At 45.4% G+C, this 288358-nt stretch overlaps 6 protein-coding genes, 1 long non-coding RNA gene and 1 pseudogene across 14 annotated transcripts; 4 read left to right on the plus strand and 4 right to left on the minus strand.

Annotated features, from left to right (window-relative positions):
• Positions 1-25243: 25243 nt before the first annotated feature.
• Positions 25244-112023, minus strand: LOC123954034 (protein HIRA). Of its 4 annotated transcripts, XM_046024629.1 has the most exons (25): positions 111792-112023; positions 92971-93033; positions 90795-90905; positions 89468-89558; positions 88043-88137; positions 80918-81013; positions 79548-79708; positions 77613-77780; positions 75198-75311; positions 73160-73230; positions 72367-72472; positions 69889-70104; positions 68920-69005; positions 64079-64276; positions 62790-62951; positions 46521-46725; positions 46091-46195; positions 44710-44858; positions 43366-43527; positions 42706-42764; positions 42198-42303; positions 40225-40347; positions 39581-39744; positions 37469-37557; positions 25850-26108 (listed from the first exon to the last, which is right to left on the minus strand). In XM_046024629.1, the coding sequence occupies exons 1-25, from the start codon at positions 111826-111828 to the stop codon at positions 25992-25994; spliced, it is 3054 nt and encodes a 1017-aa protein (XP_045880585.1). In that variant the 5' UTR covers positions 111829-112023; the 3' UTR covers positions 25850-25991. The 4 variants fall into 4 exon arrangements, with proteins under 4 accessions (XP_045880583.1, XP_045880586.1, XP_045880584.1 ...); XM_046024627.1 differs by lacking the exon at positions 37469-37557 and having other exon boundaries at positions 25244-26108; XM_046024630.1 differs by lacking the exons at positions 37469-37557; positions 111792-112023 and adding an exon at positions 81713-81828 and having other exon boundaries at positions 25244-26108; positions 90586-90905; positions 92971-92993.
• Positions 112024-112245: 222 nt separating this feature from the next.
• On the plus strand, positions 112246-116356 carry MRPL40 (mitochondrial ribosomal protein L40). Of its 2 annotated transcripts, none has more exons than XM_046024631.1 (4): positions 112246-113016; positions 113332-113415; positions 114937-115095; positions 115920-116356. In XM_046024631.1, the coding sequence occupies exons 1-4, from the start codon at positions 112964-112966 to the stop codon at positions 116242-116244; spliced, it is 621 nt and encodes a 206-aa protein (XP_045880587.1). In that variant the 5' UTR covers positions 112246-112963; the 3' UTR covers positions 116245-116356. The 2 variants fall into 2 exon arrangements, with proteins under 2 accessions (XP_045880587.1, XP_045880588.1); XM_046024632.1 differs by having other exon boundaries at positions 112965-113016; positions 114888-115095.
• On the minus strand, positions 113698-124304 carry C12H22orf39 (chromosome 12 C22orf39 homolog). Of its 3 annotated transcripts, none has more exons than XR_006821030.1 (4): positions 124263-124304; positions 123947-124114; positions 120439-120853; positions 113698-113793 (listed from the first exon to the last, which is right to left on the minus strand). XR_006821030.1 is itself a non-coding variant. In XM_046024634.1 (3 exons), exons 1-3 carry the CDS (start codon positions 124284-124286, stop codon positions 120725-120727), a joined length of 321 nt encoding a protein of 106 aa, XP_045880590.1. In that variant the 5' UTR covers positions 124287-124304; the 3' UTR covers positions 118044-120724. The 3 variants fall into 3 exon arrangements, 1 of the variants encoding a protein (XP_045880590.1); XR_006821029.1 differs by lacking the exon at positions 113698-113793 and adding an exon at positions 118044-118964; XM_046024634.1 differs by lacking the exon at positions 113698-113793 and having other exon boundaries at positions 118044-120853.
• A 1907-nt stretch (positions 124305-126211) lies between these two features.
• On the minus strand, positions 126212-152890 carry UFD1 (ubiquitin recognition factor in ER associated degradation 1). 2 transcript variants are annotated; one of them, XM_046025581.1, is made up of 12 exons: positions 152772-152890; positions 149004-149136; positions 148593-148625; positions 145589-145710; positions 142297-142427; positions 139863-139935; positions 134435-134503; positions 133548-133613; positions 133260-133307; positions 132157-132245; positions 130941-131022; positions 126212-127063 (listed from the first exon to the last, which is right to left on the minus strand). In XM_046025581.1, exons 1-12 carry the CDS (start codon positions 152772-152774, stop codon positions 126989-126991), a joined length of 924 nt encoding a protein of 307 aa, XP_045881537.1. In that variant the 5' UTR covers positions 152775-152890; the 3' UTR covers positions 126212-126988. The 2 variants fall into 2 exon arrangements, with proteins under 2 accessions (XP_045881537.1, XP_045881538.1); XM_046025582.1 differs by having other exon boundaries at positions 149030-149136; positions 152772-152882.
• A 705-nt stretch (positions 152891-153595) lies between these two features.
• Positions 153596-186451, plus strand: CDC45 (cell division cycle 45). The gene is made up of 19 exons (XM_046025208.1): positions 153596-153710; positions 153834-153893; positions 154621-154713; positions 155836-155973; positions 156945-157091; positions 163364-163419; positions 164799-164847; positions 166181-166242; positions 168119-168169; positions 169542-169661; positions 171180-171311; positions 171563-171661; positions 172258-172419; positions 178148-178286; positions 178370-178453; positions 179807-179925; positions 182412-182488; positions 184688-184754; positions 186335-186451. Exons 1-18 carry the CDS (start codon positions 153660-153662, stop codon positions 184750-184752), a joined length of 1704 nt encoding a protein of 567 aa, XP_045881164.1. The 5' UTR covers positions 153596-153659; the 3' UTR covers positions 184753-184754; positions 186335-186451.
• A 2371-nt stretch (positions 186452-188822) lies between these two features.
• CLDN5 (claudin 5) lies at positions 188823-190392 on the minus strand. Its single transcript, XM_046024095.1, has one exon. The coding sequence runs from the start codon at positions 190134-190136 to the stop codon at positions 189480-189482; it is 657 nt and encodes a 218-aa protein (XP_045880051.1). The 5' UTR covers positions 190137-190392; the 3' UTR covers positions 188823-189479.
• A 61909-nt stretch (positions 190393-252301) lies between these two features.
• On the plus strand, positions 252302-252865 carry LOC123954537 (annotated as a pseudogene).
• A 1821-nt stretch (positions 252866-254686) lies between these two features.
• LOC123953953 lies at positions 254687-264571 on the plus strand. The gene is made up of 3 exons (XR_006820999.1): positions 254687-254724; positions 255104-255200; positions 264530-264571. It is a non-coding gene; the product is annotated as an uncharacterized LOC123953953 (long non-coding RNA).
• Positions 264572-288358: the final 23787 nt, after the last annotated feature.

Consider the following 288358-nt stretch of genomic DNA (forward strand, 5'->3'; position numbering starts at 1 on the left):
GGGCCTCACATCGTTTCTACCATTGTTCGTATGCAGTTATCATGCTCAATCAAAAATAGGCATCCAAGGAGAGAAGGTAAATGATTGCAAAACAAGAGAAATAACAGGGAAAAAAAAAAACAGATCTATAGAGGATTGAGGTAATGCCGTTTTCCCAAAGACTTTTCAAGGGCTATGCTTAATATGGTTAAGAGAATTAAAGACAAGATTGAGAATTTTATCAGACCTAGGAACTATAAAGAAAGAACCAAGTGGAAATCCTATAACTGAAAAACATAAGAAGTAAAAAATTCGATGGATAGTGTTTGTTAGCAAGTTATATGTAGCTGAAAAGAGGAAACCAATTAAGCTAGAGTTAGGTCCGAGGAATATTTCCAAATTAAAGCACAGACAGAATAGGGTAGAAAATACAGAATATAGACAAATATAGAGGATACAGTACCAAGGCTAACATACATGTAACTTGAAGTGGAGAGGATGAGGCAGAAGCAATGTCTGAAGAAATAATGGCTTAGAGTTTTTTGAAAATTGATGCAATAGATCAAGCCTCAAGTTCCAGAATGATTACAGACTTAAATCAGAATTTGTAAAAAGCAAACCACACTTAGGCATGTCAGAGTAAAAATGTCTGGAAACTTAAAAAACAAACAAAAAAAAAAAACCCTTAAAAACAGCCAGAGTGAATACTTTCTAAGGAGCAGTAATTAAGCTGAGAACTGACTTCTTAAACAGTAGAAACCAGAATACAGAAGAATCATACTTTCAAAGTGTGAAGAAAAAAAAAAAGCCTGCTAACCTAGTTTTATATTTGGGGGGAAAAAATCCCTTAGGAATGTAAGGGAAATTATATTTGCAGACAAATGAGATCTAGGGAAATTCATTACCAGTAGACCTGAAACACCCCCAACCAAAAACAGTACTAGATTGTCTTCAGGAAAAAAGAAATGATCTTTTTATATTTTAAATTTATTTATTTATTTTTTCAGCAAAAAAAGAGATGATCTTAAATGATGACTCAGAGATAGCAGAAGATTAAAATTCAAGAAAAAAGTGTTGGTAAATCTAAATGAAATTTGACTGTATAGCACAAAATAATAATGCCTTCTGGGATGAAAAAAATATCAGATTTAAAGATTATTTATTTATTTATTTATTTATTTGACACAGAGAGAGATCTCAAGCAGGCAGAGAGAGTTGGGTGAAGCAGGCTCCCCGCTGAGTAGAGAGCCCGATGCGGGGCTCCATCCCAGGACCCTGGGATCATGACCCGAGCCTAAGGCAGAGGCTTTAACCCACTGAGCCACCCAGGCAACCCCAAAAATACCACATTTAAAATGTATGAGAATCATAGTCTGTAACTCAGGAGTGGAGTGAATGGATTCAAGGTATTCTCAGACCAAGATCCAAGCATTATCTGAGAAAAGTATAGAGAGAAATTAGGTTTGTAGTAGATTGAATGGTTGGTCCCATGTCTTAATTCTTTGCGGTAGGATTCATCCACATCCTTGCTGTGGATTTGTCATGAAGTAAAGATGCCTCTTCACCCCTTGGTTTCAGACTTGGCTCTACTTTCTTTGGCTGATTGGCCAGCAGAGGTTTAAACATCCTCCTTTGTTTCGCCAGCAGTCTTACAGTTCTGCTGCAACTAGGAGTACAATATGTCCACAGGAGTCCCAGCCTTTTCAGCTTGAAGCTCAGAATGGAGCATGTAGACAAGAGCCAACCCCAATCTGAAGCCTAGATGCAAGTTTAGTCCAAATCATCCAAACCCCAGCCAACCCACAGACTTAGAGTGAGATATAATCTAAAAAAAAAAAAAAAAAAAAAAAAATGAAGTAGGGGCGCCTGGGTATCTCAGTCATTAAGTGTCTGCCTTCAACTCAGGTCATGATCCCAGGGTGCTGAGATCAAGTATCAGGCTCCCTGCACCATGGAGAGCCTGCTTCTCCCTCTCCTGCTCTCCCTGCTTGTGTTCCCTCTCTCACTGTCTCTCTCACTGTCAAATAAATAAAATCTTTTTAAAAATGAAGTAAATGTGATTATAAGCATAAGTCACAAGAGGTTGAGGTTTGTTACATTATTGTGGCAATGTGGTAATTACATTATTGTGGTAATATTGATGGATACAGAAATTGGTACCTAGAAATGATGTACTTACATAACAAAACCCAGAAATATATGGCATTGCTTTGGTACCAGGTGGTGGGGTAGTTACAAAAAGCTTAACAAAGCTGAAAAATTGGAGATCTGTATTATTAATTGACAGAATTGCCTCTAGTAAATGTTATGGGTTAAATTATGTTCCTCCAAAAGTCATGTTGAAGTCCTAAACTCCAGTGTCTCCGAAAGTGTCTGTATTTGGACACAGGGTCTTTAAAAGAGGTGATTAAGTTAGATGATGTTGTATGGGTAGGCCTAATCCAATCTGACTGGTCCCTATGAAAAGAGATTAGAAAAAGACACAGAAATGGCCATCTGAGGACACAGGGAAATGAAGGCCATTTACAAGCCAAGGAGGGTGACCCGAGGAGAAACAACCCTGCTGACAGTGTTTTTTGCCTTTTTTTTTTTTCTTAATGTCTGGCCTCCAGAACTTTGAAAGGATAAATTTCTGATGCCTAAGCTTCCCAGCCTTTGGTACTTTGTTATGACAACCCTAGTAAACTTATAAGTAATTTATAGGAAAGAAAGTGTACCAGTTGGGTAGAACAAATAAGGCAAATGTTGAAAACATAGGCTGGTTGCTTCTGTCTTCACTTGACAGGGTTCTACCACACACACAAAAATGCACTCAGAAAATGACCAATTTGTGGGGCACTTGGGTGTCTAGGTCAGTTAAGGGTCTACCTTGGGCTCAGGTCATGATGTCAGGATCGTGGGATTGAGCCCCACGTCAGGCTCCCTGCTTGGCCAGGAAGCCTCCTTCCCCCTATCCTTCTGCCCCTTCCCCCCACTGGTGCACACTTGTATACTCGCTCACTCTCTCAAATAAATAAATAAATCTTTTTTTTTTTTTTTAAAGAAAATGACCAGGGAGGCAAACCATAAGAGACTATGGACTCTGAAAAACAACCTGAGGGTTTTGAAGGGTCAGGGGTGGGAGGTTGGGGGAACAGGTGGTGGGTAACAGGGAGGGCACGTTTTGCATGGAGCACTGGGTGTTGTGCAAAAACAATGAATACTGTTATGCTGAAAAAAATAAATAAAATGGGGAAAAAAAAGAAAATGACCAATTTGCAAGTTGAATGTAGAAGCAATGGCAACAGTGCAAAAGTTGCAGCATTGGAAGATGAGACTGTTTCTAAATCAAATGTGAGGCCATTACCACACAACCTTAGGAAGAAGTCCATATCTAAAACTTGGCCAGTAAAGATTAACAAGGCAGGAAACAACAAATGTTGGCAAGGATGTGGACAAAGGGGAACTCTCTTACACTGTTGGTGGGAATGCAAGTTGGTGCAGCCACTTTGGAAAACAGTGTGGAGATTCCTCAGAAAATTAAAAATGGATCTACCATATGACCTGGCAATTACGCTACTCGGTATTTACCCCAGATACAGATGTAGTGAGAAGAAGGGCCATATGTACCCCAATGTTCATAGCAGCAGAGTCCACAATAACCAAACTGTGGAAAGAGCCAAGATGCCCTTCAGGAGATGAATGGATAAAGAAGATGTGGTGCATATATGCAATGGATTATTACTCAGCCATCAGAAAGGATGAATACCCAACTTTTTGCATCAACGTGGATGGGACTGAAGGAGATAATGCTGAGTGAAATAAGTCAAGCAGAGAAAGTCAATTTTCATATGGTTTCACTTACTTGTGGAACATAAGGAATAACAGAGGACATTAGGAGAAGGAAAGGAAAAGTGAATTGGGGGCAAATTGGAGGGGGAGACAACCATGAGAGACTGTGGACTCTGAGAAACCAACTGAGTGTTTTATTTTTTTTTAAGATTTTATTTATTTGACAGAAAGAGCACAAGCAGGGGGAGAGGCAGAGGGAGAGGGAGAAGCAGAGCAGGGGAAACCCCATATGGGGCTCAATCCCAGGACTCTGGGATCATGATCTGAGCCGAAGGCAGTGGCTTAACCAACTGAGCCACCCAGGCACCCCAAAACTGACGGGTTTAGAGGGGAGGGGGTGGGGGATGAGTGAGCCTCGTGGTGGGTATTAAGGAGGGCATGTATTGCATGGGACACTGGGTAGTTGTACATAAACAATGAGTCTTAGAACACTGCATGAAAAACTAATGGTATATTTTATGGTGACTAACATAACACAATTAAAAAAAAAAACTTGGCCTGTAGGACATGAACTCAGGGTAATTATCAATTGAAGATGTAGCTGTGACCCACTTTGTTAGGGTGGTACTAGGTAGACCCTTTCAGCTGGATAAGGGTGCTCCTATAAAGGTTAAGAGTATGTTTCTATAGAAGCCTAACGTGCTCAAAATAAATTCAGAGGCATGTCTTGAAAAGAACATTGGGTGTGGTTTTTGGCACATGGAGTCGACTCATGACTTTGGCCCATGGAATCAAATACTTGGAAAGCCCATTGCTGAGGGGTGAATGTTTGTATCTCCGCCCCCCCCAACCCCACAACCAAATTCATATGTTGAAAACTTAATCCCAAGACAATGGTATTCAGAGGTAGTTCTTTGGGGGTCATTAGGTCATGAGGGTGGAACATTCATGAATAGTAAGATCAGTGCTCTTATAAAAGAGGCCTGAGAAAACTCCCTTGCCCTTTCTACCTCGTGAGGATGCAGGAGAAGCTGGCAGTCTATAACCTGAAAGGGAGCCATCACCAGAACCCAACCATGTTGGATTTCCAGCCTCTAGAATGGTGGGAATAAATTTCTGTTGTTTGTAAGCCACCCGGTCTGTGGTATTCTGTTCTAGCAGTCTGAAGGACTAAGACATCCACAAAGATTTTGTGAGTGATATTGGTAAAGGCACCATCACAATAGACTAAAAGACAGTGACTCTGTTTGGGATAAAAGGACTTGGGCCCTGAACTTTCTGTAGGTTGAGCATGTTGAGAAACCTATCAACCACCATAAGGGTATTTTCTTTGATGTATTCTTCAGAAGTAGCCAAGGAGAATGATGGAAAAGCAACAACCACCCAGAGAGTGGAGCCAAGAACAGTGGACAATGGTGAACTGGGGAACGGTTCACAATTTCCTCCCCACAGGCTAGGGATGCCTGGCAACTTGTGCCCAGAACTTTATAATTACTAAGGGTTGGTGGTTTCAGTGTGCCTCTCATTCCCCCACTTTACCACTCCCATTCTTTGCTGCTGGGAGTATTTATTGTAATTTTCCTGTCCCTTTCCACCACTGTATGTTAGGTGGGGTTGGGACAGGGAGAGGGGGCAAGTAATTTGTGTGTTTAGTGTGTACATCTATATCCCAGCTGATACAGATCTTGAAATCCCGGACTTCAAGCCCGATGCTGTAATCAACAGAGGTTTTGAGGCCTCGGGATGGGATGAGAATATTTTTCATGCAGAATTATAATGAATATTCATGAACAAAATTGTGGGTTGAGATAGTTAGGATTATAATTCAAGTAATACTTTCTACTATTCTACTATTCCCACTATTGAGATGAAGCGTATTTTCCTATGGTATTTTTAGGCTTAACCATATGACTTGTTTGGGCCAGTGTATTGTAGATGGAAATGACATGGCATGCGTTCTATATCCCATCCTTTCAAGATGTCAGTTACTCTTCTGAGAGCTTCTTATTCCGGCATGAGCAAAACATGCCCCAGGTGATGAATGTGTCTCCTGTCTGAGCCCCCCCCCCCCCCCCCCCGAAGAAGTGCATGGACAAAAGACAAACACAGAGTCTGCTCAAGGAATCTAATAGGAGACCTTCCTCACATACAAGTGGGACCCCAGATGTTGCCCTCGGGTCAGGATGACTCAGCAGCAATCCAGCTCCACTTGGAGGGGACATCAAAGAAAGTTGCTTGGGTAGTTTAGCAGAGCAAGGTGGGGAGGCAGACCTCTCTCTAAGATGTAACCATAAGCCAGGCCTTGCACACACTGGCAGGCCAGATTTGTATCTTTTTGTTTGTCCATAAAACCCCAAGCCATGAATTTAGTCTGTGGTGCTCCTAGCCTGGTAGTGCCACCTAGGGGCCTAGATGAAGCAATTCTAGTGATCTTCAGAAAAAGGTACCTTCATCCTACGCCTCAAAATTGTCTGACCAATACTATTCCAAAGAAATTAGTAGTGCACAATCAACTATGATTATAGAAGGAAATAAGGTACGGTGGGGTAGAATAAGAAGAAATAAAGACAGCAGAAATAGACTCACAAATAATTCATGTATTGGGGTGATTGTTCAGATGGGGAAAAAAAAATTACAGTATCTCAAGTATTAAAAAAGAAAGACTACATGGTGATCTAGTAATTCTACTTCCGGGTGTATGCCCAGCAAAAATACATAAATATATTCATCAGAAGATATGTATTAAAACAGGAACATTCCCCCTCCCCTGTCTGCCTCTCTGCCTACTTGTGATCTCTGTCTGTCAAATAAATAAAACAAAATCTTTAAAAACAAAACAAAACAAAAAACAGAACATTTACTGCAGTACTATTTACAGCACCCCCAAAATTGAAACCACCCAAATGCCCACTAATAGCAGAATAGATATGAATAAACTGTAGTGTGATCACACAAAGGAATGTTATAAAGCAATGAGAATAGATGATCTAAGACTACACACAATTTTATGGCAGAAGCTCACAGACATAATGTTGAGTAAAAGAAATAAGACATAAAAGAGGGAATATTTATGATGTCATTCATTTAAGGAACAAAAATAGTTGAAACAAATTTATGTATAAAAAGTAACTTGGTACTGGGACGCCCAGGTGGTTCAGTCGGTTGAGCTGCTGCTTTCAGTTCAGGTCATGATCCCGGTGTCCTGGGATCAAGTCCTGCATCAGGCTCCTTGCTTGGCGGGGAGCCTGCTTCTCCCTCTGCCTCTGCCTGCCATTCTGCCTACTTGTGATCTCTCTCTCTCTCTCTTTCTCTGTCAAATAAATAAATAAATAAATCTTAACAAAAAAAAGTAACTTGGTACTTTTGGGGTTTTGTTGTTGTTGTTTGTAGTTCAGGTGGGTTTTGTGACTGGAGAGAGAAGGCAGGGTACATCAGGCATGATGTTACTGTTCTGCTTCTTATACGGAGCGTTGATTATATGAGTGTTTTCCTTTTGTGAAAATTCAGTGAGTATTCAATTGTATTTTGTATGGCTGCATAAAAAATTGCCCCAACTTTGCACTTTAAAACAACAAATATTTATTACCGCACACAATTTTTATAGCAAAATCTGTACAAAAATCTTGAATTTTTTTAAGAATCTGAGCAAGACTGCCTCAGGATCTCTCACGAGGTTGTAGTCAAGCTGTCAGCAAGAGCTGCAACTGATGTGGAAAACAAAGAAAAAAAATTAAACTTCCTTATATCTTACAGCCCATTGACAAGTATTTGGGACAGGCAGGAACTCAACTGCCTTTCTCCAGGAACTCAACTGCCTCAATGTTAATGCTTTGCTAAAGGCAAAAAACAACCTTAGCTTGACATTAGCCTGACCTCCAGGATCCTGTAAGTCTACTTTAACATATGAAAATTCCTTTGGAAACTTCCTTTATCTTTACCCACCTCCCCCTCTCCTGACCAGATACATGTTGGCAGTCATCCTCTAAGCATCTGGCTCACTGATATACATCTGAAGGGTCTCACGACTAAAGTTTTACTAGACCTTAAATGACCTCATCCTAACAAGAGCTAGCCCCTCAAGGTCTTGGAAACCTTGCTTCCAAATTCCTCAGAGACTTATCCCTAACCCCCACCCAATTTGGAAGTATATAATCAGCCACTAATCACAATCCCAGGGCAGCTCTTTCTGCCCATGTGTGGATCCTGTCCCTGTGCTTTAATTAAACCACACTTTTTGCACCAAAGATGCCTCAAGAATTCTTTCTTGACCGTTTGCTCCTGGACCCCAACATTTTCACATCACAATGATTGGAAGGGTCATTAGGAGCCAAAGGTTAATTCACGTGGGTGTTAGCAGGCTTCAGTTCCTCACTGGCTGTTGGCTGGAAGCCTCAGTTTCTCCACATGGGCCCCCCGCAAGGAGTGTCGGAGTGTCCCCATGACTTGGTAGCTCTTTTGCCCCAGAGTGAGTGATGAGAGGGAGACGGTGAAGGTGAAGGGGAGGAGGAGGGGGAAGGGAGGGAGGAGAAAAACCCTGAAGTTTTTTTTTTCTTAAATTCAATTAGCCAACTTACATACATCATTAGTTTAGATGTAGTGTTCAGCAGTTTATCACGTGCATATAACACCCAGTGCTCATCACATCATGTGCCCTCCTTAATGCCCATCACCCGATTACTCCATCCCCCTGCCTACCTCCCCTCCAGCAAACCTCAGTTTGTTTCCTATAGTTAAGAGTCTCTCATGGTTTTTCTCCCTCTCTGATGACTTCTCATTCTGTTCCCTCCCTTCCCCTATGGTCTTCTGCCCTGTTTCTTATATTCTACACATGAGTGAAACCGTATGATAAATTGTCTTAATTTAATTGACTTATTTTGCTCAGCATAATACTCTCTAGTTCCATCCATGTCAATATAAATGGTAAGTATTTATCCTTTCTGATAGTTGAGTAATACTCCATTATATATATATACCACATCTTCTGTATCCCTTCATCTGTTGATGGACTTCTTGGCTCTTTCCACTGTTTGGCTATTGTGGAAATCACTGCTATGAAGACTGGGGCTAACAGCCTGGGTGGCTTCGTCAGTTAAGCCTCTGACTCTTGGTTTCAGGTCAGGTAATGATCTCAGGGTTGAGAGATTGTGACCTACATTGTGCTCAATGAGGAGTCTGCTTGGGATTCTCTCTCTCTCTCTCCCCACCCCTGTGCTTATACACACTCTTCTCTTTCTCTCTCTTTCTCTCTCTCTCTAAAGTAACTAAATAAATCTTTAAAAATAATAATAAATTTAGCATAGTGTTTGGAGGATCATCCATGTTATAGCATATTTCAAAGTTTCATTCCTTTCATTGAATGATATTCTATTGTATCCAAATTAGAAAGAAAGAAAGAAAAGTATCTCTGTAGGTGACATGATCTTGTATGTAGAAAACCCTAAAGATTGGACAAAAATTATTATAACTAATAAATAAATTCATCAAAATAGCAGCATACAAAATCAGTAAACAAATTAATTACATTCCTACCTACTATCACTGAAAAATCTGAAAAAGAACTGAAGAAGACCATTTCAGGGATGCCTGGGTGGCTCAGTTGGTTAAGCATCTACCTTCTGTTCATGTCGTGATACCAGGGTCCTGGGAAGGAGTCCCACATTGGGCTCCTTCCTCGGTGGGGAGCCTGCTTCTCCCTCTGCCTGCCACTCTCTCAGTTTTTGCTGACTCTCTCTCTCTGTCTCTAACAAATACATAAATAAAACCTTTGAAAAAAAGAAAGAAAGAAAATAGTTCCAGAGGCAACTGCATGGCTCAGTTGGTCTGACTCTTGATTTTCGCTTGGGTCATGATCTCAGGATTGTGGGATCAGGCCCTACATCAGGCTCTGTGCTCAGTGGTGAGTCTGCTTGAGATTCTCTCCCTCCCTCTCCCTTTGTCCCTCCCCCCCATTCTCTCTCTTTCTCTCTCTCAAATTAATAAATCTTTAAAAAAAGAGAGAAAATAATTCCACTTACAATAATATCAACAAGAAAAAAACACTGAAGAATAATAAAGGAGGTAATAGACTGGTGCATTGAATACTAAAAGAACATTGCTAAAGGAAATTAGAGAACACATAAATAATTAGGAAAAAAAACCCATGTTCATAGATGAAAAATCTTAATATTATTATGATGTCAATGCTAGTTAAAGTGTTTTACAGATTCAGCACATTTTGTGTTTTTCAGCATACAAATTTTTCACCTCCTTAATTAGATTTATTCCTAAATATTAATTTGGGGGGATGCTATTAGAAATAGAATTTCTTATTTTCTTTTTGGATTGTTTAATCCTGATGTACTAGAAACACAACAGGTTTTTCAGAGTTGGTTTCATGCCCTGCAGCTTTACTAAATTTATTTGCTTTTGTAGCTTTCTTGTGGATTATTTGGTGTTTTCTATATATAGGATTATGTCATGTGCAAATATAGTGGTACCCTTTCCTTTCAGTTTGGATGTTTTCATTTATTTTTCTTGTTTAATAGCACTGGCTAGAACGTCCTTTACAATGTGGGTAACAGTGGTGGAAGCAGGCATCCTGAACTTGTTTCTGATTTAGGGGGAAAATCTTTCAGTTTCCATTGAGTATTACATTAATTATGGGTTTTTAATGAATACCCTATATCATATTGAGTAATTTTCCTTCTATTCTTAGTTTTCTAAGTTTTTTTTAAATCATGAAAGAGTATTGGATTTTGTCAAATACATTTTCGGCATCAGCTGGGGCTTTTCCCCTTTTTCTATTAAAGTATATATTATATTGATAGATTTTATCTTGAACCACTCTTGCATTCCTTGAATAAATTCCACTTGATCATGCTGTTGGACTTGATTTGGTAATATTTTGTTGAGGGTTCTTGCATCTATATGAGCAATGAATATTGGTCTATAATTTTCTTTTCTTGTGATATATTTATTTGGGTATGGTATCAAGGTAAGGCTAGCCTCAAAGAGTGAGTTAGGAAGTGCTACTCCTTCCATTTGGGGGGAAATTTTTTAATTAATTAATTAGTTTTTAAAAAGATTTTATTTATTTATTTGACAGAGAGAGAGCAAGAGCACACAGGTATGGGGAGTGTCAGGGAGAGGGAGAAGGAGAAACAGGTTTCTCACTGAGCAGGGAGCTGACAGCGGGCTTGATCTCAGGATCCTGAGACCACGATGCAAGCCAAAGGCAGACCCCCAACCGAATGAGCTACCTGGACACCCCAATTTTTTGGGAAAAATTTAAAGAAGATTTTTAAAAAAATATTTTATTTATTTGACACAGAGAGACACAGTGAGAGAAAGAACGCATGCAGGGGAGGGGATAGGGAGATGCAGGCTTCCTGCTGAGTAAGGAGCCCAATGTGGGGCTCAATCCCAGCACCCTAGGATCATGACCGGAGCTGAAGGCAGCTGCTTAACAACTGAGCCTCCCAGGTGCTCCTTAAGAAAGATTTTTGTTAATTCCTTGTTAAATGTTTGGTAGAATTCATTAGTAAGGCCATTTGGTCCAGTACTTTTCTTTGTTGGGAGGTTTCAAATTACCGTGATTTTTTTCTTTTTCAGTTTTTATTTGAATTAGTTAACATAAAATGTAAGTTATTTTCAGGTGTACAATTTAGTGATTCAACACTTATGTACAAAACCTGGTGCTCATCACGAGTGCACTCCTTAATTAATCCCTATCACCTATTTAATCCATCTGCCGCTCTGGTAACCATGAGCTCGTTCTTTAGAGTGAAGAGTGTGTTTCTCCGTTTGCCCTTCTCTTTTTTCCCCTATGATGTTGGAGAAGATGCAGAGAAAGGGAAATTCTCTTATACTGTTGGTGGGAATGCAAACTGGTGCAGCCATTCTGGAAAACAGTATAGAGGTTTCTCAAAAAATTAAAAATAGAACTATCTTACAATCCAGAAATTACACTATTAAGTATTTACCCAAAGGATACAAAAATACTGATTTGAAGGGATACATGTACCCCAATATTTATAGCAGGATTATCAACAATAGCAAATTATGGAAAGAGCCCAAATGTCCATCAACTAATGAATGGATAAAGATGTGGTATATATATATTTTTAAATTTTATTATAATATATATAAAAGATATATATTTTATGTATTTACTCAGCCATAAAAAAAGAATGAAATCTTGCCATTTGCAAAGATGTGGATGGAGCTAGAGAGTATAATGCTAAGCAAAATAAATCAGGTAGAGAAAGACAAATACCATATGATTTCACTCATATGTGAAATTTAAGAAACAAAACAAATGAACATGGGGAGGAAGAGGCAAACCATAAAACAGACCCTCTTTTAAAAGATTTTATTTATTTATTTGACAGAGAGAGAGGGAGAGGGAGGGAGATCACAGAGAGAGAAAGGCAGAGAGAGAGGGGGAAGCAGGCTTCCTGATGAGCAGAGAGCCCGATGCAGGGTTTGATCCTAGGACCCTGAGACCATGACCTGGGCTGAAGGCAGAGGCTCAACCACTGAGCTACCTAGGAGACCCCATAAAACAGACTCTTAATTATAGAGAACAAAGTGAGGGTTGCTGGAGGGGAGGTGGATGTGGGGATGGGTTAAATAGGTGATGGATATTAAGGAGAGCACTTTTCATGAGCATTGAGTATATAAGTGACGAGTCACTGAATTCTATACCTGAAACTAATTTTACACTATATGTTAACTAATAGAATAGAAATAGAATTTAAATAGAATTTAAATAAAAACTTGAAACTCAGGATGCCTGGGTGGCTCTGTCAGCTGAGCGTCTGCCTTCAGCTCAGGTCGTGATTCCAGGGTCCTGGGATTGAGTCCAGCATCCAGCTCCTTGCTCAGCAGGGAGCCTGCTTTTCCCTCTGCCTACTCTGTCTGCCTCTCCCACTGCTTGTGGTATCTCTCTCTTTCTCTCTGACAAATAAATACATAAAAATCTTTACAAAAACCCTTGAAATTAAAAAAACGAAGAAGAAGAAGAAAGAAAGAAAGAAAAAAGAAAATCTGGAAGCATTGCAATTCCAAACTTTAAGTTATATTACAAAGCTGTAGTGATCAAGTCAGTATGGTACCAGCACAAAAGTAGACACATAGATCAATGGAACAGAATAGAAAAAGCCAGCAATGAACCCAAAACTATATCAAGTGTCTTTGATAAAGAAGAAGAGAATGTCCAATGAAAAAAAGACAGTCTCTACAACAAATAGTGTTGGGAAAACTGGATAGCAACAAGCAAAAGAATGAAACTGGACCACTTTCTCACACCATACAGAAAATAAATTCAAAATGGATTAAACATTTAATTGTGAGACAGGAAACCATTAAAATCCTAGAGGAGAACACAGGCAGTGATCTCTTTGACATCAGCCATAGCAACTTCTTGCTAGATATGTCTCCTGAGGCAAGGGAAATAAAAGCAAACTAAAGTATTGGAACTTCACCAAATTATAAGCTTCTGCACGGTGAAGGAAACAATCAACAAAACTAAAAGGCAACCTACAGAATGGGAGAAGAAAGTTGTATGTGACATATCTGATAAGGACTAGTATCCAAAATATATAAAAAACTTTAAAAACTCAACAACTAAAAATCAAATAATTCAATTCAAAAATGGGCAGATGACATGAATAGACATTTTCCCAAAGAAGATGTACAGATGGCCAGCAGACACATGAAAAGATGCTCAACATTGTTCACCACCAGGGAAATACAAGTTAAAACTATAACGAGATATCACTTCACACCTGTCAGAATGGCTAAAATTAAGAAGAGGGGAAACAGGGTGCCTGGGTGGCTCCGTGGGTTAAGCTGCTGCCTTCAGCTCGGGTCATGATCTCAGGGTCCTGGGATCGAGTCCCACATCGGGCTCTCTGCTCAGCGGAGAGCCTGCTTCCCTTCCTCTCTCTCTGCCTGCCTCTCTTGTGATTTCTCTCTGTCAAATAAATAAATAAAATCTTTTTTAAAAAAAAAGAAGAGGGGAAACAACAAATGTTGGTGAGAATGCAGAGAAAGGGGAACTCTCTTGCACTGTTGGTGGGAATGCAAACTGGTGTAGTCACTCTGGAAAAACAGTATAGAGGTTCCTCAAGGAGTTACAAATAGATCTGCCATATGATTCCAGCAATTGTACTGCTAGGTATTTACCCAAAGAATATAAAAATACTAATTTGAAGGGATATATTCATATGTTGTATATAGCAGCATTAGCTACAATAGCCATATAATGGAAACAGACTAAGTGTCCATGAACTGATGAATGGATAAAGAAGGTACAGTATACATACACAATGGAATATTACCTGCCAAAAAAAAGAATAAAATCTTGTCATTTGCAATGACATGGATGGAGCTAGAGAGTATCACAGTAAGCAAAATTAATCAGAGAAACACAAAAACCATATGATTTCACTCATTGTGGAATTTGGGAGGTTTTAATATTACTTAAATCTCTATTTATTATAGGTCTGTTGAGATTTTCTATTTCTTCTTAAGTCAGGTTATCTAACAGATATATAATCAGATTATATAATCAGATATATAAACAGATTATATAATCTGTTGACATACAATTGTTTATAGCTATGTACTTATAATTTTTTAAGTCTCTGTAAGGTTGGTAGTAATGTCCCAGTTTAATGATTGGATCTTACTTTCACCCTAAAGTTTTGTCAGTTTTGTTGAACTTTTCAATAACCAACTTTTGGTTTCATTAGTTTTCTCTATTATTTTCCTATTCTCTATTTAAAATTCATTCTAATCTTTATTATTTCATTTCTTCTATTAGCTTTGGATTCATTTTGTGCTGCTTTTTCTAATACCTTAAGTTGAGAAATTAGGTTATCTATTTGAGATCTTTCTTCCTTTTTGGAGTAGATATTTACAACTATAAATTTCCTTTGAGGACTGCTTTCGTGGCATTCCATATGTTTTGGTATGTTGTGTTTTCTTTTTCAGTTGACCCTAAGTATTTTTTTCATTCCCTCATAATTTGTTGTTTAAGAATGTATTGTTTAATTTCCACATATATGTGAAAATTTTCTCCTTTTGTCATTGGTTTGTAACTGCATCCTCTTGTTTTAAGTGAAAATACTTTGTATGATATCTGTTTTAAGAGATCTATTGAGATGTGTTTTATGATGTAATTTATGGTCTATCCTAGAGAATTTCCCATGTGCTCTTGAGAAGAATGTCTGTTAGGTCTAGTTGGTTTCTTTTGTTGTTCAACTGTTTTATTTCCTTATTATAATCTGTCTGGTAGTTCTATGTATTATTGTAAGGTTAGCTATTGAAGTCCCCAACCATGACTGTAGAACTATGTCCCCCTTCAATACTGTCAATTTTGTTTTGTATACTTTGAGGGTTTGTGATTAGGTTTGTAAATGGTATATCTTCTTTCTATAAACCTTTTATTAACATATAATATTTTAGGGGCACCTGGGTGGCTCAGTGGGTTAAAGCCTCTGCTTTCGGCTCAGGTCATGATCCCAGGGTCCTGGGATCAAGCCCCGCGTCAGGCTCTCTGCTCCGCAGGGAGCCTGTTTCCCCCCCTCTTTCTCTGCCTGCCTCTCTGCCTGCTTGTGGTCTCTGTCTGTCAAATGAATAAATAAAATCTTTAAAAAAACATATAATATTTTATTATAATTTTTAAAATTTAAAATCTATTTGTCCAGTATTAATATAATCACTGTAGCTCTCTTTTATTTATTATTTGCATGGAATTTCCTTTTCTGTCTTTTCACTTTCAACCTATTTGAGTTTTTGGATTGAAAGTGAACACTTATAGGAAGCATATAGTTGGATCATGTGTTTTAATCCATTGTTAATGACTGTCATTTGACTAGTGGGTTTAATTTAGTTACATAAAGTAGTAACTATTAAGGAAGGAATTCTACTATTGTGCTATTGCTTTCTTATATTCCTTATAGGCTTTTTGTATACCTCATTCTCTCCATTACTGTCTTTTTGTGTTTAGTTAATAATTTCTGTAGTATAAAGTTTTTGGTTAGCCCAGTGATGAGTATTGAGGAGGGCACATATTGCATGGAGCACTGGGTGTTATATGCAAACTATGAATCTTGGAACACTACATCAAAAACTAATGGTGTACTGTATGGTGACTAACATAACATAATAATAAAAAAGTTTTTATTCCCTTATTTCCTTTTGTGTATGTTGTATACATTTTTTGGTGACTACCATGAGGATTAAATTTAATATCTTTTTTTTTTTTTTAGATTTTATTTATTTATTTGACAGAGAGAAAGATCACAAGTAGACAGAGAGGCAGGCAGAGAGAGAGGAGGAAGCAGGCTCCCTGCAGAGCAGAGAGCCTGATGCGGGTCTCGATCCCAGGACCCTGAGATCATGACCTGAGCCGAAGGCAGCGGCTTAATCCACTGAGCCACCCAGGCGCCCCTAAATTTAATATCTTAAAGTTAAAACAATCTAATTTGAATTTATACTAACTTAAACTCAGTGTCATACAAAAACTCTCTTCCTATACAGCTAATTCTCCCTTTTTTCAGTTTCTGATGTCATAAATAACATATTTATATTTTTGGTGCTCAATGTCATAGACTAGTAATTTTTATGCATTTGTCTTTTAAATAATGTGGAAAATGAAGAAATGGAATTATAAGGTAAAATTGAACTAACATATAGTTTTGATTTTCTGTATAGCATCCTTTCATTTCAATTTGAAGTATTCCCTTTAGCATTTCTTGTGGAATAGCTCTAGTGGTAAAACACTCTGTCTGTTTTTGTTTATCTGAGAATGTCTTAATTTCTCCGTTATTTTTGAAGGATAGTTTGGTTGGATAGAGAAATCATCATGGATTTTTTTTTCCTTTTAAACACTTTGAATATATCAGCCCAGTGCATTCTGGCCCCCAAGATTTCTCATGAGAAATCGGTTGATAATCTTATTGAGAATCCCCTCTTGTGAGGAGCTGCTTTTCTGTTGCTGCTTTCAAGATTGTCTTTGGCTTTTCATAGTTTGACTATAATGTGTCTTGGTGTGGGTTTCTTGTTGGTTTGTTTATCCTCGTTGGAATTTGTTGAGTTTCTTGGATTTGTAGATTCATGTATTACATCAAATTTGGGAAGTTCTCAGCCATTACTTCCTCACATGTTCTTTCTACTCACTATTTTCTACTTATGCAATTCCCACAAGACATATTCGTGTTGGACTGTTTAATAGTGTCCTACAGGTCATTTAGAGTCTGTTCACTTTTCTCCATTTCTTTTTCTTTTTGTTCCTCAGACTTTATAATGTCAATTGTCTTATCTTAAAATTTGCCAGTTCTTTCTTCTGCTTGCTCCAATATGCTTTTAAAGCATTCTAGTGAATTTTTATTTCACTTATTGTACTTTTCAGTTCAAGAATTTCCTTTTGGTTTCTTTTAAAAAATAAATTCTACCTCTTTATTGATATTCTCATTTTGTTCATACATCATTTTCCTGTCTTTTTCCATGCTTTCCTTTAGCTCTTTGAGAATCTTTAAGAAAGTTGTTTTTCAATGTTTTATCTAGTAAGTCTGATGTCTGGAGTTCCTCAAGGACAGTTCATTGCAATTTATTTTGTTCCTTTAAATGGGACAAATGTTTGTTTGCTTTTGTATGTTTGTGATTTTTTGTTGTTGTTCAAATCTGGACATTTGAATTTCATAATGTGGTAACTCTGGAATCAGATTGTTCCCCTTCCCCAGAATCTGCTCTTTTTTTTTCCAGTTGTTCAAGGGTGTCTTTGCTTGAGATCAGCTTGAAATTAAAACCTGAGATCTTCTCTTGTCTTTTCTGAGACTTTGTTTCCTTGGGCATTCATAGAAGTTTTCTAAATTCCCCTGTACACATATTAGATTTTGAATGTCATCATCCTTTAAATGTCTGACTCTCAAAGGGGGAAAAAGTTTTGTAAAAAGAAAAACAGAAAAAATACCCGAAGGGATGTCCCTTTAAATCCCCTGGAAGGAATTTCAACTGGTGCAAGTTAAAACAACAGTGGTCAGCCTCTGGACCTGCATCTCAGTGGTCAAAATCAGTCAAAAATCAGAGAAACAAACTGAGGGTTTTGGAAAGAAGGGTAGAAGGGGGATGGGTTAGTCTGGTGGTGAGTATTAAGGAAGGCACATATTGCATGGAGCACTGGGTGTGATGCATAAACAATGAATCTTGGAACACTGAAAAAATAAATAAAAAAAATCAGAATACCAAATACCAGTATTTGAGGACAAAGTCCTTATTGCTCACAGTGGCAATAACGATCACTAATATTTAGGGACAAGGTCCTTCTTGCCCATGGTGGTTCCAGAACGCCACACCAGGAACCAAGATTATGGCTGCTTGCTATAGGCTTGGTGGAAAGAAGATGGGTAGCCATTACTGTGCTGAAATGGAAATTAATAAAAATGAACTGCAATTTATCAGCCAAGCTTTCCCTCGGTAGTGGCAATCATTCAAATAAACTTGAATTCCAGTATACTTATCAGACAGTTTCTGTCAGTACAATTTTCATCTAGGTGGAAAGATTCTTATTCTTCTTACTCTTCATCTTCCTTTACTTCACTCCAATGTTTTAATGTTAAAATGTTATGTTTTATATTTCTTGTCATATTTCATGCTTTTGTGTTATTGTTAAGAACCCCCCATTACTAAGATTTCCTCATATGTTTTCTCTTAGAAAGTTTATAGTTTTAGCTCTTACATTTAGGTCTTTACTCCATTTTGAGACTAAAAAAAATTATGTTGTATGAACTGAAGTTCATTATTTAAACAAATGGATGTCAAATTGTTCTAGCAAAATTTGTTGAAAATATTGTTTTTCTTTACTGAGTTACTTTGACGACTTTGTTGAAAATAATTTTTTAAAGATTTTATTTATTTATTTATTTGAGTCGGGGGAGAGAGAGAGAGAGAGCAGTTGAGAGAGAGAGAGAGAGAGAGAACAAGCAGGCGGTGGGGCAGATGGACAGGAGAAGCAGACTCACTATTGAGCAGGGAGCCCAATGTGAGTCTTGATCCCAGGACCCTGGGATCATGACCTGAGCTGAAGGCAGATGCTTAATCAACAGAGCCACCCAGGTGTCCCGGGGGAACCCTCTTACACTGTTGGTGGGAATGCAACCTGGTGCAGCCACTCTGGAAAACAGTATGGAGCTTCCTCAAAAAAGTTCAAAATGGAGCTACCTTATGACCCAGCAATTGCACTACTAGGGATTTACTCCAAAGATACGAATGTAATTATTTGAAGGGCACCTGCACCACAATATTTCTAGCAGCAATGTCCACAGTAGAGAAACTATGGAAAGAGCCCAGATGTCCATTGACAGATGAATGGGTAAAGAATATGTGGTATAGATACACAATGGACTACTACTTAGGCATCAAGAAAAATGAAATCTGGTCATTTGCAATGATGTGGATGGAACTAAAGGGTATTGGGCTAAGTGAAATAAGTCAATCAGAGAAATAGAATGATCATATGTGGAATTTAAGAAACAAAACAGGATCATAGGGAAGGGAGGGAAAAATAAAACAAGATGAATTCAGAGAGGGAGACAAACCATATAAACTCTTAATCATAGGAAATAAAATGAAGGGTTGCTGGAGGGAGGTGGGTGAGGGAATGGGGTATCTGGGTGATGGGCATTGAGGAGGACACATGATGTGTCATGCACTGGGTAATATCACTGGCGAATCACTGAACTCTGTCTCTGAAACTAGTAATACACCACATGTTAATTAATTGAATTTAAATAAAAATGTCACAGAATGGATAATATAAAAAATGGATCAAAGTCTTAAATATTAGAGCCAAAGCTATAAAATTCTTAGTAGAAAACACAGGGATAAATTTACATAACCTCAGATTTATCAACAGTTTCTTAGGTATGAGACTAGAAGAATAAGCAACAAATGAAAAAATAAATTGGACTTCACCAAAACTGAGGACTTCTATGCTTCAAGACGCTATCAAGAAAGTAAATGTACAACCTGCAGAATGAGAGGAAATATTTGTAAATCATATATCCAAGAAGGAACTTGTATTAAAATGTATAAAATACTCTTACAACTCATTAATAAAGACATAATCCAATTTAAAAACTGGCAAAATAGGGGCACCTGGGTGGCTCAGTGGGTTAAAGCCTCCGCCTTCGGCTCAGGTCATGATCCCAGAGTCCTGGGATCGAGCCCCACATCGGGCTCTCTGCTCCACAGGGAGCCTGCTTCCTCCTCTCTCTCTGCCTGCCTCTCTGCCTAGTTGTGATTTCTCTCTGTCAAATAAATAAAATAAAAAAAAACTGGCAAAATAACTGAAAAGACATTCTCTAAATAAGATATTTAAACAACTGATAAGTACATTAGAAGATGCTCACCATATTTAGTCACTAGGGAAATGCAAGTGGAGATATTTTTCACACTCAGATGGCTATAATAAAAAAGTTAGATAACAAGGATCATTGGTGAGAATGAGGATAAATCAGAACCCTCATATATTGTTGATAACAAACGTAAAATGTGGGGCGCCTGGGTGGCTCAGTAGGTTAAAGCCTATGCCTTCACCTCAGGTCATGATCTCAGGGTCCTGGGATTGAGCCCTGCATCCAGCTCTCTGCTGAGCAGGGAGCATGTTTCCCCGTCCCTCTCTGCCTGCCTTTCTGCCTACTTGTGATCTCTGTCTGTCAAATAAATAAATAAAATCTTAAACAAAACAAAACAAAAAAACAAATGTAAAATGGTGTAGTCATTTGGAAGGTAGTCTAGAAGTTCCTCAAACAGTTAATTATAGAGTCACCATATGACCTAGCAGTTCTACTCCTATGTATATATTCACGAGAAATGAAAACATGTCCATACAAAAATGTGAACACAAATGTTGATGGCAGCATCACACATAATCATCAAAAAGCTGAAATCAATCCACATGTCCATTAACGGATGAATAGGTAAGCCAAATGTGGTATTCCAAACAATGGACTATTATCTGACCGTAAGAAGGAATGAAGTGCTAATACACGCTACAACATGGTTGAACCTTCAAAACATTATGCTAAGTGAAATAAAGCAGTCACAAAATACTACATATTCTATGATTCCATTTATATGAAATATCCGGAATAGGCAAATTATAGAGACAGAAAGTAGATTGATGATTGCTTAGGAATGACAGGAATGGGTCATAATAAAGGCTGTGGAGTTTCTTTTTGAGGTGATCAGAATGTTCTAATAGTGACTATGGTGATGGTTGCACATACATGTAACTCTGAAAAACCACTGAATTTTACACTTTAAATAGGTGAACTGCATGTTATGTGAATTATATTTCAATAATTTTTTCAAAGGGCAACATGAGGCATTCTTGTGTTGATGAAAATATTTTATACCTTTAAAAATAAAACAAAACCCAAAACCTAGGATTGGGTCCTATGGTGTGTATTTTTAACTTTATAAGGCACTGTCAAACTTGATCAAAGTGGCTATTTTGTCTTCCTGCTAGCAATGTATAAAAGTTCCAGTTGCTGCACATTCTTATCAATATTCAGTAGTATATATAATGGGTGTTATATACAATTAATGAAACACTGAACACTACATCAAAAAGTAATGGTGTACTATATGCTGGTTAATTGAATTTAAATTTAAAAAAAGAAAAAAATAGGATATGGACAAAGGGGAAAACTGTCTGTATATTAGACAGAGCAGAAGGTTAATAAAGAGAGCTACTTAAATGTGTGGTGAAGTTGATTTCAAAAAATAGAAAATCCAGGAAATAAATAGAAGGAGCTGATCTAAAAAAAAAAAATTAAGTCATTCAAATAGATATGTCTTGTTATATCATTGTGGTTTTATCATTTATCATTTGTATTTTCTGAATGACTAATGATGTTGAACATCTTTTCATGTACTTTTAAAAATTATTTATTTATTTATTTGACAGAGAGAGATCACAAGCAGACAGAGAGAGAGGAGGAAGCAGGCTCCCCAGCGAGCAGAAAGCCCGATGAGGGGCTCGATCCCAGGACCCTGAGATCATGACCTGAGCCGAAGGCAGAGGCTTAACTGTCATGTACTTATTTTAGTTGCCATCCATGTATCTTTGGTGACGTGTCCTAAGTTCAAAATAATTAGTACAAAATTAATTAAATTTTAATGAAATTTAAGATACAAAAGAACAATAATTAAATTTCACAAAAATTTTAAACTTAAAACCAAAACACCAATAACATTTAAAGGTGAAAAACCATCTGGAGAAAATATTTGCCATGTATGTGAAAGGACAGGGATAAGGGCTCTGATATGGGAAGAGGTGATGGGTTTTTGTTCTTTCTCTTGAGTGTACCTACTATGTGTATGTACCTCTCACTGCACCAACCTAATTTGTAAGGGGTTCTGACACCTTACATGTGATCTGAAGGCTAAAGCTGGGAGATGCCCAAGATGATCAGGTCAGAACTGAGAGGCAAGGAGTCCCAGCCCTGGAAGACAAAGGCTCCCAGTATTCTGCTAGCAAAAGAGGTCAGCAGGCAGAGGTAGTGGGAAGGTGTGGGCATCAGTGGACAGAGTAGGGAGGTCAGCAGGCATTAGGGTAGGGGTGAGGAGAAAAGGACAGTGGCAGAGGGGTCACCAGCAGAAGCACAAAGAATAAGAGAGGGGCAAGTTTTTGCCATTATTTCTCCAAATACTTTTTTCTGTCACCTCCTTTTCTCTTCTCCCCTGCCCTTTGAGGACTTCAATTGCTTGTATTTTGCATTACTTGGCAGTGTCCCACGGTGTATGACACTATTTTTTTTTCTTTCCTCTTATGAATTTTTTTCTGTTTTGGACCATTTTTATTGCTATGGCTTTATACTCACAGATCTTTTCTTCTGCAATGTTTCATCTTTTTCATCTTTAGAAGTTTGTGATTTTCTTATGGTCTTCTATGTTTGCACTCAATTTTTTTTAACACAATGCAGAGTGTTATAATAACCATTTTACTGTCCTCTGCTAATTTTAATATCTGTATAAATTCAGGTCCAGTTTTGATCGATCAGTCAAGATTGATTTTTCTCATTTTGGATCATGTCCCTGCTTCGTGTGCCTGGTAGTCTTTGTTTGGATGCCAGACATTGTAAACTTTACTTTGTTGGATGTTGCATCCTTTAGTATTGTTATAAAGCCTTTTTTTTTTTTTTTTTAAGATTTTTGTTTTTTTGACAGAGAGAGAGATCACAAGCAGACAGAGAGGCAGGCAGTAAGAGGGAGAAGCAGGCTCCCCGTTGAGCAGAATGCCCAAGTTGGGGCTTAATCCCAGGATCCTGAGATCATGACCTGAGCCAAAGGCAGAGGCTTAACCGACTGAGCCACCCAGGCGTCCCTGTTATAAAGCCTCTTGAAATTTGCTTTGCAATGTAATTAGTTGGAAACTGTTTGATCCTTTTGGGTCTTGCTTTTATTTTTGTTAGATGAATCTGGAGTAGTAATTATTCTTCAATATTTAGACAATACTTCCTGAGTATTCTAAGCCCGTGAGTTACAAGGTTTTCTAATCTGGTTGGTAGGAATAGGTACTGTTCTTAGGCCTAAGTGATACCTAGGCAATTTTCACTCTAATCCTTTGAGGTGGTTGGTTCTCTGTCTACCCTTGGTGGTCTCATTTCCACACCCTGATCAGTGCTCAGTTAAATATGCACTGATAGGGTAGGGCTCCCTCTACTGAGGGTAGGGTTCTCTATGGAGCTTTTCCTTTCTCGTATTCTGTCCTGTGAATTCTAGCTGCCTTGGTCTCCCTGGGTTCTCAGCTTTATTTCTTCAATTCAAGTAGTTGCAGGGCTCTACCTCAGATTCTCCTCCCTTTGCTGCAGCCTGGAAACCCTCTGGGTAAGCTGAGACAGTCCTAGCGGTCATCTTGTTTGCTTTTTCCCATCTCCCAGGATTATTGTCCTTTGTTTTCTGATATTCAGTGTCTTGAGATCATTGTTTCATCTATGTTGACTGGCTTTTTTGGTTGGTTCGGGTAGGAGGGTCAATTTGGTCCCTGTTATTCCATCTTGGCTGGAAGCAGAAGTCCCTGACATCTTTCTACTTATTTTCCTCTCCTCTCCAAATAATACTGTCAGGTCGCTCAGTTGTTAGTCATCTGACTCTTGATCTTGGCTCAGGTCCTGATCTAAGGGCTTTTTTTTTTTTTTTTAAGATTTTATTTATTTGATAGACAGAGATCACAAGTAGGCAGAGAGGCAGGCAGAGAGGAGGAAGCAGGCCCCCTGCTGAGCAGAGCCTGATGCGGGGCTCCATCCCAGGACCCTGGGACCATGACCTGAGCCGAAAGCAGAGGCTTTAACCCACGGATCCACCCAGGCACCCCTGATCTAAGGGTTTTAAGTTCAGGTCCTATGTTGGTTTCTGAGCTGGGCATGAAGCCAACTTAAAAAAAAAACAAAATCCCCACAAATAAAGTGAGAAACACCGATTGTTAGTTTTCTTCAAGGAGGCATTTGTTAAGCACCAGGACTTTGCCTGTGTCATCCTGGTTAGTCTTCACAACCATACAGGTTTTCTTAACCTCATCTCCATTTGACAGCTGAAAAGCAGGCCCAGATTTTTGCTGGCTTGGACCCTGGACAAGTCTGTCAGTCCCAAGGTCGTGTGATCCTGTGGCTCCACAAAGTTCTCCATGCCTTGCTACAGAATTGCCAGGGAAGCTGCTTGACCTGCATAGCATCCCTGGCTCCTCATTCCTTAAAGAAAAGCTCATACTTGCAGCCTGGCTTTTGAGGTGCTCATATCCACATGCACTGTGCTCTGGCTTTGTCAGGCATGCATGTATGCCTGTGTCTCATTCAGCTACTTGATATGAATGAGAAGGCAGTAAGAAGGTAGGAAAGCATCCGAAGACAGGATATCAGTGGCCAGAGTCACCCATGTCTCCTACTAATTCCAAATCCATGCCTCTTCCACGAGACTCAGGATCCCACACAGCCAGCAGGAAGGCAACAGTGAGATGCATAACACAGAGGTAAAGGTGCTCCATTCTCACCATGCTTGAAGATTCTGTGATTCTAGGTATTTCCTCTCCTGAAGGTCAGCTTCTGGACAACTTTTAGGAAAATCACAGCTTTCAGGTAATTCTTCAGAAAACTCAAGTCTGCATTTACTGATTTCCTTCCATGAAATTGGAAAGCCAGCTGTAACCCTTGGTGCCCAGCACAGCCAGAAGGACCTTGATGACTGGCTTGGAAGGAGACTTGTGTGAAGTGGCCTGCTAGCTGCAGAAGCCTCAGATGCTTCATAGTCAAGAAAGTGACTCTGTGCTGGGAAATGAATTTCTGCATGGAGAGGTTGGGGCCATGAGATGACATCAAAGATTCCTTCCGGTTCTGATGTTTCATAACTACCCATTTTGGGAGAGGGATCAATAGCGGGGGAGGAAGATGGAATTTAGAAGGAAAAGGCAGGGGAAGCTAGGATGATTTGGTATCCAATGCGTGTTCATTTATTTTACACTTACAAAAGAAATCGCCCACCCCTCTGCCCCATTCCCCAAAAAACAGTCTCTTTTTACAAACATTTAAAAATTAAAACCAAATGAAGATAGACAAGTTAATTTCAGTACAATTATTTTTCAATGTAGCTGTCATAATTAGAGTTTAAATTTCCTACAAGTGACCAATGTCCAAGTGACTTATAGGGAAATCCTGATTATTGGCCAAAAGGAAAATTCCATATTACAAGTTAGCAAATTCTAGTACAAAAATAGTCCGTGTTGGAATAGCCTTTCCTTTTACATAGGTCTCGGGTCAGTCTACTGACTGCATAATACACTAACATTTCAGGTTTCTCTCTTTCACAAATGGCTCATTCGTCATAGCTGAAGCAGCACGATGCCTGCAGTGGCAGGGACTAGTGTCCACCTTGGGACCGTGCTGGAAACGGCAGGCCTGGGAGTGCCTCACTGACCCCAGGGCAGCAGGGCAGGGCCCCAGCCCCAGCTCCGCACAGGGGTCCTGGAGGGAGGGATGAGTGGCGGGCAGAGCTGCCCCCTTCTGAGGGAGCAACAGGCCCAAGATATAGGGGAAGTCCGCCCAGGTAGCTGGGCCAGCGCTGGCACAGGACAGTCCACCTCCTGCCAGTGTCTCCTCGTCCTTCTGTAGTCTGACGAGGTGAGAGGGGGCCCTGTGCATTGTCAGCGGCGTGAGGGTGGCCTTGCCCTTGCTGCAGCCAGGGAAGGTCTGGGCAGGCTACTTGTCCCTCAGGATGTCGAGCTGCTCCTGACACTCGGTAAAGAGGCGCTGAAAGCGGAGATTCTGCCCGATGACTGGCAGCAGCTCCTTCAGCAGCTCCCTCTTCCGCAGACCCTGTGGACATGAAGAATGACAGTTGAGTGCAAGTGTCAGTGAGGAGACCTGGATGGTGCTGGGTTTCCCTGGCCTGGCAGAGACCTGTGTTTGCCCATCTGACCCCCAGACACCCCCTGGAGAAAACAGAGATGGATAAGAACAATTTCTCTACATGCTGGGAAGCTCCAGGCAAGCTAAAAGTTTGAGCTGGAGCATACGAGTGGCAGGGAGCAGGGGAGAGACACAGTGCAAGGTTATAGCAAAGAAAACCAGGGTAGGTTGTGCTCCTCTGTGTCCCCTAAGTCTGCTCGCACAGTCACTGCTGGCCTTCTACTGCACTGATTAGTGGCTATAGTAGCTTAGCCTTCCAGAGCAGGATGGGAGTAGGATATTAGGGTAAAGGGGCATGTGGATGGCCATCCAGGAGTTGTTCCCTAATGTGAATGCTCTCTGGGGGCCCGAAGTCAAGTCTAGGGATGAAGAGGCACCTGAGAGGCAGTGGCTGGCCTTGGTTTTACAATCCTGGGGCCTCTGCCCTTGGGCCTTGCCCAGGGCTCTTTCATGCCTGGGTGTACTGGTACCATGGTCGGCCTGGGCTCTTTTGCAATATGCACTGCAAGGAGGGGTCTCCAATGCACAGAACCCTGAGGAGCACAGCTACTGCAAAGAAAAAAAAAACACCGAATGATAACTCTGAGCACTGGAAGAGAAGGAAGGCCCAGGATGTTAAAATAAGAATGGCAGAAAAATAAGGAATTATAGAAAAGAACTGAGTATAGATATTAAGTTTGAGCAACACAATGGTTGGTGAAGGGATGGGATCTGCAGAAGAATGGATACTGCTGAAGACCCAGACAGAGTGGAGTCAGATGGAGGACCAGACCATGCTTGAGAAGGGAGGTACACAGAGAGGAAAACGGAAGAGGAGAAACCATACAGGAAAAGTTAAGGCAGATGGAGGATGACAGAAGGGCCCAATATCTACATAGTGGGTCCCACTGGAGAGAGAAAGAAGAAGGAAATAATACAGGTAGATTTCACGCAATTAAAGAAAGTCAAATGGCCTTAGGTTGAAAGCCTCCATGAGTGCTGATCATGTAACATATGGAAACAAAATAAAGGCCATATATGAAAGGCCCACAGCTAACATCATACTCAGTGAAAAACTGAGAGCTTTTCCTCTAAGATCAGGAATAAGACAAGGGTGCCCACTCTCACTGCTTTTTTTTTTCAACACAGTACTGGGAGTCCTAGCCACAGCAGTCAGATAAGAAAAAGAAATAGGAATCTAAATTGGTAAGGAGTAAGTAACGTTCACTATTTGCAGATGACATTATACTACTATACCATACTATATAGAAAACCCTAAAGGACTCCAAAAAACTACTAGATAAATGAATAAATGAATTCAACCAAATCACAGGATACAAAGTTAGTATACAGAAGTCTGTTGCATTTCTTCACACTAATAATGAAATAGCAGAAGAGAAATTAAGAAAACAAGCCCATTTACAATTGCACCAAGAGTAATAAAATACCTAGGAATAAACCTAACCAAGGAGGTGAAACTATACTCCAAAAACTATAAAACACTGATGAAAGAAATTAAAGATGACACAAATAAATGGGATGACATTCCATGGTCATGGGTTAGAACAGCCAATATTGTGAAAGTATCTGTATCACCCAAGCAATCTACAGACTTAATGCAATCTACTGAGAAGGAGATGTCAGAAAATAATATTTTAAAAATGAGCCTCATGACTGGCTGAGTAGTGAAGCCAGTCTGCCAAGACTGGGAAAGGTGGCCATTTTTTCAAATGCCCAATATTCAGCAAAAGACCATGGGGCATACAAAGAAACAGGGAAACATGGATATGGTATTGGCCCATTCAAAATCACAAAATAAACATTCAGAAAACTGACCCTAAAGAAACATAGGCCTAGAACTTATGTGACAAAGACTTTAAAAACAATTGTCTTAAATATTCTCAAAGAGAACATGAATAGATGGACATATCAGGAAAATGGTATGTGAACAGAATGAGAATATCAACAAAGAGGTAGAAATTTATAAAAAAGAACCAAACCAAAACTCTAGAACTTAAAAACATAGTAACACATAGTAACTAAATAGAAAAATTTACTCAAGTGGTTCAACAGTAGACATGAACAGACAAAGAATCAATGAACTTGAAAATGAAGAAAAATGAAAATAGGCTAAGGGACTATTTGATGATGGTGTCTTAAGGACACCATCAAGCAGACCAATATATGCATTATGCAAATCCCAAAAGAATAATAGAAAGAGAAAGGGGAAAAAGAGCTTATCTGGAGAAATAATGGCTGAAAAGTTCCCAAGGTTGAGGAAAAACATGGATTTACAAATCCAAGCTCAACAAATACTCCATGTAGGAAAACCCCAAAGGAACCCATACCATGACAGATTTTAATTGAACTATGAAACATCAAAGATAAAGAGACAATCTAGAAAGCAGAACTTGGCTCATTGTGTAAAAAGCATACTCAATAAGCATATTTCTCAGCAGGAACACTGAAGGCCAGAGGGCAGTGGGATGACATATTTAAGGTGCTAAAAGAAAAACTGGCATTTGAGAATACCATAGTCAGTGAAACTACTCTTGAAAAATAAGGGAAAAACAAACACATTTCCAGATAAATGAAAACTGATGGAATTCATTACCATTAGATCTACCCTACAAGAAATGCTAAACGCAGTCCAAGTTGAAATGAAAGGATGCTAGACAATAAAACAAAAAGTTCTCTGGTAAAGGTAAAAGTAAGGACAAATAAAATAACTCATATTTTCTAATTTTATTTGGTAATTCCATTTTTTTTATTCTATAAGATTTAAAAGACAAAAGCATAAGAAACTATAAGTCCATGTTAAAGGCTATAGAATATATAAAGATATAATTTGTGACTTCAAAAACATAAAGTGGGTGGAGTGGAACTGTAAGGGAGTGGACAATGTTTCTGTATACAATTGAAATTAAATTGTTATTAGTTTAAAATAGATTGTTGTAACTTCAGAATGTTTTTGTCATCCCTATAGTTACTAAAAAGAAAATATCTATAGAACATATATAAAAGGAAAAGAAGAGAATCAAAACATGTCATTAAAAAAATCAACTAAAATGCAAAGTAAAATAGTAAAGGAGGAAACGAGGAACAAAAACTATAAAACATACAAAAATAAATAAAATGGCAATATTAAGTATGTCAGTAGTTATTATTTTTGTCAGTAATTATTATTATTATTTATTATTATTGAGAGAGAGAGAGGAAAGGCAAAAGGAGGAGAGAAAGAGAATTTTAAGCAGCATACATGCTTGGTGTGGAGCCCGACATGGGACTCAATCTCCCAACTCTGAGATCATGACCTGAGCCAAAATCAAGAGTTGGATGCTTAACCGACTGAGCCACCAGGCACCCCTGGCAATAATTACTTCAAATGTAAATGTATTAAACTCCCCAATTAAAAAAAAAAAAACAGGTAAAAAACCAGAATCAAACTATATGCTACCTACAAGGAACTCACTTCAGAGCTCAGAACACATACAGGTTGAATATAAAGGAGAAAAAAGATAGTCCATGGAAACAGTAACCAAAACATAGAAGAGATGGCTATACTTGTATCATACAAAATAGATGTTATTTCAAAAACTGTTACAAGAGACAAAGAAGGACATTGTAAAATGATAAAAGGGTCAATTCACCAAAGATGATGTAATAATTATAAACATACGACCAAACGTCAGAGCTCCTTAAATATATGAAGAAAACATTGAGTTGAAAGGAAAAATAATTCTACAGTAATTGTAGTAGACTTCAATAACCCATTTTTGATAATGGATAGAACAACCAGAGAGAAGATCAATAAGGAACCAGAAGTCCTGAAAAACAATATAGACCAACTGTACCTTATGTACATATATAGGACATTCCACTCAACAATAGCAGAATCCACTTTTCTCAAGGGCACATTTAACATTCTCTGGGAGAGACCACATGTTAGGTCACAAAACAAATCTCAATAGGTTTAAAAAGACTGATATCATAAAACTATCTTTTCCAATCACAATGGGATGAAACCAGAAATCAAAAGCTAAAGGAAAACTGGACAATCTACACATATGTGGAAATGAAACAACACATTGTCTTTTTTTTTTTAAGTTTTTATTTATTTATTTGACAGAGAGAGAGAGATCACAAGTAGGCAGAAAGGAGGCAGGGGGTTGGGGGGAAGCAGGCCCCCTACTGAGCAGAAAGCCCCAATGCGGGGCTTGGTCCCAGGACCCTGAGACCATGACCTGAGCCGAAGGCAGAGGCTTAACCCACTGAGCCACCCAGGTACCCCAAAATAACACATTGTTAAGCAATGAGTCAAGAAGAAATCTCAAGGGAAATTAGAGAATATCCTGAGACAAATGAAAATGAAAACAACATACGAAGAAATATAGGATCCAGTAAAAGCACTTGTTAGAAATTTATAGCTGTAAGAATCTATAAAGACCTCAAATAAATACCAGAGCTTTCCATCCTCTGAAACTAGAAAAATAAAAGCAAGCTAAACCCAAATCAAACAGATGCAAGAAAATAATTATTTCAGTGAAAATAAAATGGAGACTAGAAAGATCGAGAAAAAATAAATGAAACCAAAATGTACTACTGTTTGAAAGGATCATCCAAACTGATATACTCTTAACTAGCTGGACTAATTAAAAAAGAGCGAAGACTGGAACGACAATCAGAAATGACACAGGGACATTATAACTGATGTCACAAAAGTAAAAATTATAAATATGGGGATACTGTAAGTAATTGTTCACCAACAAGTTAAACAACCTAGATAAAATGGACAAAATCCTAGAGACACATAGCCTACTAAGACTGAATCATGAAGAAATACAAAATCTGAATGGATCTATAACTAGGAAGGAGACTGCATCAGTAATCACCAACTTCCTAAAAAAAAAAAAAAAAGAGCCCATGACTTACCAAATGGCTTCACTGGTGTATTTCACCAAATATTTAAAAAAGAATAACAATCTTCAATTGATGCAAAAATTTTTTTGATCAAGTTCAACACTTTTCATTATAAAAAACACCCAGCAAATTAGTAATAAAGTCAACTACCTCAATATTAATACAGACCATATATGGAAACATCACACTCAATGCTAAAAAAACTGAAAGCTTTTGCTCTAAGGTCGGGAGAAAGGCGAGGATGCCAGCTTTCACACTTCTACTCACCTTAGTACTGGAAGTTCTAGCCAGAGCAATGAGGCAAGAAAAAAATAAAAGGCATCAAGATTGGAAAGGAAGAAGTAAATTTTTTTGTTTGTAGAGATCATTTTATATGTAGAAAAGCCTAAAGACTCCACAAGAAACTTGTTAGAACAAGTGAATTCAGCAAATTTGCAGAACAGGAAATCAGGACACCAAAATCAGCTCCATTTTTATATACCAACAACAAACATTCTGAAAAGAAAACTAAGAAAACAGTTCCATTTACAATAGTTCCTGAAGAATAAAGTACTTAGGAATAAAAAAACTTAACCAAGGAGGTGAAAGACTAGTACACTGAAAACTACAAAATGTTGCTGAAAGAAATTTAAGAAGACACAACTAAATGAAAAGACACGCCCTATTCATGGATTAGAAGACTTAATATTGCTAAGTTGTCAATATCATCAAAAACAATCTATAGATTTAATGTACTCCCTATCAAAATCCTAGTGGTGTTTTTCTACAGTAGAATAATTCATCCTAAAATTCATATGGAATCTCAAGGGATCCTGAAGAGCCACAAGAATCTTGAAAAAGAAGATGAAAGGTGGAGGCCTCAGTTTCTGACTTCAAAACTTATTTCTGCTCTTCCCATAAGTGGCCTGAGGTGACCTCTGAAAATGGTTCACTATTCACTTGACGCACAAAGCCCTACAAAATCATGCAATTCAAGAGGTTCAAAGCTTTGTGTTCACTTTATGAATGCACCAAAAGTTTGCATTATCTGAGAAGCCACCATGTATCTGAAGGAATGTCACTATATAGAAGCAATGTGTGCCATTCTGTTGCTATAATTGTGGAGTTGGTAGGTGTGCCCAGGTCAAACACTGGGGGTGGACACAGTGTTAGTGACCTGAAAAGAGTGCTGAATTTTTACTGCACATGCTTAAAAATGCATAACAGTGAACTTAAGGGTTTAGATGTAGATTCTCTGGTCATTGAGGATATCCACATGAACAACACCCCCCAAGATGTGGTGAGAACTTACAGAGTGCATGTTTGGATTAACCTGTACATGAGCTCTCCCTGCCACAGAGATGACCCTTACTGAAAAAGAGCAGATGGTTTCTAAACCGAAAGAGGCGGTTGCAAAGAAGAAAAAGATATCCCCAAGAAAATGAAGAGACAAAAACTTAACGGTCTGGGAATAAATTCTGCATAAAATAAATGTAAGTAGAAAAACACCCAAAACAAAAAACAACCAAAAACAACACCCCCAAACTTACTTCAAAACTATTATACCTTTTAGTTTTTGAACTATGTGACTATATTACCAACCAAAATTAAATTTATTAATTTAAAAATACTTTATTTATTTATTTGACAGAGAGAGACACAGTGAGAAACAGAACATAAGCAGGGGGAGTGGGAGAGGGAGAAGCAGAGAGGTGGGGCTTAATCACAGGACCCCAGGATCATGACCTGAGCTGAAGGCAGATGCTTAGTGACTGAGCCACCCAAGCGCCCACAAAATAAAATTTAAAATTAAAAAAACTGAAACATTTAATTAAAAAATCAAAGGGGATGAAGTAAACTGCTAGAAACAAAGCAGAATATTCTGTCTGCCTGTGGCAACAGAGGAAAGCTGCAAGAGGATCCTCCCTCTGACCTGAAGGTTGGTGTCAAAACCAACTGCCACAGAGTATCATCTCCCAAAGTGGGCTCTCAGTATGTCTCTCTACTGTTTAAGGCAGCAGCCAGAGACATTGCTCATCACCACATTTCTGGCCATTGTCACAGGTCCTACCGTGAAGATTGGCAGAGGGAGGCTTCCAAAACCAGGATCTGGCTGGGAAGACAATGGCCAGCAAAGAGCTCAGGCACCTGAAGGATAACTGCTTAGTGACCCAACCCTTGGCTTCCAGTCTCCTTCCTGTGTAGACTGAGCCATGATCTTTGAGGGAAAGAAGCCTGGACCTTTGGGGTCTCCTGAAGCAAACTGGTAGTTCATATCACAAAGAGTAATTTCCCAATATATGAAGAATTCCTATGAAGCAATAAGAAAAACATATAGCAATGAAGGATTTCAATAGATAGTTCAAAAAAAAAAAGGAAGTATAAGTGGCTCTTAAATATACTGAATGATGCTTCCTAATATGCCTCTTGGGAGGGCTGCTGAGTCAGCATTGCTGGTTGGTTGTTGTTGTTGTTTTTTAAAGCATTGCTAGTTTTTTGTTTGTTTGTTTATTTTTAAATTTATTTATTTGACAGACAGAGATCACAAGTAGGCAGAAAGGCAGGCAGAGAGAGAGAGAGAGGAGGAAGCAGGCTCCTCGCTGAGCAGAGAGCCTGACTTGGGGCTCGATCCCAGGACCCTGGGATCATGACCTGAGCTGAAGGCAGAGGCTTTAACTCACTGAGCCACCCAGGCGCCCCTAAAGCATTGCTGGTTTTAAGTCCATCTTCCATCTACTGCTCCTTTTCCCCAGCAACTCTGAGAATCAGTTACATTGGAATGACCAATTCTTACTGTTAAAGTGTTCATGAAGAAACTTAACAAGAGAGCAGAGTGCTCATACTCAAACTTGCCCTTAATATCTAGATAAAGAGATAGTAAAAAAGTTTTTGTAAAAAAGGAATAAATTCAGCATAGTGCTGAAGTCAGGAGGAAATGTGGCAGACATCAAGAGCTGGCTGTGTCCACACCTGCTTTAAGACCTCTCCTACATAGCTTTACTGCTCACTTCCCCAGACTCCCTTGCAATGAGGGTGTTCAGGTGACTTGCTGGTTGCCTGTGAGGCACATACTAGCTTTTGGGAGAGCTTTTTTTAAAAGATTTTATTTATTTGTTTATTTTAGATTTTATTTATTTGACAGAGATCACAAGTAGGCAGAGAGGCAGGGAGAGAGAGATGGGGGAGCCCTGCTCCCCACTGAGCAGAGAGCCCAATGCAGGGATCTATCCCAGGATCCTGAGACCATGACCTGAGCTGAAGGCAGAGGCTTAACCTACTGAGCCACCCAAGTGCCCCAGCTTTTCTTTTTCTGGTAAGAATGGTAGATGCTGTTGGTATTGGTTTCCCTCCTCCAGCTGACTTATTTGGAGGACAGAAAACAACAACAATATTTTAGTCACTATTGGGAGTACCACTTAACTGCAGCTGAGAGCATTTGTCATAGATACCAGGGACCATGAGTAGACTAGCTATGTTAGGCAGTTTACAGAAGGTGAAAAGCAGCTTGGGACCACACGGAAAGGGAGCCCCAGGCTCTTCTGGGCAAAGCTCCAATGAGGTGTCCTGCTCAGAGCTGGTAAGAGTAAGTGGCAGGAAGGAAAGGGAGAAAAGAGCACATGGCCTGTCTGTGCCTCCTTCCATCTGAACCTTATTGGCCTAGCACCCCTGCCTTGAGTCTGAGACAGCTGCTATGTAGAGTTCCAGCTCACGTCTTGGGCTAATGCTCCCAGAGTGGCAGTTGGATCACAGAATGAGGCTCTACCACCTGGCCGGGGAAGAGGTTGGTCAGGCACATGCTGACCTATCTCCCACCCAAGAAGAAATCCTGTCAGGGTACCCCGGAGGTGACATGTGCTAGGGAATTACTGGTAATTTGAAATCAACCTTCCTGTTAAGGACATGGACCTCAGGGAGCTAATGTGCTAATGACCTAGGGTTGAGCTGGGATGTGGGGAAGGTAGAAATTCAGAAAGGGATGCCTTTGCCTTGGGAACGTTTATTGATAAGAAAGGCTGAGCAAGCTTCTGTCAGACTTGAGGGCCTAGGGAGACAAAAGCAGGGGCCAAAATGAAAAGTGGGGATTCCTGGTAAGTCATCCCTCTTTGTGCTGACACCCCAAAGGGATGTAACCTAGAATAAAGGTAAACCAGAAGTAAACCCGCCCCTGCACAAATGAGTGTCTGGCTTTGAATCATAAGACAGCCCAGAAAACCTCAATCCCAGAACTGGGCTGAGGGGAGTCTGCAGTGCTGGTGGTGCCTCAAGAACTGGCAACAGCAAATAAAAGCACTCCGTAAAAGAAGGTAACATCACCTGAGGTCTCAAACCATTTCTACAAACAATTTTTCAAACATGTCTAGCAGATAGAAATAATCAGGCATGTAAGGAAACAAGATAATATAAATGAGACCTGGCAGAGACATTTATATGCAACTGAAACAGATCCAAGAGGGCTCCCAATAGTAGAACTATCAGACATACAACTTTAAAACAACGAAGGTTTCTATGCTCAAGCAGGTAAAAGACTAAATTGAAAATATGGGGGGACAACTACAACCATAAAAAATGATACAGCAGATTTTAAGAAGAGAGGACATTACATCTCTCTGAAGATGTGAAAATGGAAGGGAAGATATCACTGAGGAAGAGAACCAAGGCAGATCCACAGAATAAATGAAAGAAAGACTTTCAGCCTTGTGAAACTTCAAAACAACAAGAGAGGGAGACAAAAGAACTTACACAGCAATGGAAATCAGATTTGCAGCAGAGATTTTAGCAATAACAGTGGATGTTAAAAGTCTGTGGTGCCATACCTTCAAAGATGTAAGGAAAGGGAATTGGACTTTGAAGTTAGGATTCTAGTTACCAACCAAATTAAGATCTACTGCTACAAAATAAAAATCAAATAAAAACACACAGGCCAATCACACATCAAGGCCTGTAGAGCCTGTGCGGTCTGACCCTCCAGCCTTTCTGACTGCAACCTGTTTCACCCTCCCACCGCCATTCTGCTTGGCTATTCCTTCCACACGGCAGGCCCTTCTGCCTTGGGCCTTTAGACTTGCTGTTCCCGCTGCCTGGATGTTCTTCTCCCAAACATCTGTGGGGCTTTGCCCTTCACCTTTTCTGGTCTCTGCTCAGTTAGTTAAGACTTCCTTGATTACTCAATATAAAATAGCATCCTGCCAGTATGCCCCTGGCCACTTTGTTTGTTCTCAGCACCCACCCCCACCCAACACAATACATGTACTTGCTCAGCTGTTTAGAATCTACCTCTCTGCACAAGAATGGAGACCTAGGAAGGTGGGGGCCGTTAGCTTTGTTCACTGCTCACTGTCCCGTGCCGAGCCAGAGCAGGTGCTCCATCAGTATTTGGTCAGTGACTCCATGAAGCAGGGGAGCTAACTTATATCCACAAACCCCAATCCCTCACCAACCCGGTCCTTTCAAGGCACTAGCAGGCACACGTGCAAGCCAAAAAATTTGGAGGTGACTGTATGCATGTTCATTATTCTCTGTCTCTTAATCTATTCTACCCATCTACCCACCAAGTCTTGTTGGGTCTACCTCTAAAATACAACTTGAATCTGTCTCCTTTCCCCTCTCCATGGCCCTCACACTGATCCAAGTCACCTTCGTCTACTGTCAGGACTGCTACAAAAACAAGTTCTGACTGCTCTCTTACGTCAGTTCGCATTACCACCCCTGCTAACCGATCTCTTGCCACCAGCTCCTCCAAAAGCTCCAGCTCCTCACAAGACCTCAGTGATCTTCTTCCTGTTCCTCTGTCTTACCTCATCTCCTACCACCCTGTCCTTTGCCTACTATGCTGCAGCCACAGTGGCCTCCATGTTTGCATTCACTATCACCTTTACCAGGAGACTCCCAGGTCCTGGTAGAGCTGGTGCATTCTCATCCTTGGGTTTCATCCTAAAAGACCCCTCTCATGTCTTCCCTGGCCACGCATTCCCAGGCACCCTTGTCTGATTGCTCTGCTTATTTCTGGGCATAGTATAATCCATAGTCTAAAACTATTTTGTTGACTGAATTGCTTCCTTGCTTCTGTCTGCCTTCGTATCAGACTGGGAGCTCCACGAAGGCAGGGAAGGATCTTTTACCTTCTCTACTAAACAAACCCATAACCCCAGCAGGCAAATCTCCTCAGGTGCATGCGTGGCTGAGCACTCCCTAGGCCCCTGATGCCAAGGGCCCAGCTGCTGCCTGGCAGTGCAGTGCTGGTATCTCACCCTCCCACTGATCCTGGGGCCCGTGGCAGTGTGCTCAAGAAGTCTAATGGGGAAGAAGTCCAAAGCACTTTGGCTTATTTTTCATCTCCACTTTCACTTTTCAGACAGAATTCTTGTGGCAAGAATGAAAGCAGCACCTACCACTACCGTTGACTCCCACTGGCTTCCAGTGGAGTAGTGAACCGGACCCAGTAAGTCCTTGCATATTTCTCGGAGCCGGTATTCAAACCCTAATTATGGAAAACAAAACAAAACAAAACAAAACAACAAAACAGAAATAGGAACACATTACAAAAAGAAATAAAAAAACAAGAATATGCTAAGTTGTGTATAGCAAACCAGATTGAACAAATGTTTATTTTATTGCCTGCTTAGGGCAAAATGCCTCTTGCATGTCTCTCAGTTTGGGGCACTGAGATTCATAATGACAGACTCTCACTCAGGAACCCACTCCCTTGACAGCATAAAGAGCAGCCCCTCTGTGTGCTGGACCCATGGGAAAAATAAATGTGGCCCGCTCTGGGAAAAACTCCCCAAGGTGATGGGAAAATGCAGGAATCGTGGAAGGAGGGGAGTGGGCTAGTCAGATTTGTTTCAGAGAAGACATGCTGGTAGTGAGAGGAGATCAGCAGGGTCAGGAGGCAGCCTTCAGGAGGTAAGAGATGGCAAGGGTATGAATTTAGGCTGAGGAGGTGGTGACAGAGTGGAGAAGACAGGAGAAGCAGTCACGGGCCTGTCAACTCATGGGTTATGGCACAGGCATGTGGAGTGCCAGAAGTGCTGGTGGCAGAATCTGGGGGCCTGTCAGCACTGGCGGCAGTTGAAGCCAGAGGGACTGATGAAATCACCCAAAGATGAGGGTAGAGTAAGAGGGTGATGCTGGAATCTGAGGAATTTTAGAAGTGAGAGGGGTCTTCCTTTACAATTTGAGTCCTTTTATGGTTAAGGAAGCAAGAGATAGAGTGGAGGTGACTTGTGTATGGACAAAGGAACAGATGTGTGGAAGATGGGCAAAGAGAAGCAAGTGGTAGAAGTGATCCCACAACTGGTGCAGGCCCTCGAGGAGGCAGCGACCTCGGGCAGGGCATCAGGATGAGTCCTGATCAGTCCCCAGGATGAAGAAAATTAGAGAGGCCAGGGGAGCAGTCTCCCCAGTGGAATGGGGTATGAGGCCCAGATGTGACAGCAGCATCCCAGCAAAGGTATGGGTTTGGGAAGACTGAGTATTTAGAAGAGTCAGTGACCACACAGGCTGGGCAACCACACAAACTGGGCAGGAAGAGGAAAATTAAACTCATGTTTGGGGTCTGCTGGGGAGGGGCGAGGGACTTCGAGTTGGTCAGCCATGGCTGTTGTCATCAGAGGTGTATATATACATGTCATCAGAGGCAATGTAGCATGTCAGAGTTCTGGGAGTGACATTTGTCGGGGTTCAGCATGTTTTTCTCTTTTTCTGTACTCTAAATTTTAAACAAAATAGGGAGGGTGTCATCAAAAGCAAAGCAGGAAGGCCAGGAGAGGCTGTAGGGAAGGCTGCTCTGTGACCAGGCCTGGAGCTGTGCGGTAACACAGGGAGCTTTGGGAAGGCCGGCTCCCAAGCCACAACCCTGGAGGCCAAGCTCAGGGAAGAGGAAGCCTGGTAAGAAAAATACCACACATGCCTAGCAAACAGATGAAAGGCTATTTATTGGAGGTCGTCCTGAGAGCAGGATGGCCACATCTTTCAACAAACCTAGCTTTCTGTTGGCCAAAAGGGACAAAAGGAGGTGGTGGGTGAGATACTGGAGAGGGGAAGTACTGGCAGGGAAAGCTGGGCTGGAAGGCCATGGGAAGGTGCTGGCTGGGCTGACCCTTCCAGGCCAGGAGGGGCTTGGGGGAAGAGAAATACAGGCTCACTGGATGCTGCCAGAAGATGCCCTTCCCTGGTGTGACCGGCTGACCACTGAGGATGCAGGGTGTGAGGGAGGGCAGGAGTGTGGGCATCTCATCTGCTCCTTTGGAGAATGTCTATCCAAGTATCCTGTGCCCCCATCCCCTCCTACCGCCAAACCTTCTGGCCCTCAGGGCCTACCTGATTCAGAGCCTCAGAGCCTCTAATGGGCTGGATGCTTGCTGAGCTGCCTTGATTATAGGTCAGGCTAAGAGATGGGGCGAGGGCCGTCTTTGCCTTGATTCCTAGGCTTTCAGGAAGGTCATGTTGGGATAGAAATTGAGTCAGTCCCAGGAAGATGGAAGGGCCACAAGAAACCTCACCTTCATTCACAAGGTACCGAGCGTAGAGGAGGAGCCAATGGCGGTACTCATGGCTGGACTGCAGGGTGAGTGCCGCCGCAACCTGATTCTCCAGGTAGGCCAGGGTGGTCTCCTGCTGCACTACATGAGGCACGGAGAAGAGCCGGGCTGCCTGTCTTCCTGAACTGCAGAGACCGGCAGAGCAAGTGTCATGAGGCAGTGGGTACTACATGGGTTAGGAGGCTGCTACCTCGAGCCCATGGGCCCCAGTGAGGAGCTAGTAAAGGGGCAGGTGTCAGACACCATGCCGGCTAACCTGTCCCCATGTCCCTCGACAGGCCTCCTGACCCCAGGTGTATCCCACACTGTCCTTCCTATCTAGGCCCGAGGTGACAGGTCAGCAGCTCATCTCTCCCCACCCCAAATACTGCCCATCACGGTGTCCATGACTCATAGCACCTCAGACCGCCATCTATGCCTGAAGTGACAGGGCTTGTGACCTAGCACCCTGAGATATTACCCAACGTGGGCCCACAACCCTTGGCACCTTGAGCCTGCTTGTGCTAAGCAGCAGTTAGGCAGAGGGCTGGGCAGTCAGAGAGCAGGCCTGGGTGGGACTGTGCTTGCATGACCCAGCCACCTCCCCCAGCACTTGAGTCACCTACGTGGAGGCACGGCCCTGGACTATGGCTAAAGGTCCGGAGCATAGCATGGCGTCCTGGGGAGGCAGGCTGCTCCTGAAGTCCGCACACTGGGCCAGGGAGTCCTGCTTGTCAGAAACCAGGTTCCTGGGGAGGCAACAGCAGGAGCAGAGGTCAGAAAAACCAGGAGGTCCACCAGAAAGGCTGGGGGTGAGGCCGCCAAAGAGCAGGTACCACATGACTCTCTGCGAGAGTGTCAGCAGAGGCCAAGTAGCACTGCATTCTCCCCACAGGGCCCTCAGGGACAGGTTTCATGAGGCAAAATCAATGACAGTGAAGGTCATCAACAGGGTTCTCGCTGGGACCACTTGAGCAGCATAGTCTCAGAACTCAAGGACAGGAGCCTGTGTATGAAGTGTGCACAGGATGCCCACTTGCTAGGGGCCCACACAGTCTGGTCCTTGGAAGCCTCCAGGAATGCCAGGCGCTAGCCTTCCCGAGCCTCTCCAGCACCCCAAGCAGACAGTTTTCACGTTCTTGGGACCTTTCACATTTTTGTTGAAAACATTCCAGCCACACTTTAAAAATAGTTGGGTGAATTTGTAAAATACCGGGCCAACGTTTCCCTTCTTAAATAACCAGTCTGTTTCCACTATTACAGTAATCACATAAAATATACAAGTTTGCAACTTGGGAGAGCTGGGAATGGGGAGGTTTTTTTTTTGAAGATTAAATTTTATTTTTTTTAAATTTTAATTTTGTTTTTAAAGAATTTATTTAATTGACAGAGAACTCAAGCAGGCAGAATGGCAGGCAGAGAAGGAGAAGCAGGCTCTCCACTGAGCAGGGAGCCCAATGTGGGACTCGATTCCAGGACCCTGGGATGATGACCTGAGCCGAAGGCAGCCACTTAACCAACTAAGCCACCTGGGCACCCCGTAAGATCTTATTTTTAAGTAATCTCTACACCCAATGTAGGGCTCAAAAATAAAACTGTAAGATCAAGAGTTGCTTACTTTAATGACTGAACCAGCCAGGGGCAGCGGCTCCCCATCCCCCCACCCTTCTTTTTTAAACTCAAGAAAGAAATCTCAATGGGAGGATAAACTTGTGCCTGGCAACTCTTAACAGAAGAGGGCTGGATGGGGCGCCTGGGTGGCTCAGTGGATTAAGCCGCTGCCTTCGGCTCAGGTCATGATCTCAGGATCAGGTCATGATCCTGGGATCGAGCCCCGCATTGGGCTCTCTGCTCCGCAGGGAGCCTGCTTCCTCCTCTCTCTCTGCCTGCCTCTCTGCCTACTTGTGATCTCTCTCTCTCTGTCAAATAAATAAACAAAATCTTAAAAAAAAAAAAAAAAAAAGAAGAGGGCTGGAAGGCATCTGGTTTGGGTATGATGGACCAAAGGCGCAGCAGAAGAAAAGAATTTCTGATTGGCCGGTACACAATGTACACACTTCACACATCTGGATTAAAATCTTGGAGGAATAAAGATTTTGCAAATACAGAAAAGGCCTCTAAACTCCAAAATGGGCTGAGGAAAGATACAGACCATGACACATGGTGAGTGACTATGCAACCTCACTAATTCACAAAGTCAGCCAGAAGTACTACTTAGCTCCTGCTAAGCTACAAGAAGTGAGGAATGATGCTAAAGTTGTTATGAAGCTGACTCACCTATGCTGAAAATGGCTAAGGAGGCAAGGCTGGAAATGTTATTGATAACCATAAGAATTTCAAATGCCTGTTCCAAACAAAGTGACCTCAGGAAACAATGTAGAAGAAGGAAAGCATCCCTACCCACAGGGAGGATGGGGCCTGTACTGGCAGGTTTGAGCTCTCTCTCTTCTCAAGCAGACAGAGCCCAGCAGGGCTGCCACCATGGCACCCACTCCAGGGCTTGACTGTCAGGAGCCGAGCCAGGCAGGCCTGACTGCTTTTGTTCCAGCTCAGATGGACACCCTCCTAGAAGGGTAGGGCCAGGAGCTGGCTTACTTACCATGTAGAAAGTGATGGATTAAAGCAGTATGCCTTCCCATCAGACAGATTCATCACTGGGATTCCATGCTGTGTCAGCAAGATCTGTGACACTGTCATGTCACTTCCTGGGGAGACAGCACAAGAATGGGTTCTTGGGTATGTTCTGATCAGCAGGTGCCTGCATACACACCTAAGGAGAAATGCAAAGCACAGCTCCCACAGTCCTAGCAACAGGTGTCTTAACACTTACGCATAACTACGCAGTCACTGCTCTACTCTGCACATGCTGGTCTCGCTGCTATTCATAGGCTGTTCGTCATCTCTCAGGGACCCATTAAAATATGTCCCTGGAGAGAATGCACTGCCCTACAACGTACTGACATCCCCTATAACACGAAATGCCTCAGGCTGGGCCCAGAGCTTGGCTCTCCATCTAGGCTGAACAGGGTGCTTCCATGTCAGGAACCCAAGCCTCCAAGCCCTCCCCCAACTCCAGCGTACAAGGGGCGGTCCACTGCTGAGGTTACCTGCCAAGATGGAGTGTAGAGATTCTTCTTTCACCACAACCACCTGTCGGTGAACATCCCTAGGAGGGAGACAGGGAACAGCTTACTCTGCAGCAGGGGTAAAAGCATCACAATGTGCCCCAATGATCAGACCCCACTCCAAGGTCTCTGGTAAATACCCAGCCCTTGCTTCCAGGAGAGGGGCTCTGTGCTGGAAGTGGCTTCTACTCCCCATGTGTCACTATGCTACCTCTGCACAAGTCTATAGCAGAGGGCCTAGGAAACAGCTGTGGGGCCCGCCACCAACACTATGCCAACTCTGGGAGAAGCGTGGCCATGCTCTGGCAGCCGAGATCCCCTTTCTGGACCCTGGCACATGAAATTAGGCATTGAGATTTGTTGTGAGGTTTCAGGATGCTCTAACAATGGCAGCAGGGGCGGGCAGTTTGCGCCACTTCCATTGCACACTCTCCCTCCCCCCGTGCGGGGTGGTTATCACAGGCAATGTGTGACTGACTACTCAGGGCTCCTCAGGCATTAAGATGCCCAGGCCAGCAGAGCCCCAAGACATGTCTGCTGAGTAGTCGCCTTTGCTGCCTTTCCTACCCTGCAGTGAGAGGGACCGGCACAGCCCCATCCCATCCTGCTTAGAGCCCACCCCACCCTGGGCCTGCCTCTCACCAGACAGACAACGTGGCTGCAGCAGTGAGCGCCATGACATAGGAGCCCGTGCAGTGCAAAGTGGAGATTGGGGACGGCAGGAGGATGGGAGGGAGGAGGCGGCGACCACAGGCGGAGAACACGGACAGCATCCTCTTTTCACAGGCGACACATACCACGTCACTGAAAAGGCAGAGAGGGGACAGGTGTCATGATCATCGGGAGCTGTGGCAGAGGCAGCAGCCCTGAAATGTAGAGCCTTCCCTCTGTCTGTGCTTGCCCCATGCCTGCTGCAGCCTTCCTCTGAGCAGGTGCAGCAAAGGGAGAGGTGGGTGAGTCCTTGTCCAAAGACTGGGGCAGCAGGGCTGATGCAGCCTAGTCTCAATGAAACCTCTGATTAAATAGAACGTGTTCTCTTTCCTTCAGGGGCTTCGTGAGCTTTTCTGAGCTCACACTAATACTAATCCAGGGGGAGCCCACAGCAACGCCCAGGACACAGGCCCATTTGCCCTTTGTGAGTGCCTGGGATTGGGAAGCTCAGTTTGCTTATCTTGGCAGAGAATGAAAAGGAGGTACAGAATTATGGTTCCTTTTAAGTGCAACACCATGCATTCACTCAGGGTCCATGGGAACCTGACCTAAGATCAAAGGTCAAGTATTCACAGACATTTTGAAAGCACTGTACACACAGTCTTATGATAACTGACTAAGGGCCTAGTTAAAATTACTGTATCTAAGCCAATTATCTTTGTAAAATCCTTTTAAGAGTCAAAGACACGGTCCTGACTGGAGGCCCTACACCTCAACAGGCACCTGAGGAAAATGCTGGTCCTCTTTCCAGATCAAGCACATGTGAAACAGCGCTAGGGGATCATGGCCTGGAAGTCCATGAGAAGACATTAGGGGACTAACCACTGAGTTAAGGTTCCCCTCAAAGCGCAGAATATGAAGAGGGCTGGGCTGCGGACTCATGAGACAATCAGAAATCCATCGTGACTTCTCTAGATGAAAATCTGGGGTCCAGACAAAGAATCATCCCATGTTACAGAGAGCCAGGCAGAGCTCAGCCTGGAACCTGAGACTTTAGGAATATGGCCAGATAAGGGAATCAGAACATCTGGGTAGAAATCCTGCCTTGGTTGACCCTCAAAGACAGTTTCCCCACCTATAACATGGTGATAATGATACTGACTTTATTAGGTTTTGTGGGGGCTGAGAAGACATGTACACGCTTAGCCTAGGGCAAGGCATGGCACAGGCCTCTGTGGAAGCTAGCATGTAGGGCAATGCCTCCTGCCTCAGACAGTAACAGGGCCACACAGCGTAGCACATGGTGCTGGTTTGGGTAAAGACCCTTGGCCTTACCAGCTGCCGGCAGCAGTGAGAATCCGGCTGGTGAGTACTGTCTCCCACTCCTTCCCTTCCCGGTTACACTTCAAACGACTTAGCTTCACACCCCCCACAGCAGTCACTTCATTCTCCACTTCAATGTACATGGAAGGATCGGAGCTCACCTGGGTGGAGGAAAGCAAATACAATGTCTTTTCAGGTGATGGTGGGCCCACTGAGACTTGGGTCATGTGAGAGGTGAGATGATCAGAGGGCCCAATGCAGGAGAAAGACAGAGAGGCAGACAGAACTGGCTGGTAAACAGGAGGGTGGCAGTGTGTGCAGTAACAGGGTGGGACAAGAAGGCCAGATGTTTGGATGTGTGGCCCCCAGGGCAGGGAGAGGGCTGGGAGCTTGCTCGGTCTCACCTCTCATGCCTAAGGAGCTCATGGACTAGATACCCCTATATAGAAAACCCAGGCAGAACGGCCGAATAGTTTGTACTCATGTGGGCACAAAAGTGGGTGACTGGGAGAAAGGCCCGTTCATAGACCCCCAGAAACCAAGAATAGCCCCAGGCAGCACTCAGTGGTAAAGGCCCTGGATGGAGGTTGCGGGGTGGGGGGGTGGGGGGGGGTGGGCGGTGGCTAGGGTTTGGAAGGTGGTTTGTGTGCCCTATCTCCATGCACAACAGCAACAGGAACAAACCACGTGGGTCCCTATCCTTAGGCCCAGAAGACCTGTAGTGGGAAGGGCTGACATCACCTCTCAGGTGTCCCAGGAAGACCAGCATGTGTGGGCCAGTTGTGCCCAGTGAAAAGTGACCTCCATGTGGGGTCCTAGACGGTGTCCTGAGGACATGCACCTGAGCTGAGGAACAATAGGCATGAACCTATGGCATGTCCAAGGTCAGGTGCTAGACGAAATGAATGGAAGGCTTCTGGGCATAAAGGATTCTTTGTTTTAGAGGTATGTTTTGAACAAGCACATGGTCATAAGCTTCTACTCCAAGAACTCAAATAGCCCTGATGATGACAGGGACAGGGCCAGCAAGGGAGGGTGACGGGGAGGTAAGCCATTACCATGCAGTCCAACCGTACCAAGCCCGAGGCTGCCCAGGGTGGAGTGTGGAGCTCAAGGAGGCTTCCAGAAGAATACCTGAGACAAGTTTTGAAGGAGCTGGCCATCCAGAAGATGGCAGCAGGACTGTAAGAGCAAAGCATAGAGGAGAGAAATTCGAGGTGGGGCAACAAGGGAGCCCCTGGGGAAGAGGCTAGTGATCTGGCTCTGATTAACTACAACTTCCCCCAGAAAGTGATGGAGCGTCATTGAAAAGCAGCCCTAAGTCAGTGATAATTCAGGTTTTACACAGAGGGGGATGGTGGAGAGAGTGTGCAGAGGTAGGAAGCCTACTCACCTGGAGGGTGAATGCTCTCTGGGGGCCTGGCATGGGCAGTTTCAGTGCAGGTGCTGGTACAGACAAACATACGGTGTCCTTCTCTGCAGTCAGGGCAGCTGGGGACTGCAAGAGGAGAAATGTCTCTGAGCCCCACCCCAGCACCACAGGGCAAAATCAGGTAAAGGTGAGTCACCCAGTGGTGAGGCCAGGCCAGTTCCCCAGGCGTCTCCACCTACTCTGTGAGGGTGAAAGTATAGATGAATGCTATAAAGACCCCCACTTTCCAGATGAGTAGCTGACCCCAGGGAACTGGTCAAGGACTCTGAGTGGGCTGAGGGCAGATGTGGGGGCCTGCAAGACCTCTCTTATCCCACTTGGGCATGTGCAGATTCCAGCACTGAGCTCACAAGGTGGGCTGGGGGAGGCTGCGTGAGCCCGCTGGCTTCACCTGGACAGACAGAGACACAGGCATGAGCCGAGAGTCCTTCCGAGGCCGCCCTTTTTTCTTCTTTTCCACTGTTTCCACCTCAAGCTCCAGTTTTCGCTTGGACAGCGAGGAGGGCTTGGCCACAGGGACCTTTTCGTCGCTGTCACTGCTGCTCTCCAGGAGGTCGCGCGGCCTTAACTCCTTCACAAAGTTTTGCTCTTTCAACCTGCACAAACACAGACATCCATGGCCTACTCCATATGACTACTAAGTTTATAATAATTAATAAAACCCATACTCATCACCAAAAATTAATAAATAAAAATAGTAAAAAAGGACTTCTTGTTTCTGCCCCAACATACGAAGAGCTTGGAAGTCATTATTCTCATTCTTAATGAGGAAAGCTGAAAAAGTGAAAATCAACAACTTTTCTTGGATTCATCAGAGAAGTAAGGTCACAGGGCAAACTACCACCCTGGAAACTGGAGATACCAGGTGAAGACAGAGAGTCGGAGTGCACCTGGACTGAAGACCCTGGAGCCCTAACTGGAAGGAAGTCTTAAGGTAACTCGCATACTGCTGGAGGCTGAGTGTGGGCTGGCTTGTAAATCAAAACTCTTGGGGGTCTAGTGGCAGGAGGGTCCCCACACTTATTTTGGTTTTACCTCCAGGAGCTCTAACAGGCTTTCACGGGTGAAGATGAGGGATGGAAAAAATCCCCTCTGTGCTTTGGGCTAGTGGAGGGGGAAAAGAACCATTGAAACACAGTCAGAGTTCCCTTCTCCTTAACAAAAGCCTGCCTTCAAGTGAAACTACTTTACTAGACCCCATGTGACTTAGGGGCAGGGAAATTAGCCAACTATAGCCTAGCCCTCCCACCTTCATCCCCACCCTACACAGACTACAGAATTCTTCTGAAGGTCATAGCCCAGGGTCACCAGTCCAAAAACAACTAAAAAAGATTTATCACGTGACAACAGAATACTTCTCCTCCCCGAAACCTCACCACCAGTTCAACATGGCTCTGGTATAACAGGAGTAAAATAACTAGTTTGAAGCTAGCATAGGGTGGTTCATGAGTTTGAAGAAGCTGGTTTCATAACTAAAGGTGCAAGGAGAAGCTTCAAGTGCTAATGTAGAAGCTGCAGGAAGTTATCGAGAAGATCTAGCTAAGATAATTAGTGAAGGTGGCTACACTATACAGCAGACTTTCAATATACATGAAACAGCCTTGTTTTAAAAGTAGAAGTTATCGAGGATTTTCACAGTTGGAGAGAAGTCAATGCCTGGCTTCAAAGAACAGGCTAACTCTCTTGTTAGGGGCCAATGCAGATAGTGACTTTAAGTGGAAGCCAATGCTCATTTACCACCCCCCAAATCCTAGGGTCTTAAGCATTATGCTGAATCTACTCTGCCTTACCCTATATGAGTAGAACAACAAAGCCTAGATGAGAGCATATCTGCTTATAGCGTGGTTTACTAAATATTTTAAGTATTTCAAGCTCACTGTTGAGACCTACTGCTCTGAAAAAGATTCCTTTAAAAATATTACTATTCAGGGGCACCTGGGTGGCTCAGTTGGTTAAGCAGCTGCCTTCGGCTCAGGTCTTGTTCCCAGGGTCCTGCGATTGAGCCCCACATCGGGCTCCCTGCTCAGCGGAGAGCCTGTTTCTCCCTCTCCCTCTGCCTGCTGCTCTGCCTACTTGTGATCTCTATCTCTGTGTCAAATAAATAAAAACCTTTAAAAAAGATTACTGTTCATTGCCAATACCCCTGGTTACCCAAGAGCTCTGATACGGATGTATGAAATTAATGTTGCTTTCATGCCTGCTAACATAACATCTGTTCTGCAGGCCATGGATCAAGAGTAGTTTTGACTTTCAAGTCTTATTATTAAAGAAATACATTTTGTAAGGCTATCGCTGCCACACATAGTGATTCCTGTGACGGATCTGTACAAAGTAAATGGAAAATTTTCTGAAAAGGATTCATCATCTATATGTCACTAGGAACATTCAAGATTCACAGGGTCAAAATAGCAACATGAACAGGAGTTTGGAAGAAGTAGATTCCAACCCTCATAGATGACTTTCAGCGGTTCAAGACTTCAGTGGAGGAAGTAACTGCAGATGTGGAAACAGCAAGAGACCTAGAATTAGAAGTGAAGCCTGAAGATGTGCCTGAATTGCTGCAATCTCATGAGAAAACCTGAATGGATGAGAAGTTGCTTCTCATGGAGGAGCAGAGAAAGTGGTTTCTTGAAATGGAATCTACTCCCAGAGAAGATGCTGTAAAGGTTGTTGAAAGGACAATAAAGGATTTAGAAGACTACATAAACTTAGCTGATAAAACAATGGCATGTTTTGAGAGGACTGACTTCAATTTTGAAAGAAGTGTTGTGTATAAATGTTGGCAAATGGCATTGCTACAGAGAAATCGTTCATAAAAGGAAGAGTCAACCGATGTAGCAAACTTCATTGTCTTAAAGTTGCCACAGCCACCCCAACCTCCAGTAACCACCTCCCAGAACAGTTAGGAACTATTAGCATTGAGGCAAAACCCTCCATTTGCAAAAAAATTATGACTTGCTGAAAGCTCAGATGATGGTTAGCATTTTGTAACAAGTATTTTTTCCATTAGGGTATATACATTGTTTTTCTTAAATATAATGCTGTTATTGGACATTTAACAGGCTACAGTAGGTTGTCAACAACTTTTACATGTACTAGGAAATGAAAAAATTCATTTGACTTGCTTTATTGCAATATTAAATTTATTGTGGTGGTCTGGAACCAAACATGCAACTCTCTAGCATATGCCTACATGCCATGCTAACTCTAATTAATAGAAAATTGGAGTAGCTATATTAATTTCAGACAAAGTGGACACCATAATAAGGAAAAGTATTAAGAATAAAGAGGAACATTACATACTTTCCAAGAAGACATAGCAATCCTTAATGTACATGCCTAACAAAAAAGCATCAAAACACATGTGGCAAAACCTGATAGAACCACAAGGAGAACTAGACAACTCCACAACCATAAGTGGAGATTTCAATTTACCTCTATCAGTAACCGACAGATCCAGCTGACAGAAAATCAGTTAACAAATTACCCAAACGAACAGTACTACCATTCATTTGAATTTGGTTGACATTTATAAGATACTTCATATAACAATAGCAGAATACACATTCTTCTCAAGATCACACAGACTATTCACTAAGACCACATTCTGGGTCTTAAAACATACTCTAACAAATTTAAAAGATAAAAAACATACAAAGTATGCTTTAAGCCCACAACATTGAATCCTGAATGTTCAATAGACAACAATAACAGAAATATACCTGAAAAACTCCCAAATGAAGATAGAAGCACACACTTCTAAACAACATATGGTCAAAGAAAAAGTCACAAGAGAATTGTAAAAATATTTAATTAAATAAAAACAAAAATGTAATTTATAAAAATTTGTGGGATGCAGTGGAAACAGTGCTTAGAAGGACATTTATAGCAGAGAATATATTTTATTTTACTCCTACTATTTTTAAAAAGATTTATTTATTGGGGCGCCTGGGTGGCTCAGTGGGTTAAGCCGCTGCCTTCGGCTCAGGTCATGATCTCGGGGTCCTGGGATCAAGTCCCACATAGGGCTCTCTGCTCAGAAGGGAGCCTGCTTCCCTCTCTCTCTCTCTCTGCCTGCCTCTCTATCTACTTGTGATCTGTCTCTGTCAAATAAATGTTTAAAAAAAAAAAAAGATTTATTTATTGGTGCACCTGGGTGGCTCAGTTGGTTAAGTGCCTGCCTTCGGCTCAGGTCATGATCCTGGAGTCCTATGACTGAGTCCTGCATTGGGCTCCTGAGCAGAAAGTCTGCTTCTCCCTCTGATCTTCTCCTCTCTCATGCCTCTACCCCACTCAAATAAATAGACAAAATCTAAAAAGAGATTTATTTGTTTATTTCTTGGGGGGAGGGGCAGAGGGTGAGAGTCTTAAGCAGACTCTGCACTGAATGTGGAGTCCAACACAGGGCTCGATCTCAGGATCCTGAGATTCATTACCTGAGCCAAAACCAAGAATCAGACACTTAACTGGTTGCCACCCAGACACGCCCCCCTTTTAAAAAGATTTTATTTATTTATTTGAGAGATAGAGAGATAGAGAGAGGAAGAAGGAGAAGCAGGCTCCCCGCCCAGCAGGGATCCCAGTGCAGGGCTTGATCCCAGGGCCCTGGGATCATGACCCAAGCCGAAGGCAGGCGCCCAACCAACTGAGCCACCCAGGCGCCCCCTCCCTTTGCTTTTTCGTAAATATTTATTTATTTGAGAGAGAGAGAATAGGAGTGAGGGTGGGGGGAAAGGTAGAGGAATCTTCAAGCAGACTCCCTGGTAAGCATGGACCCTGATATGGGGCTCAATCTCCTGTCCCTGAGATCATGATCTGAGCCAAAATCAAGAGTCTGCAGCTTACCCAACTGAGCCATCCAGGTGCCCCCAGAGTGCATATTTTAGAAAAGAAGAAAGGCCTGAAATAAAAAACTTAAACTTTACCTTTAGGAACTAGAAAAAGATGAGCAAGCAGAAGCAAATAAATAATAAATAGCTATACAATAATATAATAATAAGGCAATAATAAGTAAAATAATACAAAGCAAGGAGAAGACAATAAATTTTAAATATTAGAGCAGAAATCCATGAATTTTTTTTTTTTTAAAGATTTAATTTATTTATTTGACAGAGAGAGATCACAAGTAGACAGAGAGGCAGGCAGAGAGAGAGAGAGGGAAGCAGGCTCGCTGCTGAGCAGAGAGCCCGATGCGGGACTCGATCCCAGGACCCTGAGATCATGACCTGAGCCGAAGGCAGCGGCTTAACCCACTGAGCCACCCAGGCGCCCCGAAATCCATGAAATTTAAAACAGGAAAACGACAGAGAAAAATCAATGAAATAAAAAGCTCGTTCTTTGAAAAGAGCAATAAAATTAATAAACTTGTAGCCAGGCTAATCAAGAAAAGAGAGGACACAAATCACTAATGTCAGAAATGCAAAAGGGGCCTTTACTACCGCTCCCATAGAAAATAATAAAAGGAACACAGAGGAATATTATGAATAATTCTAAACCCAAAGATTGGGTAACTTTGAGGAAATGGATCAGTTCCTTGAAAAAAAACAAAAAACAATCAACTAAAACTCACACAAGGAAAAATAACTAATCTGAATAGGTGTATTAAAGAAAATGAATCAATTAAAAACCTTCTAAGAAAAGAAAGTACCAGGCCCAGACAGTTTTATTGGTGAATTCTACCAAATATTTAAGGAAGAAATTATACGAATTCTCTACAATATATTCTACAGAAGAGAAGCAGAGGAAATAAATTCTAATACCCATGATGCAAGCATTACCCAAATATAAAAACCAGATACTGATATTACAAGGAAAAACAACTATAGGCCAGTATCTCTCATGAAGATAGATGTAAAAATCTTCAACAAAATACTGGCAAACTAGATCCAACAATGTATAAGAATTATATACAACAACCAAATGGTATTTACTCCAGATATACATACTGCTCAACATTCAAAATGATTAATGTAATCCATCACATCTAATAAAGCTAAAGAAAAATCTTATCATCTTATAAACAGATGCAGAAAGGGCATTTGACAAAACCCAACATCCATTCATGATTAAAAAACAAACAAACAACCCTCTTAGCAGTAAAAAAAACTCTTAGCAAACCAAGATTAGAGGAGAATTCCCTCAATTTGATAAAGGATATTCACAAAAACACCTATAGCTAACATCATTCTTAATTGTGAGACACTAAATGCTTTCCCATAAGACTGAGAAGGCAAGGATGTCCCCTCTCACTACTTCTATTTAATATAATATGGTACTAGAAATCCTAGCTGATGCAGTAAGGTAAGAGAAAGAAATAAAAGGCATTAAGATTGGGAAGGAGAAATAAAATTATCTTTATTTGCAGATGACATAATTCTCTTTGAGAAAATCTCAAAGAATCAAAGACAACAACAAAAAATGGAACTAATAAGTAATTATGGCAAGGCTACAGGATATAAAGTTAAGATACAAAAGTCAACTGCTTTTCTACATATCAGTAAGGAACAAGTGGTATTTGAAATTCTAAACACAATACTTTTTACATTAGCATAAAAAATGAAATAATTAGATATAAATCTAACAAAATATGTCTGAATTTCATATGAGGAAAACTACAAAACTCTGATGAAAGAAATCAAAGATCTACATAAATGGAGATATTCTACATTTATGGATAAGAAGACTCAATATATATTTTTTAAAGTTTATTTTTTTTCCAAGATCTTATTTATTTATTTGAGAGAGTGAGTGCGCACACAAGAAGGAGGAGAAGCAGAGGAAGAAGCAGGCTCTGCGCTGAACAGGGAGCCTGAGGCGAGGCTCAATCCCGGGACCCTGAGAATCACAACCTGAGTTGAAGGCAGACGCTTAACTGACTGAGCCCCTAGGTGCCCCAGAAGACTTGATATTGTTAAGAGGTCAATTTTTCATAACTTGATCTAGAGATTAAATGGAATCCCAATAAAAGTCCCGGGAAATTATACTGTATATACTGACAAACTGATTCTAAAGTTTATATGGAGAGATAAAAGACCTAGAAATAGATCCATACAAATATACTCAAGTGATCTGATTAAGACAAAGGCACAGAAAGGACACTCTTTTCAACAAATGATGCTAAAACAACTGGACAACCTCATGCAAAAATGGGATCTAGACTCATTCCTTACATCTTCCCAAAAATTAACTCAAAATGGATCATAGATCTAAATGTAAAATGTAAAACTATAAAAGGAGAACTTAGAAGAAAACATGGTAGGAAGTCTAGATGAGTCTGGGTTTGGCAAATTTATTTTTTACATTACAGTGCTTACCGTGGTAAGTGTAGTTACCATCTGTCAGCACACAAAGTTATTACAATATTATTGACTATGGCAATTGATTATTGGCATACAATATTATTGACTATGGCAATTGATTATTGGCAATGAGTGTTTCACACAATACTGAAAACATGATTCATCACAGAAAAAATCTGGTTCAGTAGGACTTCATTAACATTAGAAATTTCTGCTCCAAGACACTGTTAAAAGAATAAAAAGACAAGCCAAAGACCAGAAGACAGTATTTGCAAATGACATTATCTGAGTAAGGATTTGTAACCAAAATATACAAAGAATTTGTAGAACTTGACAGTAAAAAAACAAGCAATCTAATCTAAAAAATAAAAAGATCTAAATAGACACCCCACCAAAGAAGATCCAGATGGCCAATAAGCATATGAAAAGATGGTCAACATTAGAAGTGAAAATCAGGGAACTGAAAATAAAAACAATAATAAGAGATCACTCAACACATACTAGAATGGCTAAAATCTAAAAAAAAAAAATGTGTAACAAATGTGGACAAGGATGTGGATCAAAGGAACTCATTCATTGTTGGTGGAAATGCAGTCATTGTGAATGACAGGTAGTTTCTTACAAAGCTAAATCTAGTCTCACCACACAACCTAGCGACTGCACACCTAGGTATTTGCCCAACTGAGCTGAAAACATTTATTCACACAAAAACCTAGACGTGAATGTTCACAGTAGCCTTATATAATACTTATACATAACTGCCCAAAAATGGAAGCAATCAAGGTTTCCTTCAATGGGGAAATGGATAAACTGGTAGTACATAAAAACCTGTGGTACATTCATACAATGGAGTATTATTCAGTAATCAAAAGAAATGAGCTATCAAACCATGAAAATGCACGTAAGAACATTTTGTTGCTAAGTGAAACACACCCATCAGAAAGGGTATATACAGTATGATTTCAATTTTACAACATTCTAGAAAAGGTAAAACTATGGAGGCAGTAAAAAGTTCAGTGATTGTCAGGTGTTCAGGGAAGAAGGAGGGAAGGATTAATAGCTAAAGTACAAGGGATATTTAGGGAGGTGAAGTTACTGTGCATGATGCTATAATGCTGGATACAAGACATTATACATTTGTCAAAACAGATACAACTGTACAGCACAAAGAGAAAACTCTAAATGATGGACAGTACTTTATACATTAAAAAAAACATTTTAAAGTGTAGGACTAAATACCTACTGGAGTATGATAATGGAATGTGATTATGTAGGAGAACATCCTTGCTTAGGAAGTGACTCACAGCAGGAAGCACAGAAGTGTTTTGTTTCTGTCATGTGTGTTGTAGAGTGAAAGTAAAATCAAAACTGGCAAAAGTGATTAAAAACTGCTGAATCCAGGTGAAGGATACAAAGAAAGATGTTTGATGTTGCTGAAGGTATGGAAGTTTTCAAAGCAAAAGCCTATCAAAAACTCCACTAAGAAGTCCTAGGTACTGCTGACATAGAAACATGGTAACTCATGCATTTTCTTGCACTTCTCCACTGCAATCTGTGTATGTGTACATGTATGTGTGTGTATGTATGTGTATAATGTGTTTATTTTTGGTAACAGCTTTACTGAGATGTAACCTACATACAATTCATGAATTTAAAGTATACAATCCAATAGTTCTTGCTGTCTTCACAAAGTTGTGCAACAATAGCAATAGCAATTTCAGAATATTTGCATCATCTGAAAAAGAAACCCTATACCTCTAGGTTATAACCCCTCTCCTCCCCCAACAAATTCTCCCATTCACCACAGCTTGGGAAGCCACTAATCTACTTTCTATTCCCATAGATGTCTCCATTCTGGACATTTTCTCTAAATGGAATCACAGAATAGGAGATATCCAGAATTGGCTTCTTTTACTTATTAGCATGTTTTCAAGGTTCATTTGTGCTACAGACTGTATTGTACTTTACTCGTTTTTTTATGATTGAATAATATTTCATTGTATGCACAACCACACCTTGCTTACCCACACTTCAGGTAATAGACATTTGGTTGGTTTCAAGCTTATGGCTATTAAAAGAATGCTGATGTGAACATTCACGTAGAAGTTATTTGTGTAGACAGGTTTTCATTTTTCTTGGGTGTTTTTACCTAGGACTGAAACTCCGGTGTCTAATGTTCGGTCTACGTTTAATTTTTAAAGGAACTGCCAAACTATTTTCCAAAGCGTCTGTACCATTTTATATAATCACCAGCAGTGTATGAAAGTCTCAATTTCCTCACATTGGCCAACACTTATTATTTATCTTTTGATTTCCTAGCAGTACAAAGTAGAATCTTGGGGTTTTACTTGTATTTCCCCAATAACTAATAGGGTTGAATATCTTTTCATCTGCTTATAATTTGTATATCATATATATTAAGATTTTATTTATATGACAAAGAGACAGAGACAGCAAGAGGGGGAACAAAAGCAGGAGGACGGAAAGAAGGAGAAGGAGAACAGGCTTCTGGCTGAGCAGGGAGCCAATGCGGGGCTCGATCCCAGAACCCTGGGAACTGAAGGCAGATGCTTAATGGCTGAGCCACCCAGGTGCCCCTATATCATATTTTTAAAGAAGATTTTTATTTATTTTAGAGAAAGAGAGATTGTGAGCGGGGAGATGGACAGAAGGAAAGCAAGAATCCCAAGCAGGCTCCCCACTGAGCATGGAACCTGATGTGGGGTTTAATCCCAGAAACCTGAGATCATGACATGAGCTGAAATCAAGAGTCAATGATCAACTGACTGAGCCACCCAGGCGCCTCTCATATACCGTATTTTTAAAAATGCTGGGGCACCTGGGTGGCTCAGTGGGTTAAAGCCTCTGCCTTTGGCTCGGGTCATGATCCCAGGGTCCTGGGATTGAGCCCCACATCGGGCTCTCTGCTCAGCGGGGAGCCTGCTCCCCCCCCAACCCTTGCCTCTCAGCCTACTTGTGATCTCTGTCTGTCAAATAAATAAATGAACTTAAAAAAAATGCCTATTCAAATCCTTGGCCTACTTAAAAACTGCATCATTAGTCTACTACTGAGTTGTAAGAATACTTGTACTCTAGACACAAGTGCTTTATTAGATACAGGATTAGTAAATATTTTCTCCAGTTCTACAGCTTTTTTCCCCACCATCGTGATGGTCTCCTTTAAAGCACAAAAGTTTTAGGGGCGCCTGGGTGGCTCAATGGATTGATCCTCTCCCTTTCGCTCAGGTCATGATCTCGGCGGGGCTTGGGATTGAGCCCCATGCCAGGCTCTCTGCTCAGTGGGGAGCTTGCTTCCCCTTCTCTCTCTGCCTGCTGCTCTGCCTACTTGTGATCTCTCTGTCAAATAAATAAATAAAATCTTAAAAAAAAAAAAAAGGCACAAAAGTTTTAAATTTTAATGAAACCCACTTTATCTATTTCTTCTTTGATTATTTGTGATTTTGCTGTCATAGATTATCGAAAAATGCATTAACAAATCCAAAGTAACAGAGTTTTCTAGTTTGGCTCTTAAAATTAAGTTCTTTGATTAATTTTGAGTTAATTTTGTATGCAAAGTGAAGTAAGGATCCAACTTCATATTTTTGCATATGTGGATATCCTGCTGTCCCAGTAAAATCTGTTGTTAAGATTCTTCTTTCTTTATCCATTGAATGGTCTTGGCACCCTTGTTGAAAATCAACTGATCGCAGACTTGAGCTTATTTCTGGGATTTCAGTTCTACTCTTTTGATCTACATGTCTATCCTTGTGTTAGTACCACACTGTCTTATTATTGCTCTGTACTAAAGTTTGAACTCAGGAAGTGTGAGTTCTCCAAATTTGCTCTTTTTCTCCAAGACTATTTTGGCAGTTTGGGGGCCCTTGTGTTTCTACATGACCTTTGAGATCAGCTTGTCGATTTCTTTCTTTTTTTTTTTTTTTTAAAGATTTTATTTATTTATTTGACAGAGAGAGATCACAAGTAGGCAGAGAGGCAGGCAGAGAGAGAATGAGAGGGAAGCAGGCTCCCCGTGGAGCAGAGAGCCCGATGTGGGACTCGATCCCAGGACCCTGAGATCATGACCTGAGCCGAAGGCAGCGGCTTAAACCACTGAGCCACCCAGGTGCCCTCAGCTTGTCGATTTCTAAAAGGAAGACAGAATTTTGCAAAGGACTGCACTGAATCTGTAAATCAATTTGGGAGCTCCTACCATATTAACAATATTAAGATATCCAAAGGAATGTCTTTCCATTTATTCAGGTCTTTAGTTTCTTTCAACAATGTATTGTAGTTTCCAAAGTATAATTTTTACACTGTATTTCTTTTGTTAAATTTATTCCTAAACAATTTTATTCTTTTATGTGCCATTATAAATAGAACTATTAAGTTCTTTTTTGGATTGTTCTTTACAGGCATATAGAAATACAACTGATTTTTGTATACAGATCTTATATCTTGCAATCTTAAAGTCATTTAGTCTAGAAACTCTAGTACAGTATTGAACAGAAATGGCAAGAGCTGACATCCTTGTCTTGCTCCTGTTCATTTTCCTTTGGGGGAAAACATCCAGTCTTTTACCATTAAGTATGATTTTTTTTTTTTTTTTTTATTTGACAGAGAGAAATCACACTAGGCAGAGAGGCAGGCAGAGAGAGAGAGAGGAGGAAGCGGGCTCTCTGCTCCGCAGAGAGCCCGATGTGGGGCTCGATCCCAGGACCATGGGATCATGACCTGAGCTGAAGGCAGAGGCCTTAACCCACTGAGCCACCCAGGCGCCCCCCATTAAGTATGATCTTAATCATACTGGGTTTTTCAAAGATGTCCTTTGATCACGTTGAGGGAGTTTCATTCTCTTCCTAGTTTGTTATTTGTTTAGGTCATGAATGGGTGCTAGATTCAATCATGGGGTGTCTGTTTTTATTCTGCTGATACCGTATATTACATCAGCTGATTTTCGTATGTTGAACCAACCTTGTATTTCTGGGATAAATCCCACTTAGTTCTTGTGTATGATTTTTTAAAAAAAAATGTTGTATTTTTGAGGATGTCTTCTGCTGTTCTTCCTACCGGTAGCCCTAGGTTATAGAAAGGTAGACAGTCACACTAGGGTCTACAAATCCTGAACTCAAAAACAGAACTGGGAAAACCCAGAAATTCCTAGTTCTGCTCCATGAAACCAGAAAGCCTGCTCCCCATTCTTCTGATGCCCTACAGCAGAGCAAAACATCCACCTTTGGATGTAACTTGATGGTCTAGACACCCTAAATTAGTGCTTCCCAAAATCCTTTCAAAAATCCTTTCTGGAATTTGTAGACTTCTGTGTAATTATGGTTTTATAAAATACAGTAAGAACGTCATAGCAATGTCAAACTCATATAAGCTTCTAAATTATCTGATCACTAGGGGCGCCTGGGAGGCTCAGTGGTTTAAGCCGCTGCCTTTGGCTCGGGTCATGGTCTCAGGGTCCTGGAATTGAGTCCCACATCGGGCTCTCTGCTCGGCAGGGAGCCTGCTTCCCTCTCACTCTCTCTGCCTACTTGTGATCTCTCTCTGTCAAATAAATAAATAAAATCTTAAAAAAAAAAAAATTATCTGATCACTTTCTAAACTCAATACCAGTGCACGAACCTCATTTTGCTTAGCACTGCCCTAGCTCAGGCTGTATCACTCTCTATGGCTGAGACTTCTTTGAGAGCCCTCAGGAGTCTCTTCACCTTTTATCTCTACCTGACATCCCATTCAGGGCTCCTAAGGCTAGGGACCTACTGAAAACTGCACTTCCCAGCCTGTGTGGGCCTGTACCAGAGATCACCCAGTACCCCTAGGAGAACCAAGCTATGGATCTATAGCAGCTGTCTCCTAGATCCAGGTATCTGCTGAGGAAGAGCACAGCTGATCAGAGATGCCACACTTACAAACTGGCTCCATCCTAGGTTCTGCCTGCACAGGCCAACTTGGAACCCTACTCTGTGCCTTTCTTTGACACATAGCCCTAAGGCAGGGTGGAGTGGAGGACCCACGCACAGATTCAACTAGGATGGCCACCCTGCACCTGGGAGGCTAGCATTAGGCTCCCAGACTCATCTAACACTCTTGGCAAAGAAGTACCAGTCAGGATGCAGACACCAAACTGCCAAACTACCAGGAGGTATAATGAAGGAGTAACAGCAGGAGACCAGGATCAAGATACGGTTTTACAGGCACTGCCTTCCTCCTCAACCCTCAAGATATATCTCCTACGAGTTAGGTGTTCCTCAGAGAGTCGTTCTGCCTAGCGGGGAGAAAGACTGTGTGTCTTGCTGAAGACATAAAGTGGGGAATTAGGACTTAACCAGAGTGTATGGCTCTGAGTGCTGCTCCTAACTATGCATGACACTGTGATCCCAAAGGAAGACCTCTACTGATGGGTGATTTAAAGGATTACAAGAAACAGCCATATCAAGAAAGCTGATTTTGGGGCACTGTGTGGCTCATGACCTGATCTGAAGGTAGACGCTTACCTGACTGAATCATCCAGGCACCCCCTCATATCACTTCTTCTTCTTCTTTTTTTTTTTTTTTTCAAGATTTTATTTATTTATTTGACAGGGAGAGACACAGCCAGAGAGTGAACACAGGCAGAGGGAGTGGGAGAGGAAGGGAAGCAGGCTCTCCGCTGAGCAGGGAGCCCGATGCGGGACTCGATCCCAGGACCCTGAGATCATGACCTAAGCCAAAGGCAGGCACTTAATGACTGAGCCACCCAGGCGCCCCTTATTATGACTTTTTGAGTACAGCCATCCTAGTGGTATCTCATTGTGGTTTCCAGTTTGCATTTCCCTAATGACTATTGACAGTAACAGTCTTTTATGTATTTATTGGTCATTTGTATATTTTTGGAGAAATTTTGGATCCTAAATCTTTTAGTTGATTTTAGTTGTTTAGTTCTTTAGTTCCTTGTGCTTTAGGTATTATATCAAAGAAACAGTTTCTTAATCCAGGGTCATATAGATTTACATCTGTTTTCTTAAAATAGTTTTAAAGTTTTAGCTCTTACATTTAGTTTGACAGATTTTGAGTTAATTTTTTTTTTTATAAACATACAATGTATTTTTATCCCCAGGGGTACAGGTCTATGAATTGCCAGGTTTACACACTTCACAGCATTGAGTTAATTTTTTACATGAGATGGCAGATTAGACTTTCCTCACATTTTATCTTTCATGTCTTTGATTATTTAAGCAAATTTATTTAAAGTTTTTATCTGTCAATTCTCTATGATCAAATTTATAAAAAGGTCTAAACCCGTTCATTATGTCTCCTGACATTTGTGTGTAATGCACAGTCTCTGCATGTTTTTTGTTACTTTGGATTTTGAGTGTCCCTTTTTGGCAGTGCTTCTCAGTGGGAATGCTGGACTTCTTGGGGTCAGGGAAATGTCACTGGGATGGGGTTGGGGGGCAGTTTGCGTCAGTTTTGCCAAGTGCCTCTGGGTGTTAATTAGGCCTAAATCTCTCTTTTTTTTTTTTTTTTTTTTAAAGATTTTACCTATTTATTTGACAGACAGAGATCACAAGTAGGCAGAGAGGCAGGCAGACAGAGAGAGGAGGAAGCAGGCTCCCTGCCAAGCAGAGAGCCTGATGCGGGGCTCGAGCCCAGGACGCTGGGATCATGACCTGAGCCGAAGGCAGAGGCTTTAACCCACTGAGCCACCCAGGCGCCCCAGGCCTAAATCTCTTTTTGTGTTCATTTCTTTGCTTGGTTTCCAGATGACCTGGGTAGCATTAAACATCCCCAATCCACAGGAGGGCAGGTCTGTGGCTATATCGTCTGTTTTCCTAACCCAGAGGACTGACTGAGATATTTCAACTTTTTGGCCATGTTCTCATCCTGCCCTTCAGGTTTTTTCTATCCTTTCCCTCACTGGTAGTGTACTTTTTCAAGCAGCTTAACTTAATGGTAGTGTCTTAGTTCCAACCCCCTACAAGGCTCAGGCCCAAGGCCCTGTCTTGAATCTGTATGGCCATTAAAACACAAGGTTACGATGTCAGTAACCCCCAGCCCAACACCCACAGTATGGTCCTGCCCACTGCTCTGGTTGTCTTATCATCCTTAGATTTCGGCTCCTGGGGCCTTCCCTTACTTTCTCACAAACTGGTTACATGTTTTAGGCATATGTATTGCAGTTCATCCATCGTTTCAAAGTACTGAGCAGCAGGAAGGTTTTCAGATCATCCATACTGCTGGACAGAGGAACTGCTAGATAAAGAGATCCCACAGAATATCTATCTGTATACATAAATAGGCATGATCACAACAGAGAAGAATACAGTCCCACGCCAAAGTCATAGACGCAGCTGATGACTTGAAGGGAGACTCCTCCCGTGCTCGTTTCCAGAGGCTGTTCTCCAAGGAGAACAAATCCTGATCAGACAAGCAATTTTGAGATCATGAGTCCAGTCCTAAGGACAGTGTCCTACAGCTTTAGCTCTAAGACATTACCTACTGCCAAGGTCAGGTCTTATCACAAATGCTCCCTCATTAAGCACCTACCTGTTTTGTGGCTACTGTGAGTCTGTGACCAATGTCCCTGAATTTGGCTGATAGTGGCAAAGGGCTGCTGAGCCCCTATCACCTCAAGGTAGAGTGCAACCCCAAGAGGACATCACTTAAGCCCTTTGCCCCTCTTTAGGAAGCTAGCCCAGCCCACCTTTAACCCCCTCAGCCCCCACCTCACTGAGTTCTGCTCGTGGTAGGTTCATGGTCATGGGGGTGGGGATACGCTCCCTAGGAATCAGAAAAGTTCTGTGCCAACAAACACACCTGCTCTGGTCACCTCAAGAGGACTCCTACAATTCTAAGAAATAGACTACGTCCTAGATGGTTTGGTTGCTGTGTGCTAAGGGAGGTGCAGAGAATGGGCAAGTAGCATAGAGCCTGAAAAGGCGCAGAAACCTCATTTCATTAAAAACCTCTATCACTTTTATCTCAAGCTCCCAAATGCCTGGTCAGTGTCTGAGCAGGCCATTACTTCCATGGTACAACAGTATCAGAGCCAATCTCCTGCTCCACTTTAGGCAAACTCTGGGCTCTTATTCAAATGACAACCTTATCCTCAGCATAGTCTCTGCACCGACCAGCCCTGGTGTCATTGTCTTCATTGTTCTTTATGCCTGTTCTGTGCCCCATGGCTCCTTGCAACCATTTTCCCACTTAAAGAAGCTGCTCCTTTCTCTTTGGACCCAGAAGCTCCTGGGTACAGCGGGACCAGAGTCTGCTCCTGCATGGGAAGGCAGGCTGGTTGGTGCGAAAGCAGACACTGCACTACTGGCTGAAACTGTACCCTCCCTGGTCTCTTGAGGCCCCACACAGCCACCACCTACCTTTCCACGGCTGTTGGAGTCACACTGGTCAAGGAAGGAGCACCTGGCGTGGCTTTGGACCGCTCCGTGAATCGGGAGTCAAATGCTTTCATGGGTTCAATCTTGGACGGGGTTGTTAACATGGAGGGTGATGATGCAGCAGGAGTAGAGGTAGCATTCACACTGGGGGTCGGGGGGTAAAAAGGGGAACATGTCAAGCACAATCCATCAAACATCTGGGAGTCCTAGATTTGTGTTACTTGGAGCCAACCAACAGGGGCATGAATATCAAAGTTACATAGACCCAATTTCAAGATGTAATCTAATACTACTATTTCTTCAATAGTATCATGTGTTAAAATCTGGAAGTCTGTCTATCTGAGAAAGTCATGGGCAAATGTACTCACATTTCCCCACTGCATGTTGAGAGCTTCCGGGGGTAGCATGAGGTCTAGAAGGTGGCTCTTACAACCTTTTTTTTCTCACCATACAGCCTTATCCATACTGTATGAATACAGCACCTCCACCCCAAATCCAAATCCAAACCCACCAGCTTTTCCTGCTTCAACAAATGGTCTAATGAGAGAAGTCCCCACCAGCATCCTAAAGCCACTATCTATACCTGGCCTTCAACCTCAGCCAAAGACTGTGGCCTGGGTGGCCCCTCTCATCTTACCTTGGCAATTATGCATTCTTCATACACTCCTACAAGTGCACACCCCATAGCCCTTGTGTTCTCCACAGGAGGGGCCTAGGCTTGAGCCTGCAGGTTTTCCCCCATGGTCACACAGGCTGAGTCCCAAAGCCATTGGGCCTCCTATTGACCACATTCACCTGCCTGGACCCCGCACCAGACACCTGGCTGGTATCTGGGAGCCCCCTCCTCCTCGCCCAAGACCCGTAGGGCCAACTGTTAAAACGTCTCACAGATCTGGAGCCGCCCTTCCCCAGATACCCTTTCTGAGATGACTGGTGTGGCAACGCTCCTGACAGCAATGAAGGCCTCAGCCACTTCCAGTGTAGAACTGCCGAGAGGTGGGGCTGACTCCGCGGCAGGTGATGTGTCCCTAGCCAGGTCCCACCCTCAGGAACACATCTTGGGACTCCATCTTGTCCCAAGAGGTAAAGTCCTTATGGTCCTGTGCATTAGAGACTCACCTGAACAAAGGCTCCCTCCCAAGCAGGACCTTATAAAAGAAATCAAGCATCTCTTTCTTTTTTTATTGAAGGAGCCATGAAGTGTCAGTGAAACTGTGTCCAAATCTGAACTTTCCCCAGAGATAGGAGCAAGCCTTGGCATGCCCACTCACCTGTCCTTACTGACAGTATCACCAGCCGGCCTGGCGCCAGTTGTAGCCACAGGCTCTGTGGAGGGCTTCGAGGCGCCAAAGGAGTTGGGGGTACTGGAATCCAGTGGCAGTAGCTGTGGATTGCTATGAGAGGAGAGCATGGTGCCCGCCAGGGAGCCTGAGAGTGGGATGCTGTTAAAGAATGCCGTGGAGAAGTCCCTGTTGTCAAGAATAAAAATCAGCCTGGGAAATCAGACACCACATCAAGTACTTTCTGTGTTTGAAGTAATTTTTTTCTGGGTCCACAGATGAAGTATTTTTGTGGAAGAAAATGTGCAAAGTTACAGAAAAGTAAAAAGAAAACTAGACTTATGTCATACACTATGTGTAATTGAACCTAAGATGAACTGGTACTTTGTGTACCACTAAGAAAGAAAAAATTACTACCAAATGTAATTGTTAGATGCCACTGATTATAAAATGTACCCTGATTTCAGAGATACTAAAATGTGTAAACATGTGTCTCAGAACTTAGGAAATGCAGCATACAGAGCAAAACTCCCTTTCGTTATGGGCTGTATGGATATACCATAATTTACCTAACCAGCCTCTACTGAGGAATGCCAGGGCTTTCTCCCAGCTTTTCCTGTAACAGACACTGCTGTAACAGGAGGCAAGATACTGCAGTGCTAAGGCTAAGGGCCCTGGGCCAATCCAGCCAGATCTCACTCCTTTGCCATACACAAGCTCTGGGATCTTAGGCACTTCAACCACCCTGTGCTTCAGGTTCCTTTCTGCAAAACATAAAGTGACAGGCCCCTCCCCATGACGTCAGGACTGTGATCAGTGTAGCACATACTTAGAACACATAGTAGCTGCTCAAAGATGCTCCCTATCATAATCATCCTTGCGCTAGCTGTTTCACATATTACATAGGATAAATTCCTAGAAGTGGAATTGCAGCAGCAGATGGAATGTTCACTAATGAGTTCTGATTGATAGTTCTAAAGTGCCTTCCTTGGAGGTTTAAATTCCAGCTGTGCACAAGAGTGCTTATTTCCCCAAACCCTCACCAACAGTCTTCCCAAATTTTTTGATATTTGATAATCTGGTAAAAAACAGTAACTTACTATAATTTTAATTTGCAATTATTTTGATGTGAGATTGAAATTTTTTCATGTAGAAGCATCTGATTTCCTTTTTTGGTGAACTGTTTATATCCTTTGTATATTGTTCTATCTGGTACTGGTCTTTATTACTGATTATAAGACCTATTTATAGAACTAAAATATTACTTATATGAGGAATGAGTATTTTCCCTAGGATTTTTTTTCTTTTAAGATTTTATTTTATTTTTTTTAATTTTAATTTTTTTTTTTTTTAAATTTTAAGATTATTTATTTATTTATTTGACAGATAGAGATCACAAGTAGGGAGAGAGGCAGGCAGAGAGAGAGAGAGAGGAGGAAGCAGGCTCCCTGCCAAGCAGAGAGCCCGATGCGGGGCTTGATCCCAGGACCCTGGGATCATGACCTGAGCGAAAGGCAGAGGCTTTAACCCACTGAGCCACCCAGGTGCCCCAAGATTTTATTTTTAAATTATCTCTACAACCATTGTGGAGCTTGGCTCACAATCCCTAGATTAAGAGCTGCGCGATCTTCTGACTTAGCCAGCCAGGTGTCCCCAAGATGCTGTGTTTTGACTTTTTATGGTGCAATTTTCCTTGCCCCCAAAATGTTATTTTTGTGTGATATAAATTTTATGTCATTTTGAAAAATGGCTTTTTTTTTTTTAAATCTCTGAGATCCTAAAAATATTCTCTTAGGGAATCTTCTAAAATTTTAAACAACAAAAAAGCTAAATATTAAAAAAAAATCTACAAGCTGTTCAGAAAGTATCTAATTTTAAGTTGTGAGGTAGGGATCCAACTTTGTTTCTAGAGGGTAGATAGTCCTCTCATTTATTAGATTAGCCGATGCTTCATCACTGATGCAAAATGCTACCTTTAAAATTCCTGTAAATATTTGGGCTTACTTGTGGGTTTTCCATTGTATTTCACTGCTCTAGTCATGTGTTAGTATCTATTTTATTATAGTTCATAAGTTTTAATTTCTGGTGGAGCTAGTCTTCACCATATTTTTCCATTAATTTAGAATCAGCCTAATTCTGAAAACTCCTTTTAGTTATTTGTATGGGCTCATGTTGAGAGAGATCATCTTATGATGCTGAGTCATCCTACGGAATAAATGGTATGCATTTTCAGTTATTTCTTTGAATTTTTTTTAGTTCTCTCAGTATTGAATTTTTTTCTTCAGAAAGAGCTACATTTCTTGCTACATTCTAGGTACTGCATTTGTGAAAATGATTTCTCCCTTTATATCTTCTAAAGGTATAGATCTTCTTGATCGGTTGCATCCAGTCATTTTATTGTCCTATTTTACTATCCATGACAGTTTTCCCAGTTGCCTCTTTTGTAAATCATACCGTCTTTAAACAATGACACATTTTACCACCTTCTTTTCAATTTATTCTTTCTCCTGAAGACAGTATGAGCTAAGACCTCCAGAACAACGTTAAAGTATAGTCAACAAGAAAGGACACGTACTTGTTTAGGTTCTGAATTTACTTTAAAATAAGGTAGTTTTTAATCAAATTAAGGAAATATCCATCTATTCATACTTAACTAAATTTTAAATTAGAACATTAGTAAAAATGTCTCCTAGGCATTCGTGGAGATGATCACATATTTCCTTTGATCTTTTGACACATAGAATAAAATTAAGTTTCCCAAAATTTGAACTGCCTTGCCTTGCTTCCCTGAAATAAACCTTACTATGTCATAGTGTATTAGCAATGTAACACACTATAAGTTTCTGTTACTATTTTCTTTAGCATTTTTGAACTGACATTCAGAAATGAGATTGATCAGGCATTTATTATGTTCTATCTTTGTCATGTTTTTGATGTAAATATTATGTTCATTTCAAAAAAGGTTTAGGAAGTTTTCCTTTTTCTATGCACTGGAGTATTTTTAAGAGTATTACAATGATCTGTCCCTCTAATCATTAGAATGATTAGAATGAAAATGTTAGTAGAATTTCCCTGTGATACCTTCTTAGCCTGGTGGCTTTTGGTAGGTTAGCTCTGTGACAGCGTCCTTTATTTCTTCTATAATAATTTAGTTGTATAGATTTTCTTGTTTTTATAATTTTATTTCCTCAAAATCATCTATTCTCAAATTTATTTGCACAGAATTCAGTAAAGAAGTCTTTCAAACTTTTGATTCATTCTTTATCTGTGATTATTTCCATTTAAAATACTTGTCTTGCTTGATTAGCTAAGCTAATCATTACCTATTCTGTTGCTACTTCTTTAAACGTGGGAATAAAGAGGGCAACAAAGCCTTTAAGACCAAAAGAATCAAGTTCTGGTGTCAGAAATATACGCCCTGTAGCAGAAAGTTGGTTTCAGGCCAGATAGAAAGCCACCAACCACCTTTGTCTCCTCATCAAGTAAGGCCTGAAAGGATCCATAGAAGAAAAGTGCCACCATTACCACCACCTCCAGGACCCTCACTCCCACAAGCCCTTCAGTGTTCAAAGCACAGTCACATACCTGTCTGATTTTGTCCTAATAAAAAGTAAGCATATGGCATTACCCACTAGTAGGTTAACAATGGGGAAAAGGCGTGATCAAAGGAAAACCACTCTCTGGGAGGAGTCAGGAGACCTGGTACTGGCTCCATCTGGTCAGGTCTCTGCCCTCCAGGGCCTCAGAACCTGCACACCCTTAACATGAGGAAATCATATCATCATACCATATGACTGAAGGTCTTTTCAGACTTCAAGGAAGATCTAGGACAGCTTGCAGATGAACAACTGCAAAGTGCAGAGGACTAGTATATATGTGATGTCCTGATCAGACCGGTTGAATAGAAAACCAGAATGAATCACCTTAACAGTGGGGGTCTATTTCTTTCATGCAGGACCTTATTATCCTTTGAATCAATATACATTGTTTTGGGAAGAATGACCAATATAAAAGCAAGCCTGACTACAGATGTTGAGACAACAGTAAATGGTGACTGGGTCCACTTCCCCCTTTTTTGCCCCCTCCAGGGAAATGTGCCTTAGAGCCCTATTCTCTGTCCAGCAATTCCACTTCTGGGAAGTATCCTGAGGTGACAGTCATGGGTGTGCTCAAAGATTCATTTACAATCACAAAACACTGGACACAAACTGTAAGTCCATAGTTAAGGGGCTGGTCAAGTAAATCATGGTGCATTCACAGCCTGGGAACCTGGACAATCAGCAAACCAATGCTTCAGAGGACTATTTATTAAAAAGGATGCAAGGTCAAGATACAGGAACAAGTAGGGAAAAAGACCAGAGATACAGATGCCAAAATGTTAACAGTGATTATATCTCAGAAACTGGATTATGGGTAATGTTTATGTCCTTCTTTGGGTTTTTACTATTTCAACAGAGTGTATACAGAAGGCTATAAAAGGGAAAAATGAAACAGAAAAAAATCAGTCCGACTTCTCTCCCTGGTGTCTTCAACGCCCCACCAACAATGAGGCAGAGCTGCCCATATGGACACACTGGCCCTTCGAAGGCGCTTTCGCCCTCTGTCTTATCACAGGCTCCTCCCTGCCCACCTTCTGATGAGTCAAATGTGCCTAAGGGCTCTGGAGGAAGCATAGGGCTTTGAGGCTGGTGGGAAGCTGGGCTCAACTCCCCCATTTCCAGACTGGCCCAAGAGCCCATGAAGACCCTGATTATGAAAGTGTTAACTGCTGAAAGGAGAGAGGAAGACCTCCCCAGATAAGGCCACAGAAAGTTCGGTGAGTGAACAAGTACCCGGTGTCCAGCTGTGCTATGCAGAGAGGCGTGATTCTTCTGCGACCGTCTGCTGTCCGAGTCTCAACTTGTTTCTTCAAAAGATTCTGGCAAAGGAGAGTGACATATGAATAGAAAAGTTTCTGCTAAGTATCTCCACATATCAAAAAATAAGGCTTCCAAGGAAATGAATTTTAACTTCTCTTTCTATGGCCTTTCTGGTTCAACTAAACTAAGCTGCTGAATCAAAAACCAAGCATTTTTGTCAGGTGTGTGTTCAACTTCCTGCACAGTAAATCAGCAAGGACAGAAAGCTCCCAGTTGAACTGGCTGCAGAGCCAGCCCAGCAGCTATGGGGCTCACTGAAGGGATGAAGAAAACCTGCATCTGTAAGCCACTCTTGTCTCTAAGCTGTGATCTGCAGACCTTCTCTCATCAGAGTCATTTTTTCCCAAAGGTTCCCAGTCACACATTGTGTCTCAACTACCTAGGGAGGTTTGTTACCCTGCACAAGCTCATGGAGATGGTTTAAGCTCCCCAAGGGATCCTTACATTTCCTGCTCTGTTCCTGCCCCATGTTCACCCCCACTCCACAGTGAGACATGGGCTTCCAGAGAAAGAAGGGAGGAAACCACAGACATCTCCTCAGAACAGAACCTGAAACCTACCGTTCTCATGATCGAGAATTTCCTAGAAAGGCTAAAAGTGAGGTTTGGAAGTTCCCGCAAGAGATGACCTCCTCTAGAGCTCCTTGGGACAAAGACGCTTTTGACAAAGTGCCTTAGGCTCCATTACTACCTCATGTAGCTGATGGCAATAGGGCTACTAAGTAGTCCCAAGCTGGCTAACTCCTAGGTCCTGTTCTAGGCACAGCATGCACTTGCCTCCCCACCACCTGCATCTGTGCTCTGTTCAATGGACTGCATACGCCCCTTCCCCCGTCCCTGCATCTGTACCCACGTCATCAGTGCTATAGGGCCGAGACCTCACCTTCCTAATGTCTTCCAGACTTTCCCCATTGACGACACCAGCAACTGAGGCAGCTGAGCTCGTCTCTCTGGCCGAGGCACTCTTCTGGTCCAGCTGCTGTTGCTGCTGCCTGCGTTGGTATTTGAGCATCTCTGGGTTCTCAATGACGGCTGTGGAGAGCTGGGCCTCAGTCATGATGGCCAAGCTCTTGCCATACGTGGATTGGTGAATGCGGCTCTAGGGGAAGCAGAGAGAAGTGCAATGGACTAGTTTTGGGCAGCAAAGTGGTGGCTAGCGCCCACCAGTCGGTGAGCTGCATGTTAGGTCTCCTGATTCTGAGACTGGAAAGGGTCCTGGGCAGTGGTCCCAGGGCCCTGGGTGCCAGCTTGCCCTCACCACTCACCCTTTTCTGCCTAGAGCTGACTAGATGACTCTGCAGAAGTCTTAAACCCTCTCTAGATGTTTAGAGCCTCCTTGTATCTACAGCCAGGGATGAAAATGAATGAGTAACTAATCAAAAAACTGCCGTGTGGTCTGGTACAGAATGAATGGCAATGAACATTTGCTGAATTTAAAGTAAGACACTCAAATTGTTAATGTGAGGTTCTTAAATCACTCCAAGGACCCCAAACACTTTTTGGGAATCAAATGCTAAAATTCAGAGCCTCCTTCAGTGTTCTTGTCTGCAGTCTTCAGCTCCATGTGGTTGAAGTTGCCGTGGGGCTGCTAACAGTATCTTAGAGTAAGGGAAGGCCTGGCACAACAGACCTAGGGAAATCTTTCTCAGCCCCTGCTGTCAGCCAACATGGCCTGACCCTTCCCAGCAGGGGCCCTCCCTCCACCTTCCCAGGTCTCAATCCTATGTGACAACAAGCCAGATAGGACCCCATGTGGGCAGGGACAACCGGTGTGATAAGCAGCAGATTCATACAAGGATGTGTTTAATGATCAGTGGAGGCCAACAGGACATATGCTTCATAACAGAGGATACAGGGCAGGGGAAGGTGATGCCCTGGGACTCATTTCTGCAGGGCCTGGTATGCTGTATGTGGCCAAGAACCTCCCTCCCTTGCTACCTGTCCCTTCTCCCCTCAATCCCTCCCCTGAAACCTAGAGGCAGAATTCAGTTTGGCAGATGTTTACCTATGTTTCTTTTTCTTTTTTAAAAAAGATTTATTTATTTATTTGACAGAGAAAGAGAGAGAGAGAGATCACAAGCAGGCAGAGAGGTAGGCAGAGAGAGGGGGAGAAGCAGGCTCCCTGCTGAGCAGAGAGACATATGCGGGACTTGATCCTAGGACCCTGAGATCATGACCTGAGCCTAAGGCAGAGGCTTAACCCACTGAGCCACCCAGGCGCCCTACCTATGTTTCTTAAACATGGGGTCCCTGCCTGCCATCTGGGAAATGGTAAGCTAGACAGTATTATTTTGTAGGACTCCCCTCTACTAGCCAGGATTCAACAAAGAGGAGGGGAGTGTACAGTGATCCCAGGATACCTGACGACAGGGTAGAAAGAAGACCTGAGGCCACTGAGACACTCATCCCTTCACTGACCAGTGACTTCTGGGGAGCCAGGCCCATTTAGGTATGTCAACAAGGCAGACCTCTACCCCCAAGGGGTTTACATCATAGTGGGAGGTCTACACAGTAGCTTATGAGAGAGCCTCTACCAGTAATTGAACTTTGAAGGGGAGAGCCACCCACCTGCTTTGGGCTTTTATAAAGCTTCTTTCAGACAAATGAATATATTCAACTAAGTGTCATCAAAGACCCATCTACAGATATGTCTGTTTTCTAAATCGACGGTCCATTAAGCAGGGCCTGTCCCAAAGTCCCTGAAGAGCACATTGGCCTCCCTGTCCGGGCAAAGCACAGAGGGGAGGATGCCTATGGGCGTGAGTCACGGTTCTGTTCTCAAACCTGAGGGTCATGTATGGTTTCTGCAAAGAACCTATTTTCTAAGGCTTAGTTACCTCATTGATGAAATGAGCCCTTCCTTGAAGGTTTTTGTATAATTCATACAAAATAATACATGCAAAATGCATGGCCCAGAGTCTGGAATGCAGTAAGTGCTAAGAAATGACCAATATTACTGTTATAGTTGACACTCCTTGGCAACTATGTCTCTACAAGACAATGGGGAAAGTGACATGAGCACGCACCCTTGGGTGTCACTCCTGCTATCTCCCAGGGTGAAAACTTTTCAGTGTGGAGCTAATTATAAGCTCAAGAAAAGATGTCCCACTTATTCTTAGTTCTAGAACTGATTTCTGACATGAATAAGAGTCTCATCTTTAATCTATTCTGTAAAGAATTTCTGTAAAGAGGATAAGCATTATGAACTACAAAAGACCCAGTAAAACAATATTATAAGAAACAATGTGTCTGTATATCCTAAGAGGAGGGTCCAACTGAAAGGGCCTCTCAGAGGTATTTCTGTGGCCTGAGAGCAAGTGCAGCGCTCAGGCCACTAGCTGAAGGTATAATGTTCTCTTACCTTTTCCTCCTCACTCAAGGGGTCTCCGAGCTCATCCTGGGAGAAATCTAAGAATGCCACAGAGCCATCCATGGAGCACACCAAGATGCCCAGCCCATTCAGAGTCCTGAAAGAGATGGCCATTAGCAGCCTGGAGAGCAAGTGCCTCTGGGGCTTACCCACACCTCCAAGGGTGAACCGGGAGGATGACATGCAGGACTTTACGCAGATGCCAGAAACCCTTCATTACCTTCTGAGGCATTCCCTGGTAGGGTGAGGACAGGGGAGATAATCACGCCCTAGCAGGTTCTGGTATCTTTTAGTTCTAATTCTTATTTTTTGTGCAAAGTATACCTCATCTTCTTTTGTAAGAATTTCATTTTTATTTGTTTTTGAAACCACTTTTAAAAAAAACATTAAGTATACATCTAAATGAGGTCGTTGAAAAGCAAAAAATGTGTCTCCACACTTGTGCTAATCTGGTTCATGCAATGACAAAGTGAAGCGAAACCAGAATCATAGCACTCTCTGCTTCCCAAATACCAGTTTGCCAAAGAAGTATTTTCTACAGGCAAATGCCAACAAAGCAAGGAGCACAGCAGCAGACACTCTCCCAATGGCAGGGGCAGGTTGCCCTTTTCTGAATCATATGCAAACAGCACCCCAAGGGTCTGGTGCGGCTGCCACACCTTGGAGGGTTGAGGGGTGGGGAGAGTCCCTGGCTGCCTGACCCTAATCACATCCAGAAGCCTCGTGTTCCAACATGAGGCTTCTCTTTTCCTAGCCTGCGCATTTTAAAAAGAATCCATCTTACCAAGAAATATCCATGATGGATTTGTCAAATAGTTCATGGATGACAACCAAAGGCCGTTTCAGACATGTGAGCTAGGAAAAAAGGAGAGGTTAATGAAATGAATGAACACTGCTTTCTGTCTACTCAGCTCATCAACAGTCCTAGAAGCCTTAGTCCGAGTTTTTGTTGACATATAGGGCATACTGGACTCTATTCAAACAGCGACCAGCAAGATCCCAAGCCGTGGAAACCAAAACTTGCCAAAATAGACATTTCAGTATGGCTCCTGTCTGAAGGGCTCACTGTGGTCTGCCAGGGGAGATGGATTTATACATAGGCAACTAAGAATGGAGAAGGCGGTTCTAAAAAGGCCATGACCTGGGCAGAGGTCTACAAGCAGGGGTAGGATGTCAAGGCCTGGGCAGAAAATAAGGCAGCAAAAAGTAGCACCCAGGAGAGGAAAAGAGCCTCGGAGAGAAGCCAGGACATCTCGTCCCAAGGACTTCTGGTACATATTAATGCAAAGCTCACTGTAACTGGCTACATACATCACATGGGCTCATTCTAAAAAGTGTGTGTGGATAGTCCACCAACACCAAAACAGTTTAAGTTGCCTTGAATCCAGACCCACAGTTAACCACTATAACACTTGAGTTATTTTTTCTTGGTCTATCTTGTGCAAATATTTTATTCTTTGGCAGATGACTGTGCTTGCTTTTCATTTAATACACAATTAGTATGTCATCAAACACCGTAAAAACCTCTCTCTGATGACTGCACAACATTCACCACATGCATACTTGTATCTAGTCACTCAAAGGCTGGGCTGCGTGTCATCTCCACATACGTACAGCTAACATGCTAATGTCTGACCACCCTGCTGACAGGTCTAGGGGCCACAGAGTGGTGGGCTGGGACGGGACACCTTCTGCATGGCCCCATCAGGTGCTGCTTTTGTGGGGAAGAGCTGCTGCAGCTACCCTAGTCCTGAGGATAGGAAATCTGAGCTACCTGAAATCCACAAGAAGAATCTTGCCCCTCCCCTAATTCCACTTTCAGAAAAAAATAGCCCAATCTCTTCTCTCAAAAACGTGCCTACAGACCACTCAGAAATCTGGAACCCATGTGAACACCTGACCTCAGCATACTAAGAAAATGGGATCAGGAATGTTTTGGTCAAAGCAGGCCAGCAGGAGCCCAGGAAAAACATGCCTGGAAGTGCCTAGGATAGCACTAAGGTTCAGATTCTGAAATGTCATGTGAATAAGGGCCTAAAAAAAGAACCACAGTGTACACAGAAATCCATTTCTGTGTGATAAACAACTGTAATAAAGGCAGCCTGAGGACAACCTTCAGCTCCACAACTACAAGTCTATTCTGCTTATGGGGAAATTAGTTAGGAACAAACTATTGATTGCTAAATCCAACGAGAAACACGAATCTCAACAACATTGTATCAAGTGAAAGCAACACAACTGCACAACTTGTTGATGTGACAGATATCACTGGAGTGGTTGCCTTGGCCAAGGGGGGTTGGGAAGTGGGGTCTTGACTGGTGGCAAGTGGGGGCAGGGATGAGGGGTTATGGGTTCGTGGTTAGACTGTATATATGTATGTCATACATGTATGACAACGTACTGAGGTGTAACTTTAGGTGAATGCATTTGCTATAGGTTATTTTTTAAATTTTATTTATTTATTTATTTATTTGGCTGTAAGTTATATATATATAGATAGAAAGATTTTCCAAAAGGAAGCAAACACAACACACCAACTGAGGGTATTCCCAGAGTCTGGACACAGAGTTGCTCAGACTGGGGCTCAGGATGGCCTTTCCTACCTGGGCCCAAGCCTAGTCTTCAGTCCTCCCTTCTTTTTGGGGTAACCAGAGGGCCTGATCCCAGGTGTAGAGTGGAAGCACATACTGAGCACCACTAAACGTGGCTCTTCCAGGCCTCTGGGCTCCGCCTCCTTCATAGCCCCTTCTCATTCCCCCTGCAGGAGCCACAAAAGCTCTTGGGGGAGGATTGGGGGGTTGGGGGAGGGAGTCAGGGCTCACCCAGACAGAGAGAGAACGGTCCTTGCTGCCAACAGCACAGCAGCAATACGGGCAGCTGGGCTTTGCAGAACTCCCATTCTTCTGCTTCTTTTTGAAGATTTTTGGGTTGAATTTCTAAAGCCAAATAACAAATGTTAAAATAATTAATTAAGCATCAAGCATACACCCCATGCCAGGTTCAGAAATATACCACAATACCAGCCTGTCTGCGGGAAACCCACAATGACATTCTCCCAGCCCCAGGCACTCAGCATGCTTTACTTCATCTTCATCACTACCCAGGAGGCACTTTGCTGAGGTTGAAATGGAGTTTCAGGGAGGCCAGGAAATGTGGGCCAAGTTACCCAATAAGTAAGTGGTGGGACAAGGATTTGAAGCTGGCTCCACCAACTCTCCATTTGTGGGCCTGCAGCCAGGTTGATGGCATGGGAGCTACTGAAATCGGCTCTCTGAATTCCTCCTGGCCTGAGAAAGGCCAGTTCCAGGACCTGGCTTTTGGTACAAAGTCTTGACAGAGGTCAGTGGGACTGTCAGATATCTAGCCCATTAATCCTTTCCCCTTCACTGCAGGTGATGCTCAGAGTCAAAACTATCTAGCAGATACTGATTAGCCCTGAATAATTTTTACTTGGCCAGGGATGACAGCTAAGTCATGCTAAAGTCTGTACCGGGGGCTATCCTCAGTGTAACCTGGGTGCTGCTTTTTGCAAGCACACCAAGAGCTCCTGCCACATTCCTGGATTGAAAGGGATAGGAACTCTAGACTCAGAACTGGGGTCCCCAAGCAAGGACAACTGAGGAGAAGGGTGTCTCCCTGGAGCCTGGTCTCAGCTGGCCTGGCCCATAGGGGATCTAATTCCAGAGGGCAGGCATAAAGACCGAACAACATAGAACCTGGAGGTGTGTACCATGGTCTTGAGTCTCACCCTGAGTTGCCTGAGAGGCATCAGTACCACGATCTCACAGAGCCACTCTTACAGTGCCTATGAGGACCACCTGACAGTCATGCGGAAGCATTGTGCTATGCTGAAGCAGTGATTTTCAAACTTTTCATAACAAGGACCTGGGCTCAAACAAAGTCCTACATGGGTTCCAATACAAAAAAAATTAAGGCAGCAATATTTTATTTGTATAAAACATATATATTCTAAGTCACAACATATTTATTATTATTATTTTAAAGATTTATTTGAGAGAGAAAAAAAAGAGTGAGCCAATGTGTGGGGGGAAGGGGCAGGGGGAGAGGGAGAGAATCTCCAGCAGACTTCCCATTGATCGCAGAGCCTAATGAGGGGCTTGATCCCACGACCTATGAGATCATGACTTGAACTGAAATCACAAGTCAGATGCTTAACTGACTGAGCCACCCAGGCACCACTGTAATATTTATTATTAATTTAAACAATTGGAAAGATTAGCCCATTTTAAGTAACACGAAAAACTGAGATCAGGGTCCTGGCTGATTCTTCAGCTTTTCTTTTTCTTTTTCTTTTTTTTTTAAAAGATTTTATTTATTTATTTGACAGAGAGAGAGATCACAAGTAGGCAGAGAGGCAGGCAGAGAGAGAGGAAGAAGCAGGCTCCCTGCAGAGCAGAGAACCCAATGCGGGGCTCGATCCCAGGACCCTGAGATCATGACCCGAGCCGAAGGCAGCGGCTTAATCCACTGAGCCACCCAGGCGCCCCCCCCCTTTTTTTTAAAGATTTTATTTATTTGACGGAGAGACAAAGCGAGAGAGGGAACACAAGCAGGGGGAGTGGGAGAGGGAGAAGCAGGCTTCCTGCTGAGCAGGATCCCTGCTCGATCCCAGGACCCTGGGATCATGACCTGAGCCAAAGGCAGACACTTAACGATTGAGCCACCCAGGTGCCCCTGATCCTTCACTTTTGTCAACCCTAGCCCACCAACCTATTTACTTTGTTTTGGTTGCCCAGTGCTGAGAAAATCCTCATTAAAAGTAGCCTGTATCTTCTGATACCCTTCATCCTCCATATCAAGATGGGGCAGGGCAGCTCCAGACTCAGGTGATCCACAGCATGGCCTCACAGCTACACCTGGCCATGGCTGGGATACAGGCACATGTGCTTAGCAGGCACATGCTACTGGAGCACTTGTCAGGACCACCATGCTTGAGTACACAGGACCTGACCCAAATATGGAAAAAGGCTAGTGTGGAGCTACGATGTTCCCAATCAAAGACTGATTTTGGTGAAACTCATTAAAATATGTGAGTATGTATTCTGTTTTGTAAAATTTATGAAACATAAAATTATGTTTAAAAATTATGAAACATAAGTAATTAAAATGAAACAAGAATGTGGCATGTGCTGACTCTCAGAGCCCACCACCTAAGCCCCAGATGTGACCCAGCCTCGGGGTAAGACAGCACCCAGGTGGAGGGTAAGTACACTCACCACAACAGTCACAGCTTTCCGGTGCCCGACAAAGTCCATGTTGGTCTTCCAGCCCTCTCGTTCAATGATCTGGGCAGTGGGGCCAGAGTTGTTCATGGCGTGGGCAGACACCAGGTAGTGCCCATCAGGTGACCAGCTGAGCCGCAACACATGGGTTGTCCCTCCACACTGAAAGAAACATGTGCAATTGGAAGGAGCTCAAGACCAACTGTGTGACCAAAACTCTGTCCTTAAGAATAGAGTCGAATTCTGATTTATAAATGTATGATGGCAGAGCATGTACACCAGCTTTTGGCTATGCTAACAGCTCTAACGCTCCAGTCCCTCCAGGTGTCTGACAAAAAAGGCTCTGTTAGGTGAGACTGCAAGCTGCAGCACCCTATACTCCCCTATGGGAGCTGAGCACAACACAATGGCATCTAGACGATCAATAGCCATCTCTTCTGTCAGTTCTGTTTGGGCCAAATCTGTCTGGCCACTGAACTCTTTCTTCTGCCTAGCACGTTAACCTTACCACATGAGAGCAGAGCATCCACTTCAGTGGAGAAAGAGCTCTGTGGACCTTCAGGAATTTGACTCTGTGATGCACTCAGTGACCACGAGCCGCTACATGCTTTCTCCAGCCTGCCTCAGCTGAAGACTGGTGGTGCTACTAACGGGCAAATGAGAAGAGCTTCGTAAAGCCCATATAAACCATTAAATCCGTGGCATTAAGATATTGTTCCCCTGACCTGGACTAGGCCTGAAGCAAGGCATCCCTCCACATGATTATTCCTGCAAAGTGAGATGATATGGGCCAGAAAAACAGTCCTCTAAAGCTCAAGGTCAGTCCAGGGCAGCCTGAATGACTTAGGAATTAAGATCTTGGCCTCATAATCCTAGAAGGGTAGGATGATGCATGGCCTTGAGTGCAGTGACACAGCTGCCTCAAGCCCACTCAGGCCCACACGAGGCTAAGGAGTCCCACCAGCTCCCAACTGGGATTCCAAACACTCCTGCCTATCTCCACAGCTGCCCCAGGAACCCTGCTAGTGGGATCCTGCTGCCTGGTTGCCAGAGCCCTGAGGAGGAGCTCCAGAAGGCATTAGGGCCCATGTCCTCTGTACTTGGAGGGCACGTACTCCTAAGGAGGGCAGGACTAAGCAGGGTGAATACCAGTGCTCATGTGCTGCTGTTGGTTTGGGGAAAACTGCATACATGATTTCCACCTTCCTTCTGCAGCCAGCCTTGACCTATGGGCAAATGTCTAGACCTCCTGCAAAACTTTGCTCATAGCCCTTCCTCTGATGCAATCAGTACTCCTTGGCTGTTTCTGTGCATTCTGGACAACTCCATCACCATACTCACAATGGATGTGAAAGTCTCTCTTTCCCACCAGGTTCTAAGCTTCAAGGGAGAGACTCCATCTCAGTCCACTTTTATTTCCTTTATCCAGTACTACCCTTCTTAGAGCAGGCCCTTAAGAAATATCTAACAAATAAGGGAGACCCTGAACTCTGATTCCACATGAAACAAGAACTCAAATAAAAGGTAGTAAAATACTACCCAAGTCACTGCAGTCTGATACCCAGACATTCTGCATGCGGCACTGCTTTACTACCCAAGAGAGAAGTGGGCTGGCCTGCAGAGTACAAGTCAGTGAGTAAAGCCACAGCACAGTCAGGAAAAAATAAAAGAGAAGGACTCCTCTACCTGTGTGGCACAATGCTATGGAGGCATCACTAAAGTTCTCTTCAGCTTTTTCTCACTTCAAAGTTGGACATTTCATACTGCCTGAGAAATGAAAGATTTTCATCATCTGACTCTTTGGGCCACAGTGCCCACCCCAAAGAACCTTGTTGGTTCAACCACAATGTATGGACCTCAGCCAGCTTGTCGTCTGTGCATGGAGGCCAGGGGGGCCACTGGACCGAACTCCCTGAGCTGTCTTCCTACCTCATCAAAAGGCTTGGTGATGCTGGTCTCCAACTGCCAGTCCAGCGTTCTCCACACCTTTAGGCTGCGGTCATCAGCTTGAGAGGCAATGTATTTACCAACAGGGTCCCAAGTCAACCCCTTTACCAAGCCAGAATGGCCTCTCAGTGTAGCTAGAATTTCTGCAGAGGAAAAGAGGAGATTGGAAAAGCATTAGCTAAGGGAAAATGATGAGTCTATATAGAAACATGAGCTGCAATCTATGGGCTATGGAATGGCTAGCCAAGAGAAGGGATCTCAAGAGTCCATCTTGGCCAGCTCCCATCCCTGGGCACAAGCAAAGAGCCCCCTAATCTGATCCCTATCAAGCCAAAACCAACTTGAAAGAAGGACTATACCCAGGAGCAGGCATTGTGATTTCCCTTTAGCCACAGCTAATACTGAGCCTGCATAAGCCCCCTAAAGGGCAGGCAAGCAGGGATCCAGGTTTGGCCAGAGTCAAATTCTGCCCCTTTGACTTGTCTGTGGTTGGCAGCTCTGCCAGTAGTTTCGCCACCTGGAGGCCATGCCCACCTGTGCTGTAACACTGATATTTGTGATTTGAACCCTTCTGGCATCTAAAAGCAGGCCTAACAGCTCAGGGGATGGGGCACTGTGGTGAAAGTTCTTTGTAAGTCATCACAAAGGACAAAGGTGTATAAGATAGCATGTCCTAGAGATCTGTAATCTAAATGCCACTCTAACTCTCAATCTGGCCCTTTGTGACCACAATGAAAATGCCCCCCCAACCCCGCCCCACATCTTGGTGGCTTATAGAGAGAAAATGACTTGGGCCAAGTTCATGGAGGATGCTTTTTAGCCCATGAACAAAACATATTCTAGATACCAAAGAGGAATAAAAGCATCTTACTAGTTATCAACTACAGTGATATGCCAGGTTATGCCATCTGTTTTGACTTTATACACATTAGTAAGAAATACCAATCTTTTGCAAAACTGGATTTGTTAGCCTGTCTCTACTTAAGAGCTTCAGAGAAGAGATGGCAACTGAGCAGAGGCCAGAGCCCAGTGGGGTGGGGAGGGATGCCCTCAAGAGCATGTGTGTAGTGGAGAATGCCAAGTGCCAAGCACATGCAATGCCACCCTAACACCCTCGTGATCTGTGGCACATCCACGCTAGCCCTCAGTTATTATTTTTCTTTAACATAAACTTCTTTTAAAATCTTAAACAAATGTCACTGAGGAAGAGAAAAAGAACTGAGTTGCTGACAAGATGCACAAATCCCCATTCACTGCGACATACTTGTCACTGACAGCCTTAGGAGACAGAGAGCCCACCCTGCTCCAGATGATCAGCCCATTTATGCTGCCACCCAGTCAGAGGCCCAGACCTGGGAACTTCACAGCATTCCAGATGACGACAGTGTTATCCACGCTGCATGAGGCCAGCCACGCGTCATGGGGAGACCATGCTACATCCATCACATCTGGAAGACAGAGGGCTGGCCGTGAGCCTTTTATCTGGTGTGCAGACTCAGCGAGGGGGGCACTCGGCAACACCCATCTGCCAGGGTGGCCGGCAGCCCCTAGCCTCTCATGTTTGAGGAAACTTGACTTGCAATCATCATAACTAAACTCCTTCTTAAAAACCAGTCTGTAAAACTTCCCCACCAAGGTTTATGAACTGGTTATGACATTTGAGACATCTGAGTGACCTCCCTCACCCCTCAAAAAGGAGGTAACTGAGGACATGGCTGACAACTTGGGCCACATATAAGAACCACATATAAGAACCCTGGCTCTGACACCTGCTGGGTCTGTGGCCTCAGGCTCACTAAGCTTGCTTCTCTGATCCCAACTGGACCTTTCTGAGAGCCCTTTGAGCTCTACAGGCACTGCACCTGGCATAATGGCTAGCACAGAGCCAGAGTACAATAGCTGCCCAATAAGTGGGAAGCCATCTTCAGGCCCTTCTCCTCACAAACTGGATCTCATCTCTAAGACCCCACCAGAATATCCCTTCCCTAGAGAACCTCTAAACACAATCACTCATGTTAATTCTCTGTGACTGTTTCCTTATCTATAAAATGCAGATAAAAAAAAAAAAAAAAAAAACACCTATGCTCAGAGGGTTATTATGAGGATTAAATGTTGGAAATTGCTGTAGCACGGTGCCAGGCACACACCAAGGCATCGATAAAGGTCAGCTGTGACGGTGACGATGACCGGGCCCATCTCGCCGTGCAGGTGTGATTTTTCTAACCTCTGTGCCTGGTGCAGTGCTAGGTGTACAGAAGAATGGCTGGTGAGGTGAAGAAACAGAAACACAGCAGCAAGTTAATAGCTATCTAGTCCTCTCCTCATAGGATTTTTAAAAAGGTGTAAGCAAAATACTCAAAACTTTTTTTTTTCTATTTTTTACAGTCTTCAGGGACAGCTTGATGAATTTTTTGCACAAGGTACTGCAATTTGTATTTCACACTGTATATGCACTAGTGTGCTGCATTTAGTATCCTCACAGCCTATGTGATCCTAAAGGCTCGTCTTGTTTAGTTCTACATTCTATGTCTTTGAGAGTATTCACCACCATAAACAGACCTGATTCAACTATTGACTATCAACTAATGAACTATTAACTGAGTCCCAGGCTTCATGCTAATGAGCACATGGGTGTACGCCATTCTCCACACTCTGGTTTATTTCTTGTACCTGGCAGCCTAACGTGGACTCTGTGCAGAATGCCTGAAGACTTTCCTAAGTCTGGACTCTCTTAACCCTGTAGACAGCTTTCCAGAAACCTCTATGAGTTTACACTTTTATAAGCAGAAATGTCTATTTCAAAATTCTATTATCTTGAGGATTATGATTTTCCCTTCTAACTTATTAAGTACATTTTTTATATTTTAACTTTACTAATCAAAGTGAAGATTTTTTCTGTCTAGAGTTGTCTTCTTGGACTATTTTGCTCCCATCTTCTGTCTGTTGGGAGGCCCTTTGTGCAGCGGGTCTAACAAACACCAATGCAATGCCTACAAAAATGAAGAATAAAAACCTCCTCCAAGAGCTTAGAGGCAAAGAGGGGCAGACATGTAAACATCAGAATGTCACTGTGGTACCTAAGTCCTAGAGCCGAGAAGTGGTCAGCTGGGAGGGAATTCCAGAAGGGAGATGTGATTTTCCTAGCAATTTCCATGGACTACTGATAACACAGGCATTAGCTGCAAATTCTAACAGTTTATCTTCCTATACTGTAAGAGACTGATATAGTAAAATCTGTGATTCTCCTTTGTGATGTCTTTTATTGCCTGTTAAACTTAAAAAACATTCCCTCTGGTAGCGGTCTGATGAATATTCAGTTCTGTTTTCTTCTGCTTTAATTATTTAGATTGTTTCTCTCTTTAATATATGGAATTTATTTCAGTACATGCTGTACTTAGGGAGGCTCTACCTTACTCTTTCCTCATCTACAAACCACATAATGGTTATTCTATCACAAGTGGGGAACAATTCTTTCTTCCCATAACCGATAATTGGTGCCTCCTTCACAATAATACACCAAGGTCCTAGGTACATGTAGTTTACTTCAATGTTGTTAGTTTTGTCCCCAAACTCATGACATTTTAATCATTGCAGCTTTGAATGATTTCTTCTGTAACCTTCCTTACTCTTCCAAGTGCCCTTTGGAGTCACTGCTGAGTTACACAGTAAAGCCACTTATGGACAAATTTTCCACTAATTTTCTCCCTTAATCCCAGTTTTAGAGCTTCTGCCTTCAGACCATACCATTCCCGCTCTTTCTCTTTGCACATCTACATACATCTGAGACTGTCCTGCATTTGAAGTGTTTTCTGGTAACTGTCATTCAGATACTCTCATCATCATTCTTGGTGATTCTAGGAGGATGATCTGTTTAATACCCAAGGCTCCTGGATCCTTAAACTCTGCTTCCTCTTCCAGTAACCTTGGCTTCTGCTACCTCAGGCATTCATTCCCAGTCATGCCCAGAGATTCCCCCAAACAACACACTGTAATTCCTCCCTGGTTTGAATGCCAACCTTCCCATACTCCTACCATCAACTGGTGCTTCCGGCTCCCTCTCAACTCCAACAGAGCTTCCAGGTACTATGAGCCTTCTGCTGTCTCCCTATTTGGCTTAGAGTCTACCATATCCTCCACTCTTCTGTGTTTTCGCAGGTGCCCAAAACCCAGCCTGGTTCAGTCTAGCTCTGTCCTCCCTTGGGTCTTTCTTGAGGACCCTCTAATGAGGCTTCCACTGAATTGCACCAGCCTGAACAGCACTAGCCAAGGCCATGGGTGGCCTCCATGTCATCAAGTCCAGTGGTCAGTATCCTCAGTCCTCACCTGACCTCAAGACAACATTGGATGCACTGCTGGATTGCTTCTCCTTCAAACGTTCTATCTCCTCTCCTCTCTCAGCCTCCTCTCCATCTCAGCCACTTTTCACTGACTGGTTCCTTATCACCTCCAAATCACCCCATCACCCCAGCCTCCACCCTTGGCCTCCAGTCCCACATACACTTGCCCCCTATATTCAACTCTCACATATCAAAATGTGTATGCAGCAGGGCTACTTACACCCCTGCTAGGCAATGCAAACTGAACATGCCCCAAAGCCAATTCCTAAACATTTCCCTCAGCAAATATGTCTGTCCCACCTACACACCTGCCACCAGGTAATGGCAGCTGCATTCTTGACACCCTCCAGACCACAGTCTGGTAAACTGTCCTGATTTCCTTTGCTTATCTCACACCCCATATCCCATCCACCAGGAACTCTCCATCTGACCATCGCTCCTCCTGACCTCCACTGCTATGACCCAGGTCCACTGAGATTACGCCAACAGCCTCCTCAGTGATCTCTCCAGTGCTGCCTATAGTCCATGCAGCTGCCACAGGCCTCCTCACTCCTGTACTCAAAATCCTACTGAGCCTTCCCATCTCACTCAGAGAAGAGCCCCTCACAGTGGCCGTATCTTAGCTATTCCTTTAGCCTGGAAGGCTCTTTGGATGTGTACTCAGTGGTCCCCTCACCTCCACCTGGTCTCCTGTTGGATGTCACCTTCTCAGTGAGGCCTCCTAGAAAACCCATCTCATTTTGCTTCATGGCACTTATCTTCTAGTTGCTGATGTGACTAGTTGTCTGTCTCTTATAAGAATGTAAACTTCCTGAAGGTAGAACAGCACCCAGAACATGGCAAGTGCTCAATAAATATTTGTTAAATGAATTTGGGAAAAAAAATAATGTCTTTATTTTATTCGATCTTTCCACTTATGAAGTGGCCATTTTAGCTCTCTCAAAAAAGATTTGTGTTTTAAGACTTACAGATCTCACACATTTCTTGGTAAAAGTATTCCTGAGTATTTACAATTTTTCTTCCTGCTGTATAAGAGTTCTCTTTGTATCATTAGATATTCTAATTGGCTATTAATAGTGAAAGGTAAATAATTTAAAGTTTTCTTCTATGAGACCAACTCAATGACTCATTATTAGCTCCAGGTGCTTTTCAATGCTTTTTAAGTTCTAATAGCTGCATGTTACAATATTTGCCATTGGTTTGAAAAAGACATTTCATGTTAAGGAAATAGTTTCCCATGGCTATTTAAAAAATATTTTTATTACAAATTGATGCTAAATTATCTAATATCCCTTTCAGAACACCTCCTTAGATGACTGTTTTGTTTTTTGGTTTTTGTTTTTTAAAGATTTTATTTATTTATTTGACAGAGAGGATCACAAGTAGGCAGAGAGGCAGGCAGAGAGAGAGAGAGAGGAGGAAGCAGGCTCCCTGCCAAGCAGAGAGCCTGATGCGGGATTCGATCCCAGGACCCTGGGCTCATGACCTGAGCCGAAGGCAGAGGCTTGAACCACTGAGCCACCCAGGCGCCCCTTGTTTTTGTTTTTTAAAGTAGGCTCCATGTTCAACTTGGGGCTTGAACTCAGGACCCTGAGACTGAGTCATATGCTATACCAACTGAGTCAACCAGGCGCTCCAAAAGTCTTTTCTCATTTAACCTCCTAGTATGTTGTTACAGTAATACATAAAATTCTTCCATTATAAATCATATTTCATCAAAATAAATTAGTGTTTTCAAAAGTTATCAAATTCACAAACATTATGTTTCTGATTTTTCTTTTTTTCATATTCGTCTAAGCTTTTGTTTTACTATTTTTTTTTTAGGTTTTTGGAAACCTAGGGTGACAACTTCCTTTGAAGAATAAATATTTCTAGGGGCGCCTGAGTGACTCGGTTGGTTAGGGGTCTGCCTTCAACTCAGGTCATGATCTCAGGGTCCTGGGATCGAGTCCCGCATCAGGTGTCCTGCATCAGGGAGCCTGTATTTCCCTCTGCTTCCCACTCCTCCTGCTTGTGCTTTCTCTCTCTCTGTCTCTCTCTCCTCCCAACAAATAAATAAATAAAATCTTAAGAAGAATAAAGTACCTAAAAAATTCTTAAAAAAAAAAAAAGAATATTTCTACAACCTGAAATAATTTTTCTTAAAAACTTGAAAAAAAGACCTGCATCAACAAATCAAAAAATAACTTAGGATCAGGAAGAATTTACGAGGACTCCAATTTTTTAATTGGTTACTACTTTAAGTTTTCCTAACCTTATGGTATCAATTCTGAAAATTTGTATTTTCCAGAAAATTTTACTTCTCTTAGCATTTTTTTTTTTTTTTAGTTTATAAATATTATGTTGTACTCCGTGGTAACTTTTTCCTCTAGGTTAAATGTTTTTCTAGCCCCATTACCTCTAATTTCTTCTAGGTTTTTTTCTTCCTACCCTCACCCCCCCAATTAAATATGCCAAAGTATATGTTTTTCACACTCTGCTTTCAAAGACCCAGTGCTTTCTATTTATTTATTTATTTTTGCTTTTTCACTGATTTTTCTTCTTTAAGAGTTCTGCCCATAACTGCTATCAGGACCACTGAACAAGGAATCGGTGTCCCTGCTGAAAGTGGGCAACCCTACTTTCCTGGTAAAGGAGAACCCTGGGATGGTGGGTATGGAGAGAAGCTGAAGTCATGGTTCAGCCCAAGTCTCAGGGTAGGGAACCCAACAAAGGTCTCACTGAGGCCCCACCCCACACCTGAACACCTGCATGGACACTTTCTCCAAGTTCCAGAGAAGTCCAATTAGACTCTGCTTTGAGTAACTGTGAATAAGCAAGGTTAAGTTACACATTTTTATGGTTATCAACAAGTATACAATACTACTCTGCCAGCTTTCAAAAATGTGGAATTAATCTATGGTCACTAAGAGGTGGGTCTATTCACCTTTAAAGTGTGTGTAGAGTATTTGCAGAGCATATACTGTCAGTGGATTACAACTGATGCCTTCCAAACCACTCATTCTTGCCCCATCTTCTCCCAGAGCTCCAGGCTCAATTCCAAATCTTGTGACATTCTTCCCTGCCCCCACTCTCTAGACTCAGCACATCCCACGTTGAATTGGTGTCCATCTTCATAAGCCCACTATCGATATAGTCTGAGAGAGGACACCACCGGCTATGCAGGCACCAGCTAGGAATCTCCTTCATCCCTCCACTGCTTTGTCCTAAGAATTTCCCAAGTCAGTCTCCCCTCCATCCCAATTATCCCAGGCCTGGTTCAGGCCCTTACAGTTTTCATCTGAACCACTGAAACAAGCTCCTTTTCTACATACCTATCAGAAAGATCTCCCTCTTACACCTCAAATCTTTTAAAGGCTCCCTATCTCTTCCACAATAAAGGCCACCTTCATTAACAGGGAACACAAACCTTCTATAACCTGGCCCCTGACACTTAGCCAGCTCCACTATGTACTGCTCCCTGCCTTGTATGTAAAGATCCAACTGTGGTGAAATGCTGCTGACCCACAATGTGCACCAGGCCTTTCTGGCTTCTGCTCTCCCCGTCTGAGAAATGTTTCAGGCCATTCTTGGGCTAGACCTCAGGCTTTCCAAGGTATAGTCACTCTAGCACCCTGGCATCTAAATGTACAGCACATGTCTTTTGACTACTCTTGAATGACATTCCTCCTCTTGAGTTCAAATTTGTAAAATGTGTCCCTTTCCATTTCAAGTCCATTAAACACTTTTCAAATATACTCAAGGTCAGGTAAAAAACTTTTCATTGGGCCCCTTTGCATGTGTGCTGGTTTCTGTGGAATAAATAAAGTGTGCTTACAGACTTAGTGATCCATTGATGAAGGTAGTGATTCAGTTCACCAGGATAAACAGCAGAACGTGGGGAGTTCTACATTGAAGATATAAACATATACCCAATGAGGGCAGGAGTGGGGGCACTGAATGCAGCTGGAGGCAGGCAGTGGGGACAGTGACTGCACAGACCTTGAGGGACAGGCAGGGTTTGAACGATGGTGATGGGGAGGGATGGCCCAGACGCAAGGCTGCTATAAGGACCAAAACAGTCCACCAGGCCATGGAGGTGCTGCCGCTGACTGCAGACAGCTGCCAGGGCTGCCCATCCCAAAAGGCAGCCCCACTCACCGCCTGAGTGACTCCGGAGGATAGAGACACATCGCCACTGCTCCACATTGGCAAGCTTACCACTGGAGCCGAACACGGTGCTGGGGCCGATGTACCTGTGTGAAAGAGGAGTCAGAAAGGCACTCCAAGCATACTCGAGGCACGGCACAGAGATGTCACTGCAGCATGGCTTATCATGGCAGACAGAACAAAGCAAAACCAGACAATGGCTAGAAAGCATCAAATTGTTGAACAAAAGGGACTGATTAGGTAAGTTATGTTCCATGCACTTAACGAAATACTAAATAGCCATCACAAATCTTGTGGTAAGAGACTATCCACTGTATGGGGAAATGCTCATCAAATATAATTAAATGAAAGAAACAGGCCACAGGACATCCTATACAATATGAAGATACCACTATGTAAAGAAAAAAAATACATGTAATATCGATATCATCTATGCATGTAAAATGGATCAGAAAGACACACATGAAAAATACCAAAATACTAATCATGGCTTTCTTTGGATGATGATTTTCACATACTTTTTCAGATTCCCAAATTATCTACTAAATTCATTATTTATATTGACTAAAGCAGCAAAGCCAACAGTCTTTTTAAAGCTCTCTTGCAAAGCAGTCAAAGCCAGGTACTAACTGCTTGCCATGCAAACAGTCGGGTAGGTCTCTATGGAGGTGGTGCTGACACCACTGATGCACAGAGCCTCTGTTAACACACTCTGCTCCCACAGAACTCTTTACCAACTCACAGAAGGAGCTCACTGAGTGGGCCTAAGGAGATAGCACGCCTCTGCTCTCATGGCCACGGCCAAAGGGCCACTCTGGCTAAGCAGTGGGGTAAGGTCTGGTTCCCTAGTCAGCTCCCAGAGTCACCTGGGGAGCTGGTTATGGAAATGAGTCCCAGGACCCACCCCGAGACACTCTGCCTAGGTTTAAAGAAAAAGTTTTCTATGTGATGGTTAGTTCATTATGGGTAAAGAGTAGGCACTTTCAAAGGGGGCTCCTTAGAGTACCAGGGTGGGGCTGACAGAGAATGAGGTGAGTGCAAAGAGGGCAGGCTCCAGATACCACCCCCTCCCCCCATTCCATCAGAGCACTTTGACTTTAACCTATTCTGTATGTTGGGAAATTTAATCTGAAGAGCAAAACAAACAAAGTTACCAATGTCAGCAATGGAAAGGATTAATATTCCTTTTCAGATGGAAACGCTGCAGCCCTGGGAGGGGGCGACTGAGCAGGTCTCCAGGCAGGTAGGTGGCTTCTCAAAGCCCTAGCAGCTCCAGGCCTATGTGTGTGCTTCCTGCTACTCAGGAAGTTTGGAGCTCTAGGGACTTCAGTGCCAGAATGGGGAAAGGTGACTGTGATTAAGACCAGCAAAGAAGCTTCTAAAAATAAAATGTGAAGAAAGGAAAATGATGCTTACGTAGCCCGCTTCCACACCATAATCAGTTTGTCATCTCCCCCAGAAGCTAAATACATCCCACTGTTTGACCACCGCACACAGTTCACACATGCTGGGAAGAAAAAAAAATAGGGTGATGAAAATCCAATAGTCATGCCCATTTGCTTTATGCAGTCTGGCAAGATGCAAAGGGTTTATAAAACCTATTCTCTCTCAATTTTCAAGGCATCCACTGTGGGTGAGTCCCAGAAGAACAATCCAGATTAAATACTATCCTACTTGTACTGTAATAACAAATTATCAGGACAGAGTTTGGCGAGGGGAAGTCTACATAACCTGAGAAGTGTTAGTGCTGGATGAAACAATCAACAGGAGGTGGATTTCCATGAAAACTTGTAACTAAATCCCTATTTCAAAAGGGCTATCTCATGATGAGATGTGTTCCTGAGCAGGGAGAATTCTTGAAATGAGGGCATGTACTAAAAAGGCTGAGAAGCCCTTCCCAAAACTTTCAGGGGAGCAGCTTGTTAGAGCATAAAACTCTGACTTCATCCCATCTGTGGCCTTTTTAAGTTTGGATTTTCCAAACTTGTCAGCACTGCAGGTTGACTGGTTCTGCACTTATAAATTAAGACCAGCAGAAATGCCTCCTAGGCCCCTGATGGGTGAGAGGGTCTGGGAGCACTCACAGCTCGGCCTTTGGGAACCCTGCAATACAAGGGACACTATCCAAGTTGTAGCCCACACATGGCCTGTGAGTGACTTGTGCTCCAAGTCAGAGGGCACTGAGGCACGTTGGGAGAGCAAGAACACACAGAGCTAAGGAAGGGGACATAGCTGTTAATGGAGCATCTCAGGGAAGGCAGCTAGGTCGGAAACCAGAGCCAGATACAGTCACCCTGATGCTCAGAAGCAGGAAACTAAGGCACTAAATATAGGAAAGGAAACCACAACACTGTCGGACCATCAAAAGGATCCTGGCAGAGGGCCTCAGAGTGACACTGTGGCAACCTGAGACATTTTGGTGAGTTGTCTTTAATACACCCTTCCCCAGAACCCTACTGCTGCCAGGTCGCTGGCCCCAAAGCCCCATGGAATCAGGCAGTAACGACTCATGAGCAGGAAATCACCAGAGGTACCTGCAGACTGTCCAAAGATGGTTCTGTGGGCGGGCCGAGTCTTCTGCCGAATAACTCACCCAGGTGTGCAGCCAACATCTGTGCCTTCAGACAGCAGGCCGAGGGGAGTTACCGCCGCACGGGGCCTTATCTTTCTAATTACAAACACATGTGCTAACCTTGGGCACTCTGCCAACACGCAAAGCCTGCAAAGGGCCACTCTGTAATACCTAAGTGATTGTCCATCTGGCAAAGCATCTTGGGAATATTTTCATCCTTCTCGTCATCCTCCTGGAGGACTGGAGACATATTCCAGATCACAACCTTCCCAGAATCCTGTCCTGGAATGAAGGAGCAGAAAAAATTCAATGTGCAAGAAGTAGAAATTTGATATTAACTCTGAGACACAGTCTTCACTTAGCTTTCATAAATCATAATGGACTAGATTGGAGGAGACTAAACTTGCACCATTAATTTAAGTTACAGAAAAGAAATGAAGAAAGATTAAGTGCTGAAGGGGGTCAAAAAGCATATGGATTTAGTAGTAGGAGGAAGCCAACCTGACTTTGAAAAGAACTCTGGATTAGAAATCAGGAGGGGACTGAGCTCTAGTCTGTCCTCTAAAACAGATCCTTCAGGAGCCCCTAGAAGGTCCTCATCCCTGCCCACGAACTAGACTCCTCATCTGTAAGTTGAAGAGCTGGAAAAACTGATGTCCCAGGACACTTTCAGGTTTGTGCACGGGAACCCTAACAACCAAGGGCAACAGCACATTCCTGCCAGTACTTTGATCCCTTTTGAGGTGCTGCCTGGAGTCGAGGGCGGCTCCTAGAGCTGACTGGATGCTTTGAGACCCACATCTGAAGGAAATGTGCCCTGAATACAGGAATAAAGGCTCATTATCTTCTTATCTGCCCTTTGCTGTCACCTACAGATGGGAGATCAAGCAAAAGAGGGCATTTACAGATCCTGGATCATAAGGTGACATAAAACCCAGCTAAAAAATTTATCTATGGGGGCGCCTGGGTGGCTCAGTGGGTTAAAGCCTCTGCCTTTGGCTCAGTTCATGATCCCAGGGTCCCGGGATCGAGCCCCACATCGGGCTCTCTGCTCAGCAGGGAGCCTGCTTCCTTTCCTCTCTCTTTGCCTGCCTTTCTGCCTACTTGTGATCTCTGTCAAATAAATAAAATAAAAATCTTAAAAAAAATTATCTATGCATTTTGGCAATGATCTTTCTTTTCTTTTCTTTTGCAATGATTCTTCTTTCTAAGCTTCCCACCTATTGATAACTGATGAAAGTCTGGCCCCTCATTTAACTATTACAGAGGAAGAAACACCAATAAATGCCTACAAATGGACATGTCAGAATTATCATAAGACATACCTGAAACTGCCTATTGGCCAGTATATAAAAATATTTTCTAAACAGCTCTTCTTGACCATACTACATACTGAGAAGGGTAGGAAGGTATGTCTCTTCTTATGGATGAGGAAAAAAAATCCTGTTCCCCAGCTTAGTCCAGTAGTCATAGATGACGTCAGTGGGTACCTTCCAGGTGCAGTCCATAATGTGCTGGAAGGAGATCAAGGGTCCCCTGCATACCCCTGCAGCAGGAAGCTCATAGACAACCCACCCTGTAGCACCTGGCCCAAGGGCCTGGAACTCACAGAGGCACTCTTCAGGTGCTGTCCAGGAAGGCCTTGGCCAGAGGAAGACACTGGCTCTACAGTGAAGCTGTTGGGGGCTGAGATCTGTGGGAATGCCACCTTGTTCCACCATATATACATCTTGTTGTCCTGGCCTGAAAAATGACTATCTTTCCAAGCAGCACCGTTACTGTGACACTGTAACACTGATGAAGCACGCTAATAATACTATGGGCCGTATTTTCAAATGGCGCAGGCATTTTTACTTGCCCACAGCATACTTCTTCTCTAACTTAGCTGAAATCCTCTGAGCCCAGAAAAGGCCTCATAACGACATGACTAACTCCGTAGTTTTAGTTTAACCACTTCTTCCCCTTTTTCAGATGAGAAAGTACTGCCAGAAGGAAGATGAGGACCCAGCCTTGGCCTCAGGGGCTGGGGATCTATCCATGGGACCACCTGCCACTTGCCACCTTCAATAAGCTGGGATTTGGGGATGCAAAATGATTTGAATATTAACCCAATGAATAGGAATTAAAAGATATACCAACTACCAAAATATTTATATGGAGCAAGCACACTAGAGCCAAAAAAAAAAAAAAGGGTTTTGAGATAACATATTATAATTGTACATTTTAAATGGAGTCATAGCCATACTGAAAAAAGAAAGTATTCTATCTTCAGCTCAGTGGGCAACCAGGAGAAGCAGAGCAAGGTGTCAGGACTGTGTGTGCTCCTTCTGTTACTCTGTGAACGTACCTTGTCCTCCAGTTGCGAACTTGGTCCCGTCAGGGTGAATATCAACTGAAAAAATTGGCTTTCCTGGAAACAAAGGAAAAAAAAAAACACACACACAACATCTATCTTGGCTTGTGTTCACTGGAGAATAGCAACAAAGTCAAAATTTTTGAAACAGTGGTTATTTGAGTAATATCTCTAATCGCTGCTCCTGGGAAAAAATAATAGGCTACCGATAAATTCCTTCTAAGAGTGGAATGATCTAACAGTTTTAGTTAAAGTAGAAACTGCTGGAAGACTCTCCAAGTGACATTAAATAGCTGAGTCTCAAAGGGGAACAAAGCGTTCTGTCATTAGAACTGAGTCCATAGATTGCTTGAGCGTTTGCACAAAGGTCCAATAGACAGTAGCTGGCCACATTCTGGGGACACACATTTGTTAAAGCTAAGAGCTGTTTATGACAGCAGCTCTGAGTTATGGAGCTACATCTTCAGCTACCTCTCCATCCCATGGACCTGCACTTGGCTGGCAGCCTAGACACAAGAACCCGGGCCTTTCTGCTTTGCTGACAGCTGGGTAGGACCAGGAGCTGACCAAGACCATAGTTATCACTTCCCTCATCCTTCTGCTTCCAAAAGCCCTCCTATATATTTGTGTTGCATCAAAGTCTGTGGAGAGTCAGCTTTCTTGGCCTCTCCTATGGCTGAAGTTCCTTCATAGGATGTGCTCTGTTCAACTGAATGCTCAGTCCCTCCAGGGGGAAGAACGATAGCTACTAGCTCCTGGAGTCCCCACAGGGTGCAGACCCACACCAAGGGCCCATGAAGCTGTGTGGCTAGCTTGGTTGGACCAGACTGGTAAGGTGTCATGCCAGCTTCAGCAGACTGAAGTGTTGCTGGGGCCTGGTCCCTGTGGCATTTGTCGGGCTAACCAGTCTGCTTCCATGCTAAGAGTGGCATGTCAATTGTTGTCAAGTTTATCACCATATCCTCAGCTTCTAGCAAAGGCCCGATGAGTGGTGGCTCAGTAACATTTATTCAGTGACAAATCAGATGCATGACAACAGACTGAACGTCAGCAATCCCTAATACAGACAAGGTGCTGTTGCCAAGGAGTCTCTTGGTTGAGGATGCTCTGTCTCCGTCACCTAAGAGGAAGCTGGCATGGACACCAAAAGGAGGGCTACCAGCTCTAGAATCACATGATGGCAAGTGGAGACAGGGCAGGGTGGGGCAGGGGCGGGTGGTGGCGCCTAACAGCTGAAAGTCTTGCCAGGGTTACTGTCCAAATATGGAAAATCAAATACTGGTACCCAAAAAGGCAATGGCCAGCATGGGTCCCAAGGAATAGACAGCTCACTTTATCTTCTTCCACAGAGCCATACCCCTAACAGGCAAACCGAACCTGAGCTTCCACAGACAAGGAGAAATGTGCTCTCCTTCCTGTCATTACACAGTAGGGTGAAACAGCTGTGTAAGGACACTAGCAAGCAGGTGTCCCAAATGCAAGGGCCCTATTTTATTTCAGAGAACAAGCAGAAGCCCAAGCAAAGTTGGAAATCGCATCACATACCATTTCATCTCTACTACTTACTGAAATTAAAAACAACAAAGGCTGCTACAGCAGGACCCTGCCATGTTGGCAGCTCTAGCCAGGTTCCCCAGACCCTCAGTCACCTCCAGGTCCACACCTAAGAGCCAGAGCTCTATAGTGACAGGTCAAGTTTAGCCAAGCTGTTACTGATTGCCTTCCTCGAGCACAAATATACGAGAAATTCAGCTCTGGTCTGCCCTGAGCGTTCACTCCAAGGATTCCCAAGACAAGCCCCAACACAGCTTGGCACTCTATATAGCTTGGAAGGAGCCAGAACCAGCAGTGGAGCGCACTTACAAGGACCCAAGGAGAGAGAGCTATTGCTATTCTTCCACAGTCCAGATGGGCAGACCCTAAATAACCCCATCTTCACCTTCAAGAGAAGAATACAGAAAACAATGTACAGTAGGTAAAAAGAAGGTAGGGACTGAGAATATGGGTAAGAAAGACTGGAAGTGTTAACACTGGTGTTCCTGTGTCTATGCACTCAGACCTACACTGGCACACCATGCCATTGCTGGGTCAGGTGGTTGTCTCGTGTGTTAAGGCAGAGAGCCTGACACACTGCTGCTGAGAATGTGCCATACTTTCCCAGAGGCTGAGGACCTAAGAGGAAAGCAGTAGCAAGAAGGTGGGTTTCTTGACCATCTGGGCCACGACAAGTGCCTGACAGGGAAGCCTCAAGAAAAAAGAAAGGACGATTAGGGCTACGGGCCCAGCCTTGAGCTGTGCAGACCATGGCGTCTAGTGCTGAGAATGAGTTGGGCCAGTCCCCGTAGGTGCCAGCCAGCTACTCCTTCCAGGAGAGGCAGAGCCACAGTGGGGTAAGCCGTGTGGAGCTCTCCTTCCCAGTCCATGACACACTCTATTAAGCATCTGATGTGGCCCCTCAAGCCATGCAGGCAGCACAGTCCAGGGTATTCTCTAAATCTCACACCACCCGGTGAAATGGATCATTCTGACATCCTCATTTGACAGAGGGGGAAACCAAGGCACAAAACTTAGGAAAGTTGCCCAAGGTCATACAGCTTGAGGGGGCACACTGGATGCTCAGCTTTAAGTATGTAATGTGCTGCCCCTTCAGACGAAACTGGGAAGGGACATGCCTGGACATGCTGGGAGGCCTTTGATGACACTGCCTGGAGGGAAGTGATTCAAAGCCCACAGGTGAAAGGTGAAGTAGGGAGTCAGAGGGAGAGTGAGAGCTGTGCACACACGTGCAACTGGTCCTGATGACCTGGACATGGCCTTGGACTTGCTATACTGAGCTTCGATCACCCTGTACACCTCAGTCCCAAGGCCTGGGGAGACTGCTACCTGGCTAGGCTCTGGTGAAACACATCTCTCAGGACTCCTGCCCTTGCATGCTTCCCTTTCCTTGAATTTGGATAGGCTCTGTGATCTGTTTTAACTAAGAGAATGTGACTGAAGTGACGCTGCTCCAGTTCTGAGATTAAGCCTAAAGAAGGTCCAGCAGTTTGACTTTTGCCCTCTGGAGGAAGCCAGAGCCCTGTGGCATTTGTCTGGCTCCAGTGATCAGGTGGTTGCCATGTAAAAAGTCCAAGTACCCTGAGGGCACTGTGCTGAGACCCCCCCCCCCAAGCTGGCCAAAGAATCCAGGGTCAAAGGGTCAAAGAATCCAGAAAACAGTGAGAATGAGAGCCCTGAAACAGGACCCAGGGTGAACTGTTCTGGCCCCAAACTGCTTCAGCCATCCCAGCAGATTCCGTGCAGAACTAAGATGAGCTATCCCTGCTGAGCCTGGCCAGGTTTCACAATCACAAACAAATAATAAAATAGCTATTGTTTTAAGTCAGCAAGGTTAGGGGTAGTTTGTTATGCTAATTATTCAGTTTCCTGCCTAGGGCAACTGGAGCTACATATTTGTCATTTTCACCAGAAAAGTTCTAGCTGACTCAGCTAGAGTCTTGAGAAGGCCATCCATCAGTGAAGAGCATGCACCTGGCCACAGGAGGGCTTTTCAGTTCCATAAGTCTGTGAGACATTGTATTATATGCCCCCTCAAGAAGCACATCAAAATGACTTACATGCAAGTCAGAAACAAACCTGACTCCCCAAGAGCACACAGAGCAGAGCCTAGGTAAGCAGAGGGGCTTCGCTGCACAGGTACCCATCACAGTCCAAGTCTTCCCCACCACACCCACTCATGGAATCGATGGGATGTTTTCTCATCCATCCACCTTTGTGGTTGTCTATGAACCTGCTATGGGACTAAGCAGAAGAAAGGTAAAGCCATTAAAGGTTCAGCCCTGCCCTCAGGAAGCTCCCAGGGATGGGTGTCTGCACAGGTGGAAAGCTACTAACTCAGCCTGGGCTTTCTACAGAAGTCACAACTGAAGTGAGTCCCAAAGTCTGAGGAGGAGTCAGCCAGAAGAGTAGGGAAGGGAATTTCAGGCAGAAGGGACATGGCATAGAATATAGAATAATTCTGACAAGCTGCTGCAGAATGTGGGGGGAGAGGAGGCTTGGAGGGTGGGTAGGGCCTAGCAAGACACCGCTGAGGAACACAGACCTTCCTCTACAGCTACCTCTGAAGCAAGGGAATGCTAAGGTCAGATTCACATTTCAGCTCCACATAGCTGCGGGGAGCATGGGCTTTTGTTAAGACCAGAGGGGGTCTCAAGGCTCCAGGGGAAGGCAGAAACAAGGGCTGGGAACAGGCCTGGGTGTGAACAATGAACATGCCTGGGTAGAATTCTGAGCCATGCCACTCAACAACTATGCAGCCTTGAGTAAGTTACTGAATGCCTCCAAATACCAGTTTTCCAATCTGAATGGTGTGGAAGTCACAGTTACCCTTACAAGTACTTTCTCAGAGAGATTAAGATGCTGTGCCACATTGCTTCGAAGATGCACACATTTCACACGTGAACATTTCTGAGATCACAATGTGCTTTGGTGAAAGGTGTGACTGGGGTAACGGGCACCAGGTTTCCTTCTGTAGAGATGCGCCACAGAGTTGATGAAATATGGTAGTATACCTACACAAAGCCACCAGCATGGTATTGGCTCCCTACTTCTTTCCAGCACTAGACTCTTCAGTCTAAGGAATACAGTGGTTCACATACCCACAGTGAACAGTGAACAGACCTCCTTTTTTCTAAAGGGCTCTTTGAGGCAGAGTAGAGGAAAAGGATCTATGGCCTGACTAGTTAGAGAACTTTTCCTGTGGCACAATGTTAAAGATGAATTCCTGTTTCCTGCATTCCACCTTTCTTTGTACAAAAACAAAGACAAGGGGTGCCTGGGTGGCTCAAGTCACCATATCAGGGTCCTGGGATGGAGGCCTGCATCAGGCTTCCTGCTCAGTGGGGAGCCTGCTTCTCCCTCTCCCTCTGACCCTTCCTCTGCTTCTGTTCTCTCTCTGTCAAATAAATAAATAAAATCTTATTATTTTTTTTTTTTTAAACAGAGACAAAAGAGAAATTAATCCACTCCCTGGGCCCTAGAGCCACCAGGCAATTTCACATCCTCTAAAAAACAGCGGTATGTTTTCCCTGCACACCTACCAAAGCCCATTCTCCTTGGGGATCTGCTTCCAGGTGACACCTGTTGGACACCTTCTTGCACCCCTCCTCAGACCACACAGAGGACCCTCCTGTCACTCTCTCCCTAGAACTGGGATAGCTGGCCACGTTCCCTGCCTGGGGGTTGCTGATCTGACAACTGCAGCATGAATGCTCTCCCTCTGGCAGGAATAAAAAGAAAGGTATAGAAGCTGAATTTTGACAGGGCGTGGTCAGACAGCATCCTCCTCCCTGGCATCTGGGGAAAAGACTCCTGGAGGAGGCCCAAATGTGGAACTCAGTCTGAACAGAGAGCACTGGCCAAAGAGAAGCAGGGAGGGCCCAAACAAGAACAGCTGGCACTCTCAGTGGTCTTCAGATCTTTGGTTTGTGCTCCTGTCTGTGAGTCTTTATGCTCTGAAAGCTCACTGGGCAGATCCAACTGGAACATTTGTGAGTACATACTGCTGGAATGGAAGCTTAGGGGAAGCTGAGCCCTTTGCCCACTATACATTGTGGAAATGCTTATCCTATACAGCCCATTAATACCTGGTCTTAACAAATGTTGGTGAATTTGTAACAAAAAAATGAAACATGGGAATATGTTTGAAACATTTATTAAGTGAAAAAAATAACAAAAGAATACTAAAATATAAGGTGGGTGGAAAGGACATGGTCTTCTATGCAGAAAACCTTGAAGAGTCCACAGGATAAATTTAGTAAAATTGAATGCCACAAAATCAGCAAACATTAGTTGCATTTCTGTACATCAAGTGAAAAATCTAAAAAAGAAACCAAGAAAACAATTCCATTTAAAATAGAATAAAAAAATACTTAGAAATAATAAACGTAACCAAGAGGGCTAAAGACTTGTACACTGAAGACTAGAAAACAGCGGTGAAAGAAATTAAAGACACAAATAAAAGGAAAAAATCTTGTCTTCATAAACTGGAAAACTTAATACTGTTAAGATGTCAACAATATCCAAAGCTCTACAGATTTAATGCAATCCCTATGAAAACTGCAGTGATAGGGGTGCTTGGCTGGCTCAGTTGGTACCAAGTGCACAAATCTTGATCTCAGGGTTCTGAGTTCCAACACTGTGTTGGGGGTAGAGTTCACTTGAAACAAAACAAAACAAAAACCAGCAATGACATTTTTTGCAGAAATAGAAAAACCCATCCTATAAATGCTTATGGAATCTCATGGGACCCTGAATAGCTAAAAGAATCTTGGAAAATAACAAAGTTGAAGTCTTACACTTCCTGATCTCAAAACTAACTACAAAACTACAGTAATCAAAACAGTGTGTACTGGCATAAGACAGACATATAGACCAGCACAGCAGAATAGAGAGCACAGAAATAAACCCTTGCACATGTGGTCAAGTGATTTCTGACAAGGGCGCCAAGACCAGTCCATGGGAAAAGGACAGTTTCGTCAACAAATGGTACTGGAAAAAATGAACATCTGCATGCAAAAGAATGAAGCTAGAGCATTATGCCATATAAGGATTTAACTCAAAATGGATCAAGGATGCAAATGTAAAACCTAACATTATAAAACTCAAGAGAACATGGGGGAAAGTTTAATGACACTGGATTTGGCAATGGTTTCTTAGACATGATACCAAAGACACAGGCATTAAGAGGAAAAAATAGACAAAGTGTACTTCTTAAAAATTAAAAACTGTTGCCCACCAAAGGGCACTACCAACAGAATAAAAAGGTAACCCATAAAAAAGAAGAAATGTTTGTAAATCATATATATGATGAGATTTTAATATTCAGAAACAGAACTCCTAAAACTCAGTGACAGAAAACAGGAAAAAACCCATTCAAAAACAGGCAAAGGACTTGAATAGACATTTCTCCAAAGAAGATATACAAATGGCCAAGAAGCATGTAAAAAGATGCTCAACATCATTAGCTACCACAAAAATGCAAATCAAAACCAGAATGAGATTATCACCTTACATCTGTTAGATCGGATACCATTAAAGAGAGAGCGAGAGAGTGTAACAAGTGCTGGTAAGGATGTGGAGAAAATGAAATCTTGTGCACCACTGGTGGGAGGGTAAAATGTCACAGCTGCTATCAAAAACAGTATGGGCATTCCTTAAAAAATGAAAAACAGAATTACCCGTGGTCCAGCAATTCCACTTCCAGGTATATATCCAAAAGAACTGAAAGCAGGGTCTTGAAGAGATATTGTACACCCATGTTAAAGCAGCATTAGTCACAACAACCAAGAGTAGAAGCAATATAAGTGTCCACTGACGGATGCATGGATAAGTAAACTGTGGTATATATATAACATATACAACAGAATATCATTCAGCCTTGAAAAGGAAAGAGATTCTGATGCATTCTACAACATGGATGAACCCTGAAAATGTTGTAATTAACATAAGCTAGTAACAAATAATACATGATGCCACTTAAATGAGGTCTGTAGAGCAGTCAAATTTATAAAGACAGAAAGTAGAGTGGTGGTTGCCAGGAGCTGGGGGTAGGGAGAATGAAGAGTTGTTGCTTAAGGTGTATATAGTTTAGTTTCACAGAATGACTAAGTTCTGGAGATTGGTTCCACAATAGTGAGTTCTCAGTACACTGATACACTCATAACACTACTGATTTATACACTTGAGAGACGGTTAAGATGGTAAATTTTGTGTATTTGTATATTTTAACATAACTTAAAAAACTTAAAAACTTAAAAGAATGCTAACTGAAACCAAACCTTACCAATCTATCTATATATATCTATATAACTCTACTCACCTACCAACCTACCTACCTATCTATAAGGTACAGAGGCGTGGAAGGGTTATAAAAGGATTAATTAGAACTGCTTGGTGTCTTGACTATGGTGGTGTATACATGAACCTATACAAGTGAAAAATTGTATAGAACTAAACACCAGGGGGGCGCCTTTGTGGCTCAGTCAGTTAAGCCACTGACTCTTGATTTTGGCTTAGGTCCAGATCTTAGGATCCTCTGATCGAGCCGTGTGTCAGGCTCGGTGCTCAGCACGAGACCACTGCTCCTTCTCCTGCTCTCCCAAATAAATAAAATCTAAAACCAACCAACCAAACAAAAAACCCAAAAACCCAAACAAACCCAAACAAGTATAAATACAAGTCTGAGAAGACAGATGGATTGTTTCAATATCATGTCAATGTGATATTATGTTGCTGTTTTATAAAATGTTACCAGTGGGATAAACTGGGAAAAGAGTACAAAGAATCTCTTAGTATTGTTTCATTCCACTATGCGGTAATGTACAGCTATCTCAATAATAAATAACTACACACATACACATGGTCTAACTATGTCTCTGTATAGTAATATAAAATAAAAGCAAATATCAAAACATCAGTGGTTGTATATAAAACTGACTCCTTATGCAGGTGATAACGTGCGAATCTACAACTAGCCATCTCTCTGGAGAGACTTGCACCTAAGCACTCTAATGAGCAGCTCACTTCTCTATCCAGCCATCTACAGACATTTCACCTCCAATTTCTTTACAATGGAACTCCTGATCTTCTGGCCTAAACCTGCTCTACCCATCATCTCCCCATCAGCAAAGATCATACCGGGGACAGGGGAAGCCAAGAGTCCCAACATAAAAACCCCATGACTTTTCTGGCCTCATTTTCTGCCTCCTCCCCCAAACACTGGCCCCATGCCCTGGACTCCCCCCTGTTCCTAGACTGCACAGGAGTGTTTCCATCCTGTGCCTTGCACTGATTCCTTCCCAGATACACATTCCTTTCTCACCTCCTTTTACTCTTTGCTCAAATGTCACCCTCTCATTGAGGCCTGCCCTAACAACCCTACCTGAAAGTACTACTTCCTCAACTTGACACAACCAATCCTAATTTTCATCTACTTTTTTCTTAGCAATTTCTTACACACTGTATAATTTCCTTTATTGCATGTCTGTCTACCCCAACCACCAGAATGTAAACGCCAGGAGCTCAGGAATTTTTGCCCATTTTAGTCACAGAGTCACTGTGGTACCTAGAGCTGTGGCTTGGCAAATAGTAGGCACTCAGTAATACTTATTATTAATGGCTGGAGAAAGACTGCAGCAGAGACCCAAAATTCAAAACACCTTCAGTGTCACTAGGATCCCAATCTTTGAAAGGCAGGCTCCTCATCTCCTGAAGTGAGGACTCAGATGTCACCAAACACCTGCAAGGGGGAGGCATGGCCGTGGCCTCCTCACAAAGCCATGTGCTGCTGTTATCTCTACCACTTTCAACCACAAAAACTTCTGTCTCCTTAAGCAAGCCCTACCAGGATGATATCTCATAGATATAAGGTGGCTGAGAGATTCAAAACACAGCACAGGAAGGAAGCTGTAGCAATCATGCAACCATTTTGTTTTGTTTTGTTCTGTGTGTTTGTGTGCGTGTATGTGCATGTGTGTGCTGCCACAAACTAAAGTAAAAGAAAGTCACAGGTATATCATTTATGAATCTTAATCACTTCTCTTGCAGCATTTGCTAATGTGTAACCTAGAAAGTTTTGGTAACAGTCACTATTTCTTCGTACTTTTTAAAAAAATATATTTTATTTATGTATTTGTCAGAGGGAGAGAGAGGGAGAGAAAGAGCACAAGCAGGAAGAGTGGCAGACAGAGGCAGAGAGAGAAGCAGGCTCCCCGCTGAGCAAAGAGCCCAACGTGGGACTTGATCCCAGGACTCTGGGATCATGACCTGAGCCGAAGGCAACAGCTTAAACGACTGAGCCACCCTGGTGTTTCTTCCCCTTTACTTTTACAGAACAGAGATAGTCTTTAAAAGTTATCTGCAAAATGTATTTCTCCAAACATCATCATCTCTTCTATACAGCTCCACTTGAAAATTAAGAGTAATTAAAAACATTTCTATGGGGGCAGGGAATCTGTTAGCTGTTTAACAGTTAAGAAAATAACACTACAGTTAATAATACTGTATCCCTTGGGGCACCTGGGTGGCTCAGTGGGTTGAAGCCTCTGCCTTCGGCTTGGGTCGTGATCTCAGGGTCCTGGGATCGAGCCTCGCATCAGGCTCTCTGCTCAGCAGGAAGCCTGCTTCCTCCTCTCTCTCTCTGCCTGCCTCTCTGTCTACTTGTGAACTCTGTCTGTCAAATAAATAAATAAAATTAAAAAAATAATAGTATTGTATCCCATACTTGAAAGTTGCTAAGAGAGTAAATTTGAAAAGCTTTCCTCTCAAAAAAAAAAAAATCTGTAACTATGTACAGTGACAGATGTTAACTAGACTTACTATGGTGATTATTTTGTGATATATACAAATATGGAATCATTATGTTGTATACCTGAAACATTAATGCTATATATTATACCTCAATTTTAAAAATGGGGGGGTGGTGGAAAAAATAACCTAAAGTCTTATTTAAGTAGAAAATACAAAGCAAAATTTTACCTATCCAGTTATATGTGCAATGCAAAGTCTGAAGGGAGGCTATACAATAAAAACACTGAATGTGCTACGGTATTAGGGATTTGGCTAAGGTCTTAAAGGATGTATATACTTTTACATTGTGATATGTACACTAAACAAAATGTGTGTGTGTTTTTAAAAGCACCAAGTTATCCATTTACTTTTTTCCAAATGGTCTCAAAAGACCATATAAAGAAAGTTTTAGCATTTTCTAATTTTCCACAAATTGAACAGGTATTCCTATAATATGAGAAATAATTTTAAGTTCCTAATCACAAAATGCTTCATTATCCAGATCCACTCATACACCATTAGACAAATGTATCCTAGTATAATTATATATGGCAATTGTCTCTGGCCAAAATGTAGGTGTTTGTCCTATTCCTTAACAATAGCTCTAGAATGGAGTTCTAGTGTTTTCAAAAGGGAGAAGGTGAAGAAGCCATTTATCAAACGGGACCCTGGGGGAAGCCCTGTGTGGTGGCCTCATTTAGGCAACTTTGTCTAATTGAATCCTGGCTCTTCTGCTCCGTCTACTCTATTCTCTTACTGATCTCAGTGGACAACAACCCTGCCCTTCACCTGGGAGCCACCCCATCTTACATCCCACATTCTACCCTGGTGACTCTACCTTCACAGTATGTCTATAACTCACACTTCCTAGAGAGGTGTGAACGTTTGTATTTTGAGTTGGGAATGAATAAAGAGAGTGTATCTGTTTGCTGAAATTCATTAAATTGTATATGAACTGTGCATTTTGCTATGTAAATTATACTTAAATATGTCTATAATTTACATATTTTTATGTAATTATAATATACAATTAATGTATAAAATAACATATGTAAGTTATATCTAAAAAAATAATATATGTATACTCACATAGAGTCCAGTCATTTTTTTTTAAATTAATTAATTTATTTTTATTTGCTTATTTACAGCATAACAGTGTTCATTGTTTTGGCATCACACCCAGTGCTCCATGCAGTACGTGCCCTCCCTATTACCCACCACCTGGTTCCTCAACCTCCCACCCCACCCCACCCCCTCCTGCCGCCCCTTCATAACCCTCTGGTTGTTTTTCAGAGTCCATAGTCTCTCATGGTTCATCTCCCCTTCCAGTTTCCCTCAACTCCCTCTCCTCTCCATCTCCCCATGTCCTCCATGTTATTTGTTATGCTCCACAAATAAGTGAGACCATATTATACTTGACTCTCTCTGCTTGACTTATTTCGCTCAGCATAATTTCTTCCAGTCCTGTCCATGTTGCTACAAAAGTTGGGTATTCGTCCTTTCTGATGGAGGCATAATACTCCATTGTGTATATGGACCACATCTTCCTTATCCATTCATCCGTTGAAGGGCATCTTGGTTCTTTCCACAGTTTGGCGACCGTAGCCATTGCTGCAATAAACATTGGGGTACAAATGGCCCTTCTTTTCACTACATCTGTATCTTTGGGGTAAATACCCAGCAGTGCAATTGCAGGGTCATAGGGAAGCTCTATTTTTAATTTCTTCAGGAATCTCCACACTGTTCTCCAAAGTGGCTGCACTAACTTGCATTCCCACCAACAGTGTAAGAGGGTTCCCCTTTCTCCACATCCTCTCCAGCACACGTTGTTACCTGTCTTGCTAATTTTGGCCATTCTAACTGGTGTTAGGTGGTATCTCAATGTTGTTTTAATTTGAATCTCCCTGATGGCTAGTGATGATGAACATTTTTTCATGTGTCTGATAGCCATTTGTATGTCTTCGTTGGAGAAGTGTCTGTTCATATCTTCTGCCCATTTTTTGATATGATTATCTGTTTTGTGTGTGTTGAGTTTGAGAAGTTCTTTGTAGATCGAGTCCAGTCATTTCTCATCAGCACTATTACCTCCATCACCACCCTGGTCCAAACCACAGTCATCTCCTACCTGGATCACTGTGACTGCCTTTTAATGGGTCTCCCAGCTCTCTCCCTTGCCCCCAAACCCATCCTAGTCCCAGTGCAGAAGTCAGGAAGATCTTTAGCAGTCACATCAGAACACCGTTACTCCTCTGCTCACGTGGCACTAGGAACAGAAGTCCAGCAGCCAAAAGGTCCTCCCAGTCCATCCACAGCTCTCTCCAGCCTCACCTCTTAGTGCTCTTGCCCATCTGCTGCTCCAGCCTCACTCCAATCACAAGATATTGGTACTATTCCTCAAGCCTGCCAGGCAAGTTCTGGCTGTTCTTTACCTGTAATGCTCCTCCCTCAGACAGCTGCCTTCCTCACCTCCACCACGCCTGTCATGGATGCTGTGGTACCAGGCCAGGTCCCCTCCCTCCAGGAATGAAGCTCCTGCCCCCAACTGTGGGAGTGTTGGCAGCCTGTGTAAACTTCCAGCTGAGGTCTTCTCCACAGAGGACCTACCCTTAGTGGAAGAACTGCTTTGACTAAGGTCAGGTCCCCTCCCCAGGACAGCCTGCACCCAATGATTGTAGATGTGGCATTAGAAAGCCCTGGTTCTTCACCCCAATTCCGGACAACTCATAAGGATTACCTGCAGAGCCGCTGACAGGGTGGGCAGCAGCTTCTGTTGCACTACACTACAGCTCAACTTCTTCCTGTCCAGCCCTGCTTCCAGCACTCCCCAATAATTCTTCCTTCCCTCCTCCATCTCCCTGTCCGCTTGGACAGGAAACCCCCAGCAGACAGCTATCCCAGTCTCACTGGCTAGAATGCATCACATGCTGCTTCTCAAAAGATCCTGCTATGCTACTTCGTTCACTGCTGCATTTCTAGCGTTCAGCCCCTGGCACACAATCTGTACTCATTATTTGTTGAATGGATGAATTCACTGAGTGCCTCTCTGTGCAAGACCCTCTGATCTGATGGACGATGCAGCAGACCTGGAGTCCATTCCTATGATGGTCTATTCCTGGCCCTCAAATGAGGCTCACTGCCTCTTCTATCTGTCCCTCATTATGGTGGCTCTGACCAGGGCAACGTCCCTGTGACTTGGTCTGTCCCTAGGTGGGTTAATATCAAAAACGATGAGTTTTTACCTAAATGGGTTTTCCTTTTGCCAGAGGTGTTCTAAAACACCTGCTCTTTGTTTCATCTACTCCCTTTCCTAAAATGCTCCCAACCCTGCCCAAGCCTTTGCTTCAGACAGTGGCAGCACCTTCTCTACTACCACAATCCACTTCCCACCAAGGCTCAGCCCCAGGGTACACCCACAAACCATACTCTTGTCCCTAGGGCTATACTGGCTCACTTGTGTAACCCTGGTTTCCACCTGCCCTGTATTCTAGAATGTGGTCTATAGGTCCTCTCCCACCTACACACAAAGCGGTAGCCTTATTTACCTATGACCAGCACAGACCTTCTCTCCAAAAGGGTTCAAAGTTTTGACCATAAATAAGTGATAGATCCACATGTGTATTATCTAAGGCAAAATCTCACCCGTTTTCTTCTTAATCTTCAGATGCATTCTGGTTATTTATTTATTTATTTTTTACAATAAACCTACTGTCTTCAGGCCTCACTCAGTGAGAGACAGCATGGAGAGAGCTCAGATTCCCTGAGCCTTCACAGGTAGCAGATGCAGCAGGTATTACTGGCTTCATTTAACAAATCAGGATATGAGATTAAAAAAAAAACCAAAAACCTTCTGTAACACATATTTGGTGAGCAGCAGAGCACGGAGATTCAAGAACAAGACTATCTGACTCCCAAATAAACAGCACTAACTCTCATCCTCAAGAAGTTTATAATCTAGTTGGAACCATGAGACAAATAAATGAAAAGGCAAATAACGATAAAGATGTTCTTACATACAGCAGGGTTTCTCAACCTCAGCATCACTGGCCTTTTGGGCCAGATGATTCTTTATTGTGAGGGAATGTCCCATGTGCTGCAGTGTTCAGCAGCAGTCCTGCCCTCTACCTACTAGCTACCAGTAGTGCCCCCCTTCAGTTGTGAAAACAAAATGTGTTTCCAGACATTGGCCTGTTTGAGAACCATTGATGTAGACACACTGCAAGGCTTATCTTAATGACCACTGCAATCATAAACTATCACTATTAGGATCCTCCCAGCCTGTTCTCAGAGATAGGTCTGCAGTGCCCCTCTAGCAGCTGTGCAGGACCTTTCCACACCTGCTGCTGACTTCATTATTCTACCACTCTGCCTGCATTTCCCCTTCAAGCGTACTTATTTATTTTCATCGGTGTATGTCTCAGAATGGTCTTGAAATCCTTTCTGGAAGGACACAGGGTAGGGGAAAATATAATCCAATTACAGGGCAGAAGGAAAAACACACATCATAAAGCAAATGTGATTAACTGACAAATTACCCCAGTACTGAAAATTTGCCAAATGCCTTTATACGACCATGCCATCAAAGTGTGAGCCAGAGGCCAAGGGAGAACAAGAATTCTTTCAGTTCTATCTCTTTTGGTTAGAATGGGCTTCCCTGAAGAGCTGAGCATGAACACTGCCCAGGAGTGAAGACTTCCAGAAACTCTCAGGAGCAAAGGCCCGGGGATGGGAAGAACCACGAGTCTCAATGAAGTTTTCTAAACATATAAATTACATTTTTCTACAACCAAAAACCCAATCATCCACTTTCTGACCAATATATGGCTATAACCTAACTTAGAAAAGAACCTCCAAGCCTAAAATAAAATCAAATATATAAGAAATACTGTATCCAAGAACACAGAGTAAAATAGGTGTATATGTTAACAGTGGCTGGCACATACTTCCATATACATGATAAATATTATCAACTCTTACTGTATATCTTCAGATAGCCTTCTTATATTTGGGTACAGGGTGGAGACACAGGAACAAATCTTTATATTTCCTCAACTTTACCTAGAAGTGGAATCGCAAGCCCAAGAATTTACAGCTAATACATGATAGCATCTTGAATCCAGTTTGATTCCATGTTCAAGGCTCAGTTCACTGTGATACAACAACTTCAAAATTTGTTAACTTACGGGATCAACTTAGAGCAGTGATTCTCAACGGGGGCAGATTCTGGCCACCGGGGCTCTGCTACATTTGGTTCACTGGTATATTTCCAGCACTCAGCCCCTGGCACACAATCTGTACTCATTATTTGTTGAATGGATGAATTCACTGAGTGCCCCTCTATGCAGGACCCTCTGATGGATGATGCAGCAGACCTGGAGTCCATTACTATGATGGTCTATTTGGTTGTCACAGCTGGGTGTGTGTGTGTGTGTGGGTGGTGGTACTGGTATCCCAATGGGTTAAGGCCAGGGATGCTAACATCCTACAACACACAGTGTGGTCCCCACAACAATAAGGTGGTTCAAAATGTCAATAGTGCTAAGGCTGAGAAGCCCTACCTTAGAGGAAAGGTCTTACCACTACTATTAGCCAGGAAAATGGAGACTGAAAGTATGCTTACATCCCAACAGATATTTCTTCCTTTGCCTTTAACCTGCTTTATTCTAGCTGTCCTCTCCACCATGGCTGAATGGACACTGCTACCACAGGGAAAATACTGGGCTCTCTGCTCCTTCCCTCTTTGGACTCCCAGACACCAGAAAAAGTATGTTCAAGCCACATAACGAGTTAGGAGATATGAATGCAGAGTCAGGAAGCCAGGGAGTGCAATGATGCACTCTCCACAGCACCATGGTCTTTTGGGTTTGTTAGTCCAAAGCAAGCATGATTTTACTGGCCACCACCCACAACTCTGGTTTCTGGCTAAGCAGCCCCTCCTCCCAGCAGCTCCCACTATTTACCAGTCTTTAAAAGACCACTCAGTAGTGATCCAGATTATTATCATGTCCTTCAGGATAGTGGTAATTTACCCTGACAGTCCTTCTGAACACTTGAAGAGACAGAGACTGATTTCAGGAGATTTTAAAAGAAACGAAAGTTAACTCCGATCCTGCCAGAGTTTCAATTTCTTTTATTACTACCTCTTAGATTTCTAAAGCACTTTATAGCCTGGGGAGCATTTTTGTGTCTACCTTTGCAACCAAAGATCACAACTGTACTGTGAAGAAACCAGAGCAAATTATCATCCTATTCCATTCTAGGACCATGGAGGGAGAGACTGCAGCAACAAGACGCCAGGGCCCAGTGCTCTGTCCACTCTGCCAGGTTGGAATGTTTGGCTGCTGGCCTGGTTGCAGACTCTCACTCATGTGTACCTAGATAATCGCTTAAGCATCTCGACACACTTAATGCTTATATAGCATAAAACTTGTGTCCTACAAAGGTGTTTATCACAAAGTTAGAAATTATATGGCAAGAGAAAGAAGGAAGACTAAAGAAGGGTAGATTATACACAAAAATTGATCTATGGGGTGATCTCGGGGTCCTGGGATCAAGCCCCTTCTTGGGCTTTGTGCTCAGCAGGGAGTCTGCTGGAGGATCCTCTCTCCCTCCGGCTGCCCGCCTACCCCAGCTTGCCCTCTCTCACTCCTGCTCTAAAATAAATAAGTATATCTTTTAAAAAATGATCCAGGGACTCCTGGGTGGCTCAATGGGTTAAGCCTCTGCCTTCGGCTCAGGTCATGATCTCAGGGTCCTGGGATGGAGCCCCGCATCAGGCTCTCTGCTCAGCAGGGAACCAGCTTTCTCCTCTCTCTCTGCCTACTTGTGATCTCTCTCTGTTAAATAAACAAATAAATAAAATCTTTTAAAAACAAATAAATAAACAACCCAGACAAAGCATTTTAAAACAAAAATTCCTTTAGATCTTCACTTACACAGCAAAATTTTCCCTTCCTGACTCACGAGCACCATAATTTATAATCACTGAACATTTGCCCAATTCTCCAGGGAAAGATCTACAAACTACACATCAGGGAACGCTCTTGGAGATCAGCACTTGGAAAAATCCAACTAAAGTTCACCACTTTTGCTTTCATGCACAGTAAGTCTAGTTGTGTCTTTGTAAATCACGGAAACCTCAGCTTACCTGTTGCAACCAATATTTACCATATACCCTTGTGTGAAGGTACTGCTGAATGTGGTAGGGAATACAGAGGGGAATGTGGCAGTCCCCTGCCCTGAGAGAGCATATGTAAAGTACACACACAGGGACTGGGCACATCTAGTGGAATAAAACAGGAGGAATGTCAACAACAACAAAAAAGGTGACCTCATCTGGACCCTGATAAATCACAGAGATGTCACATAAGAAGACAGAAGGAGAAAATACTTCTGACTGAAAGAACATAGATGTTCAGTTCAGTTGTGGTAGTGGACAGCATCACGGGATTAAGTTCAAAACTAAAAAGCTCCACATGTATAAAAAAGGGGCCTTACTTGCTCTCAAAGAAAACACTAGCTCCCTCTAGTCGCCTTGCAAAGCAGATATGAGGAACAAGACAGAATCAGGGTGACCCTTTTCCTGTCAGCACAGACAGGCTGGAATCAGGGATACAGGCCCTAGGCTGCAGGAGTGCTCCTTGGGCTTCAGTGCTGTTAGCAAGAGGATGGGGGTCTCTCCCCCCTCACCTCTCCCGGGAACAAAGACCAACTCCTGCAGCACTTGCGCCAACAGAGTACAATTATGACAAACTGCTCTACCAGTTTGGGGGGCTTATCTGCACTCAACCAGAGGATTAGGAGAGTCTGGTTCCCCGGGGTGCGCTTTGGGTTAAGGTGCCACAGGGTTAAGGAAGGCCCTAGCCTAGATCACCCCTTGCCCTACAGGCTCCAACCCAAGCCACCCTGATGTCTCAGCTCAGCATAAACGTGGTTCATTCAGCTGGGGGACCTTGGGGACCAAGCCATAGTTCCCCAAATGGGGGTACTGTCACCAGATTCAGGCCTCTGGCAGGAGCAGTAACAGTCCCACCAGCTGGGCAGAGACATGCAGATTGCAGGTGTTCACCCCGTCACTGATAAGCCACAGAGGGGACTGGGCCCCAGTTTCACACACTGGACCATCTGAGCACATCCTGGCTGCTGTAGACGAGTGGCAGGAGCTGGCTGGCGCCCAGGGCCGCTCCCCGGAGGCAGGCCGCGGCTCCTCCACGGACCACGGGTGGGCGACCGAGGGCTCAGTGCAAGTGCCAGGAGTGAGGGCGGATTCGCTGAAGACAAGCGGAGCACGTGCCCGTGCTCGTCGGCTTCCTCGGGCGGAGGACAAAGTCCGCTCCCGCCGACCCCGCAGTTTGGGCACCGGGCACCGGGCGCGTCGGGGGCGAGGAGGGCAGGGCCTGCGCGCGCCTCCGACCCCGCTCCAGACCCCGCCTCGACTCCCGGCTCGGCCTTTCGCGAACCCTGCGCGCACTCACCATTGTGGTTGACCCAGGTCGGCTTCAGGAGCTTCATTGTTCGGCCGCCGCCGCCGCCGCCGCCGCCGCCGCCGCCGGGCTGAGGCGAGAGCCGCGTCCCTCAGCGCGCCCGGGCCATGGAGCCACCGCCGCTGCCTCCTCCCGCGCCGCCCTCCGGCCGCCGGCCGCCCCGCGCCCTCAGCGCCGCCGCGCCATTGCCGGCCCGCGCCCCCCTCCGCCGCCACAGCCGCTCCCCGCGCTCGGCCGCCGCCGCCGCCGCCACAGCCGCATCCCCTGCGCCGCTCCTCCTCCGGCGGCTCCCGGGCAACGCCGGAAGTCACGGCGCGCACCTGCCAAATCGCCCCGGCGGGAAACCGCTCCCCACGCGGACGGGGCCGCCCGGTCTTCTTCGCGGGCAGGGGCAGGGCAGTGTGACCCCACTTGGAGCCCGCCCGGGGCGCGGTCGCCGACAAGGGGCTCGACTAGGAGGGCGGCTGGCGAGCTGGGCCTCGAGTTGCAGCCCGGGCCGGCGAAGCCAGGAAGGGTCGGGATGGCGTGAACGGCCCTCTCACCAGCTCTACCTTGCTGGTGCCGAGTCCGACTAATTAGCTAGCTTCCGTCATTCATCAATACTCGTTTGTTGGGCATCTCGCGAGCGCCAGGCCACGTGCCGGAACCCGGATGCTGTGGCCGGGGCCCCGGAGTTCGGACGAATGCCGGGAAGGAGCTATCCCTGAGGGCTGGGACGGGGGGTGGTCGCGAGGGATACCGAGACGAGTGCGTTTAGGGAGATCGGGACAATTTACAGAGACGTAGGCACTTGTACCCGGAAAGACGCCCTCTCGGCCACTCTGGCTGCACTGCGGGGTCTGAGCCCTCGCAGGGACACAGGCCGACTAGCTAGAGCAACCGCTGATAGAGCTGTACTCTCAGCAGGGAAGAGCTCGCAACAACCAGCAGACACGGAAGGGAGGACGCAGAGCTAGGTGCAAGGAGCTCGGGGCGTGCCCGCGCGCTGTCGGGGCGTGCGGGGCGGGGCCACGTCGGGGGCGGTCCAGGTTCAGGCCAGCCCTCAGTAGCCGGAACGCGGGAACGCGGAGCGACGGGAAGGCCGGAACTTTGAGAAGGGCACTGCGGCCCGGACCGCCAAGGGGCGCGCGCCCGGAAGCAGTGGGTTGACTGCCAGAGGGGCGATGGCATTCGCGGCGCTGGGGGTTTCCGCTCGCGCTCTGCGATCACGGAGTTGGTGAGTGCGGAACCCGGTAGTGTCGTGGGGTCCCTCGCCTGTGCTCTCTCACCGATCGCCCTTGACCACTTTATCTCAGGGAGGAGCTAGCTGATCGCGCCTCTTCCTGTAGATGAAAATCCAAAGACGCTGGCGAGCAGGGACTCTGCCCAAGTGCTCTCTGGTGTGAACGGGGGATTTTGGCAAGTCTCCCACGTTGACTTGTCACATCCAGCAGTTACCAGGGCTCCAGGTTTTAAGGGTAGCATAATTTTTTGCTCTTTTCCCGTTTAGTGAGGAGAATCAGATATTTATATATCCTTTTGTCTTTTTCAGGCTCCTGGGAACTTGGCAGACACAGATTAGAGATACCCACCAGCGAGCTTCTTTATTGTCCTTCTGGGAACTAATTCCCATGAGGTAAACTACCCTGGGCCCGACCCTTCGGGGGTGTCTACAGGAGACTGATGTGCATATGAACAGAACAAGACTACAGGACATTTGGTTTGCAAAATTACTTGCCTGCAAAATATCTTGGTTAAATTTACTATTTTTTAAAGATTTTGTTTATTTGACAGAGAGAGACATCGAGAGAGGGAACACAAGCAGGGGGAGTGAGAGAGGGAGAGGGGCTTCCCCTGACCAGGGAGCCTAATGCTGGGCTCGATCCCAGGACCCTGGGATCATGATCTGAGCTGAAGGCAGACACTTAAGGACTAAGCCACCCAGGCGCCCCTCTTGGCTAAATATAGGTAGATGCTTTTGTTTTTCAGCATTCTGTATGTGGAATACTGCTGCCTGTAATCAGAAAACAAAAATTAAATATAAAAATGGTTTAGAAATTAGTTTTAAAGGGATTGTTGGACGTTTTAAAAGACACAGCATAGATATCTGATTTCCCAGAGAGACCTAGGGAGGCATGAGGATTCGCTTTTCCACCTAGGAGTCTGGATGCTTTCTAGGGACTTGATTCACAAGACTCAGTCTTGATGCTAGAGGATTTACTTATTTTCTTTCTTAAGATTTTATTTATTTGTTTGAGAGAGAGAGCGAGCCCAAACTGGGGGAAGGGCTGAGGAAGAGGGAGAAGCAGACACCCTACTGAGCAGGGAGGGCCCCCTGGCTGGCTGTGAGGCTGGAGCCCAGAACCCTGGGATCATGACCTGAGTGGAAGGCAGACGGTTAACCTACTGAGCCACTCAGGGGACCCAGAGGATTTACTTATTTTTAATAGTATATTATCCCCATAGGAGATCTGTTCCTGAGTATACATTGGACTTTTGTGAATGCTCTAGGATGGGAAATTTGTTAAGAAACCCCAAAAAGTAAAGAGAGACCTACCAGTCACTTTTATTACTCAAATGACTTTTACAAATCACAAATCCAGGGGTGCGTGGGTGGCTCTGTTGGTCAAGGATCTGTCTTCAGCTCAGGTCATGGTCACAGGGTCCTGGGATTGAGCCCTGCATTGCACTGGGCTCCTTGCTCAGAGGGGAGTCTGCGTGTCCTCCCTCCCCCTTGCTCATGCTGTCTCTCTCTCTCAAATAAATAAAATCTTTTTAAAAAAATCACAAATCCATTTAAAATGTGAGTAATGATTTTCTAATTCATCAGTTTGGTATTTTTAGTTTCCATTGCAATCCCAAGACACACCCGAACCCAACATGAAAGATGAGTACTTATTTTTAATTTATACCCTGATGGCCCATCAAGTTTTTCTAGCCCTTCCTGGGTTGCCAGTGCCCACGCATTCTGACAAGGACCCTGTCACACTCAGAGGCGGTCCCCTTTCACACTCAGCTCATGAGGTTAGACCCACGTATAGTTCCTTCCCCAGTGGAGAGCACAGTACAAGTTCCGGGCACCTCACCTAGCACCATGTCTCTCAGCAGGTTTGCGAGACTGAAGAGGAAAATATCTAATGTTTGCTTTATCCGCTAGAGCAGAACCTCTGCGAAAGAAGAAAAAGGTAGATCCTAAAAAAGACCAAGCAGTAAAGGACCGTCTGAAAAAGAGGATCAGACGACTGGAGAAAGCTAGCCAGGAGCTAATTCCCATTGAAGATTTTATTACACCTGTGAAGCTCTTGGATAAAGCAAGGTGAGAGTTCTCTAGGGTCGAGGTTCTAGGACAGAGTTCCATCATCTTCAGGTAGTTGTATCTGCATTTCACACCAGTCAGGTGAGTGGGCGTGGGCTGACTAGGTCCCAGTCTCAGTCCTCTTCTCCTTGACTGTGTTTTGTGGGAGGTGGCGAAAGCATTCCTGGGTGGTGCTCCTGAATGGCTGACGTGGGAAGGAAACTCAGAAGAACTGTTTGATAAACCAGTTCATGTTGTTGCTTTTTTGCAAGCTGAGTTTTAGCTGTTACTGATAACCTGAGCCTTGGGTCTGCAGCCCTTGCCTCATCTTGATGGTAGAAACTCCTTAGCCTCTAGCTTTATGGTACAAATGCTCATAGTTGGGATGTGTTGTGTACAGGCCTGGCAGGGTTGCTGCCTTGTAAAAGCGTGTACCATTTATAAAGTAACAGCTTGCCATACAGGTGGGACAGAGCAGGTGCTTCTTTGTATTCTGTGGCTGATCTCGGCTCTTGTCTCCTTGGGACTTGGGTGTCCACTTCATGACACCACTTAACATTTCCACACTCACCAAAGGTAGTCTCAGCCTGGGGTAAGGGAAGGGCTGCCAGTCTTCTTGTTTCTTGTATCCATGTAAAGGAGATGGCACTGGCTTCCAGCATCAGTTGCATCTGCTACCACATCACCATTCCATTATTTAATTTATCCCTAACTTCCATGTTTTCCCCCAATTCCCATCTCTGTCTGGCAGTGGGGACGTTTTGGTCGTAGGCAGTCACCCAGCCTACCTGGCCAGTGAGATCGGTGCTTCCTAGCTTTACACCTTTGGATTTGTGTGTTCCCAGACAGCGGCCTCCTGTGGAGCTTCCCTTTGAGGAGAGTGAGCGGAGAGCTCTGCTTCTGAAGAAGTGGTCCCTGTACAAGCGTCAAGAGCACGAGAAGGAGAGGGATGCCATCAGGACCATGCTCAAGTCCCAGCAGGAAGCTCTGCAGGAGCTGAAACTCATGTCCCCAGAGCTACATGCGGAGGCTACCAAGCGGGACCTCAGTTTGTTCCCCTTTGAAAGAGAAGGACCAGATTACACGCCACCAGTCTCCAACTACCAGCCCCCTGAAGGCAGGTACCATGATATCACCAAGGTATACACACAGGTGGAGTTTAAGAGGTAGAGCTGCAGGCACCTGCCTGCAGAACACGCTACCCTTTAGAGCCAGGAGGATGAGGGCTCAAGCTTGCTTGTCACAGAACCAGGCATGCTTTGAATAAATACGTTTAATCAAGTGTCTCTGTCTTATGCTTGAGTCAAAATTAATTGACCTGAAGCCTGATGGAGGTGAGAGATGGTGCCCTTGTCTGGTACTGGGGAGAGAATGACCAAAACATTTAACCACTGTACCCCAGTAAAAAAGAAGATTCCAGTTGTGTGGGGTAGACACCACCAGCAAGAGGCAGCTAGGTACCTCAAGAGCAGAGAAGGATGTGCAGACTGCAGACTATGTGCTGTGCGTTGTCTGTGTACCTGTGCAGACAGGAGAGGCTGGGCCTTCCCACTGAGGAAATGGAACACGGGACCTTCCCCACATCTCTGGCAGGGCCAGCTTTGGGTTTTAAGCTGGGGAGGGAAGTGGAAGAGAGTGGAGCAAGTCTGGCACCCACTACTTAAAGTTGCTGTGCTCCCTAGGAGGGCGTAGCACCCGACTCTTGATTCAAGTGTTAGTCTGGAATAGTGAATGTGTTAGTGTGCCGGGGCTGTAAGAGCAAAGTACCACAGACCAGGGGCTTAAACCACAGAAATTTGTTTTTCATAGCTCTTGAGGCCAGAATTCCCAAGATCAAGGTGTTGGCAGGACTGGTTTTTCCTGAAGCTGTTCTTTGCTTGCAGAGAGCCACCTTCTCCCTGGGTCCTCTCCCTTTCTGCCTGTCTCATGTAATAAGGATACTAGTCAGATTGGATTACGGCCCAGTATTATGACCTTTTAAATTAATTACCTCCTTAAGTACCCTATCTCTAAATAGTCCCATTCAGAGGTACTAGTGGTTAGAGCTTTCACACAGGAATTTGGTGGCAGGGGGTGGGGGGTGGGAAACAACATAATTCAGCCAGAAATAGTGAAGGTCCAGTGAGCAAACAGAGCCATTTCTCCTAGTGACTTGCATTGCTACCTCAGAAAGGGTTTGAGTTTTTCACCGCCTTAGTAGAGATAAACCAAGAAAACATTTCATTTGAGGAAGAATTCAGATTGTTTTCTTCTGGTATGGGGTTCACTTTTGGTTTAAAAACTTACTAAACATTTTTACTGGATAAAAACACTGCCTAAGGATTCTAAGTTCGTTAGTTCTATCTTTGAGACAAACACTGAATATGGCCACTTTTCACAACCTCACTGCTCCCTTAAGGTCCACACCACTGCCACCTTTTGTCTATTCCACTCTAGCAGCCGACTGATCCCTCCATGTGGCCACTTCCCCCCCTCCCGCCCTCCCCTGAGTCCTCTGCACAGCAACCAGAGGGCTCTGTAAAGCACAAGCCAGAGCAGGCATTTGGCTACTCACCACCCATGATCACACTTACAGACCCCCATCCACCTTCCCCCCACCAGCACATGGCACCCAGTTGTTCCTTGTGGACTGTGGGCTGCTTCCCCTATAAGGCTCAGGCCTCTTCATCCAGGTCTGGACTTAGATGCTGAGGCCTTCCCCACCTCCCTGTTGGGTTTTGTTTTGTTTTGTTTTTAGTTTTATTTATTTGTCAGAGTACAAGCAGCGGGAGTGGCAGGCAGGAGCAGCCGCCTCCCTGCTGAGCAAGGAGCCCAATGTAGGACTTGATCCCAGGACCCTGGAATCAGGACCTGAGCTGAAGACAGATGCTTGACTGACTGAGCCACCCAGGCACCCCTGCAGGTGCTTTGTTGTAGTGCTTTTCAAACAATAGGTTTCATCCATTAGGTTATATAATCAATTCATGGGGTCAGGGCCAGCAGTTATAACCTTTTATTTTGAAGTAGTTACAGATTTACAGGAAGCTGGAAATAAAGATGCAAGGAGGGATTGTGTGTGGTTCTCCCAGCCTCCCCAAGTGTTAACATCTTACACACCACATACAGTGTGTAAGAAAGAGACTGACACAGGCAGAGCCCAGAATGCATTCAAGTTTCCCACTGTGTCTGCACTCATCTGTGTGTATGTCTAGCATTGCACAATTCCATCACACGCAGCCCTGTAGGAGTCAAGGTTCCGTTACCACAGGATCCCCTTATGTACCCTCCTTCCATCCCTAACCCTTGGCACCATTAGCCATTCTCCATCCCTATTATTACATCATCTCACCAATGTTACACAAATGCAACTATGTCATATGCACCCATTTAAGATTTTTTAGCTCGGTATAATTTACTTGAGCTTCGCCCAAGCTGCTGCACATACAGCAGTTTCTTTTCAGTGGCACAGAACTGCAAATGTCAGTGTATCACACCTTGTACAGATAAGGACTGTTTTGTGAGGCTTATCTCAACCATATATGCAGTATATAAAGTATATCCCAGGTCATAAAACTTGTTACGGGTTTCATGCAAAAAAATTTGAGAGCTGCTCTATCTTCTCACTGCCCATTTTCTTCACAGCACTTACCATTATTTTAGACTTATTTAATGATGTTTAAATGTTTATGTCAGGCTCCTAAACTCAACTGGAACTCTTTGAAGGCAACTTGCCCATTTCAAGAGTGCAATCCCAGAGCCGAAGGCCCCACTGGGCAGTGTAGCAGGTGCTCAGATGTTGGGAGTTAAAAGTTAAAACAGGAGCAGACGTAGGAACATTCTGTGCAGCAATGATTATCTGTCAGTAAGACTTCCTCACAGGGAGAGCATTCAGTGGCGGGCAGCCTCCAGCCCTAAATAAGCACATAGAGAATGTGGATCCCTTGTGGTAAGCCCTCAGGACTGCTGTGCTGGCTGCCACTGCAGCACGTCCCCCCCTCCTGAGGAACCCCAAGGGATCATATGCAGATTGCAAAATTCCAATGTCCCTTCCTGTGTTTCAGAGTGAAGAGAATGCCTGTAGCTCCCCAGCAGCCTTCCCACTCCTCTCCTCCTCGGCTGGAAATGCTCCAGAAAGTAGCCACAGACACAAGGCAGATACCCTGGCTGACTCAGATATCAAGACACCCACCCTGAGATAGGCTCTTCTTTATACCCACCCCTATGCTCCTGGGCTCTTATATGCACACCCCCCCACCACTCACAGGTACATGCAGTCACAGGGAAGGACCGTTGGGGGCCTGTGTGCAAATGCCCCTACCACTCAATGGGTAAACACACACACACACACACACACAGGGAGAGGCTACTGGGGACCTATGTGTAAACCACCACCCCCACACACATACCCTGGTACACAGAGTCACAGGGAAAGATCACTGGGGACTTGTGTGCACATATCCCTACCGCTCACAGGTACATACACAGGGAGAGGTTATTGGAGCCCTATGTGCAGATCCCCCAAAACTTACAGGTATGTGCAGTCACAGGGACTCTTGGGGTAACACAGGATGACAGGGCAAAATCTAATTTTTAATTTGTGCCTTTCTGAAGTGATAGGATTATTTTGCCCCCAAAAATGAGTTAAAAGATGTCTGACCCACTGCTTGTGGCCAGGTTGGGGCCCAGTTGTGAGGAGGGTACTAAAGTGGCAGCTTGGCCAGGAAGAAGCAGAGAGGTTGCAGAGCACACAGCCAGCCTCACCCTCGGCACCATGCCACGGGGCCTGCTCTGCAGCCACGAGATGCTAAATCATTTCGTTAGTGATAAAAAGACTTCAAAAACGAGTTCTTGTTGGCTCACATGCATATATTTTAAAAACACCTACAGGGGCGTAAGTATACAAAATTCCCATACTCTCTGAGCACAATAATGTCAGATGCTAAATCTAACAATCTCAACTATTAAATTGTGGATTTAATTTTCAGTCTGTTTGAAATCACATGTGTGAAATGGCATTTGAGATAATCTACATTTTCTAAAACTGACTAAGGGAAATTTTAAAGGAAGGAGACTAAAATTCCATGCACCCTGGGCTTGGGTTTCTTGAGCCAAGAATCTATGATCCCGTTTAATGCGAGACTGTATTCTGTAGCTGTGTTCGTTTCTTAAAAACCAAGAGGCCTATCTCCTATGAAGAGCAATGCCGCAGATGAACTTAGTGAGTGGGCTAGTAACTCCGTGTAAGCACCAGGGGCTGGCAATGCACACTGTCACCAAGTCAAGACCAGGAAAGGTGTTCCCCACAGCATGACCATTTAGTTACCTCATTAGGAGCCCCCCCCCGCATGTGTCCACCTGGGTCAGGTCTATTGCTCAAGAGTTTACCTGAGAATGCTGTTGTCCCTGGGAGTGAAGCATGAACTGGCCTGACCTGGCTGCTCACTGAGATCTGTGGTGGTGTTTGGCATCCTGGGAGCTGTGCGGTGAGCGAGATTGTCTGCCAGAGCAAGGCAGCAACGGGGGTGGGCAAGGAGGGCTGGAGACCCCGGGCTCTGTGTTCTAAGCCGAGTGGAGAATTCAGGGACCCACTAGACTGAGCCGGTCACTGTCCTTAGGGTCCTGCGACAGCCCCACTTGAAACAGATGAGAGGAAGCTGTTCCGGAGTGCTCATCACTGGTCTTTCTCCTCCTGTGGTAGAGGGAGGTGCCAGTCTGCAGGAGGGCTCTGCCTCAGGGCCCACACCAGGGCGTGCTTCCGTGTAGCCTGGACTCTTGCACGCTCGCTCTCACAGAGGGACCGCTGTGCAAAGGAGACCCCCGGTCACTTCCGACTCACGTCTCCCCTGTAATTCCCTTCTCCTCAGCCCCCTTCCGAACAAGCTGGAAAAACGAAGCTTAAGGCACATACCACTCCAGAACTTGGCTGCTTCTACCTAATAAACCTTGGCGATTATTCCATACTAAAACACAAAGATCTAGATCATTCCTTCCTAAGCTACTGTGAAAACTACTGTACAGATCACAATCATTTGAGTAAAGTTTAAAATGTCTTCTTCTGGGCCTCAGGACTTGATGCCTTCAGTTCGACCTAATCAGATTTACCTGCTGAGACCAGCATGAGGCCAAGCTGAGAGGAGAGACAAGAGTCTGAAAGAGTGGCCTCAGTGGGGAGGATGAGGTAAAAGACACATGCCCAGGTAGCTCTGGACAGGGGAGGAGGAATCCAGACAAAAGACAATAGGTTCCACTCAACCAGCGGGCTTTTCTCTGCTACTCTCTTCCCAAAATAAACACAGCGCAGTACCTTATAACCATGAAAGGTGCACTTGGTAGGTGCCAAGCACTATGCTGGCCTTTTTACAGATATAATTTCACCTTCTCTATCTCATTGTCTGTCTTTGCTCAAGCTCTACTATCTTAAACAGAATGTTTTTGTTCTTACTTAAAAAGCAATCAGAAATGCAAAGGATATGAAAAACTCCCAGACCTCTGTCCCTGTGGTGAAACTAACAGCTTCCCCAACACAATTTTAGACCCAAATTTTAGTGCTAATAGTGTTTCCCTAAAGATGGAATAATCTACTGCCTAGTGTACTTCCATGATTTATCACTAGGTATACTACGGGTACTTTTCCCTGCCCAGATAGATTGCTATCTATTTTTTTTTAATGGCTAAGTTGTACCCCACTGTGTGGAGGAAGTTACTCGATTACACATCTACTAGCAGCATTTAGGATGCTTTCAGTATTTGTACTATCATAGTGATGCAGCAGGTATTTTGAACGTTTTTTTTTTTTTTAAGATTTTATTTATTTATTTGACAGAGCACACAAGTAGGGGGAGCATCAAGCAGAGGGAGAGGGAGAAGCAGACTACCCGCTGAGCAGAGAGCCCTACGTAGGGCTTGATTCCAGGACCCTGGGATCATGACCTGAGCTAACGGCAGACACTTAACAGACTGAGCCGCCCAGGCACCCCAGATATTTCGAAGTTTTAAATGCACAGTTACCCAGTTACTTCCCAAGGATGGACTTCCAGAAGTAAAATAAGGAGGTCAAAAGGTATCCTTTTGACAGATAATCAGGATAAATCAACATTCCACCAACACTGCACAAGGGCCCCTGACTCTCCAAACCCTTATCAACACTTCTGACATTTCACTGGGCAGAAATCACTTGTCATTTGACCTTGTATACCAGGTCATTTAATTTTCTTTTTGAATGAATTCCTTCTTTGTGCCCTTTGTCCATTTTTAAAAAAGATTAAAAAAAAACCTTACTTATTTGAGAGAGAGAGGGGGAGAGAGAAAGCAGGAGCAGGGGGAGGGGCAGAGGGAGAATTAGGGAGCCTGCTCAGCAGGGAGCCTGACACGGAGCTCCATCTCAGGACCCTAGGATCATGACCTGAGCTGAAGGCAGATGCTTAACCGACTGAGCCACCCAGGCACCCCCTCTCCCCACTTTTCTATCCTGAAATCATCCCCATTTTTGTAATAAGAAAAGCTCTTACTGAGCTCTCCCTAAAAAAGTTACTAATTTCGTGCCATATAGTCTACAAGCTATCTTTCCGAATTTTTTGATTTCCACTTATACTAGACCTGTCATCATTTTCTTTTATATAGAAGCTTGGTTTCCACATCTGTTTGTCTGTTTTAATAATCACATACATTTAACCATGCTGAAGCAGCTGCCAGCCCTGCTGGATCTTCTTCCCCCTTCACCATGAGCACTGCACCCTCAAGCTTCTCTTCATGTCCCCATCCAAAATAGTTCCAAGGCACCACTACCTATTCTAGACTGGAATGAAAGCGCCAGAAGGGCAGGGGCTCTGTTCTCATCACTCTTCTATCTTTAAGAGCTCCCAACATGATAAATATTCGCTGAATGAACAAAAAACCAGAACCACCTCCTCACTGGTCTCTTTGGCCCTCCATAATACACTCTCCCACCCTGGCAGTCAGACTGATAAATATCTATACCTGTCGAGATATACATATACATATATATATATATATACATATATATATATATATATATTTTTTTTTTTTTTTTAAAGAGAGGGAAGGGGAGGGAGGGGTGAGGGGGGAGAGAGAGAGAGAAAGAGAGGGAGAGAGAGAGAAACCCAAGCATGCTCCCTGACCAGAGCAGAGCCTGATTCCATAATCCAGAGATCACAACCTGAGCCTAAATCAAGAGTCTGTCACCCAACCGAGCCACTCAGGCACTCCCTGCCCCCACCCCCCTCTTTAAGTAGGCTCCATGCCTAACCTGGTGCCCAGTGCTGGGCTTAAACTCCTGACCCCAATATCAATACCTGAGCTGATGTCAACAGTCAGACGCTTAACAAACTGAGCTACCCAGGGCCCTCAGACTGATCTTTTCAAGATATAAATCAGATCATGCTTCCTATGATCTGTAAACCCATCTTTAAGGCCCACCAGGTCCCTGGTACTTCTCTAGCCTCATCCCCTACCCCTCTATAGCCCACCGTCCTTCTGCTATAGGCACCTGGTCCTTCTTTGTGCTCCTCAGATGCGCCCCGCCCTGGGCTAGGTGAAGGCTGTTAAGGCTGGTTCCCGGTCTTTCAGGCCTCAGCAATATCAACTCCTCTGCAGACCGGCTGAGGACACTAACGCTGTTAGGGGATCCCTCCTCTCTCTCCAAACCACTCTACATTCTCTTCCTTTCTTTGTTCTTCAGTGTCTGAAACCCCCATTGATACACTAATATTTGTTATTTCTCAAAAGAAAGGAAGCACAACCAAAGGGGGAACCCAGACAGTACTCCTCTCCAGCGTCCCCTGGCCTGGAACGTGGGGAGGGTGTGGTCCGTGCACTCAGACGCCGGGGCAATGCACCCCCACGGCCCAGCGCCACCCCCAGCTCCCCAGTGCACCTGGGCCTCCGCGCTCCGACGCTCCTCCCACTCCCGGCAGCTGGCCAGGTCGCGCCGCCACTGCTCGCAGGCCGGCCGTTCGCCGTGGACGTAGTAGTGGTGCAGGAAGTGTCTGGCGCTGCGGCAGAGCTTCCACTCCGCGCGGTAGACTTCGCAGGGGCGCGGCGGCTGCAGCGAGAAGCACGCCTGAGTCAGAGGCCGCTGCACTACCCGCCTAGGGACCTCCATCCCGCCCCTTCCTTGGGAGAAGCCTCGGGTAATCCGGTCATCCGACCCAAGGAGGTTCCTGCATGTCCCGGGCGCCCCTAGCACTCACCCGCCAGCCTCCACCGTCCGCCATGTCCGGGCGACTGCGGAACCCCGCCTCTGAGCTCGCTAGCCAATGAAGATTGAAGACAAGCCGTACCGCGTGATAGACGGATAGGAACCAATGAACTCTGCGCTGTGACGCCGGACTCCTCCCCCACCTCCTTGACACGCACCAATAAACAAGACTTCCGGGCTGAGCCGCCAATAACAGCCGGGGGGCGGTGACGAGCAGAGGAGGTGCTCAGGATGGCCAAGGGGCGGAGCAGGGGCGGGGCTTGCCAGGGGGTAGAAAGCCCCGTGGCGCTCTGGCTGCGAGGCGGAAAGGATGACAGTGGCCCTTCGTCTGGTGTCTGGAGGGCCTCCCGGGATGCACAGCCACCTTATTAGCTATTTCTGAAACCACGGGGTCCAAGCCGGTTTTCAGCAGTTTTATTAAATCTCAAAAGATAGGGTTCGTTTTCATAAGCACGTACTGAGCATCGGCTCCGTGTGGCAAAGCTGTCAAGTCTGTGGATGCAGCGGACTCGGTGAGGGTGGCCCGCTGTGACCTGTTGGGAGTTGGGGTTCTAGGGCGCCGGATGATCTCCCGAGGGAACGCAGGCTGGTAGTGGAGGCGAGCGAAGGGTGTTCTGAGCACAGTGGTGAGCTGGTCAAAGGCGTGGAGGCTGTGTGTGACACGGAGTAGAGGGGAAAACCTTACTAAGGGTGGGGCGCCTTGCATGTCTGATTAGGAGTGAAGGCTTTACTCTGAGGTGTGGGAAGACATGAAACCTTTATAAAAAGGAGGTGACAAGAGGCAATAAAAGCAAAGAGGCTGGTGATCTGCGGAGGAGCCCCGCAGTACCTACGCAGGGGTTCTCCAACTTTCATAAACTTAATCCTCCTCGGGGGAGGCCCTTACAACGCGGTTGCTGGGCCCACCCCAGTATCCAGACTGGGTCAGACTCCCTAAAGGTGGGCCAGAAAGCTGCAGTTTAACCAGGGGTCCTGCTAAGTTGGCTCACAGACCAAGCTTGAAGACAGAGAAGGCTGCAGGCCAAGGTGCAGCAGTACTGACCAGGATTTTTGCTCTGGGTGACCCCTCCCCTCTGTTACCAGAAGCTCACCAACAGGTTCCACCCCTGGCCCAGGCAGGAAAGTGTGGCTCAAGCAAAGGACCAGGAGTGTTTTCATTGCTTACACAGAAGATGTTGCTTAGGGAAGACAAAAACCCAAGGCCAATCAGCGTCTTACTGTAAAATTCATTATGCGTCAAATGACACATTAGCCATTGTGATCCTGCTAATAGAGGCTGCCTACCCACCGAGGGGGGGCTTCTACCTCGACTAGTGAAACAGAGACCCCTTAAGGGGAGGGTCAGGGAAGTCACAGCAGTGCTTCATGCCTGTTAAAACCTTGTCCATCATCAGTGGTGACCCTTTGAGCCATAGCCCAGCCCTCATCTTCATGACAATCACCTATGCTCTTGATCTGATGACATGTGGGTGAACCCTGGGCCACCATCCTGAAGGGAACATCCTCTCTTGAGTGTTGGAGTTCTACCCAGAGACGGACCCCTCTACCTTCAAGCAGGAGTCCTTCTACAAAAGGAGACCCTGTTCGGGCGACCATCCCCAACACACGGGTCAGAGAGCCTCATCTCTCTATCCATACTCCAGGCTACTCCAGAAGCCTCCCAGAGGAGCTCTTTTCTAATGGCAGGATGGAACAAGGGACACCTGCAAGCAAGTCTTCCTCCAACTCCTGGTTGGTGGCCCAACCAACCCATGTTGATACCTAATCAAACATTTAGAGGCAATCCAGGTTTAATCATTGCCCGTTTTTATTTGAAATTCTTGATGTAAAATTCTTTTCAAGGAACAAAAGAGATTAAATTAGATTAACATGCCAAAAGAGCTCACATTATAGAAAGTGATCCGAGACCAAATTAATGCTAATAAAAAAGGTAGGCCAGCAGAACCTTGGATAATTTAATACATTAAAACTGGGAGTGGGGGGTAGGGAAGGAGAAAGAAGACTGTATCTTTAGCACTTATTTATCCTAATATTCATGTGTGTGCTTCATCATGAAGATTTTACTGTAGAACAGATTCATTAAAGAGCTAATTATTTCCATATGAAATCAAATTACAAGATGAAATGTATTCAGATTAGGAATCCGCTTTCTGAAGAATGGTTCTTTGCGGGGGGAGGGGGGACGGCGGAATATCAAGATGTAAAATAAAAATAGAAACACCTTTCCTCATACAATTGAAGCCAGAGTAATGGAATAACCACTATTTATAGAACACCTATCTATTTAAGCCACTTTTTTTCTAGGCCAAAGGCAATGCTCTAAGCTATCGACCTGGAAAAACAAAGAATAAGTGAAAAAAAGAGAAACAACACCTCAAGTTAGAGCAGTTCAATCCCCTCCATTGACTTCCATCAGGAATTAGGGAACTCTGCTTTGGCTAAGGCAGTGGGAGCAACCCCTCAAGGGCTGAAAGCAAGAAGGGGCGAGAAGGAGGCTGCCTGCCAGACCTCAGAGTGAGGTTTCTCCTTCCCCAAATCATCCACCGAGTCTGACTGTTCCACTTCCAGGTCACACGCAGTAATTCTTAGGTAACTCTAAACAAAACCTAAAGTGACAGAGCATCTTCTGCAACAGTCTCATCCCCATCAGAGCCAGTAACTAAAAGCCATTATGTTGCAATTGATTATTTTATTTTCCAGTCAGCCAAGAGTCCCAACTTATGGCTTTCTTCCCTTTTTACGCAACGACTGTCCTTCTCCAGAGAAAGCGACGAATCTGCCTCCAGCTTCATCCTGAGTGTGAAGATAAGATACTATTTTCAGAAACTCCTTGGAGGCTTAGAATAAACATTTGATTTTGTTGACCCATGTGCCAACCACCCATGTCCCTTACTTCCCCATTATTCATAATACTTTGAATAATGGCTTTGAAATAGAAATCATAATCTACTGAATTGAGAAACGAAACCAGAGAATTACAACTATGCCTTGACCACATCCTTTATTCTCAGGTTGAATGTATATTCTTCTGCAGAAGCACAGCATTTTCAAAATGTAAAAAATGCAAAACACACCCCCAAAAGAAAAATCATCGATAATTCCACCACTCAAAAATATTTCCGGCCATTTTACTATATAAGCTTATGTAAGTTATTCCCATACTTCCCCAGTCTCAAGTCGATGAATTTCTTTTCTACTATGCTCTAAAGGCTACAGAGAATTCCATCATCTGGGAGAGGCAGGCTTTCACCACTGGATATTACTTCCAGGTTGGGGTATTTTAAACTGCTGTGGTGAGCAGCTTCATGTGTTTGCACACAACTCTGATTTATTTTCTCGGAAGTGTTATTCTACCATAAAGGCCTGCACAATTAATTTTTTTCTTTCTTTTTTGGGGGGGTGTTGCACGTATTTTTAAGGCTCTCAATAATACGGTCACTAATAGGCCCTCAGAAACATTCTATTAAAGTATTTTCCCACCAACAGCAACAGGGCCTGTTTTTTGGCAACTGAGAATAGCAGGTACCTTTAAGGAGCTTATACTGCTAGTCATTGAGAGGCATTCTCCATGGAAGGAGAGGATTTTGTACTCCTTGATACACAGCCCTGCACCTGCCCTGTCTCTGAAAGCATCACTGGCAGGGCCTACACACGGCTTTATATGGTGGCGACCATGTACATCTGAGTCAGCTGAGCCATTCAGTCTTCCTTTCCTGCAGAGCCTTCTGTTTGTCCCACTGTCCCTGTGTCCGATTTCTCTCTTCTGCATACATTCCAAAACAGCAGGCATCCTGCTGGTTGTGTCTGTTTGAAGGTGTATCTCTGTGGGGACAAAAGGCTGCCCTGCCTGACTGGCCATCCTCTTGGTGCTGCGAATGGCTTCAGGGCTCCGTGTTTCCTGAATCTAGGTCTTTCTTATTTCTACTTTATGCCCTCATTTTAGTAGGGTACATCCTCCAAACGCTTCCTGAGCAAGGGTGCTTCAGGAATATCCTTTTGTGAGATCCTACATGGCTGAAAATCACTTTTTCTCCTCTCATTTTCCCTGACAGGTTGACTAGTGTTACCATGCTAGGGCTGCCGTAACAGAATACCACAGACTGGGTGGCTGAGACAAGAGACATTTAGTTTTTCATAGTTCTGGAGAATGGAAGCCCAAGATCAAGGTGCTGACAGGGCTGGTTTCTTCTGAGGCCTCGCTCTGGCTTGCAGATGGCTGCCTTCTTGTGATGTTCTCGCATGGTCTTTCCTCTGCACATTCAACTTTCCTCTTTTTATAGGAAGAGTCAGAATGGGTTAGGGGCACTCTACTGGCCTCATCTTAAGTGCCTCTGTAAAGGCCTTATCTTCAAATACAGATCACATACTGAGGTGCTGGGGGGTAGGGCTTCAACAAAGGATTTGGGGGAACACAACCCAGCCTGTAAGAGCTGGGTACAGAATGTTTTGGAAAAGTTTCCTCTCAGAATTTTGGAGAAGCTACTCCATTATCTCCTAGCTTCCTGTATCCTGCACTAAAATGATGCTGTTCTTAATCAGTGGTATAACCTCTTTTCTCCTCTGGAAGCTTTAGATCTTTGCCTTGATATGGGGCTATTTTCATTCATGGTGCTGGACACTCAGAAGGTCCTCCTGGCTGCAAACTCATGCCCTTGCGTTGGGGGAAATTATTTTCCTGATGGTTCCTGACCCTTTGGTTTCTCTAATCTCTTTTTAGAACTCTTCAGAAAGTAAAAACTTTTGGGGGTGCCTGGGTGGCTCAGTGGGTTAAAGCCTCTGCCTTCAGCTCAGGTCATGATCCCAGGGTCCTGGGATCAAGCCCCGCATCGGGCTCTCTGCTCCGCGGGGAGCCTGCTTCCTCCCCTCTCTTTGCCTGCCTTTCTGCCTACTTGTGATCTCTGTCAGTCGAATAAAAAAAAAAAAAAAATCTTAAAAAAAAAAAATTTGTGCTTAAAAAAAAAAGAAAGTAAAAACTTTCTGACTGCAGTCTGCACAGTGGGGGAAGCTGGCTGGGACATTCCTCAGGGGTCGCCAGACTGTCCAGAGAAAGCTTCTCCAACTGTAATGAGCAACCCTGGCAGCCAGCGTGGGAGGCAAGCAAGGGAAGGACACCGAGGGCAACAACAATTCAGGATGCAAACTGTCACTCATTCTTTTAATTCTGTCCTGCTATCCACTGTGTTGATGGCTCCAATCTAGGGACCTGCCATAATGCCTCTTCCAGAAGATGAGCCTCCTGCCTTCTCCTGGGGTCAGGCAGGTACAGCCCCATGGTGGGGAGGGGTGCTGCTGTTCTAAGTTCTTTGTAACACACATTCCGTCTTTAGCCCCCCATTTCCAGAGGTACCTTTCAGGCTCTACTATCTAAACCAATCAGCCTTTTGGCGTTCTCCACAGGCAGCTCAGGATGCAGCTTTCAATGGCCTGTGGTCTATTACCTCTTGTCCTTCTGTTCTGGGGCTTTCAAAGTTTTGTAGCAATTGTCTCCTCTTCTCATCAATGTATTTATTACCTTATTACCTTGTGCCACAGCTTTAGTGGGGGTTCAGGATGGGGTAGAGCTAAGCGTGTGCCTTCAATCCCGTCAGCCATGCATTCCTTCTGGACTGGACTTAGGGATTAAACAGCTCCAGCTATGCCTGCCAGCCTTGGCCTCCCTTCCCCTCATCTCCCACAGTCAGGTCACAAGTCAGCCTGCAGGAAGCCCCTGCTGAGGCCTCTAGGCCTGAGGTAGCAAGCCCCAGCCTGTAGGTGGCAAAGGCCTGGAAAGGCACTCAAGGTGGAATCAGAGGCTGAGGTTTCATTGAGGGCCACACTTGTTCCCCTGAGCCTGGAAGTTCCCTAATCACCCCCCAGGTAGAGGGGAAGAGTTCAGTGCTCAAGAGGCCAGTGATGGCCCAGCAGGCAGGAGCTAGCCAGTGACTGGTCCTGTTTAGCAGTCCACCCTGAATAGGCTCACAGAACATCTGCCCTCTAGCCTATCGTAGATGCCCAAGAGACTGAGACTTTGAGAAGAGAAACCAGGAGAGTGGTGGTGTTCTAGAAATACACAGCACAATGGCCATGGCTGCTGGGTGGTGTGGGACATCTGCAGTAGGGTGTGCTGGGTTTTCTGAGCTGGTTTCCAACACTCGGAGGAAGTGCCCACAAGTTGGAAACGTACCTTTGCCAATACCTGCCCCAATGTGCAGCCTTCCCTTCCTCTAACAGGGAACTTTTGGGCCAGGGAAGGCCATGTCTAGAGGGTGGTGGCACACAGGTGGCTATGTAGTGGTCAGGAGCTTGTCTCTGTGGCCTGGGTGCCCTCACCTCCACACACCTTCATGCTCAAATCTGTAAAAATGTGGACAGTCACAGCAGCCACCTCAAGGGACGGTGCTGGGGATTAAACAGTTAAGCACAAAGCACCAACCAGCATGGGGCCTGGCACTTGGGTCAGAGCTCTGTGAGCTGGTATGACGCTGATCACCACTACCAGGTGTCACCAGAGCTATGGCCTGTGCACACCCCTAACACAGCCTCAACAGGACAATCAGGATACCAGGGAGAGGGGAGCCCCAGGCACGGGGCGGGGGGTGGATATGACAGAAACGGCCTCATTCAGAATGGGAAGAACTCTCCAGTCATCGCTAACAAACCAAACTTCTCATTACCAGTGAAATAGACTCACCTCTTCAACCTTTTTGACCAGTGGACGTGAATTTCTGATGAACGTGATCTTACCCAGTTTAAATTCATAATTGGGAATTCCTCTGTGAAGGAGAGGAAGGAAAAACGTTAGTTGTGGGAGAAAAGAATTGAAGTTCGTTCCCGACCATCGAGAGAAAATCAAGCAGAAAGAGGCAGGCGTCATCCTGGCGGCTCACTCTGGGCTATAGCACTGTACCCATTCTGGCCTTGGCCAACCCTCTGGTGCTTCCCAGCCTCCTTTCTGAAGTAACCAGAAGGCAACTGGGACAGAGGCCTGTGGACCTGATGCATGGCCTGCTGTGGAGGCTTGGGGGGCCCTTACCATCTCTGTCTTCTAGTCTCACAGACCCTGTAAGGGCTATATTCTCATTAAACTCTTTATGTTCTCTTAAGAGCCTGGGTAAAAACCCACTTTTCCAGGGAGCCTCACTGGCTCAGTGGGTTGGGCATCTGCCTTCAGCTCAGGTCACGATCCCAAGGTCCTGGGATTGAGCCCCATGTTGTGCTTTCTGTTCAGCTTCTGTTCAGTTGTGCTTTCTGCTTCTCTCTCTCCACCCAGCTTGTGTTCTCTCTTTCTCAAATAAACAAATAAAATCTTAAAAAAACAAAACAAAACACACCAAAAAAACCACACACCCAGTATTCTCCTTCTGCTCTAATACACGAGGTAGACAGGTGACATACGTCATCCCCACCACCTCCATGACAGCCGCCAGAGCAGGAAACCTGCTCTGAGAGTCCCTGAGCCAAATGACAAAAAACACATTAAGGCAGCTCCGGACTCCTGTTTGAGGGAAGTTGACATAATGGGACTTGATCAATTATTGGAAGGCACAGAACTGGAAAATAGAGAGATGACTAAACAGGAACCAGAAAGACCTGAAACAGCAGGGCAAGCTGATCAGGTACCACTTGGAGGTGGGTGAAGGCTGGACCGCAGTGGGAGAGGCTTGGTGGATGAGGCAGGGCACCGATCTCCTCCCCACTGAACCCCCGCCAGGAAACACGGGCTCAGGTGGTGCTCCGGCTCACTGAGGAGAGGAGGCAGGGGCCAGTCATCCACACTGCCAGCCTCCTTGGTCCAGGCTTTGTTTCTGGAGCTTCAGTAAGGCAGCCCCGGCCCAGGAACTTAGCACAGAGCCTCCCTGGAGGATGAAAAAGCACAGAGCCTCCCTGGAGGATGACAAAAGACCCACCTTTTGATGTCTCCAGGCTTGACTGGGGAGGGGCTGGGTTCTACACCTTTCTTCTTCCCGTCCAGTCTATTCCCGGAGCCAGAGAAGGCCTAGATGAGGGAGCAGGAGAGTGCGAAAGAGCTGGTGAGCAGGGGCGCCTGGGTGGCTCAGTGGGTTAAAGCCTCTGCCTTCGGCTCAGTCTTGGCTCCTGGGATCGAGCCCCTCATCCTGCTCTCTGCTCAGCAGGGAGTCTGCTTCCTCCTCTCTCTCTGCCTGCGTCTCTGCCTACTTGTGATCTCTGTCTGTCAAATAAATAAAGTCTTAAAAAATTTTTTTAAAATAAAATAAAATAGGTGATCGTTTTAACAAACAAACAAAAAAAAAGAGCTGGTGAGCACACACATACCCTGTGGCCAGAGACTGCTGCCAGGATGTGTGTGGGAGGGGCTGCCCAGAACCCTTAGGGACTGAAGCCCTCATTCCCCAGCTGCTGGAGTACGGTAGGCCAAGAACTTTCCACCAGCCCCTCAGGGGATTGCTGTGAAATGAAAGGAGCCTACTGCTCAAACACAGCCACCCTGCACGGGCGGCCAGTAGCTAAGGACAGGCTGAAGGTTCTGGCCCAGCCTCTGCGGGACCACTCAGTTCGGGGCCCCTAGGGTGGGCTAAGGCCTCTGTTGCAGCTTCCACACACAGCTCAGCTCCACTTTCCAAGCCTGACTCCTCTGCCACCTCCCAATACCCTGGAGCCAGCGCCCTGGTTATCTCCACCTGCTTCCCAGGGAGCCTGGCTAGCCGAAGTGCTGGGAGGTCACGCTGCAACTTCCTTTCAAAAAGTCATGTTCTCAGAGATAAAGCAGAATGTGGTCCCCTCTGGTGATTCTAAGAGAAGGGTGTATGTGTGTCCTATTTTAATTTTTTGGTAGGTTAGAAATCTTCAAAAAGAAGAAAAATTGGAGCCTGCCTTATAGAATTGTTTGGAGGATTCCAGGACAAAGTGGATGTGAAGGACCATGTCACCGAGAAAGCACCAGATACGTGCGTGCACAGAAACCGCATCCCTGTGGAGGACCCCAGATGGCACGGCGGGAGCACAGAAAGTGAAACTGTGGCCTGGTACTCACACGGAAGCCCAGCTCTCCGGTATAGCCGCTGTGGTCAGCTTCGCCCTCCTGACGGGGACAGAAAGATGGGTGATGAGCCTCTCATTGCTACTGCTATCCCAGCACCCCCAACAGCTGGGACATGCTGTCCCCTAGGAGCAGGGCACGTGGCCGTGTCAGCATCAGCAGAGGCCAATCGCGACGTGTCCGTTGCCACAACATACGCGGGACACCCTCCCACAGAAGCCCCATCACTGAAGAGGGCAAACAGCGCCAGGGCTGCAGAGGGACGCCGGACAAACGACTTACAGTAGACTCCTCATGCTGGACTTGTCTTTCGGGCTCCTTATAGCCCAGTGGGGCATCGAAGTCCACCTGTGGTCCCAAAGGGAAGAGTACAATTTTGAGATATGGGGGCACTGAGGCTTGCTTAGCGTTTGTGTTTTCACTTGAGACAACCATAGGCTCACATGTGGTAGCAATGCGACAGAAAGCTGCCCCTGTATACTTTGCCCAGATTTCCCCAATGGTAACATTTTATAAAATCACAGAGGATCACCGCCTGGATGGCAAACAGTGGCACTGTCCTGCCCTCCCATTCAGATTTCCCACTTAAGTTCTCACAGTTTTATCACGAGTATAGGTCAGTGTCTCCACTGCCACAGTTGAGACACTGGATCGTTCCAACCTCAAAGGGAAACCTCGAGATGTCCCGTTATAACCACACCTGCCTCTCTCCTGGCCTGCTCCTGACACCTGGCAACCAGCACCATGTCTTCCATTTCTAAAGTCCTGCTGATTTCAAGAACATGGCTAACAAATGGAACCAGAGAGAATATAACCTTTTGAGATTGTCCCCTCTGGCTCGGCGTTTCCTGGAGACCCACCAGGCTGCTGTGGGTACCAGGAGCTGCTTCCTACACAGAAGCTGAATAAGCTTCCTTGACTTTCCAAAATACCACGCTATGGCACGTCTGCAGTGCTGGTGAGTGCGGCCACCTCAGAACTGGCTACAGCTTTGCCACCTCGCTTGGCCTCAGGTGGGTCACCAGGTCCGCAGCCTCCTCCCAGTATTCTGGTATCACCTTCTGCCTCTATCACCCACACAGTCCCAGGGGCTGCATGACACCCTGGTGGGGCACTGACTGCCCATCTTCCCCCGGCCCAAGCATACTGCAGGCAGCAGAGGTACTCACGTTCATGTCACACTCAATGATGGACACGGCCTTGTCAGGCTTCGTCTCCATCACCCGCAGCTCATAGATCTGTGGGCAGAACATAAAAATCAGGTGTGCAGTTTCATGGGCTGTCCCCACTTATGTTACTGTGGCTCCCTGCCTAGCTCCTGCGGACATGCTGTTCACCTCCATGACACCCTCCCCCAGCCGCCACCTCTTGTTGTGACGAGGGGGCTGGCTGCCTGCTTGAATGCCTTCTCATCACTCAACAGAGGCTGTTCCTTACAAGTGGTTCAAATCAGGCAGGGTAGTTATGCATCAAATTGCAAAAGACACAACCTTTATCCCAGGAAGTTCACATCTAGGAATTTATTCTGAGTAAATAATTAGCTAAACAGCCCAAGAGAAAATTCTGAGACGGCTCTCTCCAATATGACTAATGATAATGCGTGCTCAAAATACCTACTGATAAATCAGTTAAATGAGTGTTATTTGTTCATATATAAAGAAATTAGTCACCAGTGGAATACTATGCAGCCAATAGGAAAATAAGTTTAAAGACCAGTCACACTGCTGTGTGTCCAAGTCGATCTTAAGTATGTAAGAAACATAAAAAAGCCCTGAAGGGCAAGAGCTGAAAGTGGCGGAATTTGCTTTATCCTGCATGATTTTTTTTTACTAGGGTAGGTCTTGCTTTTCCAAAGAAGAGTCTGGAGAGTCACACTGTTAAAAAAACCCTAAACAACAACAACAAAAAACAAAACAAATAAACAAAAAAAAAAAACCCTAAACATTAATGAAGTGAGAGGGCTTTGTGTCCCCAGCCTGTTTTCTAAAATTTCCTCATGGGGCCCCTGGGTGGCTCAGCCAGTTAAGCGTCTGCCTTTGGCTCAGGTCATTTAGGGTCCAGTGACTGAGTCCCAGATCGGGCTCCATGCTCAGTGGGGAGACTGCTTCTCCCACTGCCCCCCCCCCCCCCGCTTGTGCGTGCTCGCTCTCTCTTTGACAAGTGAATTAATAAACCCTTTTTAAAAAATAGTGTCCTCTATGAGGACATGGAGATGCAACATGCGGGGTTAGGGGGATAGGAGAAGAATAAATGAAACAAGATGGGATTGGGAGGGAGACAAAGCATAAATGACTCTTAATCTCACAAAACAAACTGGGGGTTGCTGGGGGGAGGTAGGGTTGGGAGGGGGGAGGGGGTTATGGACATTGGGGAGGGTATGTGCTATCATGAGTACTGTGAAGTGTGTAAACCTGGCGATTTACAGACCTGTACCCCTGGGGATAAAAATACATTATATGTTTATAAAAAAAAAAAAAATTGGAAGGGGAGGCGAACCATAAGAGACTATGGACTCCGAAAAACAACCTGAGGGTTTTGAAGGGTGGGGGTGGGAGGTTGGGGGAACCAGGTGGTGGGTAATAGGGAGGGCACATATTGCATGGAGCACTGGGTGTTGTGCAAAAACAATGAATACTGTTACGCTGAAAAAAATAAATAAATTTAAAAGACAAAAATAAATAAATAAATAAAGTGTCCTCATTATTTATTGAAGATAAGCAGCAAGGCATGCGTGCCACTGTGTGGATATAACCCAGTTTCTCCACTCCACAGCTGACTCCACAGGTTTGGCCATCCCGTCTACACCACCACCAACACTGCCAAGATATCCATGAATGCTGGGGCCACAAGTTCTCATTTTGTTACAGTTGTGCTTTCAAACTGAAGGTCACAGCTGATTAGTGGGCCATAAAGGCAACTGTGTCATAACCAGAGCTGGCAAAGAAAAATCCTGCAAGGAGCACAACAGAAATACTAGACTACATTGCATGCGGTAAAGAGAAATTCTTGTGACTTTTTTTAGTTTTTTGTGTGGTCATGCTGCCTCTAAAACAGTCGTTTTATTATTTATTTATTTATTTTTAAAGATTTTATTTATTTATTTGACAGACAGAGATCCCAAGTAGGCAGAGAGGCAGGCAGAGAGAGGGGAGGAAGCAGGCTCCCTGCCGAGCAGAGAGCCCAATGCAGGATCCCAGGACCCTGGGATCATGACCTGAGCTGAAGGCAGAGGCTTTAACCCACTGAGCCACCCAGGCACCCTAAAACAGTCATTTTAAACTGTTTTTAAACATTCAACACGTACGGAGAGTTTCTAGTTATTTTTATTGATTGAATATTCTCTTGGGAGTGCAAATAGAGAACACTTTCGTTCTTCTTTTCCAGTATTTGGGATGTCCTTGTTTCAGGCTCACATGTTAAATATCATTACTGCTTTATGTGGGATGTTTACCAAGATTTACTTCGTATTTGCTAGTTTATTTGTTCGCCGTTCCTTTTGGCACACTGGTCTTTCCTTCTAGGATACTGCTTACTCCTGAAGCTCATGCTTTTCAAGTTCCACAGGTAAATAAACTCTCTTGGATTTTGTTTATCTGGAAGTATTTTGATTTTGTTTTCATTCTTTAAAGATGACGATGACTGGTGACAGTTCCTTTCCATCCTCCTTTGGAGATATAGTCAATCCTTGAACAATGGGTTTGAACTGCACTGGTCCACTTACCTAGGGAGTTTTCACAAGTCCAGTGCCTTAAACCCGTTTTCTCTCACTTGTGACACTTAGTAACATTTTCTTTTCTCTGGCTTACTCTACTGCAACAGCCCAGTTTATGACACACATACCCTATACTACCTGTGTTAACTGGCTGTTCCTGTTTATGGTAAGGCTCCCGGTCTACAGTAGGCTATTAGCAGTGAAGTATTGGGGAATGTGAAGTTATACACAGATTTTTCACTGTGTGGGGCTGGGTGGCCTAACCCATTTTCTGCAAGGGTCAACTGTTTTCTGTTATTTTAGGCTGTAATGGCTACCATTCTTTTTAAGTACCTTCTCTCTGCCTACCTCTCCATATCCTAATCGGTGTCTGCAACTCACCCTGTGGGATATACACTATACTCTCTGTAAATGTGGGGTGAAGGCCGCTCTAAAGCAATTTCCCTTACTGCCTCTTTACAACAGCGACACTCCTCCGTCCTCTCCTGCTGGCATTTTCACTGAGTATGTGTGACTTTCTCAGGATCCCCAGTACCCAAGTTTCCCCTGCACTCATGACTTTGACTCTCTGTGTAGAATTCTAAGGTTCTTCTGCAGACTTAGCTTTCATTTCATGAATTCTCTATCAGCTGTTAATTTAACTCTTTGACTGTTTTTTCAAATCTGCCTAGTTATTTTTGGTAGTCTTTTGCTGATTGCTAAATTTTATGATCCCATTTACAAAAATTTCTTTGAACATTTTATACATAATTACTTGATGTTTGCATCTGAAAATGCCAATACTGGGTTGCCTGGGTGGCTCAATTGGTTAAGTGTCTGCCTTTGACTTGGGTCATAATCTCAGGGTCCTGGGATCGAGCCCCATGTCTGGCTCCCTGCTCAGTGGGTTCTCCCTTTTCCTCTGCCCTTTCGCCCCCTCCCAGTTCATGATCTCCCTCAGATAAATAAAATCTTCAAAAAAACCCCCACAAAATCCACAAAAGACAACAAAAACCAAAAATACCAATACTGATTTCGCTAAGGGTCTATGTCTGCTTTTCTTGTCTCTGCTTGGGCATCTGGTGGTTTTTTATGAATTACTGTTTGCTTGCTCCATCTACAGTAATCCTGAGGGCTTGACCAAACGGGGGCTGCTTCTCCCAGAGAGTATCTGGGTTCCTTCTCCTGGGATGAGGACAACATCTACCTCTGGATCTGTTTAAGCCCCTTTAAAGGCCTTACTTTAATGTGAAAGCCTCCAGTTCAAATCGCTCACTGACACACTGGCATAGTCATCTGCACACAGGACAACACTGAGAGAGATTCTTAAAAACCTCCTATGTTCTTAGCAAGACCAACAAGGCAGTCACAATCTAGACTTTATCCTAAAGTAAATGGGGTTTTATCAGAAAGGCCCTTTAGAGTATCCACCCTTCCCTACTTTCAAAAGCAGAGGTCCAAACAAGCATTTCATTTCTATGCCACTCACTTTCCCTCTTCGTGCAAAAATTTCAGTATTCTCCTTTATCATCAATTCGGATTATATTTAGCATTACTACCTTCATATTAACAATGTTTACATTAAAGCGGCCCATAATTAATTATGAAAGCTTCAAGTATTCAGTTAAGGTAAAGCTTCAAGTATTCAGTAAGTTAAGCTTTCAGTTATGAAAGCTTCAAGTATTCAGTTAAACTGTTCCCCACTAGCTAAAGGGAACAAGATTATCTCTTAGTTTACGAGAAAACATCAAAGTGTGATTCAAAACCCACAAAACCAAAAAATAAGGATTCTCAGCAACAGATGCCTCAAACAGAAGGAAACTGAGAACACTCTGGATCCCTACACTGACATGGAGGGAGCAAGTGGCTGAACCACAGGCACCTGTTCTCGGTTGTGAGAGCCCGAGTCCCCAACAGGACGGGAGAGTGTGTGAAGGGGCAGGTAGCTGGCCTTGGGGAAAGCCGAGCAGGGGCTGTGGTCATTCCCGAGCACCAGGAGATCTGCTCTGGCAGCAACTCCACGAGGGTCACCATCCACTGTCACAGCGGGTGAGGGTGTCCACATGGCTGTCCTCTATGCCTATGGCAAGATGGGGTAGGGGCAGGTTTGCCAACTATGACAGCTCTCCTCCGCTTGTTGCCACAGATAATGGGGACGTGGATAGTGTCTTGCATTTTGTGTCACTTATACAGGACACAAATGAGAAACGGGAGGATGAGAGACGGCATTTTACATTACAGCGACATTGTCTAGATCTAGAGAGCTAGGAAGCACTGAATCACAGACGAACATATACGGTGTTCAGACCCAAAAGATTCATGTCTCAGGGGAGCTTCCAAGGGAAAACCAGGGCTGAAGAAACAGGAGGAAGAGGACATGTGCTCCCATGAGAAGGAGAGGTGACCTAAGGCGACACTGTCTGTAGGCAGAGCCAGGCTCTGCTTTCCCTGTGCCCCACAGGACTTGGGACACGTTGTAGGGCCAGCTCCTCAAATCACAAGGAGGGGGACCCAGGCTGCTTTGTTTCTGTGTCCCCACAGACCAGCAAAGGGATTAGCTCAGATTATGGGTGCAGTGAAGAGTTTCCTAACAGAGACACAGTCAACACTGTTGGCATTATGGGATGCAGACACATGATTAGTAACGTGAAGCTCAGCACCTGAAAACGCAACCAATCAATTCTCGAAACAGAGCTGATGAATGAATTACTACAGGACTCTAAACATGAACCCATGGGGACTTAAACAAGAGAAGAGCAGGCAGCCATCATGATAAAAGCCAGGCATACCCTGCCTAAAAAGAACCCCCATTCAAACCCGAGAATGGACACAGTTGGTCCTCACTGGCTGTGACCTCTGCTGACCGGGACTCCAGGTCCTGCTGGCCCCATGGTGGAGACACTCACCTTCTCATTGTAGTTGATGGCAATCACGTCCCCCGTGGTCAGACAGGCAAAGTTTCTCAAGGCGTTTTCTAATCTGCAGACACACACTGTCAAGGCAACATGGCAACACAGGTACCTTAAATCTGAAACAAGTTCCATGAGGGGTTTAGATAATCACCATCATTAATATCTACCACACAGATAGTGGGATATGACTCAGCAATAATTATAGAAGGGTAAGCTCTTAGTACGGATGAACCTCGCAAACGCCGCTGAGGGAAAGAACCTGCCACAAAGTGTTCCCTCAAGAAAGGCAGCTCTCTGAGGGTCAGGAGGCAGTGGCAAGTTCCCAGGGCTGGAGGTCGGGTGAGGATGGGCAGGCAAGGGCACAGAAGACCTCTCAGAACGATGGAAATGTTCTGGGTACACAAGTGTTCCCATTCGTCAATCCATCAAACTGTGCATTTTACTGTATGTAAACTATACCTGAACGAGTTGATCTTAAAAATCCCATGGGAGCACGGAAATAAAAAAGAAAGAGTGTATGATAAACAGGCCCCCTCAAAAATCAAAGATGTTCTCTTTGACACTTTTGTTGTTTCTATCTTTTAGGCGGTAACCCAACTTTAGGGGTATGTTTAAAGAGGAAAACTAAAAAAATAAAATAAAAATTAGGAAGGAAAAAGTAGCCTGTAAACTTTTTTTCTAATAATAATTAATAATAATGTCTTAGAAACTGAATAATCCAAATGCCCAGGCGAGGGAGTAAAGACTATTCACATGGAATATTTTTACCACATCATCCTCATCAATTCGGAGGATTATTTTAAATAGAATAGTCACACATACACTGTGGCTCCAGAACCAGCACCGGGACATGGCACAGCACGTGGGGCTCTCAGAGTCTCACGGACGGTCCAAGACTCAGCCTGACTAGAATCCCTACTCTTCCTCTCACCCTGTTTCTTACTCAGACAGCCTTCCAAGACGAGAACAGCTTTGTGTAAAGGGTATTATGTGCACACTGTCTTTGTCCCCTTGCATAAAATGCCACGCTGTTAGGGTGCCCTGCCCTAACTCCCCCGGTGGCCCTGTGAGGCGAGAGGCACTGAGCTGTCACAGCCAGCCCTCCGGGCCTCTGGGGGCAGAGCTGGCCTCTGCCTCACAGCTCTGTGTGCCCTTGGCCTCTGGGCTGAGTCTGGCTTTTACTAGGAGTGTCTCTATCCTGTCAGCCAGCCCGGGGACCACCACACTGCCTTGCAGCTGACAAAGGGGACACTCTTTCTCTACGGGCTAAAAGTTAACCATGAGGCTCTAGAAAGAGCCTCTGAAAACCGTGTGCTAAGTCTATATCGAAATACACATGAAAATCCAGAAAAAAACCATAAGGGGCTGCAGTCACAGAGGTAGACGCTTCTGGGCCCTTCCAGGCAGGTGAGTACATCCAAGGCGAAGCTCTGAGGTACCCGGGCAAGCAGATCTTGCCACAGGATGTCATCCTGCCTGTAAGTCCGGAAGCATTCACCAGTGAGTGCCAGTGAGCACAGCTCCCCAGACCCCCACCATGTCCAGGGCCCTGTCATAGGGGACTTGACAGGCTTGTCCGCAGACACCGTCAGCAGAAGACAACACAGTGTACCCACATCCAGGACGTGGCCAGCAGCAGGCTCACTCCCAGGTTTGGGGTGGGGACGGGGATGTGCAACCAGGGGGAGGCAGTGGAAAGAGACTTTTTCTTTTTTTTTTTTAACTGTCTACCTATCTGTATTGTTAAATTGTGTTTTTTCCAAGCCTTTTAAAAACAGGCAGCGGAGTGACTGCTCTGTAGCATGATGTGAATAAGCCAAGGTGGGGCCTCCAAGCCAGAGGCCTAGACCATAGACTACTCACAGCATGCTCCTTGCCCACACCAGTTACTCCTTCCATTATCAACACACATGTCTGGCTTACGTTCAGAGACTATACCAAAAACCACTAAAACCTATAATCTTGTCTTTTTCTTGTTGACAGAAAATGTACTGTCAGTGCTCCCCACTGGTTTGGAGTGCAAAGTGCTAACCCTGGGTAAAAGGTGAGGTTGAGAAGTGCTCACGGCTGAGCTGGGGCACTGGGGGCCCACTGGGGTAGGGCCTGGAGGGAGACCAGCCAGCTTCCTTCCACCAGAGCACACTGAGCTTTGTGCCAGGTACACTAGTCCACCTGGAGGAAGGGCTCCATTTTGCCCTCAAAGAAGTGTCTGGAAGGGCCCACTCGTAGAGCTCCTGGCACGATTGTCCAGGGCCAGGACAGGGTGGACATGCTGGCCAAATACCCTTCTTCTCAACCCACAACTTCAATCACAAACAAATGTGTGGTCCTCAAAGCAGGCACATGGTCTTCAAAGAGCTCGCTGTTTACAGACTGCCGGCACACCCCTCCTTTGTCCAGAAGAACCCTTCTTATCACAAAAGGATACACTGCTTTGGGGTTGGTGATGTCCAGGAAGTCAGGGCTCTGAGGCTGGAATTTGGAGTATGTGGCCACTTGAAGGTTGACACTCTCCACCTGAACCAAGCCCCCTTCTTCCAACAGCAAATTCTGCATCATCTAAAGGAAGAAGAAGGCCACATGAGGCTCTTGGAAATGGCCAGCGTCAGCGCCGTCTAACCACACGTACGGCAGACCCAAGTCCGACATTCGGTTGGTCTCGTTCTTGAGTCGCTGGAAGAGGAGTCTGAGATGAGGACTTGAGAACAGGTAATTTAACCGTAATTTGACATCAGGAAAGAGGACAAAGCAAGCCAGGACACAAGTCAAGGACATGAAAGGAAGGCCTTGGGGTGCTACCAGGAGGCTGCCGCTGGCAGTGTGGGTGTCTCTGCCAGCCTCTGAAAAAAGATGGTCCACTGGAAGGGTCACCTAGAAGGGACAGCTACTAGTGCTAGGTCTCTTACAAGCAAAGTGTTTCCCCATGGAATCTCACCGCCCCTACCCCTTGAGCTATCCCACACCCAAGTTACAAGGCTTTGGGGTAAACGGCTACAATGGAGGCAGGACAGTGATGACATCCAGTGGGCTCACCTCACGTGGAAAGGCCCCCTAGCTAGGGCACAGGGTAGTGACGAGCCCTCAGAGGCGTCTGCTACAGGGGGTCATATACAACTGACAAGACAACCCCACACCTCTATGTAATTGTCCTGTGTGGTGGATGCTGGCTGAGGAACAAGGTGGAGAGAGAAGAACACAGGCCTGTGAGTACCTGGTGGGCAGGAAATCAAGACACCACAACCAGGCTGACACTTGGAAGTCAAGGAGGGTAGGCCGGAAATGAGAAACCCTGCATGTCTTGGAATGGTTTTTTTGCTTTTCTTATCTTAGAGTTTTTTTTTTCCCCAAGATTTACTTGAGACAGAGAGAGAACACGTGTGCACATATGAGTTTGAGCAGGGGTAAGGGCAAGGGGAAAGGGAGAGAGAATCTCAAGCAGGCTGTGTGTGAGCGCAGAGCCTGACGTGGGGCTCAATCCTGCGACCCTGAGATCATGACCTGAGCTGAAACTAAGAGTTGACCTCCTAACCGACTAAGCCACCCAGGTGCCCCTTAGAGTTTCTTACAAAGAACTTCAAACACATAAAAGCAGAGAATGGGGAGGGTGTCTCACTTTCTCAGTCAGTAGGGCATGAGACTCTTTGATCCACGGATTGTAAGTTCGAGCCCCACAGTGGGTTGTAGATTTAAAAAAAAAAAAAAAAAAAGGCAGAACTGCATGAGCCAGCATCTTCTCACCCACCCCTGGCTTCAACAGTGATCAAGTCAATTGACCTTGGTTCCTCGGTCACTGCCCCACTTCCCGGCCCCATCCCACACTGGGCTGCCCTGGAGCTGGTCCCGGGCATCATATCCCCTCAAGAACACTTAACCCAAATGGCACTGTCAAACAGCACTGCTGACTACAGAGGCTCCACAGAGGTAGTTAGGAGGTTACTCTAAAGGTCCAAGGACAAGATGCACATAAGAGGAAGGAAGTCCAGGGCCAAGGTGGGCAGAGGTCATGAGCAAAGCTGGAGAATGAGTAGGGCCCCGCAGACGAGGCTGCTGAGGTCTCCACATGCTCTCGTTGGAAGTGTGCTCACCAGGCTGGAGAGGCAACAGACCTGGTAACTGAGACGTTCGGTGACCTTGGAGAGGGACGTTTTCCTGGGAAGTGTTGTAAGGACTGGCAGTCAGTCTGTTGCAGCCCAAGCTCACAGTCCCTTAGGGATTTCCTTGGGAAATCTGCCATTGAAGACAGAGGCTAACTGATGGCTGGAGGAAAGACACAGCCATTGGCAGCTCAAGGAAGAAAGGCAGGAGCCCAGGTCCCCTGCTTATGGTTCAATCAGCAGGCTCAGACAGGACTTTGGGGCGGAAGTAGTTGATGGAAGATCCCGACGGCAAGGAGGAGGCTTGCTCCAGGGCTGGCCTGCTCCTTGTGTGCACAAGCCTCTGGAAGGCACTGGTCACCATGGGGCACAGGCAGTATGACAGGCACCTCACAGTAGGCATCCATCCACACACTCCCAGTGTCCTGGGCAGGATCTTGGTCTAGGCCAATAGATGAGGCGTCAGGTGCTAGAAGAAAGTCCAGCATTTGTTCCAGGCTGACTTGCCCTGAAGAAACCTGGGAGGTCCAGGTGGGACGGAGGCCACCAAGCAGCAAACAGAAGGGCCCTGCTCACATACCCGCTGGGGATGGAAAGATCCTCAGGCTGGCTCTGATCCCAGCAGCAGCTGGGAAATCCCAGGCCAACCACCCACTCTGGCCAAGAGCTGGAAGACCAGCCCAGATAGAAGCAGGTTCACGTTATCTAAAGAAGCCTTCAACAAAAGGGATCCGACCAATTTTCTGATCCAAAATGGTCTGAGAGCCTGGACAAAGGGCCACCCAAACCTATGTCTGTATGGTTTTCCCCGGGTTACTGTCTCCTCTTTTACCTCTTCGTGAGAGTCACAAGGGGGCTCGAGGATCGAGAATGACTCGGGGAAGTTGTCAGTGCCCAACACTTCAGCCACCTACAGCACTCTATCTGATGAGTGGGACAAGGCCTCGCGCCCATGGGGGCACCTGTAAACCCACAGGACAATACGGCAAGGTTTTGAGCAGCAAGTGCTAGGAGAGCAGGTGAACAGGGAAGCAAGTTAAGTCTGGGCTTTAAGGAATGAGTAAGAGCTCCTTAGGGGACTGAGGCTAAGAAAACAACATAGGAGAGGTAAGGCAGCAGGTGAGATGGGAGCGTAGGGTTCCTGGTAGGGAGGGGGCTGGCCAGTCCTAGCACTCAGGAAGAACCCAGGCTCAAGAGAAAGTCTAAAGGCAAAAAAGAGAGGCTTTGTTTCTATGGCAAGGAAGTGATGTGCTCTGGAAGGACTCAGTTACAGATAAGCATGGAAGCACACGAGCATGTACATACCCACATGTGACAGAACCAGGGAGAAATTAGTAGAAGTGGGAGCAGATGTATTAAAACCTAGAACTCGGTACTCAGACCACTTCAAAAATACTCCCACTCTATTATTTTTACAAAAGCCCTACCCAGGAAATGGCAGGTAAAGAGCATGGCTGCGGTTTCTGGGCTATCAGCTGATCAACTGTCAAAGAAAAGGCTACCCTCCAGCACACAAAGCCTTGCTCTGCATCCCACCCTCGTAGTCCTGACACACGCTGGGGACTGCCCTCCTATGGGGCCCCAATCCTGAGATAGGCCCATAGATTCTCAGAGACCGGCACTCACCCAGTGTGGGAGGTAGCAGATGCCCTCGTCGGCCACAAACTCCAGCACACCGCAGTGCGTCATGCGGTCAGAATTCTTGTTGGTCAGTTTGAACAGCATGGGGTAGGTAATGTTGAGTCGGCCTGAAAAGGAGAGAGAGGCTGAGGCACAGCTTCTGTGAGGGAGAAGTTCTATTCCCCAAAGGTGCTCCTCTGAAAATCAGCCTCCCTGGGTGCCCCTCATGGCTCCACAGGGCCTAGCTCCCCAGAGCAGGCAGACCCACAAGGCGCTCAGGCCCCTGGGTGCCGGCCCACACTCCTCCCATGCACATCACCTGGCCCAGAGCTCAGGAACATTTGGTCACCTGAGGACACAGTACTGGCTTACGCTCGAGGCTTTCAGAAATCCCAACTTTAAAAAGTAATATGGTAACTCATGTGTTCATAAATAACTTAATTGCCAACCACATGTTGGACAAAATCCCCACCTGCAGAGGTTTCTAGTTAGAAAGGTGCATAGGAAAGAAACACATGCACCGAGATGCTGCAGTGCAGTGGGAAGGGTGGCATATGGGAGGCAGCACTCCTGTAGTCAGTCCTCCAGGTGAGTCCTGGGCAGGCCAGCTGGGGAGGGAAGGTCAGAGAGGAAGCAGCCAGAACAAAGGCATGGAAGGAGGGGAGCCCAGGCAGTTTGTGAATGGCTGGCCATCAGGTGAGACTGGGACACAGGGACAGGGTGAGTGTGGTCAGGAGGAGAGGGAGGCTGGGCCAGACACTAGGCTGGGTGGGAGCATTCGTCAAGGTGGGCTCCCAACCAGGCACGACACAATACGTCCCCTCACTCTAGTGGTCCCGAGACCAGGCTACATGGACAGCCAGAGGCAGGCAAACCCAGGAGGGCAGGAGGTGCAGGCAGTGTGAAGCAGGAGACCCAAAAGAGTCAGGGATCTGGGGATGGGTCTGGCACAGACTGATGCAGTGACAAGTAACAAGTGTTTGCTGCGTTACAGGCTCTCGCTTACTCTTTTCAAACCAGTGAGGTAAGAACGACCGTTACTCCTTTTATCTATGGAGAACTAACATGCCCAGTCAGCAAGAAGCCCAGGAGTGACAGCACTGGGATTCAACCCAGGCTGCCATCCAAGGTCTGAGGCTTAACCACCGAAGATCACTTTAGCCTGTCAGCTTAAGCAGATGTGGCCACAAAAACTCCATTCAGCGGCAGGAGGTATGGCAGACTCCGCCTGGGATCTCCCTGAAAATTATGGTGATGCAGATCAAGTAAGAAGCTTGGGCAGGAAGCCAGAGACGGGGGAGAAGAGCCTCCAGAAGTGGCAGCAGTGACCGTGGGTGTTTTTGCCCCATCACCAAGGGTGACTTGGAGGCTGGGGTACTGTGGCCAAGGGTCCAGAGGCCAGGGCTTATGTCCCCAATGCACCTGTCAGCCGCAGACTCGTGAAGCAGAAGAGTGGTCAGTCAGGGCTGTGAAGCAGATTAGGCTCCAGCCAAGGAACCAAGATTCTTGTAGTTGGAAGAAACCCCTGTGCTCCTCAGTCTGGTGGTTTTTACACCACATTTTCTGATTTAGAGAAGTGCGTTGGGGCTCCTGAGCCCTCTGCCTGTCTCACCTCCTCCAAACTGAGCAGTGACCCTTTTATAAATGAAGACTCTCTGTAAGATTTCGTTTGGACAAATTTCTTCCATGACTTAAGAGATCCAAACGCTGATCTAAGCCCCCTGTCCCAATCCAAGTCTCTTCTCAGACACCTGTACCAAGGGTCACACCTGGCACTCAGTGCCTGGCTCAGCTCAAATGAAAAGACAGGCTCTCTGGGGGGCCTTGTTTCCATTTCTATGATGGGGTTATGAACCCCATGGGTCTGTTAACCCCCTGGCTGTGCAGAGGCCAGAATTACAGGCCTCCACCAGGTGTGGCCACTGCCGCTGCCAGCACTGGTTTAGCCCTACCGGCTAAAGGTGGCCTCCTGCCTTGACTGGTGTCACATGGGCTTGGGCTATTTACACACCTCCCACTGGGCACCCTCTCGGGAGGAGGAACTCCTGCCATACAGAAGCTTTGACAGGTGGCTGCTGTGTGTCCCTGTTTAAAGATGAGAATACTGAAGTTCAGAGGCTAAGTCACTAGTCTACAGGCCAGGTACAAAGCCCAAGCTGGAATGGTACCAGACGCACACCCCTTCGCAATGGTGCTTCCCCCCCACACCCACTATACCAGACACCGAGTGTGGACCTGCCCTCTGCTGGCCTCCACCACCTCCTGCCTCAGATAAGAGAAATTCACACCAAAAAACACCACTGAATCTCAAAAGGAGCTGATTGCGCCCAAGGCTGGGGGGCATGAGGTCTCCATGGGTTGTTCTCACGGGATGAAGGGTTGAGGAAAGAGGAAGTATAGCCGCTCTCACAACCCATGGGACTTTCTCACTCCTGCTATGAGAGAGGACCGGATGAGAGTGGCAGCTTCTAGGGCAGCAGACAATACCTCAGTTTTTTATGTGCTTTTCAATGCAGAGGGGCAGACAGGGCTAGGAATTCGGGCCTGGAGCTGGGGGAGAGATGAGAGGCCTGCTGCACAGCACTCTCCTGGGAGCCCACTGCCTCCTTTAGGAAAAAGCCTAGTGAACCCAACCAGTAGCATCAGGGTGATGTCTCAGCAGGGTGGGAAAAAAGCACTGGTGCTCGAACTTTCCTTTAGTCCTGATGGGATCCGAACAGGGTGTATATGTGTGTTGTGGGGGGAGTGGGGGATTTCACAAGAGTAGAACCCCCTTCACAGGGGAGGGACCTAGAACTGAGTACTTGCTGGGCCCTTGGACAGCAGGCCACTGCCTCGCCAGAGCATCTGCAGGCCCAGCTCTCCGGTCCAGCGTGCACCCTCCATGGACAATTCCCAACCAGAAATGACAAAGGTTGCCTATGTCCGGACACACTGAAGAGAATGTGCCAAGTTTCTGATGTACACACTTAAATGACCTCGGTTCCCCAGCCATGGAGAAAATACTTACTGAGTTGATCGAGAGCTGAGGGTGGCATAATTACTGTGGAAAGAATAGTTTAAAAACATTAAGAAAATAAAATTTAAAAAGCAGAACAAAAGCCAAAATTTAGTTTCTGTTGTATCTTTAAAACATACTATATGATACTTGTGAGGTAGCCAGCATTTCATGATGGTCTTTCATGAGGAATTTTACTCGCTGTAATTCATGGTGGGGAACCCAATGACTATCAGCCATAAATCTAATCATAATTAGGACTCTCCCTCCCACCCTAGGCCCCATTAGCAAGTTTAGGGCAAGTAAGAGTTTCGCTGTAACTAGCTTCCAGTTACACATGCAAAACAAGGGCTACTGAAGACTATAAGCACTGCAGGTTGAGGGCAGGAAAGGTTACTATTCAAAATAAAAACGAGCACATACTCTTCCCTCCTTTCTCCACATCTGACCTGTCATTAGGCCCTGCGAGCATGGACACGGAGAAGCAGCGGTACTGTGTGGAGAAGCGGTTCTGGAAGACCCGGGGAATCGGGTGGTCAAACATGTTGAAGGAGAACTACAAGGAAGGAAAGAGACGTTGGAGTTAGAACAGAACAAAGGTACATTTCTTCACGTCGAAAGCCCAAACAAGTCAGGGCAGTTAATGCAGCGGAATGTTCTGGAAGAACAAGATGCACAAAAATCCCGATGGAGCACAGCAGTTTGCTGGAAGCACTTACTCCCCAGAACATGGGAATCTCTGTTTCTACACATTCGGTCCTGTCTAGTCTCGTCCCTCCCATCTTGATTCCACTGCTTTTAGAAGGTACAATCTTACTAAAATATACAATTGGCCACATCAGTCCTGTCATTAATCTTTCTCAGTCCCTCGCCCCTCACCCAAGGATCCAGGCCAGACCTCACATGTACCTCAGGGACTCGTTACCATGGTCCACAATCTCCTACACCTGCCACACCTGGTTCCTCCAACTGGAACACTTTCCCTCTTCATCAATAAAAAAAAAATCTATTTTTTTTTTTTTTTTTTGAGTGCCCACTATCTGCTAGGCTCTGATCTAATCACTAGCAGAACATCAGTCTAGGATGTTTGCTCATTGACAAAACAGGTACAACATCCACCCTGGAGGAGCTGGCATTTAAGACAAGGGAAACAAGAAAGAGAAAATGCCTGCCCTATCTGGTGCTGATCAATGCTCTGAGGGCAAGACGGGGTAAGGGACAGAGAGCTCCTGGGAATGCTATTTTTTTTTTTTTAAGATTTTATTTATTTCTTTGAGAGAGTGAGGGAGAGAGCAGAGCACTAGCTGAAGGAAGGAAAGAAGAAGAGGGAGCAGCAGACTTTCCGTGGAGCAGGGAGCCCAATGTGGGACTCAGACCTGAAGGCGGATGCTTAACCAACTGAGCCACCCAGGTGCCTGGGACTGCTATTTTAAGTGTGTGGTCAGAAAGGGACTCTGCAGAGACTTGAATGCCAGGAGGGAGCCAGGCAAAAACAAGCAAACAAAAACAAAAACAGGGAACAGCATTCCAGACAACAGGAAGAACAGGCATGAGGTGTTTGCACTCCTTCCCCTGGCTTCCATGACCATCCTTTCCTTGCTTCAGGAACCTTCCCTGCTTTGCCCAGGGTTTGGACTGGTGCCCCTCCAAGGTGCTCTCATGTTGTTACACTGTGGTGCGCCCTCATGTTAGTAAGTAAACTCAAGACATGGTGCCACCAAAAAGATACTATCCCAGCTCTTAACATGAGGATTATGGTGAGGCTTAGAAAACGTGTTATACAGCAATCTGGAGTCTTCTCAAAGTATTGCAATTACCATGATGTCCTTCCTCCCAACCCCCACTAATGAAAATTACACAACAGGGTACATATCCACAAGAACTGGAAGCAGGCTCTTGAAAAGGTATTTGTCTCATGTTCGAATGTTCATAGCAGCACTATTCCTAATAGCTAAGAGGTGGAAACAATCTAAGTGTCCATCAACAGACGAAAGGCTGAAAAAATGTGGTCTAGGGGCACCTGGGTAGCTCAGTGGGTTAAGCCTCTGCCTTTGGCTCAGGTCATGATCTCACGGTCCTGGGATCGAGTCCCGCATCAGGATCTCTGCTCAGTGGGGAGCCTGCTTCTTCCTCTCTCTCTCTCTGCCTGCCTTTCTGCCTACTTGTGATCTCTCTCTGCCAAATAAATAAATAAATAAATTCTTTAAAAAAAAAATGTGGTCTACCCACACACAATGGAATATTATTCAGCCTTTAAAAGGGAGGAAAATCTTATCACATACTACAACATGGATGAAAATTGAGGACATTACGCTCAGTGAACAAAACCAGTCACAAAAAGGCAAATACAATTTGATTTCACTTATATGAGGTCCCTAGAGTTGTCCAATTTATAGAGACAAAAAGTAAAATGTTGGTTGCCAGGGAACAGGTGAGGGGAAATGGGGGAATTGTAGTTTAATGGGTACAGAGTTTCGGTTTTACAGGATGAAAAAATTCTGGACATCCAATACACAACAATGTGAATATACTTAACATTACAGGATCTATGCTTAAAAATGGTTAAGATGGTAAATTTATGTGTTTTTTATAAGTTTTAAAAAATATCTCATAATGAACAACTATTTCCCTTTTTTTAAAAAAATATTTTATTTATTTACTTGAGAGAGAGAGAGAGAGATCACAAGTAGTCAGAGAGGCAGGCAGAGAGAGGGGGAAGCAGGCTCCCTGCTGAGCAGAGAGCCCAATGTGGGGCTCCATCCCAGGACCCTAAGATCATGACCTGAGCTGAAGACAGAGGCTTTAATCCACTGAGCCACCCAGGCGCCCCTGAACAACTATTTCTTGACTGGATTCAAATACGCATTAAGTAGAGGGAAAGCCATCTACTGATAAGGTCTATTACTAGCAATTCCAAAATTAGCAAGATGAATCTGTGATCTTCCTAAAATACAAACACGGTATGTTCCTGCTTAAAATGTCAAATGGCTCTTCAATTCCTGGGAGCTTTAGCATAGTAGTTTTCAAGTGTTTATCTCTTCTTTTAAGCAGAACTCTGTTCCACAGTCTTGGCCAGAAGCGTAACAAATGTGAAGGTAGACCACTGGGGGCTTCCCTAAGCCTTTCACTACACCATCCCATCTAAGCCATTTTTTCTCTTTGCTTTCATTCCTTCTTAAATTAGAAAACCCCCACAAAGTATTTAACACCCCTAACAACTTGCCTTCAATCCACCCATGAACCTGACCTTCTGCCCCTCCCTGCTGCTCCCAACCCCAAGTCCTACTTTCCTTTAGGACTTTCCTTTATAATCCCAATGCCTAGCATATTGCCTAGACCTCTCAGGTATTCAACGTGTTTAAGTGGATGAACTTGAGAATGGAAGCATGATTCAACCATGACATACTTCGGATAAAACCTAATAACCATTATATCTTTTTGCTAAAATAAACAAGTGACATTGAGGCAATGCCGTACAATGGCAACAGAACTAATATTGCGGCCAGACACACTTGGCTTCAAATTTCCACTCCCACTTCCCTGATCTAAACTACTTTTTTAAACATTGGGTGTTTTCACGGTTAAAATGATGATAATCATCCTTACCTCCAAAGGCATTGTAGGGATTAAATGGGATGAGGAGTAATAAGGGATTGTGGGTGTTAAAAACTGTGAAAAAGAAAGAGCGCCAGCAAAAACTAGCTACTACTGTTATCTTTACTGAATCGCTTAAATAGCCAAAGGCGTCGTTACAACCGAGGCATGACCCAGAAGTACCGCGCTGGAGGAGAACTGGGGCAAGGGCTGAGTGTTCCCGCCCATAGGAATGGCCCCCAAGCATTCTTCCTGGGGGGTCCCCCGACTTGGCTCCTCACCCCCAGCAACTTTTCCATTAATTTGGTGTTATGGAAACCTGTTACATGCCTAGCACTTGTGAGACCCGTGGGTGGACCCAAACGTTGAAATTCCTTTCCACCCTAAAAGAGTTTAAGTCCAACTGAGAGGAAATTCGAACTGTGCCCGGGACCAACGAAGACGAGCCAAGGCCGTTCGTGGTCAAGGGTCCGGCTCTAGCCCGGCCGGGGTGACTCGGCATCTCCGCGGCCGTCCTGTCTGCCCTGCCGAACTCGGTCTCGGTCTCTGGCTCCAGCCGCCAGCCCCAGCTCCCAGCCCCCGCCAGGCCGCGCTCACCATGGTGGACACCCCTGCCTCGAAGATGCCGCTTCGCCCAGAGAACGTTACGACGAGAGCCCGCCGACCCTCTCTGCTCGCAGCAGCCGCTGCCGCCGCTTCCGCTCGGACGCCCTGGGAGGCTCACCGGAAGTGCCGGACCTGAGACCCGGGGGGAGATGAGGAGGACAGGGGTCGGCTGCAAATGAAAAGAAGCCGGGCAAAGGCGCTAGGGTCTAAAACTTCTCTGGAGTCTATACTAAAATACCAATTCCTATTTTTTGTCCGCTCTAGGGTAATTTTTATCATTATTTTAAATTACATTTTTATAGTACTCCCCTCTAGACGAATTTAGTGAGGTCCGCTCTCCTTGTCGACTACACTACCCAGAATGCACATAGACCTCCCGGCTTTTGCTGCAGCCATCGAGGATGCTGGCGGAAGTAAACTACACATCAGGCTTCGAACTACGCCGAGAGCTTTTTGAAGTCGTAAACTGAAGACTCCGTTCGATGTATAAATGGATTTAATTTATGGCGAGGTTTCTTTTTCCTGAAGTTCCCAGTGGGAGGCAATAAGCTTCTCTTCCCAAACTAAAGATGTCCACCAAGCGTCAGATTTGTGGGTAAATGGAAGTCAGGATTGAAGTGGCCAACCGTGCTTGCGTCCTGCCTGTGGATGACGCTCCTCCAGGAGCGAGGAGCGGGCCTGACTTTTCCAGCCTGAATGGCGCAGTGCTAGTGCCCGCCTCCAATATGACCCAATGAGAAAGAGGGAAAGCAGGGAACTAAGTAGCGATTGGTTGGATCCTGGGCCAATCGGACGAGTCCTGATTTGGCGGGAGTCTTGACCACAGCGGCAACTCTCAGGAGTTTCTGCACTAGCTCTCGGTGTCCGGCCGCCGTGGCCATGTTCGTGTCCGATTTCCGCAAGGAGTTCTACGAGGTGGTCCAGAGCCAGGTGACCCCTTTTCTTGGACCTCGTGGCCTTGTCGGGGGGAAGGGATGAGAGGGAGCGGCCGTGGGAGGGCACCAGGGGCCAGTGTTCGGGTCTCTGCGTTCAGCTGCGCTCTTCTCCCAACAGAGGGTCCTTCTCTTCGTGGCTTCGGACGTGGACGCTTTGTGCGCTTGCAAGATCCTCCAGGTGAGCCTTGCGTACTTTGGAAGGGAAGGGCCCGGGCGAAAGGTGAGGATGCAGGCGGGGCCCCAGGAGGAGTTGGGTGCCGGGTGGGCTGGAGGTGAGAAGCAGAGTAGGGAACCTCTCTTCTCCCCAGCTCCATGATGAGAGCTCAAGGAAACTTAGGGAGGGGGCACTGGTCGCTGGCAGGAGTATTGGGTGGGTTAGAGAAGGATTCGGCAAAAGGCAGGAATACTAGTTAGTATTTTGCAATAACGTGGGACAAAAAAATGGTTGCATTGGAGAGACCCTTAGACCCCGCGTGTCTTCGCAAATGTGGGGTTTCAGACAGAGGACTCAGTGACAACTGAGGGCACCCTGGTTTCATACATAATACCAGAAATTCAGATTCCTTCATCTATTAGGGAAGATCATTGGTTCTATTTTGAATATGATCTAATATTTACATGACCTTTGCTCAGGCCCTTGGGTGAGGCACTGCTTCTCAGAAGATCTTGAAATTAGATCAACTTTCCCCCCAATGTTTTCCTTTGGTAATTTTCAAAAATTAGGCAAAGTTGATAGAATGATACAGTGAACAGTCATATCCCCATAACCTAGTTTTCCCCATTAACATTTTACCATTCTTACTTTATCACGTCATTCATTTCTTAATCCATCTTTTTTTTAAGTGCTTTTCAAAGTTAATTGTAGATATCCTAAATTTGATAGGTTTGAAATTAATATCTCTCAGGCCCTGTTCCAGTGTGATCACGTGCAGTATACCCTGGTTCCAGTTTCTGGGTGGCAAGAACTTGAAACTGCATTTCTTGAGCATAAAGAACAGGTATGGAAGAAGTATTTTGGAATAATTAGTCTTATTTTACTCAGTTGCAATTTCTTACTACGTAGCATTCTTTCTATGTCCACGATAGATTGTATGTATATTTAACTATCAACTATATTAGACAACATGGAAGGGAAAAATGAGCTATACAGGTGACTTACCCTCTAGTTGTAGAGACAAAATTGACAACCAAAAAAAAGAGTGACGGCGGACACCCTCTGCCTTTGAATTTGTGTGGCAGACATTTTCATTGTAAGGTGCTTAGAGCTTAGCAGTTAGTTTTTGATATGTTCTAGTTAAAATTATGTTACATTACACCACTAGTTTACATTCTCTCTCCAAGAAAAAGTATCCCAGCTTCCAAATGCTAATCCAGGAATATATCTTCTCCCTTTGCAATTTAAACAGTAGAGGCCAGGACTCCTGGTACCTCTGCATGGGGCTATCCTGAAAGATGGGACATTTTAGATCCCACAGGGTAGGGCTGTGGTCGGGAAGAGGGTCTTTGGGTTCTGTGGGCACATTTTGGACTGTCTAGCAGAGATAAATCCTTGCCTGGAGCGCCTGTCATCATGGAAGGAGCATGCTGGTGCCAACTTGGTGTTTATAAGGAAGGGATTTTCTATGTGATAGGACATAATAAGACTTAATTTAATATTGTGTGCCCATTGAGTATGGGCTGCCTAAGACTTGCTACAAATTTAGACCTGTATGACGTTGTTAGTTACAGAGAGGCAGCACAGTCCAGTAGGGTGACTGAGATCTGCAGAGGCTCTGTTATGCCTTTGAAGTCTTGGTCTTTTGCTCATCAACTTCTTGGTCCTGTGCATGAAACTGAGTTGTGCTGAGCCTCAACATGCTGCTCTGCGAAGCAGAGACAGTCACAGGGCTAGCCATGGGGCCTGTCTCATGGTGTCATCATGGAAATGAAATAGCATGTGGAGTATGTTAAAGCACACACAGACCAGTGCTTGCCATTTTTGGAGCCTCTCACTGTCCAGGCCTTGCCCAGTGCCAGGGGCTTGATGTGTCTCAGAAGGACTTAGGGGCCTAGTAGGCTAAAGTGAAGAACGTCCTCAAGGCACTTACTTCACAACGTCCTCCCCTCTCTGTTCTTTCCAGTTCCATTATTTTATCCTCATAAACTGTGGAGCTAACGTAGACCTGTTGGATATCCTCCAGCCTGACGAAGATGCCATATTTTTTGTGTGTGACACCCACAGACCAGTCAACGTTGTGAATGTGTACAATGATGCCCAGGTAACTCAACCTTTGGGGCACATGTCTTCCCTGAGTTCTCCTGTCCGTCTTTTTGTACCTCTTATACTATGGACAACATCACATCTGGTGATCTAAGCAAGGCACGTATCCACCTCTGCTACAGGAGTTGGAACAGCCTGAGGGGCAAGAACCTGGTCTTGCTTTTCTCTGGTGAGAAACATGGCGCCTAAGCCTTGGAGGCGCTAAGAATGCATTTTGGAATTCACTTCACCTTTGAAGTGTAGGGACCAGAAGTCTGCACTGAGCCTGCCCTCTGAGCCCAGGCCCAGCTGACCTCATTGAATAAAAGGATCTAGAGGCATTAGCCCTACAAGCGGGGCTAGCACTTTCTCTGTCCAGCCAAAGGGTGGTGTGAGGACCAGAAGACGATAGCGTAAGAGGCCACTGTTAGCCTGAAATGGCTGTACTGTGCTTCCTCTTTGAGCCCCAGCAGCAAGCATGGAGCCTGGCACAGGGCGGCCACCTAACCATTCTCTGAGTTGACCCTCCCCAACCCCCAGCCTTGTTATCAAACTTTTGGCCCTGAAGTTCTCTCTTGAAGCAAAATCAGCTTGGCCATGCTTCTAGAGACAGCAGCTATATGCACCGAAGTGTCACACATCTTCAGGTTTTCTGTCAGAGTCCAAGTTGGAGGGTATTCATTTTGTTTGCTTAGTGTGAGGCATAAGAGGGAGATTTTTTTCTCAGACTTCAATGACTGGGGATAGTTTTAAATCTTTGGAATTTTTTCGTATTGTGTGGTACAACTCCAGTGCCTCAGGGAGTGGAAATGAAAACAGGAAAATGCTTGAGAAGTCGGAAATTCTTCTCTCAAACAGGGGACTCTTTGTATAGAAAATTGAATGAGTCAGCTCATTGGGAAATAAGATTCTCCAGGAGAAAAACATGTGACGGAGAATTTTCTGTCAATGAGAGAGGAGAGCCTTGACTGCTTTTTGTTTTAACCTTAGATCAAACTACTCATTAAACAAGATGATGACCTTGAAGTTCCTGCCTATGACGATATCTTTAGGGATGAAGAAGAAGACGAAGAGCATTCAGGAAGTGAAAGTGACAATGGGTCAGAGCCTTCTGAGAAGCGCACACGGTTGGAAGAGGTGAGTTTGGGGCTTCCCATAATCTTGAGGAACTTGTCATTCCCAGAGGTCAGAGCTCAGCCTGGAGCCTGAGGGGCCCAAGGTTAGCTGGGACTCAGCAGGCATGGGTCTTGACCCTGAGCTCTGCCATCCCCTGTCTTTGTGGCCTCAGGCAGGTTACTGAACTTCTCTGACCTTTGACATCCTTGTCCATACAGTAGAATTTCATCAGATGAGATGAAACTTAGAATGGCTCAGCTCTTTGCTTAGAGAACATACTTTTTATAAAAGTGATACACAGGGGTGGCTTGGTGGCTCAGCCGGTTAAGCCTTCTACTCTTGGTTTTGGCTCAGGTCATGACCTCCAGGTCTTGAGGTCAAGCCCCATGTCGGGCTCCACACTCAATGCAGAGTCTGCTCAAGATTCTCTCTCCCTCTCCTTCCACTCTGCTCCTCCCCTTGCTCTCTCAAATAAAAAATAAAATCTACCAAAAAAGTGATAAAGAAAAACAATAAATAGCATAAACAACACCTCTCTTCCTCATTTTCTCAAGACTTGCTCTCTGTAGTCACCATGAGGAACAGCATGGGTCTGTGGCTCTCAGCTAGGCTCAGTGCCCAGTGGTCACTCCAGGGTAAGCCTCTTGCATGCAAAGATAAGAGTAGTTTGAGCCTCATGAGTTTTGGGTCTGAGGTACTTACCTGATCTGGGGCCTGGCCAACAGAAGTAGCCTACCCAATGTGGTGGCTTCTGCTACCTGGGAAATTAAAGATGGCAGGTGGTTATTCCTTTAACAGGAGGGCCATGTTTAATTTTACCTTTTTTTAAAAGATATTATTTATTTAACAGAGAGAGAGAGATCACAAGTAGGCAGAGCAGCGGGGGCGGGGGAAGCAGGCTCCCTGCTGAGCAGAGGGCCCGATGTGGGGCTCGATCCCAGGACCCTGAGATCATGACCTGAGCCGAAGGCAGAGGCTTTAACCCACTGAGCCACCCAGGTGCCTTGGGCCATGTTTTATTCTAGTTTTCAAGTGTTATGGAAGAAGCTGAGGCCTTTTGGCTCCCAATCCTTGGTGTGCATGCTGAAACTTGTGTCTGAAATGTTTTGGGCTCTTCCCTTCATCCTTGGCCTGACACTTCCTAATAAGGTGCTTAAGCAGAGCTCTTTTGAGCCATTTTGGGGACGTTCAGGGCATTCTGGTCATCTAGAGGACATGTCCTGCAAAGGCAGGAATGTTTTCTCCTTGCCTTCCCCACCTTTGACCAGTCCCTTCTGTAGAGTTTTGGGTGGTCTGGTCGGGAACCTCAGGCACATTCTTAGATTCTCTTTCCTCTTGACCAACTCTTTATCTGTTCTACTCTCTGGCCAACTTCTGGTCTTCACCTTCTAAGCTTTGATTTCTAAGAGCTCTTTTTTTTGTGATCTGATGCTCCTTTATTTATAGCATTCTTTTCTCTATTAATGAGTTGCTTTCCCTCGGACCCCACATATCAGTATCTGGTGGGATTTTTCCCTGGGAACATTCATGTTCTGCAGATTAGAATCTTGGAATTCTACATCCTAACTAATAAGTATATCAGCACCTAATATGTGCCAGATATCGGTTAGGCTCTAGGGTCCCCCGGGGAGAACAAAGTCCTGTCTTCACAAAGCTTCCTTTGCAGTGGGGGAGACATATGGAATGTATAAAGGAACAGGGTTCAGGGATGGTTTCAGGGGGAGAGCTGTGTTGCTTGAGGAAAACTAAAGCAAGATAAGGGGCTGGACAGGGAATGGGCTGCTTTCATGAAGGCGGACATGGACACTTGACCTGAATGAGAAAGGAAGGAACCAGGGAAATCCCTAGGATCTTCCAGCATTCAGTGTAGCATGTCCATAGATACAAGGACTCTGTGGGGGGGGATAGGCAAGCAGAACTGACCAGTGGCTTTGGCGTTAAAGAGAATGTCGATGGTTCCTAATGTCAGAACCCGTCAGAACTTCCATTAACTTTCTTAGTGCATCTATTTGGAATCTGAGTTTGTGAATGCTTTCTATGATACTCATAATGATATACATAATTTTAGTGTTTTTTAAATTATTTAAATTCAATTTAGTGAACATATGCTGTATTATTAGTTTCAGGGGTAGAATTTAGTGATTCATCATTTACATATAACACCCAGTGTTCGTTGCTTCAAGTGCCCTCCTTAATGCCCATCACCCAGTTAGCCATCCCCCCACCCACCTCCCCTCCAGCAAACCTCAGTTTATTTCCTAGATACCCATGTCTCTTACGGTTTGTCTTCCATTCTATTTTCATCTTATTTTATTTTTTCTTTCCTTCTCCTATGTTCATCTGTTTTATTTCTTAAATTCCACATATGAGTGAACTTGTATGGCATTTGTCTTTGACTCATTTGGCTTAGCATTATGCCCTCTAGTTCCATCCACATCATTGCGAAATGGCAAGATTTCATTTTGAATAATAATTCCATTGTGTGTGTGTGTGTGTGTGTGTGTGTGTGTGTGTGTGTATTACATCCTCTTTATCCGTTTATCTGTTGATGGACATCTGGGCTTTTTGCACATTATGGCTGCTGTGGACACTACTGCTATAAACATTGGGGTGCACGTGCACTTTTGAATCACTGTGTCTATATCCTTTGGATAAATACCCAGTAGAGCAGTTGCTGGGTCATAGGGTGGCTCTATTTTTAACTTTTTGAGGAAACTCCATACTGTTTTCCAAAGTTTTTGTTTTGATATTTTTCTAATGTGTACAACAGTTAAAAAGATAGTACAGTGAATACCCATATACCTTTCATCTGGATTCAGCAATTTTTCACGTTTTCCACTTTTGCCAGTTTGCCTTCTTTCTATATATGCTTTCTTTTTTCTCCTGGTTCATTTGAGAATGAGTTGCGGACACCATGATGCTCCCTGACAAATTCTTCCATATTCATCTCCTAAGAACATTCTCCTATAAACACAGTACCATTATCATACATAAGAAATTAGGAATGTCATCTATTCAACCCATATTCCAATTTCTTTAATTGCCCCCAAAGTAGATTTTTTTTAAAGATTTTATTTATTTATTTGACAGATCACAAGTAGGCAGAGAGACAGGCAGAGAGAGAGGAGGAAGCAGGCTCCCCATCGAGCAGAGAGCCCAATGTGGGGCTTGATCCCAGGATCCTGGGATCATGACCTGAGCTGAAGGCAGAGGCTTAACCAACTGAGCCACGCAGGTGCCCCTCCCAAAGTAGATTTTATAGCTGTTTTTGTGTCTGAATCATCCAACCAGAGTTGACACAGTTGTAACTAGCTATTCTCTTAATTGTCTTTTAACCTAAACCGGGATTCCATCTCTTTTTTTCTGTTTTGTTTTGAATGACATTGGAAACCAGTCCAATTTTCTAGTATTTATCACTTGTACATGGAGTATTTTACTTGCTGCTCTAAATTTGTATTTGCTCTCTTTCAAGTTTAGGCCTACATACCTGATTTTAATAAAAATTAACACTTCTTTTTAAAAGGATTTTATTTATTTATTTGAGAGAGAGAGGGAGAGCACAAAGGAAGAGTGAGAGGGGGAAGCAGACTCCCCACAGAGCAGAGAGCCCAGTGTGGGGCTCCATCCCAGGACCCTGAGATCATGACCTGAGCCTAAGGCAGATGCTTAACCAACTGCGCCACCCAGGCGCCCGGACACTTTTGAGAATACTTCAAATGTAATTAAATCCTCATGATTTGTAAATACACTTGTATCCAAGATATATTCTCAGAAATATTTTTATTTATAAAGGTGCATACTCAAAGAGATTTAGAGATAACAGGCTATAAATGTAGAAATCTTAGATTCCTTTACTTCCCTTACTTTCCTCTATTTATAACGTAAGTTTCTAAAAAAATAGCCTCTGTGTACATTTAGATCCACATGGGATGTCCCAGTGGGATAAATTTTGCTTCAACAACAGAGCGTGATTATAAAACTCAAGTGGATAAGGAAAGCCTATTGTATTTACCTAGTTTCTACTCAGCAGGTTCTTTCTTCCATCCTGACGTTCCAGGGTTTTTTCTTTTCTCATTTTCTTTCCGTTTATAGAAACGCCCTTAACCATATATTTTCTTCTTTTTTTTAGAGGCAATCTGCTGGCAGTAAATTCTCTTAGTTTTCCTTTTTCTGAGACTTTCTTAATTTTTTTCTCTTCGTTCCTGAAAGATATTTTCACTCTGTGTAGGATTCGGGGTTAGCAGTTCTTTTCTGTCAGCACTTGAAAGTTATGCTCCTTCTTCCAGCTTCCATGGTTTCTGGTCAGAAATCTGCTGCCATTCAAACTGTTTTATCCTATAGGTAAAATGTCATTTTCCTTTTGTTGTTTTTGAGATTTAAAAAAAAACTGGGGGCTCTAATGGTCAGAAGTTTAATTACAATGTGTCTTGGTGTGGATTTCTTTGGGTTTAACCTATTGGGACTCAATCAGCTTCTTAAATGTAGGTTTATGTCTCGCCAAATTTTGAGCCATATTTCTTCATTTTTCAGCCATTATTTCTTCAAGTGGGTTTTCAGCCAATCCTCTTTCTCCTCTCCTTCCAGGACACCAATGACATGAAGGGGAGGTCTTTTATTGTAGGTTCACATGTTAGTGAGGTTCTGTTGGTTTATTTTTCCAGTCTGTTTTCGTCTCTTGATCAGACTGGATAATTTTTATCATTCTACCCACTGGTTCTTTCCTCTGTTCCTCCATTCTGCTCTTGAGCCCAACCACTGAGTTTCTATTTCAGTTATTATACTTTGCAGTTGTAAATTTCTCTTTGGTTCTTCTCTGTTTTTCTACTTATTTGTAAAAGCTTCCCGTTTTTGTTTTTTTGTTTTTTTTCCATGTGTTTCAGCTACGTTTCTAATTGCCCATTAAAGAATTTTTGTGGTGGCTGCTTTAAAATCTTTGTCTGATACTTCTAACATCTTTGTCATCTTGGTGTTGGCATTTATGGGTTTCTTTTTGTGTGTGTTCAGTTTGAGATATTCCTGGTTCCTAGTGTGATGAGTGCTTTTCACATGAAACCTGAACATTTTTATATTGCGTTTTGAGATTCTGGGTCTTATTTAAGCCTTCCATTTTATCTGCTTCCTCTGACATCACTCTGACAAAGCAGGGGGCGGGCAGCATGATCCCTTTATAGCCAGGTGGAGGTAGAATTTCAAGGTTTGCCACTTAACCTCTGTTAGCCGTGAGAGGAGTTGCTCTTTGTTACCACTGGGTAAGGAAGTTCCAGGCTCACTCTTTGGCCTCCGCTGATACCACCACAGTGAGCATGTTGGGAGGTATTGCAAGTGAAAGGTGGAGGGGTTACAGGTGGGAGATGTTTATCAGGGTGGCAGTCTAGGCTCCCGCTTGATCTTGCTGGCTGGATAGGGGTGGGGCCACAGTGCTTTTGGTGTGGTGGCTTGAATGGGCCGGGTATTGTCTCAAAGTTTTCAGTCTTTCAAGGCTGCTCCTCTGGGTCCTTGGCTTTTGTTGGGGACTTTTTCCTCTGTGCCTGTTGGTGTTTCCATATTGCCGGCTTCTTCAACTTCAAGTCTGGGATATATAAGCCCATACGAAAACCTGGGGAACTCATCTGTACCTCACTCCTCAGGTCCTAGGACCCCCAGCTTGTCGGCCTTCCTCTCCACCCTCCAGAGCCTTTTGTTTGCTTTATATATATATCGACAGGGTTTTCAGATATACTTATATTTCAGAAATATAGGGAAAATTAGATGGAAAATTTCCATCTTTCTGGAACAGGAGTCTTGGAACCATAGATTTGTAAATCTGCCATGAACCTCATGCCTTTGCTGTATGAACTAAAGGGATCATGTCTATCAAATTAGAAGAGTGGCTGGCACGTGGAAGGATATAGGAAACATTAGTGCTTATTAATCTGGTGGGGAAGCCAGTGTGAAGTGGCGATGCACTTATCCTGGATCACACAGTGGTGGGGACAATTGAAGGCTGGAATAGACGGGTGGAGCGCATGGCCAGTGTATCGGGACCAGGCACTGGAGAAGCATCTTCTCCTGTCCACAATCTGGTATCCTCAGTGCCAGTGGGCCAGAGGAGTCCTGGCTGTTCCCCATCTCAGTTTCTTCCTCCTCCAGGACCAGCCTAAGCTCAGGACATGGGAATAAATGACCCATGTTTTCCCTCTGGGGGATGAGGGCCCATGCCTGGTGGCTTGTGCCTCCTCAGAACCTTCTTGGGCTACAGGGATAAATTCCTGGCTTCTTTGTTCAGCCCTTTGTTCTCTTTGTCCCCGCATCAGGAGATAGTGGCACGAACCATGAAGAGGAGGCAGCGAAGAGAGTGGGAGGCCCAGAGGTGAGTATACATTTGAAGCAGTACACTGTGCCACGGAGCCCATAATCCCTGTGGAATACTTGTGTTTTCCATGGGGCCTGGATACATGTTTTTTTCCCATTTGAGAACAGTTCATTTAGTTTAGAAATTCTGGGTCGGTGGCTCCAGGAGTGAGCATGTGGCCCCTGCATTGGAGAAGAGCTCTGGGTCTCCTTTGTATCGCCCTGCAGTCTCATGAGTGGCAGGACTGGGCCCAGAGGTCTCCCAGATACATGCTGTTAGGGGAAACAGCCCCTTGTCTTTTATTTTTGTAGTTTTCCCGATGTACTTTTATTTGTTAAGTTCTTTCTAAACGAGATAGATGCTAATTGTGTAAAGGTTTTCATAGGGAAAAAAGCATGTGCAAAGGAAACCGAATTATTCCTAATTCCTCTCCATATTGTCAATTTTAAAAAGTGAAGGGCTCTAGAGACGCAGGGGCGGCTCAGTCGGTTCAGCAGCCAACTCTTGGTTTCAGCTCAGGTCATGATCTCACAGTCGTGGATCAAGCGCCACATTGGGCTCTGCACTCAGTGTGGAGTCTGCTTCAGATTCTCTCTGCCTCTCCCTCCTGCTCACTCTTTCTCAAATGAATAAATAAAATCTTTTAAAAAAAAGTGAAATGCTCTAAAATCAAATTAAACAAACAAAAGGAAACTGGAAATGTGACTATAGCTCGCGGTGACCCGTGTAGGTGTGCTGTTGAGCTGAGAATTCCTTGCCAGATCCAGTCCTTGATTTGTAAACAGGTATTGTGCTCAGCCACCTCCTCGTGGAAGGACATTGAAAAACCATTTTGGGGAGCATAAGGAAAGAAGAATGAATAGAACCCTATTCATTGATCAGAAGAGATTCTGACTTTGGGTCAATCTTCCTGGGGTAGCCATACTTGTGCATATTTCATATGATCATAATATACACACCATTTTGCATTTTTTCACTTAATATAACCATTTTTGATAGTTCCAAGCAGCTTTTATAACATGCACTATACTTAATTTGGCCAGTCCCCTTCTTTTTTGAACCGGAGGTTACTTCCAGTATTTTGCCGCAACAAGTAGGGAGACGATGAACAGCCTTGGGCACACGGTGCTCTTTGCTTGTTCCTTTGAACTGTTGTGTTAGGATAATTTCTTAGGAGTGGGATTCTGGGACTAGTCTATGCCGTTTTACATTTTTTGTTGCCACAAGCCTTTTATGTCAATGTCACTCCCTTCCCTGCCCTGTACATGTACACCCTGTGAAAGGGTCTGTTGACTTAATCAGCGTTTCTCCGAATACTGTCAAGTTTCAGCATTTTCCAGATGTTGGTCTTCCTTGCACTGCTTCCTGCTAAGGGTCTCCATTTTATGTCGTTACAGAAGAGATATCCTCTTTGACTACGAACAGTATGAATATCACGGGACGTCGGTATGTATGGATGGGTGTACTTCACCATAGAGTTCTGATTCTAGGGCTCAGTGTCCTAAAACATGAGGAGGAATGAGCATAGGTTTTAAAGCCACAAAAGCCTGGTTTGAACCTGCACCCCACAACTTCTGCTGTGTGACCTAAGGCAGATGAGGCAGCCCCTCTGAGGCTTAAGCTTCTCCGTAAAAGGAAGAGTACTGCCTTCATTTCCGAGGCAGTTCTTAGGTTGGTCCTGCACACTAATAGGAGCCCCTCGGACAACTGCTCTTATTTGTGTTCATTACCAAAATACAGAACAAGTCTGTTTCAGTCTCTAAGAAGAGAAACCTCGAGAATTTCAGAGGCCTATCACTGTGTGTGTTACGGAACAGAATTTCACATGGAAAATGTACTGTATTGACTCTGGAAGTGTTGAGCAGAGCCCAGGGCTTTAAGGAGCCCTTGAAAATAAGTTTCCAGTAAAATATCTTGTGTTCAGTTTTAGCATTTGGCCCTGGGACCTTGAACTCTGAACACCGTATTTCTAGTATCCCTTTTCCTGTCAAGGTCCCATCGTCCTTTGAAGGATCATCTTTTGCCCTTTTGGCTCTGCCCAAAGACGTGGAAAATTCTAAGCAGTGGATGAGGTGGGTGGGGAGGCAGAGGCCTGGCTCCTTTCAGATGTGTGAATCATTCCCTTGGAAATTCTGGTGGGCAGCCCAGTGTCACAGCTAATGGGACTTCAAAGTCTTCTGGTTGGACACTGATGCCTTTTGTTGTCTCCCACCAAAACGCAGACTCTGCTCCCAGGGAGCAGATGCTTCTGTCTGCAGACAGCCCTGTTAGAAAGAACTCCCCACAGAGGTCCTGAGGCACCCCCCCCCCCCTTTAACGTCCAGGTAATGGTAACAAAGGCCCTGCCTCACCCAGACTTCCTGGTAGTGTGTGTGTGTGTTTAAGGCCGCCAGCCTTCCGGGAAGAGCATGTGGACATGGGCCCCAACCCATGGGGGCTTCAGTGCCTCCCCGGGTATCACCAAGGCACCAGTGAGATGTGTAGAGGCCTAGCACGGTGCTGTACCCAGATCTCCCTTGCATGACAAAGTGTGCACACAGGAATGGTGAATTAACAGAGGACTCCCCGTAAATCACTTGAGTTACTCTGTCTTCTTCCCTTAGTTTGATCAAGAATCCACCCACGCTTCCTTCCCTAGCTGGGAAGACCTTCAATCTTCAGGGGCTTGGCTGGGACTGTAGATAGCTCAGGTCTGGCCCAGGTGTGCAGCCCAGCCCCAATGTGTACCCTTCTTTTGAGCACAGCTGCCTTGGATCTCAGGCTTCTTTCTTTCTTGCAGTCAGCCATGGTGATGTTCGACTTGGCGTGGATGATGTCCAAGGACTTGAACGATATGCTGTGGTAGGTAGACCCCACCAAGACCAGTGCTGTGCGGGGCTTCCTTCTCTCCAAGCAGCTGTCCTCCCTCAGTGAGAACAGGGTCTGGAGGAAGACATCTCTGTGCGGTTTCCCACCAGGAATATCAGACACAGCCCCTTTCCGGGAATTTTCATGGACCTGCTTTTCTTCCTGAGACTCTTGACTGCCTGCAAAGTTCTGAAGGAAATGGAGGAGACACTGTTGGATGCAGAGGGTTGAGGGTGGGGCCTGACTACAGCTCTGCCTTTCCCACCCTATCACTCAGCCTTGATGCCTGGTCAATTTGGGTAACAGAAGGAGCATGGAATTTGAACAAAACAGGCCTTGCTAGACATGTTTGCATCCCTAATGTGCAGTGGAATCCAGCACAGGAATACCCATTCACCCACCTCTGAGTTAGCGACGCAGGCCATAAGGACGAGTGCTCAACACAACTTAGGTTGGTCCAGAAACTAAACCCAGAGTCTGAGCAAAGAAAGTCTGGATCTGGCCTGCTCCACCCCCCTCAGCCCACTGCTCGGGTCCTGGTTTTCTCCTCCATGAGATGAGGAGGGGAGGCCCTTCCTGGCCCTGAGCCCATAGTGGGGACTATAATGGTCTTTGCTGAATCAGGGTTTTAGGACAGCCAAGGGCTGGGGCAGGACCAAGGCATTGGCCATACCAAAGCCCAGAGTTGCTGTGTCATCACCCTGAGCTGGTGACCAGCTATAATCCACAGACACTTGGCTCAGTTCTCTTTGCCTCAGGTCCTCGCAAATGGTGTGGACTGACAATCCCATACCTTGGCACAGGGGCCAGCTTATAAATCAAGAGATCTTACAGCAAGGTCAGGTGGTAGCCCTCTACCGTGCCCTGTAGCCACAGTGTGTGACTGCCATGTCAGCACTGCGGAGCCTTTGGTGGGCGCCTGCTGTATGCTCAGGAGTACCCTTGATAGCCCATTCACGACAAGCACCCCAGTTGAGCACTGATGTCAGTATTTGGCCCTGTGAAATGCCTCCAGAAAACTCCAGAAACAGCACGAGGACAAAAGCAAAATAACCTGATATGAAATGCACGTGTGGAAAGGTTGGAAGGAGGAAGGGTAGGTCAGGGAAGACATAGCAGGGTGGCCTTTTTTTGAAGAGGAACTTCTGAAGAGATGCTTGCTGTACTGAGGTAGGGTGCTCAGACACCCTGCCCCCAGGTGAACCTTCCAGGGCTTCCCCTGCCTTACCCATACCCAGCATCTCTGGCTATTCTTGGCTCTCACCCCAGAGGAGGGTGTTGAAGGATGCCGCCTGGAGACTGACCGAGGGTACCCACCTGAGGTCCTAGTCCCTCTTGCCAGGGGCTGGGCACGACCCTGGGGATGTCAGGCCAACCTGGGTCTCCATCTCATCCACAAAAGATGAGCTGAGACAGGACCTTGGAAGGCTCTTAAGAGGCCTAAATGCTATTGCTCCATGTCCCACCATTTTAAGACAGGGAGACATGGGCGTGTTGAGGGTCTGCTATCCTACAGGGTATATTGCATAGGGGGCGGGTGGCACGAGGGGCTAGGAGGGGGAACGATGCGCTAGGATCCACTAGCACCTGAATATGGTGTCTGCTGTAGTCCCACTCCAGCAAGACGAGAGTAGAGAGTGGTGGGGTCAGCTAGGACACAGAGACGGTGTCAGGCCTGCCATCCTTGCTCTGGGAGATCTTCCTCCTGGGTCCCCAAAGCTCCCATGGCAGTGACACTGGGCCGGGAGCTCTAGTTGGCCCTATAACCTTTCTACCCTGCAGAGGAGAGACTGCCTGTCTGATGGTGGGCCCGGGCCAGGCCATGTCGGCCGGACGCTCCTGTGAGCTTTGTTGCCCTCTTCTCTTCCAGGTGGGCCATCGTTGGACTAACAGACCAGTGGGTACAAGACAAGATCACCCAGTAAGGATGTGCTCCCTCAAACTGTCTAAGGTTGGCCTGTGCTGTGGCCTTGGGTCTGGCCTGGCTGCAGCCCCATGTGGCAGTGGGATGTTGGATGGCAGAGCCCTGTGGAGGAGGGAGCGGGCCTTGGGCTTGGATCTTCCTCACTGAGGAAGGGCTTAGGACTAGGACCTGTGGTGGAGTGGTGTGTGGCCTGGTGTGGATGCTGTGTCCACCCTTGGGGAGCCCAGCAGATGGAGCCAGAGGTGAGGGAGGGAGCTCAGTCTCCCTGCTCTCCATATGTCCTTGTATGGGGGAGCTGGGAGGAGGAGGTGAGGGCCCCAGGAATCCTGCCAGGAAGGGTGGATGTGATCTCGAAGACATGGAGAAGGCTGGCAAGGACTGCCAGGAAGACTGGCATGGAGCCGAGTCCTCTTCTGCCTCTCAGTGGGCAGGCTTTGGTGCTCCCCATCCCTCCTGATGGAGAGCTAAAGGGCTACCTCAGAATATAGACACCAGGGAGGCGTGGGGTACTGGCACCCACTCTCATCCCCATTCTGGTAGCCATCAAATGGGAACTCCAAGGGAATCAACAGAGTCCCTTCCCTAACCTTATCCAAGGGCACCCTTGCCTATCATGTGGCACAGCTTTTGTGCTTACTGGACCCTTTATGTGTTTTGCAGAGATCCCTTGCCCCATTTTCCTGTCTCTCCCACCCCACTCTGCCCACCAGAGTCCTGCGGTATAGCCCAGGGACCAGGAGGGTTCTGAGTCTCACAGGCCTGGACACCTTGCTGAACCTTGCTCCCCCTTTTGTGTTCAGGATGGCATGGGGCACATGCACTTCCAGACACTGTCCCTTACCTGTGGCAGCCCCTCTGTTGAGGCTCTGCTGTCAGTGTCCTGCTCAGTGGCCACCAGCAGAGGGACCTGGACTGGGGTCTGTCCTCCCCTGCTGTGCTCAGGAGCACTTCCTGTGTGGGATCCACACCCTCTGCTGGGATTACTGACACTATGTGTCCATCCACTTGACTGTGGCTGGTGGACGGGGTTTTGGCCTCTCACCGTGCCCACCCTCAGGAAGCCTCAAAAAAGTAAGGGCCAGACAGCCACCACCCAGAGGAGAGTGGAAGGGGGACAGGGGCCCAGCTAGAGCACACCACTCCCAGTCTCCTCACAGCCACGGCTGCCAGGCCCCAGTGCTGGAGCCACACTTGGCTTCTCCGCAGTGGTGGCGGAGCTCCATCAGTGCCGGCAGGAACAGCCCGTGCGGTGGGCCAGCGCCGAGCCTGGGACGGGGGGCCCCCCCGAGGGAAGAAGTGAAGCCGCGTGGCCTGGCCGGGTGTGAGAGGAAGGCGCCCACCCAGGCAGCTGGCGGGGCTTTCTTTCCAGGATGAAGTACGTGACCGACGTCGGCGTCCTGCAGCGCCACGTGTCCCGGCACAACCACCGGAATGAGGACGAGGAGAACGCCCTTTCTGTGGACTGTACGCGGATCTCCTTCGAGTATGAGTATCCTTGCAGCTCAGGCTCGCTCAGCTCCACACTGCTGGTTGTGTCACGTCTGTGGGCCCAGCTTGTGGGTGGTGTGGTTAGGGCTGCGGAGTGGCAGGCGTGGATTGTGCTGCCAGGAGAGAGGGGCCCTCGTGTGCTCTCCAGGCCAGGCAGAGCACCAGGGACCAGGGAGCGGCCACTGTCCTGGTGCTTCTGGGTACCTTTGGCTCTGAAATGCCAGCCAGTGCTGTGTTTGGCAGCATCACCTATTTCTTTAGGGCTTATTGTGGGCCTAGTGCATGTGGACAGGTGCCTTGCAGGGCCCACCTGTGCACCATGGGTGGTTTAGCAATGAGCACAGACTCTTGCCAAGCCAGTCAGCAAGAAGTAAGCCAGCATATGATTACAGAGCACCAATGTTTCCTGAGAAGAAGGTAGGGCATTGATAGAATAACCAGGGCCTTATTGGGTGGCAGTGCCCAGGAAAACCTTCGGGAGGCCACATCTCAGACTAAGACTTAGCCATACTCCATGGGATGGAGGATAACCTGGGCCAGGGCTGTGGCTGTGCAAAGACCCTGAGGTGAGCCTGAGGAAGGGGCTGGAAAGATGGGTGGGGTCTGAGGGTCAAAGGGCCTAGGGCAGTGGGAGGTTGAGGGGGTTGGGGAGTTCAGTTCTTTGTGCTTCAGAGGTCCCTGGGCTGCTGGTTGTGGAGAGACAGACTGTTGCAGCCACAGGTACAAGGCATGGCTGGGAGCCTGGGTGCTTTGGTGGTGGGTAACGATGGCAGGAATGATGCTGCCCTGTGCCTACTGCAATGGATGGGGACCAATAAACGTGGGTCTAGACAGGTCAAGTAGGAGGTGGTCATAACATGTCTCAGAAGAGGGGCCAGATGTGAGGCAGCAGAGATCCCAGGAAGGAGAGCCCCCCAGGACCTGATATATGACATCTGGGTATCAGGGCCCAGCCATCAGGGGGGCAGCACAGAGGACGGAGCCCACCACATGCCCAGAGGCCAGGCCTCTGGGGGCATGTGCGTTGGCATATGTCAGAGCGTCAGCATGACTGGCATCCTGCTGAGGCCCTTGGAGGAGGGCATGAGGGGCATGCGGGCAGATAGGATCGTCCTCACACAGTCTCACTCACAGCCCCACCAGCAGTAAAGAGCATATTGAAGAAGTAGGGTGAGAATGGGAGTCCCAACAGAGAGACAAGTGTGGGGGAGGCCCGAGCTAGGTGTAGCACAGGGAGCAGATGGGATGACAGCCTGGACTGCCCTGTGTGGCCACAAGGACTCTCTCTGTCACCACAGGACACAGACTGTCAGAACCCCTGTGCCTCAGTTTCCCTGTCAGTCCAAGGGTGATAATGGTGTGTGCCCACTCCCTTACACGCTCTCTATATGGGTCAGGCTAAACCAAGAAGTTCAAAGAGTGCCAGGTTACCCATGTAGTAACGGGCTGTGTGGACAGGCTCTCCTGGGATGGGTGGAGCCATGTGCAGCCAAAGCCACAGCCTCCTTGACTGCCCCAGCCTCCGCCTGGCACTCTACCAGCACTGGTCCCTCCATGACAGCCTGTGTAACACGTGCTACACCGCAGCCAGGTTCAAGCTCTGGTCTGTGCATGGGCAGAAGCGGCTCCAGGAGTTCCTCGCCGACGTGGGGTGAGTGACCACCTTGGCCCAGAGGCCCCCGTCCCTCAGCCCCCAAGGGAAAGTTCTCTCCTTTTCATTGTGACCGACATCCAGGGGCTGCCTGTTTCTACCGGAAGCACCTCACCTGAATATCATCCGAATATCATCCCTTGTTTGCATGTTCTGGGACTCCTCACAGGGTGCTTTCCGTCCTCTGGTGTCTAATGATCTCCCGTCTGAAGCCAGGTCGCTTATATGACCAAAGTTCATTATCTTTCCAGCCTCCCCTTGAAACAGGTGAAGCAGAAGTTCCAGTCCATGGACATCTCCTTGAAGGAGAATTTGCGGGAGATGATCGAAGAGTCTGCAAATAAATTTGGGTAAACACATGTTTTTCTGTATTAACCTTCCTTCAGGCTTCAGCTGTACCCACATTCCTAAGATAACTCAAAAGCACGATTGCACAATATGAGTGTGACCTGTTTAGCCTTTCCCAGAGTTTTGAGTTCTCTTTGGGTTAAAAGTAGGTCCAGAGCTAGAGAAGTCCAGGTCCTTAAATCCTGGGGCCAAGGTACAGAGCTCTAGTTTGACCTGGTCTAGCCCTTACTGAACACAGGAAATGGCCCTGGGAAGGGCCCACTGGGGCCAAGTTCAGGCAAGCTCTGCCTAGAGAGTTCTGTGGCTACTCCTAGCAACTTTGGATGTAGGAGGGGGCCACGCACATCCCTGCTCTGTCCCCCAACCAGTGAAACAGCTTTGGACAAGGCACTCAGTGCCCTGGGTTACAGGACTGGGATGTCAGGTCTTCTGACCCCCTGCATTCCAGGACCAGAATGGTCTTGCCATGAGCATTAGCAGAGGCCAGGGAGGGACAGTAGTACATCTGCTGGCCTGGCCTGGCAGTGAGAGCTCACCCAAACTCAGTACTCCCACACGCACACAGGGATGACAGCCATGTTGCTTTCTCCCACTGCAGGATGAAGGACATGCGCGTGCAAACTTTCAGCATTCACTTTGGCTTCAAGCATAAGTTCCTGGCCAGTGATGTGGTCTTTGCTACCATGTCGCTGATGGAGAGCCCCGAGAAGGACAGCTCTGGGACAGATAACTTCATCCAGGCTCTGGACAGTCTCTCCAGGTAGTGGGTGTGACTGTGGGGCACTGTCCCCCCTCCACTCTCCCTACAGGCCACCTCTGGCCCTCAACCTAACACTCTTCAGGGAGGCAGGTCACAGGGACCCCAGGGTGTGGTGGTGACTGTGTTCTGCAGAAACTGAATCACAGTCTACCAGAACTAGGGGTGCATGTGACACATTTCCCATCTATCTCCAGTATGTGTCATTTCCTCTTGAATCCTTTTAATCTCCTTTCTTTTGATTTAAAAAAATTCTTTTGTTTTCACCTCCTTTTCCCTCTTCAGACATTATTTGTGGTGTTTATTCAATCTTGTGATTTTTATGATTTTCATTCATCAGTTATTTTCCTTTTATTTCTGATTTTTTCTTATCTCATTTCCTGAGATGTCTTATTTTATTTATTTATTTTTAACATCTTTTAGCTTGCTTTGAAATAGAACAATACAATGTTGACCTTTTGGGAACATATCTTTCTAGAGCACTTTCATTGTTGATAGGGATGCTGTTCTGCTCCTTTTTTCTGATAGTAACTTTGAGAGGATTTGACCTTGGTCCTTGTCTGTTGCTCATTTTTTTGTGTGAATTTCACTTCCTTGACTTATTCAGAAGAGGCATGATTCAGACAGCTTTTCTAACATGAGAGAACTGCCACTTCTGTTGCTTTTGTGCAGTGTTAAAAAATGTAAGGGTCTGCTTTCTGAGGTATCCTGGCCCTGTTCTCTAGCATACTTTTTTAAAGCAGCTTTACTGAGCTCTAATTCATGCGCTATATAATTCGCCCATTTAAAGTGTTCAGTTTAATGGCTTTCAGTATGTTTACAAAGTTGTGAAATACCACCACTACCTAACTTCAGAACATTTTCATTGTCAGAAAGAAAACCCTGTTCCCCTTAGCCATCACCTCCCAAATCCTCCATCTCTCCCAGCCACATATCAACTGTCTTAACAGATTTCCTATTTTGGATATTTCATAAAAATGGAATATAAAGGGACAATCCACGGTCCTTTATAATCATAAATTTGAGGCTCCTTTCCCTCAGACTAATGTTCTCAAGTTTCATCCCTGTTATACTATGAAGGAATTTCTTGCCTTTTTACTGCAAATAAGACTCTTGTCTGGACATATCATATTTCATTCATCATATGATCAGTTGACAGACATCTGGTAGTTTCTACTTTTTGACTGTTAGGAATACTGCTGCCAGAAATACACATAGATACATTGTGTGGACATTTATTTTCACTGCTCTTAGGTATACACTTAATTGCTGGGTCATATGATGAATCTGTTTAAGCTTTTGAATAATAGCGAGACTGTTTTCCAAAGTGACTGCATCATTTTACATTCCATTCAACAGTGTATGAGAGTTTGAATTTCTCCACATCCTTGACAACACTTGTTATTGTCAGTTTTTTTCATTGATAGCCATCCTGGTGTGAAGTGGTATGAAGTGCTGTAAAGTGGGATCTTGTGGTTTTTATCTGTGTTTCCCTCATGGCTAATGATGTTAAGTAGCTTTTCATGTACTTATTGGCCATTTGTAGGGCTCATTTGGAGAATTGTCTTTTCAAGCCCTTTGTCCATTTTTAAATTGAGTTGTCTTTTTATTACTGAGTTATAAGAATTGCTTCACATATTCTAAATACAAATCCCTTATCGAACCTATGGTTTTCAAATAGTTCCACCCATCCTGTGGGTTATCTTTTCAACTTTCTTGATGCTGTTCTTCGAAGCCCACTTTTTTTTTTTTTAAGACTTTTTATTTATTTATTTGACAGACAGAGATCACAGTAGGCAGAGAGAGAGGAGGAAGCAGGCTCCCTGCTGAGCAGAGAGCCCGATGCGGGGCTCGATCCCAGGACCCTGGGATCATGACCTGAGCTGAAGGCAGAGGCTTTAACCCACTGAGCCACCCAGGCACCCCGAAGCCCACGTTTTTAATCTTCATTGTGTTCAAGTAATCTTTATTCTTTTGTTTCTTACGGTTTTGATGTCATATCTAAGAAACCATTTAAGAGTTTTATGATTGGGGCCTTTACATTAGCTATGATTCAGTTGAGGTATATTTTTGTGTCGGGTGCAAGGAACGGATTCAACTTAACTCTTTTGCATGTGGACATCCAAATTGTTCTAACACCATTTGTTGAAAAGACTTCTTTCTCCCATGGAATCATTTTGGCAACATGTTGAAAATTTTAAGTGTGGGAATTTATTTCCAGACTCTCAATTCTGTTCCGTCAATCCGTATATCTACCCTTGTGGTAATACCACACTGTTTTGATTACTATCACTTTATAGTAAGTTTTGATTAATCCGTGTTCCTTGAATTTCCATATGCATTTTAGGATCAGCTTGTTAATTTCTCCAAAGAAGTCAGATTGCATTGAACCTATAGATAAATTTGGGGGGTATTGCTGTCTTAACAATATTAAGTCTTCTAGTCCATGAACATGGAATATTTTCCCATTAACTCAGATCCTCTTTAATTTCTCTCAACAATGTTTTGTAGTTTTCAGAGAATGAATTCTTCTTGTACTTCTGTGTTAAATTTATTCTTAAATATTTTATTCTTTTTGATGCTATTGTAAACGGACTTGCTGTCTTAATTTTTGCCTGGTTATTGCTATTGCATAGAAATACAGTTGATCTTTGCAGATTGATCTCGAACCCTGCAACATTACTGAATTTGTGTAATAGCTCTAATGGTATTTTAGTGTATTCTTTAGGATTTCATATATACAGGATTTTGTTATCTGCACATAGAAATGGTTTTACTTCCTCCTTTCCAATCTAGCTGCTCGAACTTCCATTACTATCCCTGTGCATTTTTTTATGGGAAACTTTTTTTTTTTAAGATTTTATTTATTTATTTGACAGACAGAGATCACAAGTAGGCAGAGAGGCAGGCAGAGAGAGGGGGAAGCAGGCTCCCTGCTGAGCAGGGAGCCCGATGCGGGGCTCGATCCCAGGACCCTGAGATCATGACCTGAGCTGAAGGCAGAGGCTTAACCTACTGAGCCACCCAGGCGCCCCTCCCTGTGCATTTTTATCTATACCTTCGTTTTCTCTTTTTATATTGTCTCTATCTTACTCAATTTTGATTCCATTCTCAGCACTTTCTCCTCATGTGGAAAGCAGCTCTGACTCCGGGGCTAGACCGCTCTGGACCCCCCCTAGTCTTTACCATAGCCCCTTGCACTTCACCACAGCTCCTTGCACTCACCTGTCCTTGGACAGGGCAAAACTCTCGCTTTGGCCTGCTGTTCCCCAGTTGCCTGAAATTTTCATCATTCTTAGGTCTTGCTACTTCTCTGCTCCCTCCCATACTGACTCCAACAATACAACAGTCTTGTGGCCAGTTCCCCCTGCTTATATTATTTTGAGGTCTGTAGTGTTCCTTTATTATCTTGTTTTGTTGTGAGAGTTTTTAGTTTACAAAGTGTTGTTCTACCTATGTTTATCTAGAAATTTGAGGAAATGCCATAACCGTAGTATCAACTGTTGCTGTCCTCATTCCAGAGTTGATGGAGCATTTTTAGACATTGTCTACTGACTTCTTGCTAGGAGAGGACATTTATTCCTCTTTTGCGCTCCTTTCCCCTCCTGTGGGTACAGTTATGCCACTATTTGTAGCTCCTTTGTAACTGTAACTTGCCTACATCTTGTTCCATCACCATTGTCTCGTCTCCCTACTTTTTAAGAAGAGGATATTAGCATTCTTACTTTTCTCTTTCCCCATAACTTTCACTTTGTAAAATTTATACTTTTACATTTTCAGGGTTAATAACACTTAATCTTGGGTTACAGAATAGAATGTAAGTCATCTCACCCTTGGCTATATGTAGATTCTAGATGATGAAAATCTATAGTAATACTTCATTGTGCTAATAAAATATAACAGAGTCCCTCATGCAGTGATTACATTACTTTCTGGTACTGCTCTTTGTTTTCCCTGGAGATCTTAATTGCTTTCTTTATCATATTCCATTTTCCCCAGCTCTCCTTCCAGGAGATATTCCCTGAGTCCTTTTTGTCCAGGAAGGCCTGGGGTTCTGTCTTCTGACACCAGCCTGGACCTGCAGCTCTCTAGGCCTGCCGTTTGCTGCCACCATGGTTGGCCCTTGACTGTGCCATGGGTTACAGCCAGTGTTTCTTAGGATCCTTATCTTTGGTTTCTTCACTCTTTCATTTTGTTAGAGCACAATTCTCAAGTAACTTTTAAAGACAGCACGTGTGGAGTAAACATTCTTAGTTCTTGCATATCTGACAATATCTTCATTCTTCCCTCCTCTGGTTCCTGGTGTAGCTTATTTACAATTCAATGCTGAAGGTAATTTCCAGGTGACTGTGGATTCTATTGCTCCCCTGTCTTCTAGCAGCAAGTATTGCTAATTGAAATCTGAACCTTCTTGGTTCTTGTTTCTTTGTAAATGCATTCCCATCCCACCAAAAGAAGCTTGAGGGATTTTTTTCTTTCCTTTTCAGTGTTCTGTGATTTCATTATGATGTGCCTAGGGTGGGTCTTGCTTCGTGGATTGTACTGGGTTCTCAGGCGAGCCCTTTCCATCCAAAGTCCTGGATTTTTCAGCTTAGGAATGCTTTTGTACTATTTCTTTACTGCTCCTCCCACACATACATACATCACATACATTTTTAATTCTTTCTTTCCTGGCTTCCTGGAACAATGCTCTGCCTCTGACTTGTGCCTTATGTTTTCCATGTCTGTCTTGTTATCAATGTGAAGGATGCTTCTTGACTTTATTCTCTAGTTTTTGAGTGAATTTTTAATTTTTTTGCAGTCACTTTACTTTCCACAAATACTTCCAGTTTCTGATTGTTCCTTTTTCATGGCATCCTGTTAGTGATTTTTGAATTTCTTAGTTGCCCAGTCTCTTTGAAGATATTAATTAGAGTTCATTTTAAGTTTTCTTTTGTTCTCTAAATCATGTGTTTCATCTAGGGTCATTTATTTAGGGCACAGACATTTCCGAAATATCTGGTGGTCCTCACTTTCAAGAGGGTGGCTGTAGAAGCCTGGTGAGGCCCCAGGTCTTTGGCATAGCCTGCTGGCTACAAGGCGTTGCTTCATCTTGGTGGGTAGGGTGTCATTATGACACTTTGGAGCTCTTAACGTCTGGATACACTTCTCCACAGAGAGTTCATTTTATGTATTTAGAGAAGAACCCTCCTTTCTGGGGGAGAAGGATAAAAATCCACCCATCAGGTAGGGGGGCACTGGTCCTCCGTTTTGCCCTTACCCTGGCCCTGCCTCTGTCAAAGTCCTCCGGGCTTTCCAGAACGTCCTGGGCAGTGTCTTCCCTCTGTTGGCTTTCAGTTTCCTGTCTTCTGATGCCAAGAACCCCTTCCCACCTTTTATATTGGTCACTGTGGATTTATACATGTTTTAATCCTTCCTTCCTTCCTTCCTTCCTTTTTCTTTCTTTCCAGAGAGAGAGAACATGAGTGGGGCTGGGGGAGGTGGTTGGGCAGAGGGAGAAGCAGAGAATATCTTCAGCAGGTTTCATGCCCAGCATGGAGCCCAGTGTGGGGCTCAGTCTCACAACCAAAACCAAGAGTCAGATACTGAGCCATCCAGGCACCCCTAATCCTTCCTTTCATATGTTAGAGAAGGCAGGAGGAAAAGAGTGAAACTCATCCCCGCCCAACCTCTTAGGAACCAAGTGTTCTGTTTGTGCCTCTGCCAAAGTTGTGTGTCTGCCCCGTTATAGGAGTAACCTGGACAAGCTCTACCATGGCCTGGAACTCGCCAAGAAGCAGCTGCGAGCCACGCAGCAGACCATTGCCAGCTGCCTCTGCACCAACCTTGTCATCTCCCAGGGGCCCTTCCTCTACTGCTCCCTCATGGAGGTCAGGCTTCCCGTGGACAGATGGGTCCCAGCACATGCCTACCAACAGCACACTCTAACTACCTCTGTGTCCTCCCTGTGCAGGGCACTCCAGACATTGCGCTGTTTTCCAAACCGGCATCCCTGACCCTGCTCAGCAGACACCTGCTCAAGTCCTTCGTGTTTTCGGTGAGGAGCTGGGTGGGTGGATGCCAGAAGGTAGAGACTCAGAGCTCTTGACCTCCCTGTCCCCAGGACAAGTACGAAGGGACCTCGTGGAGGGTGTGGGGCTAGGGCTATGTTCAGCTCTGCCAGATCAAGGAAAGATGAAGTTGGCAGTAGCACAGACTCGCTTCCCAGCAAAAGTTTGTTTTCTGGCCTGGCTTTCCATTTTCCATGAGCGGTTCCATCTTCTGTATGGCCTAACACCCTTCTTTTCTTGGCTAGGGACACCCCTCTCCCCCGGCCCAGCTAACATGAGAGCCTCACTCCACTTCCTGGGTGAGGGTTTACACTGGGGGCTACTTTAAACAAAATGTTTAATAGGAGGTTGACATCTCCTATGGCCAAACTGACCTATAAAACGATTGGCTGATGATTATGTGAAGACAAACAAATGATGACAAAAGATGGACTAGGGACAAAACACGAGCTCGAGAGTCCTCGAGCCTCTGTTCAAATCTCAGCCTCCTCCTTTACCACTTGGGTGACACGAGGTCAATTATTTGATCTCTGAGCCTCAGTTTCCTCATCTGGAAAATGGGCGCGTTTTTCCACAGGACCCATCATGTATCAAACTTTTTTTTTAAGGTGTTATTTATTTCTTTATTTGAGAGAGAGCATGAGCAGCGGGGAGGAGCAGAGGTAGAAGCAGACTGCCCGCTGAGCAGGGAGCCAGACACAGAGCTGATCCCAGGACTCTGGGATCATGACCTGAGCTGAAGGCAGATGCTTAACCAACTGAGCCACCCCGGCACCCCTCAGACATTTCTTGAGCAACCCCCACCAGCCAGGCTCTGATGTCATAGGATGACCAACTATCCTGGTTCATGCCCTGGGATGCCCCTTCAGTCCTGGACAGACCAGGATAGCTGGTCACCTTTGTTGTAGCATGTGGGTGCCGTGGGTACAGCAGTGAAGGAAACACTTGAGTCTCCGTGTCAAGGGAGTATACATGCCGGCAGAGGGGACAAATGAGGAAAGATTTTGTGCAGTGTCAGATGGTGGCACACACCATAGACAAGCTGAAGCAGGATGAGAGGGGGGGTTGGTTGGGGAAGGCCTCCGGGAAGAGGTGGCAACTGGGTCAGGACCTAAAGAAGGTGAGGGAGGGAACCACCAAGGGGTGTTGGCACAGAAGAATGCAGGGAATAGGGTATCAAAGCCTGGGAGGTGGCTGCATGGGGACTCGAGACTCTCTGGTGAGAGAAAGCCCCTGGAGGCTTTTGGGGAGCAGGTGGCTGACCCTGTTAGGGCTCGTAGGCCCTGAGTGGAGCGATCACTCTGTGAGGCCGTGATTAAGGGTGCGCTTTGCCTCCGCAGACAAAGAACCGGCGTTGCAAGCTGCTGCCCTTGGTGATGGCTGCGCCCCTCAGTGTGGAGCAGGGCACTGTGACTGTGGTGGGCATCCCCCCAGAGACTGACAGCTCCGACAGAAAGAAGTGAGCCAGGTTTTGCGTCTCCTGGGCATTGGGAGCCCCAGGGATGTCACTGGCCTGTGGGTTCTGCGGAGTTAGGGGATCTTTTTGCTCAATGCCAAAGCAAGGACAGTCTCTTCCATCACGTGGCAGGACTTGGGGGTTTAGCTGTGTGGGCTGCAGAGTTAGCCATTTAGCTTTTACCTTACCCCTTGACTGGACTTTGGAATGCTTCTAGTTTGTTCAAGGCCTCCCTCCCAGGCAGTGGTGTCTGGCTCCCCGAGGAGGACCAATGTCAGACCACCCCCAGGAGAGGCTACACACCTACAGTGAGGTGTGATTTGGTGTCCCAGCTCTGTGTGGCCTTGGGTGGGAACCCCAGCCCTCCCTGGTCCTCAGCCCTCTTCTCTGAGGAGCAGCTTATACTGAAAATCTGAGAGGTTTCAGGTCACCCACCCCAGAAATTAGGCTTCACCGGCAAGTTCCTCGAGACCAGCTCTATGCGATGCCTTCAAAACCCTCATGAATGATCATTCACAAAGAGTGTTGTTTGGGCCTCACACTAACCCTTGAGGAGAGCTGGGCAATGTCTCCCATCCCCAGCCCCACCCGGGTGAGTCAGATTCCCTGCTCAGTGAATCCCAAATCCAGGCATTTGCCGAACACATTTATTTATTTATTTATTATTTTTTATTTTTTAAAGATTCTATTTATTTATTTGAGACACAGAGTGAGTGAGAGAGAAAGTACAAGCTAGAGGAGGCACATAGGGAGTGGGAGAAGGATGCTCCCCGCTGAGCAGGGAGCCTCATGTGGGACTCAATCCCAGGACCCTGGGATCATGACCTGAGCTGAAGGCAGACGCTCAACTGACGGAGTCACCCAGGCGTCCCTGCCAAACACATTTAAAGGTTCAGTTATAAGAGCTGGAATACGAGAAACCTTCAGTGGTGTGTGAGGGATGTGCACCCCCAGATGACCTGCCTGCCAAAGCTTGCTGCCCCGCTGGAAGCTGAGCTCACTTGTGCCCCCCCCCCCCATGGTTTGGGCAGCGGATAGAGGGTCCAGCTCCAGCCCCAGCAGAAGCTAACACAACTGCTTAGTCACTCAGACCGTGGGGTTGTGGCTGCCTGTCCTCCCTCAGCCTTTTCTTTAGCATCTAGGAAACATTTTGGATTTCCATCAGTGGTGTAGTTCTATTTTGTTTTCTCGCCAAGCATCAGCCCTCTGTGCACATTTTTACGAAAGTGATTTCTAACCATAGGAAGCCTGTTAAGTGGATGACAGTTTACCTGTCATCACGTATTGGACGTTCAGGCTGTTTCTGACTTTTTGTTATAGACAACGTACCGGTAGGTTTGTGAATGTGTAGGCTCATCTTCTTGCGCTTTTGAGAAGCTTCTTTCACTGTCTTCTCAATGTTTCCCCTGCGTCTGCTGGCCCGGGTTCTTGGCATCCTTCTGTAGCAAGGTCAGGTTTTCTCCTGCCCCCTCCTATCCACACCTGGTATTGACCTACAGGCTAGATCCTCGGGATTCCCTGGTTCTCCCTGTGGCTCCCTTCATGCTCTGTGGCCTTGTGACTTATCCCAGGGGCCTTTTGATTTATCCCAGGGGCTAATGTCACCACCCTTGGGGGTCTTTGTCTCCCTGGTAGAGTCAGTACCCCAGGCCTGGTGCTCCCCAGCACATCCCAAGAGGTGACCTTGGTAAGATACTGACAGCTGGCAGCAAGACACCCCCATCCAGCTCCCTGATGCGGTGGCTTAGGGAGAGAAGGACTACGCAGTGTCCTGTGCCTCTCAGTTTTCCCAGTTAGCTCTTATTGGCCTCTGCTGTGGAAGACACTGGTCTTGGATCCAGATCAGCCCTAACCCTGCTCTTGTGAGCTTTGACCTCCTTCTGTGTCTGCAAAGGCCATTTAGTTGGGAGAGACAATGGACTTTTTTAAGATAAGTGCTTGCATGTTGCTGGGCTGCTTTCCAAAGCCATGCCGTGGGTCTTGGATTCATAGTCACACCGGGCGGAGCTGGCCAGGGGCTCCTGGGCTGCGTTCTCAAGGAAGCCAGCAAGCCCTTCCCCCATGGGCCACCACGGCCACCTGTGTCCTCTATCTAGCCATCGATTTGTTGCTTATGTGGCTGTCCCGGTCGGTGGTTAGCTCTGCCTGCTGTGCCCAGTCCCGTGTGAGAGTTACTGTGGGGACTGTGGGGGCTGGGAGCATACGCCCCTCCTCTGCCCATCCTCCCTGACTGTAGCCAGCCCAAGAGTCCTTTCCCCATGATGCTCTCCCTCCACGGCCAGCCCTTACTGCCTGCACAGCCCTGAGCCCCCCAGGGTGGGTGTATGCTCCTGGCCATCTCCCTGCCCCAGACCTTCGCACTCAGCAGCCCAACAGGCAGAACCGGCGGCCAGGGAGGAGTCTGGGCCAACTCCTATGGTCTGTCCCAGCAATTTAGGAAGGTTCATCACAGTGGGAGGGCCCCCAATATCCCTCTTATGTGTCTACAGCTTTTTTGGGCGAGCGTTTGAGAAGGCAGCGGAGAACACCAACTCCCGGACGCTACACAACCATTTCGACCTCTCAGGTAAGAGTCTGGGGCACTGGGGCCCTTACAAGGTCAGCACTGGCCTTGAACCAGGGAAGCTGGCATTGCCAGAAATACCATGTCAGCACCACTCTCGCTTTCCTGGAGACAGCCCTGGACCTGGCTGCTTCGGCGACTCAGGGAGCTCTAGGATGCGTAGGACCCTGTGCTTCCTCTCTGGGCCCTGATGGGCAGCCAGGGCACAGGGGGAACAGGTGTTGCCCATAGAGCCGTGGGCCTGGTTTTGACCTTATAGTCTACCCTTGAGAACACTTCCCCGAGGAGTCTGGAGGACTGTCACTAGAGCCCTCTGGGCCAGCCTCACCCATCAGGGTCACCTTACACTCCAAGGCTGTGCTGGTCACCACTGCAGGCCAGCAGCTCCTGTCTGTGTGGTTGTGAAGGGTCCTGTATCAGGCTGCCATGTGGTCCTGTGTGACTATCTGGGCACTGGCTCTGACCTAATGTTGCATGAGTCCAGGGAATGGAAGAGCCCAGTCCAGGTGGTGGCTGTGCAGGCTGGCCAGTGCTCCCCACGACACCCCACAGCTTCTCCATAGCCCATTGTGGAACATGGGTTATATGGGGCCACATTTGCTTTTTCTTCTAGCTGATAGATTTTTTTTTTAAGATTTTATTTATTTGACAGAGAGAGACACAGCGAGAGAGGGAACACAAGCAGAGGGAGTGGGAGAGGGAGAAGCAGGCTTCCCGCCGAGCAGGGATCCCAATTTGGGGCTCAATCCTAGGACCCTGGGATCATGACATGAGCCCAAGGGAGACACTTAACGACTTAGCCACCCAGGTGCCCCAGCTGATAGATTTTTTAAGACCCACCACCACTTTGTATCGGTGTGCTTGGGCTGCCCTAACGACATAGCATAGATTAGGGGGTTTAAACAATAGAAATCTATTTCTCACTGTCTGGAGGCTTGAAGTCTGAGATCAAGGTGTACACAGGGGCTGATTCTTCTGAGGCCTGAGGCCTCTCCTTAGCTTATAGATGGCCATCTTCTGGCTGTGTTCTCCCATGGTTGTCCCTCTGTGTCTGTGTCCTAATCTCTTCTTATAAGAACCCCAGTCAGATTGAATTAGGGCCCATCCCTTTGATCTTGTTTAAAGATCTTCAAAAGCCTCATCTCCAAATCCAGCATGTACTGCCTGAGGTGCTGGGGGTTAGGCCTTCTACACATGAATTTCAGGAGAATATTCTTCCGCCGGTAACTCCCACCTGTCAGAAAGGACAGTTTCTTATGTCACAGCGGCTGATCTGTTACAATTAGCCCCTGGCATCAGAGACCCCATGTTCACCCCAGCTGCCTCGGCATCTGGAGCTGCTCCTTCATGCCAGGTCCACTCAGGCTGCAGCTCTGTGTTGGGTGGGTTCACCCCTGCGGCAACACCTCCATTCTTACTTTATGCCCGAGATGTGGGGGAAGCTGGTGCTGGCTGGCCTGCAGGATGTCCCAGCTTCTCACAGGGAGAATTTGTGCGCTGGTAGTCACTTGGCTTCCCATAGGGGAGGAGAGCTGGGGGGGAGGGGACTTCATAGCAGAGGGCAGGCAAGCACCCTCCTGGATAGGCTGGGCCTGGGTTTGCTGGAGCCATGGCCCGTGACACAAGTGGCTCATAGGACCAGGCTGGCCTGGTTTTGCCCTGTTCGATGAGGGCCCCCGGAAATGGGGGCAGTTCGTGTCATGTTTCCCTTCTACAGAAGAGGATACTGAAGCAGAGAGACTGACCAGAGCAAAGCTGCAGGCTGGCCTCCTGCCAGACCTCAGGGCCTCCTGCAACCCACGATGGGGCAGGGAACTGTGTCCAGCAGGGCAGGAAGGCTGTCTCTGCCCGGATCTGTTCTAAACCATCACATCCCTGTGTCCTCTCCATTGGCTGCCACTGCTGGTCCCCTAACAGCCTGGAGGGCCCTCCCCACAGACTGTGACCCCAGCCAGCCTCACCAACAGGGCAACCAGCCATTTCTGAGGACTAAATACAGAGGACAGAGAAACACAACCTCTGAGCTCAGAATATTCCAGGCCAATAAGGGGCTGAGTACATTTTGGAATGCGCCAGAGGGTGGTTCCCATCTTGGATAACCAGAAAGAGGGAGTTAATATACCCTGCCTTGTTTTTTCTACAGCGCCTCACTCTCAGCCCTGCTCCTCCCCCTCACGAACTGTTTTTCTTTCATTACTTCAGTAATTGAACTGAAAGCCGAGGATCGGAGCAAGTTTCTGGATGCGCTTGTTTCCCTCCTGTCCTGAGGGTGAGATGCGGGGGAAGGGTGGGATGCTGGAGCGTTCTGGTGGAGGGGGGAGTCCTGCTGCACAGCCGGCCCTGTTGAAGTGTAAAGAGAGCCCCCCATTCCCTCCTTTTTCCCTCCTCAATCCAAGGCTTCTTCCTGTGTTTCAGACCCAAGCAGGGTTCCTGAGGAGATATGGGGGCAACGCCTTTTTCCCAAGCGTGTCTGTCCTTGGGCTGGTGGCAGTGTCACAGTGGAATATTACTGAGGGAGCTAATTTCATTAAGCTCCTGGGACCCCTTCAGCAAGAGCTGGCATTTACCCTCTCCTGACCGCACCATGGGCTGGGCATCAGTGAGGGACATGCTGGCCTCCTGGCACTGCTGGGAGAGAAGGCGACCCTTAGGGATGGGGAGCCTCCTGGAGCTTGCCGCCTTTTGCAGCCTTAGATCAGGCCCTGGGCTAGGGCCCACAGAGGCTTCTACCCAGGCTCTTGCGTGCTAGACTTAGGCGAAAACAAAGCTATTGGCAGTCGCACGGCTGATAACTAGGAAATGTTGTCTCCGTGGGCCTTGCATGAGTGTGAGGCTGTCACTAGGCAGTCCATGATGATGCTCCCCAGCCAGGGCTCTTCCCAGTGCCACACATGCCAGCTCTTTCTCGAAGGACCTCTTAGCAAACGGGCCAGGCAGCTGCTCCGTCCCTAGGGCCCACTTCTTAGCCCAGGGCCCCCCACACTGCGATGCCCACGCCCAGCCCTGCTTCTCCCTGAGCCCCGGGCTGGACTCACCACTGAGGCAGACGGGCCTGTCAAGGCCCTGATGTAGAGGGTCCCCTCCCACTCCCCCACCATCCCCTGTGAGCTGGAAGCTGTGGGGGGCAGATACCCTTCCCCTGCTGGGGCCTCAGTGGGCTCTGCTGAGGATGGTATAGGAGACCTCAGGGACCCACAGTCCCTCTTTCAGGGTCTGCAAGGGTATATAGGGCTTGGGGTGGGGCTTTGGGCTCAGATCCATTGGGTATTTAGCAAGGTGTGCTGGGTACCTAACTGGGCTCTGGCTGTTTCCTCAACTGGAAGGGGAACAACACCCCATGGACAATATGGGTCCATTAGAATATGGGTGTAAGTTTATGACCCACATCAAAGGTTACTGGCAGGGGCTCTCAGGCAGGCGGCTGGTGTCTGTGGCCTCGCCCTAACCTGCAGACTGCTTAGTGATGACACCAGCACTGCTGTGTGTCCTGTCACCAAGACTCGGTGCAGGGTGGGCCAGCCGGGCAGGGGGAGAAGCCTTGTGAGGGTCCCCTGGGGCTGAGGCAGGGTCTGCAAGGGTGATAGGGTGGTGAAGGGCCATGAGGCCCTGAGGGTTCTCAAGCACGTGACAACCTGGACCCCGCTGGAGGGGTGAAGTGAGGCTGGTGGACACCTCTGTGGCTCTAGGGTGGCTCTCCCCCCAGGGTCACCACCTCTCTCCCCTGTGAGTGGCGGAGGCTACCCAGAAGCAAGCCCATCAGGACAGGGAAGGCCTGTGCCATTTGTTTAATTCATAGGGCCATCAGAATTGTTGAAAATACACTTATTTTTTCTTTTCTTTCTTCTCTAGAGTTTGATCTCTGCAGACACGACCTCCTCCTTATTTATATTAACTGGATTTTATTTAGACTCTAAGTTATGGACATAGTTTTAGATGCAGGGACAGCTGGTTTTTAATGGAATAAAATGTTCATTTTAGTTTTGGTGCCTCAGTCTGGGCTATGGTCATAGGGCCAGCACTTGTTTTTGTCCTGAGCTTTCTGTGGGTACAGAGGAGCCTTTTCCTGTGCCTGGGAGACCTCGAGGCCCAGCAGTAAATAAGCATGGGGGATGGCCTCCAGGCTCCCTAGAGAGCAGTGAGTGGAGGCCAGGCAGCTTAGCACCTGAGCTCCACACGGCTCCTGCACCAACCACTGCCCAGCCATGACAGCTGGGGCCTGGCTCTGCCCTCCCACCACCTCTTCCTTTCCTCCTGGCCCTGGCAGCGGCTCAGGCCCACCCTCCTGACTGTGCCTGCCTCCCAGACCTTACTTCATGGCCATCATCTCACCCTTCCGCATCTCCTGTCCCAGTACCCCAGCCCCCGCCATCCCCTCAGGCACATGGTCTCCCCCAGGCTTAATGGGACAGTTGGGCAGATAACAAGTGCAAGGTCCCCACCCTTCCTGGCTGAGGGGCCCTGGACGGAGATAGCTTCACCACATCCTGCTCATAGAAAGTTCAAACTGGACAGAACCATGGCAACTTCAGAGTCTTCAGAAAAACAAGAGTTCTCAGAAGAGCTGTGCCATCAACTGGATCCACTCTCTGACACTTCCCAAGAGCCCCTGCGAGGGTTGAGGGGATCTGGAGGCAAAGAGGATGCCATTCCTGCCCTTTGGGGAGGAGAGAGCTGTTCACATAAGTGGCAGAGGCGGTCTGGCTACTCTGCCTGGGGGAAGGGTGCTGGTGAAGCAGGCAGGCTGGAGCGACATGGCCACCTGGGTGTGGCACCTGGGGCCTTAGGCAGGAGGAGGCAGAGTGGTTTGGGTAGGCTTTAAGCTGGTAAAAAGCCCAGAAATAGTGGCCTGGAACTGAGGCGACAGATGGATGGAGATAGGTCACAGGGTAGCCCTTAGGAAGGGGTAGGCGCACAGAGGGGTTGGCTGCGTTGGAGGCCAGCTCCTCTTGCCTGACCTCTGGCAAATGGAATGTGCTCCTGTCCTTTCTGACATGAGTCAGGCAGCATCAGCTGGACTCCCCAGACCCTTAAGCTGCCCACCTTGAGCATTTGCATCATTGGGACTGTACGGCTTCCCTTCGGAATCCTGCTGATTCCTGGGGCCTGAAGGAATTGGAGACCTCTGGGCTAGTGTGGGATGCAGCCCCACCAAGGCCCCAGTAGTCACACACTTTTGCACTTGAGGACCGTTTGTGGGCCTTGTTGCACAGGCCCAAGGGGGGCTGCCATGGTGGGCAGCTGAGGGCCTCTGGACCCATCCTGCTGCAGCTCATCCCACTGCAAGGAGCTCAGGCTACCAGATAGTTCGGCCTCCCTTGAAGTCCACCTCCCTGGCTCTGCTGCAACTCCTGGGATTCAGGGCAGTGTTCGGACTCTTCCCCTTCCTCACAGTGGGGAGCCTGGCCAGGCCTGGGTGACTCCTTGCCACTGGATTTGGTCCAAGCATTTCTGGACAGGGCCCCCAAGGCCAGGTTTGGGGGCAGATGCCAAGCCCTGCTGGCTGGGCTTGGAGCTCCTCCCTAGAGGCCCAGGCTAGCGCTGGCTCCCTGGGGGGCGCCACTCACAGGAGGAAGGTTACACAGGGCGCTTCCAGCAGGGGCTGGCACAGAAGTGGTGCTAATCAGCACAAGTCTGGGCTGGCTGCCAGGCCAGCAGGATGAGCACAGGCCCCGCACAGAGCTGTGCTGAGACTGGCAGAAGAGCCAGGACCAAGGGGCTGGAACCCTGCCGGGGCATTCTAAGCAACCTGCACAAGTGCCTCCTTCCCATAGCAACATGCTTGCAGTCTTGCTGCTAGCTCTGGTGGAGCCCAGCACACATCCTGGATTCGCCCCTGTTCCTGCTGCACTGTTGGCCGGAAGGGCCCAGTCAGTGCTTTACAGCTGTCTGGCCATTTGGTGCGATCCACAGATTGGCAAGCCCTGAGAGGACAGCGGGAAAACACCCAACCTGTGGGGCATGGAGCCAGCCTCTTAAAACCAGCAGCCTGGCAGCCCACCCTCGACTTTCTGCATCCAAAGACCCCACACTGGCTGGGGGGGTGGGGGGTGGATTTCCAATCTGCATCCTCTCCTGGGGTCTGCATCGTCCTCTCCCCAGGCTCTTCTGACTACACATCTCCCCTTCCTGGGTTGCCGAAGACTGTAGCTGTGCTTCCCACCCAGTAGGAAGGTGCCTGGGTGGCAGGGAGGGATGGGTCAGGCCACGGATCTTCTGGAACACAGGGGCAGTGCTGGGAGGTCTCAGAAAAGGCCTTTCAGGGAGCATTTGGTGGCCGGGTGGATGAAGGGGGCTGCTGGGCATGAGTGGTGACTGGACAGAGAACAGGACACAGGTGGGAGGGTATTCAAACCATTTACTAAGCAAATTCTTACCCTCCCCACAAGCTGCAAAGGAGGGCAGGGCCCCAGCTCCACACTCAGGATCTGGTGCCCATAAGCATCTCCTGGGGAGCTGCCGGGGTGAGGCAAGGAGGTCCAGGCCAAGTCTTTTAGTCCCCCTGGGTTCAGGCCCCCGCTGTTGGGGGAGAGACCAGTTGCATACATCCCTACGGCAGCCCAGGCTGGGGTCCCTGCGCTCTCTGTCTGCCCTGCTGGGATCCGCAGGAGCTGCTGGTGAGGATGACGGCATCCAAGACCCTGAGGGTCGGGGAGGGAACTGGCATTTCAGTCCATTGTCCACTCAGCCAAAGGGACGCGTGCCCCACCCACATTGGAGTAAGCTCTGCGCACAGAAAAAGAAACCGAGCAAGTCCTCTCAAGTGTGTGGCTCCTGTTCAGAGCAGGGCGCGGCCCAGGTCCCGACTAGTTGCTACTGGAGAGAACGGGCTGCGGGCGGGAGCAGGGTCTCGGTCGGTCGGTGTGCCACGTCCAGGCGCAGAGCCGGCCATGCCGCGGGAACCGCGCGGGGCGGCCTCGCCTCGGATGCCGTCCATGCGGGGCTCCCCTAGCCAGTCGTCCGGCTCGTGCGAGGGGCCCCGCCGAGTCCGGCCCCCTCAGACGTAGTTCTTCTTGTCATAGTCGCCGGTGGCCGTGGGCCGCCGCGACGCGGAGTACTTGACCGGGAAGCTGAAGTCGGGGCGGCCGGCGCAGACCCATGCACCGCAGCAGACGAGGCCGCCGCCACACATGAGCAGCGCGGAAGCCGCCCAGCCAATGTACAGCGCCGCGCCCAGCTCGTACTTCTGCGACATGGGCACCGTCGGGTCGTAGAACTCGCGGACCACGATGTTGGCGAACCAGCAGAGCGGCACGAGCGCCAGCAGCCCGCAGAGCGCGTAGAGCGCGCCGCCCGTGAGGGCTACCCGCGCCTTGGCCGGCCCGGGGGCCACGCAGGTGGTGCACTGCGCGCCCGCCAAGGTCACGAAGAGCGCGACGAGCGCCAGCAGCACCGCGCCCACGGTGAGTGCCCGCGCCGCCTGCACCTCGGTGCTCAGTGCCAGCACCGAGTCGTACACCTTGCACTGCATGTGCCCGGTGCTCTGCACCACGCACGACATCCACAGCCCCTTCCAGGTGGTCTGCGCCGTCACGATGTTGTGGTCCAGGAATGCAGTCACCTGCCACATGGGGAGCCCGCACGCCAGGATCAGGCCCACCCAGCCCACCAGGCACAGCACCAGGCCGAGGATCTCCAGCGCCGCCGACCCCATGGCTGGAGGCGAGACGGGCGCCCGACGGCCCCCGGGCCTCCGGGCGGGGCGCGGCGGTGCCTCGGTGGAGCGGCTTGGCGCCCTGAACCGTCCCTGGTGCCTCTGCGCCTGGGCGCTCGGCTCACCGCCTCCTGTCCGCGGTCCGGGAGAGTCTGCTGCACAGCCTCGGATCTGCGGGTGCCTGTGAGGGGCTTCCCATTTGAATGTTCGGGGGCGGATTCTGCCCCGCGGCCCGGCCCCTGGTCCCGGAGCAGCCAATCCGCGCGCGGGCCGTCGGCCCTTAGCCAATCACTGGCGCCCCCGGCAACTGGAGTTAGGGAAACCATTGCCCTTGGGGGGTAGCGGAGGGCACCAGGACAGTTCCTCGCCCGGCCACCGCCCCCGAGCCCTTCACCCGCTGTTGTCCAGAGCTCGTTCCGGACTGACTTGGGGTTGCTGAGCGCGCGCTCCCCGGGCCACCTCCCTGTGTCCCAGCCTCTCCATTTCAGGAGCCTCCTGAGTGTACCAGCTTCCCCCGCTACCTCCCGAGTGAGTGAAGGTCTCTACCGCCCAGGCCAGCTCCGCTCTTGCCTGGCCAAGGTCTGCGGGAGGCCCCACCATCACCGTCGCGTAGAGGTTTGCGTGAGGGACTCTTGGGCCCCTTTTCCTGGGTTAGCCAAGCGCAGCTCGGCCTATTACTACAGGAATCTCGCCCTGGGGTCCAATCCCATCCCTGACCCTTTCACCACGCCCTTACTGCGCCGTTTCCCCCTCAGTCCTGGCATTGTGTCTCCCAGAGACCAAGAGGCCGGCTGTTTGGGTCAGGCTGGAACCTCCAGGTCCTGACCAGCGCCAGTGCCCAGCGGGTCGCCGCCTAGCTGGGGCCTGAGGCTCCAACAGGAAACAGGTGGAACAGGGATCTTACAACCACCTCCGGAGACCCCCACTCTTCCCCTGCCGCTGGGACTTCCCAGACCTCTCAATCTCTGCACTGGTCGGTCCTCTTCCTGAGATGCTTCCCATCCCCCAGCCTTTGAGGCCCAGCTCAGGCGACACCACTTCGGGAAGTCCCCAGTGTTCTCCAGTCACTCTACAAGCAGGCTGTCCTCCTAGGAGCAGCCCGTGGCCCCAGGCTTGGGGGTCTACCCGAGCCCTCAGAGAGGAGAAACACAGAGGGACACAGAGGTGCTGTGCTCTGCCCTCCCACCGGTGGAGGTGCCCTGGCACCCCAGGCCCCAGGCCACCCTCCGGAAGCCAACTTGGAGTTTCCTGGCCAGGAGGAAGAGCCCCCATCCTCGCTAGAGGCGGGAGGCTCGGGATTTCCGGGCATTCTTCTGCACAATGGCCCAGCCGTTTCTCGAAAGGCCCGCTGGGATGGACATTGGGCCCCCCTGAGACTCAGGTGGGGGCACCAGACCCTGCAGCCCAGAACCCCATGGGGGCACCAGCCCTGTTCTGGCAGCTCCCTCCCCACTCCCCATCAGCCCTTTTGTTTCCAGCAAAGTCTGTACTCAGTCTTGGACTGAGGTGGCTGGGACCCTGGTTCTTTCTTCTTGTCCAGGGTGCTTGGCTCGGCTGGACAGGGTCCTCTACAAAGAAAGCCTGGACATTGAGGTCAGCCACAGCCTAGAAGTTTTGCTAAATCTGTCCCTCCTGGGACCTGATTCCTTCTCCCTCTGCATATGGCTCTGAGATAAGGCCAATACTCTGTTCATCCAGCATGGGGAAACACCCAAGGCAAGTTTGCTGGTCCATGAGTGTGAAGGTGGTGGGCCCGGGGGAGGGGGGGAGTTTTACCGCTTTCCTCACCCTCCAGCCTCCTTGGTCCCTGCACAGGTTAGGGCTCTGTGGGCCACTGGCTCTTCCCAGCCATCCCCTCACTGCTTCCCTCCTGCTACAAACTCCTCGGTCATTCTCCCTCCACTTTCCCAATTTTGCCTCCTCCTGTCCACACCAGGGAGCTCAGCTGTACCACGCACCCCACCTTCCCAATACTACTCCCTCCTGGCCCAAGTCCAGGGACCTTGCCCAAGGTCTCCCACCACACTCCACACTGCTCTCTTCCTGGGATAACTCCTGTAGCCTCCTCAGGCCAGCTGGGCCCCATCCTTGCCCACTCAGTCTGTTCTCCTCAGGGCAGGTAGGCCATGCTGGCAGGCCCCTCTCCTGAGGCCCTTCTGCCCAAAACCCACATCATGGCTCACACTGCCCACGGACAAAGTGCTGGGTCCTGGGAGCTGCCCAGGGTGACGTCTATCTGCCTGTCTGCCTGTCTGCCTTGGGCCTGACCAGTCCAAGACCACACTCTCTGTGCTCTATCCAGACTTGCCTTTGTTTGGGCCCTCAGGCTGGTCTGGCTCTCACCACGGCCTCTTAGGCCTGCAGTGTATCCCTCAGGTGGAGGCTGCTCTTGGAAGTTGTGCTGCTGAGATCAGTTGTTCTTGGATGTCTTTCTGCCCCTGTCTCCCAGCCTTGCTCCCTGAGGCCCAAGTTGGAAGTGTCCGTCCACTTACTGGATTTCCCCATCACTACCCAGGATTGAGCTTCCTCGCAGGGGCCGTCTTTATGCATCTCTCTCTGGCGAGGGGCTTCCTGTGATTCATGGCTGACCTCTGGCCATGCCACCCCTTCTAGCCAGCTTGGAGCTGCAGCCAGCATGAGGATCTCCCCCTTTGCCTGCCTACCTGCCCCTCGCTCTCCACCACCTTGGGCCTATCCCAGGGCTCACCCCCAGCCTGGCACCCCAAGATGGCCCCAGTGAGCCTCCATCTCTTTGCAGACAGCTTCACAGTATTTTGGGGACTTGATGGAAAGGCCTCAGTTTCCACTTATCCCCATCAGATTTCTGTCCCAACACAACTGTGTTGGTTGTGGCCCAGGCCTGCCATGGAACCAGAGCCCCCTCAGAGAGGCCCAGCCCGGACCTAGGAGGGGCACGAGATGTGCCTGCCCTCCCTTCTACTCATGGTGGTCTCCTGACCACCTGTTTCGCACTGAGCTCTGTCTCTGGGTGGAGGACATACCCAGCAAGCTCCTGCCCTCAACCGGTAATTGGGTAGGGCCCTTTCAGGTGTGTCTATGGCCATGGGGTAGAGAGATGGCAGTGTCATGCAGAGGGATAGAGCCCTCTCTAAGGAGATAAGAGTTCAGCCAAGATCTAGGAAAGAAGTTCCATTCGAGAGTCCAGAGGTGGGAAGGGGCACGGTGACTGGGGGGCCCATGAAGCTCCATGAGACAGGGACAAGACAGTGGGCAAGGGCCTGCTGGTGAGGTCAGAGGGCTCTAGGGCTAGGCAGGGTCATGACTCCTTGATCTCTGGAGAGGGGCTCCCAGGCCAGCACACCAGCCAAGGCCACCTGCTCATCTGCCGCTATTGTTCTGCTTTCCCAGGGGAAGTGCGGCAGGATCTCATTAATTGTGTGGGGGAAAGGCCTGAATCAGCAGAAAAGCCAAGTTTATCTTGAGCAGCTGCCGACTGACCCTGTGCCAGGGTGATCCAGTGACCTTCCAAGGACAATCTAAATTTAGGCTCCAGATTCCTGGGGATTGGGGTTAGGGAAGCTCCTAGTAGCCAATTTCATTTCAGGGGAAGTGAAAAACAACGTTCCTTCTATCTTTTGGCTTCAAAACAGTTAAGGATGTTTTCCTCCAGTGGAGCAGAAGTTTGTGGAGTCTCTGATCACAGAACTCCCCCACCGGTGCTCTTTCTTGGTAGCTGCCCAGAGGCAGCATGAATCCTCAGATCACTTGGCCCTACTCTGGGGGCCGAGAAGGGGGACAAGGCTTGCGATGATGTGCAAAACACCTTTTGACAAACAGTCAGTGAATTCACAATTCAGACTAGTGAATTGACCTCTCCTTGCCTTGGTTTCTGCATTGGTAACAAAGCCCTCCACAATGGAGGCTGCAAGTTTGGAGGGGAGGCCATCACCCCTCCCTGGCCCTCTGCTGCCATTCCTGAGCACACTATGGGGTCCTGAGATGTTCTCTCTGACTCCCTTGACCTTTGCAGATCATCTGACTTCAATCCTCAGAGCAGGAGCCACTGGCTGTTCGTCCAAATTGGAAGACATTGTACCTTAAACTTCTCCAGCGGGTAGAGGAGTGAGGGGCATGGAGCTCTGGTTGACAGAGACCTAGGGTCTTGTAGGTCCCTCGTACCTTCAAGGACTATAACAGATGGTAGTCTCTGCATAATCCAGGACCCCTTTGGGAGTCTGGAGGAGGTCAGCCAATGGCAGTAGTGTCCTCAGGGGCAAAAAGTGGCCCTCCACCCCACTCCCACTCCTCACCCCTCATATCTGCCCTGGTTCCATGACCTCTTTGTCCACCTTCTCTCTCTAAACCCCTTCCTTCTCTGATTATTTCCTTCTCTGCATGCTGCACTTTGCAATAATTTTAGATTCTTTCCACTTAAAATCATAAAGTGATTCTAAATTCTCTTTTTTCATTTAGCATCATATTATAAACATGTCTACACTTGTTAAAAACACTCTCGGGGCACCTGGGTGGCTCAGTGGGTTAAAGCCTCTGCCTTCGGCTCAGGTCATGGTCCCAGGGTCCTGGGATCGAGCCCCACATTGGGGTCCCTGCTCAGCTTGGAGCCTGCTTCCTCCTCTCTCTCTCTGCCTGCCTCTCTGACTACTTATAATCTGTAAAACAAATAAATAAAATCTTTAAAAAAAACACTCTCATGGGGGCACCTGGGCGACTCAGTAATTTGAGCCTTTGACTCTTGATCTCAGCTCAGGTTTAGATCTCAGCGTGGTAGGTTTGAGCCCCTCATTAGGCTCCACACTGGGCACAGAGCCTACTTAAACAAAACAAAATACCCTCATAATTACTATTGTTTCTAATTGCCTGGAAGATGGCCTCAGGGGTTGGATGGAGGCAAAATGGAATCTATTTCCACCATTCACAGTGGGGGGATGTGACTAGGGCAATGGATTCTGAGGTTCTGTAAAATGGGGATGATAATGGACTTAACACCAAAGGGTTGTCAAGAAACTTAGTAGATAGCATTCCCTGGCTCAGGGTGAATGATGAATTAACATTAATGATGATGATATAATTATACAACCATCCTTCAAGACACACTTTGATAAAAGATGATTTTTCTGTTATCAGTAACACTGCTACCAAAGTAAGCCTTGGTATTTTGGATGATTTCCTCAGGAAAAATTCCTCAAAGAATTTCAGCTCACATCCAGGAGGTTGTATCACAGAGACCTCTTACCTGAGTATGTGTTTTCATTGCCTGTCACCAGCACTGGATATTCACAGTTGTTTTTTTTTTTAAAGATTTTATTTTTTTATTTGACAGAGAGAAATCACAAGAGAGGCAGGCAGAGAGAGAGGAAGGGAAGCAGGCTCTCCGCTGAGCAGAGAGCCAGATGCGGGACTCGATCCCAGGACCCTGAGATCATGACCTGAGCTGAAGGCAGCGGCTTAACCCACTGAGCCACCCAGGCGCCCCGGATATTCACAGTTTTAAAACTATACTTCTTGAGTAGGTAGAATACAGTATCTTTGACTCTCATTTCTCTGAATGGTAATGTGGTTAAAATTTATTTTCAATTTATATTGTCCAATTTTATTTCCTCTTTGGTGAATTGTCTGTGTACCTGCATAAATATAGAGCATTGCTGTTTTTCTCACTTTGTATGTTAGAAACATAAACATTAACATGTGTATGGCACATACCTTTTGCCATTTGGTATTTAATCTATTACTGATTTTTTCAGGATGTTATAAAAATTGGAACTTTTGAGTATTTGAATCTATTAAGGCTTTCCCTATGTGACTTCTATCTTTATTTTTAACTGTTAAAAAGCCCTTCTGTATAAAGAAGATAAACATTAATTTTTTTTTTTTTACAGTTTTCTTCTACTTTTCCTCATGCCAAGGAGGGCTTCCATTCTGACAAAGATGGATGGGACTAAACAGATTAGAGTTCTGCTCAACAGCAAAATGGAGGGGATAGAGGAAAGAATAAATAAGTTTGAAGATAGAACAAGAGGATTATTTCATCTGAACAAGAGAGAGAATGTGGAAAAATTTTAAAAAAAATAACAAAGCCTTGGGGAAATGTAATATGATAACTAAAGATTTAACATCCGTGTTATTGTAGTCCCAAAAGGAAAAGAAAGAGGGCAGGGATAAAAAAAAAAAAAAAGTATTCAGGGTGCCTGTGTGGCTCAGTGGGTTGAGCCGCTGCCTTCAGCTCAGGTCATGATCTCAGGGTCCTGGGATCGAGGAGTCCCACGTCGGGCTTTCTGTTCAGCAGGGAGCCCGCTTCCCTCTCTCTCTCTCTCTCTCTGCCTGCCTCTCTGCCTACTTGTGATCTCTCTGTGTCAAATAAATAAATAAAATCTTTTAAAAAAAAGTATTCAAAGAATTAAAAACTGAAAATTTCCTAATTTAGCAGACAAAGCAAAAACCCAAAATCCTGCAGATTCAAGATGTTGCCTGAATCCCAAACAGGATAAATCCAAAGAAACTGACACCAAGACCCAACATAATTAATTTTCTGAAAACTAAAGTCAAAGAAAAATATTGTGAAGAAGCAGAGAAAAAGGACACCTCACCTATAGAGGAAAAACAAATCAAATGACAAAATTTCTCATCAGAAACCTTGGAAAACAGAGGAAGTAGCACTTCTTTTTATAAGTGTTGGAAGAAAAAAAAATGTCAATGCAAAATTCTATATCTGAATAGATTCTTCAAGAATACAAGGAAAATAAATATGTTCTCAGATGAGGGAAAACTAAGAAATTTATCACCAGCAGATGTACCCTGAAAGAATGGCTAAAGGATGTTCTTTAAGCAGAATGGGAATGATAAAAGGAGGAGTCTTGAAATAGCAAGAAGGAAGAACACCATAAACAAAATCCTGATGAATATAACAGAGTCCTTCTCCTCTTGAGTTTGCTAAGTTATATTCGATGCTTGAAGCAAAAATTATTGCACTCCCTAAAATGGTTCTCAGTCTATGTAGAGGACATACCTAAGATAATTATACTATAACTGGGGGAGGGTGAAGGGACATAAAGGGAGGTAGGTTTCTACACTTTATTCTAACTGGTAAATATTGACACCAGTAGACTTTGATGAGTTATATGTATTTAATGTAATCCTAGATCAACCATTACAAAGCTATACAAAAAGATACACTCAAAACTAGTATGGGTAATTCAAAATGGAGTTCAAAAAGATGTTTAAGTAAACCACAAGAAGGCAGGAAAAAATAAACAGAGAAACAAAAAGAAAGTGCAAACAGAAACAAAAATCAAGTGGCAGATTTAAGCTTTACCATATCAATAATTACATTATTTTAGTTGCATATGGTCTAATAACAAACAACAGATATTGGTAGAGTAGACAAAAATAAATAACCTAAATATATGATACTTAAAATTAAATCACTTCAAATACAATGCCATGTGTAGGTTGAAAAAGATGCACTAAGTATTAAGACGTACTAAGCAGAGTGGCTATATTAATGTCACATAAAGTAGACTTCTTAAGAAAATTACTAGGAACAGAAGAAAACATTACCTAGTCATAAAAAGGGTCAATACGTCACGAAGGCATAACAATCATAAATGCATATACACCAAACAAAAGAGCTGGAAAGTAATGTGAAACTGATAAAACTGAGTGGAGAATTACACAAATTGACAATTATAGTTGAAGCTTCAATACTCCTCTCTCAACTACGACAGAACAACTGGACAGAGAATCAGGAAGATAGAAAAATTCATATAGCACTACCCAACGAAGCAGAATACACATTCTTTTCAAGTGCCCAGAGAACCTACTCCAAGACAGACCATATCCTGGGCCGTAAAAAAGAAACAACAAACAAAAAACCTCAAAATTAAGTGAAAACAAAAGGTGATTCTTTGAGGTTAATAAAATTAACAAAACTTTACTCAAATTGACCTAGAAAAGGGGAGAAGACTCAAATTACTAAAATCAGGAAAGAAAGATGAGATACTACTAATGAATGATCTTACAGAAATAGAAACTGATTATAAGGGAGCACTATGAACAATTGTCTGCCAAGAAAGTAGATAACTAGGTGAAACGGACGATTTCTAGAAACACAAACTACCAAACCTGACTCAAGAAGAAATAGGAAATCTGACAAGAGGTTGAGTTAGTAAAAAACAAACAAACCGAAAAATGCCAACAATGAGAAGTTACTGGACCAGATGGACTCACTAGTAAATTCTACCAAATATTTAAAGAACTAACGCCAAACAATCTCAAACTTTACCAAAAAAGCGGAAGAGGTGGGAAAACTTCCTAAGTCACTCTACGAGACCAGCATTGCCCTGCTCCAAAGTCAAAACTAATCTCAGTAACATGTATGTGTGTATATATGTATACATATATATATTATATGTATATATAATATTATATATATTATATGTGTATATATTATATGTGTATACATATATTATATGTATTATATTATATGTATTGTATAGTATGTATGTGTATATATTATATGTGTATATAATATATGTATAGATTATATGTGTATATATTATATTATATTATATGTGTATATAATATATGTATATATTATATGTGTATATAATATATATACATATATACATATATACATATATATACATATATATAATATATGTATACACATATAATATATACACATACATACTATACAACATGACCAAATCCAAGTGGGATTTATTCCAGGAATGTAAAAATTGGTTTAATGTCTGAAAATCAATTAATGTAGTACACCATATCAGTAGAATCAAGACAATAACAATATGCTCATCTCAATAGACACAGAAAAAGCTTCTAACAAATCTAATATACTTTCTTCATAAAAACGCATAGCAAGCTAGGAATGAAAGGGCTACTCCTCCCTCTGATAAAGGGCATCTGTGAAAAACCCACACCTAATATCATATTAATGATGAAAGAATGAATACTTTCCCCCCTGGGATCAGGAATAAAACAAAGATGTTTATCCTCACAACTTCTATTTACTATTGTACAGGGGATTTCAAACTAGGCAATGAGGCAAGTAAAAATTAGAAGGCCAAGACTGGAAAGGAAGAAGTAAAACTATCACTCTTTGTAGATGACATGGTATTGTATATAGGAAATCCTAAAGAAGCTACTAAAAAAATTGTTAGAATTAACAAACAAGTTTATCAAGGATACAAGGTACAAAATCAAAATACAAAAACAACTGTATTTCTATACACTAGCAAAGAACAATGTGGAAGTTTAAAAAATGATTCAATTTGCAATGGTGTAGAAAAGAATAAAATACTCAAATAAAATAATTACAAATTTAACAAAAGAAATGACGAACTTACACTCTGAAAACTACAAACATTGTTGGAAGAAATTAAAGAAGACCTAAATAAAAGGAAAGATATTTCATGTTCATAAATCACAACACTTACAATTTTAAGATGACAACACTCCCTAAATTGATCTACAGATTCAGCGAAACCCCTATCAAAATCCCAGATGGCAGAATTGATAAGCTGACCCCAAAATTCATAGTGAAATGCAAATCATCCAAAATAGCCAGAATGATCTTGAAAAAAGAACAAAGTTGAAGGACTCCAAACTGATTTCAAAACTTACTACAAAGACAAGACAATGCAAGAACTCTGCTTTCACCACTCTTGTTGAATATAGTGCTGGAAAAAAATAGAAGAGATACAGATCAGAAAAGAAGAACTAAAATTGTCCCTATCCAGTTGCAAGCTAAATAGGTTTTGGGGCTGTATTGTATAACATGTTGACTAAGGTTAAGAAGTACTGTTTTGTGTATTTGTAAGTTTCTAAGAGAGAAGGTCTTAAAAGTTCTCTCAAAAAAAAAATTGTAACTATGTGAGGCATGGATGTGTTAAGGCAATTTATTGTGGTAATTGTTTTGCAATGTATGTATCAAATCATTATGTTATACACCTTAAAATTCTACATACAGTGTTATATGTCAATTATATCTCAATAAAGCTGGGGGGAAACTCTTTTTGCTCTTGATGTAATTGTCAATATAGTAATTTCATGGAATCTTTTTTATTTATTTAGAACAGCAATAAGTGTTTATTAATTCACATAGTTTCTTTGTGTTCAGAATTTGGGGCTAGTTTAGTTGGGTGGGTTTTTTTAAAATTAATATATAATGTATTATTCGCCCTAGGGGTACAGGTCTGTGAATTGTCAAGCTTACACATTTCACAGCACTTACTGTAGTCCATACCCTCCCCAATGTCCATAACCCAACCTTCCTCTCCCTACCCTTCCACCCCCACAGCAATCCTCGGTTTGTTTCGTGACATTAAGAGTCTCTTATGGTTTGTCTCCCTCCAGATCCCATCGTGTCTCATTTTTTCCTTCCTTACCCCCCACGATCCCCTGCCCTGCCTCTCAGATTCCTCATGTCAGAGAGATCATATGATAATTTTCTTTCTCTGATTGACTTATTTTGCTCAGCATAACATCCCCTAGTTCCCTCCACATCGTTGCAAATGACAAGATTTCATTTCTTTTGAAGGCTGCATAGTATTCCATTGTGTATGTATGTGTGTGTGTATATATCTCAAAGTGTAATCTCAAAATGAAAATGAAAATGAAAAAAATATATATATCTCACATCTTCTTTCATGGAATCTTTTTAAAAAGGGCTTAGAACTAATTAATGAATTCAGGAAGATACAAAGATTTAAGATCAAGGTATAAAAAATCAATTTCCATATCTATATACCAGTAATGATGCTGTGAAGACCAAAATTCAAAATACAACATCATATGCACTCAAAAACAGAAATACCTAGATGTAAATCTAATAAAATATGTACAAAAGTTGTATGCTGGAAACTGCAAAGCACAGATTAAAAGAATCAGAGCTCTAAATAAATGGAGAGGCATTCTGTGTTCATGGATGGGAAGGCTCTATGTGGTAAAGATGTTTGTAGTGCAATTCCCTTCAAAATCTCAGCAAGATTTCTTATGGCTATAGACAATATTATTCTAAAACCTGAAAGGAAAAGAAATTAAAATAGCTTTAAAAATCTGAAAAATAAGAATAAAGTGGGAAGAATCACTCTATTTCATTTCAAGACTTACTATATAGATGTTAATGTATTGCTTATTAGGTGACAGAGACATTGTTCAATGGAACAGAATAGAGAACCCAGAAATAGCCTCACACAAGTAAGTACAGTCAACTGATTTTTGACAAGCATGCAAAAGTAATGGCCCAAAAGAATTGAAAGCAGAGCCTTGAACAGATATTTTTACACTAATACTCATAGCAGCATTATTCACAACAGCCAAAAGGTGGAATCCACCAATGGATGAGTGGATAAACAAACGAAAGTTGTTTATCCGAAAATGTTATTATCCATAAAATGGTTATAAAATGGATATCCATAAAATGTTATCCATAAAATGTTAATAATTGTTTATTCATAAAACGGAGTATTATTTTTAAATAATGTAGTATAGTTTTTAAAATGGAAGGAAATTCTGACACATGCTACAACATGGATGGACCTTGAGGTTATTATGCTAAGTGAACCAAGCTAGACAAGCAAGGAAGAATATTGTACGATTCTATTAACATGAGGTACCTAGAATGATCAAATTCATAGAGACAAAGTAGAACGGTGGTTGCCATGGGCTGGTGGAGGATGGAATGGAGAGTTGTGGTTTAATGGGGACAAAGTTTCAGTTTGGGAAGATGAAAGTTCTGGAGATGGATGGTGGTGATGGTTGTCAAAAATGTGAATGTAGGGCTCCTGGGTGGCTCAGTTGGTTAAGCGACTGCCTTCAGCCTGGGTCATGATCCTGGAGTCCTGGAATTGAGTCCCACATCGGGATCCCTGCTCAGCAGGCAGTTTGCTTCTCCCTCTGACCCTCTTGGTTCTCACGCTCTCTCTCAAGTAAATAAATAAATTTTTTAAAAAACCAGTGTGAGTGTACTTAATATCACTGAAATGCAAACATTGTTAAAACAAGAAGTTTTATGTGATATAAGTTTTACCACAATAAAATAGAAAGCAATGCAATGGAGGAAGGATAATCTTTTCAGCAATATGCTAAAGAAATTGAATATCAATAGAGGGAAAACCCCCTTAATCTAAACCTCACAGTATTAAAAAAATATCAAAATGAATCCTGTTTTAATTGTAAAATGTAAAACTAAAGAACTTTTAGAAGGTAACTCAGGAGAAAGTCTTTGAGACATAGCCATGATACAAAAAGCATGCTCATAAATGGAGAAATTGATCAATTAACTTTATTAAAGTTAATTTTTTCCTCATGAGACACTTTTAAAAGAATGAAAAAACAAGCTACATGCTGGAAGAAAATATTTGCATTCCACATAGTCAACAAAAGACTAATACCCATAACATGGAAGAACCCTAAAAATTCAGCATTAAAAAAACAAGCAATCCAATTAGAAATGGGGCAAAACCACATAGAAACATTTCATCAAAAAGATGGCAAGTGAGCAAATGAAAAGATGTTCCAATCACTATCCATTAAGGAAATTAAAATCAATATTTTAAGGATGGCATGATCATCACATATTTAAGGATGAGATATCATTACATTTATTCAAACAGCCGAAATAAGGACACCTGGATGGCTTAGTCAGTTGAGCGCCCCACTCTTGGTTTCAGCTCAGGTCATGATCTCAGGGTGGTGAGACTGAGCCCCACATTGGGCTCCACACTCAGTGGGGAGTCTGCTTGAGATTCTCTCCCTCTCCATTTCCCTCTGTCCCTCCCCCCAAAAATGAACAAAAAGATCTTAAAAAAGAAAGAAAGAAAGAAAACAGCCAAAATTTAAAAATAATGACAACACCAAATGCTAGTGAGGATGTAGAGAATCTGAATCCCTGATACATTGCTGGTGGGAATGTAAAATGATACAGCCACCCTGGCAAACAGTTTGGCAGTTTCCTAAAACACTAAACACATACTATTATATAGTCCAGCAATTGCACTTCTGGGCATTAATTACAGAGAAATAAAATTTCATGAGTGCATGAAAACCTGTACATGATTGATTGTTCATAGCAGCTTTGTTTATAATAGCCCCAAACTGGAAAGAACCCAAATTGTCCCTTAATAGGTGTGTGGTTAAACAAACTGTGGCACATCCATAGTATGGAAGAGTACTCAGCAATAAAAAGAGACCAAATGAACCATTGAAATACACAGTAACTTGGATGGACTTGGATGGATCTCAAGGGTATTAAGTAAAGAAAGCCAACGCCAATTGGCTACATACTCTATGATTCCATTTCTATAAAATGACAGAATTATGGAGATAGAAACAGATTTGTGCTTCCTAGGGGTTAGGGATTTTGTCAGAGGAAGAAAGTGGATATGGCTATAAAGGGATAGTACAAGGCAGATCTTCACGGTGGTGGAGTAGTCTATATTTGATTATAGCAGTGGTTACATGAATCTACACGTTTGAGAAATTACATGTGTAGAATTACATGTACACATCGTGTATACCTAGTGATATAGAATTAGACACACACATTGTACCAGTGTCAAATTGCTTTTTTTAAAAAAAAGATTTTATTTACTTATTTGACAGAGGGACAGCAAAAGAGGGAACACAAGCAGGGGGAGTGGGAGAGGGAGAAGCAGCCTCCCCACTGAGCAGGGGACCCCAATGCAGGACTCGATCCCAGGACCCTGGGATCGTGACCTGAGCCGAAGGCAGACGCTTAGCCACTGAGCTACTCAGGCGCCCCTAATGTCAAATTCCTGATTTTGATACTGCACTATAATTATGTAAAATGTAATCACCGAGGATAACTGGGTGAAGGGTACATAGGACATTTTTATACTATACTTGTAAGTTCTTGTGAATCTGTAATTGGTTCAAAATAAAATGTTTTTAAAAACAAAATGAAGATTTTCAAGCATAGAAGAACTGACAGAATTCATCACCATCACCAATAGACCAGCACTACAAAAGATATTAAAGGAAGTCCTTTAGGCACAACGTAAATGATGCCAGATGGGAATGAGAACATACACAGAAGAATAAAGAGCTCCAGAAATGGTAAATATGGGAGTCAATTTAACAAAATTTAAATTATTTTTAAAACCTCTTTTAAAATACTTTATTTCTGGGCGCCTGGGTGGCTCAGTGGGTTAAAGCCTCTGCTTTCGGCTCAGGTCATGATCCCAGAGTCCTGGGATCGAGCCTCACATCGGGCTCTCTGCTCCGCAGGGAGCCTGCTTCCTCCTCTCTCTCTGCCTGCCTCTCTGCCTAGTTGTGACTTCTCTCTGTCAAATAAATAAAATATTAAAAATAAAATAAAATACTTTATTTCTTAACACAAAATTTATAACAATGTATTGTGAGGATGCACTGGTAAAATGGATGGCAATATTTGCACAAAGGCTGAGTGAGCACTTATGATGATGATGAGGATGATGATTAAAGTATAGTTGACATACAATGTTACATTAGTTTCAGGGGTACTGTGTAGTGATTTGACAAGTCTGTATATTATGCTATGCTCACCACAAGTGTAGCTACCATCTGTCACCATACAAGCTGAATATATTATTGTAAGGTCTATAAAGTGTATGTGAAATCATATGATATCATGTGATAAGTCAAGAATCTCTACTAGAAATAAAAAAGCAATCCCCCCAAAAATGAAACAGACCAAAGAGATATAGTTAATAATCAAAGGGAATAAAATGGAATCTTAAAAGATACTTAACCCAAAAAGACAAAAAAATTAGGAAGAGGAGAACAAGTAAGAGATGAGATGAAAAAAAAAATAGCAAGCTGATAGATTTAAACCTAACCATCTTAATAATCATATTAAATATTAATGGTCTAAATATCCCAATTAAAAGACAGATTGTCTGATTGGATTTAAAAAGCCACATCCAACTATATGCCTGCCTACAAGAAATTCATTCTAAACAGAAAGATACAAATAGGTCAAAGTAAAAGGATGCTTTGGGTCTGAACAAGATGGCATAGACTCATCTCTCCCTACACCTTTCCACCAAGTACAAGGACAAACCGTGGAAATAATTCAAGAGTCACTCAAAGAAGAACACTGAAAGGTGGTAAGAAGAAAGTGAACTGGTTTGGGATTCCAGAGCTGAAAGAGCAACATAATGGTAAGAGACTCTAAGTCCTCTACCCACCAGGAGAAGTTGACACACATCTGGAGTCTCCTAACCCCCAACATAGCAACAGAAGACTCCCAAGGCCACCTCACTTCCCTGGAAGTAATGGGAGGCCCTCTGACAACACCTAGCACACTCACAGCACCATCAAAGAGAAGAGGCCAGGGGGAGAGCTCTCTTTCTCTGCCAAAAGATACCGGGTATCTGGGGGTCACTGGCAAGTGTGACTCTGCCATAACAAGTGACCTGGCCTGGGAAGGATCTTTGAGTATGTCTTATAGTGGCATAGAGGAGAAAATCTCTGATTTTGAATTTGTTTATTTAAAGCAACACCGAGCCAAAGAAAAAGTCTTATCCCATGCCCAGAATCTCACTGTACAATGATCAGACTTGAGAGAATTTAGGATAAATGCTGCTTGGGCTCTGAGAAAGGGTTGGGGGCCCCAGAGTTGGAGTGACCAACACCATATAGGAATGAACCGGAAGGGAAGCCAGGGGGAATGTACACGAACAAGGTAACAAGGTAATCAACAGGGCTGATTTTATTTTCTTTAATTTTGTCTCTTCTGTTAAATTTTCTAGGGTCCATGTGTACTATGTGTACACTGAGGCAATGAATACCAACAAGAGACAAGGAAAGAGACAAGGGAAAGAGACAAAGGAAAGAGACAAGGGAAGCTCATGGCTAGAGCCCAGGTTCTGTGGCTGGGCTGTCTGCACCTAAATCCTCCCATTAAGTAACTACATGCTAGGTGAGTATACCAGTTCACTCAGCTACAAAGTGGAAAGGTAAGGACAACTTCCTCTTGGGATATGGTAAGGATTAAACCAGCTCATGGATTAAAGTGCTTAGAGCAGTAATGGCCCATAAGAAGTGCCTACATTTAAGGGTTACAATTTTTTTTTAATAGATTCATTCCTGGCTTCTTATTTTTTTAAGATTTTTAAGGATTTATTTATTTATTTATATTTGGCAGAGATTGACACAGTGAGAGAGGGAACACAAGCAGAGGGAGAGGGAGAAGCAGGCTTTCTGCTGATCAGGGAGCCTAAGGCGGGGCTTCTTCCAAGGACCCTGGGATCATGACCCGAGCCAAAGGCAGATGCTTAATGATGGAGCCACTCAGGCACCCCCACATTTTTATATATTTATTTGAAAGAGAGCGAGCGAGCGAGGATGTGTGAGTGGGGAGAGGAGCAGAGGGACAGGGACAAGCAGACTCTGAGCTGAGCACAAGCCTGACACAGAGCTTGATCCCACAACCCTGAGATCATCATCTGAGCCAAAATCAAGAGTTGTATGCTTGACCAACTGAGCCACCCAGGTACCCTCATTTCTGGATTTTTAAATATTTTTGCCACTATTTTAGATTGTATCTTTTTTTTTAGATTGTATCTTTTTAAAATTGTATTTTCAAAGAGATTTTTGCCAATATATAGAAATGCAAAAGAATTTTGCTTCAAATCCAGCAAACTTATTTAATTCCAACAACTACTTGCAGATATTTTTGGGTTTTCCATATAATCATATCTGCAAGTAAGTTTTGTGTTTTTCTTCTTTTTTCGGTTTTGTTTTCGAAAGAGAGAGCATGTGTGCAGGCAGGGCTGGGGAAGAGGCAGAAGGAGAGAGAGAAAATCTTAAGCAGGCTCCATGCTGGACACAAGACGTGGGGCTCGATCTCACAGCTCTGAGATCATGACCTGAGCTGACATCACCAGCTGGACACTTGGCCGACTGAGCCACTCAGGTGCCCCTGTAATTATCTTGTAAATCCAGTCCCTTTTATTTCCTTATCTTGTTTTACGCCCATGGTTGGGATGTCCAGTAGCTCATCTAGAGAAGTCCTCATTGTGCAGCACCTAGGTGGCTCAGGTTTACCATTAATATTTTTCCTTGTCCTATTCTTACTAAGTTTGTATGCTAGGGCTGTATTCATCTTATAAAAATGAATTGAAAACATTTCTTATTTTTCTATTCTCTGAAATAGTTTGTACAAGATTAAAATGATCTGTTTCTTGAAAATGATCTGTTTCTTAACATGTAGCTTTACATGCAAAAGTTTAGGGAAGAGGAGTAGTTTTTATTTATTTATTTGTAAAGATTTTATTAATTTATTTGATAAGGAGAGAGACAACAAGAGAGGGAATACAAGCAGGGGGAGCAGGAGATGGAGGCGCAGGCTTCCCGACAAGCAGGGAGCCCGATGCAGGGCTCGATCCCAGGACCCCAGGATCATGACCCCAGCCGAAGACAGATGCCTAATGACTGAGCCACGAGGGGTAGTTTTTAAGTTACTGATTACATTTCATTTAATTGTAAGACAAATTAGGTTTTTTATTTCTCTTGGATTCCATTCTGGAAAACTATTTTCTAAGAAATTACTCAGTTCATGTTTTCAAATTTGTTTCCATACACTTGACAAATAGCTCCTTATATTTCTGTTTACTTGTGGGAGCATTTGTGGTTAAGTCTCCTTCTCTTTCTTTCTGCTTTCCTTCCTTCCTTTCTTTTTCTTTCTTCCTTTTTAAAAAAGATTTTATTTATTTATTTGACAGAGAGAGACATTGAGAGAGGGATCATAAGCAGGCAGAGTGGGAGAGGGAGAATCAGGCTTCCCGCTGAGCAGCGAGCCTGATGCAGGGCTTGATCCCAGGACCCTGGGATCATGACCTGAGACAAAGGCAGTTGCTTAACCCACTGAGCCACCCATGTGCCCCTAAGTCTCCTTTTCTTTTCTATTGTGTTTTGTTGTTATTTGTGCTTTTTCTTTTTCTTGTTAATATTACCAGAAGCTTGGCTTTATATTTGTATTCCCAACAAATCAGCTTTGGGCTTTGCTGCCTTAAATTGCATTTCATCTGATACCGACACAGCTCAAGTTCACTCTTGGCTAGTTTTTGCATGGTGTATCTTTCTCTCCCTTGACCTTCAATATTATATTTATGTTTCAGGAGGGTCTCCTATAATTGCAGAAAGCTGGGTTGTTTTTCGTATAATGTGGCAATATTTCTCTGTATCTGGAGCATTAGGTCCCTTTACATTTTTTGTAATTACAGGTATATTTGGATTTATTTTTAACAACTAATGTCCAGATCCCCCTCTCTACTCCTCCTTTCTGTCTTCTTTTGGATTCTTTTTGTATTTTTCTTATTTTTTTCCCTTGTTCTTGTTTGCAAATGAGACCTTCCTTGCCTATTTCAGAGGTCACCTAAATCGAATACCCTCCAACATTAATATCTCTGTTCTCCTCCCACCAACACCAAAACCTTAGAATGTTTCAACCCGTTTACCTGCTACCAGCTCTCATGCTATTGTCCCTGCTGCCCTGTGATTGTTTCATATACTCAGGACTGGTATGCAGGGTCCACCCGAAGGGCTGGGAGAGGATCCCCCCACCTCCTCAGACGGTGGCCGCACCCAGCTCACCAGACGGAGAGCCAGAGCAGGAAGCAGCTGTAAACACAGGCTGGGTACCCACACTGTTCCCAGGAGCTGGCCCTCAGATCCTATCTTGTTACTCCCCTTGCCTTTGTCAAGCTCTCAGGACTTGGCATCTAGGCCAGCATTTTGCCCAAACAAGGAGTGAGTCAGAACTGGACATCCAGGGCCAGGCTGACCATGCCAAGGACATGGGGACACTCTCCCAGCCTGCCGCCTTCCCAGGACTGGAGAGGATATGGTGCCTCCCAGCCGGCCCGCTTGTCTGCCTTCCCAGGGAGACTAGCAGGGCCTGGAGCATGCAAACTCATCCCTTATCTGCCCTTGTTTGCCCCCTGGAAACAACCCCTTTCTCTTCACACTCTCATCAAAGAGGTAGAGCTGGAGATTGACCTCGGCTGGGCCTGATCCCTGCAGTACATGCTGGCTGAACTCAGACTATGACTTCTGCTCTCATTCCAGACCCCATAGACAGAGTGACAGTGCGTGCAGAAGTGCTAGGCCGAGGAGACCAGCCACCTGTCTGAGAGTCTGGGAGGTTGTAGAGAAAAGTTGCCCCCTACATGGGTTTAGAGGAATGAGTAGGAGTTCTCCAGGGTGGAGATGGGAACAGGCTTTCTGCGAAAGGGGAGACCCTGGGACAGAAAAGTGACAAATACCAGCAGGATGGGATAGGGGAAAGAGCAGTAGAACAATGGAAGAACCAGTATGCTGGGCTTGGCCTGGGTGGTGCCTAGAAGAGAGCTCAAAGGAGCAAAATCGAGGTTCCGCCTTTCCAGAAGCTGCCATTCCACAGTAGTCCCATGGCCACATCTAGATGCCAGGAAAGGTGAAATGTAGTCTTTTAGCTGGCTGGAAACAAACTCAGCAGGCCTCTTATTTCCAAGGGGCAGGGACTGCCCCCCAGTTCATGGTGGGCTCTCAGGGCTCACCAAGCTCGGGACCTGAGAGGCAAGAGTGAGTCAGAGACCCTGGACTGAGGATGGGGTTCAAGACAGCAGCCAGAACCCACCCACAGACTCTCCTCTCTCCCATTATAGAATATCTCATTGTGCACAACACTAACCATATTGAGGGCTGATAAACCCATAGAAAATAATTGAAAATTCCATCATTGGCGAGAAATTTTCAAGAGACTTTGAAGAATTTTTGGAAGACAGGAAGGAGATAGGATCAGATGGAGGGATTAACTGCAATGGAGGTAAGTATGAACCCTGTGGGCAGACGAGGAGCCATGAGCCGGGGGAGAGGGCTGCAGCTTCCAGGTGTATCCCTGGGATCCACTTTGTTCCGGGAGAGCCTCCCCAGGTGGGCTGTGGCCTAGGAGGATAAAGGCCTGCACCTGTGCAAATGCCAGCCCGCCCCTGAGCAGCTGCCAGGAAAACAAACAAACAAACAACAACAACAACAAAAAAAACCAAGCGGGGTCAGTTAAATGTCTCCTGGCCCCCTTGGGGTGTCAGAGAGGAGGTGAAGAAACAGGCGCTCTCACACACTTGATGGGGGTGTGAGCTGGTACAATCACTTCAGAAAAGAGTTTGCTGTTCTCTCAAAAAGTTGAGTGAGCATCTATCCCGTGAGCAGAGAAACAAGTGCCCATGGGCACTGGGGTACAAGCACAGGAATGTCCTTAGCAACATTGTATTTATTAGCCCCACACTGGAGTGCCCCTAGATGTCCATCCACAGGAGGGATAAATATGGTGGCATAGCCACCTGGAGGAGCAGTACGCAGCCCTGAAAACTTAGCAACACTCAACTTGTGGCAATGGCGGGTAAGAGATAAAAGACCCCCAAACTATAAGTTGTATGATTTGGTGGCAGATTGTATTTTCGAAAGATGCCATAAACACAGAGCTATCCAAAGACATTGTTTATACGTTCTCTTCTTTTTAAAATTTATGTTAATTTTTAAAAATATTGTGGTAAAAAAAACACATAAAATTTACCATCTTAAATTTTGGGGTGTGCATTTCAGCAAAGTTAAGTACATTCACCACCATCACCACCATCCATTTCCAGAACTTCTTCATCTTCTCAAACCGAAACTCTATACCTATTAAACAATGACTCCCCATTCCCTCCCCTAGCCCCAATGCCCTATCTTCTGTCTCTATGAATTTGACTACTCCAGGTCCCTCATATACATGGAGTCTGACAGTATTTGGCCTTTTGTGACTGGCTTAGTTCACATAGCATAATGTCATTAAGGTTCATCCATGCTGTAGCCCATGTCAGAATTTCCTTCCTCTTTACAGATGGATAATATTCCAGTTATAGAGGGACTCTATTATGTTCATCCATTCATCCGTCAATGGACACTTGGGTTGCCTCCATCTTTTGGCTATTGCAATATACCACTATGCACATGCGTGCACATGAACATGATCTTCTTATAAGTTGTTGATTTCCCTCCCCCAGGCCTTGCCATTGTAACATGGGGGTCTGTGTTTCTTCCCCTAGGATCTGGAAGGGGCACAACAAGAATGATGCTGTATGACTTCCAGGCTAGGTCCTAAAGGGTTATACAGCTCCCTCCCAGTCCCCTTCAGCAGCCCCTTCTTGGAGCTCAGGCACTGTGTAGTGAGCAAGCTTAGACTGGACAAAGAGGCCACGTGTGGATGGTTCAGCCAACAGCTAGCATTGACTACCAGAGACAGAGCAGAGGAGTTCCAAAGGTGCCCCTTGCCCCCATGACCATATACAAGGCCTTGAGCAGGAATCGCCCACCCCGAGCCCAACCAGCACAAGCTCTTGAGAGAAAATAATAGAATTATCCTTGTTTCAGGTCCCTGAGGTTTGGGGAATTTGCTCTGCAGGGATAGATAACCAGATTTTACTTCTATAAATTTAAAAGCAGGCAGAATTAAACCACACTGTATAGGAAGACATATGCATGTGGTGAAACCATAAGGAGCAAACAGTTACCATGAAAGTGAGGATAGTCTTTACTTCTGGGGAAAGGTAAGTAAAAGGACATATGGAGACCCTGAGGTGATAGCTGGGGAGTGACTACATGAATGTTCACTTTCTAATAATTTGTGAAGCTGTTTATGTTGAAGGTTATCTTTCACAATAAAAAAGCAATTTTTTTTAAAGAAAGGCAAAAAGAAAGTAAGATTCTCTTGGCTTGGATGATGTGGGGCATAGACCCCTCCAGTAGCCCCCACCACACATCTTATAGAACAGCTTGGCCATGGATAGGACCACTGCACCCCACAGCCACCCTCCCACATGGATGCAAGCCCTTGGGAGCAGGAGACCAGCATGATCATGAGGGAAACCCATGCGAGCCACTGCAATGACTGGACAGCCAGTCGGGAATTCTCTGATGGAAGCCAACTAATGAGGGAACAAAGGCACACACTGGAAACCTTGACAATGTGAAATATGGTAAAGTCACTAATCTACTTGCCATCTCTATGAATTATTCAGTAATGGACATTTCATGTAAGTGGTATCCTTTAATATGTGGCCTTTGGTGTCTGGTTTCTTTTACTTAGCATCGTGTTTTTCTAGGTTTATCCACATTGTAGCCTGTCAGTACTTTATTTCTTTTTATGGCTGAAAAACAGTCTACCATATGGATATACAGTTCTCCCTTCTCCGGGGGGGTATGTTCCCAGAGCTCCTGTGGATGCCTGAAACTGTGGAAAATACCTAATCCTATATATACTATGTTTCTTCCTCTACATACCTACCTATGATAGAGTTTAATTTATAAATTAGGTGCAGTGAGAGATTAACAACGATTCTAACAATATACTATAACAAAGGTTATGTAGATGTGGTCTCTCTTTCCAAATATTGGACTATGCTCACCCTTTCTCTTCTTGTGATGATGTGAGATGAGAAAATGCCTATGTGACGAGATAAAGTGAAGTGAATGACATAGGCATTGTGATGTAACATCTTCTACTAACCTTCTGACACTATTGTTTCCAGACTGCACGTGACCATGGCAACTGAAACCACAGATAATGGAGAACTAACTACTATACTGAATTTTGTTACCCATTCATCCATTGAGGGACATTTGGTTTATTTACACTTTTAAGCTATTTTTAATAAATCTACTATGAACATTTATGTACAAGTTTTTGTGTGTGGATAGATTTTCATTTCTTTCAAAAACTAGCAAGAAATTGTTGGGCTATATGGTACTTACATGTTTAACTTTTTAAGGAACTGCTAAACTTTTCCATACCAGCTGTACATTTGGCATTCTCACCAGCTATGTATTCAATTGCTCCACATCCTCACCAACTCTTGTTACTGTCATTACTTTTTTATTAAACCCAGTCGGGTGTGTGAAGTGGTATCTCATGGCTTTGACTTGCATTTCCCTGATAACTGATGATATTGAGCATCTTTTCATGTGCTTATTGGCCATATGTATATCTTCTTTGGAGAATTGTCAGTTCAAATCCCTTGCCCATTTTAAAATTGAGTTGTCTTTTTTTTTTTTTTTTTTTTTTTTGCTGAGTTGTAAGAGTACTTTATATATTCTATATACTCAATACTTACCAGATAGAGGATTTAGAAATATTTTTTCCTATTCTGTGAGTTGTCCTTTTACTTTTTTTTTTTGATAATGCCCTTTGTTTTTCTTTTAAGATTAGAAAAAAATTTTTTAAGTAATCTCTACACCCAACATAGGGCTCGAACTCACAGCCTCAGACAATGTCCTTTGGTGCACAAAAGCTTTTAATTCTGGTGAAGTGCAATTTATGTATTTTTTCTTTGATTGCTTTGATTGTGTTTTTGGTGTCATATCTAAGAAGCTATTGTCTACTCTAACATGCAGATTTTCAACCATGTTTTCATCCAAGGGTTTTTTGTTTTTAGCTCTTAGGTAGTTTTAGTTAATTTGCATATATGGTATGAGGTGGGGTCCAAGTTCATCCTTTGGTATGTGGATATCCAGTTGTTTTAGCATCACTTGTTAAAAAGTCTCTTCTTTTCCCCATTGCAAGCCTTGTCAAAAACCAGTTGACCATAAATGTATGGATCTATTTTTGTATTTTTAACTCTGTTCCATTGGCCTATATGTCTAAATGCCAGTACCACACAGACAAGTACCACACAGCCTTGATTACTGTAGTTTTGTATTAAGTTTTGGAATCACAAAGTGTGAGTCTCCTAACGTTGTTCAAGATTGTTTTGGTTTTGTGTATCCCTTGAAATTCCAAATGAATTTTTAGAATCAACCTTTTTTTTTTTTAAGTCAGAGTTTGGATAGGAGTGCACTGAATCTCAAGATCAATTTGGAGAGTACTGCCATCTTGATATTGTCTTCTAGTCTATGAACACAGATCTTTCCATTTTCTTTCAACAACATTTTATACTTTTCAGTATATAATACTTGCACTTTTTTGGTTAAATTCATTCCTAAGTATTTTTATTCTTTCCAACACTATTGTAAATGGAATTTACATTTTATAGATTTTATTTATTTATTTGTCAGAGAAAGAGAGAGGGAGAACACAGGCAGGGTGTGCTGCAAGCAGAGTGAGAAGCAGGCTCCCCACTGAGCAAGGAGTCTGATGTGGGTCTCGATCCTAGGACCCTGGGATCATGACCTGAGCCAAAGGTAAATTCTTAACCGACTGAGCCACCCAAGCATCCCTGGATTGTTTTCTTTCTTTTTTTTAAATAATTTTTTATTTTTAAATTAACATACAATGTATTATTAGTCCCAGGGGTACAGGTCTGTGAATCGCCAGGTTTACACACTTCACAGCACTCACCATAGCACATACCTTCCCCAATGTCCATAACCCCACCACCCTCTCCCTACCCCCCTACCCCTGGCAACCCTCAGTTTGTTTTGTGAGATTAAGAGTCTCTTATGGTTTGTCTCCCTCCCAATCCCATCTTGTTTCATTTATTCTTTTCCTACCCCCCACACCCCACACATTGCCTCTCAACTTCCTCATATCAGGGAGATCATATGATAATTGTCTTTCTCTGATTGACTTATTTCACTAAGCATAATACCCTCTAGTTCCGTCCACATTGTCGCAAATGCAAGATTCCATTTCTTTTGATGGCTGCATAGTATTCCAGTGTGTGTGTGTGTGTGTGTGTGTGTGTGTGTGTGTGTGTGTGTATACACATACATATACCACATCTTCTTTATCCATTCATCTGTTGATGGACATCTAGGTTCTTTCCACAGTTTGGCTATTGTGGACATTGCTGCTATAAACATTCAGGTGCACATGCCCCTTCAGATCACTACATTTGTACCTTTAGGGTAAATACCCAGTAGAGCAATTGCTGGGTCGTAGGGTAGCTCTATTTTCAACTTTTTGAGGAACCTCCATGCTATTTTCCAGAGTGGCTGCACCATCTTGCATTCCCACCAACGGTGTGGAATTGTTTTCTTAATTTCACTTTCATATTGCTCATTGCTAGGGTATAAAAGTGTAACTGATTTTGTATATTGATCTTGTATCCTACAACTTTACAGAAAAAAACAACAACATTTTTTTGAAGCTTCTTAGGATGTTCTGTAGTTTTACCTCTTCCTTTCCGATCTGGATGCCTGTATTTCTTTTACTAATTGCCCTGCCTACAACCCCCAGTACAGTGTTAAACAGAAGTAGGAGAGTGGACATCCTTGTCTTACTCCTGATCTTAGGGGGAAAGTGTTTAGTCTTTCACCATTAAATATAATGTTAGCTCTGGGTTTTTCATACCCTTTATCAGATTGAGAAGTTTCCCTTCTTGTCCCGGTTTGTTACATGTTTATGTCATGGAAGGGTGTTTGGCTTTGTAAAGGTTTGTCTGTGTCTATTGAGATGATCATGTGTTTTCCCCCCTTGGTATATTGTATTGACTGGTTTTTGTATGTTAAACCAAATTTGAATTGCTGGGATGAATCCCACTTGTTTGTGGTGTGTAATCCATTTTAATATGTTGCTGAATTCAGTTTGCTAGTATTTTGTTGAGGATTTTTGCATCTACATTTATAAGAAGTACCAATCTGTATTTTTCTTGTGGTGTCTTTGTCCTCGGTGTCAGGATAACACAACTTCATAGAAGTTAGGGAGTGTTCCCTTTTCTATTTTTTGGATTGATGTTAATTTTTCTTTAAACATTGGATAGAATTCATTAGAGGAATCATCTGACGCTGGACTTTTCTCTGTTAGACATTTCTTGATTACTAACTAAATTTCATCAAATTTGGGAAGAGTTCAGTCTTGATTTTTTAGCAGAATCAGCCTTTTTTCTTTTTGATATATAACACTTTACATTTCTAATTTAAGGTTTTTTTCATAGAAGTTTTTAAAAAATTTTTAAAGATTTTGAGAGAACGTGAGTGTGAGAGAGAACACAAGCAGGGGGAGGGGCAGAGGGAGAAGCAGGCTCCCTGCTTTCTGTTGAGCAGGGAGTCCAATGCGGGGCTCTAATCCCGGGAACCTGGAATTATGAACTGAGCCAAAGACAGATGTCTAACCGACTGAGCCACCAGGTGCCCCTCATTGTAGTATAGTTAACACACAATGTTACATTAGTAACTAATTAGTTACTAATTAGTAACTAATGTTACATTAGTTCCAGGGGCACAACATAGTGATTCAACTTCTTTGTATGTTATGCTGTGATCACAAGTGTAGTGACCATCTGTCACCAAACATTAGTGTCACTATTGTCAAACAATAGTGACATCTGTCACTATTACAACACCATTGACTGTATTCCCTATGCTGTACCTTTCACCCCTGTGATTTATTCATCCCATCAGTCATTTTTCTGGAATAAGTTTTTCCCAGGTTGCTGCAAGCCTTTGGTTAATGTTCTGAAGTCAAAAAAAAAAAAAGTTGATCCTGAAATTTTCTGCCCATGTTTTCATTGTTTCACAGTGGAGTGGAGTGGAGAGTTCCTTACTTCTCCATTTTTGCAGATGTCACTCCTTAGTTGGGTATCTGATAGACAAAAGCATCCCAATTGATGAGATGTTTTTAGTTATAGAGGTAGGCATTAGAATGATGGTTCTCAAACTGTAATGTACAGAAGAATTAAGTCGAGATGATGATGATAAAAATGCACATTCCTAGGTTCCATCACACACTCAAATAATTTTCTCCAGGGGCCTGGGAGTTTGCATTTTTGGCAGGCACTCAGTGGACCCTTTGGCAGCACTGGATTTGAAGAATGAAAAGTAATAATAAGCAGAGGTCATGTAAATGTGTTCATTTCACATTTTTTTTTCATAGATCATGGCCAAAAGAAACTGTCTACAGTTGAGAAATGAAGACATGGGTGTACATGGTAGAGTTAGGGAGGTAACCATAGTAAGAACTGGAAACAAATGCTGAAGGGAGGTGGACTTCAGGGAGTGAAGACAGAGCAAGTTTGACTTTTTTCTTTATAGTTTGAACTTTCTTTTTCAAATGCAACTGTGATCTTTATAATAAAACAGATGAAAACAAAAGCAAAGGGAAATTAGTAGGAGGGGGCTACTGGCCAAAAACCCAGGCTTGCCTTCTTGGTATCCCGGCTGCCCAGTCCTTCCCACCACCTCTTGGCCAGTGGCTGTGGCTGCACTGTGCAGCCTGGCACCTTGAGCAGAGTGCCCCAAAGTAGGGTTCCTCTCCTTTAGCGTGTACCATGCCTTCACTGCATCCCTCCAGAGAAGAAGGTGCTGGCAATAGTGCACCAACAAGTTGAGGAGAAGGCTGTAATCCAAGGAAGCCTGAGTTACGACCTGGAGTCACAGATGCTGCAAAGGGCCAACCCAAGGTCACATTGTGACCCAATCCTTCCCAGAAACAGTAGTCTTTTGGGGCTTAAAAACATAAGCATGAAATCAAAAACAAACTTTGCCTGGAAGCCGCGTGGGCAATTGGCTTAGCTTACATCATGGATTCACCAGCCAACTGTTTGAGAGGCCTGGGCAGGGGGCCACCTGACAGGATATGCTGGGGAGCCAAGCAGGGATGGCTGCTTCTGGGGAAGGGATGGGCAGTGACAGCCGTTCCCCTGCACAGTGGAGGGACGTGGCTCCCCCAGCGCCCTTGCTCTGCAGGGCTGTTTTCAGGGTGAAGGTTATCTAGACTGTCCAGCCCAAAGCCCTCCGGTCCAAAGCAAATGCCAGAGACTCACTGTCCTTTCCACGGTGGAGGTATTTCTCCCTTCCCAAACATCCTGTGCTAGCGTGGGAAACACCTCCAAACAGAAACGTCAAAAAGCTTCTCTTTTTGATGGAGTCGGTGGTCTACTCAGGAGCAGAGATGGGGAGGGAGGGATTGATGGAAGGTGCGACTGGGCCCAGAGCCTTCTGAAACCCCTCAGCCGGGGTGATGCTATGCTCTGAGGAGGTAAACAACACACTTGAGGATTTAGTGTTTGGGGTTTTCCACAGTGCCATGAGAAGTCAGGCAGAATCCCTGTAGCAGAGAAGAAATAGAACGTGAGCTGAGCGTAGTAGCCGGGCAAACTCTGGACAAAGGAAGGCAGAGGAGCATTCCTACTTTAAGGGGCAGGAAGGTGCAGTGACATAACGTGGCTTCCCATTCAGACCAACATTGACTCTTGCTCTACAGGCCTCCTGAAATGAGCTCAGAGAAGCTGGGGGAACCCTACAGGCATCACCATATATGACCCCACCTAGAAGTCCCTGACACCTTCCAGTCCACAAGGCAAACACTATCTTTTTTTTTTAATTAAACTCTAAAATTTTTTTTTAATTTATTTAGGGCATGTGGGTGGCTCAGTCAGTTAAGTGCCTTCAGCTCAGGTCGTGGGTGGCTCAGTCAGTTAAGTGCCTTCAGCTCAGGTCATTGTCCCAGGGTTCTGGGATCAAGTGCTGCATTGGGCTCCCTGCTCAGCAGGGAGTCAGCTTCTCCCTCTCCCTCTGCACCTGCCCCCCACTCATGCTCTCTCTCTCAAATAAATAAATAAAATCTTGTTAAAAATTACAGTTTATTTAAGTAATTTCTATACCCAACATGGGGCTTGAACTCTCAAGATCCTGAGGTCAAGAGTTGCATGCTCTTCTAACTGAGCCAGCCAGGCACTACACCACACCTCCACTCTGTGTGTGTGTGTGTGTGTGTGTGTGTTTAAGGTAGGCTACGTGCCCAGTGTGGATCTTGAATGCATGACTCTGAGATCAAGAGTCATAAATTCTACTGACTGAGCCAGCCGGGTGCCCTGAACACTATGCTTTTTGAAAAGAATTCATGTTTATGTTGGTGTTATTTTTTTCTGCTCTCAGTCTTGGCTTTGGGGATGGTGAGAACCAGCTCTGGCTCTTCCTCAGTTCTTGGCCAGTTGTGGTTGGCATCTTCTACCTTCTACTTCTTTACCTACCTGCCATATGGACCTACAGGTGTGTCCAGGGTGTCATCAGCACAATGCCAAAACCCATCTGAGCTGACTGGCTAGTGACTTCCTGATGACAATAGCCACCAGCATACTCACCTTGCACTGCTGTGTGCCAGGCACTGTTCCAAGTGATGGATCTATGTGATTCTCTGATTCTGCTCCCAATTTTGACATGTAGGACTTTCCCCACCACTAAGCAATTCTCCTGGGTGTCCTACAATTTAACTCAATTCTGACACTATCTACCTGGGGATAGCATCAGATTCCACAGGCTGGGAGCTCAGTCCTGTAAGACTGCCCCCACCATAGATGCCAATCCCAACTCCAGGTTGTCACCTGTGCTTCTTGATCTACTGGCTATAAATCAGAACTTCCCATGACCCCTCCTGAGGTTTGATAATTTCACTGGAGTGGCTCGCTGAACTCAAAGAAACATTATACTTACTAGATTACCAGTTTAATATAAAAGGATATAAATCCTGAGCCACACAGGCGCCCCGACTTCAGTAATATTTTAAGTGATTTTGTATTTTATTAACAGCAATAGCAGCTACATACACTTGAAAAATACCATTAAAAAGAAAACTACAGGCCTAAAATGGAGTCACTTATGCTAGACCATGTCACCAAACCCAGACTTAAATACCTAATCTAATTGCAGTTTCAACTTCCCCCCGAAGGGACTAGTCTTAGTCTTAACTAGCTTATCAGGAATTTTCTGGTCAGTACCAATAAGAAAACCAGTCCCTTGGGCTCTATCCATTCCCCAAAGGAAGATGAGGTTATCCAACTAAGACCCTATTTTCCCTAAAGGAAGGTGACCTCACTCAAAATAATCCTTTTTTCTGTTTATGACTTCCTTGTCCTGACTTTAAAAACCTTTCCCTTTCTGTGGCCCTTTGGAGTCCCTCTACTTACTAGATGAGATGCTGCTCAATTAATGAATCATTTAATAAAGCCAATTAGATCTTTAAAATCTACTCCGGTGAATCTGGTTTAACAATACAGTTAACATGAGTCACACATTATATATTCTGTAGGTTTATTAACAACGTGCAATCAAATGATTGAATTATCTCATCACAGGAGGTATTTAAAATTGCTTTCTTTAGTTGTTGCCTTCGATCAATCCTTGTCAAATTTCCCACATTGTCTCTTAATCATATTTTGGGCAGAAAGTATAACTTCCCAATGCCTAACAATTATTCAAAGTCCAGCCGGTTCAATCTCAGATACAAGTTAAACCTTTGCCCACCCTCATTGCCAGCTGGGTTTATGGCTTTAGGACCTTAAGAGGAAGGGTGGGATGTGGCTCTCTCTTGATTACCCATCTCCCCCCTTCTCCTTAGGATCTTGCTTCTCTGATACTGGGTCATGGAGAATGAAGTAGGGAAAAGAGTAAAGATCTCTCTACCTAAAGGGCCCACTGGTTGTAGTTTCCTCTCTGGCCAACATTAACTGGCTTTTTAAAAAATTCAGGTATACTTTGTAACAAAGTCCACCCGTTTTAAGAATATAATTCAACGAGTTTTGACGAAAGAAGTCCCGTATCCACCACAATTATGATATAGAACATTCCCATCACCTGCAGAGTTCACCTTGTGTTCCTTTGTAGAGAATTCTCTCCCGGTTCACAACCCCTAACAGCTGCTCTGCTTTCTGTCACTATAGTTTTGTCTTTGGAACTTCATTGATAATGAAGGTATGTACCCTTTTGGTGTCTGGCTTCTTCCACTTAGCCTATCAAATTTCAGACTCATCCATGTTCTTGCACGTATCAGTAGTTCTGTTTTTTGAAGAATATCCCATTGTGTGGATCTCTCACAATTTGCTTACATATTCACTAACTGATAACATTTAGGTTGTTTCTAGCTTTTCAGTAGTAATATTGCTTCTGTGAAGAGCTTAGTACAAGTCTAGCGTGGATGTTTTCATCTCTATTGGGTAAAGGAGGGGTAGGATTTTTGCTGGGTTGAAAGGTTAAATGTATGGCAACTTTATAAGAAACCACCAAAATGTTTCCAAATTGATTGTACCATTTTGCACTCTTACCAACAATGTACTAGAATTCTTGTTGCTCAAAAACCTCATCAACACTTGATGTTCCCAGTCTTTTTTAATTGTGGGCATTTGAATAGATGTGTAGAGATTTAGTGAGTGGTGTCTCACTGTGCCTTTGTGTTTCCCTAATGATCCTTCATGTGTTTGCCATCTGCACACAACTTCTTTGTTGGCGTATCTGCTCTATTTGTAGTTTTATTACAGGGTTGGGTGAGTTCTTCATGTCTTCTGTATAGAATCCATTGATTTTTGTTTTGATTTCCTCTGAGTCTGTAGCTTGCCTTTCGTTTTCCTAAAGGGTCTTTTAAAAAATTAATTTTCTTCAGGTTTATTGATGTTTAATTTGCATGAGTAACACTCACCCATTTTAGGTTTACATTTCTACAAAATCTACCACGACAATCAAGATACGGAATGTTCAAAAAAAAAAAGGGGGGGGCGCCTGGGTGGCTCAGTGGGTTAAAGCCTCTGCCTTCAGCTCAGGTCATGATCCCAGCGTCCTGGGATCCAGCCCCACATCAGGCTCTCTGCTCTGCAGGGAGCCTGCTTCCTCCTCTCTCTCTGCCTGCCTCTCTGCCTAGTTGTGATTTCTCTCTATCAAATAAATAAAATATTTAAAAAAAAAAAGATACGGAATATTCCCATCACTTTCCCCAAACTCCCCTATACTCTCTTCTGGTAGGTCTGGTCTACAGCCCTTTAATAAATTCTGCTTATATGTCCGGTATTGTCTTTACTGTGTGGGATACTAAACACCTCTGGGTCATCTTTGTGCCCTGACTCATAAATTCTAGGGTAACAGGAAAAGGTCCATTAAACATCCTGTTACACACAACTCTAATAAAAAAACAGTAATAATAACACCCACACGCTCATATAGTGCTTGCTAGGCGCCACTCTCTTTCTCTTTTATGAATTCACTTGATCTTTACAATAACCTATCCTGTGAATTCGATCCCTATCCCCTTTTCCCAGCTGAGGAAACTGAGGCACAGAAGAGATAAGGTAGACTGGCCAAGCTCTCAGGGCTAGTGAGCCATAGAGCTACAATCAGACTCAGGGAGTCTGGCTCAAGTGCACAATGCCAGGCGCCACCTGTGCTGCCTTGCACGTGGGAGAGCTAAAGCCCAAGCTTCCGCCAGGAGGTACAAATCTCAGCTGTTCTCTCCGCTTTGGCGGCGGCGATGGAGGAGCAGTCCCAAGCACCGTGATTCCCCAGGAGTTCCAAGCTCACCTCCCGCCCTCTGTCCAGTACCCCAATCCGGCTGGCGCTTAGGGCGCCCTCCCCCGCCCCACCCCCGCAGATCCACAGCCTTCCCCTGCCGGGTAGAGGAGGAGGGCACAGCGACCGCACCGGCCTCTCCCGCCTCCTGGAACCCCAGTCTTTCCCGGACCAGGGGCCAGTTCCCGACGACGTCGGTCGCACAAGCCAACAGGCCGCTGCCACAGACCCTGCGGCTCATGCCAGAGCGTCGGTCGCGCATGCGCAAGGCGTGCGTGGCGGCGCGTGCACGGACGCGCGGCGGGTGGCGACGAGCGGCGCATGCGCGCGGGGCGCGGCCAGAGGCTGGAGGTAACCCCAGATGAGGTGTTGTCGCGCGGTGAACTCGGCCGGGGTTTGTCCTTGCGGGCGCGGGACAGTAGACAGCAATTTTCCCTCAAGTTCTGGCAGAGACTAGTTCCAGGCAGTCGAGTGTCAGAACCGAACACCGGGCTCCGGGGCGAGGGAGCCGCAAAGGGGCAGACTTGAGTCTCCACGAGTGCCAGTGGCCTCCGTGCGGAACAGCTAGGGCCCACTCCTAAGCCGCCCGCGGCTTCTTACCGCCCTCCGTCGTTTAACTGTTGGTAAATAAGACTTCTGATCAGAGGGTCTAGGGCCCAGCTCTTCCCGACACCGGCACCGTGGCTTTGGGCCAGGCACGTCATATTCCTGAGCTCTTTATTCCCATTGTTAAAATGAGGAGGGTGCGCCGCTCTTCAACATCGCAAGTTATTAAATTGAAGGAAACGGGACGGCCACTTGACTGACTTGACTCATGCACGCGCTTGCTTTGGATGTCAAACCTGGCGTGGCTCACCTGCAGAAATCCCGTGAGGGATGGAATAACCCGGAATTTGTGGTGACATGAGTAATATTGAAAATGCAGTAGAAGACAGGGTGGAGGCGTAGTGTGAGTTACGCGTGGGAGGGGGAGAGCCAGAGCAGGTTTCACCCAGGAGGTTACCTCTGAACTGAGCCTTGAAGGACGAGTGGGTGCTCCTGGCGTAGGGGGGGGATGCCTGACAGCCTGCATAGGCAGGCTGTCGATGTGTCTAGAGAGTTCTGGGATAGCTGTGAGGTAAGTGCTGAGTTGGTGGGGAGTCAGTAGGTGGGCTGGAAGGGGAGAAGTGGGGAAAACTTGTGGAGGGCCTTTAAAGCCCCTGCGGGGTGTGTGTGGGGGGGAGGACTACAGAATGTCTTTACGCATGGAACTGACATCAGATGTGTGTTTCAGTAAAGTAATTCTGGCAGGAATTAGACAGGAATTGTAATTATACAAAGGGGATGTTGGAGGAAGGAAGTTAATCTCATAGTCCTGGGAGTAATGGCCTGAGCCTGGGAGCGCAGTGGGGATGGAGACAGAAGCAGGATATCAGGGAGATTTTGAAGATAATAATTGACAGGCTTCAGTGGCTCCCTGTTACAGCCTACTGTAGGATAACTCCATGGTCTGGAAAATCAGGGAGGAATGAGTCATTAAGATATCTGAGTTTCTACCAAGTGCAGACCTTTTGCCAGGCTCTCAGCATCCAAGATTTTAAAAAACCCGAAAAACAAAAAACTAGTCTCTGCCTTCTAGGTGCTCGTAGTTGAATAGAGAAGATGGACATATAACTAGCTGACTATATGTTTATCCTTGTGGTGTAGAGCATTACGAATGTCCCTACCAGAGCCTGGGTGGGGGTGAGGGCAGGGAGGGCTTCTTCAAGGAGGGAGGCCTGCAATTCAGGGAAACAGGAGTTCCTAAGCAGTGTGGACATCCAAGGTACAGAAGACGCATGGGTGGGAAGGCCAGGCCATCTGTGGTATGCTTAGAGCACTTTACGCAGATGCTGGAATATAAAACTAGATAAAATAGTGGATCTAGGTGCTGGAGTGTGAGACGGGAGGTAAAGCTTGGGTTTTATTCTCTGTAGACTGGCAAGCCATCACAGGGCCTCGTGTCGAGGAGGGCTTGCTCAGATTCTTTTGGGATGGCTTGCCCTGGGTGCACTGTGGAGAAGAGCTGTAAAGGGAGAAGCTTGTGGGGAGGAGCTGTTGCAGGAAGTGCTGGTGAGTTAGAATGGGGGCTGAAGCTGGGTGTGTGGGGGCATGCAGTGGGAGAAGACTGGTATGGGGGCCAGTGGAGTGGGAACTGGAGGTTGGGGGTGGCACATGAAGCCCTGGGAAGGAGGACTAGAGATACCTAATGGCAGTTTACTGGCTTAGTGAAATGGCAGTTCAGTTTACCTTGCTAAGCTTGTCTTCTCATATGCCACATGGGGATGGTAGTACCCACCTCATGATATTGGGGTGATTCACTTGACAGATATTTACTTAGCACTTTCCAGTGTTCTAGTTTACTTAGCCCAGGAAACAGCTGGCCTGCTACAATGTAAAATACACAGGAAATACATACAGATTAATTTCAAAAGAGAGGGCACACCTAGAGGTGCAGATTTGGCTATGATCCACATTTAGCTCCCAGAAAAGAGGCAGATGAGCCCAGAGTGAACAAGATTCTCCCAGTTGCAGGGCAAGATGGAGGCTGGCCCCCAGGAGAAACTGGGTGCTGGTCTATATCTGAATGGTGTTGGCAAGGCCAACTTTAAAAAGGATGGTTTGGGACTGGATGATCTCTAAGCTCTTGCCTTGTGTCATAACTGCTGGTGATCACCTGTGTGCCTCCATTTCTGTGTGTGGAGGAGCTGACTCTGAGTTTAGCTACATGGAACTAAGATCGTAGAGGTCTACGGGAGGACTCTGGGCCTGTGGAGCTCTCCCAGGGGCCTGCCTTTCTCTCAAAATATATTGAGTGTTTTCCAAGGATCATGTATTTGTTAGGTGCCTAGGAGGAGACTATTGACTTTTATCACCACTCTTCAGAGTAGGCTAATTGTTGTTCTGCTTTATAGTTGAGAAAATAAAGGCATAAAGAGATTAGGTACCCTGTTAGAGGCTACACAGTTATCTGAAGGACTTTTCCTTTTCCTTGACTATCTGAGGTGTGTCCCAGAAGTATTTCAAACCTCTGGTCACGTCAGTGTGAGTACACATCAATGTGATGTTTAAAATGGAGTAGCAATAATAATTTTTCCTATGTTAATTTATAAATAAAGTTGGAGTTTTTATTCATAATTTTAAACCAAATTTTAAATCTTCAAAGGCTAATAAAATAGTGGTTAGTATTTATTGAGTGCTCATAAGCATAGTGCAGTTGACCCTTTAACAATGCAGGGGGTAGGGACACCAACTCCCCCATAGTTGAAGATCTGCGTATAACTTCAGACTATCCCAGAATGTAACCACTAATAGCCTACTGTTGACTGGAAGCCATACTGACAACATGAATAATTAACACATGTTTTGTATGTCATTTGTATTATATACTGTACTTTTAAAATAAGCTAGCAAAATGAAGATGTTAAGAAAAGCATAAGGAAGGGGTGCCTGGGTTAAGGGTCTGCCTTCAGTTCGGGTCATGATCCTGGAGTCTAAGGATCGAGCCCCACGTCAAGTTCCCTGCTCGCCAGGGAATCTGCTTCTCCCTCTTCCCCTGCCCGCGCTGCTCATTCTCTCTCTCTCTCTCTCTCAAATAAATAAACATTTTTTTAAAAGCATAAGAAAGAGAAAATACATTTACGATATTTTTCTTCATTTATTGAAAAAATCTATGTGTAAATGGACCTATGCCATTCAAACTTGGGTTGTCCCGGGGTCATATGGACATGGATGCTTCATATGTATTTTCTCATGTAATCTTCACAACATCCTCATGAGCTAGTGGTGATCATTACCACCATTTTTACTGACAGTAAAGCTGGAGTAAGGTTGGAGTGAGGTGGAGTAAAGTTGGAGTAAGCTTACAGTAAGATTGGAGTGAGGTGGAGTAAGGTCAGAGTAAGGTTGGAACAGGAGGAGCAAGGTTACAGTAAGGGTAGAGTGAGGCAGAGTAAGGTGGAGTAAGGTTAGAATAAGGTTGGAGTGAGGTTCTTAAGGTTGGAGTGAAGTGGAATAAGGTTGAAGTAGGTGGAGAGAGGTGGAATAATGTGGATTAAGATGGAGTAATGTTGGAGTTGAGGTGGAGGAAGGTTGGAGCAAAGTGGATTAAATTGGAGTTGAGGTGGAGTAAAGCGGAGTAAGGTTGGAGTGAGGTGGAGTAAGTTTGGAGTGGGGTTGGTAGAGGTAGAATGAGGATGGAATGAGGTAGGGTAAGGTTGAAGCAAGGTGGAGTAGGGTATACAGTAAGGTTAGAGAGTAAGGCGGAGTGGGTTGGAGTGAGGCAGAGTAAGGTAGAGTAAGTCAGAACAAGATGGAGTAAGGCTGGAGTGAAGTGGAGAAAGGTTACAGTAAGGTTGGAATGAGATAGAGTGAGGCGGAGTACATTTGGAGAAAGGTAGAATAAGGTCGAAGTGAGACGGGAGGAGGTGGAGCTGGCATCCCAAGGTGGGCCTCGTGGTTGGTTCAACGAATGGTGTTAGTGTGAAAACTAACAAAGATTTGATATGTGCATAGAAGATAACTTTCTGAAATTCCGTGGGTTTTTTTTTTTTTTTCCTGAAAAACTAGATCCAGTGACTTGAACACCTCTGAGTTTCTCAGCTACTGGCTTAATCTGGGAAGGCTGAGGGCCACCCACCTTCATTATCCTCTCTGACCATGTGGCTGTCACTTGCCAGTGTCTGGCCTTCCAGACCCTAAAGTATAATGGTGGCAGAGATGAAGCCCAGGGGCAGCTGGGCACGTGGGGTCTGGGGCAGCACTCAGACAGAGCAGGGTGTTGAGGGAGTGGAAGTGTTGGAGGTCAGCTGGGACAGGGTCGCAGTGGGGGTGGGAGGTGGTGGCAGGGCACTGCAGAAGCACAGACGCTGTTAAACTGGGCTTCTTTGCGGTGTTCTGGGTAGTGTCCTGCTCAATATATCTGGCCAATGGATTCAGTGGGATGCACCCATGTAATCTGGATTGGTAAGTGGATAAGGTGTTGGTGCTAATACGTCTCTGAATTTTTTTTTTTTTGAAGACTTTATTTGAGAGGGAGAGAATGAGAGAGATAGAGAAAGTATAAGAGGGGGAAAGTCAGAGGGAGAAACAGACTCCTTGGAGAGCAGGGAGCCTGATGTGGGACTCGATTCTGGGACTCCAAGATCATGACCGGAGCTGAAGGCAGACCCTTAACCAACTGAGCCACCCAGGCGCCCCTTATTTTTATTTTTTAAAAAGATTTTATTTATTTATTTGACACAGAAAGAGAGAAAGCACTAGCAGGGGGAGCAACAGGCAGAGGGAGAGGTAGAAGCAAGCTCCCCACTGAGCAGAGAGCCCATGTGGGAATTGCTTCCAGGACCCTGAGATCATGACCCAAGCTGAAGGCAGATGCTTTAACTGACTGAGCTACCCAGGCAGCCCACAACTCTGAATTTATTATTGGACTTAAAAAACCACTTAAAACCACTTTCATGTGCTTTTAAATATTGACTATTTAAAAAATCTTGTTACTGCAGCACCTGGGTGGCTCAGTTGGTTAAGATCCTGCCTTCGGCTCAGATCATGAGGTCCTGGGATGGAGCCCAGTGGCAGGCCCCACCCAGTGGAGAGTCTGCATCTCTCTGCCCCTCTGCCCCTCTCCCACTCATGATCTCTCTCACATAAATAAAATCTTTTAAAAAATTTTTGTTATTTAGGTCTCTTTCTTTCAGACAATGACATGACTTTGGCATATGGGATTTTCGCCTAAGCTGATGATGATGAAGGTGTGTGCCATGAGCCCGTATTGCCTCCGAAGCGACAGCTGCCAAAACTAACAGCTGTGAAATTATTTGTGACCGTTGAGGATAAACATATTTGTCCCTGTTCATTATATGATCAGTAAGTGCTAGCAGTTCCTATCTGTCAAACCGTGATTTATTCTCCCCAGTGTATTTCTTAGCTTGGAAGTGGACACAGAAACCATGGCATCGTTTGTTTTCTTTGGGATCCGCATTAGGAGTTTGGGCCCCATTATCAGGCAGGCCTTGGCTCCTCATTCTCTGTGAGATCGGACTTTCCTGTTTTTGTCATTCTCAGTTTACTTCGTAGGCATGCTTTGTGTGGGGAAGAAAAATACCCGTGAAGGAAGCTTCTCCGAGGGCGACCAGGTGCACAGTTCAGCCAAGTAGGTGACTCGATGGGACGCGTCTCTTTGTGTTTGTTCGGGCCGGGAAGGGGTGTGACAGCGCACTGGGAGATATTCGGCTCACAGCCAAATAACTTTTCCACCTGAGGTACGAGGCGGCCCTTCTGAGGGGTCCGGCATCTACTGCTTGAGAAACTGAGCGTGTGGGAAGCAAACAGCCCTGCGTGGTGCGCCCATCGAAACTCGTGGTGGCCGCTCACCATGTGTGCCCCGAGCAGGTACACGGAGCTGCTCTACATGTGGAAGCATGGGTAAAGTGTCAGTGTTTTGTGAGTAGGACAAGAAAAAGGAGAAAAGAAGCAAAAAGGTGCTAGGAGTGGAGAGGGAAATGGCAGCACATTGATGGTTAGCAAAGCTGGATGGGAGCCACATGGAGATTCCTATACTCTTCTCTCCGCTTTTGTAGGTATTTGAACGTTCCAAGCTAAAAAGTTGAAAAATATGTGCAGTATGCAGACATTTGTGTAGATGTTTGGTCCATACAGTACTCACTGCACCCTGGTTTTGGTGCAAATGCTGTGCTGGATGTTTGGGTACAGTGAGAATTCTTTGCTTTTGTGGTGCTCAGAGCCGATGGGGGACAGATGTGAATCTAACAGCACACAAATACTGAATAGCAAACAGAGAGGCATTCTTTGAAGCACAGAGATGGGGGTATTAGGAAAACCTTGAATAGTGGAAACCACTAAGGGGAGGGAGGATTCCTTCACAGAAGGATCGACCAAACCAAGGTCTGAAGCATGACTAGGAACCAACCAAATGCCAAGGAGAAAAGGAGAAGAAAGTTCTAGAAGGTGGGACTGGCCGGGGATGTGAGGTAAGTCAGGGTAATGGAGCCCAGAGGGAAGGAGTTGTGGCTGGGAGGTGGGTGGGGAGTGGGTGCGTGTTGCTTGGCCTGCTTAAGGAATTGCCCTTGGTCCTGGGAGTGACGGATAGCCAGTGAAGAGCCGAAGCTCCACAGCTGTGGCTTCACTTCTCCTTCTCAGATGCCATTTTGGCCGCAACACAGAGGGCAAGTGGAAGGTAGGAGCTGACACACAGGTGAGACACTGAGGCTGTCTATGGTGGAGGTGGAGGTAGGGACAAAGGTGTGTCCTACCAGCTAGAGTCTAAGCTGCTGACCGTGTGGATGTGGGTCAGAGAGGGGGAGGGTCAGTGTGATGGTGGCAGGCTGTCATGTGCTGAGATGGGACACCAGAAGAGAGGACCTGGCGTGGAGGAGAAGTCCTACATTTGGTCCGGTGCAGGTGGAAGGAGATATTGCTAAGGCAATTGGTCACATGGAGTTGGAACTCAAGGCCCAAATGTGGCAGAGGGAAGAAGCTGGTGACTCCTCATGTGTGCGTGGTGCTGGGAGCCAAAGCTGTTTGGGAAGAGGCCCCAGTGGCAGGAAACCAGGATAGGACAGGAGTGGCCGACTCCAGCCCAGCTTGGGTATTTTCCCCTTCTTGTCATGAAAATGTTAAACCATGGAAAGTGCCTCCAGATACATACCCTTACAGACCCTGTACAGTTATACATCGTACATATGTCTGGGCACACATGGCTTCCTATTTTACCTTTATTTTACCTATTTACCCATCAGCAGCTTGTTTGCTTCAGGTTTTTTTTTTTTCCCCTGATTTTTCTGTATTATAGTCTCCTCCTAAAACCCTGTCTTCCAGAAGACATTGCTGCTAACATATTTCTTCCACTTTTTCTCTTATGCCTCTGTGGTATCTTATTATATAGATGCATCATTATTTATTTAGTTGTTTCTCTGTTGAAGGACATTTAGTTTGTCTACAGATTTCCTGCTATTAAAAACAGTGCTGCAGTGAAGGTCTTTGAGGGCATGTATTCATTTGTGTGCATTTGGGAGTATTTTGGTAGGCCGGAATCCTCCAGGTAGAATCACTGGGTCAAAGATCATGCACATTACAGAGTTTTAACAGATGTTGCCTGATTGCCCCAGCAGGCCCATTCCCCTCCCCGCCCCAACACACATGTACTTTAATCAGCGTTGAATTTTACCTTTCTGAGTTTTTTCCTAGTCTGTTGGGTGAAAAAGCTCATTTTATCAATACTTTCATTTGCATTCCATCCATTACTTGGAAATTCAAGCATCTTTTAAAATGTTCACTGGCTGCAGTCAGTTTTTATTAGAAACATATCTTTTGCCTATTTTTCTTTGGGGTTACTTTTCTTTTTTTAGTGAGCTGTTCTTTATCTTATGTGATACAGATATTAATTCTTAACAGTTCGAGTCTAAGGATGCACCTAACTTAACAGCAGTCTGAGAAATTCCCCTTCTTCTGGGTCACCCCCAGCACCCTGGGTCAGCCCTGCTTGCTCTCCTCTGAAGCTTCATGGACAACTCTGTTCTTGGTCCCTTAAATTTGGGGACACACTACAGAGCATCCCCTGCAGTGTACCTATGGGATAAGGCAACCTGCTCAGGGGCTCATGCCAAGGATAGAGCCCTGGTCTCTGCTTCTTCAGCAGCTTTTGGATGATGGGATGGTGGGTATTGGGCCCAGAAGGCCTCCCAGGTCAGACTTCACCTAACTTCACCTTCATGGGTGAGCATCTCAGGACCCTTCTACATTGCTGTCACAAGCTTCACCCTTGCTTGTGCTGTTGGTTGAGTTTTCCAGGTAACCAGTGGGGAAAAGAGTGACTATCCACGTGTCATAAGGGTGTTCAGTTTGAAAATTTAGAATGCGGTTCTCAGGAATGCTCCCAGGGCATGGTGCTGTGGGCCCCTGGTCAATTCACTCTGATCAGATGCAGGTTGTGTAGTTTGATTTCAGGAGAGTGTGAGACATTGCTAGAAGCTTCTTAGTGTGGGGTGTTGTGTTTGTTGTTTCCACAAAAGGGAGATCAGGATTCAGGAGATTTTCTTGATTGTGTTTGCTCTCTTAAGCTTTTCTGGAGGGTTTGACATTCATTTTCATTCACTCACATCTTAGGGTGATTTATTTTATTTCAGGCACTTTCTTCTTAACACCTTGCAGAAACCTATTTAATGTGCTTGGAAGTCCCCAGTAACCTTAGTTTTTGTAATTGGCTTTAGGATGTACTGAAAACCCTGATTCCCTGACATGTCAGGTGCGGTTCTTGGGAAGCCCTGTTGGAAATATGAGCAGAGTCAGACAGATCTGTTGTCCAAGGCCTTTCTCTCCAGTTGTATTCAAGATAAGACATATAAAGACATAACTGTACAGATCTTGCTGCCTCTGCACACACCACCTTCTGTGGCCTCCTCAGTGATAGTGACCATAGCCTATGTGACCTGCTGCTCCTCCACACCTACTGGCCTCTTTATCTCCAGAAAACGAGTGTATTCCTGCCTCAGGGCCTTTGCATGGACTCTCCCTGCTATCTGGAATGGGCCCTGTCCCCCACTCTCTGGAATGGGCCCTGTCCCCCACTCACTGCTCCTTTCTCAGTTTCTAGCACAGGGCCTGGTGATCAGTAGGTACACAGTAAGTATCTAGTGGAAGAAGTGAACAGCTCTAGAATGAATGTGGAAAGTCAGGGTCCCACTGGAAGAGTCCCTGGTCTCACTGGGCCTCAGGTTTCTGTCATCAAGAGAACTGTTTGGCTCCATCATGCATTTGGCTGTTCTGACGTTACTGGAGTCCAGGAGAAATGGAGCCCTGAGAATCAGCCTCTGCCCCCTGGGGCTTCTCAGAGGGTATGAACCTGTGTGTAGGAGTACCCCAAGGATGGCCTGTGTCATTGCCTTCCTTGGGTTGGTTGCTTGGCATCTATTGGCTACCAGGCTATATGGAGAGGGCCAGAGCTAGATTTGTCCTGTCTTCTACCTAGAGCTCCAAGGTCCCAGTTGGGTGGAGTCCCTCTTTATCCCTTGGGAAAATAATAAACTGTGGTTGGGATGTAGTTAGTGATTAGTCAGGCCTGTGTAAAGGCAGATGTCCATGTCTCTTAGATGCAAGCTACAGTCTGTCCAGGGCCTGCAATTCACCCACCCAGCCCAGCCTGGCCCAGCCATACTGGCCTCACAGAACACCTAGCCACCAGGGACCACCCTCACTCAGCCCTGCTTTCCACTACCCACCACCAATAGGACACCTGCTCCCCGCTGCTTCTCAGTGACAGAAGAGGACCTGGTACAGTGTAGTTTCCCAAGAAATGCACCTCAAGTGAACAAATATATAGAGTTCATTTGTAAAACATCTGGCTGAGTTAAGCTAGATTAGGGTTGAGTCGTTTTTGCTGAGATGATCACTCTTTAGTTTTTATCTAGAGAGCATTATTAACTTCTAGATATTTAGAAATATTCTGATATTTCCTCCAAGGAGGAAAAAAGAGAGGAAGCTTCTTTTTAAAAACAACTTTGTTACAGAAAAATATAAATGTATCCACAGGCAGAATAATATTGACTGCCCATGACCCAGCCCCAGCCCTAACAGGTCCCAAATCATACCCATCCTGTTTCATCCAGCCCCCTGTCCTCACCCCTGGATTAATTAGAAGCAAACCACAGATATGCCATCCTTAAGTATTTCAGTTTATATCCAAAATGAGGCTTCTAGAAGGAAAGCCTAAGGGAGAGATGAACTGCTAATTCCCATATTCTGCAGGCCCAGTGGGATGGTGCCCAGCTTGCTCTGTGACCCACCCTGAGTGGGTGTGTGTGCTGTTTGTATGACATCCAAAAGAGTCGAGCCTGGCTCTAGCCACTGCACAGGTGTCCCCATGGTCATTTCCTTCCTGTGCTGGTCAGGGACACCATCACCAGCTCAGAAATTCTGAGGGGTTTTCCTCTTTTCCACTTCCTTTCATGGTTTTGAAACAGAGAGGAAGAGCGGTAGCTTGATCTGATAACTGTTCATTTACTATGAGAGTTGGTGCCACATATTTATAAGAAATTGTGGTAAAAGTCTTGAATATCATTAATTTGAGGAATGCTAATGTTCTAGTAGGATAGGAAGAAACAGACTTTGTTTTTACGTTGCGTACAAGTTGTATTCTGCCACATTGCTAGATGTGGATTCTTACATGAATGATGGAGTGGAATGTAACTCGTATTTCTACACATTGAGTCACTTCAGTGGAATGTCAATAATTGTTCAAAATTGTGCTGAATGGAAGAAAAAATGTGGCTTTAAATATGACATCATTTTTTTCTTTCAGCTTCTGATGCTCAAAATAAACATCTGGGACGCCTGGGTGGCTCAGTGGGTTAAGCCTCTGCCTTCGGCTCAGGTCATGATCTCAGGGTCCTGGGATCGAGCCCTGCATGGGGCTCTCTGCTCAGCGGGGGCCTGCTTTCCCCTCTCTCTGCCTGCCTTTCTGTCTACTTGTGATTTCTCTCTCTGCATCTAATAAATAAATAAAATCTTTTTAAAAAACCCTCAGTCAGCAAAACCTAGATAAAATGTTAGAAAAAAACCAAAACAAAATGTTACTCAACAACAAAAAAACAAGCAGCCCAATTGAAAAATAGATAAAGTACTTGGATAGGCATCCCTCCAAAGAAGACATACAAGTCGCCAATAAGCACATGGAAAACGCTCAACATCACTAGTCACTGGGGAAATGCAAATCAAAACTATGATGAAGTATCACCTCACACCCCTTTGGAACAGCTACTATCATAACCAAGAATAACAAGTGGTCAGAAGATGTGGAGAAATTGGAGCCCTTGTACATTGCTGGTGGAAATGTAACGCGGTGCAGCAGTGGAAAACAGTTTGCAGTTCTGGGATTACCATATGACCCAACCATTCCACCCTTAGGTACGTACTGAAAAGAATTGAAAGCAGGACTCAAATAGATACTCATACACATGTTAATAGCAGCATCATTTACAATAGCCAAAAGGTGGAAACAACCCAAATATCCATCAGCAGATGAATGGATGAACAAAATGTGGTTTATACATATGATGGAATTCAGCCATAAAAAAGGAAGGAAATTCTGACACATGCTGCAACATGGATGAACCTTGAAGGCATTATGCTAAGTGAACTAGAGTAATCAAATTCATAGATACAGAAGTGGAATGGTGGTTGCCCGGGGGTGGGGGAAGAGGGGATGGGGATATATTGTTTAAAGGGTACAGAGTTTCAGTTTGGGAAGGTGAAAAACTTCTGGATATGGACGGTGGTGACAGTTGTCCAACAGCCTGAATATAAATATACTTAATGCCACTGGACTTTACACTTTAAAAAATACTGAAAAAGGTAAAGTGATGGAGTAAGATCATGCAGATGTGAATTATAGGAATACTGGAGTGCTATTTAATATCTGACAAAGTAAATTTCAGATCAAGGACCCTTTCTAGAGAAGAGAGAAATTTCATACTGGTAAAGGGATCAATTCACCAAGAAGACACTATATATACCCAGTACAGAGCTTCAAAATACATGAAACAAAAACTGATAAAACTAAAAGGATGTGGGGCGCCTGGGTGGCTCAGTGGATTAAGCTGCTGCCTTCGGCTCAGGTCATGATCTCAGGGTCCTGGGATCGAGCCCCGCATCGGGCTCTCTGCTCCGCAGGGAGCCTGCTTCCTCCTCTCTCTCTGCCTGCCTCTGCCTACTTGTGATCTCTCTCTCTCTGTCAAATAAATAAATAAAATCTTAAAAAAAAAACTAAAAGGATGAGTAGATAAGTGCACACTTGTGGTTAGATTTCAACACTTTCAGTAGTGAAAGAACAAGTAGGGAGAAAACCAGTTTAAGGATACAAAATACAAAATACTTGAGCAACCATATCAAATAGTTTGACCTAGTTGGCATAGTATGTTCTCTGACCACAACAAAAATTAGAGATCAATAACAGAAGGACATCAAACCCTAAATATCTATAAATTAATACATTTTCAAATAACCCATAAGTTAAAGAAGTCACAAAGTAAATTAGAAGATATTTTTTGAGTTCAGTGATGATGAAAACATAAAATTTGTGCAGCTAAAGCAGTATTTAGAGGGAAACTTATCTTTAAACTTTTGTATTAGGTAGAAAGAAAGGTCTTTTTTTTTTTTTTAAAGATTTTATTTATTTATTTGACAGACATCACAAGTAGGCGGGGGTGGGGGGGTGGGAAGCAGGCTCCCCACTGAGCAGAGAGCCCAATATGACCTTAGCTGAAGGCAGAGGCTTTAACCCACTGAGCCACCCGGGCACCCCAGAAAGCAAGGTCTTAGGAACCAAGATCTAAGCCTCACATTTTAAGATCCTTAAGAGAGAGAAAGAGAAAGAGCAAATTAAACCCAAAATAGAAGAAAATAGTAAAGAACCAAAATCAATGAAACAAAACACAAACAGTGGGTAAAAATCAAGGAAATCAGTAGCTGGTTCTTTAAAAGAACAATACAACTGATAAAGCTCTAGTTAGACTGATTAAGAAAAAAGAAACACAAGTTACCAGTATAGGCAATGACACAGGAAAAAAAGATGCCACAAACATTAAAAGGGAAATAGGAGAATTATAAACAACCTATACAAAAACTTGGATAAAATAAACTACCTTGGGCGCCTGGGTGGCTCAGTGGTTTAGGCCTCTGCCTTCAGCTCAGGTCATGATCTCAGGGTCCTGGGATCGAGTCCCGCATCAGGGCTCTCTGCTCGGCAGGGAGCCTGCTTCCCTCTCACGCTCTCTGCCTGCCTCTCTGCCTACTTGTGATCTCTCTCTGTCAAATAAATAAATAAAATCTTTAAAAAAAAATAAACTACCTTAAATACTCCAATTACCAAAATGGACTCGAGGAAAGAGATAATCTGAGTAGCCCTACATGAACTAAGGAAATTAAATTTGTGTTTAAAAAACCTTCCCACAAAGAAAACTCCAAACCCATCTGTCTTCAATAGTAAGTTTTACCCAACATTTATAGAAGAAATAGTGCCAATCTTACACAAAATCTTTGAGAGAACAAAGGAGGAGGGCATATTTCTCAACTCATTCTATGAAGTCAGCATCACCCTAATGCCAAACACTGGTAAAGATTTTGGAAGAAATCTGCAGGCTGGTATCTCTCAGTAAATAGGCATTAAAATTCTTTCAAATATAAGCCAATTGAGTCCAGCAACACATAAAAAAAACAATAAACTATGGACAAGTAGAGTTTATCCCAGTAATGCAAGACTGACTTAACAATAAATATAATTTATATTATAAATTGATTAAATTTATTTTATTTATTTATATTTTATTATATCAATATAATAAATAAGTTTATTATATTGATTAAAAATCAATATAATTTACTATATTAACAGAACAAAAAAAAGTGATCATCTCAATAGTTGGCAAAAAAAGAAAAGAAAGGACATTGACAGAACCCAATCCCTGTTCATAATTCAAAACAAAACAAAATGTCTCAGCAAACTAAGAAGTGAAGAGAATTTCCATAGCCTTATACAGGGCAAATGCTAAAAACCTAGAGCTAATATCATAGGACAGAAGGAGCACATCCTCCTGAAGTCAGTAACAAGACAAGGATGTCTTTTCTTGCTATTTTATTCAGCATTGGAGTGGCAATCCTAGCCAGCTAAATAAGGCAAGAAAAAGAAAATCATGTAAACTGGAAAGAAGTGAAAATATATTTATTCACAGACAACATGTCCATCTTAAATAGGACATGATTGGGTACTATGAAAACACTAGGGACTCTACCAAAAAAATCTACTAGAACTAATAAGTAAATATAGCATAATCACAGGATACAGAATTAACATCTAAGAATCAGTAAGTTTGTTCAAATGCTGGCAATAAGCAATTCAAGTTTGAAATTTTAAGAAATGCCATTTACAATACCATCAAAACCCACAAAACATTTAGGGAGAAATAGAACAATGTATATAAGAGAGGTACACTACAAATTATAAAACATTGCTGAGAGAAATTTAAAAATACTTAAATAAATTGAAATGTATGCCAAGTTCATGAATCAGAAGACTTAATATTGTTAAATTTCCAAATCCCTCATATTAATCTATAGATTCAGTGCAATCCAAAATAAAAATCCCAGCCGCTTTTATGTAAAAAATGTTAAGTTCATTCTAAAATGTATATGGAGGCGCCTGGGTGGCTCAGTGGGTTAAAACCTCTGCCTTCGGCTCAGGTCAGATCGCAGGGTTCTGCGATCGATCCCTGCATCGGGCTCTCGGCTCAGCAGGAAGCCTGCTTCCCGCTCTCTATCTGCCTGCCTCTCTGCCTACTTGTGCTCTCTGTCTGTCAAATAAATAAATAAAATCTTAAAATGTATATGGAAATGCAAAGAACTGAAGCCAAATTTTTTAAATAGAAGCAATTTTGAAAATTAAAAACAAAGTTGTACAACTTACACTATCTTATTTCAAAACTCACTGCAAAGTTATAATCATCAAGGCAGTTGGTACAGCATAAAGGTAGACATATACATCAGTGAAACAGAAGAGAGTCTAGAAATAAATGCACAAATATATAGTCAATTGATTTTGACAAAGTTGCCAAGGGAATTCAATGGGGGAAAGGATAGTTTTTTCCCAACAATTTGTGCTGGGACTGTTGGGTAACCCCATGGGAAGAAATGAACCTTTATCCTCATCTGATAAAATATACAAACATTGGGGCACCTGGGTGGCTCAGTGGATTAAGCCTCTGCCTTCGGCTCAGGTCATGATCTCAGGGTCCTGGGATCGAGCCCCGCATCGGGTTCTCTGCTCCGCAGGGAGCCTGCTTCCTCCTCTCTCTCTGCCTGCCTCTCTGCCTTCTTGTGATCTCTCTCTCTGTCAAATAAATAAATAAAAAATCTTTAAAAATATATACAAACATTAACCTGAAATGGATTATAAACCTAAATGTAAAAGTTAACATTGAAAAACTTGAAGAAGAGCACATGGAAGAAGATATTGGCAGATTTCTTAGGAAATGAAAAAGCTTTTTTCATAAAGGAAAAACAAATGATTAGTTGAACTTTATCAAAATGAAAAACTTCTTTTAAAAGCACTCCAAGGAGAAGATGGGCCAAAAACTGTATATTTGACAAAAGGCTTTTAGGCAGAATACGTAAGGACTTGCAACACAAAAGTCAGAAGACAAATGAAACTTTATTATGAATTAAAAGATTTGAGCAGATGTTTTACAGAAGATACAGCAGTGGCCAATGAGCACATGAAAATATGTTTAATATCTCTAGTTATAAGAGAAATGCAAATTAAAATCATAATGAGGCAGCACTAGACATCCATGTGAATATTTCTGAGATCACAATGTGCTTTGGTGAAAGGTGTGACTGGGGTAACGAGCACCAGGTTTCCTTCTGTAGAGATACGCCACAGAGTGGATGAAATATGGTAGTATACCTACACAAAGCCACCAGCATGGTATTGGCTCCCTACTTCTTTCCAGCACTAGACTCTTCAGTCTAAGGAATACAGTGGTTCACATACCCGCAGTAGGAACAGACCTCCTTTTTTCTAAAGGGCTCTTTGAGGCAGAGTAGAGGAAAAGGATCTATGGCCTGACTAGTTAGAGAACTTTTCCTGTGGCACAATGTTAAAGATGAATCCCTAACTGTTTCCTGCATTCCACCTTTCTTTGTACAAAAACATGGGGGTGCCCGAGTGGCTCAGTGGGTTAAAGCCTCTGCCTTCTGCTCAGGTCATGATCCCAGGGTCCTGGGATGGAGCCCCAAGATAGGCTCTCTGCTCAGCGGGGAGCCTGCTTCTCTTCCTCTGCCTCTCTGCCTACTTGTGATCTCTGTCTGTCAAATAAATAAATAAATAAAATCTTTAAAAAAAAAAACTGATGTGCAGTATACCCTGTGTTTTTTTTTAAAGATTTTATTTATTTGACAGAGAGATCACAAATAGGCAGAGCAGCAGGCAGGGGGAGAAGGAGAAGCAGGCTCCCCATTGAGCAGAGAGCCTGATGCGGGGCTTGATCCCAAGACCCTGGGATCATGACCTGAGCCAAAGGCAGACACATAACTGACTGAGTCACTCAGGTGCCCCCCACCACCCTGAATTTTCTAAAATAACCACGGTTTATATTAAAAAAAAGAATGGAGAAACAGAATGGTACATAAGGATTGCTACTGTTTTTAAAGGATCTTTTTATCCATGCACTTGTCAATGTCAGCCAGTGCACACAATCTTGTAAAGACCCACAGTTGCCCACTTCAATTTTTCATCATGTGCATCTGTTTCTTAACAGAAACCAAAACTTGTGATCAATCTATAATTGATCACACTAAAAAAGGTGCCATTCAGACTGGGAATGGCAAATAAATGACCTGGAAATAGTATTAAGAAAACCAAAGGCCTGGGTAGTGCAGTCCTAGACTTCTAGCCTGAGTGATGCAGGGGAGTCTTCCCAGATGTGGACTTCTGTGCCCCTGAGAGCCAGGGGCAGTGTGTATCCTGGCACTGCCACCAACAGGCTTTGTGGCCGTAGCCAATGCTTTGTGACTCCCATCCACACTTCCTGAAACACACCCAAGTCAGAGCAAAATTCCAATGTGTTTGAAGATGAGTGTTAAACATAAAGAGTGTTCATGTAAGCAGAGGCTGTGTGCATCCTAAAGCAAGATGCTGCATTTGTCCCCTTACATTGCTGGCTACAATGCAATAATCCCAGTGTATGGTCACTTGGTAAAATCTAAAATAACCATTATCCAAGAAATGAAATTTTGGTAACTTCAAGAATATGATTGAACTTATTTTAGTGAATGGGATGTAAGGCAAAGCTCACGGATTTATAACCACATATATGTGTTTTTTAAGCCTTAAACTCATCAAGTAATAGGTTCAGGAAGCAGAAATGCATGTGACTGCAAAGCTTTGTGACTAGTTCAAGTCCATGACCTTCTCTAGGATAATCCCTGTTCCAAAGGAAAAGAATACATTTACCTAAATTTCTGATTTTTAAAACAATTTCAGATCAGATTTATTGAAGTGCAATTCACATACAATAAAATGCATTTGTTTTCAATGAATTGGTTATTGTAACCACCAACACCATCAAAATCTGCAACATTCCCATTACCTTAGAAAGTTTCCCACTGGGGAGCCTGGGTGGCTCAGTAGGTTAAAGCCTCTGCCTTCGACTCAGGTTATGATCCTGGGGTCATGAAATCAAGCCCCACATCAGGCTCTGTGCTCAGCAGGGACCCTGCTTCCACCTCTCTATCTCTCTCACTCTCTCTCTCTCTGTCTGCCTCTCTGCCTATCAAATAAAAAAATTTAAAAATCTTAAAAAAAAAAAAAAAAGTTTCCCAGTGCCCCAGTGTCCCTCAGCGTCCACATTCACAGCCCAGGCGAACACTTGTGATCAAATTTGTGACACTGGGCATTAGATTTATCTTTGAGATCTATTTTGTTAATCCATGTATCTACTGATGGACACTTAGTTATTTCCACCTTTTGGTTATTGCAAATAATGCTGCTATGAATATTGGGTTACAAGCATTTGTTTGAGTCCTTACTTTCAGTTCTTTTGCACGTACATCTAGGAGCAGAATTGCTGGGTCATGTGGTAAATTCTGTGTTTGACTTTTTGAGGAACCACCAAGCTATTTTCCATAGCAGTTGAAATATTTTACATTCCCACCAGTAGTCCAGGAGGGTTCCAATCTCTCCAAAATTTCTGATTGGGTGAAAAACAATTTCAGTAAACTTAAGCACTCTGTGCATCAGTTTCCCCAGTTCTAAAATGCAGAAAATGATATCATTATACTGTGGTTGTGAAATTTAAATGAACAAACGTATGTAAATGACTTAGGTCTTGCAAACATGAGTGCTAGCTGGTATCATCGCCACCGTCACTACTAATGAGGATCAGACTGCCTGAAATCTGCAAACTTTGCAATCCATGCCCCTTCCCTGTGTCTCCTGGAGCAGCACAGTGGGCCAGGGGCCGGAAGCTGGAGTTGAGTCAGATGAACCCCTGGAGATGTGCACAATGAACGGACCTCATGGAAGGGGCCACGTAGCGCAGGGGAGGGGCAGCACATCCCTTCCTTTCATGCGGCAGGAAGGGGAGGCTCACAGAGGCTGAGTGGTCGTGGCTCCTGCCCTTCTCTTTTCACACATGCTTTAGGAAGCAGAGCAGAAAGTAAAGTGCATTGCTTCTCATGCATGTCAGGTGTGTGCAAAGAGCCTGATGGAATCACCTCAATAGCAAGAGCAAGCCCAAGATAATGCTGCAGGTGTCCCTGACCATGACCCAAGCATGGTGTTCACACACCTGGTTTTCCTCAGGATTCTTTTCAGCAATTTGGTGATTGTGGTCACAATATGGACATATTCTCTTAAGATCTCTTGAACAAGAGAGTGGCCCAGCGTGAATGCTCTATGTGACTTGGTGCCATCACCCAACTGTTACTGCTATTCCCATAGGCTTGTCTACAGTGAAGATCTGTAGCCTTCAAATGGCAAACTTCCAACTCCATAGCAGTGTAATTTTCACTTTAAAAAAAAATTGGCATTTACAAGGAGAAGATATGTGTGTTATGTTGTGGGGGGTCTGACCAATACTTTTGCAACTCTTCACTCTTATTGCATCTGCTGTGCATTCCAGCTCCCCCTGAAACCATGGGCAACACAGGCTATGCCCCGCTGGGTACACAGGAAGTCTGCCAAGAAGGGCTTTGCTCTCACCCTTGTGAAGAACAGTGGGTCACTTCCTGGTTCTTTCCTATTATGATTGTTAAGTTTGAATAGGGCTGATGACTAGACATTAGGTAGTTTTTCTAAAACCTTTTTAATAAAGTTTATTACAGCACCTGAAAAGAATGAAAAAAGGTTGTGTCACTCATATTCCCCCCATCATAGCAAAATAGCTGCCTTTATCTCTCCAGCTTTCTTCTAGGATTTTCTCTTATTGACCCATATTTTACATTGTTGTAATCACCATATGTGGAAAATTTAGGTGCTCTCTGCTCAGCTTTGTTCATAAACAAATATTTTCATGTCACTTTATTTATTTTTAATAGCTGTATGATAATCTGTTGGGTTAATATATCATTTATTTAGACATTCTTCTACAACTGGCATTCCGTTTTCCCCAATCTTCTATGATAACAAATTTTATTTACCTATCCTTGGTTTTATACAGTGTGTAAAAAAATTAGGCTTAAGATTTAAATTGTTAAAACTATAATAAAATGAGCCCCTAGACTCAGTTGCATTCAAATGACTGACATGATTCTATTGACATCTATTTTGAATAGTGAAAACCATTCTTCATAATTTATTCTTTGGAGCTTTTATTTTTTATTTTTATTTATTTTTAAAGTAGGTTCCATGCCCAGCATGGAACCCAAGGTGGGACTTGAACTCATGACCCTGGGATCAAAACCTGAGTGAGCTGAGATCAAGAGTTGGACTCCCAACCAACTGAGCCACCCAGGCGCCCCTGGAACTTTTCTGAGTCAGTCAGGTCACAGAATTTGAGCCTGGGTGTTGCCACCCTCCTTCATCCCTCTTATATCAGACTTCTAGAGAGCCACCAGCAAAGGATGCCTCCCCGGTGGAGCAGCATTTTGGAAAGACAGCACCCCTTTAGTGAGAGCCACTCTCAGGGCTGGACACATTGCTCTCTGGGGCAGTGTCTGCCATGAGGCTGATCAAGCACAGGTGAATGACTGGGCTGTCCTGTTGGGGGCCATACTGAAGTCAAGTCAACAGGAGGGGGTAACTGCAGTACATGTATTCTGCCACCCAAAGCAAATGGAAACCTTGACAAAATTCATGAATCAGATATTTTCAGACACTGAACAGCAAATAGCACAGAGCTGTGATCCCTGAGAAAAGAAAACAAAGAAAGGTAAGTGCTAACATTGCCCTGAATTTCTGCCTGGGTCTACTTCATGGACCACAGCTTAGGAAACAAGGACCTCAGTATGTAGTGTCTGGTGGTTTAGCTGCCTTGAAGATCGGAGATGGGAGTGCAGGGACTCATTTGTGATTTGTGGGACAGAGTCCTGGAGAGAAAGGAATTCTTCAGGGAGGAGCTCCAGAAATCCTCACAGGGTGCCCTGAGCATTTGTGAGTTACAGAGCCATGGGAGATGCCATGGAGATGGACCAAGAGCAAATGCCAGAGAGCTGTGAGGAGGCCAATCCCAAGAATTCAGCCACGGTGGACAACTCTCAGTGACCCATAGACACACTGTAGAGATTCCCAAAGGGTTCCACCTTAGTGGTGAGCTACACAAGCCCTAGAGTAAGTGTATGTTGAACTTCCCCAACAAAGCTTAAATATAAGCCTTGAAAGGGTCAAGCTAATAATCTGTAAGGGACTTAAATGCCTGCCTAAAGAGACACAGAAGAGGGATGCCTGGGTAGCTCAGTTGGTTAAGCCGCTGCCTTCAGCTCAGGCCATGATCCTGGGATCGAGGGTCCAGGGTCCAGGGTCCTGGGATCGAGTCCAGCATCAGGCTCCTTGCTCCGCGGGGACCCTGCTTCTCTCTGCCTCTGCCTGCTTGTGCGTGCTCTCTTTCTCTCTGACAAATAAAATCTTTAAGAAAAAAGAGAGAGAGACAGAAGAAAGGAAAAGTATAGATCAAGGTCCTTTGTGAACACAGACAGATGTGAAATCCTCAATAAGATATTATCAAGTCTTAGCCATGTATACAAATGATAATACATCACAGTCAGTAAAGTTTATCCCAGGAACAAAAGGTTGGCTCAACATTTGAAAGTCAATCAACATAACTCTTCATATCAACAGACTCAAGAAGGAGAATTTTATGATCATCTCAATCAATCTAGAAACAGAATTTAACAAAATTCAACAACCATTTGTGATTTTATTATTATTTTTAGAGATTTTATTTATTTGACAGAGAGAGATCACAAGTAGGCAGAGAGAGACAAAGAAGCAGGTTCTCTGTGGAGCAGAGAGCCCGATGCAGGGCTCGATCCCAGGACCCTGAGATCATGACCTGAGCCGAAGGCACAGGCTTAACCCACTGAGCCACCCAGGCGCCCCCCACCCCGTTTGTGATTTAAAAAAAAAACTCAGAAAGGCGGGATTAAAAGAGATATTCCTTAATCTGGTAAAAAGCATCTATGAAGCCACCACAGCTAGCTGCACGTTTAAAGGTGAAAGACTGAATGCTTTTCCTCATGCTCAGGAACAAGGCAAGGATGTCTGACCTCATGGCTTCTATTCACCATTGTAATGCAGGTCCTAGCAAGTGCAAAGGCAAGAAAAATAAATCAAAGGCACACAGATTGGAAAGGGAGAAATAAAAACATCTTGATTTGCAGATGACATGATTTTCTATGCAGAAAACCCAATGAAGTCTATACAAAAGCTAGAACTAACAAGTGAATCTAGCTGTGTACTAGCAAAGAACCATCAGAATTTGAAATTAAAAACGTTTCAGTATATAATAGCACCAGAAAACATGAAATACTTAGGAAGAAATCCCACAACATAGGTGCAAAAACTTTTTGCTGCAAACTATAAAATACTGGTGAAAGAAATCAAAGAATTCCTTGAATAAATGGAATGATACATTGTGTTCGTGGGTTGGAAAGCTCTGTTCTCCCAAACTGGTATAGAGACTAAACTCAGCCCGAATCAAAATCTTAGTGGCTTTTTTGTAGAAATTGGCAGGCCAATTCTAAAATTCACACTGAAAGACAACATCAGAAGAGAAGAACAACTCTTTCATGGGTTTGCATGGGTCTTTCCAAGGACACACACCATCTGATCTCGAGACTTACTACAAAGCTACAGTCATTAAGACTGGGCAGCACTGCACAAGGGATGGGCACACACCAATGGAACAGAAGACAGAGTCCAGAAGTAGCCCAATACAGATGTGGTCAATTGATTTTTGACAAAGCATAAAGTCAGTTCTTTAAAAAGTTCAGTAGCGGAGAATGGATCATTTTGGTTTGAAAGTCCTTGCAGGTCATCTAAAGAGCAGTCAGAAGGATAGATGAAACTTAGGGAGGGCTTCTGGGCTCCGGAGATATAGTTTGGGAGTACTTGAGTTAGAGGTGGAAGTGAAACTTTTGGGAAGGCAGGAACTGCCCCAAGTGGGTAGGAGGAGTATGCCGAGGGATAGCTTTCTGAGTCTGGGATAGGACAGCGACAGGACCATGAGACACCCAAGGCAGAGACACACAGGCCTTTATTTAATGCTGAACATATGGGAAGGGGGGACCGCTGCCCAGAAGCACAGGAAGGATCAGAGCAGTGGGGGCAGAAGCAGATGCCCCAGAGATGAAGAAGGGGAAAATGGGTGAGCAAAGGCAGAACCGTCTGAGCAATGTGAGTGTGTGCGTACGAACAGTGCCTGCTGCACATGACCCTGGTGTCGCCTTCTGCTCTGGATGGAAGAACTAACAGCCACGGGCTTTTCATTACTAGTGGCCTTTAAGAAAACCTGCTGCCATCCAGAGGGAGTTGTAGGTGCCAAACAGTACTCTAAAAGCTTCATGAATATTGAATCACTTCACCCTCACACCTCTCTGAAGTAGGTACAATTATCCCCATTCTGCGGAAGAGGGAACTGAAGTCACATGTGGCACAGTGACGCTAGGTTTTGAGCCCATGACATTCCAAAATATGCTTACCGCTCTTGGGATGATGAAAACAATGACTCAGGAGGCCTCTGAAGGTTTGCACCTTGTCCCTGCTTCTTATGACACCCAGAAAGACCACACACCTGGTACAAAGAGGTCCAAGGCTGGGCCTGGGAAAGCCTTGTCATGCTGTTCACATCCAGCATGAATGGATCCATCTTGCTCCCCCAGGTGGAGTAGGGGAAGGGCTATTGAATCCTGGTCTCGGGTTTCTCCTTGTTCCAGGCTGCCTCTTTCTCTCTGCTCAAATGCAGATGCCCCCAGTGTTGCTGGAGAACAGCTCTTGGAGACTGGACCAAGGCACCGTGTTCTGCCTTCTGCACTCTCGTTCTAGCACCAAATTCACCCATTCACAAGGATGGGTTTTGAAGCAGCCAGACCCAGCGGAGTGGCTCAACAAAATGAAGAATAGGTTTGAATTTAAAAATAAACAAACAAACAAACCTGATTCTAAAATGTTGAGGCACATTTATTTGAATGATTTACTCTTCAAACTGAGAGAAACCCAGACTTACTTCCAAATTATTTTGAATGGCAATAACCCTTTAAAATTTGTGCCTGAAAAGTCTTCCAGTGTATGCAAACAGCAAGGACTTGGGGTTTTTTGCTGGCTCTTCATTTCAAAGTCACCTGGTATTTTTGGTCTTCTGTACCTTTTGTAACTTCCCCTGAATAAGAGGAAATATGGTTGCCATTTGTGTTTAATTTATTTTAAACAAATCAAAGCACTGATTTCTACTTCCTGCCTGTGTAATACTTGAGCTGCAGGCTTCAAAGGGCAGAGTAACTATGTTCTTGAGTGATTGGGCGTCTGTTGTATTATTTTATAAACAGTTCAAAGTCTCGCATTGCATAGGAGCAACCGGTACAACATGGAGATATTATTTTCTGTGTGAGTAGCAGCAGAGAACTCTGAGTGACCTTTACATTTGTCTTGTGCTAGTTCATAGATTAAATTTAGATTTGGGTAGAATATATATTTATATAAAGACTCAGAGTTTATTTTTCCTGTTTTCTCTAACACTGCTTAACATGTTCTCTGAAATGTTTATCGCAAATGGCAGGTTGTCGCAAAGAGCAGTAGAAAGAAAACTAAATACTTACTCATCGCTTGGTTTTCTGCAGGTTCATTGGGTTTAGGAAACTCCACCTAGGTGAGCAGCTTGCTTCAGGGGGGGCCTCTCCCCAGAACCAAATTCCCAGGCCTTTGGGTGTGTGGGTTTCAGAATCCAGCAATCCCAGGGCCATACAGGGCATGTTCCCATCACACAGGTTGTTAGGGCAAAGATGTTACCATACCTCGATTCCAAAGCAAGTTCACTTATTTTATTTTATTTATATTTTAAGGATTTTGTTTATTTATTTGACAGAGAGATAGAGAGCACAAGTGGGCAGAATAGCAGGCAGAGGGAGAAGGAGAAGCCGGGTCTGCTGAGCAGGGACCCCAATGCAGGGCTCGATCCCAGGACCCTGGGATCATGGCCTGAGCCAAAAGCTGATGCCTAACTGACTACTGAGCCACACAGGCACCCCTGCAAGTTCACTTATTTTAAAACAAACAAACAAACAATGCAAGGTGGTGCAGCCACTCTGGAAAACATTATGGAGGTTCCACGGAAAGTTGAAAATAGAGCTACCCTATGACCCAGCAATTGCACTACTGGGTATTTACCCCAAAGACACAAATGTGATCCAAAGGGACACGTGCACCCCTATGTTTATAGCAGCAACATCCACAATAGCCAAACTATGGAAAGAGCCCGGATGTTCACTGACAGATGAATGGATAAAGAAGATGTGGTGTATATATACAACGGAATATTACACAGCCATCAAAACCCCCCGAAATCTTGCCATTTGCAATGGCATGGATGGAACTAGATGGTATTATGCTAAGCAAAATAAGTCAATCAGAGAAAGGCAATTATCCTATGATCTTACCGATATGAGGAATTTGAGAAACAAGACTGAGGATCATAGGGGAAGGGAGGGAAAAATGAAATAAGACGAAACCAGAGAGGGAGACAAACCATAAGAGACTTAATCTCAGGAAACAGACTGAGGGTTGCTGGAGTGGAGGGGGGTGAGAGGGATGGGGTGGCTGGGGGATGGACATTGGGGAGGGTATGTGCTATGGTGAATGCTGTGAATCGTGTAAGACTGATGAATCACAGACCTGTACCCCTGAAACAAATAATACATTATATGTTAATTAAAACAAAACAAAACAACAGTTTGCCGAGGCTCTGCTGGGGCTGCTCAGCCTCCCTGTCCAGGCTGTGTTGCTGTCCCCTCTGCCCTGGCATTCTGCTGCTGGTTGGCATGATGGGCCAGGCACAGAGGAATGTTTGTATGCACATGGCCATCACAGTGCTGCGTGGCCTCTGTGTGAGAAGCTCTTCTCTCCTGCTGGGAGGAGCATGGGTGAGAGCCTGGGGGTGGGGTCACTCAGGGGCAGACAGATGCTAATTGATGCTGGGGGTGCAGCGCATCACGGTCTGAGGGAGCCATCGATGGGCCTCCCACCAAGAGCTCCTGAATGTGCAGGCTCAGCAAAATATGTGGGTCACACGCCACTCAGGAGCACGGCTTAGATAGCATCTTTCGAGGCGGGGGAGGGGGGCTGCCATCTTAACTAACGTGCACTGGAGGGAGGCCATTGAGGACCCGGGTGAAAGTTGCAAGCCCAGTGCTCTGATCAGGGACCTGAGGGGCTGGCCCCGTCCTGCTCCCAGGACCGGGCAGGGGCAGTACTGACAGGAAGCCGCTTGGCAGGCTGCGACGGGTGCTGGGCAGTTTAATCTCTTGCCTGTCTTCGCTCAGAGGCTGTGAGCGCTCCAATTCCGTTTTCACTTCTTTGGAAGTGCTGATAAGATGGGAACAGAATAAATCAAACGCCAAGTTACATGTTTCCTGGCTTAGGAAGAAAAACTAAGCATAACCTTGGAAATGCTCCCAGACGGTTTTGTTTTTTTTTTATTTTCCTCCCGAGTTGATTTTTCCTTCTTGTTTTTTATTGTGGTAAAATCTACATAACCTAAAACTGACCATGTTCACCATCTCTAAAGGCACAACTCAGTGGCATTAAGCACATTCACACAGCCGCGCAGCCATCCCCACCAGCCATCTCCAGTTTTGCACCCTCCCCAGCAGAACCACTGCCCCCTCACAAATGAACTCCCCGATTCCATGCTTCCCCCCACCCAGCTACCCAGGTACCCAGGAGCTGCAGCCAAGGTGTCCTCTCTGCAGGCACGCATGTCCTGGCCCCAAACTACTCCTGGTGTGGGCGGGCCCTGGGCAGAGCTGAGAACAACTGTTCCCGTTGTAAGGAAGGGGGTCTGTCAGACGTCTGTCATCTTTTTCTTTTTAAAGATTTTTTTTTTTTTAATTTAAGAGGGAGAGCGCAAGCATGGGGCACAGCAGAAGGAGAGGGACAAGCAGACTCCCTGCTGAGTGGGGAGCCCAACACAGGGCTCGATCCCAGAACCCCGAGATCATGACCTGAGCTGAAGGCAGGCCGTTAATTGATTGAGTCAGACAGGCGCCCCATTAGTCATCTTTATAGTGGTCACAGCCGACCTGTGCGGAGCACATGCGTCCCCAGGCACCGTCCTAAACCCACTGCATGCAGTTCTAGTCCTTCAGCCGCCTTTGGTCTCGTCTTTACTGAACAGATGCAACAGGAAGCAGTTTCATTAACCCACATCCTTGACTGCAGATTGAAGGCTGGGCTGGGGTTTTATTTTTTTCTGTGTTAGTCCCGATCCCCACAACGACCCACGAGGACTGGAGATATTTCATTGGCATTTTGTATCTGAGAAAACAGGCATAGAGAAATTAAATATAATTAAAATTAAAATCCCAGATTAGATTAAATCTAATCTAAGAGTATGTTTCTTCCAGACCAGAAGCATCCATGCTCGTCGAGCCCGGGTCCGCGGATGGTGCAGGAGTCTCTCTGGGCCTTTGTTCCCACTGTGTCATCAGGGCTGGGATGCCAGCTGCATCAAGGCCCAGAGTGTGTGCCCAGAGCAGCTTCCCCTCCTGGGAGAGAGTGACTAGCCTGTGTCATTTCTGGTTTAACTTTCTAGTGCAAAGGTCCACTGCAGGCCTTCAGGGACACGAATCAGTACGTTTGTTTTGCAAACAGCTTCGGGAAAGGGAAAGGGTGATGCTGAAGATCTTGGGCGGGGTCAGAGCAGCTGACTCTCTGAGTGACTGAGTGACAATGTCAGCTCTGGGCACAAGTCCAGGCCACGGTGTGCGTGGGCTTTGACCCCCTGGCCCTGCTGTCTCTGTGTTTGTCCACTCTGCTTCCTCTGCAACTGATGTCATTGTGACTTCATAGTTTGCCCTCAGCTGATCCCTGGGGAGAGGGGTGATGAGGGCCACCTGCAGGACACCTACTGGCTGAAGCCCACCCCCTCTTCCCCCTCCACCCGCCCACGCTGCAGTGGTTCAGGAGCTCAAAATGGTCACCACATTGTTAAATGGTTGGAAAAAATTAAAAGAAGATCTCACGACCCCTGCAAAGTATATGAAATTGCAACATCCATGTCCACAATAAAGCTTAATAAACACAGTCACACATTTGTTTAGGAATTGTCTGTGACTGCTTTCGCTGTCTGATTAGGGACTGTGTGGCCTAAAGAGCCAAAAATATTTCCTCTCTGGCCTTTTCCAAAGTGTGCCAAGCCCAGGCAGAGTCCTCCTTCCTGTGATGACAGCAGTTGAGTCGGTAGTAGCATTTCACATGGTCAGCTCAAACCTCTGGCTCCTAATCAGAATGGAAAGTGCATGGAGAGTCAACCCACATGATTCTCAGAGACAGAGCAGCACTCATGGGTCCCTACCTCTGGCTGCGTGGGGCCTGAGACCAATCAGGGGTCACCTGTCCTTCACTGAGAGGACCGGGCTCTGCTGCAGGCCCTTGGCAGGCAGCTCAGGCCTGTGTTCAGAGCTCACGGGATGCTCTTCAAAGGGACACCTACAGAGGAGACTTCCCCGTGTTGCCAGAGCAACTCCAATAGAGCCGTCTGCCCTGATTTACCCATGTGCGCGTTTGCGCGCATGCGTGAGAATGACAACAGCCCATCCGTGTGACGGTGGCTCCCGGCCTTTCACAGCACTGTCTGCTCCTTTGGTAGCAGTTCTAGATTTGCCCTGGGAAGCCACTTCTTGAGACAGCAGGAGGAGCTGAGAAACCACAGAGGGACTGGCCAGGCACGGAGCGAGGCAGAGCCCCTGGTGACTTGCAGCTCCTCTGAAAGTGGGGTTCCTGCAGAAGGGCAGGGGCCACGTGGCATTTCAGCACCCCTCAACGTTCACATAAAAATTGAGGATGAGGACAAGGTGGGCTTTAGAAAGCTGCTTGGCCCCCTATCACTGTACAGCTTTTTAAAATTTTGTGATGAAATACATATAACATCGAATTTCCCATCTTAGCCATTTTCCCCCTTTGATGAATGTTTATTCATCAAAATGTATACCGAGTAGTATGCCAGGTGTCAGAGATACAACAACAGCAACCATCAGGTGACAGATTTCCCAGCTGACCATAAATTCATTGTCAAATGCTGACCCTTAAAGTTGGCGGGGCAAGTCCAGAGTCCGCTAGCCTACAGCTTCTGACACCTGGAAATGTAATTGTTCAAGTTCAGAATGTTTGAAATCTTAAATGTAAGGAAAAAAAATCATGACTCAAGCTTATTACTTCTCAGGGAGCCCAGGCTGGTTGTACAATTATCTCCTCAGTAGAAGAGTCTTCTTAGAAGCCAAGTTAGTAATGCATTAAAGTGTATTATTAATGTATTAAAAGTGACGTATTAAAATGCACACATGGACAGGATCCAGTCAGAAATTCAGTCAAACTCTCAAGTTTTCCCTCCCTCTGCCTGAACACTATTTCGTTAAAACACTCTTTCTTCAAAAAAATACCCTTTCATTCAGGGGCACCTGGGTGGCCCAGTGGGTTAAGCCTCGGCCCTCAGCTCAGGTCATGATCTCAGGGTCCTGGGATGGAGTTCCCCCATCGGGCTCTCTGCTCAGAGGGGAGCCTACTTCCTCCTCTCACCCTCTCTGCCTGCCTCTCTGCCTGCCTCTCTGCCTACATGTGATCTCTGTCTTTATTTATTATTTAAATAAATAGATAAATAAAATCTTTTTAAAAAATGTTTCATACACGCTTTGGCACATCTACTGTGGGAATGAAGACTATTCTCAGCAATAAGACCTTTGTCATTCCGGAAGGTGTCGATGTCACTCTGAAGGGATGCACTATTATTGTGGAGGGCCCTGGAAGAACCCGGTGAAAGGACTTGAATCCCATCTGTGTAGAACTCAGTCTCCCTGGAAGGAAAAGAAGAAGCTCCCAGTTGACAAATGGTGAGGAACTAGAACAGAACCAGCTACCTCTTTGTGCTGTCTGTGGTCACGTATAGAACACAATTGAGGGCGTTACCCTGGGCTTCTGGGAGAAGACGAGGTGTACTCTCAGTTCCTCATCCAGGAGAACAGTTCTCTTGTTGAAATCTGAAATTTCTTGGCTGAAAAGTATACCTGCAGGGGTTCAGATGAGGCCCGGCGTTACTTGTTCTGTATCTCAAGTCCAGAAGAGTGAATTAATTCTTGAAGGAAATGACATTGAACTTGTATCACACTCAGCTGCTTTGATTCAGCAAGCCACAACCGTTAAAAACAAGGGTATCAGAAAATTTGGGGATGGTGTCTACATTTCTGAAAAGGGAACAGTTCAGCAAGCTGATGAATAAGATCTAAGCTGTCCAGCTACCGAAACAGCAAGATGCCGGATGAGTTTTCAGACTTATTTGTGATAGCCTAAAGATGCAATGAACACTATACTGATTTGGGGCTTTTTCTTAAACCAATCATCCTTTCCAACGGTTTGGCCATTAAACCATTCAGAAGTAAATCGTAGTGTGCTGTCCATACCGTTCCTAGACATGTTTGCCATCATGTGGTTTTGTTTGGTTTTAGGTTCTTGTTTGTATTTCTTTCCTTTTATTATTATTATGGTAAAATACACACAGCATGAAATTTACCATCTTACCCATTAAGCATTAAGCACATTCACACATTCATACTGTTGCGCAACCATCACCGCCCTCCTTCTCCAGAACTTTGTCATCTGCCCAAACTGAGACTCTGTCCCCATTAAACACTAACTCCCCCTGCCCCTCCCCAGCTCCTGGCAACCACCGTTCTATGAATTTGACTGCTCTGGTTACCTCGCACAAGTAGAATCATACAGTATTCACCCTTTCGAGATTGGCTTCTTCTACTTCTACTTCCTAGAATGTTCTCAATTTCATCTCCTCTGTAGCATGTATCAGAAATGCCTTCCCTTTTCAGGCTGAATAATATGCCATCATATGTACGTCTTGCTGGTCATATAGCTACATGTTGCTTCTCCATTCGTCCATTGATGCACACTTGGGTCGCTTCCTCCTCTTGGCTATTGTGAATAACGATGCCATGAACATGGGCGTGCAAATATCTCTTGGAGACCCTGCTTTCAATTCTTTGGGGTTTACACCAAGCACAATGATTGCTGGCTCCTAGGGTAGCTCTATTTTTAATTTCTGAGGATGCTCCATACTATTTTCCGCAGCAGCTGCACCATTTCACATTCCCCCCAACGGTCCGCCAGAGTAGCGCTTTCTCCAAACCCTCGCCAATACTTGCTATTTCTGTTGTTGCTGTATTTTTTTTGGTAGCCGTCCTAACGGGTGTGGGGTGGATTTGTTTTGTTTTGTTTTTCAATAAGGCATGATTTTCCTCCAATGAAATGCGATCTTGTTTCTCATTAGAGGAGCCTGAGCAGGTGAACACCCTCGTGAAACCCACATCCCATCGAGAGACAGCACATTTCCAGCACTCTGGAAAATTCCCTCTCCACCTTTCCCGTCTGCCCCTCCCACCCCGCCCCGCAGAGAACCATTGCCATGGAAGGCTTGATGTAGCTGGACTCACACACCGGGGACTGTGGGGCGTTTTGTCGACGCAAGCACGCCTCCCTGTGCCTGGTGGGGTCAGAGCGGCTCTCCCCACTGGGGAAGAAGATGCCATGGTGCCGTCAGGAGCCAGGAGAGGGTCTTTGTTTGCAGCATGCAAAGTTTCCTTCAGCATAGGGCAGTGTCCCCGCTCCTGGCCTCTCCCGGAGCAGAGCTGTGTTTGCTTTTGGAGGACTCAGCACAGGATGCCCTGTCCTCTGCTGGATGACAGGAGAGTGATGTCAGCGCAGGTGCTTCCCGGCAGGGCTGGGGTGGGGGAGGGGAGGGTTCCCGAAGACAGGGCTGGGACCCTGAGCCCAGGACATGTCAGCAATGCTTACAATAGCTTTTCCCCGAATATGTTCCATTTCAAAACGGTGCAGTCTTTATGAGAACTATGTTCCTGAAAGGCTGCCATCCTGTGAGTCCAGGCCACTGGCTGGGGGGAGTGGGTTTCACCATGGATTTGCTCAGTGACCATGACAAGCCTTTTGCTCTTTCAGAACTTTGCTTTTTTGTGGATTTTTCAACAAGCAATTGTTTCTGGCAGGTGCTTGTGCCACGGAACTGAGCAGGACAGAAATGGTGGTGAGAGAGCACATTACCTAAATAACAACGTAAGTATGGTGACAGGGGCGCATTCAGATTGGGGGTGGTCAGGGAAGGTCCCTGGGAGGGGACACAGGAGTCACACCTGAGGAACGGAGGTGTTGGAGTCTTGGGGCTCAGGAAGCGGCCATCTCCAGGCTGATGCGGGAGGAAGCGTTGGGCAGGCAGACCTCTCTGCGCAGCCACCAGCAAGCTCAGGGACAGCACTGGGACAGCACTGGGACAGCAAGCTGGGGTGGGGGGCAGCCACACAGTGTCTACATGGTGCCAAGATCCAAGGCGGCAGTGGGCCTTGTTGGTGAAATTTGTCCGCACTGGCCAGCTTTACAGGAACATGCTGCCCCTTTTACCCCATCACACACACATCCACGTCCCCTCTGTACCTAGGCGCCTCTCAGCCTGGCTCTGTGGTCGCCTCGTGGCCCCGGATGGTGGTTAGCGACCACTTCGTGCATTCCTCAAAGATCCCATTTCCAAAACGAAGGTCAGTAAAACAACGTATGCTAAAGCACATGAAAATGGAGTGGAATCCAGAAAACAGTGGATTTGCAGAGCTCTGCTTTAAATCTTGAGCCTCTCCCACCCCCTTTCCTCTGTCTAATTGTGGTGAAATAGACACAACACGAAATCTATCATCTTAACCATTTTGAAGTGTAAAATTCAATAGCGCTAAGTATACTTGCATTTTTTTTGGTTTTTAAATTAACATATAATGTATTATTTGCCTCAGGGGTACTGGTCTGTGAATCATCAGTTTTACAGAATACATAGTGCTCACCACAGCACATACCCTCCAAATGTCCATCCCCCAACCACCCCATCCCTCCCACCCCCCTCCACTCCAGCAACCCTCAGTCTGTTTCCTGAGATTAAGAGTCTCTTATGGTTTGTCTCCTTCCCAATCCCATCTTGTTTCATTTTTTTCCCTCCCTAACCCCACGACCCCCCACCCTGCCTCTCAAATCCCTCGTATCAGAGAGATCATATGATAATTGTCTTTCTCTGATTGACTTATTTCACTCAGCATGATACCCTCTAGTTCCATTCACATTGTCGCAAATGGCAAGATTTCAGGTTTTTGATGGCTGCATAGTATTCCATTGTATATATATACACCACATCTTCTTTATCCATTCATCTGTTGATGAATATCTAGACTCTTTCCGTAGTTCAGCTATTGCGGACTTCGCTGCTATAAACATTCAGATGACTACGTTTGTATCCTTAGGGTAAATACCCCGTGGGATACTTGCATTATTGTACAATCTATCTCAGGAACCCTTTTCTTCTTGCATGAATGTTTAAACCTTAAGAAAAAAATAAGATAAGGGGTGCCTGGGGGGCTCAGTGGGTTAAGCCTCTGCCTTCGGCTCAGGTCATGATCTCAGGGTCCTGGGATCGAGTCCCACATTGGGCTTTCTGCTCAGCAGGAAGCCTGCTTCCCCCCACGTCCGCCTTCTGCTCTGCCTACTTGTGATCTCTCTCTGTCAAATAAATAAAATTTTTTAAAAAATAAGATAAAATGGAATAAAATATACAGAGCAATGCTCTCTTCAAAAATCAGCTGCCAGGAGCCAGCGTGTACTCTCTTTGGTCGTTGCCTCCCTGCCCTTCCCTTTGTGCACCATGATGGTCTGCCATGGCCCTGGGGCTTTTGTGGGGACAGGGGCATGGCCCAGCCATTGCTGACCAGGTCAATGCGTTCACTGGCTGCTCCCCGTTACCTGCGTGCTTCTGAGAACATCGTTGGTGGCCCCAGAACTCTTATAAAGCTGGGGTGACAGGAGGGACTCGTGGATCCAGTGGACGCTAGCATTTTGGCAAAGATCAGGGCATGGGGGCCCTCCCCCCACTGCCACTAGCAGAACCCCCCACTTCTGGTCCTTAACACATCTTCAATTCCACACGCAGCTTCACAGGGGGCCGAAGGGTCGATTTAGGCTGGCAAGCTGGAAGATTTGAGATCTGTGTTTCTGGGTGATGTTGATACTTCTGTTTTTGTTTTTGTTTTTGTTTTTGTTTTCCCATTTTATTTATTTTTTCAGCGTAACAGTATTCATTCTTTTTGCACAACACCCAGTGCTCCATGCAAAACGTGCCCTCCCCATTACCCACCACCTGTTCCCCCAACCTCCCACCCCTGACCCTTCAAAACCCTCAGGTTGTTTTTCAGAGTCCATAGTCTCTTATGGTTCGCCTGTTTTTGTTTTTTTTTTCACTCATTGTCTAACAAGAGGAAAAAAGGCAGTGAACCAGGGACTTTGGTTTGTTTTGATATTTGATAGTAAAACCCTTTCTTTATGTGAAATCATTCCTGGCAATGATGTCATAGGAGAAACCAGGCAACGGTCTCTGGTGGAGGGGACTGGGGTGCTTCCTCATGCTGGGGCATCCCCCCACCCCTCCACCTTCCCACCCCCTGAGGCTCCTCCTCTGATCCACCCAGCCCCATGTCAAACCCCTTCTGAACTACACAGGTGTTTCTCAGGGGGCCCTCACCCTGCTGATGTCAAGTGTCCTGTGAGGTGAGCTCACACACACTCACACACAAGAGTCCAGATGGGCACCCCAGAGGCTGAGGGGGGGAGGTGACACTGCTTAACATCTGAAGGAAGGATGTGCTTGCCAGACAGAGGGAGAAGGGTAGGCTTTACCCTACATCGAGGGGGAAAAAGACTTTCAGGTTAGGGTGGTGGAGGGAAGTCCAGTGGGCCCTTGAACAACACAGGTTTGAATAGCCCAGGTACCCTTGATTTTTTCAATAAATATGTTGGAAAATTTTTCAGAGGTTTTCGATAATTTGAAGAAACTTGCAGACAAATCTCATAGCCTAGAGATACTGAAAGAATTCAGAAAACATTAGGCATATAACACAAAATGTGTGCTAATTGACTATGTTATCGGTTTCCGGTTGGCAGTAAGCTAATAGTAGGAGGGTTCTCAGGGAGTCAAGAGATACACATGGATTTTCAGCTGTGGGGAGGGAAGTGGTGCCCTTAGCCCTTTTATTGTTCGATGGTCAAGTGTATAGAATCTCTTTCCTAATATCTAATAAAATGAATAAAAACTAGTAAAATGAACTTTCCAAAAATTCAGCAGCAGCCACTAACAGAATCAGACAGTAGCTCTCAAACTTCAGAAACTGGCAGCCAGGTAGAGACAGGGAAGATGCTAGGGCGCGAGGCTAGGATCCCCGCCCCCCAGCATTACCCCAGGAGATGCCACAAGGCTGGCTTCCACCTGTGTGCCAGGTGCTGTCCCAGGTGCTGTCCCAGGTGCTGGCTGGAATATCTCCAGTCCTCAGGGTCTGAGGGTTGCTGGAGGGGAGGTGGGGGGGATGGGTTAAATAGGCGATGGGGATTAAGGAGGGCACTTGTGTTGACCACCCGGTGTTGTATGTAAGTGATGAATCACTAAATTCTACACCTGAAACGAATACTGCACTACATGTTAACTAGCTGGAGTTTAAAGAAAAACTTGGAGAAAAAAATAAGAAATGAAATAAAAAGAAAGAGAGACTTGCCATGATGTACAGTATGGATGTCTTCCATCCTGCCGGATGCCACGGAAGCTGCTCCAGGTCACCTCCCACGCTCTGGTGTGAGAGCTACCTTTTCCCTGCATTTATGGGCTATTCTGTTTCCAGATGATGGAAAGCTGCTTCATACTCTCCCCTTTTCCTGTTGGGTTATTGGTCTTTTTCTGACTCATTTGTAAGGATCCTTTGGTTCTGCCAGATCCTAATGGTTGTGGGCTCTGCCCCCCTGCAAATATTTTCTCCCCATCTGTGGCTTGTCTTATTACTTTAGGGAATTATTAATTCAGGGAACTTTAAATTTGAGTATAGACCCCTTTATCAGCCTTCTTCGTACTTCTAGTGTTTGAATTCAGAAGTTTTACTCCAGGGGCACCTGGTGCACCGCCAGTTAAGCGTCTGACTCTTGGTTTGGGCTCAGATCATGATTTCAGGGTCATGAGATCGAATCCTCCAGAGTCTGCTAAAGTTTCTCCCTCTCTTCCTCTCTCTCTCTCTCCTAAATAAATAAATAAATAAATAAATAAATAAATAAATAAGTCTTTCAAAGAAAAGAAAAGAAGTTCTATTCCATACCCTGGATCATAAAGATTGCTTTCTGGATTTCATTCTGCAGGTTGTAAGGTTTTTTTTTTTAATTAACATATAATGTATTATTTGTTTCAGGGGTTCAGGTCACTCTTCAGGGTGTAAGGTTTTACCTTTAGGTGTTTGGAGGAAGGTGTGAGGTAGAGATTCAGTTCTATTTTTTTCTTCACGTGGATAACCCACTGCCCCAGAACATGAATTGAGATCCCTTCCCTCCCCTACACAGAGCGATGCCTCATGGCTATCCATCATATCTCCACATTTCCCCAGGTCTGAGCCTAGACTCTGTTCTCAGCTCTTCTCTCCTAATCCAGCAAAGCCTTCACCTGGTTCAGCTTTCTGATTCATCTTTATAACCAGAGGTGGGGGCCCCTGCCTTGCTCTTCAGAATAGGCAAGGTTCTTCTGGGCAATTTGCTCTCTTACCACACATTTTAGAATCAGCCTGTGAGGTTCCAGTGAAAATCTTATCAGGGTTTTGATGGCAGTAGCTTCTAAATTAGGACTAATTTCTGCAGAACAGACATGATTATAATATTGAGTCTTATTATTTTAAAATATTATTAGGGTCTCTATGTTTCCAGTGAAGTTTTACAACTTTTTAAATTTTTAATTTGATTTTTTAAAAATATTTTATTTATTTATTTGAGAGAGAGAGAGAACATGAGCGGGGCAGAGGGGCAGAGGGAAAGGGAGAAGCAGGCTCCCCACTGAGCAGGGAGTCCAAGACCTGGGGCTTGATCCCAGGACCGTGGGATCATGATCTGAGCCAAAGACAAATGCTTAACCAACTAAGCCACCCAGGTGCCCTGAAATTTTATTATTTTATTTGTAAAGTCCTTGAATTTATTAGATTTATCCTTAAGTACAATTTAAATGTGTTGCTATATAAAGAATAGTTTTTAAAACCACATTTCCTAATAGTTGTGCTAGTGGGTACAGAGGAGGCTGAGTTTTCAGTACTGATCATGCAGCTCTTTTGCTCCCTTGACAATCACTCAGTCATGACCTGCCACGCAAGTCCACCTGCTTGTCCCTTTCTGACACTCACACCTTCTCGCTGACATTTGACGTGACCTAGGATCTTCACCGCCATGTTGAAAGGTAGGGGGCGGTGGCAGGCATGATACACAGAAAATTTAAAACAATAAGAGGATGCGATGCCCAACTATATGCTAATAAATTTTTTAAAAGATTTTATTTATTTATTTTAGAGAGAGAGAGCATGAATGGGAGGGTCAGGGAGAAAAAAAACCTCAAGCAGACTCTGCCCCTAGCTCAGAGCCAAAGCCAGCCTGGATCCCATGACCCTGAGGTCACTACCTGAGCCGAAACCAGAGTCTGATGCTTAACTGACTCCACCACCAGGCGCCCCTCTGCTGTTATATTTGAGCATTTCATTGAAATGGACGGTTTCCCAGGAAAAAAAATTTTTTTTTTCAAAATCTGGATCTAAAATAAACAGGCATACTTTTTATTGCTCCTTTGCTGTATTTCTTACAATTATTTTCATGATACCTTTCCCCTCTTATAAGGGAAAATAATGTAGGGTAGTAGGGTTCCCTCTGCACCTCCAGTTACAGCCTAAGCCAGTTTGCCAGCCTCGTGGCCACAGAATGGACAACAGAAAGGCGTCCGGGGTCTAAATTCTAAACAATCGTGTCCCTCTTTCTGCACTCTGGTCTAAGTCGGACAATATCATTTAACAAGACAAGGAGGGGGTGTGTGTTCATCCCAGAAAGTTAATCCTTGCAGTTTACCTAGCTGTTGGCTTAAGCAAAAATTTTTTTTCTTACTTTTTTGAAACGCAATTTATTACTGTTGACTTCTTTTCTCTTCCCTGCTCTCTGTGCTGAGACGGACAGAGGGTGCAAACCACATGTCTCCTCCCTCCGCTGCCCTAAAAGCATCCTTCCTTGTGTCATGGGCGGTGTTAGCCTACCTTGGTGGAGAGCTTGCCCGAACCACATCCTGGATGACTGACCTGCGGCTAGGAAGGAAATCACAGAGCATGTGTCCTTTTGTGACTGGCTTATTTCACTGAGCCTGATGTTTATGTCCAGGGTCATCCATGCTGGAGCACGTGCCAGAGTTTTCTGCCTTTTTAAGGTGAATAATGTTCCACTGTAGGGATTCCCTTAATTTTCTCATCTATTCACCTACCTGTGGATGCTTGGACTGTTTCCACTTCTTGGCTATTGTGGGGAAATGCCACTATGAATGTGAGTGTACAAATACCTCTTGAAGACTGCTTCCAGTTCTTTTGGGGGTATAACCAGAAGTAGGATTGCTGGACCAGACGCTAGTTCTATTTTTTGTATTTTGAGGAAACTTCATACCGTTTTCTATAGCAACTGCACTGATTTGCGTTCCCACCAGTGACGCACAAAAGTCCCAATTTCTCCCCATTTTTGCTAACACTTGCTATTTTCTGGCTTTTCATGGCAGCCATCCTCATGGGTATTGCAATGCCTCCTTGTCGTTTTGATTTGCACTTCTCTGATGGTTAGTGATGCTGAGCGTCTCTTCATGTGTCTGCTGGTCATTTGCATATCATCTTTAGAGTAATGTCTGTTCAAGTCCTTTACCCCCTTTTTGTTTTTTATTTTTTTAAGCTGGAAATTTGATAAAAGGGGAGCATCCTTTCCCTTTTCGTTTCATCTCTATTTTTATTATTTTTTTTATTATGTTATGTTAGTCACCATACAGCACATCATTAGTTTTTGATGTAGCATTCCATGATTCATTGTTTGTGTATAACACCCAGTGCTCCATGCAGTACGTGCCCTCCTTAATACCCATCACCAGGCCAACCCACCCATCTTTTCCCATGTTTGTTTCCCAGAGTCAAGAGTCTCTCATGGTTCAGTCTCCTACTCCAATTTCCCCCCCTTCATTTTTTCCTTCCTTCTCCTAATGTCCTCCTTTCTATTCCTTATGTTCCACATATAAGTGAAACCATATAGTAATTGACTCTCTCTGTTTGACTTATTTCACTCAGCATAATCTCTTCCAGTCCCATCATTGTTGACATAAAAGTTGGGTATTCATCCTTTCTGATGGAGGCATAATAACTCCATTGTGTATGTGGACCACATCTTCCTTATCCATTCATCTGTTGAAGGGCATCTCGGCTCCTTCCACAGTTTGGCTCTTGTGGACATTGCTGCTATGAACATTGGGGTGCAAATGGCCCTTCTTTTCACAATATCTGTATCTTTGGGTAAATGTCCAGTAGTGCAACTGCTGCTTTACCTATTTTTTAACTGGGCTATTTGATTTTTTTGTTGTTGTTGAGTTGTAGGAATTCTTTTTGACCAAGAGAGAGACAGCTAGAGAGGGAACACAAGCAGGAGTGGGAGAGGGAGAAGCAGGCCTCCCGCTGAGCAGGGAGCCTGATGCAGGACTTGATCCCAGGACCCTGGGATCATGACCTGAGCTGAAGACAGGCACTTAACAACTGAGCCACCCAGGCACCCCAAGTTGTAGGAGTTCTTAATATAGTCTGGATATTAAACCCTTATTACATATTTGTAAATATTTTCTCTTACTCCTTTTCACTGTGTTGAATGAATCCTTTGATGAACAAAAGTTTTGAAGTTTGATGTGGTCCTGCATGCCTTGGTTTTTGTTAACGATATGCCTGTGTGGACTCAAAATCCTAGAGGTTCTCTTATTTCTGGGATACGTTGTCAAGCTGGGGTATTCTCTGATCACATTTGATCGACTTTTCTTGATTTCCTTCCAGGCTGAAGCTCTTAGACTTGGAATTCATGAAAGTTCTTCTTGGCAGAATCAGTGTTGCTCCTGGGATTTTCCCAAGCAGACACCCTCACTCAGAGGAGGCTGGGGTTGGTGGCTGGTCCTAGATGTCTTTCTTTGGGATCCATGTAGGCAGTGCAGAAAGATAAAGACAGAAAATTTGGACTAGTATGAGAGAATGTCTCCAGAGGTTGCCAACCATCTCAGTCCAGTTATCAAAGGGCATTTGGAGCTCCTGCTCTGTTCTGGGTCCTGGGCCGGGAGCTCTGAGCAGCTGGGGGCTGGGGAGAACATGTTGCTATCTTTGTGTGTTACAGCAAACCAATCCCCTCCCCTGCCACACGTGGGGCTGGCCTCACCCCTCCAGCCACCTCTTCTGTCTCTGCGAAAATACCGCAAACATAAACCATAAACAGCCCATGTCTAGCTCATTTGGCTGGCATTAGAGGGCCTCCGTGGGGGGCTGGAAGGCAGACCTCCCTCCCAATGCTCCCTCTCATCTGTTCAACTGAGCCTTGGTGGAAACCACAGCAGGGAACTGGGTCTTATCTATTCCTTTCTTCCTTTCCATTCCCTTCTACGACAGCAAAAAGATGGCCAAGTTCTTCGGTGTCCCCTTCTTATGGGTTGAATTGTGCTTTCCTCCTCCAAACCCTTGCGTTGACATGGTAACTCCCAATGCCTCATAACGTGACTGTATTTGGACATGGGTCTTCAAAGATGGGGTTAAGTTAAAATAAGATCATAGGGGTGGGCCCAAATTCAATCTGACTGGGGTCCTCCTAAGAGGAGATTAGGACATAGACGCAGAGGAAAGACCATTGTGAGGGGACACAGGAGAGCGACAGCCATCACAAGCCAAGGAGAGAGGCCTCCTGAGAAACCAGCCTGCCGCCATCTTGATCTGGGGCTTCCAGCCTCCAGACATGAGTCAAATATGTTTCTGTTGTTCAAGCCCTGCAGCCTGTGGTACTTCATTCCAGCAGCCCCTGTAAGCTAGTATACTCACCCACGACCCCGGTTTGCTCCCAATATAATTGCACGAGTCAGTGATGACCTCTAGCAGTCATAGACCACTGTCAGCGTGAATGTGAAATTCTCCCAAGACTTGCTTGTAATATTGGCAAGTGGCTGTGAGCCCAGCATCCTGTCATGAATGGGTACGTTCCTTATTGAAATGCCACTTTCAGCCCTCTGTTTCCCGGCGCCCTTGGCAACGGCCCAACTTCATGTTCCAAATAGGAAAAGGCGGGTTGATTTAAAGACTTAAGACGTTGTTAGGCGTTACCTTGATTTATGTAAAAATAATATCAACCAGTTGAATAACAATAGCTCACCATTCACCTGCGGTCTGGGAGGCTAATAAAACGGGCACATTAATCTCTATTGTGATGACATCAATTTGTACCAGGCAGTTCTTCCAAGTCAAGAAACGTGTTATGTTGTTCCAAATGTACGTTTGCTTGCTACCGGGTTGTGTTAAGTGGTTCCAAAAAACGAGCGTGTATATTTTCTCTGGGGAAACTCTTGTATATTATTTCAGCTGAAAACATCTCTCGCGCACAATTACTAATCAGGGGTAAGAATCAGCATTTGTCCTGCTGACCCAGCTGGACCCTCCGCTCCTGGGGGACAGTGCTGGGGAGCGGTGGCTCGTCCGGGGCAGGCGCTCTAGGGTCCATTCTTTAGACTGGGCCCCAGGAGCTCGTGCAATGCCTCAGAAGGAAGCGCGGCTTGGGGCCGTTCCTGTTTTGTCTTGCTGGAATTCAAAGATACGTTTTAAGCCTTTTCCCCCACTTGAGTGGAGAGGGCCTGGGACAGTCTCACGAGCTGTGCCACATAGAACACTTGAGGAAACCTGCTCAAAAGAATGACTTCATGAGAGGAGAACTAATATTTGCTGTTTTTTCTTGTTTTCTCATTTCCCAGGGGAAGGCTAATCTGTAGCAACACAGAACCTCTGGAGGCCAATAAAATGGAGCTGGAAAAGAAGTGAGATTGTTTCATTGTCGCCACCGTGAACTAGAGTTTGTTTTCGTTGCTTTTCTTTTTTCCCTTCAGGAAAACGCTGGGTTAAGAGCCCTGATAGATTTTTCTTGTACCCCCTGGTTCTGGCTTTCCCCCCATTGTTCCAGCTGCCTTTTTATCACCGAGATCTGTGTCAAGTTCAATGCCGTTCTTGTTTCATGTACTTGTTCCCCGCCCCTGGGCTGCCCACCTCGCCCGGCCCTGTGGTCCCCAAGGGTGATGGTGTGTGGTCCCATCACCACCCTTTCATGTTGCAAATGGCCTTGAGTGGCCCTGGAACCAGCTCGGGGCGGGGACGGGGGGGGGGGGGTGTTGGCAGGACAGCAGCAGCGTCTGTGGGAATGAATGTTCGTTAGGCATTTCCCAGCCTGGCATCTTTGCATTTGTGGGTGCCTTGGTGTTGAGGTTCCGTGAGGTCCAGCTTGCTGGGTGTGAGCACCTGGGTTGCCCCGTGCATCTGGTCATGAGAAGGCATTTATTGTAGAGAAACGTGCAACCAGAAGCAGAAATCACAGAGCATCGCGGGCTTGGGGCACTGACCTTGAATGTCAGGACGGAAAAGGGGGACCAAGAGCATCATTCATACAGCTGAAATGCTTTCATGGGCAAGAGGGCAGTAAAATGTGTGGGAATTAGGTGAAGTTCAACAGTGGAGAGATTTAGGCAAGGAAAGGGGATGGGAGGCAGGAGGTGTGGGGTCCCCTTTCTACCTAAGTAGCTCCCAGATGGAGCTATCCAGTTAACTGGAGGGAGCAGGGACCAATCCCCAAGCCCTTCACCGTGGCGTTTATTTGCAGGGCTCGTGGAGGGGGCCTCCTGTCCTGCTTATGGAAGCCTCAGAAGATCTGATTCTGAATTGGAGGATAGTGACATCAGAAAGAGATGCCTAGATGAATAATTTGGGGGTCTCAGCATTTAAATCCCCAGAAATGGGTCATCCAGGAGTGCCCAGCCCTCCACTGACAGGGAACCAGAAAATCCCCTCCTGGGTCTGCCTGACCACCCCCCCCCAAGTCTGACCCTGTGTGTGTGCCTGACCCCCAGACCTCCTGAGACAGCTCTTGGCAGCCCCACCCACCACCTGTCCCAGGGTCAACTCTAACATGCTCTCCAAACCATGTGGAAAGTTAAATTCATCTAGAAGGAGCACTGATCCCATGAAAATGTTTGTAGTGGTCATGGTTGTCAGTGATGCTCTGCTTTGGTTAAAACGAGATTGCCTTTTGTTATAATGGGATTTTCACATCCTCCCCAGCTGGTGTGCTGGGGCACGGGCCTGCTGCGGGGTCACCCCTGTCACTTGGGGCTCCTGGGAGTTGGGGGGTCTGGGAGGGCTGAGCGGAGTGCTGGGCTTGAGGGAGTGAGGTCACGGTGCTTACTTATCCAAACCTTTAACCTGCAAATACTGAACCACTGCTCCCAGGGAAAGCACAGATTCCTATGAGCCTCTGGTCGCAACACTCCATTCACCATCAATATATAACATAAATAACATTTGTGTTAAAGACACTATATTGAATATATATTGTTAATTCTTTGACATTCACTTCACAGCCATCAGGGCTAACTCAAGCTCGAATGAGGCTCATCTAACATGTATTTTCTCCATAAGGTTCATCCCAGGCTTCTCGTGCCTAGAACACCAGATACAGATTCACCTGTAAAGTAAGAGACAGCAGGTTGACTGCCTGAGGCGAAACAAGGCGGCAGCAAGTGCCCATGGGGCTGCCCACAACCCCCCCCCCAGCCACACAGGTGGGTGCCAGCAGGCTCCCAGCATGCAAGGACTCCCAGGTATGTGAGGAGGGTCCCCAGGCAGCATTCGTGAGGCCCTGGCGCACCCCTGTGGCACACAGCCTCCTGATCTAACATCCAAGAGCTGAATGTCACACCCACTGGCCTGGGCGTGGCGGAAGCACCTCCCAACAAGGGTGTGGCTGCTTTTCCGGTTTTCCCCAGTCCAGGTGACGCTGGGGGGGCAGCGGAGCAGGGTCCCGGAGGGATGGCTTTGGTCTGGCAGCTGCTTCTATTTTCTTTTCTAAAGATACAGTGCATGTAGGGGCTCGTACCCTCTAGGACCCTGCTGGGGTGGGAGCACCCTGGGATCTAGCCGTGACCTTCTGGGGCTGTCCAGACCCAGCCCCAGAAGGGGCCACATCTCTTCCCTGCTCACCTGTTTCTTTACCCCCGCTCCCTAGCAGGTGGGCCAGGGCTGAGAGTCTCAGAGGGAAGCTCCGTGCAGCCACTGGGGTTCCAGAGCAACCAGCAGTGGTTTCCTTGGCTGAGGGTCACCTCCTTCTCCCATGCCTGGCACACGGCCCTTGCCCACAATCTCAAGACAGAGGAGCTGTGGCATCCGCTCCCATTCCTGCCACCTCATCCTGGCCCCATGGTCTAAGCCAGGAGTATAGGAGGAGGGGGCTCTCCAACCTGGGACACTATCCCATCTGGCATGCAGGATCCCCGTCCCTGGGGTTTGCCATCCTACTGAATGTCACCGCGGGGGTGTGCACACAGCGGACCTCCCAGTCCAGGCTCCTGGGAGGATCATTCCTTTTCCAGCTTCCCGGTTCCCCATAAATGCTATAGGACAAAGCAGTTCTTAATCTTTTGGCAGCAGGGGTGGGGCAAGGAGTGGGAGAAAAACCCCTTAGGTAGCTTGGTGAGCCCTATAGAACCCCTGAAAGTGATCATCAGTGGCCCACGTTCATAGACGGAAGAATTGCTAAATCTTAGTTCGAGGTCAGTGAAAATAAAGAAACATGTCTGTGGACACCCTGCTTGCTCTCCGTGGGGCACTTAGGAGACCATGGGCCCAGCCAGAAAGCCCTAGGATGGGGATGTACAAACCTATTGCGGCTCCAGAGGTGTACACAGCCCCCTGGGAGGCTGTGTACTTGCAAAGTGTGGGCTCTGCAAACGGGGCCTCGCTCCTCTATCTCCCAGGCCCACCTCCTATTCCACTTTGCTCCAGACTTTGCCTCTGCTCAGAAGTGGGACAGGCCTGGAAGACATGACGTGCTCTGGGCTGGGGTTTCGTGTCTGGCCAGGATTCGAGCCCATGTCAGTTGTAGAGCCTTTGGTGGGAGAGGAGCAAAGCAGGGGCCAGGTTGAGAGGGGCAGGAGGTGGGGGAGCCTACCCTGTGGAAGGAAGGCACGTGAGCACCATGGCAGCAAGGAGCGCACCCCAGGTGGGCTCCAGACCAGTCTTCACCCCTCCTCTGTGGAAGGTTCTGGCCTGGAGATGAGAAGACTCTTGTGCGGTGGGTGTGGGGTCCCTCCAAGGTTGCGCATAAATCTTGACCTCTGCTTCTGGTCGTTTGGCTTCCGCCCAACCTGCAGAACATCTTTCCAACCTGGGAAACTTTCCAAACTGGGAAAAGGTCAGCCCCTAGATCTCATGGTTCCTTTCTGATGGAGCACCGTCTTAAGAGGGGTACTTTCTGTATACCGTTGTCTTCTGACTATGGTAAAAAAAAAAAAAAAATACATAACATGAAACTGATCATTGTAACCATTTTTAAGGAAACAATTCAGTGGCATTAAGTACATTCCCAGTGAGAGACCCTCAGCACCATCCAACCCCTGCCCCCCCCCCAGCTCTTTCAGCTAGCAAAACTGAAACTCTGTCCCAGAAAGCACTCACTCCCCATTCTCCCTCCAGCCCCTGGCAACCACCCTCCTACTTCCTGGCTCTATGAATCTGACTCCTCTAGGGCATGTCATACAGAGGAAACCCAACAATATTTGTCCTTTTCTGTCGGGCTGGTTTCACCGAGCAGAATGTCCTCAAGGTTCAGCCTCCTTGTAGCCCATGTCAGAATGTCCTTCCTTTTTTGCCCTTGCTTCCCTTGCCTTTGGTGATCTTCCTAGAAAGAAGTTGCTGTGGCTGAGGTCCAAGAGTTGCTGCCTGTGTTCTCCTCGAGGATTTTGATGGATTCCTGCCTCACATTGAGGTCTATCATCCATTTTTTTAATTTTTTTTTTTTAAGATTTTATCCATTTATTTGACAGACAGAGATCACAAGTAGGCAGAGAAGCAGGCAGAGAAAGAGAGAGAGGAGGAAGCAGGCTCCCCGCCAAGCAGAGAGCCCGATGTGGGGCTCGATTCCAGGACGCCGGGATCATGAACTGAGCCGAAGGCAGAGGCCCCAACCCACTGAGCCACCCAGGCGCCCCCTATCATCCATTTTGAGTCTATTTTTGTGTGTGGTGTAAGGAAGTGGTCCGGTTTCCTTCTTCTGCATGTGGCTGTCCAGTTTTCCCAACACCATGTGTTGAAGAGACTGTCTTTTTTCCACCGGACATTCTATTTAAGGCGGAATACCGTTCCAGTGTGGGGAGAGATTACTTCTTGTCTATCTAGTCCTCTGTGGGTGGAGAGTTGGGCGGCTTCCACCTTTTGGCTGTGGCAAATATTGCTGCCGTGAACATGGGTGCAAGGAGGGGTGCTTCTAGAAGTTTGAAAAGTTCCTGCTTTTATGAGTGTTAACATTTAAGGGGTTTGGGGGTTTTTTGATCCTTGGAAGGGAGTTGGCAGTGACCCTGGGTCTTTTTAGCTCCGGGGTTCCATTTAGTTTTCCTTGTGCTCCCCATGCCCTTGGCTGCCTGGGGGAATAATGAGGAGGTGACTTGTGGACTCACTTGGGCTGGGGCTCCATGAGCTGCCAGTGTTCCCACCCACTCACCAGGCAGAGGCTAGCCCGATCAAGAGGCCACGAAGGTCTTAAATCCCAGACCCTGGAAGTAAAAATTGGCCAGATGCTCTCTTATCTTCTGAGAGGCATCTGCTCCTTCGACAGCTCAGGGTGGAAACAGAGATCAGACGCAACTCCACCCAGCCCCCAAGTCATCAATCAATGGGCACTGGCCCTTGACTGCACCTCAGACAGCTAGTTAAGGGCTCCCAGATTTGGACAGTGGGGTTATTGAGAGGTGGTACCTGGGAGCCTTGATTAGAGAGGAAGATGCCTGGGGGCACCAGGGAGTTGGAACAAGAGGTTCAAGAGAAGTGAGGAGGTCCCTTTCCCTGCCATCCTGCTGGAAATTAGTAGTCAGTAATACCACTCCTGGAAATCACTGACCTCTCTGAATCCTTCTAGAATCTGTCCTGAGTCTCAGGTCCCTGCAATCCAGCTCTGGGACGTGGTGATGGTCCTGTAGGATGCGTGTACAGAAGGTGATCTTACACAGAAGGGGCCTGGGGAAAAATGGTTTTCTCCCCTCCCTGAGGAGGAGAGGAGCACGGGCCCCTCCTCATGAGGCTGGGTCATCAGGGTGCAGTGAAGAGAGAGAACTCGGAACATCCTGGCCTTTACTTGATAAGGGCACACACAGTTCAGAATCCCGCCCCCTCACCCCGCCACCGTTCCCCCACCCCGCCACCGTTCCCCCACCAACGTCCTGGGATCTGCGTTTGTGGGCACTCACTGCTCTCTAGTGGTAAGATGGAGGCAGGACATGCTGGGTTTCAGACCGCGTTCACCAGTGAAGGCCCTGGCTGCTGAGGGATGCCATGCAGAACACTGTGACCCTTATCTCCCACTCGCTTTCAGTATATGCCTAAGTTTGTACATGTTGTGTCAGGTGCTATAGGCATATGAGATGAATTACACATGGTTACAGGCTGAGTTGTGACCTCTAAAAAGTCCTAACCCCAGTACCTCGGAATGTGACTTTATTGGGAGAGTGAACTTTTTTTTTTTTTAAGTTTTATTTATTTAAGTAATCTCTACACCCAGTGTGGGGCTTGAACTCATGACCCTGAGATCAAAAGTCACAGGCTTTTCCAACTGAGCCAGCCAGGTGCCTCTGGAGGAGGAACCTTTAAAGGAGTGATTACATTCTTCTCAAGTCCACATAGAACATTCCCCAGGATAGATCCTCGATGAGGCCATAGGACAGGCTTCAATAAATCTTAAAAGACTGAAATCACACAAGTTATTTTCTCCAACCACAATGGAATAAAATTTGGAAATCAAGAATCAGAAAGAAATTTGAGAAATTCATAAGCATGTGGAAATTAAACAACGTCGAACTAAATAAACATGGGATCGAAGAAGAAATCATAAAGGAAGTTAGAAAATACTTCGAAATGTATGAAAATAAAAATACAACTTACTAACACTTGCAGGATGCAGCTAAAATGGCGCTCAGAGAGAAGTGTAAAGCTCTGAGCACTTGTATGAGGAAAGAAGAAAATTTTCAAGTCAATAACCTAAATTCCCACCTTAAGAAACTAAAGAAAGTGGGAAAGAAAGGGCAAAATAAACCTAATGCAAGCCAAAGGAAGAAAATAATAAAGATTAGAATGAAAATACATTAAAAAGAATAGAAAAACAATAAAGAAATCAACCAAACTCTTGGTTTCCTAAGAGAGTCACAAAGTTGATCATCTTTTGCTAGACTGACCAAGAAAAAAGGGAAGACACAAACTACTGAAATCAAGAATGAAAAAGGGGCCATTACTACCAGTATTACAGAAATAAATAAGACTGGGAAGTAATGCTATGAACACTTGAATGACATGGTGGGCAAAATAACCGTCCCCCTAAAATGTCAGTGCCTTAGCCTCTGTGACCATTGAATATGTCACCTTACATGGCAAATAAGATTTGGAAGATATGACCAAGTTAAGGTTCTTAATATGGAGGATCTTAATTTGGGTGATCTGGGTGGGCCAGTGCAGTCTCAAGGATCCTTACAAGAGAAGGAAGGAAGCGGAATAATTAGAGTCCGGGATCTGAAGATACTACATTGCTGACTTTGAAAGAATACAAGTGGCCTTTACAAGCTGGAAAAAGCAAGGGAACAGACTGTACCCCGGAGATGTCAGAAGGTATGCAGCCTTTCTTTTTTTTTAAGATTTTATTTATTTATTTGACAGAGATCTCAAGTAGGCAGAGAGGCAGGCAGGGAGAGAGGAGGAAGCAGGCTCCCTGCTGAGCAGAGAGCCCGATGCGGGGTTCCGTCCCAGGACCTTGGGATCATGACCTGAGCCGAAGGCAGTCGCTTAACCGACTGAGCCACCCAGGCGCCCAGAAGGTATGCAGCCTTGCCGACATCTTAATTTTAGTTCAACGAGATTCATTTCAGATATTCAACCTCAGGAGCTCTATCGTATTAAATTTGTGTTATTTTAAGCCAGTAAACTTGTGATCATTTGTTTCAGTGCAATAAGAAATGAGCATACATGTCAACATATTACATAACCGAGATGAAACAGACACATTTCTAGAAAGATAGAAACGACTGAAACTGATTCCAGAGAAAATAGAGAATCTGAGTACCCCTACAAGTAGAGAGATTCAGTTGGCATTCAAAAACTTTCCATAGGGGCACCTGGGTGGCTCAGTGGGTTAAAGCCTCTGCCTTCGGCTCAGATCATGATCCCAGGGTTCTGGGATCAAGCCCCGCATCGAGCTCTCTGCTCAGCGGGGAGACTGCTTCCTTCTCTCCTTGCCTGCCTCTCTGCCTACTTGTGATCTCTTCTGTCCAATAAATAAATGAAATCTTAAAAAAAAATAAAATAAATTCTTTAAAAAAACACAAAACTTTCCATAAGAAAAGCCCAGGGCCAGATGGCCAAACTGGTGAATACTACCAAATACTTAAAGTTTACCACCAATCCTTTCCAAACTCTCCCAAAAATTGAAGAGGAAGGGACACCTCCCAACTTATTCTAAGAGGTCAGAATTACCCTGATTGCAAAACCAGACAAAAGCATGACAGGAAAAGAAAACTACAAGCCAATATCCCCTATGAATATAGATATCAAAATCTTCAACAAAAACTAAAAAATCAAATCCAGGAACCTCTAAAGAGGACTATATCCCATGACCAAGTAGTATTTGTATCGGGAATGTTGATTCCATAATCAACCAGTGCAATAACCATATTAATGGAATAAAGGATGGAAAATAATGCATGACCATCTCAATAGATGCAGAAAAAAACATTTGACAGAATCCATCAAGCTTTCATGTTAAAAACCAACCACAAACAAAAAACCCAACAAAACAAACATGTTTTAACAAACATGTTAAAAACTAACAAATAAAATGTTAAAAACAAACATGATACGAACAAACAAACATGTTAAAAACAAACAAAGTAGGACTATAAGGGAACTTCCTCAACCTGATAAGGGGCATCTAATGAAAAACTTTACAGCTTACATCGTAAGACTAACAGATTCCACCCCCGACAATCAGAAACAAGACAAGGATGTTCCCTTTTGCTTCTCTATCAAAATTGTACTAAAGGTTTTAGTCAGGGCAATTAAGAAAGAAAATGAAGGGCATCTGTCTGGCTCAATCGGTAGAGCATGTGACTCTTGATCTCAGGGCGGTGAGTTCGAGCCCCACACTGGGTATAGAGATTATTTAAAAATAAAATCTTAAAAAAGAAAGAAAATGAAATACAAGACAGATTAGAAAAGAAAAAGTGAAACTGTTTGCAAATAACATGATCTCATATTTAGAAAATCCTCAGGAATTTTAAAAAACTATTAGAGCTAATAATAATACTTCGGCAAGGTTGTAGGATATAAGATCAATATACAAAAATCAATTCTTTGTCTACACACTAGCAATGAGCAATTTGAAAATGAAAGTAAGAAAACAGTTCCATGTACAACAGCGTGAAAACTATAAAATACTTGGAATACATTTAACCAAAGTCTTGCACTTGTACAAAACATTGTTGAAGAAATTAAAGAAGACGTAAGTACACAGGAAGACATCTTGTATTCATGGATTAGAAGACATAATATTATAACAGTGGCAATACTCCCCAAACTGATTTACAGGTCCAGTGCAATCTGACTTTGTTGAGGAAATTGACAAGCTGACCTAACATTCCTATGGAAATTAAAGGGGCCTTGAATAACCAAAATAATCTTAAAATGGAGGAACAAATTTGAAAGATTCCTACTTCCTGGTGTCAAAACATATTACAGAGCGGCAATAATCAAGACTCTGTGTTATTGGCATAAAGATAGACACATAGATCAATGGAGTAGAGTGCACAAATGAACCCTCACATTTACGGTTAATCAAATTTTTGATAAGCGTGCCAGACTATTCAGTGGGGGAGAAAAGAAGACTGTTTTCACCAAATCATGCTGGAAGAACTGGGTATATCCACATGCAGAAGGATGAAGTTCGACCCCCCCCCCCCACCATCTCACACCATATACAAAAATGGACTCGAACTTGATGAGGATTAGTAAGAAATAAACTATAGGAACTAAAGTAAGAACTTAGAACTAGGCTAAGAACTAAAACTATAAAACTGTTCCAAGGCAATGTAAGTATAAATCTTCATGACCTTGAATTTTGCAATGGTTTCCTAGATAACTGACACCAAAAGTACAAGCAAAGAAGAATATAGATAAATTGGACTTCGTCAGAATTTTAATGCTTTTGTATTTCAAAGAACACCATCAAGAAAGTGAGAAGACAGGGGCACCTGGGTAGTCCAGTAGGCTAAGTGTCTGACTCCTGATTTCAGCTCATGTCACAATCTCAGGATCATGAGATGAAGCCCTGTGTTGGGCTCATTGCTGGGTGTGGAGTCTGCTTGAGGTTCTCTTTCTCCATCTCCCTCTGCCCCTCCTTCTGTCTAAAAAAAAAAAAAGAAAGAGAGAAAGTGAAAAGACAACCTCCACAAATGGGAGAAAATACTTGCAAATTATGTGTCTGATGAGAGACTGGTATCCGGAATATGTAAAGAGCTTTTACAATCCAACAATAAAAAGCCAAACAACCCAATTTAAAAATAGGCAAACGACTTGAATAAACATTTCTCCAAAGAAGATATAAAAATGGGCAATAAGGCTCATAAACGATGCTCAATGTCATTAACCATCAAAGAAAAGTAAATCAAAGCCAGAATGAGATAGATACAACTTCATACCCACTAGGATGATGTAATCCAAGAGATATGCCGTAACAAGTACTGCAAGGACACGGGGAAATGAGAACCTTGATACATTTCTGGGGAGAATGTAAGCTGCTGTGGAAAACAGTCAGGCAGTTAATCAAAAAGTTAAATAAGGGTAACCATGAAACACAGCAATTCCATACCTGTGGATATACACAAGAGAACCAAAAGCATGTGCCCATGCAAAAACGTGTACAGCAGCAGTTTTCATAATAGCAAAAAGATGGAAATGACCCAGATGTCAGCCCACTGAAGTATGGATAAAATGTTGTATATACACACAATAGAATATTATTCAGCTATGAAAAAGAATTAGGTCCTGACTCATGCTCCACTATACCTGAAGCTTGAAAACATGCGAAGTGGAAGAAGTCAGACACAAAAGGCCACATATGTATGAGTCTGTTTACCGAGTGACCAGGATAAGTGAAGCTATAGAGACAGAAAATAGGTTAGTGTTTGCCAGGGGCAGGAGAGAGAGGAGAACAGGGAGTGACTGCTGATGTCTGTGGAGCTTTTCAGGGAGGTGATGAGAAGATGCTGGAATCAGATAGTTTATGATGTTGCACAACTTTTAAAATATACTAACCACCACTGAATCATATGCTTTAAAACTATGACTCATGGTAGACGCATTACATGCCATTAAAATACACACATGGAAATCCAAATCGAAGAGAAAGAGAGTGGGAGAGAGAGAGAGCCCCGATCCGACTAGAAGGATCGTGGGTGTGTGGTGGGGGTGCAGCTAGAGAAGTGAGGGAAGTCTGGTCATCAGGGAGCCCCTACCTGAGGTGTGCCTTGCAGAGTGAGGGTCCTAATGAGTAGACATGGACGTTGTCCTCATAAATAAAAGTTCAGTACCATAAAATGCCATTTGGTTGAAGTGCTCTGTATTTCTTTCTAAACTCTCCTGAAGTAAAATAAAGGTCTTTTTGGGTTGGAATAGGTTTGCTGGAGTGTATCTGTTCCTGGTGGGGCGAAGGTCTCCTCACCCCCCCTCACCTCCACCCCCCCCACACCCCCAACCCCGTCCTCTCTCGGGGTCAGAAGGAGCCACACGGGGGCGGTGTCTGCCACTGCTGTCCCCATTCCCGGCTCAGAAGCTGGCCGGTGGGGCCTGGCCCCGGAGCAAGATTCAGAATGTTTCCACCCCTTGCCAGAGGGGGAACCCTGGGGGAGCAGCCAGTACCAGCTGGTGTCAGATGATTGAAAGGAATTGGGTTCTATTGTTCTACTGCTGTCTGATAGGTTGATAGGATTGGGGTAATAGTTTAAAATTCTTATCTTTTAACCAACCAGACTATTGAGGGATAAAATGTGTCCGGGCCATGCTAGAAAACACCTAAGCAAAGGAAAAAAAAAAATGAAACAGATACAACAAGACGCTAGTAACTTTTTAAAATGGGTATATGGGGTTGCGTTTAATGTTTTCTCATAGACAGATATAGGATTATATCTGTATGTCTCTATATATCTCTTCTGTATATGGCTAATATCTATGTCCATATAGGTATATATGGATATATATACCTATATATGTTATAGCTGTATGAGAAAATATTAAATGGAATTCTCATATACTTGTATCTGTGCCGTATCTAATATCTCTATCCATCTATACAAGAAATGGAACCCCCGGATACTCATCAGCTGGATTTTAAAAGTATTAACATTTTATTAATAAATATATCTATACCTCTATCTGTCTCTATCTGTTTGAACATGAAGATTTTCCATTAAAAAAGTACCTGCATGAAAGTGCACATTCAAAGATGGTTTTTTCTGTCCTTTTTTTTAGCAAGTGGGGGAGGGGCAGAGGAAGAGGAAGAGCGAGAATCTTTTTTTTTTTTTAAAGACTTTATTTATGTATTTGAGGTAGGCAGAGAGGCAGGCAGAGAGAGAGAGGAGGAAGCAGGTCCCCCCGTTGAGCGGAGAGCCCAATGTGGGGCTCGATCCCAGCACCCTGGGACCATGACCTGAGCCATAGGCAGAGGCTTTAACCCACTGAGCCACCCAGGCACCCCAAGGAAGAGCGAGAATCTTAAGCAGGCTCCACACCCAGCCAGAGCTGGAGGCTGAGCTCGATCTCACCACCCTGAGATCATGACCCAAGCCAAAATCAAGAGTCAGATTTCTAACCATTTGAGCCACCCAGGTGCCCCCACCTCCCAAAAAGGTATTTTCCACTTAACTCATTACTTCTAAATGATTTTGCTCTCTTTGTTGTTGTTGGGGTTTTTTTTTTTTAAGATTTTATTTTTGGGGTACCTGGGTGGCTCAGTCACTAGTTAAGTGTCTGCCTTCGGCTCAGGTCATGATCCTAAGGTCCTGGGATTGAGACCCTCATGGGGCTCCCTGCTCAGCAGGAAGCCTGCTTCTCCCTCTCCCACTCCCCTAGCTTGTGTTCCCTCTCTCGCTGTCTCTCTCCTTCACTGTCAAATAAATAAATAAATAAATTTTTAAAAAATAAAAAAGTGATAAACGATTTTATTTTTAAATAATCTCTATACCCCACAGGGCTCGAACTCACAATCCCAGGTCACACGTTCTACCAACCAATGAAATAGAAAAGAGATTTAGAAACCCTATAGATTTTTAAGATGAACACGAACATAAAATCATACTCCCAGATGCCTCAGCTTCTTGTGGACTGAGCTGATAATCCAGTTGTGAACAAGGGGACTCACTGTTGGATTATCTACCCTTGGCCCAATCTTGGAAACTGGCAGCCAAGCCTTCTCAGAAGGGGGCTGGCTGAATTCCGGGGATTGCTGTGCCACTGTATAAAGTCACAATGCCCCTGTCAGGGAGCATGCGGCCAGGTGGGCTGGGATCAATCAGCCCAAGGCTGGAGCAGGGAGGCCTATTTGCTTAACTTGCAATTAGGTAAAATGCATTTTGTGCTATGCAGAGCAGCTCCTGCTGGGACTTGGCAGGTCCTCTGCTGGGCCCTTCCCTTCTTTCCTCCCGGCCTCCTCACCATCTGAGGCTCCCTCCACCGCATGCAGTAAGGACTTACTGGCATTTGGACAGTCAGCCATCCCTATGTGAAGACAGATCCGGCAGGTCATGGAGGAGCCTGGCCCTGGAACAGAGCTCTCATGGTAGATGCTCATTTATTTGCTGAGTAAGTGAAAGGCCAGGGAATCGCTAGTGACTTTCATTTTCTTCTTTATGTTTTCTTTTTGGTTTTCAGATTTTTAAAAGAGTTTATTTTTATTTTATTTTATTTTATTTGAGAAGCAGGGGGAGGGAGAGGCAGAGGGAGAAGCAGACTCCCAACTGAGCAAGGAGCCCTACACAGGCCTCCATCCCAGGACCTTAAGCAAAGGTTAAGCAAAGGCTTAACCAACTGAGCTACCCAGATGCCCCAGTTTTCAGATTTTCTATAAAGAAGACATATTATGCTAAAAAAAAAAAATCATAAATATTCCCTTAAAAAGTAAATGTGTGTGGAACCACAGGAACTCTCATTCATTCCCGGTGGGAATGCAAATGCTACAGCCCCTTTGGAAGACTGCGTGGTGGTGTCTTACAAGACGAAACAAACTCTCACCCTGTGATCCAGCAATCACGCACCTTGGTATTTCCCCAGAGGAGGTGAGAATGTATGTCCACACAAAACCCAGCACAGGGATTCATAACTGCCAGGACTTGGAAGCCACCAAGACCTCCTTCAGGAAATGAAAGGACAGATCAACGATCACCAGGGGTTCAGCCAGACAATGGAATGTTACTCGGCGCGCTAAAAAGGAATGATCTACCAAACCGTGGAAAGACCTGGAGGAAACTTAAATGCGTATTACTAAGTGAAAGGAGCCAATGCGAAAAGGATAATACTGTATGATTCCAACAATAGATCATTCTGGAAAAGGCAAAACCATGGAGACAATACAACGATCCGTCGTTGCCAGGGGAAGCGGGAGGACTTTCCGGGCATTGAAACTGCTCTGTATATTAAAATGAAACATACGTGTCATTGTACATTTGCACAAACCCACATTGCACAAACCCATAGGATATACGACATGAAGAGGTTGCCCTAATATTAACTCTGGACTCCGGGTGATGATGATGTGTTATTGTATGTTCATTAATTGTGACAAACGTCGCACTCTGGTGGCGGACGTTGATCGAGGAGGAGGCAGTGCACATGGCGGTGGGGGCGCGGTGATATGGGAAAGCTCTGGGCTTTCTGCTCAATTTTGCTGTGACCCTAAAACTGCTCTAAAAATAAGTAAAATCTATTAAAACTTTTTAAAAGGAAATATGAGGCTCAGCAAGGCGGAGGTCACAGTGTGGGGCTGGTGGTGGTGGGTCCTAGGAACAGAGCTGGCTGATACATACTGTCCCCACCCATGGGGAGAAGCAGGCTTGCTGAGCGGGAGGGCCTGGCCGTTGGAGTGTGCAGAGAGCCACCTCTGAGAATGGGATGGGCAGGCTGTCCCTGCTTGTCCCTGTGCGTGCCAAGGACTCTTTGCTGCCCACCCCCAAGCTCGAGTCACCAGCAGGCGGCATCCTTTGCTGCAGATCGGTGGCAGATCTGACCTGAAGGTGGGGGGCGGGAGGTGGCTAGCATGAGGAAGGCCCAGGCGGAAGCTCCCCCTTTGAAAGGCCCCGCCCCTTTCCTGCAGGGGAAGGATATGAGCCTTCAGGAGCCAAGGCTGGCCAGTGCCCCCCCACCCTAGGCTTGCTGGGTGGGGAACACAGGGGGAAGCAGGAGCCTTGGCTGGGCAGACCCTGCTAGGGTCAAGGGAGGGATGCTGTGGGCAATGAGAGGGAGGGCACAGCGAGGCAGTGCTCAGAGGACAGTGGCTTGACTCAGGGTCCAGCCACCACCGTGGGGCTGACCTGGCATGCCTGACCAACCTCCCGTGGAAGGTCATGCCCAGCCCACAGGTTGTTCTTGTTCCTGGGGAACATTCTGTTTCCTTTTACCACATGGTCTGTGCCTCCAGTGTTCACTGGGGGAGCCAACACTCAAAAGCAGTGATTTGTTTTCTTCTCTGGGTCAAGGGGCCCATCCTGTGTCTGGGGTATTCTTGGGGCCTGGTAAGGACTCTGCTAGGCATGGAAAAGGCCTGTTTGGTTGGAGTTTGAAGGATAGAGGGTATGGGGCCCCTGGAGGTGGCCAAGCCTAGGAGGGGGCAGAGCCTGCTTTCTTGGGTGGAGGAGCTGGGCTCTGCTGTCTGGGCCCCGGGAGTAGAGCCCATGGCCTATAGGGCCAATCTGTCCAGTAGGGCAGCCACACGTTCCCCTTCTGCGTGGAAATCCCTCTGTTTCAGCCATACATTGTGTTGGACTCAGTGTGTTTTTCTTGGCTTTAATGAACAGGATTAGTTACACTCTTTGTAATTTTTGGAATTGAAGGTATTTTTAACAAATGCAGCCAGTATCGTGGGAACATCCTGAAGTTGCTGGCGTGTCTGTAGTCTCGAATCAGCCCTGTCCCTCCCCCAACCTTCCTCCCTAAAGAGTCTCAGTTGCTCAGTGTGATGTCTATTTTTGTTCATTTAGAGTTTCAGACTGAAGCATGGACAGAACTGAGGAAACTGGCACTCCCCTGCTGTTATTCCTTTCTTCCTTCTCCTGCCCCCGATCTATGAAACCAAAGTAGAAGGTAAAAAGGACCGGACACTATGGGATGTTCCAGGCAGGGCAAGTGGGGGAGCCTGAGGCCCTGCCCCTCCCAGCTCCCACTCATCAGTTAACTGCACATCATGGCTGGGAACAGGCAAAAGGAAAGTGAGATACATCCGCGATCACTAAGTTAGGAAGGGGTGTTAGTTATCTCCTGCTGTGTAATAGATTAACACACACTTAGCAGCTCAAAACATCACAGGTTTGCAATCTCACGATTTCTGTGGGTCAGGAATTTGGGCATTAGTTAGGTTCTCTGTGTGGGGTCTTTTGGGGAGCTGCCATCAAGTGTCGGCTGGGGCTGTGGTCTCATCTGAAAGCTCCACTGGGTGGGATCCCCTTCCAAGTTCATTCACGTGGTTGTACATGAGGAAGTAGTTCCTGTCGGCTGTTGGGCTGAGGCCACCCTTGGGGCCTTGACACAGAGCCTCCTTAACACACTAATTTGCTTCATCAAAGCTAGCAAGAGGGAGAGTCTGTCTTTTGTAATCTAATCCCAGACTGACATCCTCGACGTGGCCACATTCTGTTGAGGAGGGAGTTCCTCAAGGATCGAGGATCGCTCTGGCCATGCATTCCAGGAGCGGGAATCAGGGGACCATCTTAGACGCCATCTGCAGCCACAGAAGGTAAAAATGGTCATGTTCTTTGCTAGTGCGTGTATGCATCTCACAGGGAGCACCAAGGAGAAGATCTTGAATCAGGAAATCAGGACTCTATAGCAATCCACTTTACTACTCTGACCTTCCAGTCTCTTCCTCTTTAGAATGGGGATCGTGGCAACTGCTGTGCCATTTCCCGACAGTTTTAGATTAAATGTGGTAAGGATTAAAGAGCTGGTCAAAACAGCTGACTCAGCACAGGTGCCCAGAAATTCTTGCTGAATGAATGAATGAATGAGCTTCCTGTTGACACTGTGGAGACAAAGTCCTGTTTGGGGGCTTTGATAGCAAGACCTACATGAGGTTTCCTTCAGAATGTTTGGATTCTGAAACCCACTCCAGCTCCTGGGGAGTAGGGCAGATCAGGGGCCCTAACCTGGACTTGGGCCTTTCATGTTCAGTAATAAAGTTGCCTAACAGCTGGCTCTTGCTACTGAAACGGAGGAGGGATACCCCAAATGAAGAAGGAACAGACACATTTTTCTGGCTTCTCCTTAAAAAAAAAAAAAAATTCTTTTCTGATTTTGAAAGTGTTGTTCATTGGTGGCAGAACTCTAGAAGAAGAGTTAGAAAGTATGCTGGGAGCGCCTGGGTGGCTCAGTGCGTTAAAGCCTCTGCCTTCAGCTCCAGTCATGATCCCAGGATCCTGGGATCGAGCCCCGCATCGGGCTCTCTGCTCAGTAGGGAGCCTGCTTCCTCCTCTCTCTCTCTCTTTGCCTGCTTGTGATCTCTATCTGTCAAACACGTAAATAAAATCTTTTTAAAAAGAAAGAAAAAAAGTATGCTGGCCCAGGTGTGTCAGACTAGTGGGATGGGGTGAGCTCTCCTGGGGCACAGACAGGGTCCACCCAGACCTGCCCCACTGCAGCCTCAGGGGGTGGAGCTGGACAGGAGGGGGCTGGGACAGCTCCTGGATGATTCTGACTTGCACCCTAGTCACAAAATCCTATGGATGTCTCATCTCCTACGGGTGAGGCTGTCACCTGGGGGGTGGTTTTCTATGTCCGCTCTCCCCCAGGTAATGTTACATCAACACCATTTTCCAGTTGGTTGGAGTACTCTGACCACCCCCATGCCCCTTGCCACACGAGGCTGCTGTCATCAGATTGGGGCATGACGTTCTAGGCCTTTCTCTCTGCATTTCCGTGCTTACATATTTAATGACAATACAGTTTTGGGGTTTTGTTGTTTTTTGTTTTTTTTTTTTTACAGAAATGGCATCCTGCCACACACAGCATCCTGTGGCCTACCAGTTTTCTACTTGATAATGATAATATGTCTTGGTATCTTTTTTGTGACCGGACATGTTGCTGATGCACCTTCTTTTCATTGCTTTATGATGTTCCAAGCTATGGACACACTGTGTTCCATTTGCCTCCCTCTATGCATGAACTTTCAGATTACACCCAGAGAGATTTGGTTCTTATAAACCACACCGCCACCATCAGTGTTCTCCTCCATACACGCACGTGACTGCAGGGGAAGTCAGGAAGCAGAGGGGCTGGGTCCCAGGAGATGCGTATTTAAATTGTCCGTCATGTTAATAATGCCATATTACCCAGTGTCCTATCTGTATTCACCACCCTCTCACCAGCGGTGTGTCTGAGTATCATCTCTCACCCTCCTTGCTCTTGCTCAATATTCTCAAACTTTTTTTTTAAAGATTTTATTTATTTGACAGAGAGAGACACAGTGAGAGAGGGAATACAAGCAAGGGGAGTGGGAGAGGGAGAAACAGACTCCCCGCTGAGCAGAGAGCCCGACACGGGACTCGATCCCAGGACTCTGGGATCATGACCTGAGCCGAAGGCAGACTCTCAATGACTGAGCCACCCAGGCGCCCCAATATTCTCAAATTTTTAAAGTCCAATCATCTGATGGATGGCAGAGTATCTCCTTGAAGTCCACGTTTCACTGAGTTTGGGCTCTGCTGCCATATATTTTATCGATCATATGTGTTTCCTTTGTTGTGTGTGAATTGTCTGTCTTTATTCTGTACTTAGTCCTCTTGTTGCCAAAGAAAGATTCCTTACGGATTCCGCTACCAGAGCTTTGCCTGTTATATGCGTTCCAAATATTTTTGTCCCCAAGCCCATCTTTTCGTTCTCTTGTAACTTTGGTTTTGGTGTCTTTTGTCATAGAGAAGTCTAAACGCTTACGTGGTCCTGTTTATCGGTAACTTCATCATGGCTTCTCAGAGCTACGGTTTGTGTATCTTATTCTCTGCTCATCAACTGATTTTCCTGTTTTCTTATTTTTCTTTCATCTCTCACCAATATCAATGTCCTATAGACAAAGGTCACCAGGGACCATCTCTACTTAACACAGTTTTATCGCTCTGGGGCAATGAGGGAGTCTACAGGCCATGGGGATGGAGGGCGTCTCCAAGGATGGGGCCTGGGGGTGTGGAAGAGCACTTACAGGGTTGGGACATTAGGATGCCTCTGCAGGGATTAGACAGAGTAAACTGAGGCATTGCTGGAACAGCGCGTGGGTGGGTGGTCCTGTCTTTGGAACGTGTGAGTTCATGTGGAGTCACCATTGGACAATTTTGTCCAGGGCTGTCTCAGTCTGTTCTGGCTGCTCTAACAGAATGCCATAGACTGGGTAGCTTATAAACAACAGAAGTTTATTTCTTACAGTTTTGGAGCCTGGAGGTCCAAGATCAAGACCCTGGCAGATTCGGTGTCTGGCGAGGGCCACTTTTCTGTTTCATAGCCGGGGACCTCCCATTGCATTCTCACATCGTAGAGGGGGCAAGGGAGCTCTCTGGGGTCTCCTTTGTCAGGGCGCTAACATCACTCATGAGTGTTTCACCCTCATGACTTAATCACCTCCCAAAGGCGCCACCTCCTAGTACCACCACAATGGGGATTAAGAATCCAACTTAGGAATTTTGACATCAGCATTCAGGCCATTGCAAAGGGTTATCTTAGAACACCTGATTCAGAGTGAAATGACATTGAAAGGTGATGGTCTTGACTTGTTCTGGCAAGTTTATGTCTTGTGAGTTGGGTCTTGTTGCAAGCTGGGGCTTCTGTTTTAATTCTCAGCTCCCCCAAGAGCCTGGGTGCTAGCAGGACTGGAGGGGTCCTTCTCCTGGTCACTATCCTGGTCATCCTGGGAGGTAGAGCAAGCTCCTCTCTTCTGGGCACACAATCAGTCCAGACTCGCACCACTGTCTATTTGCATGTCAAGTCAAAACGGAATTCTGTTCTGATGCCTCTCACATCCAGGCCCCTTGTTTCTCTTGTTGGCTCATGTGGAGGTGGGGTGGGGGCAGCGGTACAGCAGCGCTCCAGAACCTGGCTCACACACCTGGCAGCAGCTACAAGGAGAAACACCGAGACAAGGGTTTTCACTAGCGCACGAAAACCGTTTCCCGTGTTCCATGATGGATTTGGATCTTTTTTAGATGACCCTTTGATTGGGGTATAGTTTGTTCAGCTCTGTTAGAGTTTGAAGAATTCATTCTGTACCTGGTGATGGTCAAGTGTCAGGGTCCTGAGAGCACTATTACTAAAGAACAGGGGCGTCCGCTAGCAAATGTCCTACCAGAATCAGCAGAAGGTGGGGGATGGCCAAGATAAAGAACAGAAATACACAGAGAAGCCCATAGCAGGGGCAGGGGTATTCTTCATGTCATCCTATGCTCATGGACCACATGGACAGGTGTTTGGGGTTTTTTAAAAAGATTTTATTTGTCCTTTTTTGACAGAGACACAACAAGAGAGGGCACACAAACAGGGGGAGTGGGAGAAGGAGAAGCTGGCTTCCCACTGAGCAGGGAGCCCGACGAGGGGCTCTATCCCAGGACCCTGGGGTTAGGACCTGAGCCGAAGGCAGACACTTAATGACTGAGCCACTGAGGCTCCCAATGGACAGTTTTTTATGACATCTCTTCCACAGGATCAATTCCTGACCTTCATGTACCTTTATCAGAACAGAGAATCCCCAAGTGAGGCGTCACACAACTAGTGAGTCATTTAGGCATTATCCAGATAGAAGGAAATCTCTAGGACTTTGATTTATTCCCTTAAATGAATTACAAATATCAACAATGGACAAGCATACTGAAGCCCAGACACAAAATGTTTTTGTAGACAGTTGTTATGTCAGTCTTTGGGCAGGAATATGAGTATTTTTTTTAACATGGAAGGCACACAATGATAGAAATATACACAATGTATTCATTATTCACCGAGGCATGCCCAAACCCTCTTTTGATTGGGCACTTTTTCCTTCTTTTTTCACCCTGAATTTAGTAAACAACAGAACTCTGACAATAGATTTGAATAAATTGAAATTGGAGGGTGACAAACCGGTCAAATTGGATTAGATGGCAATCAAAACGAGTGCTGACAAGGACGTGGAGAAATCGGAACCTGTGCCGTGCTGGTGGGAATGTAAAACGGCGTGGCCACTGTGCAGAACAATATGGCAGGTCCTTAAAAAGTGAAACATAAAGCTGCCATTTGATCCAGCAATCATACTTCTGAGTCTTGAAGGAATTCAATAAGGAATTGAATTGAAGGAATTGAAAGGAAGAACTCAGACGGGTACTAGTACACCAGTGTTCACAGCAACATTATTCACAATCGCCGAAAGACAGAAACAACCCAAATGTTCATTGACAGATGAATGGATAAGCAAACTATATATCCATACAATGGAATGTTACTTAGCCTTAAAACAGGAAGTGCTGACACGCTGCCAGGTGAATGAAGCTTGAGGACACCATACTAAGTGAAATAAGCCAGTCCCAGAAGGACCAGTACTGTAGGATCCCAATTGCATGAGGTTCCTGGAGTGGTCAATTTCACAGAGGCAGAAAGTGGGACGGAAGGTGTCAGGAGCTAGAAGGAAGGAGGAGGAGGGGATGTTGTTTAATAGGGACAGAGTTTCATTTTTGCCAGATGAAAAGGGTTCTGGAGATGGGTGGTGGCGATGGGCACCCACAATGTGAGTGTAATTAATGCCGCTGAACTAGAAACTTAAAAATAGCTAAAATTGGGGACCCCTGGGTGGCTCGGTTGCTTCTGCATCTGCCTTCCGCTCAAGTCATGATCCCAGAGTCTTGGGATCGAGTCCCGCATCGGGATCCTTGCTCGGTGCGGAGCTCTGCCTGGCACTTCCCACTGCTTGTGCTCTCTCTCTCCCTGACAAATAAATAATATTTTTTTTAATAATGGCTAAAATTGTAAATCTTTGGTATATTTTACCACAGGTTAAAAAAAAAAAAGTGAGAGGAACCTTTCTTTCAATGTTAATTAACCAACCCTATTTCCTTTTTTGTAAGTTTTCTCTTCATGTTCACTTGTGCCTAAGTTCCCAGTTATCTGGATGAGTGGAGGGGTCATCTCAGCAATACTGAGCAATACTGACCCGGCCTTCTTCAGGCCCCCGTGTGGAGTCCCAGGAGGTCAGTGGAAGAGTGAAAGGGAACTGAAGAAGCTTCTGGGCAGTGTTGGGAGGGAGGAACCCTCTGGAGGTAGCAGGCTTCCCCAGGCCCAGAGTCACAGTCCAGTGGCCTGGAGGCAGGATGCTAAGGAGAAGCCGTTCTCTGACAGGAGTCCTGGCGCCCAGAAGGTGTTCACAGGACCCAGGTGTCTGGGCTCTGAGGGTCAAGTTGCCCCTCTCTGGGCCCCAGCTGGACTGAATGCCCAGCAAGTTCCTCTCAGGTCTTACTCCCTGTGTTCTGAGATCTGGGCCATCTGGAGTCTTACCACCAGGACAACTAATCTCTAAGACAGCTAGGGGGGGTCTCAGCCCACTGCCCTGGGGACCCAAAGCCTTAATCAGTTCCCAGCTCATTTCTGGTCAGGCCCTGCCACCAGGGGGCAGTGTACCCTACAGGGAGCTACTGTCTCCAGAGCTGGTTCCAGCTCCTGGAGGGAGCCCCTTTGGCAGACCATCCCCAAGGCCCTGGCAGACACTTTTAGCTCAGATCTAGAAGCAGTTTTCTATTGTCCCAGTTGTTTAAGTGACTGGGGATCTCTGAGGTGCCTGCTAATCCCCCGGGAGGCAGCCAGAGCAGGGCAAGGCACAAGGGGGGTTTCTACCCAGGGTACTAGGCTGGTTCAGCATTCAAAAGTCAACCAAAGTATCCTACCATACTGACATGCTAAAGAAGAAAACACATGATCCTATCAACTGACCAGAAAAAATCATTTGAAAAAATTTAACTCTCATTAATGATAAAAATTCTAAACACAGGGAAAAAAGGGGGAACTTCTTCAGCTTGATAAAGAGCATCTGTGAAATACCTACAGTTGACCTTAAGACTAAACATTCTTCCTCCAAGGTCAGGAATAAGGCGAGGATGTCTGCCCTCACCAATCTTATTCAATATAGTGCCAGAAGTTCCAGCCAGTGCAATAAGGCAAGAAAAGAAAATAAAAGTCACTAATATAGGAAAGAAAAAAAGTAAAGTGCCCGATTTGCAGAGGATATAAATTGTCTATAGGGAAATTCCCAAGAAATCTGCGAAAAACCCCTTCAAGAAACTAATAAGTGAATCTAGCAAGGTCACCCAACATAAACATTAAAAAAAAATTCTGTTTCTATATGCTGGCAGTAAATACAAAACCTGAAATTAAAATACTACACCATTTCAAATGCCCCCCAAAGTGAAAACTTAGATGTCAATCTAGCAAAACATACACAGAATTCGGACACAGAAGAGTGCACAACATTGAGAGAAAAAAGAACCAAGCCGTTTGTATGCACAACAGCCCAATCCTGAAAAGTCACATCCTTGATCATTTCATTCCCACTTGCTATGACATTATTGAAATGGCAAAATCACAAGAATGGGGAATGGATTAGTGGTTTCCAGGAGTTAGGCGCAGAAGGAGGGCAGGTGTGGTTATAAAAGGGCCACAGGAGGGAGTCTATGGTGACAGATCTCTCCTGCAACCTGACCCTACCCATGTGGGTATCCGGGCTATGTGGTACTACGGTTTTGCAAGATGTTACCATGGGGAGAAACTGGGGAAAGGGGGCAAAGGGACCTCTCTGTGTTGTTTTTTACAACTGAATGTGCATCTGTAATTATGTCAAAAAATAAAATGTTCAGTTAAAATGTTTTTTTAAGTACAGAACAGGTAAGAATGGGTAATTTGGACCACGCAGAACAAATCCCAAGCATGCAGACTGTGAGGCTAGGGTTTGCTTTAACTACATGCCTTGCAATAAACTAGCATGAAAATTAGAATCTGGGGGTTACCCTCAGCGACCCCATCAGGAGCTCGAGCACAGAACCCAGATATTGTATTTTTTTTAAGATTTTATTTATTTATTTGACAGAGATGACAAGCAGGCAGAGAGGCAGGCAGAGAGAGAGGGGGGAAGCAGGCTCCCTGCTGAGCAGAGAGCCCGATGTGGGGCTCGATCCCAGGACCCTGGGATCATGATCTGAGCCAAAGGCAGAGGCTTTTTAATCCACTGAGCCACCCAGAAGCCCCCAGACATTGTATTT

The sequence above is a fragment of the Meles meles genome, chromosome 12 (assembly GCF_922984935.1).
Source record: "Meles meles chromosome 12, mMelMel3.1 paternal haplotype, whole genome shotgun sequence".
In the NCBI taxonomy this organism is placed as follows: domain Eukaryota; kingdom Metazoa; phylum Chordata; class Mammalia; order Carnivora; family Mustelidae; genus Meles; species Meles meles.

Bases quoted from the DNA above. Each gene is read 5' to 3' on its own strand.
- MRPL40 (XM_046024631.1), top strand. From the start codon at position 112,964: ATGGCATTCGCGGCGCTGGGGGTTTCCGCTCGCGCTCTGCGATCACGG. The intron at 113,017-113,331 runs GTGAGTGCGGAA...TGTCTTTTTCAG, and splicing joins GCTCTGCGATCACGGAGTTG to GCTCCTGGGAACTTGGCAGA. The intron at 113,416-114,936 runs GTAAACTACCCT...TTTATCCGCTAG, and splicing joins TGGGAACTAATTCCCATGAG to AGCAGAACCTCTGCGAAAGA.
- C12H22orf39 (XM_046024634.1), bottom strand. From the start codon at position 124,286: ATGGCGGACGGTGGAGGCTGGCGG. The intron at 124,115-124,262 runs GTGAGTGCTAGG...TTCTCGCTGCAG, and splicing joins CGGACGGTGGAGGCTGGCGG to CCGCCGCGCCCCTGCGAAGT. The intron at 120,854-123,946 runs GTGCACTGGGGA...TCCTTTGCACAG, and splicing joins GTCGGAGCGCGGAGGCCCAG to CGGTCCCTCTGTGAGAGCGA.
- LOC123954034 (XM_046024627.1), bottom strand. From the start codon at position 111,828: ATGAAGCTCCTGAAGCCGACCTGGGTCAACCACAATG. The intron at 77,781-79,547 runs GTAGGAAGACAG...TGTTTCTTTCAG, and splicing joins TCACCAAGCCTTTTGATGAG to TGTGGAGGGACAACCCATGT. The intron at 40,348-42,197 runs GTAAGTAAGCCA...TTGCCTCCCCAG, and splicing joins AATCCATCACTTTCTACATG to GAACCTGGTTTCTGACAAGC.
- CLDN5 (XM_046024095.1), bottom strand. From the start codon at position 190,136: ATGGGGTCGGCGGCGCTGGAGATCCTCGGCCTGGTGCTGTGCCTGGTG.
- CDC45 (XM_046025208.1), top strand. From the start codon at position 153,660: ATGTTCGTGTCCGATTTCCGCAAGGAGTTCTACGAGGTGGTCCAGAGC. The intron at 153,711-153,833 runs GTGACCCCTTTT...TTCTCCCAACAG, and splicing joins ACGAGGTGGTCCAGAGCCAG to AGGGTCCTTCTCTTCGTGGC. The intron at 182,489-184,687 runs GTAAGAGTCTGG...TCATTACTTCAG, and splicing joins CAACCATTTCGACCTCTCAG to TAATTGAACTGAAAGCCGAG.
- UFD1 (XM_046025581.1), bottom strand. The intron at 148,626-149,003 runs GTATGTGCTCGT...TTCTTTCCACAG, and splicing joins TGTGGAGAAAGGAGGGAAGA to TAATTATGCCACCCTCAGCT. The intron at 134,504-139,862 runs GTGAGTGTCTCC...TTCTGCCCACAG, and splicing joins CCATCAACTACAATGAGAAG to ATCTATGAGCTGCGGGTGAT.